Source organism: Chlamydotis macqueenii, chromosome 12 (assembly GCF_036417535.1).
Source record: "Chlamydotis macqueenii isolate bChlMac1 chromosome 12, bChlMac1.mat, whole genome shotgun sequence".
Classification (NCBI taxonomy): Eukaryota; Metazoa; Chordata; class Aves; order Otidiformes; family Otididae; genus Chlamydotis; species Chlamydotis macqueenii.
Genome location: NC_141567.1, coordinates 14,411,115 through 14,676,409, shown reverse-complemented (window position 1 = coordinate 14,676,409; position 265,295 = coordinate 14,411,115). Strand labels below are relative to the sequence as shown.

The following is a 265,295-nucleotide window of genomic DNA, read 5'->3' as shown; positions in this document are numbered from 1 at the left end:
AGGGACGTCCCCCCGGGACCCCGCAGTGCTCAGGGACCTATCCAGGACCCTCAAGACTCTGGACCTCCCCCAGGGCTCCTGGCTCTCCCCATCCCTCCCAGGCTCACTGCCTTCCAGGACCCCTGGGCTGATGCCACCTCCACACCCCCCTCCAGTGCCACCATGCCCCCCCCCCACGTGGCTCATTCACCTTTTGTTTTGGTGAAGCCTCATTGGTCGCCGTCCTCTTTGCGGGTGGGGCCACACAGACAGGCAGCCAATCAGTGGGGCAGGGGGTAGGCGCCCCCTGCGTGCCCCCTTGCTCCATGGCGCCCTGTGTCCCCACTCTGTGTCTCCCTGCACCCTGCTGTCCCCTGTGGACCCCCACGGCCTCTTGGTGCAGCATGGCCGCACGCCCTTCTGCCCTCCAACCCAGTGCCCCTGTGCCCACACCCTCACGCCCCCCATGTCCTCGTGCCCCACGCCCTCACACCCCCCGGCCCCACGCCCTCACGCCTCCCCCATAGCCTCATGCCTCTCCCCGTGCCCCACAGCTGCCCCCCAGCCCTGGCACCCGCCGGCCCCATGCGCTCACCTGCCAGCCCCACAGCCGCCCGGCTCCCGGCCCCGGTTACCGATTAACAGCTCGGTCCAAAGAGCTGGGCTGGGCGCCACGGGGCCGGAGCCACCGCGGCTCCTCCCGGGGCCCACGCCCGGGCACCCACGAGGGCGTGCGGGGCAGCCCGGCAGGACGGTCGTGCGGGGCACCACACCGCCCAAAAAAGTTTGTCCCGGGATACTTTCACACCCAGGCGAAAGGAGCCTTGATTGAAGATATCGAAATCGGAAACCCAACCTTTACCCCATCCCAGGAAACACTTCCTCGGAAACCAGCCGGGCACACGCGGCCTCCACAGCCGCAGCGGCGCAATGTCGCTCGCGCCCGGTCCCTGAGCGGCGTGGGGTGACGGGGCTGCAGCCAGCAAAACCGTTGCCCACCAGCCTGTGCTGGAAAACGTATGTCATGCGGGACGGTGGGAGTCACGTCCCCACGTGCGTACACCCAGCTGGTGTCTCCCAGCCCTTTTTTTTTTTGGCGTGGGTGACAGGGAGTAAAGAACCCTGGATGCGGCTCTGCGCAAGGCTGGTGTGGTCCCGTTCTGCACCTGTGAGGCTCCCCAGCCCACTCGTGGGCCACTCGCGAAGACACCGGTGGGACCCACGGACCCCGCGCCGCACTTGGCGGGGGCAGAGCCCTACGGAACACCTTCCCACCCCCATGGCGTCAGCGCTAAGGGCCGCCGCGCCGCAGCGGTGCCGCAGAGCCCCGGTAGCGCGCCGTGATCGTATAGTGGTTAGTACTCTGCGTTGTGGCCGCAGCAACCTCGGTTCGAATCCGAGTCACGGCATCGCCCCGGCGGTACCACGGCACACGGGCTCCGAGATATTTTTGTTCGTTTTTTTTTTTTTAATTTCTCCCCCCCAACTCCTCTGCTCCCGGCGGGTCGCGGTCTGAGGGGCCAGGCCGTGCTCGCCCAGCCCGGGGACTCTGTAGGGCGGCGGGGGGCTAAGTAACGGCGGAACGGGAAATTAAAATAAAGTAGAGTGAAATAAAATAAAGTAAAATGAATTAAAATAAAGTAAAATAAAACAAAATAAAATAATAATGTACTAAATTTAAAAAACCGTAAAATAAATAAAGTGAAGTAAACCAAAGTAAAAGAAAATAAATCTAAATCAAAATAAGGTAAAATAAACAAACCAATATAAAACAAAACTAAAACAACGGCGGGCCCGGTGAAGGGAAGAAAATATTCCGGAGCCCGTGTGCCGTGGTACCGCCGGGGCGATGCCGTGACTCGGATTCGAACCGAGGTTGCTGCGGCCACAACGCAGAGTACTAACCACTATACGATCACGGCGCGCTACCGGGGCTCTGGGCGTGCCGCACGGCGCGGCGTCTCTTAGCGCTGACGGCGTGGGGAGGGCGCCGCGGGGCGGAGCCGGGAAGGTCGCGCTCCGCCCCCGCCGCGCGCTGTCTCCACGACGACGCGGGGTGAATGGCGGGTGTTCGTCCCCGCCCCGCCGCGGGGCTGGGCTGTGTGCGCCTGCGCGGCCGCTAGGGGGCCGTGCGGGGCTCGGGCCAGCCCGTGGCCCCGGATCGGGCCCCTCGCCAGGCCCTGCGGAGCCCCCTCCCCAACTGGGCCCTGACCCCGCCCGGCCCCCCAGCCCGGGCCACGAGCCTGGTCCTCCCCGCGCCCCTGAGCCCGCACCCTGGCCTGACCCTGCCCTTAATCCCTGCTCCTCACCCCAGCCCCGGCTTAACCCTGCGTCTCATCGCACCCTCACCCCAGCCGGGTCTGAACCCCCAATCCCACTCCCAGCCCTAACCCGCCCTCTCCAGCTTGGCCCCGCTCCAGCCTGAGACCCTGTCCCTGCCTCCAGCCCTAACCCTGACCTGCACCCAGCTCTTCCCCGACCCTTCCCCTCACCCTGTCCCTTACCCCAGCCCCTCCCTGTCCCCAAGCTCCGCAGCCCCAGCTGTAATCCCCCCTCTCATCCCCCTGGGTGTTTCTCAGGGAATAAAGTTTCATTTTACCGCAGCACTGAGAACTCGGCCCACCAGCGTGGTGCCTACAGAGAGGAAGATGAGGAGCTAAGGATGAATTTGCCTCTGTGGCCCGGAACAGCGGCAGGTATCGGTCTGCTGCGGTTTCAGCTTCTGCCTGGTGAAGCACACATTAATAGTTAATGACTCTTTGCCGTCACCACTGCTGCTGGTTTTTACGATGTTCCAAGTATTAAAGGCTCTTTTATTTTCAGAGATATGCAAAGAATTCAAAACACCTGAGATCAAAAGGATTTCTTTGTGTAAAATATTTTTAGAGCAATCACGGCACTTCAAGGCGTTCAGGTGGCCCCGGGTGACTCACGGCTCTGTGCTGTGTCCCGGGAACAGCTGGTCACAGAAACCTCTGCTCCTGCCTGCGCAGGTTTTACATGACATAAAATGCTTAATCAATATCATTTTAGAATAATATGATTTTTGAAAATTAAATATCAATATGAGGTGATTCTTGCTAACTATAGAACTGTAGTCACATAGGTTAAATTTTATATGAAATTTATTTGTCCTTAGAGGGAACAGGGAGTCTTAGAACTGTTACAACACCTCGTTTGTTAGAGGTTAGCCTAGCATGTCTGGGGTAATCAAGAAGAGTGACAGAACAAAGGTAGGCCTCAAACACCAGCTGTGAAGATAGGCCCTGAGCCACCATTTTGGAGACAGAAAACCAAGGAGCAACGCGACCTGTTCTCAAGACCATCTATGGAGATTTCAAGGAGGGGTTCCACCAGCGAATTCAAGGAAGGGGCGCTCTGATGACCCCCAAGACCACCAGAAGACCCTCGACTCAAAAGACTGAGCATGTGCAAGTGGGTGGGGAATATTATAATGATTATTAAGAAATCTGATGATTATGTATTAGTGTTTTGAAAGTTATTAATGATTATGCATGAAATCACTAAATATATTCTGTCCAGATTTCCAGACTGGCATGCGCGCTAGGTGGAAGGATCCTCCGTGCATCCGGCACCGCAATAAAGAATGCCTGCTTCTTAATGCTATGTTGGTGTTAAGGAGTTTGATTCCTGATTTTGGTGACACAGGGAGCACTTGCCATCATCTGTAGGCACCTCTGTGCATTTTGCCTGCAGGTGAGGGGGCGCTGGAAGGGGCAGAGGTCTCCTGCAGCCATGGGGTATGTCGCTGCACCATGTCCGTCCTTGTGTATCTGCTGCAGCTGGTGAATCCTAAACCTAAAAGAATCTTTGTGAAGCTTGGGACAAGCCAGAGGAAGGCCCTGTGCACCCTGATTACTCCGTGAAGTAATGTCTCCTGCCACCCTGAGCGCCTCATCTTGCTCGCATCCAACTCAAAAGAGCTCAGAGTGGTGGAGGAAGACAGAATGGCCTTTTGTGTTGACTCGCCCCGGGACATTGGTGTGCGTGCTGGTCCCTCAGTAATGGTGGGAACCTTTGTCACAGGAGGTGCTCTCCACAACATCAAGCCAGGCTGACCAGGAGATGATGGAGGAAGGGCTCTTTGGTGGTATCTCTGAGTGACATGGGTGTCTGCGTGGTTTTTGGTACTGCCCTCCTGCCCCGGTGCTGCCTTTCTCCCTCCCTTGTCTGCCCTCCAAGGATCCCAGTCTGTCCCTGCAGCGACCCTGCTCTTGGTCATCTGTGGCCCACCATGTCACCACCTGTGTCCTCACACTGGACCCAAAGTGTGTGCATCGTCACTGTCAGGAGACACCTGTGTCTCCTCCCATGTCCAGGGAGTTTAATGCCGTCATCAGCCCCTTGGCTGCACCGTGGAGAGACATCTGAGAGAAATTACGCCAGGTTGTCACGGTGCCAACAGCCATTTGCTGTGTGGTTTTATCCCCAGGATGCTGCTGGTCTGGCCCAGATGGTTCGGACCTGCCAAGATGTGTTCACACAGCGTGGAGGAAAAGGGGTGAGCTTGTGGGGGCTTTGGGGGACCGTCTGTCTGCTGGATGACCTGATCCCCTCAGGTTCTGCTCAGCACCTGTGCAGGACAGCTGCTCCAGGCAGGCTCCTCTGCTTTTCCCACCCTGCTCTGTCCCTCAGCGGCTTTTCTCCAAGCCTTCTGATACCTGCGGGTTGCGTTCAGCGGGATTTTAAAGGTGCCTGCAATGTCGAAATGCTGGTGCAGCCAGGCAGAGAGTGCCGCTGGGCTCAGACGTTGCCACTCCGTGGCACAAACATAAATCTTCCGGCTGGCACAGGGACAAGAGCAATTCATCACTGCACGGCTGTCTGGGCTGCTCTGCCCCTTGGGCGGCCTCTCCAGCTGTTCTCTCGCTGGGGCAGGTAACTCAGCCTCCTTTCCCCGGCTCGAGGAGGCAGATGGGAGCAGAGCGATCCCCACTGCCCCCTCTTTCGGTCTCAGATCCCTAAAACAGCCCCAGGAGCAGCGCTGGTGCCTGGGGACGGCTGCCAGCGCTGCAAGGAGGCACTCTGTGTTGTACTGGTGACAGAAAAGCCTGCGCTGATGCAGGCAGCACTGTCATTTCTGGGTATTCGGAGGCCATAAATTCAGCTTGCAATTTGCTCTGCTGCCACCTTCCTTCCCAGGGAAACCGGAGCTACTCCACTGAGTAACACCATCCAGCCCATTGTCCCATATTCTCATACCCACAGGCAGTGACAGCATTTCTAGCTCATGAGACGTGCACTGAGGACTGAAGGAGAAGGACTCAAGCATTTATTGACATGAATATTTGGCTGTGATGGTCTTGAGAGGCTTTAGGAGCCCACAGCAGTGCATGAGGTGGTCCTGGTTCTTCTAAAGGCCAAGCTTCAAAGAATATTTTCCAGTCTGCCAGAGCTATGTAGGGCAGGCAAACAGGCTACAACAGATGGATTTGCTGCTTGGTTATGTTTTGGGATCCCCTTGCCTGGCTCCAATGTTCAGAGATCAAGGAAAATGGTCCCCAAAATGTCTGGAGCAGGGATTTCCCAAAGCTGTCCTGTCCCCTCCAGGGAGCACAAAGCCTGCAGCAGCCTCTTGAGCCCTTTCCTTCTGGGTCCAGCATCCAGCTGAGATGGGATGTGACAGAAGAGTCCCAGGGGAGGGTCAGCCACCCCACAGCCGTATATAAACGCTGCCACACGTTCCTGTGTGCCCTGCCTCATTCCAGCTGCCAGCCCGAGCTTCCGCTCTGCCTTTGTCTGCGCCAGGAGCAGGAGCCTCCTCCCGCAGCAGGGATTTATAGCCCGCATGCAGCCACCCCTTCACCCCTCCTTGCGATGCTGAGCGGGCAGTCTGCCTGGCCCTCACAGCTCCACATTTTGGACTCTCCTCTGAATTCACCTTCATTTTCTGCCTCCCAGCCCTTTTGGAGACACAGAGCTGGGCTGGTGACAAAAGCAATTGTTCCCCTCTGCGGGGGGGGAATGGCCTCTGCTTCGCTCTTGTTCGCTGTGCCCATCTTCCTGATGGTTGATGACAGCCCTATTAAGACATATAAGGGGGATGCCAAGGGTGGTTCACACCCCCAAGGCAATGTAAAGCCAGTGAGAGTCTGTCTGGAGAAGGACTCAGCTGTGTGGGCCTGGCCATTGCAGCTGGATTAATCAAACCCGCCATTAACACTTTCCTGGGGCGCACAGGTCCCCCGCCAGCCCCAGAGCACAGGCCTCCAACCGGCACGTCGCTCTGATTGAGCTGCAAATGCTCCAGCTCCTTAGTTTGCTCTGCCTCCGATCGATGAGTGCAGGCGGCTCCGATCAATTCCACTTTACCACTTGCTATCGAGTTCAGATCCGCACTCTCCCAGCTGGTCCCGCTTCCTTTGTTCGTTCAGAGGAGGAATTCAGGAATCTTATCCCCCCTGGACGCTGCTGTGCCCTTGCAGGGTCCAGGGTCAAGCCCCCTGTAGGGGCAAATAATACCCCGCGGATGCTGATGTTCCTCCCTGCCCTCCCCATCGGAGGGGCAGCAACGGAGGGGTTGAATTTGTGCTACAGCTGGAGCCCTAAAAGCGTCAACGTGGCTGGGCAGAGTGTGAAAGTGGGTGGCTGGATGAGGCCAGGAGATTTGCATGATATAATATAGCTGTTGCCACCAAGCCAGCATCTGTCACGAGGTTCCCCTGCCACGAGCCTGCTTTTGCTGGGGAAATACTGGAGGCAGCTGCAGAGAGCTCCTGTGGCTTGGCTCCCCTGTCCCCGCGGGCACTGCGTGCGGCTTCGGCTCTCCAGGGCTTGAGCCTACAGGAAATGATTTTACAGAAAAAAAAAAAAAAAGGCAAAGAGTTTACATAGTGTCTGTTTGGAAATATCCCTCAAACCCATACCTGGTACTTGGCGGTGAAAGAGGTGTTTCTCATGCTCTGTGTCAGGCTTGGAGTAATTTTTTTTCTTTTATCTGTCACCCAGCTCTCTCGCTGGCCCGTTTCCAGGGTGCTGCGCCTGCATTTGTGGAAATGAAGTTCCCCACGGCTCTCCACACCTTGTCAAGTGTTAATGAAATAACGGATCACACCAGAGAGCAGTTATGACGCTCAGGGTCGTGGATGTGCAGAGGGCTGTCAGCGCTGAGAGCAGAGGCAGAAAGGGTGCTGGGCGCAGCAGAGGCAGCAACCAAAGTGTCTGGCTCTGAGCTGGCAGATGTCTGTCAGCGAGTTGTCATCTCTTCTTTTGGTCAATTAGCATGGTTTCAATTATATTATCAACTGCATAATGATTTCTTTTGACAGAAAGGTTGGGGAGCTGCAAAAAGTGTCTGCAAGGATTTTCTCCATTTGGTAAACGCACATGCTTTGGGCATGTCCCGCGTGTCTGGACAGACAGCGTCCGAGTGGCTGGAACGTGATTGCAAAGCCCGGGTCTGCATCGCGTGTGTGAGTGTTGATGCAGAAATATCCTGGTTTGTGATGCTCGGGGGGAGCAACGTGTCACATCATACATGGGACTTGGTGTGGGCCCATGTTCTCTGCAACTCACTGCGGCAGGCTGGGGTGAGAGGGGGCTGCAGAGCATCTTATGCAGAGCATGCCTTCCATGCCAGCCTGCTCCCTGCCTTCCCAGGGGAACCGGGCAGCGAGCTGGGGTGGGTGGGCATGGCTGCTCTGTGCCATTTCCTCCCAGCCTGATGGGAGCTGGGACATCTGGAAGGCATGAACAAAGCTTGCAGGTTCCTAAGTGCTAGGGAGCAACCTGTGGGGGACATGCTCGGTGTGTGGATGAGGGGCTGCTGGAAGAGGGATGCTTCCAGCCTGGGAATGGTTTGCCAAACGAAAGCAAGCTGCCTGCGTGATGTACCTGGGAGCAGTATCCCCCTGCACACGGGCTGCTGCTGTGGCGAGAGCAGCCCATCTCACCCACTGCCCAGCCTGTGATGGTTTCCTGGTGCAAATGTACAGCAACGTTTCCCCCGGACACCATCCCTGCCTCTAAATATTTGCAAGGCTCCTTGTGCCAGTCTGTATTTAGTGGTGCTCGATGGATTTCTTTCTGTGGGTTTGTCCGGTCTTGTTCCTAAACCACGTAGCCATTTGCAGCAGCCCGTGGCAGGGAGGTCACCTCCTCGTGTTTATCCCTGGTCCATCAATCTCCCCAGCCTCTCCCTGCCGTGCAGATCTCTGCCCTGAGACCCAAGTTGTCTCTTCTCCATGCCAAAGAGCCCTGGTCCATCACGCACCCCATGTGCAGAAACCTTTGGTCATCCTATCGCCCTTCTCTGTGCATTTTCCAGCTCCGCTGTATCCTCGGGACAGGGGGACCAGGATGGCACACAGGCTGGGACTGACCATGGAATAGTGGCATCTCTGATGTCGTCTCTACCTTTTCCTAACCCTTTCTATCAGTTTTGACAGAGAAGTTTTGCAGTTTTGACCTCCACTGAGTGCTGAGGGGACGTTTTCACAGACTGTCAGAGCTCCCAGTCTCAGAGCCCGTCACTTTCGACATGAGGCAGGGCTTGGTTTCCCCGTGTGTGTCACTTCCCTGACACTGGCTTTTGTCTCGTTTTATGGACAAGCTGCTCAGCCTCTGAGAGTCCTCCTGCAATTCTCAACATACATCCGCAGTACCCAGAATAATTCAATATTATTAGCAGATTTTGTCACTTCTCTACTGACCTCATCTCATCAAAGGATCTGCTTGTGGAGCTGCAGGTGACCTCTCTCAGCTGGATCGCCTGCAGGTGCCTGCTGGCTCTTTCCAAGAAAGCCACTAGCTTTGGAAAAAAGAAATTTGAGAGAGCCGTGTCGACTCTTTCCCAATATGTCACATTTATCCATCTGTCCCCTCACGGTGCCAGTTTCCTACTCCTTATGCCAATTTTTGTTCATTTGCAGAGAACAGATGTATCATTTATCAGGCTGGGGCTCCCTGGCTGCCTCCTGGGAAGCATTTTTAGTGTCACAGTTGCCACCTTCCAGTCCTTATGTCCCCTGCTGTACCCAGACCTTGGGGGAGGCTGGGGTGTCACCCAGCTGATGTGACACCCTCCCGGTACCTGCTGCGCTGGGCAACAGGGCTTATGTAGGGTGCTCCTGAGGAGGGAAGGGGCTGGAGTCGCCACAGACTCATTTCTGAGCTCCTGGGGATGGCTTTTGCTTGAAGCTGCGGAAGAGGTACCTGGGGATTTGAGGGGCTGCAGGCTTCCCTGCAAGCCAGGGGAGATGCTGGCATCAGGGCTGGCAGCCGACCTAGCACCTGACTCAAGTGACACGCTGGCAAGTGTCAAACGCTAAATTCAGCCCCCACATACCCTGTGGGTGAATCATCTCCCAGCACTTCCTCCAGAGCGTGCAGGAGCAGAGACCTTCTCCTCTGAGTCACCAAAAGCTGCTGCCTGGGGGACGCTGGGCTGTGTCCACACCACCCAGGGTGAAGTTTGAGTGGAAGGTTTACTGGCACGATGTGGCCTGAGCCCTCTTTGACCCATGGAACGCCCCGTGTCCTGCTCTTGGCCCAGCTGCCAAACAGGGCTCCTGTCCCCAGCTGAGGGTGAGCAGAAGGAGCTCTCGGGGTAGCTGAAGCAGCTCCTCATTCCCAGGTGGACGGATGAGGGCTGAGGATGCACACACCTCTACACATGGCTGGCAAGAGCCCGGAAGATGTTGCCTGGATTTTTCTTCCTGGTGCGTGCTCTGACCTGCCTGGGAAGTGTTTACCCAGGCAAGCAGCTACTGCTGCCTTTGGTGAGAGGAAGGGCCATGCTGTGAGCTCCAGCCCAGAGACGACAGAGAAGAGCTCCTGGACCCTCCAGAGATGGAGGAGAGGGTGGGAGCAGAGCTCCAGGTGCAGAGGTCCAGCCCTGAGTCCTTGTAGGCCACTTCAGAGAGCCTCCTGTCTCCCCTGTTCCCGCGGTCCGTAAGAGTGAGCCAAAAATCACTTCCATGCAGCCATGGGTTGTCCTCCTCCTGACTGAGGACAGTGTGTGCAGCAGCTCCACTGCCGTCCTTCCCTCCTTCCTGGGGGCTCCGTGGGCAGTGCGAGCAGCAGGCAGCCCCCAGAACTGCGCATCCCGCTGAGGGGCTTCCCACTGCGGCTGCGTGATAGAGCAGCCGAAATGTGGAGTCTGGCACGCAAGTGGTGCAGCCTGTGCTCCCTGATCCTCTCCCGTCTGCCAGTCCTGCCCCGCGTCCTCCACCAGTCCTACACCAGTGATGCTACGTGACAGCCATCTGTCACAGCGATCCGCCGGGATGCGGGGACTTACCGGCAGAGTAGCATTGTGGCCATGGTTGTGGCATCAGGGCCAGTCTCTGCGGCGCAGGCATCAAACCCGGGTCCCAACGTGCATCAGATATGAGGGACGTAAACAGTTGGGGACTGGAGTAACACCAGCTGCAGCGTGAGACGCAGATGGAGCCTGGCTTTGGCGGTGCGAATGCAGAAATCTGTCGCTGCTTCTTCCAGCCTGAATCGAACTGCTGCGAATGGAAGGATGTTGCTAATGTCTCGCCATGACTGCAGAAAAAATAGGAGCAGCCCGTGCCTGTGTGGAGCCACGCAGGGTGTAAGGAGCTCATTTGGTCTCCTTCTGGACTCCCCTCACAAGCACAAAGAAGTCTCCTGAGGAGGGTCCTGCCCCAGCTATGTTCTTCTCACCCTGCTACCCCATGCTGCTGTCTGGGAAAGCCAATATCCAGGGAAGGTCAAATCTGAGGGCTTGGGTGGGTCCCAGGATCTTCTTGATGCTCCTCCAGGCTCTGCTGTGAACCCTCAGGCGAGAAGGGGATGCCCCACGGGGCACAGACCAGAGAATGGGGCTACGCTGGGCCAGGTGCCCGCCTGCCAAAAGGCTGCAGAGGAATTTGGAGGAGAAACAGGCCCAGCAAATGGTGAGGAGGTGCTGGGGTCCTAGGTGGGCTCACACCGCAGACCCTCTTTGATCCCCAGCAGGGCACTGGTGCAGCTGCCTCTGTGTGACAGGACGGGATGGGAAGGAAGGGACCTCTGCAACTCCTCTGGTACGACAGAATTCTTTCAAAAAAGCCCACCACCACAAGCTAGATCCCTCCCTCCTTGGTCACCTCTCAGGAGATGCTGAGCGTGTGTTTCCAGGCCTGAGGATTTAATAAGAGCCATCTCCAGCAGATGTTGCTGAACATCCTCCTTGGTTACTGACAGAGGGTGGAAGTACTCTAAATCTCATGTGCCATCAGCCCTGCATCCTGCTTCCTTCCAAATGCCGGACAGATAGATTTATTGAGAACCTCTGTCTTTTCCGCATTTTAATAACAATCTCATTATCCCCATCTGCTGGGGTTGAGGTCTGCTGCTAGACCTCAAACACTGCCTTGTATTCACTCTGTTCCTGGCAGACGCTTTTTCTACTCCTGATGCCTTTTGTGTATTGCATTCCCTACACTCTGAAATTTCAAAGTCTTGTGTTTCTGGGTGCCACAGCTGTCTCCTCCCTAGGGAGGAAGCTCACTTGATGTCCAGTTGGACCTGGGGGATCTGGCTGGGTTTCTTGGGCAGGAATGTGCAATGAGCACGTACTCAATAAATCAGCAAATCCGGGACTCGGTGGGTTCACTGGGCACGTGTTCGGCCTGTGCCATGCCAGGCTGGCACAGGAGGCTCAGCTCCTCGGCAGCGCCATCCCAGCTTTCCTGTGCAGGGGCTGGAAGGAACACAGGGGGGTCACCAGGAGAAGCTTCTCTCTCCGGGCGTCCTCTCCCCCCTGCACGCCGACAGCCACATCCCCACATCCGTTCTCATACTGGGGCAAGAGCCCTGCTCACAATGTGAGGACGGGCAGGACCACACTGTGGCACCTCTCCCCCCTCGCTGCACAGCTTCACCTCTGCCGTGGTCCTGCTTTTGCAGCATCCTGCCTCTGGCTCCCTTTCCTTTTGGGGATGGCTGACCACGACCTTCGGGGCATCCAGCCTGCGAGCAGGGCTGGGAGCCGTTTTGGGCAAATGGTGTGTGCTGAGGGAGGGGTGTGGAGGATTTGGGGGCACAGGTCTGCAGCCAGGGCTGTGCATGGTGGCTGCCAGGGGTTCGGAGGGTGGGGGAAACTGTTGGTCCTGGGTGGTGGGTGAGCTGGGGTGGTGGTGGCCGGTGATGGGGGTGTGCGCGGGGGTAACAGTCAGAACACAGGTAAGCGTGCTGCTTGCCACTGCGATGGCTTTGGCCTCCACAGCCACGCTCCGGTGCACAGCTCCCAATGCACAGCTCCCAGTGCTGCTTCCCTGCTCTGCGTGCTTGTCACCGCTGACCCCTTACCAGCAAACCCAGCCCTGGACTGTGCCCCAGGGAATGTCCTCCAGCCCGTGTCCTAGCCCTCTGTGTCCGGGGGCTCAGCCTCCTTCCCCACCCCCTTCCCCTGGCTTGTCCTGCTCACTCCTGTCCCGCAGGTGAATTGTGGGGGTCCACGGTGTTTTGGTGACTCCCCTGCAATGATCTGCTCCGTGGGTCCTGCATGGGGCTGGTTTCACGGACACCTCCCAGGCAGTGGATTTGCCATCGAGGGACCCTTCGATCGCTCCCGTCCCGTTAGCAGCCTCCCCGGTGCCACCGCAGCCGCCTTTCCTCCGCTCCCGGAGCCGGGCCATGCTGCGGGGGCAGCGGCTGCCAGAGCCGGATCAGGCCCGCAGTCACCGGGCTCCGCAGCAGCTGGAGGGACGGGGCGGCGGGCACCCCCGGGGAGCGGGGAGAGGCGAGGGGGGGAGCGATCCTGCCCTGGGGCCGGGGCGGGACGCGGGGCCCGCTGGGAGGGAGCCAAGAGCCGGCGGCCGGGAAGGCCGGGCCGGAAGGCGGGGGAGCGGGGCGGGCCCCGGGGGAGGCGGGCCGGGCCGGGGAGGGCAGGCCAGGCCGTGCAGTACCGTGCCGTGCCGTGCCGTTCCGTTCCGGGGGGAGCGGGTCCGGGGGGAAGCCCCGCTCGGAGCGCGGCGGCTCCGGCAGGTGGCACTGGCCGCCTCCCCCGGCCGCCTCCCCCGCTCCCCCCCCGGCCCGGGCTCCGCCGCCGCCGCGCTCAGTCCGCCAGCGCCGATGCTGCTGAGCGGAGCGGCGGCCGGCTCGGAGCGCGGCGGCGGCGGGGCGGGAGGCGGAGCGGGGGCCGGCGGGGCCCCGCAGTGCGTGGGCACCATGGCCCGCTGGCTCCGCGAGCACCTGGGCTTCCGCAGCGCCAAGCCGGCTCCCCCCGCGCCGCCCAAGCCCGATTACCGCGCCGGGCCGCCGCCGCAGCCGCCCCCGCCGCCCGGGGGCGCCGCCGAGCCGCTGGCCGCCGCCCAGCCCGACATCGTGGCGGCCTACCGGCTGCAGAAGGAGCGCGACTTCGAGGACCCCTACAGCGGGGCGCCGCCGGTTGCCGCCCCCGACGGGCCCCGCTACGTCTCGCCCAAGCACCGGCTCATCAAGGTGGAGACGATGGAGAAGGTGCCCGCCAGCCCCCCGCCGCTGACCCCCGCCGCCCCCAGCCCGCCGCCGGCCGGCCCCGAGCCCCCCAGTGAGCCACCGCAGGAGGTGAGTGTCCCCGCATGGGCACCCCGTCGTCCACCCTGGGGTGCCCCGGCCCCACGGATGCTCTGGGACCCTCAGCGCCCTTCTGCGAGGAGCAGGGCCGGGACCCCTGGGGCAGGTGGAACCCAGGCACCGAGGGCGAGCCAGGGCCAGGCTGCGTGGGGGCTCCCGCTCCGTGTCTCCCCGCGCCCCAACGGCACCGGCATGCTGGGCACACGTCAGCGGCACTGCGAAGGCGGCCCTGACTTTGCCTCCAGCTCCCGCGGGAGCCAGGTTTCATCCCCAGCAGGAAGCGCGACTCGCCGAGGTGCGAGAGCGCAGGCCCTGCCGGCCACCTTCCCCCTCTCCCTTCTTGGCATTTCTTTGCAGCCCAGTGCTTGGTGCTCTGCAGAGGTGAAGACCTTCCAGCCGGGGAAGGCCCCTCACGGCACAGGACTGTCTTCGGTGGCCTCTGACACTGGGGCCAGTGGCCCTGGGCCTCCTTCCAGCCTGCGCTCGGCGGCATGGATCTCCCTCTGCCCGCTTGCCAAGGACGGCCGGTGCCAGCAGAGGCGGACGGGCCCCTCTGAGCTGCCGTGCTGCTTTGTCAGGGAGCCTCAGCGCCTCTTTGTCTGCCGCCTCCCAGCCGGCTTCTCGGGGAGCGAGAGCGGAGCCTGGCGCTGCCAGTGCCGGAAAGGAGGCGAGAAACATCCCCAGTGAGAGGCAGGAGCTGGGGAGAAGCTCCCTGTGGGGAGATGGGCTCTGAGCGTTGTAAGACCCGGTAAAGGAATAAACCCGCCAGGGCTGCGGCCGTCGGTGCCGGGCTTCTTGGCAGAGAGGCTGATGTGGGGACTGCACAAATAAAGGCAGGAGGGGTAATTAGTGCCCGCCGGCGCTGCTGCCTGCAAGACAGGGCTTGTCGAGCGAACTCGACGGGATTGCAGATCTGGCTGGCGGAGGGAATGGTGGATACAATGATCCCAGCCGTGGTCCTGGCAGCGCCGGGCGGCACGACGAAACAAGCGCCGGGCAAAACCTGCTCAGGAGTTTTTTAAGCAGATAGAAAAACTTTTCGCTGGTGTGTCTTGGAAAGTTGCTCGTACTGACTAATCGCTTTCGGAAGGTTTCTGGAGGGTCCCGGCAGAGACACCCTTTTGAGCCAGGATCCTGTAAACTGTCCGTTGCGGGCAGCGGAGGAGGAGGAGGGTGCTGGCAGCGGGGACCGGAGGTGCTGTTGCGGTGATGCGGTTTGCTAAGGCAGGCTGGATGGTTTTTCTTCTGGAGCGTGTGGTGTGGGATCCGAGGGATCAGGAGTGGGTGGTGGTCGTAGGAAGGACTTGGGCTGTGATGTGCAAAGGGCTGAGTGGGAGCTGCGGGAAGTGGGGGCTGCCGACAGGTACAGCCAGGGCTGTGTGGGCATCTGAGGGCTGGGGAGAAGCTGGGAAGTTTAGAGAAGAGCCAAAAGCTGGGATACATTTGGTGAAACCCTGCTAACAGCACAAGGCCGAAGAAGACCCTTCATCTTATCCAAGATAGGCAGTGATTAGATTATCTCCTGATCTCCTGTGTGCCTCTGTGGGGAGGAGGTTTCCAGTTCTTCAGGGCTCCGGTACGTGATGGATACAAGCAGAGCTCTGGGGGCTGGCTGAAGCTGGAGATAAGGTGGGGAATATTTGGCAGTGTGTGCAGCTGCTCATGAAAACAGTTTTTCTGGAGGCGCTGGAGAGTGTCCACCATGTGGAGCGTCTCTGTTGGGCTTGAGTGCCCTTTGAAGCTCCCATCTGCTGACCTTGACCCTCCTGCCCGGGCCACGCCGTGCTTTGCTGTTGTAACACGAGTTGTCTCATCTTTCTGCCTTGCATAGGATCTGCAACATCTTGTGGGGACCCGCTTAGAGTGAGCTTTGCAGTGACTTGTGCTCCATTACAAATGCTTGCTGGACGTGGCGGGGACCAGCACGGGTCTTCTCCATCTGCTTGGTCTGGGCAGTCCTTTTCCTACAGCAGTGGACAACGGACTGGCCCTGTATGGCTCACCTGAGTGAGACAGAGACCCTGGAGATGTCTTCTCTGCTGTGTTTGGATGAGGCGTGAGGAGCAATGCCACCATGATGCAGCGGGGAGAGATTCGGTGAGGGACCTCCCTGCGTGGGGACGCCTGTGCCCAGGGCACGGCGTGCTTGGGGATGAGGTTGGGGATCTGCCTGGGGAGGACTTCGCCTCGTGCCTGCCGGGTCCGGTCGCTGACATTTTTGCTGGGAGCGCAGGGTCAGTGCTGCGGGGTGTGGGATCGGCTGGCCAGGAAGCTCTTGGGCGTGTGTCTTTCCTGCGAGAGCCTCCCCGTACTGAGTCATCCTGTGCGATGCCGTGCTGTCTGCCCTGCGCTCCCTCCTCCTGTGCCACGGGCGCAGCCGTGGGGTCACCGCCTGGCCCAGCCATTCCTCTTGGGCAGGCGACCGAACCCTCTTTGGAAGACCAGCGCTCAGTTTGCTTTTGGGTTTGGCTTTGGTGTCTGCTGAAAGCCAAGCTGCCAGAGGGGTAAAACTGAGGAAATTTTGCACTTGACAGAATGAACTGAGTTTGTTTGTAGCTCAGAGTGACTTCAGCGTGAAACCCAGCAATCTCCTGGGGGGACCCCAAACACGCTTTATCTCCAGGGCAAGAAACTTGTTTATAAAGTGAAGAATCTTCCTAGGTGTCATCTGGGAACCTCTCTGTAGAGTGGAGCATCTTGTCGTGGAAAAAGGTGGGGGCAGGTGGGATGTTTGTAGGCAAAATGGGCTGAAGAGCCCCCGCTCTGCCCTGGGAGAGCTGTGAACTCTCTTGAAAAGGCGCCAGCTGTTGCCTTTCCTGGTAGGCAGCATAAAAACTGTTTCGCTGCGAGAACCCACTGATCATCTGGCCCTTTGCCGTAATTTTCTTTTGGCTTTCTTTTTTTTTTTTTTTCTCATAGAATCATAGAATAGTGTAGTTGGAAGAGACCTTTAAAGGTCATCTGGTCCAACCCCTCCTGCAAGAAGCGGAGACATCTTCAACCAGATCAAATTGCTCGGAGCCCCATCCAACCTGGCGTTTTCTTACATTTGACATAAATAATAGAGCGAGAGCAGCCTGGGTACTGCAGCAGGGATCTGAGTGTGCATTGCCACGGCAGAGAAACGCGTGAAAAATGCTCATGTATGCTAAAAGGACGTGTGTCCAAGTGCTGGTGATGCCTGGCTCTGCACCAAGAGCTGTCCCAGGTCGGTGGCGTTGCGTGTCAGGCGTGCGCTTTGCACCCAAATTATTTAAAATCCAGCAAAGATTGTGCTGTGCATGAGCAGGCAATGCCTTGGTACCGAGGCATCTCAGTGGTGTGCTGGGAGGTGAGCGAAGCGTGGAAATGCCTGGCCTTTGACCGGACCGGGGCGGGTCTGGGGCATCCCTGGGAGCTGCCTGGCCCACGGCTGCAGCCCCCTCCTGCGCTGGGGGAGCGGCGGCCGCAGAGAGCCCCACGCTGCTCGTAAAGTCCAGCACTTGGATTAGGAAATGTCAGAGATGCAGTTTCCCGGGCAACCTTAATTCGGCCCCACGTGGAAGGGCATTAGGATGCAATCAGTAATTGCGTGATCCCCGCTCTTTGCCCTCCAAGTTCCTGGCGCTGGCTGGAGCCTCCAGCCTCGGGGCCCATGGTACCGTTCTTGCTTGCTTGCCTGGCATCCTGAGGTTGCAGTGCTCCTGGAGACAGTTGATTTGCCTTCCCAGCTTTTCCATGGCTGTCCACTGTAATATCTGATCATTTTAAAAAGGAACTGGCTTGTTCTCAGCACCGTACGGTGGGAGGCTCAGCTCCTACGAAGCGGCTCCTTGAGACAGTGGAGGAGTAAAGCCAGTGTGGCAAAACCCAGCCAGACCTAGGGAGCTCGCAGACTGAAGCCCCTGATCTGAGCCGTTTGCTTTGGGTCTGAGCTAAGCCCAGCAGATCCCATCTAATTGCTGCTGAGCACCTCTGCACCCCCCTGCAAGCAAAATACCTGGTTTTAGGGCTCTCAGCAGAGACGTGTTGAGGTTCCCCACCATCCTTTGCTTTCTACACCTGGAGGCACCTGAGTGGGGGCCACGCTGTGACCTTGCTGGGGCTCATGTGTCCCTCCCTCCCTGGGAAGACAGACCCAGGCGCTGAGGAAATATGAAAGGGGCTTTCCTCTGGTTTGGAAGCGTGACCACCGTGTGTGGAGGAGCCTCTCGGCTGCTGAGCTGCTGCGCTGGTGCCCTGTCTTGTCTGCAGCTGCTCTGTGTTTACGGGGTGGGAGATGGAGGGCCTAGGGCTGGCGCCAGCATTGAGCTGGGTCTGTGTCTGTCTAGCAAAATGCATCCAGGAAAAAGGGTTCATGGCAGGTTTGAACGTGGGCAGGTTGGGCTGAGGGTGGGAGGAATGAGCAGGCAACCCCTTTCTGAGCCCAGGAGGGTCAGCAAACGGCGTTTCACAGCCCGGCCGCACGCGTGGGGCTGTGAGAGCTCTTTGCGAAGGGTGAGCGTGGGGCATGGTGCTGCCCGTCCACTCGGCTCGCAGGCGCTCGCGCGTCGATCCTGTGCGCTTGTCCGTGTCGGGACGCCTGCCAGCGTGCTCCTGCCTCCCTCGGCACCAGTGTGTGTGCGAATGAGCTGTCGCCGGTGCGGGGCTGTGCTCTGCAGATGTCGTTGCGGCAGAGCAAAAGCCTTTCTGCAGCTTTCTGAAGATGTGGGTGCAGCCCATGGGATCTCCTGGCTCTCCCAAGCGGCAGGCAATGATCTGCCCTCAGGATCTCGTGAGCAGTGGGTGGGAAGCACCCGCCTGCTGCAGGCTGAGCCCCTCTTTGCCTTGGAGAAGAAAAGGGTCTTTAGAAAACAGAGGGGCTTCCCACAGTGAATTTGCAGTCACTGTTGCTCCTCTCCCTGGCCCATGGGTGTTAGGTGGGGTCTCAGTGACCAAGCAGCTGTGAAAGTCACTGGTGGCTTAGATTTCCCTGGGGAGTTTGGCCCCAGTGGTGGCAAGCAAAGGGCTGCAGCCCCCTGGGCTCAGCGTTGCCCCTTGGTGTCTCCAGTGTCCAGTGGGGGCTGAGCGATGCCGCGCCTCCCTCGGATGATGGAGCTGAGAGCAGATTTCCTGCCTCCCACTGCAAAGCCAGGGGCTGGCTGTTCCTGCAGCTCCATCCCAGCTCGCTGGCACCAGGCTTGTAGAGCCAGCAGGAGGTTTTGCTTTTTCACTCTCGTCCGGCAGAGCCCGGTACCCCGAGCAGCCATCTGTCCTGCCGCTGCCATGCCGAGGGGCGAGAGCGTCTGCCTGCTCCCACGTTTGAGCCCTCTTTGCGCTTGCCTGGGGCGGCTGCGAGTCCTGTGGCTGGCAGGATTTGTTCCAGGGATGATGCTCTGCGTCTCGCTCGTTCCCCAGTACAGAGGGGCCAGCCTTGGAGAGCTGCCCCAGCTCTCCGCTGCATCACCGCCCAGGGAGCCCGGATCCGGGACGTTTACGGAGGAGCTGGTGAGCTGGGGCACAGGGAGCCGCGTTCCTCCCACAGCTCGGAGGGATGCGAAGGCTCGGGCCTGCGCCGAGGTGTTTACAACTCCAGTTCCTGTTCCCTTTTCCTGCTGGGTTTTGCTGCTCAAGGCTATTGTCGGGCCATTTTGCACAGGAAGGAGGAAGAAGTGTTTTGTTTTAAGCTGATTATGGGAGCCGGAGAGGAATGAATGCATGAGCGGCCCTGGTCTCCAAGGCTGGCCAGGAGCAGGGACAGCATGGCGGTGAGGACAGAGCCTGGCACTGCGTGGGATTAGGCAGCCGCCACGCCGTGCTCAGGCTGTTTGGTCCTTGCTGTAGGAGCTCTGCGTAGCTGGCATTGTGGCAAAACTCGTCCCGCTGGATGGTCCAGGGTGGACCTTTGCATCCTGGTGGGCGAGCAGACTCCAGCAAAGGTGCTTGGGTGCACCCAGACCCTGCTGGAAATATTGCCTGGCCCCGTTTTGGGACCAGGCTTTCAGGCTGCAGGTGGGACGTACAGCTGCAGGCTTGCTGGGGGCTGTGGCATCGTGCGATGGGTGATCCGGCCAGGAAGCTGCTGAGGTGCTGGAGCAGGCCGGTGGCTCCAGCGCTGAAGGGGATCAGGCTTTGGGATGTGCCCCATATCCTGCTGCAGGATTGTCTCCTTTTCACTAGTAAGGGCAAACCTTGGGTTTTTTGTGCTGTCCATGTGACACGGCACTTGAGAGGCTTCTGGTCTTGCTTCCCGGTGACTCCTGATCGTGTGGAGGAGCCCTGTCTGGTGCTTCCTGGGACATGTGTGGAGCTGCTGCTGGGGCCTGGGAGAAAGGGGAGAGGAAGCTGTAGGCTGTTTGTAGCCCTTTTGTTAAGAAATGTCTTCAAATGAGCCTGCAGGAGCCCTGGAAAATAACCAGTGAGTTCCCAGTTGTGCCAGTGCCAGCTGACACCCCTGTACTAGGGCCTGCGCCCCTTCTCCGCCTCGGGTGAGGAATCACGGCTGCACGCAGGGAGAGCATCTGCGTGTGGTGGCAGGGGGACGGCGCTGCCGGCAGCCCCGCACTGTGGTGGGGGCCTTGCCGGGGCATCTGCATGGGTGCTGGCAGCGCTGAGCCGATGGTAAGGGAGGAGGCCGGGCCGCCTTCTGCTCTGCTTGGCTCTGTCCCAGCTTTTGGGACAAAGGCTGGAGCGTTTCCACGGCTGAGCGCTGGTGCCTGGAAAGCCGCCGGCTGCCAGCACCTGCTCTGCGGGGCTGCCATGATGCAGGCTCAGGGTTCCGGCTGCCTCTCTGGCTGCTGCTAGTGGAGCTTGTGGTGAGGTTCCAAGGGGCTTCAGCTGGTCCCTGAGCCCCCGCCAAAAAGGCAGGAAGTACCCTAACCCTTCTTCTACCCTTCCCCTCTTCCAGCTGCCTGTCCTGGAGGACTATGCAGATCCCTTCGATGCGGCGCAGGTGGCTGGCAGCCAGGCAGGGCTGGAGAAGGTGGCGGAGAACGATGGATACATGGAGCCGTATGAAGCCCAGAAAATGATGGCTGGTAAGGAGGAAGGCTCCGTGAAAAGGCTGCTCTTTGCGCCTCTGTTCCCTGCTGTGTGAATTTGGTGGACACCGTACGCTGTTCCTTACAGCCCTTTACAGCACTGAGTTCTGCAGACAAAGCAGACCTGGCTGATCACTGTGGTGGTGCACGGTCACTTTGCAGGCAGATTTTCACAGCGTTAGCTGTGTGCGACGGGCTTGCCGTAGCCAGAGCACTCGCAAAGGCGACCCGAGCAATAGGCACCTTGATATTTCTGCCTGCGATGCTGCCCCCCGGGAGCGCGGTGCCTGCCTGCCAGGCTAAGCCAGGGGAGACCTGACCTTCGACGCATCTGGCATAAAACTAAGATGGATGTGGGAGCCATCTAATTTGGTTAGGACTGGGCCAGAGCGTGCTGTTGTCTGCCGTAGCGGTGGGGTCCCCAGTGGGCTGGTTTATGGCTGGAAAGCAGGCGAGGCGAGAGTGTGCGTGCCCCAAGGCATCGCTCTTACTGCTGCCGGCACACACAGGGTTGCCGAGCCAGTTTGCGCACTCCAGGCTCTGGCTCTGCTTTGCAGTCCTGTGGTTTTTCTGGAGCGAGTGGTTTCTGGAAAGCTCATGTGGCTTTTTGGACCAGGCCATTGCATTTCTTGGAAAAATCAGCAAGCGGCGAGGAGGCTCCTTATGTCCATGGGACAGAGTTTTGTTTTGCTTGAGGGAACGGCATTTTATTAAACTAGCCACACTGGGTGCCCAGGGAAGAAACTCAGCCTCGTGGCTCGCAAGGAGTCAGGCTCTGGGATGCTCTGTCCCCACGGACCCTGCTTTGCAGGACTGCCTGAGAGCGGCGATGTTGTACGGTGGGGAGAGAAGGCATCCTGGTGCTGTGGACTGCTCAGGACCCGGCTGCCCAGAAGTTCAGGCGCTTCTAGCAGGCGCTTGCTGAACTTTTTTGGGATTCTCCTCCATCGTTGATTCTCCCTACCCCACATCACCCTCAGGTGAAATCGAGCCCTTTCATCTAGCAGGGTGTGGGGGACCATGGCCATGCTGTGTTGGGCAAAAAGCTCATGGTCTTTTCCCTCTTCTCCGGCTAGAGATCCGCCAGAAGGGCTTACGGGAGGCTCCCGCCCGGCCTCTGCACCTCTACGACACTCCCTATGAGCCTGTGCTTGGAGGGCTGGACGTGGACGGTGACCGCCCAGCTTGCCCCAGGCCCAGGGAGTCCCGGCTGCCCGAGGATGACGAGCGGCCACCGGAGGAGTACGACCAGCCCTGGGAGTGGAAGAAGGAGCGGATCTCCAAAGCCTTTGCAGGTGAGTGATGGGAGCAGCCATAAAGGATGGGTAGCAGCCATAAAACAACCGATGCTGCGTTGCGTTTTGCAGGCGGGAAGCTGGCTCCTTGAGATTCCTTTTGGGGGTCAGTAGTGTTGGTCTCTGCATTTCTGTGGCTTGGGGAGCACCCGTGCACTTGCACAGGCTGTTTCTCTTCAGCAGGGAGCCAGGCTGGGTGGAGTGGTGGATGGAGCTGCCTACGCAGCCTCTCCAGTGCCCATCTCTCATTGCCTCTTCCCCCCTCTACTGATCACCGCCTCTGGTGCAAGCTGACCTCCCCCTCAACCCTGAATTGCAGGGGAGAGGCTCGACCCTGGGCTCAAGCAGATCCCTCCTTCCTCGAGGCCGGAGGAGAGCTGGGCGCTTGCCCAGGAGCCTTTGGCCAGGCGATCGTCCGGCCCCCTGACCTATTTATCCGTGCTGCGGGATCGATTGTGTTTGTGTTTGTTAATGAGGAAATCCATGCTGTGCATTAGCGCTGGCTCCTCTGCTGGCGCTGGCTAATTGCCACGCTCTTATCTAGGATGCATTTTAATTGCAGCAGCGTGCGCCTGCGCTGTGGCCGGCACGCACAAGGTGCTCGAGCAGGTGGTTGTTTATGCTGCGTAGGGATGGTGGCAGAAAGAGATGTGGAGATTCGGGCTTAGGAGTGGTTCACCTTTTGGGTTTGGGCTCTGCAAGCTGGAGGTCTGTGTGCTGGACTTGGCGCCACGGTGGCTGCTTGTGCCTGGAGTTGTGCTCACGCGGCTGGGACTCGGCTGGGCGCAGGGCCGGTGTGCACAGCACGCTGTGCTGAGGATTCGGCGTATCGGGCTCCGTCATGAAACGCGGTGCGCTGCCGGACCGAGTTTGCTCTGAGGTGTCTGTGTTCTGGGCCGCCTTACTCAGTGTCCCTGGGCGGAGAGAGTGTGTTCACAGGTCTGGCTCACACGTGGATGCAGGTGGGCGCAATCCAGGGCACTTCAGGCTTGCTCCATGTCCCCAGGGAGTCAGGTGGCCATGCCCTGGGCCATGTGAGGACCTGCTGCCTGTTTTCTTCTGGAGCCAGAGCAGGTCCTGCTGTGGCTTGTAGGGCATTTCCTGTCTCCTGTGATGCTGGGACCTCTCTGCTGGCCCTTTCCCCCTTTGGGGGGCCTGCGAGACCCCTGCACCCGGTACTGGCATGAGGCAGCAACCTCTGGCGTCTGGCATGGGAATGTGGACTCCATGGAGTAGCTGGGAAGCACCAGGGGCAAGACGGATGTGCGAGCAGGACAGATGGCAATGGGATCCTTGGCCAAGGTCCCCTGGACAGACATGCACGTGGGACTGGGGGGGGATTGCAGGCTCCTTCCTACTCCAGAGATGGTCAGCTGGGAAAGCTGATGGAGGAGCAGGGTCTCTCGACTGGGAATGTGCCCCACTTCAGCCCTGTTCCTGCTCGGTGCTGGGGAGGGGACGAGATGACAAAGCTGGTGTAGGTCTCTTGGGAATTTAGTCCTCAGGTCTTTCCCCCTACAACTACTCTCCTTTTCCATGGGCCTGGTGTTGCTGACATGTTTTTTCTAAGCCCTTTCTTTCTCTCTTTCTCTTTCTTTCTCCTTCTTCCCCCTGCCCCCATCTAGTTGAAATCAAGGTCATTAAAGACCTGCCATGGCCACCGCCGGTGGGACAGCTCGACAGTGGTGAAAGCCCCCCGGACGGTGAGGCCGGTGCCTCCGTCCCTCCGCAGCACGGCCAGCCCAGCTACGAAGACGCCAACGGTGGGTCTTACGCGACAGCGAGGTGGCCAGGGGGGCTGCGGCCGGTGCTCGCTGTGACCCTGCCTTGCTGCCCCGCCAGCGCTGAGATGCTGTGACGCCTCGGAGCTTGTCCGAACCTGGCAGGGCTCTGCCTGCTGCCTGCAGGCGCTGCCAGACACCCACCCTCCTCCTCCATCTTCCCCCCAGCTCCTCCTGGTCTGTTCAGTTGTCCTGCGCCAGATGCCAGACATTTATCCTCGCCTCTTCTGCATCTTCTCTAGCTCCACGATGCCTCTTTGCATGCAGCAGTCGAGCTGCACCGGGGGATTATTTGGTGGCAGAGTTATTACCTTCTCTTTTGTTCTCTCTTGGCCTCCAAATTCCCAATATTTGATGGCTGCTTTTATGATCTTCTTGACAATTGCTGTGAGCATTTAGCTGACGTTTTCTTGCGGCTCTTAATACCCCGGTCCCTCATAGGTAGGGTAGCAGCAAATTCGGATCCCACCCCTGAAGTTGAGGTTGTTTTTTCCCCGTGCACCTTGCTTCATCATTTAGCACTGCTCCGTTTCCTCCAATATTTTATTACCTTGCTGCTCCGTGGCAGGAGGTCCCTCTGGATTCTTCGCTCTCATTTTTGCTATCTTGAACAGCTAAACCTCCCAGGTACACTTTGTCATCTCAGGTTTGCCTTGTTGTGAAGCCTTTTTTGTGTGTGCCGAGCAGCAGAGCCCCCGTGTAAATCCCCCTTGGACTCTGCTGGCAGCCTCGCTTATGAAAGCCAAATGTTGCTGCTTCTCTTTTAACCTGTTATTAATATTGCAGGGACCTTGCTCTTGTGCCGTGCTGGATTAGGGTTTTGAGCATTAGGTGGGGGAAGTTGTCAAAAGCTGCCCAGGCTTTCGGGGTTGGGCTGCCGCTCGTGCGGAGAACGAGGACGGATCCGCGAGACGTGACTTTTTCTCTGGAAAGCGGCGGCTGCGCCCCGGCGTGCTGTGTCTGCTCGTGCGTCACTAACGCTGCTCCTGGTAGACACTGCGACGTGCCAGGTGCAGATGTCTGATTTCCTTATCTGCAGTTACCCAGGTCCCTGCGGAGCTTCGCAAAGAAAGAGCAGCATGGCTGTTGCTGCCTCCCGGGTGGGTTTGAGCATGAGGTTGCACGTGACAGCCGATTTCGCTGCCGATCGTAGGGGCACTCCAGAGTGATGTGGCTGCTCTGCCGGGGCTGTGTCGGGGTACCGTCCCAAATCCGCAGGGATGCTACAGACTGAGATCGCTCCTCAGACAGAAAGGTCTTGGCAGGGGAAACTTCCTGATCCTCTTCCTACAGTGAATGCGGGTGTCAAGAAAAAATAATTTCTTTGCTACACAGCCTCTTCTCTTCCCTTCTCATTTATTATCCCTGCAGTCACTGTGACATGCATCCTGCTCCTGATGAACACATCAGTTTGTAATTTTTCCTGGTTTTAGCAACACAGAGTCTCTTTTTTTTCCTGACTTGCTTTGTTGTGTTAAGTTTATCTTGCCAGAATTTTGTCTCATTTTCTACTTCCCCTGTCTGGGGGTGACTTGAACTTCTTGAAGGATGTCTTCTTACTCCTGGGGGCTTGTTTTTAATATCCTGTTTAATCATGCACATGCCTCTGCCTCTCTGTGGCAGGTGCAATGCATTTCTTCTGAGCCTCTAACTCGATGACTTCATGCTGCCAGCAAACACTTCAGTGTTTTGATTGTCTGGCTTTTTAACCATCGCCCCAATTTATTAAGGTGTTGAGTTGAAATTGAAGCCTGGATGTTATCTACAAGGGCAAGCTTGGCCAGGGAAAAGCCAGACCGCTGTAGAGGCAGGGCTTGTCAAGCCTTACTGCCGGGTATCTCCTCCCCAAGCTCCTTCTCGGGGGGGGTTTAAGCCATGCTAAGCTGCGGAGGATTTTGGCTGGGTTTCCTTTCGGCTACCTTCTTCTCTTCTCAGTGCTGGGGGGGCTGGAGACCTGCTGACCTGCATAGGGCCCAGACACAATATCCGTCAAATAGCCACCTTAGAGGATGCTCTGCTAGAGAGAAAAATGTCCCTCTCTGGGTATTTTTTGCCTCTGCCCTCCAGCAGCGTGGCCTCAGCATCGCCCTGCTTTTGCCTCTCCGTCCAGGGCAGCATGGGGAGGGGGGAAGCTGCCCAGCTAAGGGCAGCTCGTCCAGCTTCCCTCATCCTGGGAGCTTCGGTGCCCGGGCTCAGCCACCTCCGGGGCAACCGTGGCTCTGCGGCGTCAGCCACCGACAGCCTCACGTCAAGGCAGCTCTGCCGATCGATAAGTAATTTGTGTGAGGGGGCTCACATTGCAGGGGAGCAATAATGAACTCTCTGGAGGAAAGAGAAACAATATTGTTAATGCTGAAATCATCCCGCACGGAAATAACAGTCGGCGGGAGGCTGGGTCCCCGGGGCACGTCTTGGTTAATCCCCTGCCGCTTGCTGGGCAGCATGCACTGGCTGCTGTGCTTTGTCGGTGCACGGGAGCCCGTGGCTGGGCTGGTGCTGGAAAGGCGGCTGCGTCGGGAAGGCACCTTGCAGTCGAAATGTCCCCTTCCCACCTCGGGGAATTATTTTTTTTCACCCTAGGAGGTTTACTTGTGCCAGAAGAAATGTGTCTGTCATTTCCAAACTGTCTGGTCCCTTTAGCTCCACTTCCTCTCCTCCTGTTTTTTTTTCAAATTTAATTTATTATTTTTTTCCCCAAGATTGGAGATCCTCTCCTTGCTGCTTCTCGCTTAACTCTATGCTGCAACCCTTAATCTCTAGTTCCATTAGCGAAACCTCTCTGAGCTTTTGAAACCTCCCTGGAAAATATTTTCAGGGGCTCAGGTGCTGCGAGGACCGCAATCCTGGCGTGGTGGGGACCCAGCCTGGTCTACCCTGGGGCACTGTGGTGAGCAGCAGGCCCTTCCTTAGAGCAGGGGGACGGGGCAGCCTGAGGGGACTCAGCATTGCGTGATGTGGCTCTGGTTCTTTCTGTGGGCTCCCTCCACGGAGTGAAAGCTCGGAGCCCAGCCTGTCCGCCTGTCCCCACAGCCGGCTGTGATGTGTGTCTGTCTTGCAGGTCCATCAGAGGGGCTGGGGTATGGCCGCACCTCACCCTGCAGGGAGGAGAAGGCCAGGGTTGCCCTCAGGCATGGTTCCAGCAGCCTCAAGAACACAAAGATGCTGATCACCGAGCCTGGCCCCTTCGTCGGAGAGAGGATTGACCCTGCCCTGCCCCTGGAGAGCCAGTGGTGAGTCCTGCCTGCCCCGAGCAGCTGCCTGACCCTCCGCCTGCTCCAGGATCCCTGTGGCCACACCATGAGGAGCCCTGGGACAGACCTGCTTCTTCTTTTCTTCCCTGGCCCCACATTTCCATATGCTTGTCTCTGCCACCCATCTCACGGTGGTGATGTCCCCATGTGCCCTCTGCACCCCTCTGAGTTGTTCGGTGGAAGCCCTGCCCTTTGTCCCCCAACGCCGGTGGTGCCACCCATGTCCCTCTCCCTGAACGCGGCTGCTGTCCCCGGGGAGGTGCCAGGGGTGCTGGCATTGCTGCTGCCCCGGGGCACAGTCCTTCCTGGGGCATCCTGGCACAGTTCGTCCCTCTCCCACCTCCAGCTGGTACCACGGGGCCATCAGCCGGACAGACGCGGAGACGCTGCTGCGGCTGTGCAAGGAGGCCAGCTACTTGGTGCGCAACAGCGAGACCAGCAAGAACGACTTCTCCCTCTCCTTGAAGTGAGTGAGCCCGGGTGGGGCTGGGGGGTGGCTGGACCTGCAGCAGAGGTGACCCGGTGCCATAGGTGACTCCTCGCGGGTGGGTGCCCCACGAGAACGTGTGCCCGTGCTGATGGGTAACTCTGAGATGGTCAGAAATGGCTGGAATGCAAAGCCTGCACTTCTCTGCAGTGTGGCACTGACTTCTGGTTTGGTGTCTGGCAAAAGTATCTCTCGGGAAGGCTTGTAGGGAGGCACGCTGCTCTTCCCTCGGCAGTGCTAGTGATCCCTCAGATGGATAAAATGTTGTGCCTTGCTGCTCGCTTCAGTGTATCTGGTTACAGCTTCCAACTCTGTCTTCTCGTTATCCCATTTTTTTGTAGCTTAGTTTCATGGGAAAAGAAAGCTTGTGCGATCCCATTGTTGATGGAAACATGGGTACTGATCCCTGCCTCCCCAGCCCACGTAATCATTGAAGCCGTTGCTCAGCCGTGCGGTAGAGAGGGCATTACTCTGCTTTGGTTTCCCAGCTGGGAAACCTCACCCCCAGAGCACAGCTTGGTTTCTGCTTGGGTTTTTGGGAGGGATCTTTGCACCCTCCTCAAGTTTTCCAGATCCCCTGAGTGCCAAAACTACATAGAGCATTGCTGCATGTGTTGTGCCCGGGAGGAGCTCTTTCATGACAGCTCTTGGGGCAGCCTGAACCCATAAAATCAAAGCTGTTACTGTCCTGAAGATGATGATGGATTAGCAAATAGGTTCTTGCTCTTCTGCTGGACAACTCTATTAGCTCTGTTTCTGGCAGATGTGAAAAATGTGTTTATTGAGCACCTCGGTCATCTCTGCCCAACAACAGACCACGTATCCCTACGCTTTTCTCAATACACTTCAAGTTTCCCCAGTGGTCTCTGTACCTGCATTGCTCCCTGGTGGTTTCAGCCTCCTCTGTTTGTTTCCCAGTGACACAATTGTGAATTAGATTGCTCCATCTCTCTCTCTCAATTTTTTTTTTTTCACATTTTTCTGCCTTCAGCCAGGGCAGAAGTTTAGCTGAAAATATTCTTTCTTCCTTCTGTGCTTGTAGCCTTCAGATCAGTCAAGAAGCCTTTCCAGAAAAGCTTGCTCCTTTCCTTTATTTTGTCAGAATTTTTAGTGATGCTTTGATTTTCTCAGTATTTTTTCCTTGCCCTGGCTTGTAAGCAATTTTGAAACAACAGCTTCTGGTTGTTGACGAGTTGTCTTCGAGCCTGCGAGGGGTCCTCTCAGCCATCACCTTGTGGGTGGCATTAGCCAGCGTCTGTGTTGCAGAGCCTGGGAGGTGGCACTGGGGTTGTTGATGGGGCCTCCGCCCTCACCAGCGTGGGTGCTCCTTTCCGTCACCTCTCTACAAGCCAGTCACCCATTTCTTTGCGTTTTTTTTCCTTAGTTCTTACTGTCTGTCCTTAGCCTCGTGGCAAAAATGGCTAAATCCTCTTCTCCATCGGCGTGTGTGGCTGGGACGTGGCCCTGCAGCGGTGTGCCACCTCGCCAGAGGAGACTTCAGCCCATCCAGGAGCTGCCTGTCCACTGGCTGCGCTTGCAGAGCCCACAGCCTCGGAAGCAGCATTTTTACTCCATTGCCTTTCTCTGTAGAGCCTTTTCAAGGAAAATCCCCTGGGATGCTTTTTATATAGCTGTAAGCTGTAAGCTGGCTGTCTGTGTCTCTCTTTTTTTTTTTTTTTTTTTTTTAACTCTTCTTTTTTTTTTTTGCCTCAAGAAAGAAGGCAAAGCTGAGGATATGGTCTGAAAGAGAGCTCTGCTGCTGACCTACAGCCCTTTTGTGCTGCTTTAAAGGAAAATATGCACAAGAGAGAGTGGCTGTACCATAGTGTGTCAGGTAGCCAGAAGGATTTAACCCTGCCGTGACAGTCCTGCCTGGTCCAGCCCCACGTTGCCTGTCGTGCCGGGGTTGTAGTGTCATTGCCTCAAACGCTCAGAGAATGAGTCTCTCCTGGCTTGCACCTCAGTGAGAGTGGCTGAGGGCACTCTGCAAAGGTTTGGGTCCTTCTTCACATCTGTAAGGTGCTCGGCAGGAGCAGCACCTGCTCCTTGTCCTCGTCCCATCCCTGCTGCTGGCTGCAAGGCTGCTGGGTTTGCAGCATCTCTCCTGGGGTCTGACCTCGGTCACCTCCCTGAGCTTCTGACAAAGGCTCATGGAGAGATTTGGGCAAAACACACCCAGCATCACCTCCTTGTGGCAGCGCTCTGGCTCTGGACCAGCACTGATCCTGCACCAGGCAAGGGCTGGGTCTATGTGCAGACAGGGTGCAGCGCTGTTAGCGGTGCGATGATGTGCGTGTGAGTGCAGGATAAACCCATGCACCTTCACGGGGTGCCACTCACGGTGCAGCTGCCGCAGCTCTTCTCTGCACCCTGCCGCTGGGACGCAGGATGCGGCCAGCTATCACTTTCCCTCAGCCTCTCGTAGGGAGCTGTGGCTCTCCCCCCTGCCCTCCCTCGGGGTGGCCGGCTCCTTGCCTCTTGGCTCTAAATGGATTGCAAACCCATTTTGCTAATGCAGCTCGGCTGTCCATTACGGACACCGTCTCCAGCTGGGGGGATGGGATCGGCCCGCACAGCACTGGAAACGGCTCAGCATCGCTGATGAGGTCCTGTCTGCTTTTAAGTCATCAATATTTTGCCGTAATGTGCATTCCAGACGCTGCAGACAGGCTGTGGCTCTCCTCAGAGACGCAAATTAATAGCAACAGGGCCATTAGCCCGTCACTTGGAATCAGCGCTCGTGGCAGGATCTGCCTGCGCAGCCTCGCGTGGCGCGGTGCCCGTGCTGTGCCGGGAAATGGCCTCGCTATGCTGAGCGGGTTTTATGGAGCCCGCAGTGTTGGCGGGGGGGCGGGGGGGAGGTTGAGGGCAACGCACTGTGGGCCAAAGAGGAAAATCCTGCTTTGCCACGGTGAGGCTGGAGATACATGAGCTGAAGTCCTCCTGTGTGAGGTGGGGCAGCTGCAAAAGGGGCTTTGCCCGAAGCTGCTGCCCCTGCATCACCCTGCAGCGGCAGCCCCTGCTGCTCCTGCCGCGGCTCTGCCCTCGCTTCCCTGCCTGCATGCACCTACCCCAACCTCAGCACCCTCCTTGTCCCCAGAGGGATCCCTCACACCCCGCTGCATGGCCGTGCTCCCCAGGAGGCGCACAGTGCAGCGTGGCCGGCTGTGTCCTTCCCTTGCGCCATGGGCTTTGTCTGGAGTTGGTCAAGAGTGGGATGGTGCGGGCAGGGCCGTGGCTGGGGACAGGAGACACCAGCATCCCCCACGGCTGCACCCCCTAACCCTGCCTCCGTCTCTCCTTGCAGGAGCAGCCAGGGCTTCATGCACATGAAACTGTCCCGGACCCAAGAGAACAAGTACGTGCTGGGTCAGCACAGCCCGCCCTTCGACAGCGTGCCGGAGATCATTCATCATTACGCCAGCCGCAAGCTCCCCATCAAGGGGGCTGAGCACATGTCCTTGCTTTACCCGGTGGCTATCCGTACCCTATAGTACTCACCCCCCACGAGCCAGGCTTGAGGCCGGGTGCACCCGAAACTGGCCCATCCGCAGGGCCGAGCGCCGCCGTGCCGAGGACAGGCTCCAGACTGGCAGCCCACGAGCAGCTCGCTGGGCACGGCCGGCACCGTTGGGGATTCCTGCAGCCAGACCCCATGGCACTTTCTCTGGGAGGGCTCCCAGGCGCTGGTTTGCCCGCTGGGACGGCGCCGGGGGGACCCGCTGCGCAAGGAGCTGAGTGGGGTTTGCCGGCTGCCTGCTGCCCTCCCCTGCCTCCGGGCAGAGCTCGGGATGCAAAGACTGGAGCTGGGGCCTTGGAGAGGCCGGGGAGGGGGGTGATGTATGGGAAAATGGGGAGAAATCATCCAGCAGCACGCCTGAGGTGCCTCCGTGAGGGTGCCTGGCTCTGCCCACGGGAGACAAAAAGGCTGTGCCTGCAGGTGAGGAGGCTGGCGGGGGGCGAGCAGGGGCCTGCCCGGGGATAGCGAGGCGTGGCGGGGCCAGGCAGGCCAGTGGTGGCCTCCGCCCGCACGGGCGCTCGGTACTCGCCGCCATCCTTTGCCAAATGTACATAGTGACTGGTCTCAGCCGCGCGTGCAGCACCACTGCCTAATAAAGCGGTGCACAGTCGTCTGCTGCTCCATGGGGACTGCGTGCCCACATCCCACCGCCTTGAGTGGGGGATCAGTGTGGCAAAACAGTGGGGAGGGGGATTTTATTACGCAAAATCTCTAAGCAAATGGATTTTTCCTTCGCTCTTGTGTACACTGAGACCCGTGTGCCTGAGCGGTCCAACCAGCTCGCTCCTCTGAGAGAAAGGGACAGTGGTAGTTGTGTCCTTGCTATGTCTTTGGGACCCTTTGCAGGCAGCAATGAGCTGATTTTGGACTTACCTGTTGTTCCCTGTAGAAGGGGGTGCTCTTTGAGATCTTTTGCCTCCTTGTTTTCCTTCACCCCTCGTAAGTCTTGGGCAAAATCCCTGAATTTCACAGATCTATTCTCCTCCTCTGGGTATTTTACTGGCTCCAGTCCTGTTCTTTGTCTTCCTGACACCTTGCCTTTGGGCCAGCCTCCTCCTCCTCTTCATTTGGCTGAAGCTACATCTGGTGCTCTGTAGTATTTAACGCATACCTTGCCTTTTAACCTTGTTCCTGGTGTTGCTTGCTGCTGTACCCACGCACATACATTTCCTCCATCCGTGCGTCAGACGGAGCTCGGTCTCGCTGTTGCTCCCCTGCAGCGCATTCCCTTTCCCCTCCGCTCCCTGGGTGGTCCCGCTGTGCTCAGCAGAGGGGATGGCGGCGGCAAATTCGCTGCTGGACCAGCAAACCCTTTGCGTCAGCAGAGCAAAGCGCTTGGGGCATTAGTGGGATGTGCTAGCAGTGGGTTGATGAAGGCTTTGTGAAAAAGCGTCATCCTCCCCACTGCTTGCTCCCAGGAAGGAGCTGGTCCTGCTGGTTTGCTAGGGGGGAGGGAGGTCATCAATGGGACCTCGAGGACCTTGTGTGGGTGAGCACTGTAGCCAGAACCCTGCTCTACCATCCACAGCTCTGGGGTTTTCCAGACTCGATCTGTAGCTGGGGGTTCACAGTCCTGGCTGTCCATCACGGCTTTAAGCTGCTGTGGGGACCATCGGGCATGACCAGCATGGTCCCTGAGTGCACACCGCAGTTGAGAGCCAGCAGAAACTGTGGTGGTTTGTTCCAGGATGCCTCAGCCTCTGCCGCTCCTTAAAAGGCAGCGGTTTGAGCTCGTCGGCTGCCCGGTGTCTCCTTACAGCCCTGCTTGGCTGCTGGCAGCTCTCCGGCTGCCTCTCTCCATCCCGGAGAGGCATCTTGTCCGGCAGGGACAGAGGCAACTCCAACTGGAGGGTTTTTCTCCTGGCAATGCCACACCAGAGCCTGCAGAAAGGGCTGGAGATGCAGAAATCTGCAGAGATGCTCTTGGATGCCCTTGCTGCATTTAAAAGGTTTCAAGGGCCCTTGGCAGCCCTACAGTGCCCTGATGGCTTCCAGCACAGAGCTCATCCTGAGGGATGCTCTGCCTTCTCTGTGGCTGCCACTGGGAAAGCAGAGGCTTCTTGGGTCTGTGCAGCTGGGGAATGAAGGCACAGGAGAGCCTTCCCACATATTGTTGTTTTTTTTTTTTTTCTCGAGAAACTCTGGCAGGGAGCAGGCTCCCTGTCAGCCAGTGTTGGCTGTATCAGCGAGCTCGCAGCCTTATGGTGAAATCCTGCCCAAGCAGCCTGGCTGTATCTCAGAGGCATCCCTGCCGAGCACCAAGAGGTGTGAGATTGCGTGCATTGCACCAGCTCCCCAGAAAGAGTCACGGACCAGCGGGACTGCTCTGGAGCTGGGCTTTGTGTCCAAGGGCTTCAACTAAGCAGCTCTCAATCCTCCCTGAGGCGATTACCTCTCTCCCCAGCCCTCTCTTCTCCAGGGTAAAGAAGCCCAACTTTTCAAACATCTCCTTGTACAACGTGTTCTCCAGCACTGACTATCCTAGTGACCCTCTGCAGGACTCTCTTCTTCTACTTGGGGTCCAAACTGGACCAAGTATCCAGATGTGGCCTCACCAGTGCCAAATAAAGGGAAATAACCATTTCCTTTAACCTGGCTGTGCTCATATGATAACTTGGATTAGAAGGGACCTCGGGAGGTCTCTAGTCCACCCTCCTGTTCCAAGCAGTGTTAGCATTGACCAGAGTCAAGAAGGGCTTTTTTTTTGGAGAGAAGCAAAACTGCTCTAAGCCCAGCTAGGTTTCTTCCCCCCCGCCCCCCCCCCCCCTTCCTAGCATTTCCAGGAGGGACTGGACTCCAGGGATAGAGGGCTGCAAAATCATTGCAACCTAGGGGTGATGCTGCCATCCCAGCGGAGCCTCCAGCTCCATGTGGGCCCTCGTGGTGGAGGAGGTCCAACAAGAAAAATGGAAGGAGCAGGGTGCAGGATGCAGAGCCATATTAGCAAGGAGCCAGCCCACAGATTGACATTGGGTCAGAGGATGGACCTGATCTTCTTTACAACTACCTGAAAGGAGGTTGTTGTGAGGTGGATGTTGGTCTCTTTTCACAAGTAACTGGTGATAGGATGAGAGGAAATGGCCTCAGGTTGTGTCAGGGAAGGTTTAGATTGGATATTAGGAAAAATTTCTTTTCTGAAAGAGTGGTCAAGCATTGGAACAGGCTGCCCAAGGAAGTGGTGGAATCACCATCCCTGGAGGTGTTAAAAAACCTGTAGATGTGGCACATCAGGACATGGTTTAGTAGGCATGGTGGTATTGGGTTGACAGTTGGACTTGATGGTCTTTTCCAACCATAATGATTCTGTGATTCTATGATTCTCAAATGTGGCAGATCCCAGCAGGTCCTGGGTCCTGTTTGGACCCAGGGGGTTTCATTTTTGGATTTCCACAGAAAGTATATGACTCTGGGTCTGGCTGGTACATTGCATCCTCTGTTTGTGGTGGGAGAAAAAAAAATTTGAATTGAATCTCTCTTGCAAGGGTATTTTAGTGCTACCTTTGCCATCCCATGGCTGAAGTGAGTGTTGTTTGCGAATGAGGCGGGGAGGGGCAGCCATGTGACAGGGCTAGAGAGGTGATGGAGGGGGCCCCATTAATGAGGATGCTAATCCCCAGGCCTGACAAGGGCCTGAGCAACCTGATGTGGCTTTGAGGTTAACCCCGTTGGGAGCGTGAAGGTTGGCCAGAGACCTTTGTAGCAATTCCCAATCCACTTGTCCTGGCGATCCCCCATGTCCTCCCAGCTGCCTCTGTTCTCTGTCACTCCTCCCTGCAAGTGAAACAGCTCTGTCATTCATCGCCTGATCTCTAGTCCCTTGCTAAGCCCTCCGTAAGCTGTTTTAGCATGCTGCAGGCCCTAATAATGAAGGAAGGAAGTTTGTTTTGTAATTGGATTAGCACTGCTGGGAACATGCTCTTGCAAGGCGGTCAGGGTTGAGCTGGCGCAGCCCCCAAGCCCCGTGCCGCTCCGCCTGGTTGTGGGCCAGCCTGGGGCTGCGCTTGCTCCTGCACAGGACTGCACTGGCCAAAAGATGTGGTCTTGCAGGAGGAAAGCAACCCAGAGAGATGAAAGGCTGATTCAGGGCAGAATTAGAGTTCACCCTCCTTGGAAGCTGGGGTATTTTTGCTGAAACTCTGTCACAGTTCCTAATGTCTCCCACCTGCTGGAAATGAAGCACTTGGGTTAGCATCAAGCCTGACATCAGCCTCATCACCCACCCCAGCGCAAGTCATCAAGGCTCCTGAACACCTCAGAGGCTGGAGAGCATCACCAGTAACTGATCCTTGCGGGACTGCATAAAACCCTCAGATGTGTACAGGGTGTGGTCCATCGTCCATGCCCCCTCCCTGTCCCTCTGGCCTGGAGAAGCTCCCTTAAGCCCAAGCCTAGCGATTAGTTTAAAACCCCAGCCCTAGCAGTGATGCCTGAGTTGCTTGAATATCACCAAAAAAACAGTGCCCTGTATTCTGTCTTCAACCACAGCAATGTGCAGAAGGATCAAATAACCCAGCAGCTCAGCTGCCAAAGTTTGTAGCACAGGAGATGAATTTGTTCCTGATTCCCGCAGGCTACCAGCAAAACGTGCAGTGTAGCACACACGTAGCACACCCATGCATGTGGCACACACATGGCCCAGCTGAATGCCTCCTTTCAGATCTTCTCGTGAAGACCAATGTATTTGATGCAAGGGGAAAGTTTCAGCTCCTAACTCAGAGGCCACCCTCGCTCAGTCCCTTCGGTACGCTTCCCCAGCATTGTCTCAAACCAGTTACTTGCTCCTGGTAGCCTGTTTGAAAATTGTCTCCCAAAACATCCATGCTTGGATGCCTCCACCTAATTTTCAGCCTACGCTAGTGAGCAGTTCTCTCCTTTTCCTTTCACGGTTTCAGAGGCATGTCTCCAAACCAGCATGCTCAGGCAGATTTTCTGGGTGAGATCTTTCCAACACCTCTAGTGATGTGGCTGTGTCCCTCCCGAAAACGTATCCCAGGCACGATGACCACACTCCCAGCCCTGCACTGCTTGCTAGTAATGTTAGTGGGGTCATCCCAAGACTGGGGTGGAGGAACAGTGCTAGAAGCATCTCTGCTCAGAGACATCCCTTTTAATACAACTCATCGTTTACTTATCAGCTGGTTCCTCCTCTGCTAAATCCATACCCATGGCTTCCAGCATTGGAAACTGGCTCATACTGGGTAAAACCAAACTCCTTCCTTAAATCTAACCAGCCTAAATGCACTGCATCACCTTGTCTAAGTTAATTACAAAAATCATTACATTACACTGAGACAATGTGTCTGTGATAACTTGTTTCCATTTGCCTTCCTGTCTTGAAGCTGGGCTTCTTTCAAAGAAACCTGAGAAAGGTATGAAAATCTAGATGTATTTTAATCTCTCTTTTCCCTTTTCTGGATGTGGGAGGCACATCTGCTGCATTTGTTTGCTATCTGAGCCGTATCCAGGTTATCCTAAATCTGGTCCTTCCTTCACAGTGAGGTGACCTTGCTCCTTTCCTCCCCGATCTCATGCAGCACCTCCTGGTTGACCCTCATCTCATGCATTCAAAGCGTGTCCTTGTCTGGTGGTCGTGCCTCAGGCGTTCTCTGTCCTTCACATCTTGCTCAGCTTGACGACCTGCGCAGATACAAGTCTTTCTCTTAATTTCCAGGATAAATGTATGCATGCTGAATTTTTCTCCATTAAATGGCAGCGCACAGCAAGTCCTGATCTGTGCCAGCGTGGGACCGCGGGGCTCTCTGCCCACGTGTGCCCTCTCTCACTGTTCCTGTCTGGGGCAGCCTTGCTGTGCACGTACGGTGCGCTATGATTTACTGCCCATATGCAGCGTTACAGCCTCTCTGCGCATGCACAGCATGCCCTGATTTACCGCACGCATTAAGGGTTACCTCTCTGCAAATTCACAGCACGTCTGGTTTTAGTGTGCTCTCTCTGACCGTGCGCAGCGTGTCCTGATTTACAGGGAAGGCTCTTGCATCTCTTTGCCTCCACGTAGAGCACCTTGAGTCACTGCTCCCCCACGCCACTGCCCCTCTCCAAGGGGAACAGTCTGCCTGATTTGCCCCTTGTGCATGCAGCGGTCTTGGATTTACTGTGTGTGCAACGGGTGGGCACTCCATGATGCACGGCATGGCCTCCACGTGCTCATGACATCCTAATTTATTGCACGTGCATTAGCTGCTTTCCCACGCAGGTGCTTGGTGGTCTCTGGACAGGCACATGGCAGCACTGCTTTCTGCGTGTGTGCACGGCAGTAGCATCGTGTCTCGATGTCTGAGCAACCCCCAACTCTAGCTGGTAATTTAGGGGAAAGATTGCAGTGCTGCAGCTAATTCCCTTTTCCCTCCACACACACAGGCTCTCTGAGCCTCCTCTGCCCCCGTCTGCTCAGCCCCTCTTGTAACTGTGTCTTACAAGCCTGGCACCACCATCCTGGGCTGTCCTGGCTCACGTCCTGCTCTGGAAACTGTGGGCTGTATGTTATTAGGTGATAAAGTCCTGCCAGAGGTAATGGAGGGTGTCTCTGGTGGGCAGCAAGACCCAGTGTCCTGTGGAGTGTAATTTAAGCCAGAGTCCCAGGTGCTACCCAGATTGCAGCTCCAGTAACTGAGGTCTTCTCAGTGGATGTTTATGGGATCCCAGTGACTTCCTCTACCGACCTGTTGGCTTGGGAGAGCAAAAGGAGAAAAGTGGGATATTAGAGCCCCCAGAAATGCTTGAGAGAGCAGAAAGGACCATGCAGTCCAGATAAGAGTGTTGTCACTTGAAGAAGTTGCAGTATGTGCCCATCCAGGCCTACACCCCAGAAAGGTGAGGAGGGCACGACCCACAGCCATGGCCTATGGCGGCCTGTGAAGGAAGCATGGAAGAGGCAGGGTCTCCTGTCCCTCGCCCTGGAAAGGTCTCCAGCCCTGTTGGTGACCAGAGGATGCAGAGAGAGCTGCCAGCTGGAGCTGCCTGGAGCTGAGAAGGAGGAGGTACAAGCTGAGGCTCCTCCAATTTGTTGTAGGGAAGGTGGTTCCTAGTTCTCTTCTTTTTTTTTCCAGAGAGGGGCTGATCTAAAAAGTGTCTTGCCCTCTTCTGCCGTGACTTGTAGCTGAGCTCCTAGATGCCATGGGCTGGGGAAGGTGGTCCAGGTGGGACCAGGAAGGGTCGGAGAGTGCATCACCCACGTGGTGCGGGCTCTTGCCCTTGCATTGACTTCCAGGCAGTCCCAAAGGAAGCAGCACATCATGCAACAGAGCAGGCAAGAGAGCAAGCATAGGGATGTTGCCTGGTCCCCTCTGCATCGTAGAGGCCGCACTGCCAGACTCAGCTGAGGGTCTCTCTGAAAGTCCATCATTCAAGGTGACCTCAGGCTTTGTGGCTCTGGCATTGGCAGCCCCACAGACAGCACGGTAATTCGCGCTGGCAGCAGCTGCTCCCGCTATCAGCACCGTGATAATTGTCCCTGCTGGGCTGGTCTCGCTTAGGGCCATTAGCAGCAAGATCCTTCTTTTATCATCGTACATCTCATTCCCATCTTGGCAGCTGCAGTAAATGTCTGTCTGTTAGCGAGGCCGTGTGCCTGTCAGGACACAAGGTCGGGTCGCCCTGTGGCAGGTGATCATTTTGACACGCTCAGAGGTTGCTCGGGGTGTGGAGTGGGAGCATGTCTCTCCCGTGGCTTGATGCAGGGATGGGACGGGATCTCATGGCACTGGCGGGGGACACCCCTGCATCGTGCTCCCTCCTGCTGTGCTGTCCATTCATCAGTGCAGCTGGTCTGTCCGTGGTCTCTGTGTGTGCTGGGACGAGGAGAGCGGGGACAGGTGATCCCTCCCTGATGGCAGAGGCGCTGCTCATTTCCATTTAGATAGAGGAATTTCAATCTCAGCGTGACATCTCGCCACGGTGCGACTCAAGACCCAAATTTCCAATTTTCTTCCCTATGTAACGCCAGATGCTCCCTGCTGGCTTGGGAACTGCAGTGCATTAGAGATGCCGCAGCCCAGCAGAGGCGGACAGTTGGGTGTGTGAACACGGATGTTTATCTGTGTGCAGCTCCAGAAGGCAGGTGGCACATACGGCTTCTCTGCACCCAAATCTGCTGCACTGCCTGCGCCCCAAAGCGCTCCCATTGCCTCTCCCTAGCTCCCTTCCCTGCCCCTGTCCAGGGACAGGAGTTTAAAACCAGCATCCAGAGTTGGCCCCTGCGACACAAGATCTGGATCACCTGGAGGACAGAGAGTGGTCACACGAGGAGAAGTCAACCAGATGACCACGTGAATGAGGACAACCAGCTATTTCTGTCTTCCAGTGGGAAAAATGCAAGAAGAAATCCATCAAGCAGGTGAGCGTGCCCTTGTTTGCTGCCTGCATCAAGTACATGTTCACTTACCCAGAGATGGGTGGATACAGGGAAGCTTGTGGTCCTCGATGTGGTTCCCTCCACCACGTACTTTGTGTGTCTGTTCCTGTAGGAATAAAGAAAGGCCGTGGTTTCGCTCAGCTAAAAAATGTGACAGCTTGTGGAAAAGAACCTGAAGAGGGTTGGTAGGGCGAGCCACTGTTGTCCCCCAAATCAGAGGTTCTTTTACCCGGTGTGCAAGAGCCAGTCACACTGAGTTGAGATATTTGTATTTATTTTGATTCTGCAGAAGCGGGTGCTAGGCATCTAACACAGCCAGCACACCACTTAGGAATGTAAAGGGTCTTTTATACAAAATAATGAGGCAGAAATTACAATGCAGTAACTGATTGGTTACCCACACTTTTTGCACCGTCCATGATTACATATGTTCATGTTTTAAACATTTCGAGAGGTCTTCTTCGTTAGCGTACCATTAGCCATAAGAGGGTGTAATTTTTGGCATTAAAATCACCCAGGGGCAGTTCAGGACATGAATTTGGTTAGGGTGCAGTGTGGGCTTGTTTAACAAACCATGGATCACCTACACACAATACACTCGACAGGTCGGTGAGTACGTTACTGTCCTTGACCAGGGTGCATACCCTGGGTGGCAGGGGGAGTTTCCATCTCCAGGGATACCTGGCCTTTGTAATTGCTGTATTGCTCCTGCCTACCCCACCACAGCCTCGTGGGCGATGACCAAAGACTCCAGTTTGGAGATCGAGGGCAGGTGTCTACCTTGAGAAAGGTTTAACTAAACCGAGGTGAGGGAGGCCAACGAGGGGCTCCTTCCAGCGAGCTGACGGCACCTCCGTGGAGGGGGCATGCAGTACGGCAGCCCACTGTGGGTCTGAAGGGCAGCCTGACACCCAGAAATCACCATGAGCGCTGCTTTCCGAGCCTGGGGCTCAGGGTGCCTGCCCGGGGGACAGCAGCGGAGCCCTCGGGGCAGCGGGAGGGTGAGGGCTGGCAGAGAGAAGCCGCGGGACGCCGCCGGGCACCCTTCCACCCCACCGGGCAGGCCTCGGCGGCGGCTGGAGCGCGGCTGCCACCTGCCGGGCCCGGGCGGGAGGAGCGGGGCCCGCCCGAGGCCCAGCCCGCCGGCACCGGGGCCTGCAGCGGCGGGCGGAGCCCGGCCGCGCCGTCAGCGGGCGGGGGGCGAGGCCCCGCCATGTCGGAGGCGGCGGCGGGAATGGCGGCGGCCATGGCGGAGGTGCGGCTGCGGAGGAAGCAGCTGTTGAGTGCGGAGGAGGCGGAGCTGTTCGAGCTGGCGCAGGCGGCGGGCAGCGGGTTGGACCCGGAGGTGTTCCGGTGAGCGGCGGGGGCGGCCGCCGGTGGTGCCGGTCATGCCGGTGGTGCCGGTCCCGCCACTGACGGGTGTCCCCGCAGGGTGCTGCTGGACCTGCTGCGCATGAACGTGGCGCCGCTCGCCGTCTTCCAGGTGCTCAAGTCCATGTGCGTCGGGCAGCGGCTGCCGCCGGGACCCGAGGGCGGGCCTTCCGCCGCTCCGGCGCCGCTCCCCGCCGACACCCGAGGTAGGCGGCGGGCAGGGGCGGGCGGGGGGCGCGGTGGCGGCGGTCCCTAATCCCCGTGTCTCCCCGCGCAGAGCCTCCCGAGGACGGCCGGCCCCGGGCCTTCGCCCCCCTCTCCCCCGCCTCCGCCCTGCGGCCGCCGCGGCTGGGGACCCGCCCGCCGCTCTCCCGGGCCTCCCCCGCGGCCTGCCCGCTGCCCCGCCCGCTGCCCCGCGGCCTCCCCGCGCCTCCCGCCGGCCGCGCCGCTCGCCCCGCCGCAGGGAGGGGGCCGCGGGCCGGGCGGCTGGGCCCGAGGGGGAGCTCGGCCGGGCCCCGCGGGGCCCGCTCGGTGTGAGCCGTGGGGCCGGGCCCGCCGGGGGCCTGCGGAGGGGGAGCCCCCTCACCCCAGGGGCGCTGCGCCTCCTGCCCGCGCCCCTCTTTTTTTTTTTTTTCTTAATTTTTATTATTTTTGGGCAGCGTAGCGTGCCGGGTGCGGAGGAGCGGTGCTGTGTGTCGGGGGGGCAGGTTGCTGCGGTCGCTTGTGCTGGGTTTTGTGGCTCTGCCCTCCCGGCCTTTAACCAAAAAAAACCCAAAACCCCCACAAAAATACACAATGCTGCTTCGCTTGTATCTAACTCAAAAAAGGTAAAGTTTTTGGTGCATTAGGAATCCCCGGAAAAGGAGGGGAGCTGCGTTGCTAATTCTGCTCCATCCCCTGGTGTCCTCTGCCGCTCGGCCAACGGTTTCCTTGCCCAGCAGATGTTATTTAGGGGGGAATGTGAAATGGGAGGCTGTGGGGGGTTGTTGGCTAAGATAGTGACTGCTTTTGAATGTAATTATCTTCTGTTATTGCCCCAGTCTCAGTGGACACTAACAAATATACCCCTGAAGTTGTGCCATATATATATTTTATTTTATTCCAAATCAATTCTAATAAAACTTACTTCCTGAAGTGACTTTCGGCTGGTAGCTTGCAAACTCAGTGGATTTCTTCAGAAAGGTTAAAAAAGAGGTAACTAAAATAAGTTTCTTGTCACTAAGCTGGAATTCACTGTGAAAAGGCTCTCATTTCTCTTGTGTTCAAAAATACAGTAGAAAGGGGCAATGGCCAAAACAGCAAGGCTTTGTGATCGTTGTCTGTGGTCACCGAGAGCAAAACTGCACTGGCTTGCTGCACGCCTCAGCGCTCCTGTACCAGTAATGTGGGTGTGGGAGCCTAGAAATGGATGAGGTCAAGTCAAATTGTCGTGTCCTTTTCTCCCTTCTCTGTTTGAGGGTAAAAACACTGTTGTAGCGCATGGGTCTCTGTTGACCCATGATGAATTTTGAGGCAAAACTTTAAAAAGTAGCTGTCACTGTCAGCAAGGGCTGTGCTGGGAACACAGAGAACCGGGCAGGAAGGAAAAGCTTTGTTGACGTAAGTAACCTGAGCAGAGCAGGGGGCAGAGTGAGGTTTCCCGGTTGTGGCAGCGTACTACCACTTAGTCTTGTCTCAGTGTGAGGCTGCCTTGGTGGTAGGGGGTGTTTATTCTCATGGCTGTGCTTGCAGGCCTGGTGGTAAGTCCTGTAGAAAGCGAAGTTGAAAGTCAAGATTGGTTTGACCAGTCAGTAAGCAGTCGCTTTTAGGCTAAGGGCGATTATGCCGCAATCCGAGGCACCTCCACAGCAGTAGAACCTGCTGCTTCTGCTGTGGATTCCCACATGGTAAGAGGGTGAGAATCGCCTCATTGAGCAGCTGAAGGTGGCTGCACAGAGGGACTCTGAGGAAGTTGCTAAAGCCCAAATGGGAATTGGAGCATGCGGAGAAAGTGTCTGGAACTCCACGAACTTCACTGCGAACAGGTTCCCCTTTCTCAAGAGGTGCTCTTAAGAAATTCCTACAGAGAAGCTGGTTGTGGTAAAGAGAACAAACACATCTGATTGAGGAGTGACTCTAAATATGCACAGGGGAAAAAGAAGACACCCACCTGACCACTTTTTCCTGAGCAAAAAGAGAGAGGTGTAGCACTTGGATATTTTCAGTAAGAAGCAGCGTGCTATTCCGTTACCACGTTGAGAGGAAACATCTCAAAAGAGCAGTGATTTTTGAACAAAAGATGCTGTTAAATTTTGCTCTCTCTTCTCCTCCTTTGTGGGTGCTTCAGGTGTGATGGGCCACTCAAACTATGAAGGAACTTTGGTAAGGTTTTTATTCCTGTCTGTCTGTTAATCTGGAGCAGCTTTTGTTCTTTCATGTATGCTGTTTGTGTGGTACTTCCTGTAAAAATGAGATTTTTTTTTTTTTTTTTTTTCCCCTAGCACTGGGCTAGTGCCACAAGCTAGTGTGGGCTAATAGTAGGCTGTCTCAAGTTTGAAACAATCAGATGGCAACTTGTTAGTTAATCAGCGTTAAATTTCTGAAGGGGAAGAGCCAGAAACCCTAAGGTAGAGTAGATAGGCCTTTAACCATTGCCTCCTACCATCTTGAGCTGCTGCAAACACCTCAGAGAGGATATGAATTTGCAGGAATTAGTATCTGTCCTGGGAGCTTAATTTGGTTGTGCCTGCCTCAATCCAGGATGCTCATTCTGCATCTTTAGCAGAGCATCTCCTAGTCCAAGATGGTGCCCAAGTCAGATTGCAGTCCTCGTGTGTCCAGCCAGACTTTCCTCTCCATAGTTGCCCTTTAAAATTGACACGTTGATATCTTGAGTGGGCTGGGACAAGCCCTCAGAACAGAGGGCGAAGCGTAGTGAAGTTCAGAGAAAGATGGCGTTAGCTCCGTGCTGCTCCTGGTAAATATTCGCAGTATTAGTCTGACCTTCAGTGTCTCCTGTTGCTGTTTTATTTCACAAGGCTAAAATACGTCTTCAGGGCTAGTTGATGCACTGAGATCGCCAGGTCATACACAGCCTGCTGAGACAGGAGGGGCGTGCCCATCAAGCCACAGTTTCACTGCAGACATGTGGTAAAACATTAAATGCTGAACCTGGACTCACTGTCTTTGCAAGCTGGTGCTCAGTAACGGTGACAAAGGGGCACATTGGCCTCTCTCATGACACTCAGACCTGACCAAATTCTGATGGGCAGCATTTGCACACATTGCCAGAAGGTTTGGTCTTCCCAGCAATGTTGGGTTTTTTTTTTTTTTTTTGTTTTCTGGAAGTTTGTGTTATGTTAGAGCTGTAACTCACTTTGAATGAAAACTTCTCTTTTTAGTTTCTGCCAGCCCATGTGGCTTTGCTGTCACCCAGCGCCTGCTGACCTCAACTAATTCCTTTGTGAATAAAATCACCATTGAAAAGCTGACTCTCTCAGAAAATTCTTTGAGTAGAACTTAAGCTCAGCAGTGGCTGATCACAACCTTAGTCCTGTGCCCTCATTTCTGTGAGTATAAGTGCTGGTAAGATCTCATTAATACCAAGAAGAGGACAGCTTTTGTCCAGCTGTGCTTGTGAGGGTACATTTCTGTAGCCTCTTGGATGGAAGGCAGATATCTGTGTTTACTGTCATTTAGTGGAAGGAGGAGCTGTTTAGCTCAGCGCCCAGCCTGACCTAAGACGGGCATGGAGTGCAGGTGAACAAGCTTCTGCAGCTTTAATTGCAGCTTTGTGCAAATTTTGGCTAGCTTATGTCTGGCTCTGCAGTGCTGTGTAGGCACTTGGAGCAGTGTGCCTGGAGTGTCTGAGGAGGATGCGTAGGACTCCTGTTTGTTTTCATGACCTTCAACCAGGTGCCCAGAGAGATCTCCCAGTCATGGAAACTGGTAATGATCTGAAGCAGAACTGGGCCATCAATGCCAGCCTTGTCTGTGTTTTACTGGACCACCTTGGGCTGAATTAGGATTTGAATTATCTAGCTCAAGACAGGAGTTTGTTTACTGTAGGCCGGGGTGGGGAGGGGGAAATCTGTTGCTGAAATAAAGATCCCATTAAAATCAGCGTCTCTTCATCAGAGTAATTTTCTCTGCTTAAAATGAAGAAACAACCAGCTAGCTCAAATTGAAGAGGAGGAGGAATCACTCCTCATTCACTGAGCTTTCTAGTTCTGAGCACAGTCCAAGTCCGTCATTCCGGAGCGGGGTAAGTGTTAATGGAGTGACTGGGGGTGTCCTCTGGGCTGGGTCTGTTCTCTAGGAGTGTTTGGCTTGCCTTGCGTCCTTTCCCTTTAGGAGCTGCTGCAGGGAAGGGGAACCAAAGCTGTATCTGCTGTTGGCTCCGCTGTCTTTGTTGGAAGATGCTGCCTCCATTTAAGAAGAGGATGATGCGGCTTCCATGCAGGACCAGGCATTTGGAGATGGGAGCTGCTTCCTCTGTGTAGCTGGGACTTGTGTCTGCTGATAAAGCCAGAGCTCCTTGCGCTAATACTGAGAAGAGCGATTGTCCTATATAAGCTTGCCAAGCTGCTTTGCACAGTGTCCTTCAGCTCTGCATATCTGCTCTTTCTCCTGTGCTTCCTCCTTTGTCAGAAGTCAGACAAGTGACTGAAGTAATCCAGGTCTCACTAAAGATTAGCCAAGACTGCTCTACTTGAGTTTTGTCAGTAACGATGAGATATCGGCTTAGGCTTCTCAGCCCATCCTGGTGCAGGGAGGGTTTTTTTTTTTTTTTTTTTTAAAGCAGCTAAAAAAAGACTGTTAGAGCATTTCTGATCAGCGCTGTTGGCAGGCGGGCGGGGTGTGTGTGTGCCCCCTGGTAGTTATTTCAGCTTTTTTTTTTCAGCTGAAGCAACAGAGAGTCTGATATGAATGACTTGTATTTTGCATTTTCCCATAGAATATAGCCATGGTGTTTGCATGGAGCTGTGTTTGCTGGTAGCTGAACTCGTGATAGCTGAATCCAAATTTGAGCATCTGTCTGGCATTTAGGTAGATACAAGTTCATGCAAGCTGCATTTGAAATGGTTCTTCAACAGTTGTTGGTTTCAGAGGGAAAGAGGTGATTTTAAAGAGAAAGGATATCCAGGCAATTTCTTTCTGTGCGAGGAGGAGGTGTGCATACCCATTAGGACAGTGGTGTTGGTTTTGGCCTTCACTAGGTATGTAGCTAATTACTCCATTTTCTGAGATATTATTTCCATACTTTCTGTTCCCATCAGCCAACCCAGCTTTCTCCCTCTCTATTGATGTACATATGTCTATGCCCTACTCTTTTTTTTTGTAGGCCGATGAATATTCTTTGATGCTTTTCTCACTCTGCGCTCCAACTGGTTTTTCCGCATTCCCTGTTTCCCCAGCCCAAGTGTCTTCCATAAAGTTACTTCCCAAGCCTTGCCCTAGCTAATTTCTCATGCTAAATGTGTGGTTAACATGAGCTTGCTTTTCAAAATCCTGTCTCTGTTGTGGGCCTCAGAGTTCACCTTGATTCGGGATTTGTAGTGCTGACTTCTGTATTAAGGAGCTAAGGATATTGCTATGTGGAGCTTGGGTATGGTGGAGGGAATCCCCCAAAAGATGCTAAGGATTTCTCTTAAATGTATTTAATCTGGTTTTTTTTATACATCATACTATTTCCTAAATTCACTAAAGAGAAGTCAGAATGAATGCCTTCCAGATCTTTATTCTGCAACTCTCACTCCTTGTAACTCTTCCTACCATAAGCAGTAGAGTTCAGGTGTGATGTGTCTTGTCAGTACCTTGAATAGGATCTGGGACTTTGTTAATGTCAGCTTGCTTTTGTAGTGGTACCTAGTAATGCAGTCGAATACCTAACCTGCTACAAGGAAACAGGCTTGCTGGAGGAGGAGGAAGGTATAAGTTCTGTGCAGGTGATTTGTGGGCCTATGTAGGTCTCCACTTATTTTGTTCTCTTCTTTCTCCAGGTCCTTCTCTTAAGATAAGTGTTTGCAAGAGAAAACATGCTTAAGTGATGACCCTCTGCTCAATGCAGACTTAACGTCTTAGTTAACTACTTTGAAAATAATCTTATTTTTTTCCCTCTTCCTCTGTTTCAAAACAATTAAACTGGATTTGTTGAGACATATTTTGCCAGTCTTCACTATCTGCTTTACTCTGTCTGTTAACGATATGACAGCAGCTTTAAAGACATGAGAACCTGCCAGTTTGTATTGCAGAAGAGGGCTACTTGTGATATGTGTACAGGGATGTGAGCAAGACTCTGCAGGGCAAACCTGACAGTCTGGCAAAGGATGGAGTATAACGAGCCACAGTTACGTACTGGGACTGCTTTGGGAAGTGGTCTAGCTGTGTCTCAGATTGTTCTGTGGTCAGGAGATTAAGATTTGAAGTGAGACCCATCACTGTGTGCACTTCTGGTGATTGGACAAAGGTATCTCTTTAGTCCTCCAGGTAACACACAGTGATTGCAAAAAGGAGGAACTTCTACTCTTACAAGTGTGTTGGGTTTTTTTTTTTTTTATTCACACCTAAAAAAGATCCTTTGCTTGTCTAGAAAGGCCAACAGGTTTACTGTACCTGGTGTAAGCCCTACTGTGAGACAGAAACAGGAGCAGGATTTTTGAGAATTTAAAAGTACTCTTGTGGTTTCTCTAGCCTGTAATCACTTCCAGCGTGTGCTAAAGGAGGTATTTTGGAATTATTGCAGCCCTGATATCCCTGACTGTTACAAGTAAATGTACCAATAGCAATTTATTTACTAGCAGGAGGAAAATCTGTAGTCCCTGTTAACTGCTCAGAGGCAGGAGAGAATACCCTGGGGAAAGTAGTAGGTTGAGTAGAGAGGACACAGGAAGAGAAGAGCTTTAAATGTCCATTTCTGAAAGCATATTTGGGGTTGGGGTTCCTTTCCTAAATCTAATCAGTCTTCACTTGCCTCCTGCTTGCCACAAGAAAGTTCTTCCTCCCTCTGCTACTTAGGGCTTTCTCTTCTTGCCTGCACTGCGGACTCCTGCCTCGGTATCTGGTGGTAGCCCTCTCCTAGAGGTGACTGTAGCCTTTTGGCCCTGGGTTTTGTCAGAGATCGTCAGCAGTAACGTGTCCAGTGAGCAGCCTGATCACGATGGGCACTGCTGTTTTTAAACGAGGGGAGCTAGCAGTGAGAGGTAGGTTGGGTGCACTTCTGCCACTGCTTGCATGCATATTCCATTCTTCTCAAGCTGTGTCTGGCTTTAAAGGAGACACACACGTAGCTGCTGCTTTTGGAATCATCTTTGGGGAGGGAGGTGTTTGATTAGACTCTGTTTTGGCTTGTCTCTTGCATCTGTAGCTATTTGGGCTGCAGTTGTTCAATGACAGCCAGGCGTATCCAAGATAAGGGCATCTTGTGTCACCAAGGAAAATATCAGTGGAATCCTTTTGTTGGTGCGTAGTACTTGAATTGCAGAGAATTTGTGTTGTTCAACTTCTTTTGTGCTCTGAGTTAATTGAACCTGTTATCTCTGATAGTGTTTTAACTGTTGGAAGTGTACAAACCGTGCCTGTCTTTGTGTACTTCATGAGCTATTCTTGACTGATTTCATGGGTCTAGATAGGATGCTTCCAAAAATATCATTGGTTTTCATGCTGTTGAAGTAACTGGTTTGTTTTACTGTGATTTTGAGGCTAATAGGATGGAGAGCACGTGCTTTGTCTGAGTGCAGCTTCTCTCCAGTTAAGTGCTTCTTTCTCCCTGAGTCATTTCAGCTAGGTCAGAAGATCAAGGGCCTGACTCCCGTTAGCGCTTAATGGTACAGTTGTGTAGTGTGTGCACAGGATTAGAGTTGTCCTATGCAGGTGGAGGACCCGCACTCTTTAGACGCGTGTGGGAAAGGGGAGGGCATTCACCTATGAAGGTGTCCTGGATTGCTAAAAGCATCATGGTGAACTCTAATGCTTTTTGTTCCTGCCGATTTTTCTCTCAAATGCTGTGAGAACATGTATTGCCTTTGTATAATTTGTTTGTTTTCATGGGCAATACTTGCATTAGTGAAACTGCTTGAGTGCTTGAACTGCAAAGAAAGGTGGCAAGGCTGGTTGGCTGGCTTGGGCTGATAGCTGCTGGCAGCTCACTCGTGTAGTTTACCGTGATGGACTTTAAGAGCACCTGTCTTGGCTGGGATAAGTGAATGTATTTCTTTTGCCACCCTAGTATGTAAAATTTTACAGGTATGAAGGGGCCACATACTCTTTATTTGGAAGTTCTCAGGTTGTCTTTCTGGTGCTGCAAGGTGTTAACTTGTGGTGTTGACATAAGTCCTGTTCTCAGACAGCTGCTCCAAGGAGACGGGACCATTTGGTGAGTAAAGCAGACGTATCTCCAGTCTGGGTGCTGTCCGTGGCACAGATGATCCAAGATGATGATTTCCAAACCACGCCCATGGATACTCCACTGTGTGGAGTAGCTGTTGGTATTCTGGAAGCTGCTCTGATAACGATTGCTAAAATGTCACTCTTATTTTAATTGCATGCATGTAACTGCTGTAACTACAGCTCGTTGTATTCTTGTGTTTTCTGTATTCCTGTCTTTTGTCTCCTCCTTGCTATTATTAATTTTTACGATGCTTCTTAGAGCTTACTGTCTTTAGTAAAATCTGTGACGCTTTTGCCTCATGTTTCTTTTATTTTTATTATCTTTCCTAGTGCAAGTACTACTTCTCATCTAAAATAGTTCTCTCCAGTGCCAGGAGAAGTCGATCTCCCTCGCTTATCCCCTCCTGTCGTTTGTTTGCAGTACCCCTTAGTCTGTCACTCTCTCCTCTGGCTGAATCCAGCAGAATGGGCTGCGTGCCCCTTGCCTCCCTCAGCTTCTGCCTTTCTACCCATTGCTTCTTGCTGTTGCATTTTAGGTCAGTTGTGCCTACAGAAGGATAACTCTCCTCTTCTGAACACAGTAAGAAAATCCGTGAGGAGGTCCTTTGTAGGAGTTTGAGCTCCTGGAAACCCCAGAAAATGACAGGAAATCCAAACTTACTCATGAAGACACCAAAATGACATGAAAAGAAGGATTTCTGATCTGGTAATGTGGCTGCAGGCTTCGGAAACTGGTGGATGCCAGAACATCGATTCACTTATCCCAGCCTTGAGGTGTTAGATGCTCTTCATGTTCTTCTTGAGGTGCTGTTTGCAGTGCTGGTGTTCCTGTGCTGAATGAAAGCAAGTGTTTAAAGAACAAAGCGGCTGGTTACTTGTTAGATTAAACCTGATGAAAATTAACAGTGTTCCTACTGCAACTTGTTTTGGTTTTGTGGCCCTGACACCTGTTGAGCTGAACTCACAAATTTGCTTTCTGTGTTGGATGCTGGATACATTTGCGGCACCTGATACAATTTTGCCTTTTGCATGACTTCCTGAGGAACGCTTGCAGCTTAGATGCTGTGTGGATGACACATGGGGTTGGGACTTGAAAACTAATGTATGTTTTTGTTTATTCAGGGAGAAATAAAACCAGTTCTGCTGTCAGTGGGACCCAGGTTCTTGCAGAAAGGAGCAGCCGGGAAGGATCTGCCCAGAGGATGCCTCGGCAACCAAGTGCGAGCCGGCTGCAGAAAGCAGGAGCTTCTGGAAAGAACAGTGGAGGAGGCAGCAGTGCCTAAATAAGGCTCTGGAACCGATGTGTTTTGATGCTTGACACTGTATATACGTGGTGTTTGTTTGAACTGCTTTGTGTTGTGTGTATTGATGTGACAAACATGATTTGTAATAAATGGAATAGAGCTGTTGTTTTTTATTTCCAAAACTTCATTTGGCAACACAGACTACTAGGGGTTGGCTGAGGGGACCTGGGACAAAGAAAGAGGTGTGAAGCCTAGAAAAGCCTGGAATAGTGCTCGGGTTGCCCTAGAGAGGTCATGACTTGTCTTACAGGCCAATGCTTCTCAGTGCCTCCTTCCCTAAAATCCCTTTTGATATGTTCCTGCTAGTTGTAACAGCGGAAAGTCTGGTTGGCTGAGTTATGAGGTAGGTCCTCTATTGGTATCGCTGAGCCCTGCACTGATGGTAGCTTGCACTGGAAACTTGACTGTCTGGGGAGGATGTGTTCTTGTACCTTAGCTGGTGGTTGCCCCGTTCCTTCACGTGAATGCTTACGTGGGTTTCTCAAAACCAGTTTGACTTATCACATAGCACAGTCACACAGCATTTGGCCTTCCTAGTGATGCTAATGTGATTATTCTTTATAAAGTGTTACAGAACCTGTGCCTAATGAGCTGGGTTAAATGAGGAGATTATGATGGATAAGGAAGAGAGTAGCTTCATCACCTAGTGTGCGATACATGCAAGTGGCTAAAAAGGGTAAGTGGATTTCTTAGAGCTTAAGCGTTGCTGTTCATCACCCAGGCAGTGGCTGTGCCTGCTGTAGCCCTGGTAGCTCAAGAGCTGGCACTGAAATCCATTTCCCTAATTAGCAGAAAGTGCCCCCATCCTTTCTGGGGGATAGATGATGTTTCCTAGACTCAAGGAGATCTCATGAACCTGATTCAACAGGTGCTAAAATCTCTTCCTGACCAAGAGGAAAAAATGCTGGAGAGTACAATGTTCTTTTGCACAGGTTTTTGTGCACAGTATTAGTGATGCTCAGATAATCCTACCTTGTAGATTCCTCTTGAACAATATTGCAGATTAGTGTATAGATATTCCCTCCCACCCTGGTGACCGCCTCTTACACCTGGCTGCTTCCAGTGCCATCCATGGGCCCAGAGGTGGCACCCATCACAATGGCTGATGCGGTCAGATCACCTCTCGGAGTGAGGGAGGTGACTGCCTGTGGGTGGGGGACACAAGGAAAGAGCATTTTGGGATTCTGTGAGACTTACTGTGGGATGTTTGGGGGTGGAACCAAAGCTGGGGAAAAAGAGGCATCAGGGTGGTTTGATAAGCCACAAATGTGGGAAAATAGAGGGATAAGGATATGAAGGGGGCTGTGTATCGTCTGTCTGACTACCCACCTGCCAATTCGGGGTGTATGTGCCTCCTGGGGAGACAAGCTCAGGCTTGCTCCTGGCTGAAGCTGGGAACATGGACCCACGGCACCCTTAGCCATTGCAGACTGTGGGATTTGGCAGCGCCTCGCAGAGCACCCTTAGGTGATACACAGAGGATGCTGGTACAGGCTCACAGGCACAAAGAACTGCTAACAGCATCTGTAGCTGCTGGCATACTTTGACTCTAATGATAAATATTTATTACTGGCAAAAACAAAAAAAAAAAAAAAGGAGGAGAGAGACATACACGCACACACACACAGTGGAGGAAGGGAAACCTCTCCCCAGAGGCTCGTTGGCGTGAGCAGCGCTGAGCTCCAGATGACCAGTGGCCGGGGTCCCCCTCCACCACGGCAAGCTGTGACAGCGATGACGGTGACGGTATATTTTGTATTCTGCTAGATCCCATTTGTCACACTGCTTAATCAGATGCAGGTGTTGCACAGTGACCAGTCACTGTGTTTCTATGCAAAGCTGTTGTTTGACAATTCTTCACTGCCTACATGGGTGCCCTTGGCTGCAGAATCAGAATAGTTTGGGTTGGAAGGCAGCGTAGTTTAGCCCCGCTCAGGACCAAGCTATGCAGTCTCTCGGTCACTCCCCCCACCCTCCAGTGGCACAGGGAGGAGAATTGGTAAAGAAAAGAAGGCAAAACTCATGGGTTGAAATAAAAAAATGTTTAAGAGAACAACAGAAGAAATAAAACAAATAGAAAACAAACAAAATCCAATAACAGAAATTACTTAAGCATGCAACTTACAACACAACAGCTCACGTGGCTCCAGATGCCCAGCTTCCTCCCAAACAGCGGGGACCCCCCCCTCAGCACCCTCCTCGCTTATATACTGAGCATAACATGATGTCACAAAGTATGGACTAGCCCTTGGGCTAATTTGGGTAAACTGTCCCAGCTGTTGGCTAGTTAGTAACCTATCCCAGCTGTGTCCCCCAGCCACAGGGGCTGCCAGCTCCAGTTCCTCTCCCAGCTCAGATGACAATTAACTATTCCAGCCAGACCAGGACAGAAGGGACCTTTAAAGGGTCTTTAATCCAGTCCAACTCCCCCCTGCAAGAAGCAGGGACATCTCCAACCAGATCAGGTTGCTCAGAGTCCCGTCCAACCTGGCCTTGAACGTTTCCAGGGATGGGGCATCCACCACCTCTCTGGGCAACCTGGGCCAGTGCTTCACTACCCTCACTGAAAAAAAAAATATTCCTGCTGTCTACTCTGAATCTACCTCCCTCTATTTTAAAACCATTACCCCTCATCCTATCACAACAGGCCCTGCTAAAGAATTTCTCCGCATCTTTCTTATCAGCCCCCATTAGGTACTTGAAGGCCGCTATAAGGTTTCAGTAGAGCCTCCTCTTCTTCAGGCTGAACAGCCCCAACTCTCAGCCTGTCCTCATAGAAGAGGTGCTCCATGCCTCTGGACTTGCTCCAACAGCTCCATGTCCTTCTTATGTTGGTGGCTCCAGAGCTGGATGCAGTACTCCAGGTGGGGTCTCACAAGAGCGGAGCAGAGGGGCAGAATCACCTCCCTCGACCTGCTGGCCACTGTTCTTTTGATGCAGCCCAGGATGCGGTTGGCTTTCTGGGCTGCAAGCGCACATTGCCAGCTCATGTTGAACTTCTCATCAGCCAACATCCTGAAGTCCTTCTCTGCAGAGTTGCTCACAATCCATTCTCTGCCCAGCCTTTATTTGTGCTTGGGATTGCCCTGACCCATATGCAGGACCTTGCATTTGGCCTTGTTGAACTTCATGAGGTTTTGCATGGACTTGTGCACATTCAAGTTCCTTCAATTGTCTTGAACCTGATCTTCTGCTACAGTGGGTGGTGGTTCATTCTCTCAGTCTCTGCCTTCTGTGACTTGGGCACTGTGGCTTGAGCCCTTGCCGTTGAAGACCAAGGCAAAAACGTCATTGAGTACCTCAGCCTTTTCCATGTCCCAGGTAGTCAGGTCTCCCACTTCCTTCCAGAGAGGGCCCACATTTTCCCTGGTCTTGCTTTTATCCCCGACATACCTAAATAAGCTTTTCTTGTTGCCCTTGGTTTCCCTGGCCTGATTTAATTCTGCCAGGGCTTTGGCTTTCCTAGCCTGACCCCTGGCTGTTCGGACAGTGTCTCTGTGTTCCCCCCAAGCTGCCTGTCCTTGCTTCCATGTTCTGCAGGCTTCCCTTTTGTTTTTCAGTTGGTCCAGGACCTCCTTATTCATCCATGCAGGCCTCCTGGCATTTTTGGCTGACTTCCTCTTTGTTGGGATGCAATGCTCCTGAGTTTGGACAAGGTGCTCCTTGATGATTGACCAGCTTTCTTGGGGCCCTCTTCTCCCAAGGGTTTTGTCCCATGGTACTCTGCCAAGCAGATCCCTGAAGAGACCAAAGTCTGCTCTCCTGAAGTCCAGGGTAGTGATCTTGCTCTGCCCCCTCCTCTCTGCCCTAAGGAGCTTGAACTCCACCAGTTCATGGTCACTGAGCTCCATATTCCCCATCAGCCCCTCCTTGTTGATGAGAACAAGGTCCAGCATAGCACCTTTCCTAATTGGCTCCTCTAGCACTTGGAGAAGGAACCTCCTGGATTGCCTGTGCCCTGGTGTGTTGTCCCTCCAACAGATGTTGGGGTAGTCCTCCATGAGGACCAGAGCTTGTGAGCATGAGGCTGCTCCTATCTGTCCCCCGAATCCTGACCCATAAGCTCTGGGTGGGCTCCTCACCCATCCCCGAGCAGAGCTCCATGCCCTCCAGCTGGTCATTGTGGCATGCAGTGAGGTTTGTCGTTCTCGAATGTCAACGAGAACCTACAGATGAATAAGTGGGGAAAGCTTGGGGAGGGACTAGAGAGGCAAGCTCTCCTTGGGGACCATTCCTTGGGTTTGGGGGTTGCCAACAGGACCCCTGCAAAGACAAATCAGAACGCAGGTGACGAACGCACTTACAGGTGCCTCTAAGGAGCCCGGGCGGAGAGCGTTTTACAGTCAGCAGAGTGGCGCAGCGGAAGCGTGCTGGGCCCATAACCCAGAGGTCGATGGATCGAAACCATCCTCTGCTAACTTTTTTTTTTTTGTTGTTGTTTGTTTATTTTTTTGCCCCCCTCCATCTCCTCCGGGGTGTTTTATATTTTTGGCCCCTCTTCCCCACACGCCGTGGGTTGCGCGGTCCCGAGGAGAACCCTGCGGACCCATGCGCGATCGCTGCCTGGCGCTAGGCGAGACAAAACGGAAGGCCTGAAGAAAAAGGAAAAAAAAAACCCATGAGAATGGAAAAAGTTGCGCTTGGCCCGTACGGGGATCGAACCCGCGACCTTGGCGTTATTAGCACCACGCTCTAACCGACTGAGCTAACCGGCCGCCCTGCGAGTTTTTTTCACGCCGCAGCCAACTCTCCCGTCGGCTCCTCCGCTTCGGGAAAAGGTGCGGCGGGAACCGGGACAGGAAAGAGACGAGAGAGAAGGAGGAAAAGAGAAAAAACGAAAAGAAACCGCTTAGCAGAGGATGGTTTCGATCCATCGACCTCTGGGTTATGGGCCCAGCACGCTTCCGCTGCGCCACTCTGCTCCTCTGAAGATACGTTTTTTTTGCATCTCTCTACACATTCCCATCCGTGTTCCCCGCCCCAGCTCTGGGGGATGCTGCCATGGGGGGCTCAGCTCCCACCCCAACCCTCAGGGATGCTGCCGCTGGTCTAGCAGCCTCATCCCAGCAGCACCCACATCCCCCGCGAGGTGCCGGTAACAGCCCTGCTGTCCCCAAAGCGGGAAGACGAATGAACGCTCGGCGGTGCACGGCTGTCCCATCTGCAGTAGGAGCTCTGACCTCTCCCGGGGACTGGAGAATTCCCCCATCGCGTTGCTGAAAGCTGAACAGAGAAAAAGCCCATCCGGGATCTTCTATTTTTGGGCCAGGCTGATAGGAGCTGCCATTGACCTGTTGGATCCAAACACCTGTGCATAAGATTTTAGGAAAACAGGCAAGTGCCCCGTGTGGAACATAAAAGAATGAAGATGGGTATATTTTTGCATATGTTTCTCACAAATTTGGGGGCCTGGTTTGCAAAACTGCTGGCACTTGGGAGATTTAATAAAAAACAAAAAACCCAACAACAAAAAGAACATAAAGCCTGGGACCTGGGCTACTCAGCACATCCTGCGCGAGTATCCACCTCAAACTGCATCAGCGTATTCATGCCAGCTCCATGGAGAGAGACTTGGGTGCAAAAGGAGGACACCCTGACAGCGCTGCAATTTCACTCCTCCTTTTGCAGGAGAAGCTGAGGCTCTCACGCATGTGCTTCCCCGGCACAGAGCCTGTTTGGCCTTGTGGTGGGTTTCTGACTGCCTCTCTTCCTCCCTCTTCACTTCCACAGCCCATTTCCAATGGATGCAAGTAAGTGGAGTGGACCTCCTGGGGGCTGGTCTTATGCCACATTGGTGGTACACAAATCTTTGGCTAAGCCCTTTCCTTTTCTTGTGTCCTGAGATGACAGTTAGGGAGTTGCCTATCCTATCAAGATGTTCCTGCCTTGTAGCACATCTCTGCTTTGGACTGCTGGTTGGATTGTATTGACTGACTTGATGGCCAACCTCCATTCAGTGGGGTATCAGCCAGATGTTGTGTTGTGCCAAGTCTGTCACAAGCCACAGCTCCATTACTTTGAGGATGAGGTGAGTCTAGAGATCTCCTAAGGCATAATTCACCACAGCCTGAAAAGTCAAGTCACAGTGTAGAAATGCCTTTTTCCATTTAGTGAGTATGTTGGGAAACGAGATGACTAACAGACATGCAGAGTTTGTATGGCAGATGTCTAAGTGTTCATTGATATCCATTATGGTAAACAAAGCAACATAGACATTTCTGGGGCTGGTTAATTTGCCCCATTGTAGTTACCTGCTGTGGGACAGATAGACGTGTATTCTTAAGTTCTGAGCTCTAATTAGTTGTCTAAACTTAGCCAAAGCATAAGAAAGTTTTACTTGTCTCATACAGCTTTGTGTGGCTAGTGGCACCTACTCCTTCCTATTTTTGCTAATCCTCTCTCCAGTCATTCCCTCCTCCTAGAGATGTTTCCCATTAGTCGTTTCTTTCTCTGCTCCCTGCTCTCAAAACATATATTTCCTTACCGTGATGGCCACCCCACTCCTATGCTACTTCTTCTTCACTGCTCATTGCAGTGTTAAGCACTTTAGTGAAATGTGAAGCTTTGCTAATCACTATTTAAATTTTTTTTTAACCATGTTAAATATAAGAACACACATAGCAATCACAGTTCCACAACCTAAGCAGCTCTTCCTGTTTCCAAATTGTTATCAAGGAGAAGAAAAACTACACACTCAAAATGAACTAATTTCAGGTTGGTAAACATCGTCCTTTCCGTTTTTATCCGCTCCTCTCCATCGAATGCCAACAGAATGGGCATTCATCTTTGGAAGTTGTTGCAATGCTGTTGTGGGAGTTTTGCTTTTACTTTAAGGTTTTAATTGTCAGTCCAAATAGGGATAGTATTTAATTAATTTTATAGTGGATGTCTACATTGTGTGTTCTTCTGTATGAGCTAGAAGTTCTTCAGTATATTGAACTGAGCTCTTCTAGAGTTTGGCTTGTATTAAGGAAAATCATTGAAAGACATTCAAAATAGACCAGATTAACTACATTCAAGCAAATATCTCTCACTCTTTTCATTTGCAGTCAAGGGAGTCCAGGTAACCATTTTGGATGTAGACATCTACACCATAGATGTAAAAACTAAGAATAATCCAGAACATAACATTAATAAAGGAACAATCAAGACACTATAAATTAAGTTGCACCTTATTCTGAATTTCGGCTGTAGTGAGGAAAAAGAAAGCATGTAGGCAGGCGAGACGATATCTTGTGCAATAATATATATACAATGACATTCATAGATTTATTTTGCTTACTTTACAGTATTCACTATACATTAATATTCTGTCTCCAACTGATAGCAAGATTATTTACCTACTTTTTTCCTCTGCACAAGATGCACAACTATGTATTCCCAAGTTATTCGAATTGACTATATTCACATGACATGCAGCTGTGTCTGAACCTGTAACTCGTTAAGGATTATTACTCCTTTTTTTTTTTTAACAGAAAGTAACCCTAGGAAAGCCAGAAATTTATTTTTCTGTTTTCGCAGAGCTTCCTTTACTTCTTTGTTTCTCAGACTGTAGATAAGAGGATTGACCAAGGGAGTGAGAATGGTGTAAAAAACAGAGAAGATTTTGTTTGGAGATATTTGGGTATCATGATGAGGAAGTACATAAACAAATAATATTGACCAGTAAAAAAGTATCACCACAATAAGATGTGAGGAGCAAGTGGAAAAGGCCTTTTTCCTTCCAGTGGTAGAAGGAATTCTCACGACCGTGATAATGATGTAGATATAGGACGAGAAGGTCAATAGAAATGGAGGGAGTGAGCAGACACCTGCCACAACAGAAGTGACAAGTCCTGCCACATGAGTGTCACTACAGGAGAGTTTTATTATTGGGAACGAGTCACAGAAGAAGTGTTCAATTTCATTAGGCCCACAGAAATCTAAATTTGAGATCAGGAATGTTAGTATAGAATTAGACAGAAAGCCACTTATCCAAGATGCAGCACCCAGCTGGAGACAGAGCTTGCTGTTCATACGGGATGGATAGTGCAGGGGTTTGCACACTGCTAGGTACCTATCATAGGACATCGCTGCAAGGAGATAGCACTCTGCAGCTGCCAAGCAAGCAAAGAAATAGTATTGTGTAAAACATCCTTTGACTGAAATACTTCTGTCTCCACTCAGATAGCTAAGCAACATCCTTGGCAAGATACTTGAGCTGTAGCAGATTTCCAAGCAGGCCAAATTGCCCAGGAAGAAGTACATTGGGGTGTGAAGGGGCCGATCAGCAACCATCAGCATGATGATGAAGATGTTTCCAGTGATGGTCACAATGTAGATCAACAGAAACACCAGGAAGATAAGTGAATCCAGTTCAGGGCCATTCCCAAATCCCAGGAGGATGAACTCTGTAACAACTGTTTTGTTTTTCCACTCTTGCTTTGTCATAGCTTTGGTTCTAGTGACAAGACAGGAAATGTTAGCACCAACGAAGATCTTGACAGTAGACCCAAGTAATGGAAGTTTCTTCACAGTTCTTCACACTCTTCACCTGAGTTCTATAAAGATTTCTTGCATACTAGGAGTCACATTACTTATTACTCCATGTACTGAGAAGAGCACTTAAAACCGAAGTCATGTCAGTGTTTCTTCTCCGGCAAAAGGGTACTTCCTAATTTATTTCCAGTCTATACAAGCAAATTAAAAATCAACTTCTTTCATTAGATGCCATCATGAGTTTTGCCGTATTCTTTTCTGTTGTGAAAAAAAAATAAGTATTTGTTCTAATTGCTCCAATATTAAAACAGTAATATTTCCATTGCTAATATGTATTGATACATATTCTATATTTGCTCTATATAAATATGTAGCATTTTTCTTATTGGAAGGAGTCTGCAAAAGAATCCAACTTCCACCAATGAAAATAAGCATGAAGAACATCTATACCACCCTCAGCATATGTTCACTCTGCCAAAACATTTCAAAAATACACAAAAGCACCTTCCAGTTGTCTCACCCTTCAGGCTTGTCAATGGGTAGAATGAAGGATTCTAGACTTAAAGAGTTTAATTTACCCTGAAACAAACAGGATGAACCATCTTGTGAAGGTATCTATCTCTCGCCACTGAGAACTCAGAGAGAGTTTAGTTGCCAGACCCTTAATCAGAAAAATACAGTTTAGATAAATTCTACTGCTTGTCATACTGCTCTTTTTGATTTTCCTCTCATGTGTACTGAATCACCTCATTCTCTAGATTTCCGTACCAATCCAATTTTCCAAAACTCTTGAGGCCTTTGCTGATCTTTTCTGAATTTGTTTAGTACAAAAAAACTTTAAAAGAACCCCAACAAACAAACCTCAGTGGCCAAAATGAGACACACTACTGTGCTTAAGGTTATACCAGCAGAGGAACTGAACAGAAAATGTACATCTTTTTTTTTTTTCTTCTGTATAGACGCTTCTTGTCAGGTCTGTTTTTATCCAGATGTGCATGGGGCTGAGAGAGATATAGGCAATGCATTAATGGGGTGCATTTTTCAAGCCCATGCACCTAGCAACAAAAATCCCAACCATGACCCTTCACAGACTAGGAGGGACAATTTTCAGCCCCAGGGTTCCCAGAACACATCGCTATTACAAATACAACTTTGGTGTGGTTTGTTTTTCCCCGACTGTCTTCCCAGATCTAGCACTCCAATTTAGCAGCATCTCTCCGAACTATCTTCAGTGGGATTAATGCCACCTAACTTGGAACATCTGCATCTAAGGCACTCACCTCAGACTCTTCTTATAGTCTGCAGAGGGAAGTAAGCGCTTTGGACTGTAATTCATCCAACACATTTTATCCATCTACTTTCTGTGAGCTAAATAATCTAAGGAAATGATCTATTTCTTTCCATTGAAAATAGCAGGAGTTTAGATAATATCTCAGAAGTCAGCTTCTGTCATGTAGACAGCATCTCCTTTTTCATGTTGCTCACCACATTTAGACACCATAGAGAGGTGACCAGACACTGTAACAGTGAAGGACATATAAGGACACCCATCCAATTGCTTATATCCAGACCATCTACGATAGCATATCGTAGTCTTACGCATTTCTTTCTACAGATCTAATTTTAATTTTTCCTTTAAACTCTTATTAATTCAAACCTGTAGTTTTTAGCCAGTTTTCCAATCTCTGACAACTGAAAACGTTGGAAGTGTGTCCTGTTTCTCTGTCAATCAATAAGCCTTTCAGACCAACACTGTTTCTTACCTGAAACCACAGGAAGATTGAAATTCAAATAAAAAACATTTCACTTCTCAAGGTTTTGTATCCATCTTTATTTTCTTTAAAAGCTTCATTTTCTCATTAAAAAAAAAAAAGAACTAGACCTCCTTGTTTGGCAAAGATCCTCCTCCCCAATTGCCATACTTTCCTTTTTTTTTAAAGCCAATTGAATATACCAACTCTTCTTTTCCACTCTCTTAAGTGGAGAATGTTCCTCCCTTCTCCTCACTCCTTAAAAACCTTTTCAGAGTTGAGACTAGTGAAACACCCCAGGGGATAACCAAACAAGGAAAAGCCTTGGAGAGGTTGTTGTCATCCACCTCATATGCACGTAAATAACCATTCTTTTCCTGTACACTCTGACTGGAATTAGTGTTTTCTTAGCCTACATTTTTATTACTTTTGGGTCTGGATGGAATTACAAGGCTTTTTTTGCAAAGCTTTTGACACTGTCCCGCATGAGATCCTTCTCTCTAAACTAGAGAGACATGGGTTTGATGGACGAACCACTCGGTGGATAAGGAGTTGGCTGGATGGTCGCACTCAGAGAGTGGTGGTCAATGGCTCAGTGTCCATGTGGAGACCGGTCACGAGTGTCGTCCCTCAGGGGTCCATGCTGGGCCCGGCCCTGTTCAGCATCTTTGTGGGCGACATGGACAGTGGGATAGAGTGCACCCTCAGCAAGTTCGCTGACCGATAGTGGTCTTCCAGTACCTCAAGGGGGCCTACAAGAAAGATGGGGAAAGGCTGTTTAGTAGGGCCTGTTGTGATAGGACGAGGGGTAATGGTTTTAAAATACAGGGGGGTAGATTTAGATTAGAAATTAGGAAAAATTTTTTTACGATGCGAGTTATAGAACACTGGAACAGGTTGCCCAGAGAGGTGGTGGAGGCCCCATCTCTGGAAATGTTCAAGGCCAGGCTGGATGAGGCTCTGAGCAACCTGATCTAGTCAGGGATGTCCCTGCTCCTTGCAGGGGGGTTGGACTAGATGACCTTTGAAGGTCCCTTCCAACCCTAACCATTCTATGATTCTATGATTCTATTCTAAGTGCCAAAGTCCTGCACTTTGGCCATAATAACCCCATGCAGCACTATAGGCTCGGAGCTGAGTGGCTGGAGGACTGTGAAGAGGAAAGGGACCTGGGGGTGTTGGTTGATGCTCAGCTGAACACGAGCCGACAGTGTGCCAGGTGGCCAAGAGGGCCAACGGCATCCTGGCCTGCATTAGAAATAGTGTGGCCAGCAGGAGCAGGGAGGTAATCATCCCCCTGTATTCGGCGCTAGTGAGGCTGCACCTAGAGTACTGTGTTCAGTTTTGGGCCCCTCACTACAAGAAAGACATTGAAGCCCTGGAACATTTGTTTTTTTGGCAACAAAGCTGGTGAGGGGTCTGGAGCACAAGTCTTATGAGGAGAGGCTGAGAGAGTTGAGATTCTTTAGTCTGGAGAAGAGGAGGCCCAGGGGAGATCTCATTGCACTCTATAGCTTCCTGAAGGCAGGTTGTGATGAGCAGGGGTTTGGCCTCTTCTCCCAGGCAACAAGCAGGACCCAAGGAAATGGCCACAAGTTGTACCAGAGGAGGTTTAGATTGGACGTGAGGAAAAACTTTTTCTCCCAAAGAGTGGTCAGGCACTGGAATGGCCTGCCCAGGGAGGTGGTGGAGTCGCCGTCCCTGGCAGTGTTCAAGAGGCGGCTTGATGAGGAGCTACAAGATATGGTTTAGTAGCTGTGGCAGCAATGGTAGTGGGAAGACGGTTGGACTAGATGATCTTATAGGTCCCATCCAACTATGTGATTCTATGATTCTATGATAGACCGTAATTTGTTAGTCAATGTTCAGACTGCTTAGTCTGCAAGGCCAGACAGAAGCAGCTTGTTGAATCAGTATCTTTTGCCAAAGAACAACTTTGCCCTAGCGTGGTAAGCCTCAAAAAGAAAAAAAAAAAAACCAACGTAAGAACAAGGGGGAAATTCAAAGACCGCATGAAAAAAGTGAAGTCCCCAAAAAAGTAGAAGGGGAAGTTGTATTACGCAAACACCGCTAGATGGGAGTATAGTCAAAACAATCTAGACTATCAATCTCCGTCAGAGTGACTTCTGCCTGCGCAATTGCAGAGCTGGTCCTACCTGGACTGCAGAGGCTGAATGTCATCCATTTTGATTGCTAACATGAGATGGAATAAATCTGTCTCAAAAAACCAAAATCTACCTGTTGACTTTCACATGGGGTAACCTTAGTTTCCCACTAAGTAGCCACTCTGTCAGCTCCATAATAGAAATAAAATGCTTGTGTTCAGCCAGATAGTCTCAGCTACATCCTTGCCGTGGTCTCTGTGTGTGAGTGCCATCTAGACCCTTTAGTTTGGAGGATAAGACACACACCAGAAGACAAATCTCTGTTCTTGGTGACAGAATGCCTTTATATAATTAATTGACAAACTAGTAATTTGTACCTAGCTCAGAACGGGGTCTATCCATCATCAGGTCACCAGGTGATGAGAAATTCTGCATTGTTTGCTTTATATATTCCCTTGTTGTTGTTATTATTATTATTATTAAAATTATTATCTTTCCCTTTGCTGTCCTAGGAAACTGTTTTTATCTCAACCCACAAGTTTTCCTTTGTTTTCGATTCTTTCCTCCATTCCACCTGGGAGGGTACAAGGTGAGAAAGTGGCTGCGTGGTACTCAGTTGCTGACTAGGGTAAAACCACAACACTATTGGAGGTGATTTCCACAGCAAGTATGTGGTCAATGATGTAGCAATTTGCCTAGTTGCAAGTGGAGTTGGGTGGTTGTTTGTGAGGAAAAAAAAAAAAAAAGTTTTTTATCAACTTCCTCAAAAAAATGCCTGTAAAACCAAAATGTAAGCACACTCCAAACTAATCTTGATTAAATTCATAGAGTCATAGAATGGTTAGGGTTGGAAGGGACCTTCAAAGGTCATCTAGTCCAACCCCCCTGCAAGGAGCAGGGACATCCCCAACTAGATCAGGTTGCTCAGAGCCTCATCCAGCCTGGCCTTGAACGTTTCCAGGGATGGGGCCTCCACCACCTCTCTGGGCAACCTGTTCCAGTGCTCTACAACCCTCATGGTAAAAAGATTTTTGCCTTATATCTCACCTAAATCTACTGCCTCTATTTCAAAACCATTACCCCTCATCCTATCACAACAGGCCCTACTGAACACCTCTCCCCATCTTTCTTGTAGACCCCCTTGAGGTACTGGAAGACTGCTATAAGGTCTCCCTGGAGCCTCCTCTTCTCCAGGCTGAACAGCCCCAACTCTCTCAGCCTGCCCTCATAGGAAAGGTGCTCCGGCCCTCTGATCATCTTCGTGGCCCTCCTCTGAACCTTCTCCAACTAGTCCATGTCCTTCTTACAAAATATATTTGTCATATTTTCCATATTATTTCAGTCACTTATGAAATGAAAAGCCACAAGAAAAAAAAAAAGTGTCTTATGGCTACAGATACATGAGGTATAGAATGTGTGTCAACATGGGTATGGCTGCACGGGGCACAGAAGATGACTGGCCAAATGCCATGTGATGTGGCAGGACTCAGCTGCCCAAGTGTAGAGATATAGTGTCCTTCAGGCGCTGTGGGGATCCTCCCCTGGACTGTGTCTGCCACTGCTCTGAAAGCATGTAGGTCTCTCCTAGGCCACAGGAGACTTCAATGACCTTTAAACAGTGGCTATGTAGATGTTTACATCTAAGTTAGCTACTTTTGGCTCTCTTAATATCCAACAGTCAGGAAAAAAAGTGCTTTTAAGGTGAAATTAGATCATCAAATCATGTCCTCTCTAGCAGGAGATGACTCTTATTCCAGGTTGTGCTCACCGTACTATTTTCATCTAGTCTAAAAAAATGGGAGTTGAAAGCCAGATATTCACACTTATGCCAGAGACAGACCTACTGAATTAAATAAATTTTTCTGCATTAGTAAACTAGGCTTCCCCTCTCATCTTCTTGGTAAGCAATAGTCATGTCTCAAGAAAGATTGATCCCATTGTAACTTTCAGGCTTTGCTTTCAAGTGTGTCTGAATCCCTCAGCACAAAGCCAACCTGCCTTAACATTGAGACCTGCTGAGACCTGCCTTCAGGCTTGAGATATTTAAGAGTTCTTTAATAATTAATATGTCTCTATAATTTCCACTTAATATCGAGAGTTTCTCTCAGTTTGCTAGGTTTGTACTTGGATGGTAGTAAAGGGGCATTCTACATTCAGAAAGACATTGCATGTAGGCATGTGAGCATGTGAAGCCTGCTCAGATACTCTGTAAATTTACTTGTATTACATTTGTGGGCTGCCACAGAGAGAGACATTTCATTCCCAAGCAAGCTGGTGCAGATAGCTTCTTATTCACGTTGCGAGGGTAGACGGTGGATGTTGAAATTCAGAACCTGACATCACCTGCAGTGATGTATGCAGTACATCAGATCAGTTTCTGTATGCAGACCCTCTTACCCTGAATTTTGCAGTTTTCTGAAATAACTGTGCCAAGATCTTGGTGTACTGCACATTAGCTCCCCCTGCTATGGTCAAACCCAGTAAGCGTGCAGGGATCTTTGGGGCTGCTGTTATTCACTCCACAGAAGATAAAGGACAAAGTTAACCTTATGTTGCAGGCACAGGAGCTGGATCGAAAGTGGCAACCTTATACAAATGTCAGCAAACTGCCTGGGTGGAAGGGCACAGCTAACCGTGGTGTTCTACAGTGTAGATATGCCAAGATATAAGAATCCCTTTATAGCCAATACAAAAGCATTGTCACTTCTTCGGTGTGAGTAATCTCATCCTTAAGAAGATACCTGAAATAGTCTTCTCTAACAGTATCCTCACTGTATTTGCTAAAATTTATTTAATTTACTCCAGTATATGCTCTACATTACCATAAAGTCCCATTCTTTCTACTTATCTCTCCCTTCGTGTATATGTTCTATAATATAATAATAATTATACGTGCCAGAGGATTACTATTTTTCTAACGAAACATTATTCTGGGAGGATACAATTTGAGTTTTGGATGAGAGAGAACCTAATGTCTTATAAACAAGATGTATTTCTTCCTCTCTTTTTTGAAACGCTTTCCCCTGACAACAGAGATTAAACAAGGTGGTGAATCAGGGTACAAATAGGCAGAAAAAACAGAGATTCTTTAATCAAAATGTTTATTGTAGAACTTAACTTTCATACAATCTGAACTGATACTCCTATTTAATTTAAGCAAAAAAAGATAGACCAAATGAAATAGAAATACGTAATTTGACTGTATCTGATGGAAATTTGAAATCTACAACTGAAGAATATTTTTTTTTTTATAGAGAGGGGAAGGGGAAAGTTGTTTCCTGCTGAAATGTAAACATTGTGAAACTTTCTAAATAAGGATATTTAAAAATATAGGGAAAAAAAAGGAGAAAAATGATGTCACTCTTTTGAAAAATGCAGAATGATACGTGCTATTTGGACTGGTGAGGATTTAGGGCCAAGATAAGCCTTGACAACCCAGATGAGGATATCAGTTAGAGACCAGTTTGTCCTGTTTCCCTGGGAGAATCTGGTCCAAAGGGAGTTGCAAAGACTGTATGAGTCAGACGGTTCAAGAAAACAGTGTCCTATCTGCTAGGCCTTACACGTTTGCCAAAAAGGCAGGTGCACAGTCCTCAGGGCAGGCTGGCTGTCAGGAAGCCAAGGGAGGAGTGTTCCTGGAGGATCTTCAGGTATCGGATGTCTGCCATTTTCTGGTGGATCATGGATAGATAAATCCCTGCAGATGACCACAGCTCTCTTCCTTGGATTCCTAGGATACAGTTCCAGGATCAGCACTAATCATATCTTGTGAAATCTGGATTTTTTTTTATTTTTGTGTGTGTATTTGGCTCTTTTTTCAGCAACTGAAAAGAGTAATGATGCATTGCTCTTTATGAGGGCTTAATCTAATAATAACAGCTTAATCTAATAATAGTAGCTGTGAGCCAAGAATGACTGTATAGGCTGCCACTTGACACATATCCATGAACACCAGAGATTTCAAACTGGGCTGAGCTGTCTTCTCTGAACTCTATGCACATTCTGAGTTATCTTAGTTAAGATATCTTTAGCATCTGCAAAAGATGAGCTAGTAATTTAGTCTATCTTGAAATACTCCCTCCTCCTTTCTATTTATGGATTTCAAGCCATCTCTTCTTTCTTTTTTTCTATTTTCTTTCTTTTTTTTTTTTTTTTTTTTTTGTGAAACAGACTGGTTTTCACTTGGTTCTGTCTCAGAGGTTGTGCATTTATGTGTGCATCCCTAATGTTCGTGAAACCAGGCCCAAAGACACTGTGAACAGACATTTATCTCTACTTTGAGACAGTGACAGGGGAACTATAGTTTTTGAGCACCCACATCATGAGTCAATGTGCATATTACTGTTGAAATAACTCTATTCAGTAGAGAGGAACCCATACCTTGATCTCAGACACACAGAATCTCTGCAATGACCCTTTGACACAATCATTTCGATTGAACATCTCACTGGGGACATTTGTAGAAGAGTGATGGCAGTTCAATGAGGGGCAATGAGTGATCTGGTTGAGGATTGCAGAGGCAGGGAGGATCGGAGAGGACAGTACTTCAGGGAATTGCTCAAGGATTTGGGACAGGGAAGGGGGGTCTGACATTGAGAGTGGGAACTTGGGCACTTGCTGAACAGAGGTAGAGGGTGGGCCTGGAACAGCTGGGACCTGCACGCTGTCACCATCATGGAGAAGATGCTCTTCATGGCTGCAGGGCTCCCATCCATTTCTGGAAAGCCAGGGGAATGATCTGCAGAGAGTGGACGTTCAGGGGTTGCAGGGACACTCTGCAAGGCACCGTTGAAGCAGTGGGGTCTGGCGGGACGGGGATCTAGTCTGGCGGGGGAGGGACTCTGTGTGGAGAAGCTGGGTGCCATCCCCATGGGGCTGGGCTGCCAGGGGCCTGCAGGCCTGGCCAGAGGGGTGTCGGGAAAAGCGAGGTGGTGAGGGCTGTGTTTCACAGCTGAGCAGCAGTGCTTGAGCCTGGGGTGCGCAAGGGAGGAGGGCAGCCCAAGGCTGGGGCAGCGGAGATGTGTGGGCCATGCTGAGGCACCTTTGCTCAGGCAGCTTTGCTGCATGGCCGCTGCAGCTTCCCAGGAGCCTGGGTGTCTCCTCCACACGCCCGACACTGACCAGAAAGGAGCCTCAGGCGGGCAGGGCCTGAAAAGGTCCTGTTGTGGGTCAGCACTGAGCCCCTTTCTTTGACAGAACACATCAAAGGAGCTGCTTGGTGAAAGCACTTATTCCCTCCTTTATTTTCTCATAACCATGCTCTGATTTTCTGCTCTGATCAGCCCCCCAGGAGGACCACTTAGATTTCCTGCAACATCTCCATCTCTAACAGCCTCAGCAGGCCCCATTAAAACTCCAGGAAAGTTTACTCCTGTGACCGCCCTTCACACTGCGTAATTTTTACCCAAGGGCTTGGCAGACTAAGCAAAATGTAACAAGCTCTTTCTTGCTGCTAATTCTCTGGGCAGTCATCAGGTGGCTAATAGGAGAAAGAGCGTTTGAGAAAGAGTTTTCCTAAACTTCAAGTTTTTAATGAGCATAGGATGCAACAGGGGATTTCTTGTTTCTTCTTCAAGCCTGATGATGTCAAACGAGTATACTCTAAACGAAGGTAATAAACATAATTTTCCCACAGGGGCTGATGCTCTCAAAGAAAACTAAACAATGTTAACTTCATGGTCAAGCATCTTGTGGACTGTGAGTCTTCGACTTTTTCTTTCAGGAGTCATGAAGGACAAAGCTGTCCGTGATAAAATTGGCCCTCTTATCATCTTCAGAAACAACACTGCCTTGCAAACCCAGTGACAGCTCCAATTTTCTCTAGTACTATTCTTGTAAAATTACCTGCACACCCTGTTAGGATAAAAAAATACACTTATGTATAAAAAATAATGACATATATACAATTATTAAAAAACAAAATAACATTTTATAACATTTTGAAGATGAGTTTTCAAACTCTTTCACTTGACTACAAGATACACCAACACAACTCACCCTGTCCACGGTACTACAGACAGGCGTATGATCAGAAGACGTAAAAACCAATATACGGGTGCAAGCATCATCATAAGATGAGAGAAGATCAAAAGCAAGGATTAGTGGTGGTACTTGCTCAAGAATTAGACAAATATTAGGTAGGAAAAATATCAAACTGGTGGAAAAAATATTGGACAGACAGGAACATAAGCACTTGTATAGACGTAGAAAATTTAGTGGATAGTGAGCTAACTAAAGTATTAAGAATGCAAATAAGTGTCATGAACACACAGACTTTTTTCTTTCAACAGATGGAAAATATAGAAGCATGAGGAATATTTACCAGATTTCAGTCAATTTTATAAAAACATCTTGGGCAACTAAATTAATGGATTAAAATTAAGAAAAAACTGTTGATGTTTACCAAATTTGCATATTTTAAATTTCCAAACAACAACTTTTCCTTTAGAAATATGTCAATATATATTGTTAAAATAAAATGTTAATTTTAAGACATTAAGTGGATATGAACAAGCTAAAACATTTTGCTTCGGGATGAGTGACAGCAACAAACCATAGCCTAAAATTAAAATGGGGAACAATCTAGCTTGTCAAGATACACAAAGACGAGCAGGTGGATAGACTAGACAACCACTTATGGTCATTGTCATGCTGCTTTCTTTAGCCCGTAGGAGGGAACTGTTGTGAGCTTGCAGTATAGCTCATTGAAAAAAGACATCTTCATGCTGTTTCCAGGAGGGCTAAATGATTTTTTCTTTCCTGTGTTCTTCTTCTGACCTGAGGATAAATATAAAACTTAAAGGACTTGCCTGAAGCAGAAGGAGAATTCAATGGGATGAGTTCAGCTCCTCTGTTTTCTTTTTTTTTTTTGAAGGGGAAGGCTGTGTCAACAAACACCGGCAACTAGGAGTTTTACCGTTTTCTGAAATTCACAGCATGTTATTTCAGAGGTGTTTGTGCCTCAAAAGGATGACCTCCGTGCTTTCCTAAGGAGTCTTCTGCACTGAGCTTACAGGACACTAACTGCAAGCTCAGATTGCAGGTATAATATGTGAAGTTACAGAACTTATCCCTGAATATTCCCTAGAAGAAGACTTCTCTGATCTAACTGTTAGCTGCTTACACGGTAGAAGCTTGGTGTCAGCTCAACACTCAGAATCCATCAGTAGTTGGTGGAGGATAAGCATACCTGCAATTTATCTCCACTCATTCTCAGAGAGGGGCCAAGCATAACAGGATGAGTCTTCCCCAAAGTGAATTTAAAAAAAAATTTCTCAGACCTTCATGTAACATATCTAGGCAGAAGTAAAATGAGATTTTTGCAGTAAAATCTGTCACCAGAATGCCAGTTCTAATGAACAGAAATAGGAACTTCTGGAAGATAGCTCAGCTGATTGCTCTTTGTCAGCTGCATCAGGATGAGCTCAGATGTGATCTAGAAGTATCTGACTCCCTCCATATCGAGTTTTATAGTGGGTGCCTTGATGATTAAATTCGATGCAGAAGTTAGTAGTTCCTACAAAGATAGATGCCTCTGCCTCAAGGAGTGATCCCTAGCCTTCAGGAGTAGAGAGTCACCCACATGTACTGGTGGTGGAGGCTTGCATCCTAATGGGTGCTTGGGCTGAGACTGCATAGCTCTCAGCCCAAGTCTCCTCTTGGCCCTGTGTGATGTTCCAGAGTATCTCAAACGTAATACTTCTTTTTTTTTTCTGGGTGCTACTTTTCCATTCAAAGTGCCCAAAATAGAACAAATGGTTTTCAGAGTAACAATTTTGTATATACTGTGATGCTGAGGGTATGTGTTTCATTCCTGAGGTTATAGGAGGGGGCTGGGAAAAGAAAGGAGAGATTAAATAGTTCTGGAAGAGTATTATAGTGAAAGGAGACAAACCTTGCCTTCACCCAAAGTCCAAGCCTGCTACCTATATTCCTTTTATAGACAGCACCTCTGAAAAGTGATTATTCCACCTTTGGATACTGATCTGCTTCGATATGCAGATCACTGACTGAGGCCTCCCTGGCTTGAGCCTCAGCTAACTGAACTGCTAGGCAAGACATGAGATAACGCTGGTCATGATGGAGACCAAAAGCTAGAGAGCTCCGTGAGGGGTGGCTGGGGTTCACAGGTGGTTAAGGAGGAGTGATGTGAGAAATGGCCAAACTTCACAGATAGAAAAAGGGAGTTTGAGGACCTTTCAGGATATGGAGTAGGATCACAGTACGTAGGTAACTGCACCAAGTGATCCATGTAAAACTGACATGACTTATGTAGCAGTCATACCAAGAAATACCAAATTTGGGTACAGGTATAGCAAAACTGGGACAAAAAGGAAAAAGTTACTAGGGGAAGATGAGGTTTCTTTTGGGTGAAGACAGGGGCAGAGAAAGAGAGGTGGACCAGGGTGGAACAGGCCTGGCAAAAGGAGAGGATGGGGACAAAAAGGGACAGGTTATGTCCAAAAAAGTTGCTCGTCAGCAAGCTTCTCTGACCAAGACTTCTACCTGATCACCAAAATGTGACTCATCTTATTAAACTCTGTTCCTAACTCTTTTCGGTATTGATGTCCTGTGTATGACACTATGGGTGTGTGATTTGCTGGTGAGCTTCAAGGTGGACTCACCCATGGGTAGGAAGAGATCAGCATCTGGAAAGAGCCCCAGTTAGAGCTGGAGACTGGTCCAGGTCTGGGCATGGATCCTGGATGATAAAGGCACTGCTCTGTGCCTGTGTTGATCTGTGTGGAAGGCTGCATGAGTGCTGTGCATGTGTGCGTGTACTGGCGATACGGGCTTAGCAGCACCCCTGGCTGAATCTGGGGAATGGGGAAAAGCAGCAGTCTTACCTCCAGAAAACCAGGGGGACAATTCAGAATCACAGAATCACAGAATTATCAAGATTGGAAAAGACCTAAAAGATCATCCAGTCCAACCATCACCAATACTTCTCAGCTAAATCATATCCCTCAACACAACATTCAAACGTTTCTTGAACACCCCCATGGTCGGTGACTCCACCACCTCCCTGGGCAGTGCATTCCAGTGCCTGACTACCCTTTCCGAGAAGTAATATTTCCTAATGTCCAGCCTGAATCTCCCCTGGCGCAGCTTGAAACCATTGCCTCTAGTTCTATCACTGTCTACACGAGAGAAAAGGCCGACCCCTAGCTCACTACAACCTCCCTTCAGGAAGTTATAGAGAGCTATAAGGTCTCCCCTGAGCCTCCTCTTCTCCAGACTGAACAATCCCAGCTCCCTCAGCCACTCTTCATAAGGCCTGTGCTCCAGACCCCTCACCAGCTTCGTAGCCCTCCTCTGAACGCGTTCCAGGGCCTCAATGTCTTTCTTGCAGTGAGGGGCCCAAAACTGAACACAGTACTCGAGGTGCGGCCTCACCAGTGCCGAGTACAGGGGGACAATTACCTCCCTGTTCCTGCTAGTAACACTGTTTTTGATGCAAGCCAGGATGCCGTTGGCCTTCTTGGCCACCCGGGCACACTGTCGGCTCATGCTCAGCCGAGCATCAATCGGTACCCCCAGGTCCGTTTCCTCCACACAGTCCTCCAGCCACTCCGCCCCAAGCCTATAGCGCTGCCTGGGGTTGTTGTGGCCGAAGTGCAGGACTCGGCATTTGGTCTTGTTGAACCTCATCCCATTGGCTTCAGCCCAGCTCTCCAGCCTGTCCAGATCCCTCTGTAGGGCCTTGCTACCCCCAGGCAGATCCACACTCCCAGCCAATTTGGTGTCATCTGCAAACTTACTGAGGGTGCACTCAATGCCCTCATCCAGATCATCAATAAAGACATTGAAGAGGACAGGCCCCAGCACCGACCCCTGGGGAACACCACTTGTGACTGGTAGCCAGCTGGATTTAACTCCATTCACCACCACTCTCTGAGCCCGGCCCTCCAGCCAGCTCCTTACCCAGCCAAGAGTGTACCCATCCAAGCCATGGGCTGCCAGCTTCTGCAGGAGAATACCGTGGGAGACAGTGTCAAAGGCTTTGCTGAAGTCTAGGTAGACCACATCAACAGCCTTTCCCTCATCCAGCAGATGGGTCACTTGATCATAAAAGGAGATCAGGTTGGTCAAACAGGACCTGCCCTTCATGAACCCATGCTGGCTAGGCCTGATCCGGCCATTCCGCACATGCCGCATAATCTCCCTCAAGACTATCTGTTCCATAACCTTCCCTGTAACCGAGGTCAGGCTAACAGGCCTGTAGTTCCCCGGATCCTCCTTACAACCTTTCTTGTAAATGGGAGTCACGTTGGCAATCCTCCAGTCTTCCGGGACCTCACCAGTCAACAAGGAGCGCTGATAGATGATGGAAAGCGGCTTGGCTATCACCTCCGCCAGTTCCCTCAGCACTCTTGAGTGGATCTCATCCGGCCCCATGGACTTGTGGCAGTCCAGTTGGAGTAGTAAGTCTCTGACCGTTTCTTCCAGAATCACTGGGGGGTTAGCGTGCTCCCCAGCCGAGACTACCAGGTCAGAGAGAGGAGTACCCTGAGGATAACTGGTCTGACCTTTAAAGACAGACGTAAAGAAGGCATTCAGAACCTCCGCCTTTTCCTTATCCTCAGTGGTCACATTCCCAGCCTCATCCAGCAAAGAGTGGATATTCTCCTTTGTCCTTCTCTTACTGTTAATGTATTTATAAAAGAGTTTCTTATTCCTTTTCACCCCAGTGGCCAGGTTAAATTCAAGCTGGGCTTTTGCCTTTCTGATTTCACCTCTACACATCCTAACAACTTCCTTGTATTCATTCTCAGTTGCCTGTTCCTCCTTCCACAGGAGGTAGATTCTCTTTTTCTCCCGGAGCCTCAAGAATAGCTCCCTATTCATCCACGCCGGTCTTCTTCCCCGCCGGCTCATTTTGCGGCTCAGGGGGACCGCCTGCTCCTGCGCCCTTAAGACTCCCTTCTTGAAGAGCAACCAGCTCTCTTGGACCCCTTTGTTTGCTAAGACTGAATGCCAGGGGACTCCCCCTACTAGTCTGTTGAACAATTCAAAGTCCGCCCTCCGGAAGTCCAAGGTAGCAGTTTTACTATTCCCCCTCCAAGCTCCACCATGAATTGCGAAATTTATCATTTCATGGTCACAATTTATCATTTCATGGTCACATGGTCACACAATTTTCCTAGATCTTGAAGTTCATTGTATCTACCTTTTCTTAACACAATCTTCACATGGAATAATTTCACTTTTGGAGGTGTTCATCCCCAGTGACAACAGGTGAAACTAATAAAGAGTTGAACAATTCTGCTGGACACATCTGATGTTAGATGTGGTGACCTAGACAAGCGGTTTCATCAGACTAGTGTCACTGCAAGAAATATTGATCAGAGGGATGAAATAACAAATAAATTATTACATCCATTGAGAAAACTGATGTCGTTGTTATCATTACACTTAAAAGTCATGCAGATATCCCACTACTCCTTACCTGGGGAGCCAAATCTTACCTTTGGTGATTATTGCATAGTGGAGAGTTTTACTTAGGGTTAAGTAATATTTATTAGGCATTGATGCAGTACTTTGCATCTGTCAGAACACAAAACCAGTAAAATTGCACAATGTAACTGTTAGCACAAACAGTTAAATCTACAGTGACTCGAGAAGCTATGATCTTGGTCAGGATAGTGGAGGACTAGAGAAGGTCTCCAAGGACTAATTCCAAAATTCCAGTGAATGGGAGTAAGCCAAAGCCAGAACAGTGGTAAGGATGTTTCTAGTCATGATCATCATGTACGTAATTAAAAATAATAGGAAAAGTGGAATGAACTGTTCAGAAACATTTCATATTCCAAGAGGATTAATTCTGTCATGCATTACTGAAGTCATTTCTTGTCCTTTTCTGTAAGGTGAGGTCACACGTTGAATACTGTGTTCAGTTTTGGGCCCCTCACTACAAGTAAGATATTGAGGTGCTGGAGAGCATCCAAAGAAGAGCAACGAAGCTGGTGAAGGGTCGAGAGCACAAGTCTTATGAGCAGCCGCTAAGGCAACTGGGGTTGTTTAGTCTGAAGAAAAGGAGGCTGAGGGGAGACCTTATCACTCTCTACAACTACCTGAAAGGAGGTTGTTATGAGGTGGGTGTTGATCTCTTTCCCCAAGTAACAAGCGATAGGACCGAAGGGAATGGCCTCAAGTTGTGCCAGGGGAGGTTTAGATTGGATATTAGGAAAAATTTATTCACCAAAAGAGTTTTCAAGCATTGACACAGGCTGTCCAGGGAAGTGGGGGAGTCACCGTCTCTGGAAGTATTTAAAAGACGTGTAGAGGTGGCGCTTAGGGATATGGTTTAGTGGTGGACCTGGCAGTGTTAGGCTAATGATTGGAATCAATGACTTGAGGATCTTTTTCAGGCTAAAGGTTTCTATGACTCTAACAGATCATTACTTCCAAGTTATTTATAAAAGCTTGTCAAATCTTCCATCTTTCTTAGGGGCAGTTGTTCTTAATGGACAAGAGAGCTGAAGGGAGCATGTGAGTGCTCTGGGAGGGTAGAGAAGTGCTACCTGATTGTTCAGTGAAAAAGGATTGTGCTGACAGAAGTAACGTCTATCTTGCTCGTAAGCTGCTTTCTGGAAGCTGGGGTCACTATCTTTAGAACTCTTGAGGAAAGTATTTAACACAGTTAGGGGTAAGTAAGATGTACAGGAGAGTGGAACTCAGCTCAAGGCACTTGATGTAGTTGTCTGAAAACACACACTTGATGCCATTAAAGATACTTTCTTATACCCAAGCCTTTAGAACAAGACCAGTAGGTTTGATTAAGGCACAACAAGACTTGCATGTCATTTTGAAGTGACCGCTTGAAGACCATGCAGTATACCTTTGAACATCTGAAGTAGCAGCAAGCTCCTACACTGAGGTATCGGCATCCTGATGGAACTTAGATGCTTAGTTGACATCTAAGCCTGAATCTCTTCAGGATCTGTTGCCAAAATCCAGCTGTCTGTTCACATCTTATATTGATACCTTGCACGTTCCACAGGACTGCAACATATGAAGCAAAACCAAAAGTATACTTGGATCCTTCTAGAGCAAGAGGTGGAGGACACACAAGTCTCTTATGAGATGCTTATAAATGGCTATTCTTAGGTGAATAATTCACACACATGTTGTTATAGCAAGTTTTTTTAAAGTCTCTCTGTCAGATGCTTAATGCTATTGCATGGACCTGAAATGTGAAGGTGGAAAGGATGAATTTTTTTTCTAAAATCTGTGGATTGCAAATGCATGGCCAAGTGGGTCGAGGTATCATCTCCAGAAATCGTACCTGTAGCATGGAGTTTGCCCTCCATTCTTTGCATCTAGGCCTTTATGCAGACAATTCAGAGTACCCCTCTGTTCTGTCCTCAGTAATCCAAAAGGCAGACCCGGCACATCTAGTGTCCAAGAAAGTCATATGCTTTTCATCTAACTCAAGATGGAACTGCAGTCCAGGTTAAGACTGAAGGTGATGAATGTTTGTACAAATAACCACAGCACCTGAAAGTGAAGCACTTCTAAACCACTGCACTCCACATTGAAACTGGCATTTAGTGCCTAAATAAAGGTAGACATCTAAAGGTGTTTGTATAACCGTCCGTCCTTCACAGCCATGAGTACTGCAACAGACCTGTGACAGAGCTGTTCTGTTCTGGATCCATGGGCAAAGTCTGGGTAGGCTACTTGTGGATATTTAACATGTCTGCAGTAGTCTTTGTAAATGCAAATCCACTGTTTAATCATTGACCATAATGCGAATCTGGAAATGTGACTAGGCACATAAATCCATTTAAGTGTGTAAATCTAGGCAAGACAAGCCACACTGCTAAAGTCAGTAGAGGTGAAGCTCACAACTGTTTTTATATTTACATTTAAATCAAGGTTCATTAGTAAGGTTCCCCTTACACTTCAGTCTCCAGAGGGCTGACTCAAGTCAAATGTTGACAACATCATTCTCAGGCTACGCCCACCCAAAATGTAACACATGCCATCTCTCTCCAACTATACAGAGAGTCTGAATGACAGGAGAGTCATTCAGCTGCCTAAACGTAGCTGTCAAGTAATCATTTAGTAATTATCCAAGACAATGGCATGGGGCTGTCAGCTATGCCTCAAGTCCTGCAAGAGGCACACATGTTTGTGTATGGGAAGGCAGACACCGGATGGAGTACCGTGAGACATCTGAATGTGATGGAAGAAACATCAGGTCCTTGAATATGTTTCTCACTTTAGATCTACACAATTAACTTCTCAATGTGTTAAACTACATGAGATAATCAGTAGTTTTTCAGTCTCTTGCTGTACAAAGTCCTTTTGACCTCTTTCCTTACAAATATGAGAGGTGGAGTATCCACATTGTGAGCCTTGTCCTTATTTCCGTCCCCTTCCTCCAGGAAAAGAGTTTTCTCCCTAATGCTTTTTTCAGGGCAGATCTCATCTCCTGATTCCTAAGAGTGTAGATCAAGGGGTTCAGAGCTGGGGTGACAGCACTGTACATGAGAGATATTTGCATATCCCTTTTAGTGGAGCTTCCTGAGGAGGGTGGTGTATAATTGAAGAGCACTGGTACGTAGAACAGTGTCACAATGGTGAGGTGTGAGGCACAGGTGGAGAAAGGCTTCCATCTTCCTTCCTGGGACCAGACTTTCTGGAAGATGAAGGAGATGATGTAAAAGTAGGAGAGGACTATGAGAGTGAAGGGGACTAGAACAACAGAAGTGGTGACAACATTGAGGAGGGTCATGTTGAGGCTGGTATTACCGCAAGCCAAATTCAACAGTGGCTTGATGTCACAGAAGAAGTGATGAATGTGGTTGTGGCCACAGAAACTCAGTTGAGAGGTCATGACTGAGTGCATTGTGGCATGTACAAAACCAGTGGACCAGCTGGCCACGGCCAGCAGCAGACAAGTCCGTGGGCTCATCACAAGGGCGTAGCGCAAGGGATTGCAAATGGCCACATAGCGGTCGTAGGCCATGGTGGCCAGGAGCACAGCCTCAGTACTGCCCAGGAAGTGGAAGAAGTGGAGCTGGGCCAAGCACCCACCAAAAGAGATGGGCTGATGCTCAAAGAGAAAGCCAGTCAGCATCTTGGGAACAGTGACCGTGGAGTAGAAAATATCTAGGCAGGACAGGTTCCCCAGGAAGAAGTACATTGGTGTGTGGAGCCGGGGCTCCGCTATCACCATGGTCACAATGGCCCCATTTCCCAGAAGACTGGTCAAGTAGAGCAACAGAAAGGAGATGAAGAAAAAGTGCTGCAGCCCCCGGATGTCGGTGAGGCCCAAAAGGAGGAACTCACTGGCGTCTGTCTGGTTCAGCATGGCTGGAACAATAGGAAGCAAAGGCAAAATGTCAAGGTTCCACAGCTGTGAGGAGAAACAGCATCACAAAACTCATTTGTTTCTGTGCTATTTTAATGCAAACAAGTGCAGAAAGGAGCAAAACATAACGCATGGAATGAAACGTAAAAGCTGCATAGAAACTCCAGAAATTATCATGGACGTAAAGAACTTTAATGTAGTCTTCTACTTTCTGTCTAGACCAGAGAAAAGAGTAAAATGTTACAGAGGTGGAAATGGTAAAATGAAACCTTCCATCTATGCATAACAGCAGAATGTGTAACATGGAAAACACTGCTGCTGCTTCACCTTCAACCACATTCCTATTGCAATTCTGCTCATCTCTAACTTCCTCCTACAACCTTTGATCTCATCAACAGTGCTTCCAAGTCATAATGTGAATCACTCCTGATGCTTTCTTTCTACTATTGTGCCTGCATTTCATTAAGCCAATTTCTACTTTCACGTTTCTAATGGTTACCATCTCTTCCAGACCACTCCTTGATCTTAAAAACTGCATCTCTTCTGTTTCTTTATCCACAGCTGCCAGAAGATGCTCCAAGGTACTGGAACAATCATCGGCACCTCTTGTGTGTGTTGCTGAGAGTAGAGGAAGAGGATGCCTTGGCATGTGATGGCAAACTGGTTTTGTTATTGGGCTGGACGCTTTGCCTAAAGAATGTCTTTTTATTTGGCAGCAGCAGATGAACGGACAAAAGGCAGCATCTCATCTCCCACAACACTGTGATGGAGAAAGAGTGAATTTGGAGGAGCTGAGTCAGCTGGTGCAAGCTGCAGGCAAATTGGCTCATCCCACTGGAAGCTGCTTGTGCTGCCCCACTGAGACAACGTTCCCAGTGCTGTCAGTATTGCTGCTCTTCTCACGGGCAAATGGGTAAACACGTGCTTTCACTTATTTTCTCTTCCAGGCAGGTTTCTTTATCCCTATGGGTAAGTCCCAACCATATACAATAAAGAACAAAGTCCTGAGATTATTTCACAAGGGCAGGTACGCACAGCTGTCTCTAGCTGACAATATAGACTGCAGATTCTACAAGACAAGTGCCTTTCTCTGTACATGCAATGCGGTGGTGATTAATACCGATGAATACAACTAATAACAAAATAATGACTTCCAAAATACTTCTTGTAAAGATGTTAAAATACGTGCAGATACTTTTCATGGTCTTTCTTGTCCATTCCATTGTACTAAGTACTTTTCTTGAAAGTAGGGGATTTTTGAAAGTCATTAGGATACATCTCCAGCCCAGTCACTCTCTTTCTCATACTTCTCATACTTCTCGTACTTCTTTAGCTTATTATTTCAGCATGAGAACGATAAACAAACAGAAAATTTCTAAACCGATTTCATCATAAAACAACATGAGCATGTAGCCTAAAGGTAACTTGCACACATATGCGCCCACTCTGAAAAACTGATCCTATTTCTCTGAAAATGCTTTTAGTCTGATCTTTGAACAAGCTCTACTGGAAACATTGGATTTGATCATATTACAGACTTAGACAAATTTTAGTCAATCACATACATTTGAAGAGGTATAGATGCAATTTTCAGTGAAATACAAATGCTTCAATTTCTTACACGTTATTTGCCACCTTTAGGCACCAAAGTCCTCCTCACTGAAATCCGTCTGTGAAAATACATCACTCCATTAAGGGGCGTCCCACAACCTCCTCTGATTCTGCCTGTTTTCCTCAGTCCTCCACAGGTTACCTATTCCCTTTCCCCTACTCCTTCTAAACATTTTTTCCTCTCTTTCTAACCTTTCCCTTTCTGTTTCACAGATTCACAGATGCTGACTAATACTTTCTCCAGTTCGCTGATTTACACCTTCAGCCAAAGGAAAATATTTCTCCCAATCTTCTATTTTTCATTTTAAGACTCTTGCAGAAATGCAAATGCAAAGCAAAGGCTTTACATGCTGAAACTTCCCTATTTTTCCATTTACAAAAATTACATAAGAAACAAAGGTGAATCTGCACAAGCCTCACCTCACTACCAACCAGCATTTTTCTCGTTGTAGTCGGACCCTCTGACCGTGAGCCAGAAAGCAAAGCTGAGGACAATCCAGCTTATTTTGTGGAGTTAAAAGACTGAGAATGCCTCTTCTCCTTTTTGCTTCTGTATCTACTTAGTAGTCAGGTGCGATGCAAGAAGGAAATCTACCAGAAGTCTCTGATGACCTAGTTAGAAGGGGAAAAAACTCTTTTTATCATATCCAGAACGTGCAAAATATCAACAACATCATGTGGGAAGTAAATTTCCTATGGCCTTGATCAGTCTCCTGAGATGAGATCTGTGAATCAAAGGTGAATTGCAGAGCAACAAACAAAGTGTTCTCTAAGCAGAGATGAGCCACCTGCAAAACAGAAAACAAAAACCAAAGCAGCTAGTTAAAAAAACCCCAATAACAATAAAACAAACAAACAAACAAAATCACTGAAACCCAATGAAACGCACACAGGTAGACACAGGAAAAACAAACACAAGTGTCTCCATCTCAGTGCAGGGAGTTTATGGTGGAAACTTCCACTGGCCATAGACGTATGAGTTGTGCAACCTCAGCTGAACCGGAGCACTGTTTGGACAATGTTTCTTAAATCTCTTTCAAGTATTAGGTTCTGTGAAACCAAGTATGTGTTCTATCCATTCTGATGTATTAAGACTCTGATGTTTTATTTTTGTTGGCATTTCACAGATAAGGAGGAGTTTCTGGCCTCTTTGTACTCAAAAACATCGCAATTTGCACCTCAAGCTTTGTTTTCAATCTTGTGTAAAAATTTCTACACCTTTTACAGAAGTAACATCTTCAATGCAAATCCAAGTGGTTCAGCTCTCCTAGAATCATGGATTCATAGAATAGTTAGGGTTGGAAAGGACCTTTAAAAGTCATCTAGTCCAACCCGACTGAAAGGAGCAGGGACATCTCCAACCAGATCAGGTTGTTCAGAGCCCCTTCCAACCCAGCCTTGAATGTTTTCAGGGATGGGGCACCTACCACCTCTCTGGACAACCTGTTCCAATGTTCCACCACCCTCAGTGTAAAAAATATTTTCCCAATGTCTAATCTGAATCTACCTTCCTCTATTTTAAAACCATTACTCTTCGTCCTATTGCAACGGGCTCTGTTGAAGAGTTTCTCCCTGTCTTTCCTGTAGGCCCTCTTTAGGCACTTGAAGGCCACTGTAAGGTCTCCTGGAGCCTTCTCTTCTCCATGCTGAAGACTCCCAGCTCTCCCAGCCTGTCTGCATAGGAGAGGTGCTCCAGCCATCTGATCATTCTTGTGGCCCTCCTCGGGACTCTGTCCCACAGGTCCATGTCCTTCTCATGTTGGGGGCTGCAGAGCTGGGCACATTACTCCAGGTGGGCTCTCATGATAGCAGAATAGAGGGGCAGAATCACCTCCCTTGACCTGCTGGCCACACTTTTTTTGATGCAGCCCAGGATGAGGTTGACTTTCTGGGCTGCAAGCAGAGATTGTCGGCTCATATTGAGCTTCTCGTCTACTAGTACAACCAAGTCCTTGTCCTCTGAGCTGCTGTCAATCCATTCTCTGCCCAGCCTGTATTTGTGCCTAGGATTGCCCTGACCCATGCACTTGGCCTGGTCGAACTTCATGAGCTTTGCATGGCCCACCTCTCCGTCTGTCACTGTCCCTCTGGATGACATCCCTACCCTCCAGTCTGTCGAGAGCACCATGCAGCTTGGTGTCATCGGTAAACTTGCTGAGGCTTCACTCTATCCCACTGTCCATGTTGCTGACAAAGATGTTAAACAGAGTCGGGCCCAATACAGACCCCTGAGTGACGCCATTCGTCACCTGGACATTGAGTCAATGACTACCACTCTCTGAGTGTGGCCATCCTTATCCACCAAGTGGTCTGTCTGTCAAATCCATGTCTCTCCAGTTTAGAAACAAGGATGTCATGCGGGACAGTGTCAAATGCCTTGCACAAGTCCAGGTAGATGACATCAGTTGCTTGTTTCTTGTCCACTGATGCTCTAACCCCATCATAAAAGGCCATCAAATTAGTCAGGCATTATTTGCCCTTAGTGAAGCCATGCTGACGGTCACCAAGCACGTATTTATTTACCATGTGCCTTAGCATGGTTTCCAGGAGAATCTGCTCCATGACCTTGTCAGGCACAGTAGGTGAGACTGACTGGTCTGTAGTTCTGCAGGTCTTCCTTGTTGTCTTTTTTAAAAATGGGGGTTATATTACCTCTTTTCCAGTCACTGGGAACCTCACCCGACTGCCATGACTTCTCAGATACAATGGCCAGTGTCTTGGCAACTTCATCCACCAGTTCCTTCAGGGTTCGCGGATGCATCTCATCAAGTCCTGTGGACTTGTGTGACTTCAGGTTCCTTAGATGTTCCTGAACTTGCTCTTCTGCTACAATGGGTAGTTCTTCATTCTCCCAGTCCCTGCTTTTGCATTCTGTGACTTGGGTGATGTTGCTGGAGCCCTTATTGGTGAAGACTGAGGCAAAAAACTCAATAACTACCTCAGCCTTCTCCATGTCCTGGGTAACCAGGTCACCCATTTCCTTTCAGAAAGGGACTACATTCTCCCTTTTCTTGTTGCCCTTGACATCCCTGGCCTGATTCAATTCTGTCAGGGCTTTAGCCTGCCTTACCTGATCGCTGGCCACTTGGACAACCTCTCTGTAATCCTCCCAGGCTACCTGTCCTTGTTTCTACACTCTGTAGGCTTCCTTCTTGATTTTCAGATGGTCCAGGAGTGCCTTGTTCATCCATGCAGGCCTCCTGTTTTTTTTTGGCCTGACTTCCTCTCCATTGGGATGCAGTAATGTGCTCTTATATCAAGTGACATGCTCTTACAGCAAGCGACATGCTCTTATAGCAAGTATTTCTTTAAAAGTCTCTCTGTCAGATGCTTAATGCTATTGCATGGACCTGAAATGTGAAGGTGGAAAGGATGAATTTTTTTTTCTAAAATCTGTGGATTGCAAATGCATGGCCAAGTGGGTCGAGGTATCATCTCCAGAAATCGTACCTATAGCATGGAGTTTGCCCTTCATTCTTTGCATCTAGGCCTTTATGCAGACAATTCAGAGTACCCTTCTGTTCTGTCCTCAGTAATCCAAAAGGCAGACCCGGCACATCTAGTGTCCAAGAAAGTCATATGCTTTTCATCTAACTCAAGATGGAACTGCAGTCCAGGTTAAGACTGAAGGTGATGAATGTTTGTACAAATAACCACAGCACCTGAAAATGAAGCACTTCTAAACCACTGCACTGCACATTGAAACTGGCATTTAGTGCCTAAATAAAGGTAGACGTCTAAAGGTGTTTGTATAAATGTCCATCCTTCACAGCAATGAAGTATTGCAACAGACCTGTGACAGAGCTGTTCTGTTCTGGATCCATGGGCAAAGTCTGGGTAGGCTACTTGTGGATATTTAACATGTCTGCAGTAGTCTATGCAAATGCAAATCCACTGTTTAATCATAGAATCATAGAATGGTTAGGGTTGGAAGGGACCTTCAAAGGTCATCTAGTCCAACCCCCCTGCAAGGAGCAGGGACATCCCTGACTAGATCAGGTTGCTCAGAGCCTCATCCAGCCTGGCCTTGAATGTTTCCAGGGATGGGGCCTCCACCACCTTTCTGGGCAACCTGTTCCAGTGTTCTATAACTCGCATCGTAAAAAATTTGTTCCTAATTTCTAATCTAAATCTACCCCCCTCTATTTTAAAACCATTACCCCTCCTCCTATTGCAATAGGCCCTACTAAACAGCCTTTCCCCATCTTTCTTGTAGGCCCCCTTGAGGTACTGGAAGACCGCTATCAGGTCTTCCCGGAGCCTCCTCTTCTCCAGGCTGAACAGCCCCAACTCTCTCAGCCTGTCCTCATAAGAGAGGTGCTCCAGCCCTTTTATCATCTTCGTGGCCCTCCTCTGGACCTTCTCCAACTGGTCCATGTCCTTCTTGTGTTGGGGGCTCCAGAACTGGACACAGTACTCCAGGTGGGGTCTCACCAGGGCAGAGTAGAGGGGGAGAATCACCTCCCTCGACCTGCTGGCCACGCTCCTCTTGATGCAGCCCAGGATGCGGTTGGCCTTCTGGGCCGCAAGGGCGCATTGCCTGCTCATGTTAAGCTTCTCATCCACCAGCACTCCCAAGTCCTTCTCCTCAGGGCTGCTCTCAATCCATTCCCCGCCCAGCCTGGATTTGTGCCTGGGATTGCCACGACCCAGGTGCAGGACCTTGCACTTGGCCTGGTTGAACTTCATGAGGTTGGCACGGGCCCACCTCTCCAGCCTGTCAAGGTCCCTCTGGATGGCATCCCTCCCTTCCAGCGTGTCGACGGCACCACACAACTTGGTGTCGTCAGTGAACTTGCTGAGGGTGCACTCTATCCCACTGTCCATGTCGCCGACAAAGATGTTGAACAGGGCCGGGCCCAGCACGGACCCCTGAGGGACGCCACTCATGAGCGGTCTCCACATGGACATTGAGCCGTGCGAATCTGGAAATGTGGCTAGGCACACAAATCCATTTAAGTGTGTAAATCTAGGCAAGACAAGCCACACTGCTAAAGTCAGTAGAGGTGAAGCTCACAACTGTTTTTATATTTACATTTAAATCTAGGTTCATTAGTAAGGTTCCCCTTACACTTCAGTCTCCAGAGGGCTGACTCAAGTCAAATGTTGACAACATCATTCTCAGGCTACGCCCACCCAAAATGTAACACATGCCATCTCTCTCCAACTATACAGAGAGTCTGAATGACAGGAGAGTCATTCAGCTGCCTAAACGTAGCTGTCAAGTAATCATTTAGTAATTATCCAAGACAATGGCATGGGGCTGTCAGCTATGCCTCAAGTCCTGCAAGAGGCACACATGTTTGTGTATGGGAAGGCAGACACCGGATGGAGTACCGTGAGACATCTGAAAGTGATGGAAGAAACATCAGGTCCTTGAATATGTTTCTCACTTTAGATCTACACAATTAACTTCTCAATGTGTTAAACTACATGAGATAATCAGTAGTTTTTCAGTCTCTTGCTGTACAAAGTCCTTTTGACCTCTTTCCTTACAAATATGAGAGGTGGAGTATCCACATTGTGAGCCTTGTCCTTATTTCCGTCCCCTTCCTCCAGGAAAAGAGTTTTCTCCCTAATGCTTTTTTCAGGGCAGATCTCATCTCCTGATTCCTAAGAGTGTAGATCAAGGGGTTCAGAGCTGGGGTGACAGCACTGTACATGAGAGATATTTGCATATCCCTTTTAGTGGAGCTTCCTGAGGAGGGTGGTGTATAATTGAAGAGCGCTGGTACGTAGAACAGTGCCACAATGGTGAGGTGCGAGGCACAGGTGGAGAAAGGCTTCCATCTTCCTTCCTGGGACCAGACTTTCTGGAAGATGAAGGAGATGATGTAAAAGTAGGAGAGGACTATGAGAGTGAAGGGGCTGAGTGCAACAGAAGTGGTGACAACGTTGAGGATGGTCATGTTGAGGCTGGTATTACCGCAAGCCAAATTCAACAGTGGCTTGATGTCACAGAAGAAGTGATGAATGTGGTTGTGGCCACAGAAACTCAGTTGAGAGGTCATGACTGAGTGCACTGTGGCATGTACAAAACCAGTGGACCAGCTGGCCACGGCCAGCAGCAGACAAGTCCGTGGGCTCATCACAAGGGCGTAGCGCAAGGGATTGCAAATGGCCACATAGCGGTCGTAGGCCATGGTGGCCAGGAGCACAGCCTCAGTACTGCCCAGGAAGTGGAAGAAGTGGAGCTGGGCCAAGCACCCACCAAAAGAGATGGGCTGATGCTCAAAAAGAAAGCCAGTCAGCATCTTGGGAACAGTGACCGTGGAGTAGAAAATATCTAGGCAGGACAGGTTCCCCAGGAAGAAGTACATTGGTGTGTGGAGCCGGGGCTCCGCTATCACCATGGTCACAATGGCCCCATTTCCCAGAAGACTGGTCAAGTAGAGCAACAGAAAGGAGATGAAGAAAAAGTGCTGCAGCCCCCGGATGTCGGTGAGGCCCAAAAGGAGGAACTCACTGGCGTCTGTCTGGTTCAGCATGGCTGGAACAATAGGAAGCAAAGGCAAAATGTCAAGGTTCCACAGCTGTGAGGAGAAACAGCATCACAAAACTCATTTGTTTCTGTGCTATTTTAATGCAAACAAGTGCAGAAAGGAGCAAAACATAACGCATGGAATGAAACGTAAAAGCTGCATAGAAACTCCAGAAATTATCATGGACGTAAGGAACTTTAATGTAGTCTTCTACTTTCTGTCTAGACCAGAGAAAAGAGTAAAATGTTACAGAGGTGGAAATGGTAAAATGAAACCTTCCATCTATGCATAACAGCAGAATGTGTAACATGGAAAACATTGCTGCTGCTTCACCTTCAACCACATTCCTATTGCAATTCTGCTCATCTCTAACTTCCTCCTACAACCTTTGATCTCATCAACAGTGCTTCCAAGTCATAATGTGAATCACTCCTGATGCTTTCTTTCTACTATTGTGCCTGCATTTCATTAAGCCAATTTCTACTTTCACGTTTCTAATGGTTACCATCTCTTCCAGACCACTCCTTGATCTTAAAAACTGCATCTCTTCTGTTTCTTTATCCACAGCTGCCAGAAGATGCTCCAAGGTACTGGAACAATCATCGGCACCTCTTGTGTGTGTTGCTGAGAGTAGAGGAAGAGGATGCCTTGGCATGTGATGGCAAACTGGTTTTGTTATTGGGCTGGACGCTTTGCCTAAAGAATGTCTTTTTATTTGGCAGCAGCAGATGAACGGACAAAAGGCAGCATCTCATCTCCCACAACACTGTGATGGAGAAAGAGTGAATTTGGAGGAGCTGAGTCAGCTGGTGCAAGCTGCAGGCAAATTGGCTCATCCCACTGGAAGCTGCTTGTGCTGCCCCACTGAGACAACGTTCCCAGTGCTGTCAGTATTGCTGCTCTTCTCACGGGCAAATGGGTAAACACGTGCTTTCACTTATTTTCTCTTCCAGGCAGGTTTCTTTATCCCTATGGGTAAGTCCCAACCATATACAATAAAGAACAAAGTCCTGAGATTATTTCACAAGGGCAGGTACGCACAGCTGTCTCTAGCTGACAATATAGACTGCAGATTCTACAAGACAAGTGCCTTTCTCTGTACATGCAATGCGGTGGTGATTAATACCGATGAATACAACTAATAACAAAATAATGACTTCCAAAATACTTCTTGTAAAGATGTTAAAATACGTGCAGATACTTTTCATGGTCTTTCTTGTCCATTCCATTGTACTAAGTACTTTTCTTGAAAGTAGGGGATTTTTGAAAGTCATTAGGATACATCTCCAGCCCAGTCACTCTCTTTCTCATACTTCTCATACTTCTCGTACTTCTTTAGCTTATTATTTCAGCATGAGAACGATAAACAAACAGAAAATTTCTAAACCGATTTCATCATAAAACAACATGAGCATGTAGCCTAAAGGTAACTTGCACACATATGCGCCCACTCTGAAAAACTGATCCTATTTCTCTGAAAATGCTTTTAGTCTGATCTTTGAACAAGCTCTACTGGAAACATTGGATTTGATCATATTACAGACTTAGACAAATTTTAGTCAATCACATACATTTGAAGAGGTATAGATGCAATTTTCAGTGAAATACAAATGCTTCAATTTCTTACACGTTATTTGCCACCTTTAGGCACCAAAGTCCTCCTCACTGAAATCCGTCTGCGAAAATACATCACTCCATTAAGGGGCGTCCCACAACCTCCTCTGATTCTGCCTGTTTTCCTCAGTCCTCCACAGGTTACCTATTCCCTTTCCCCTACTCCTTCTAAACATTTTTTCCTCTCTTTCTAACCTTTCCCTTTCTGTTTCACAGATTCACAGATGCTGACTAATACTTTCTCCAGTTCGCTGATTTACACCTTCAGCCAAAGGAAAATATTTCTCCCAATCTTCTATTTTTCATTTTAAGACTCTTGCAGAAATGCAAATGCAAAGCAAAGGCTTTACATGCTGAAACTTCCCTATTTTTCCATTTACAAAAATTACATAAGAAACAAAGGTGAATCTGCACAAGCCTCACCTCACTACCAATCAGCGTTTTTCTCGTTGTAGTCGGACCCTCTGACCGTGAGCCAGAAAGCAAAGCTGAGGACAATCCAGCTTATTTTGTGGAGTTAAAAGACTGAGAATGCCTCTTCTCCTTTTTGCTTCTGTATCTACTTAGCAGTCTTCTAGCTGAGCGATTAATAATGCAGGCGTGATGAAAAGGACAACTGCAATTTCCCAGGGGCTTGTAGTTATTCAGGTAGGATGCAAGGAGGAAGCTTTGCAAACTCTACCAGAAGTCTCTGATGACCTAGTTAGAAGGGGAAAAAACTCTTTTTATCACATGCAGAATGTGCAAAACATCAACAATGTCACGCGTGAAGTAAATTTCCTATGGCCTTGATCAGTCTCCTGAGATGAGATCTGTGAATCAAAGGTGAATTGCAGAGCAACAACCAAAGTGTTCTCTAAGCAGAGATGAGCCACCTGCAAAACAGAAGACAAAAACCAAAGCAGCTAGTTAAAAAAAAATGACCAAATGTCGTAGTTCAGCCCTGATCAGGACCAGACTACGCAGTCTCTCTCTCACTCCCCCCACCTTCCGAGAGAACAGGGAGAGAAAATATAAGGAAAAACGGCTCGAGGTTTGAGATAAGGACAGGGAGAAATCCTTAAAGTTACCGTCACTGGCAAAACAGACTCGACTTGGGGAAAACTATTCATTTATTACTACAAACAGCAGGATAATGAGACAGAGAACAAGATAACCTCCCTCCACCCCTCCCTCTTCCCAAGCTTAACATTATCTCTACTACCTTCCCCTCCTGAGCGGCACAGGGGGGAAGAGGGAATAGGGGTTGCAGTCAGTTCATCATACGTTGTTTCATGCCGCTGCTTCATGGCTGGGGGAAGAACTCCTCACATTCCTCCCCTGCTCTGTTGTGGCGTCCCACCCCTACTCCACAGTCCTTTGTGGAACTGCTCCCGCGTGGGTCATCTCTTCCATGGAGTTCAGTCCCTCTAGAACAGCTGTCCCAGCGGGCCCTCCACGGGCCACAGCTGCCTTCAGGCATCCACCTTCCCCGGTACGGGGTCCTTCACGGGCTCCAAGTGGATCTCTGCCCCTCTGTGGACCTTCATGGGCTGCAGGGGGACAACCCGCTCCACCATGGTCGTCACCACAGGCTGCAGGGGAATCTTGGCCAGGAGCCGCATTACTCCTCCCCCTCCTTCTGAACTGACCTTGGCGTCTGCAGCCGTTCCTCACAACAGGCTGGTAGATGTCTCTCAGGATCTTTTTTTTACATCTTATTCACTTCTCATCTCCTTTCCACTTCTTGCAGCCGGGCTGGACCGAGTCGGGCCCAGTCGGCTGCCTGGGGAGAGGCCAGAGGGTGAGGCCTGCAAGGCCCATGAGGCCTGCGCCTCCCCCTCTGCACCTCTGCCCCCGCTCAGCTTCTTCACATCTTCTCTTCTCTCTTTTTTTTTTTTTTCTGTTTTCCCCTTCTTAAATACGTTATTGCAGAGGCGTTATCACGGGACATTCTGCTACCAATCGGCTCGGCCTTGGCCAGCAGCGGGTCTGCACTAGGCCCGGCCAAGTCCACTGAACAAAGGGGAGCGACTTCTAGAAGTTTCCTACAGAAGCCACCACCTTAGGCCCCCCCTCACTAACAAAACCACGACACCAAATAAACAAACAAACAAAATCACCCAAACTGAAAGAAACAAATACGCAGACACAGGAGCACTATTTCGACAGTGTTTCCTAAATATCTTTCAAGTGTTAGAAATTGTGAAACCATGTATGTGTTCCATCCGTTCTGATGCGTTAAGACTCAACTAGTGTTACGTGGTCTGGAGAAAAGGAGGCTGAGGTGAGATCTTATCACTCTCTGCAATTACCTGAAAGGAGGTCGTAGCGAGGTGGGTGTTTGTCTTTTTTCCCCAAGTAACAAGCAATAGGATGAGAGGAAATGGCCTCAGATTGCACCAGAGGAGGTTTAGATTGGATACTAATAAAAATTTGTTCACGGAAAGGGTTTTCAAGCATTGGCACAGGCTGTCCAGGGACGTGGTGGAGTCACCATCTCTGGAGGCATTTAAAAGATGTGCAAATGTGGCACTTCTAGGGACATGGTGGACTTGGCAGTGCTAGGTTAACTGTTGAACTTGATGATCTTAAATGTCCATTCCAACCTAAATGATTCTATAATTCATTCACAAATCTTCTAATTCCTCCCCCTTTGAGCAGTGTGGGATTGCAGTCAGTTCATTACAGTTTGCCTCTGCTGCTCCTTCCTCATTACACTTTTCCCCTGCTCTTGTGGAGGTCCTCTCTGGGGGCTGCAGTCCTTCAGCATAAACCTGCTCTGGCATGGGCAGTCTCCACATCAGAGTTCTTTCAGGGAACAGTCCACTCTGGGGACTGAGGTCAGGCAGAGGTGTCCCTGACAGGTCAGGGTCTACAGAGATGCAGCTGGAGATATATGCGTTCAGGTCATTGAGCTCTCATTTGTGATGCTGCTAGGCCTGGCAAGGCTTGCTTCCACCCTAATACATACGCAGGTTATGTTACTTTAACAATGAGCACAACTGTAAAACGAATTTTGCCCGGCTCTAGATCTGCATTTCTTTAAGTATAACTGGTTTGTAAAACAAAACAAAACAAAACACCCCAGTTTCCTTTCATATTGAGATGATCCCGGTTTCTTTTGCAACAGCTGTGAACAATTCCTCTGTCATCCTCCCCTGGGTCTCAAGGGTTCTTGCCTCTGCTTGCATCTTCAGAGCATTCCTCAGGTGTGTGGTGCATGTATGTGCATGCACGCGCATGGGTGGGAGTTTTTTGATCGGCCAAATAGGTATATAACCTAAAGCATATGGCTGGCAGTCTGCATGACAAAAGTGCATGAGATATAATTAAGAACAATTATTTTTCAAACATTAATGCTCTGTCTGAGCATGCAGAGACACAGTTACGAAAGCCAATGCTGGAATGGAATTGAATTGACCAGGGATGTCAAAGACAGCAATAAGGGCTTCTGTAATTACATGGGTGACAAAAGCCAGACTAGGTAAAATGTGGGCCCATTGCTGGATGAGTTGGGGGACCTGGTGACACAGGACATGGAAAAGGTTGATGTACTGAATGCTGCCTTTGCCTTGGTCTTTATTAGCAAGATCAGGCTTCAGGAATCCCAAGCCCTAGAGATCAAGGGGAGACTCTGGAGGGAAGATGGCATATCCTTGGTGGAAGATCAGGTTAGGGAGTACCAGACATATGTAAGTCTGTGAACCCTGACGGGATGCTCCCATGAGTGCTGAGGGAGCTGGCTGACGTCTTTGTGAGGCCACTTTCAATAATCTTTGAATCATCATGGTGATTGGCAGAGATGTCTGAGGACTGAAGGAACGCAAAGGTCACTCCTATCTTTGAAAGGGACAAGAAGGATGACCCAGAGAACTACAGTCTGGAGCCTCATCTTGGTCTCTGGGAAGGTAATGGAGGAACTAATCCTGTGGACCATTTCCAGATACACGAAGAACATGAATGTGATCATCAGGAGTAGTCAGCATAGCTTAGCCAAGGGGAAATCATGCTTCACCAGCCTAATAATCTTCTGTGGTGAAAAGACTGGTTTGGAAGATGAAGTGAGAGCAGTTAGAAACCTTCTTTGCCCTTGCTGCAAGGAAGGTGGGTGGTATCCTGGGCTGCATTAGGATCAGTGTTGCCAGCAGGTTGAGGGATATGATGCTTCCTCTCAGAACTGTTGAGGCTGCGTCTGAAGAGCTGTGTCCAGTTCTGGGGTCTTCAGTACAAGAGACATAGACATACTGGAGACAGTCCAGCAAACAGCCACCAAGATGGTGAAGGGACTGGAGCACCTCTCCTATGAGGACAGGCTGGGAGAGCTGGGACTGTTCAGCCTGGAGAAGAGAAGGCTCAGGGGGATTTTATCAATGTGTATCAACATTTGGTGAGGGGAGTAAAGAAGATGGAGCCAGGCTCTTTCCAGTGGCACCCAGTGCCAGGACCAGAGGACATGGCCACTAACAGAAACACAGAAGGTTCTCTCTCTCTCTCATCAGCAAATGCTTTTTCCATCTTCATACTTTCTTCATGATTTTACTACTCATAAAAAAAAACCTCAGCCCTTCCCAGGGGACAGAAATAAACAATGCAAACTGTCTAATTTAATATTAAAACAACCACATTATGTCTGACTTTGAATATCTAGAACGCAAAAATCCACCTCTTACCTAGTAAGGATTAATTTATAACTAGAGGAGAGAAATAGATATTTTCTTGGCATTTATCTCACGGATGAGACAAATCATTCCTCAGGAATTCCTGTTTCTCTGTAATGACTACGAACAGTCAACAACTAATTAAAATATAAATGGCTACTTGAACACATGAATACCCCCAAAGATGGAATGATTTTATTAGCTCAGTAAGAAATAGATGACAACAGTTAAAGGGTAACAATGCCAAAAAGTTAAAACTCACTCATCAGTTTCTGGTCACTTCCAGTACAAGGCTGTTGTCCCTTCCTACAGACTCCAAGCAGCATCAGCCTCTTCAGTTAGCTGTGAAGAGCCAGTGAATCACTGAAGCTTCAAACAAGAAAGTTGCCTGAGAGAAACGCAATGGGATGGACTCCTTGCAACACCTGCTCTGCTGATCCTGTTTAAAGAGGTGAGGTCCCTCCCCCTGACAAACTGTTCCTGCTGTCCTAGGCAGCTTCTGGCCTTGGGATATCGAATCCGAAATTGTCGCTACTGGGGTGATTCTCTTTTTTTTTTTTTTTTTTTTTTCTGTAGCAACACTGTTTCACTATTGTAATTCCATAGGTAATGAAAGAGTTTCAGCTTCATATTGCCCCATAGGTAAAGTCTGAAGTTCAGCTCTTCACTTCAGCTGGTTGCGCAAGAAGGCTTCATCTGCAGTCAAAAGAAATATGTGCCTTCACAGGCAATTTAATCTAAAGCATTCATATTAGTGTGCCACTCCAGACAGGTAAGAGAGAGATTGCTGCCTATTGGTGAAGGGAACTCAGGTATGGGGTTCTGTTAGTCCTAAATATGTCATCCTAAAGGTAGGAATCTAAATCTGAGTCTGCCTTTAGAGTCAGTGGAGAGAATATACATCCGGGCTTTACTATGCCTCTGAGATAGGAAAGAGGTTACTATGACATCTAAAATTAGAAAGGAAGGTCAGGTGGGTAGACATCCCCACCACACACAGAGACAAAGATGTAGTTTCTTTAAAATCAATGGTTTCTTTAAGCACATGCTCCAGAAGGACATCTGCCAACATAATTAAATGTGGCAGCATATTTTTACCCTTCATACAGCAAAGGTCAGAGTTTAAAAGATTAAAAAGAAGATTAAAAGGAAAAAGATACTCTACTACAAACAGTAGAAGGAGATAGATTCAGACTAGATATAAGGAGGAAATTCTCTACAATGAGGCTAGTGGAACAGTGGCCCAGGTTACCCAGAGAGGTGGTGGATGCCCCATCCCTGGAAACACTCAAGACCAGGTTGGACAGAGCTCTGAGCAACCTGATCTGGTTGGAGAAGTTCCTGCTCCTTGCAGGGGGGTTGGACTGGATGACCTTACAAGGTCCTTTCCAACCCTAATCATTCTATGATTCTAAGATTCTATCTCTTGAAAGTCTCTTCAGCTGCTGGGAAACCAAGATATGTCAATTCCATTTCTTTCCTTAATGTTAGTAAACTAGATAAGAAAAAGAATAAGAGAATATCCTATTATTACCATTAACAATAGTATAAGTTACTTGTACAATTCTGAAAACATTGCTTTTACTTAGACTGCTAGGATGTCCCAAAACACACTGCATATTTGTATTGACTATGGGTAAAAAAGGATTATTTCACATACAATTTCATCATACCAAAAGGTTGCTCTCTGGAGACCTGATCCTATTGGGAGCACATGAAAATTCAAATACCTCCACTCATCAGCTGTAGGAGCCTTTAGAATCAGAGAGGAGATGCTGCCTCTTACAGAAGAAAGCAAAGGGATTTATTTTTCTTTTTTTTTCTCTCTATTCATAGTTTCTCTTCCTTTCTGCCTTGGGAATTATTGCCCCTACTGAAGAGAGAGAGAAAACTCTACTGGTTTTAGTAACACAAGGTAATATTTCAGTTTCTATTCCTCATTGTTATTTGATTCCTAAGGCAAAACCAAAACAGAAGTCTCTTTCCACGGTTTAGTTTTCTAGTTGGAGCCTGGAGCTGCTATTACAATGTAGAAGAAGAATTTATCCCACCTACCTTTAGGCACTGGCAATGCAGATTTTTACATCTGAATTACTCCCTCACTTGTCCAAGAGAAATAGGAACCTCCATGGTATCAGCAATTTGTATTATTTTAGATGTCTCAGGTGAAGAAACATTAATTATGCTGGCAGTATAGCTGCTTATTTCTGTTGTCTGGAGAAAACTTTGGCAACCGTAGCTGCCTATTCTGCTGACAAATATGTTGATCAAATGAGTCGCGGTGTCTTTACTTTCTCATCTCCTCATTTTCTCTTTCATCATTGCTAAGGAAAAGAGAAAGGCATTTTCAGAATTCCTGAAAACACAAAGACTCCAAAATCTTAAGCTATTTTATCATTATTAGTGATACAGTTAGACTGCTGGGTAGGCAGCAAGAGTTTTCCTTCATCTGCGGGTGGAAGCCAAAATCCCACTGGACGTATAGGTGTCTTCATGGGAGTCTAAGCAATTTATTTCTCATTTTTAGCTTGGCATTTTTCTTACACATATGTACATAGTCTTGTCTCATGCATGTGAATCCTGAAGAGAAAATGTTAATCCCTAATTCTCTCAAAGTAAAACTAAACTCCAGGTCTTATGGGCTGGATTATCTCAATACCAATGGTATAAACATGGGCGGGGTGGGGGGGGGTGGGGAGGAAGGTTTTATTATTGTCTTTAAGTGTCTTTCAAAAATCAGCCAAGTGTATTTTGGCTGAAATAGTCCAGGAAGTTTCTCAGACAAATAATTCTGTTAGCAGATCTGATGAGATGATAAATTCCCAGAAAAAGGCAGCAAGCTGTAGAAGCTGTTGACTGCTTTTATGTGGGCAGCTGTTTGTATGCTGAGCATCTTTTTACTCTCCAGAGCTTGCCTTAAATGAAAAGTCAGAATACGGATTTTATATGGTTAAATGAAACAAACGTAAGTGCAGGAACACTGCTATTAATGTAAGCTTGTTTAGATTTGGATTGTACTTTGGCAGGGTTAACAGTGAAATTAATGTGTGTAAATCACTTCTGCTTGAGTCAAACCGGTAGGCGGAAAGCCACAGCATCTCCATATGACCTAGCTTAGAGCACCAGGAATTAGGTGAATTTCAGTTTATTCCAGCTATCAAAAAATTTAGTCATTGTATACTCACTTCATTATTAATGATACCGCCAATCCTAGCATCCTTGGATACCCATCTTAGAAGGAAGGAAACTGTTCTTCCATCTTGTGCGGTATTTCTTGCCATTAAATACAAAGTGATTTTAAGACGACCAGCTCACATTTAGATGTCTATAGATATTTAGCTGCTGAAGTTAACGGAGAGACATCCAGCCCATCCCAAGTGAAATTCTTCTGTTTCATCACAGATGCCACTCTTACGCTAAAGTGACCTGCCCTTTGGAGGAATTCATTTTTTTCTATATAGAATAAACACAGAACGGTTATTCCAAATTTGGATGTCTACCTTCTGTTCACCTAATTTAGAGATGACGAATCCCAGCCTGTGACTGCTAAAGATGATCTTGTACAGGTTCTCCAGCAGAGATTTTTTTACACCGGGGTCACTGTCATGTTCAATCCAAGTTTCACCTTGTGTTTTAAACCCCATTTTACTTGCAACTGTAGCTCTTTCTGAGACCACAAGTCTGTCCCAAGCTCCTAATGCTTTTGTAGTGTGTCTTTTTTTTCTTTTTTTAGGATGGGACCTGTTGAGGAAATGAAGCCAGGAAACAAAACTGTCACTACTCACTTCTTACCTTTGGGGTTTGCCTTTCAAGGCAAGATGCAGCTCCTATTTTTCACACTCGTTTCCGTCATGTTCCTGGCCGTCTTGATAGGGAACTCTCTAATTGTTGTGATCACAACCATTGACCGTGTCCTACACGTGCCCATGTACTACTTGCTAAAGAATCTTGCCTTGACAGAGATCTGCTACAGCCTGAGCGTTGTCCCCAAGATGCTTGTGATGCTGCTGGTGGAGAGAAAAAGGATTTCCTTCACAGCTTGCGCCTTGCAGCTCAACTGTGTTATTCTTTTTGTCACCTGTGAGTGTTTCCTCTTAGCTGCAATGGCATATGACCGGCAAGCAGCAATATGCCACCCATTGCATTATGCCACCATGATGAACAGGGATCGCTGCTTCAAGATGGCTATTGGGTCTTGGCTGTCCGGTGTCCCTGTGGCTCTGGGCTTCACCACATGGTTATTTACCCTGCCCTTCTGTGGGAGAAACAGAGTCGATCATTTCTTTTGTGATGTTTCTCCGATGTTGAAGCTGGTGTGTGCAGACACAGCCCTGTTTGAACTATTGATTTTTATTGCTACTGTCATAGTAGTGATGATTCCCTTTTCTCTGATAGTCATCTCTTACCTTCGCATTATCCATGCTATTCTTCAGATACCCTCAGCTGTGGGCCAGAGACGAGCGTTTTCCACCTGTGCTGCTCACTTGGTGATAGTGACTCTTTTCTTCAGCACAGCCGGTGTCATTCACCTGCGACCCAAGTCCAGCCTCTCATCCAACATGAAGAAAATGGTTTCCCTTTCTTACACAGTTGTCACCCCAATGCTCAATCCCATCATCTACAGCCTGAGGAATCAAGAAGTCAAGCAAAGCCTGAGGACATGTGTTGACAAGTGGTTACTTAAGAAGCAGATGGCTGTATTTTTTCCACCCAGGTGATGGATTCCTTGTAGCTATGCAGAACATAAGTGTTTCTCTAGTAAAAAAAAAAAAAATAAAAAAATTGAAAATAGTGTTGCTAAAACACCAATATTTTGACTGTTGCTAAACAATAAAAGCTCAGGGAGTGGAGGAGGAAGGGGGAACGTTCACAGTTAAGGGGTTTGTCTTCACAAACAACGGTTAGCCATGCTGAGCCCCTGCTTCCTAGGAAGTGGCTGGACATCTGCCTGATGATGGGCAGTAGTGAATGAATTCCTTTTTTGCTTATGTTTACACCTTTTGCTCTCCTTATTAAACTGTCATTACCCCAGTCCACAAGCCTTTTGACTTCCCTTTGATTTTCTCCCCATAGGAGAGGGGAGTGGGCAAGAGTTAGGATGCTTATACAGTTGCAGAAGATTAAAGAATAAACTGAGTCACTTGGTATTTTGCAATTAATCCACTGCCTCATACAAAGAGTTTTCTACTTTTACTTCTGTGTTAAGTAAATACCTTGTGCTTGTATAAACACGTCTTCTGTTGAAACATATACACCCAAAGATCCTGTTTGTGGTGTTATGCTGGCGTGGAGCCTGAAGTCGCCACAGCCCATACCCCCCTGACACTTTGATTCTCAGTTGGACACAGTGAATTTCTTCCTCAAACATAATGAGAAGTCACAGGCGTTAAACAAAGTTAGCAGAGGCAGTGTAGACATAGCCTATATGGTGAAAAAATTAAACTCCTTTGTAAGGACATGTGGAAGGGCAGTGCCTGCTCCTTACAGGTATCTGGTCAAGGATCTTTTTCAGCGTGGCAAGGGATGATAAGAAAGGGAGGAAGTGATGAACAAGAACTTACAGGGGCACAAATCTGACCAACAAATGACAAGGGAGACAGTGAGGAGAGCTAAACCTGGCTAATCAGTGACTCAATGAAGGGGAAACAGAGAGGAACAAAGGGAGAGTAGATGGCAAAGGGTATAAAATGGTCTGGTCACGTGTGAAACAGGGCCAGTCAGTGCACTTGTCTAGCTGAGCCTGCACCTCATCTCCACAGTCTGTCCCATCATCTATCTTCTTATTAGATCTTTTCCCAGCTACTAGTGGGACCTGTGTATCTGTGAGTGAAAACCGGTGCAGCTACTCGAGTCAGACTGGGGGTGTGGATGCCCTGCAGCCTGTGGTGTCACCTACAGCAGCAAGTGGGGCCAAGAAGAATAACCAGGACTGTTTTACTATTAGAGTGGTATGTAGGGCAGCCAGATCTCTGTATTGCACCCACACTTTGTGTGGGTGGCTGTTTTGCTTCAGGAAGGATACCAGGAGCCCTCGAGGTGACTCCTGACTCCCCTGGCACAAAGAAGAAAGGAAGTACATAGAAGGTGGAAGAAAAAAGAAGGCTACAGAATATGTAGGTCCACTGGTCAATGGGCAGCAGACCTCTTGACCCAGGACATTGAAAAGGCTGGGCTAGGCAATACCTTTTTTTGCCTTACATTTTGCTGATAAGATCTGGCTTCAGGGTCCCCAGTTCCTTAAGCCTACTAGCAGAGTATGTGGGATGAAGCAGCACGAGCAGGATCAGAAGATGTGGTTAGAGCACTTGAGGGCAATTTTACATCTAAAAATTCATGAGACCCGATGGGAAGCATCCAAGGGTGGTGTTGAAGGAACTGGTTGATGTCCCTGCAAGTTCACTCTCTTTTGTCTCTGAAAGGTCATAGTGACCACAGGAGGTTCTGATGCCTGAAAGAAGGCAAACATCACACATCTCTTCAAGAAGGGCAAGAAGGAGGAGCTGAGGAACTACAGTCTCATCTCACTATCTGGAAAGGTGATGGAATAAATCCTTCTGGGAGCCATTTTGAGGTACATGAAGGACAGGAAGGTGGTTTGGAACAGCCAGCATGACTGACTCCTATGATGAGATAACTGTCTGGATAGGCATGGGAGGGCAGTGGATGTTGCATACCCTAATTTGAGTGAGGCCTTCAGTATGGTCTCCTACAGACTCCTTAGATCTAAATTTGGTAGGTATGCACTGGGCAAGTGGAAAATAGTGCCAACGGTGGCATTGCCAGGCTCAAATGGCTATGTGCTAAGAAGTCCTGCTAGCAGCTATTTACTAGTGGTATTTCTCAGGGATCAATACAGTGACTACTACAGTTCAGCAGTCCTATGGGCTTTCCATTCTGACATCTGAACTACTAGGATTTCAATTGAAGATGTTACTTCTGTAAAAGGTGTGGACATTTTTTTTTCAAAAGATTGAAAACGAAGCTTGAGATGCAAACTTGCAATGTTTTTGAGTACAAAGAGGCCAGAAACTCCTCCTTATCTGTGAAATGCCAACAAAAATAAAACATCAAAAGTCTTAACGCATTAGAATGGATAGAACACATACTTGGTTTCACAGAACCTAATACTTGAAAGAGATTTAAGAAACATTGTCCAAACAGTGCTCCGGTTCAGCTGAGGTTGCACAACTCATACGTCTATGGCCAGTGGAAGTTTCCACCATAAACTCCCTGCACTGAGATGGAGACACTTGTGTTTGTTTTTCCTGTGTCTACCTGTGTGCGTTTCATTGGGTTTCGGTGATTTTGTTTGTTTGTTTGTTTTATTGTTATTGGGGTTTTTTTAACTAGCTGCTTTGGTTTTTGTTTTCTGTTTTGCAGGTGGCTCATCTCTGCTTAGAGAACACTTTGTTTGTTGCTCTGCAATTCACCTTTGATTCACAGATCTCATCTCAGGAGACTGATCAAGGCCATAGGAAATTTACTTCCCACATGATGTTGTTGATATTTTGCACATTCTGCATGTGACAAAAAGAGTTTTTTCCCCTTCTAACTAGGTCATCAGAGACTTCTGGTAGATTTCCTTCTGGCATCGCACCTGACTACTAAGTAGATACAGAAGCAAAAAGGAGAAGAGGCATTCTCAGTCTTTTAACTCCACAAAATAAGCTGGATTGTCCTCAGCTTTGCTTTCTGGCTCACGGTCAGAGGGTCCGACTACAACGAGAAAAACGCTGATTGGTAGTGAGGTGAGGCTTGTGCAGATTCACCTTTGTTTCTTATGTAATTTTTGTAAATGGAAAAATAGGGAAGTTTCAGCATGTAAAGCCTTTGCTTTGCATTTGCATTTCTGCAAGAGTCTTAAAATGAAAAATAGAAGATTGGGAGAAATATTTTCCTTTGGCTGAAGGTGTAAATCAGCGAACTGGAGAAAGTATTAGTCAGCATCTGTGAATCTGTGAAACAGAAAGGGAAAGGTTAGAAAGAGAGGAAAAAATGTTTAGAAGGAGTAGGGGAAAGGGAATAGGTAACCTGTGGAGGACTGAGGAAAACAGGCAGAATCAGAGGAGGTTGTGGGACGCCCCTTAATGGAGTGATGTATTTTCGCAGACGGATTTCAGTGAGGAGGACTTTGGTGCCTAAAGGTGGCAAATAACGTGTAAGAAATTGAAGCATTTGTATTTCACTGAAAATTGCATCTATACCTCTTCAAATGTATGTGATTGACTAAAATTTGTCTAAGTCTGTAATATGATCAAATCCAATGTTTCCAGTAGAGCTTGTTCAAAGATCAGACTAAAAGCATTTTCAGAGAAATAGGATCAGTTTTTCAGAGTGGGCGCATATGTGTGCAAGTTACCTTTAGGCTACATGCTCATGTTGTTTTATGACGAAATCGGTTTAGAAATTTTCTGTTTGTTTATCGTTCTCATGCTGAAATAATAAGCTAAAGAAGTACGAGAAGTATGAGAAGTATGAGAAAGAGAGTGACTGGGCTGGAGATGTATCCTAATGACTTTCAAAAATCCCCTACTTTCAAGAAAAGTACTTAGTACAATGGAATGGACAAGAAAGACCATGAAAAGTATCTGCACGTATTTTAACATCTTTACAAGAAGTATTTTGGAAGTCATTATTTTGTTATTAGTTGTATTCATCGGTATTAATCACCACCGCATTGCATGTACAGAGAAAGGCACTTGTCTTGTAGAATCTGCAGTCTATATTGTCAGCTAGAGACAGCTGTGCGTACCTGCCCTTGTGAAATAATCTCAGGACTTTGTTCTTTATTGTATACGGTTGGGACTTACCCGTAGGGATAAAGAAACCTGCCTGGAAGAGAAAATAAGTGAAAGCACGTGTTTACCCATTTGCCCGTGAGAAGAGCAGCAATACTGACAGCACTGGGAACGTTGTCTCAGTGGGGCAGCACAAGCAGCTTCCAGTGGGATGAGCCAATTTGCCTGCAGCTTGCACCAGCTGACTCAGCTCCTCCAAATTCACTCTTTCTCCATCACAGTGTTGTGGGAGATGAGATGCTGCCTTTTGTCCGTTCATCTGCTGCTGCCAAATAAAAAGACATTCTTTAGGCAAAGCGTCCAGCCCAATAACAAAACCAGTTTGCCATCACATGCCAAGGCATCCTCTTCCTCTACTCTCAGCAACACACACAAGAGGTGTCGATGATTGTTCCAGTACCTTGGAGCATCTTCTGGCAGCTGTGGATAAAGAAACAGAAGAGATGCAGTTTTTAAGATCAAGGAGTGGTCTGGAAGAGATGGTAACCATTAGAAACGTGAAAGTAGAAATTGGCTTAATGAAATGCAGGCACAATAGTAGAAAGAAAGCATCAGGAGTGATTCACATTATGACTTGGAAGCACTGTTGACGAGATCAAAGGTTGTAGGAGGAAGTTAGAGATGAGCAGAATTGCAATAGGAATGTGGTTGAAGGTGAAGCAGCAGCAATGTTTTCCATGTTACACATTCTGCTGTTATGCATAGATGGAAGGTTTCATTTTACCATTTCCACCTCTGTAACATTTTACTCTTTTCTCTGGTCTAGACAGAAAGTAGAAGACTACATTAAAGTTCTTTACGTCCATGATAATTTCTGGAGTTTCTATGCAGCTTTTACGTTTCATTCCATGCGTCATGTTTTGCTCCTTTCTGCACTTGTTTGCATTAAAATAGCACAGAAACAAATGAGTTTTGTGATGCTGTTTCTCCTCACAGCTGTGGAACCTTGACATTTTGCCTTTGCTTCCTATTGTTCCAGCCATGCTGAACCAGACAGACGCCAGTGAGTTCCTCCTTTTGGGCCTCACCGACATCCGGGGGCTGCAGCACTTTTTCTTCATCTCCTTTCTGTTGCTCTACTTGACCAGTCTTCTGGGAAATGGGGCCATTGTGACCATGGTGATAGCGGAGCCCCGGCTCCACACACCAATGTACTTCTTCCTGGGGAACCTGTCCTGCCTAGATATTTTCTACTCCACGGTCACTGTTCCCAAGATGCTGACTGGCTTTCTCTTTGAGCATCAGCCCATCTCTTTTGGTGGGTGCTTGGCCCAGCTCCACTTCTTCCACTTCCTGGGCAGTACTGAGGCTGTGCTCCTGGCCACCATGGCCTACGACCGCTATGTGGCCATTTGCAATCCCTTGCGCTACGCCCTTGTGATGAGCCCACGGACTTGTCTGCTGCTGGCCGTGGCCAGCTGGTCCACTGGTTTTGTACATGCCACAGTGCACTCAGTCATGACCTCTCAACTGAGTTTCTGTGGCCACAACCACATTCATCACTTCTTCTGTGACATCAAGCCACTGTTGAATTTGGCTTGCGGTAATACCAGCCTCAACATGACCCTCCTCAACGTTGTCACCACTTCTGTTGCACTCAGCCCCTTCACTCTCATAGTCCTCTCCTACTTTTACATCATCTCCTTCATCTTCCAGAAAGTCTGGTCCCAGGAAGGAAGATGGAAGCCTTTCTCCACCTGTGCCTCACACCTCACCATTGTGGCACTGTTCTACGTACCAGTGCTCTTCAATTATACACCACCCTCCTCAGGAAGCTCCACTAAAAGGGATATGCAAATATCTCTCATGTACAGTGCTGTCACCCCAGCTCTGAACCCCTTGATCTACACTCTTAGGAATCAGGAGATGAGATCTGCCCTGAAAAAAGCGTTAGGGAGAAAACTCTTTTCCTGGAGGAAGGGGACGGAAATAAGGACAAGGCTCACAATGTGGATACTCCACCTCTCATATTTGTAAGGAAAGAGGTCAAAAGGACTTTGTACAGCAAGAGACTGAAAAACTACTGATTATCTCATGTAGTTTAACACATTGAGAAGTTAATTGTGTAGATCTAAAGTGAGAAACATATTCAAGGACCTGATGTTTCTTCCATCACTTTCAGATGTCTCACGGTACTCCATCCGGTGTCTGCCTTCCCATACACAAACATGTGTGCCTCTTGCAGGACTTGAGGCATAGCTGACAGCCCCATGCCGTTGTCTTGGATAATTACTAAATGATTACTTGACAGCTACGTTTAGGCAGCTGAATGACTCTCCTGTCATTCAGACTCTCTGTATAGTTGGAGAGAGATGGCATGTGTTACATTTTGGGTGGGCGTAGCCTGAGAATGATGTTGTCAACATTTGACTTGAGTCAGCCCTCTGGAGACTGAAGTGTAAGGGGAACCTTACTAATGAACCTAGATTTAAATGTAAATATAAAAACAGTTGTGAGCTTCACCTCTACTGACTTTAGCAGTGTGGCTTGTCTTGCCTAGATTTACACACTTAAATGGATTTATGCGTCTAGGTACTTTTCCAGATTCACATTATGATCAATGATTAAACAATGAGTTACACAAAAAGCATATGACTTTCTCGCACACCAGATGTGTCTGGGTCTGCCTTTTGGATCACTGACGACAGAAGAAAGGGGTACTCTGAATTGTCTGCATAAAGGCTTCGAAGTAAAGAGCGGAGGACAAACTCCTACAGGCCTACAGGTATGATTCCTGGAGATGATACCTTGACCCACTTGGCCATGCATTTGCAATCCACAAATTTTAGAAAGATTTTTAGAAAGATGCCAATACCTCTATACAGGATCTTGCTGCCACTTCAGATGCTCAAAGGTATACTGCATTGCCTTCAAGTGGTCACTTCAAAATGACATGCAGGTCTTGTTGTGCCTTGACTAAACCTACAGGCTTGTTCTAACGGCTTGGGTATAAGAGAGTATCTTTAATAGCACCAAGTGTGTATGTTCAGTCAACTACATCAAATGCCTTGAGCTGAGTTCCACCCTCCTGCCCATCTTACTTACCCCTAACTGTGTTAAATACTTTCCTCAAGACTTCTAAGCATAGCGACCCCAGCTTCCAGAAAGGGCATCACAAACAAGATAGATGTTCTTTCTGTCAGCACAATCCTTTCTCACTGAACAATCAGGTAGCATTTTTCCACCCTCCCAGAGCACTCACATGCTCCCTTCAGCACTCTTGCCCATTAAGAACAACTGCTCCTGAGACACACAGAAGACTTGACAAGCTTTTGTAATACACTTGGAAGTAAAGATGTGTTGTGTAATAATGTTTTGTAATAACATATGTAGGAACACATAAGACTTCAGTTTCAACATCAGCTTTATTTGAATGTGGGGTGAGTTGGAATGAAGAGGAATGCAGCTACCTTCAGCACTGGGGCCTGGAGTCCATGAACAGATGCACTTTTTTTAAAAATTAACAAAAAACCCCTACCCAAACCCTGATAAAAATTCCGCATGCCCAAACATTAGTCAGTGACAAACACTAATGAGGAAGTGATTGCATTTGAATCAATGGATATTAATTTAGCTGCTGTATCTCACACAGACAATTTCAAATTTGATGAACTTTAAGAGATTCTGAGAGCTATGGTCCAGTGTGTGTTAAGAATAGTTGAATCCAATGTACTAAAAGAGCTAGGGAATTCCTGCAGTGCTAGGGAGGAGAGTTGAATGACTGCTCTTTACCATCATTTTCATGTCTTGCTAGAATCATAGAATCATAAAGTCATAGAATCAAGTCATAGAATCATTAGATTGTAAAAGACCTTTAGGATCATCAAGTCCAACCGTTAACCTAACACTGACAGGTCTACCACCACTAGCAGTGAGCCTGAGCATGAATTCCCAATAGATGCATGTACACACACACACACACACACACACAGAGCCACAAATGGATCAATATGGACGAAAGGACTAGTGTCCTTCTGTCCATATTGATCTTTACAGATATCCACATAACACAGACAGCATGAATGTCAATCTCTACTAACAGAAAATCCCCTTCATGTGTTTCTCTATTTGCCAGACTTTTTGTTTGTCCAGTTTTTGTCTCTCAAGATCTTGGTCTTTTCAATGTCTGATGTCCAGAGTCTCAGTCTGTCCAGCAGTTGGACTTTAGACTTATGGTCTATCCAGTATCTTGCTCCCTGACACCAGTGTCTCCAATTTTTGGCCCTTAAACTTCTGCCACTCCAGAATCTGGCTTTCAGGCCTCTTGTCCTACTCAGTAGCTTTGTGCTCATTACCAAATTACTCACTCATATGCACATGCACACATAAAAGGGAAAATCTTGAGGCAGGACATAGTTTAATAAAAATGTGAGACAGATTGTGATAATCAGGTGCAGTGGTTGGCCAGACAAGTGTATTGCCCAATAGTCTGCTTATGCATGAACTGTCCCTTTTATCTCCTCTTCTCTTCACTTTCCTATACTTGATATCTTTCTTTACCTTTCTTTGGCCTTTTTTCTAAAAAAACTGTAACATCTCCAATTCTTTTGTCTAATCTCAAATTTTCCGTACACTCCAGACTTGTTACAGTAGATTTTATACTAGCTTTATGCAATAGTCCCTTTTAGTTTGCATAGACCTTGGGAGAGTTTAGTTTGTTGAATCACCCTAGTAGGTTTCTGTTCTAGTTACAGTGGCTCAGTCATTCACCTTTCATGGTCTTATGGATAATTGGTTCAGATGGATCAGGCTCTCGGCATTCTCTACCTTGTTATTGTTCCTCTGATCACTGTCTGTGTCTGTTTTGAACAATCATTAGCCAGATATCCTTGTGATGTTCTTATTAGTTCCAGTTTACCATAGGTTATCCTTGCATTTGAGCAGAAGGGATGCATCTGGAGACCTTAGAGATACCAGTTCTGTCACAGAGAGCTTTTTTCAGCGCTCTTTTAACTTCCTGGTTCCTCAGACAGTAAATGAAGGGGTTTAGGACAGGAGTGACAATAGTATACACAGCTGACACAAGCTTATTCAAGTCAAAAGGGTCAATCTTCTTGGGCCGGGCATATATGAAGAGGGCTGCTGAGAAGAAAATGGTGACCACAGTTAGGTGGGAAGAACACGTGGAGAAGGCTTTCTTCTTACTGTGGGTATTGGGGATGTGCAGGATTGTCATGATAATTAATAGGTAGGAGACAATAGTGATGAAGAGGGGAACAAGCAGTATGAATAAGGCCAACACAAAGTCCACCATCTCTGCCAGTGACATATCAGTGCAGGCGAGGTTCAGCACAGGGCTAATATCACAGAAAAAATGGTTGATAACATGGTGACCACAAAACTTCAACTGAGAGATAAAGGAGATCTTGATCAAAGCCACAGTGAACCCACTGAACCAGGAGACAACTACCAGGTATATGCATATTTGGTATGTCATCATGACTGGATAGCGCAGTGGTTGACAGATGGCCACAAAGCGATCATATGCCATTGCAGAGAGAAGGACACACTCAGTGCATATGAAGGCGCTGAAGAAAAATAGTTGGGTCATGCATCCCACAAAGGAAATGCTCCCATCTTCAGCAATGAAATTGGCCAAGAATTTAGGGATAGTGACTGAGATGTACCAAATGTCAATGAAGGAGAGGTGACCAAGGAAAAAATACATGGGTTTGTAGAGCTCACAGTTTGTCTTGATCAGGGCGATGATGACTACATTCTCCAGAACAGTTAAAATGTAGGTCAGTAGAAATACTATGGAGAACAATACCCGCAAATTCGCTAGGGCTGGGAATCCTAGCAAGAGAAACATGTGGACCTGAGTGGAATTCTTCTCCTCCATGCAGAGAAGTGCAGAGCTGAGCCTTGGAGATTAATCATAGACAACAAAAAAAAAAAAAAAAAAAAAAAAAAAAGAAAGCAGAATATGGGACAGTTAAAAGTTAAGCAAAAATTCCAATCCCTAGATAGGATTTGTCTGACTAAGCTTTAGATGCTTACCTTGTAGCTTCCCTTTTCAGTCAATGGAAAGAAACAGGCAGTTCATCTGACCTATTGACACCTACCTTAAGATGACATACACAGCATCAAGAGTGCAGGTCCAATAATAACAAGAGAAACGTAGATGACTAGTACAGGAATAAGCATTCAAGTAGAAGCTATTTACCATACATTCTGATGAATCCCATCCCCAGTTCTTATGTTCATCTTCATTCTAGCTGTTCACTAAATATTTGTTCAGTTTTTCAAAGGCATTAATGGGAGCTAGATAAACCAAGCATCTAGCCTTTTGGATTCAGGTGTCTCAGAACTGGGATCCTGAAGTTATGGGTACAAAAGAGCTGATCATCCTCTATGACAATTTTTGCCTGTTGAAACAGTTTGCACATGGAATGTACCATTTTCTTGAAATGGGAAAATTTACAAGAATGGGTACATTGTTATAATTTTAAAACTATATTTTTTGATTTTTTTTCCTAGGAAAATGAGAAATTAAAATGATTTTCTTTCAGCTTTAGAAGAAAAAACTCAATAATGACACGGAAATTCTAGTTCCTGGATATAGACCACAGGTGGCTGACTTCTTCAACATTCCTTTATAAAACATCACTTAAATATTTGTGAAGTCCATGAACTGGGTTTACATGCCAGCTAACATGACTACATCCTAGATTAAATCCAGGATTTTCCTTAAATTATCCAGAAGCAAACCCTTGCTTGGTGTGTTTTCTTCCAGCTAGTTCACACATCTGTCTGCAGATGGGATGACTCGTTATTAAAAGGTGCCCAACATTAATCACAGAATACTGAACTGCCTAGATGTGAGACACCAGATGCTAAAAAAGAAGGATCCTGTCCTTGATAACTTACTCTCATTTAACTACAATAAGATCTGTACATCTAGCTCAATGACCAGCACTTTCTAAGATTTTGCTATGGTGAGAGGTTAAAGGAATAGATTTTCTACTACTGTTGATGTTTATGTTAGCCTTGTATTTTGTTGCTTAATTTAAGAGTCCTGTTTGCGAGTTTGTTTTTTTTTTCTTTTTCCCCCCACTTATTTTTAAGATGATAATCACAACTGTCACAGGCTAACCTTTGTATCTGAAACTTCATTTAGGCACAAATATTACCTACCTGAAGTTAGGCTGCCCAAACCAAAGTTTACTGTTTGTTCTTAAAAAACAGACAATAGGCTCCTGATCTTGATGTTACCAGGTGTTGCATGCACTGCTCCCTACACACTCTGACTCAACTCTAATGTAGACATCCAGGTTCTAGGCATCTAACTCCAAACTAGCACTTTACCCCTCCTCTATAATCTGTGGAGGGAACTAGGCACTACCAGTGGGAGAGTCATCTCCTCCTAATACAAGTGTCTAGATAAGGACAGACCTATCACATACTAGGAGATGGCATCTGCTGATGACAAAGGGCATCTTGAGCATTGGCTCAGATGTAGTGGTTCTCGTGTGGACACCTAAATTCCACCCTTGCTCCTTCGCTTAGGGCAATATTGTTATGAACTGCTGTTATCTTAGACAATATACAATCTGAATAATCACATCAAAGTAAGTGCTAAAATAACTTTTTTTTTTGAGAAAGATTAGTAATGAGACTAAATGAATCAAAACAATATTCTGTTTCTGTCTTTTTGTTGTAATCTCTGCTCCTGCCACTTCTCGCTCTTCTCTATGCTCTCACATTACTTCTCTCTTTCTTGTGCCTTCTGTATCTCTCCCTCCTATTTATCTGTCATTCCCTGCAATTCTTAAAAATAGGTCTTGCAATCTAACTTTTAAACATTTCTAAATAGTATAATTTCCAACTGTAAGAAAAGAGAACCACCCCTTCAGATCTCCAGGATATAGTATTAAAAAACATATGCACCTTTTCCTAAGTCACTTTTTAATGTGACAGACTATAAAGTGTCAACAACTTCATTACAAAAACAAAGGAAACATTGGCTGTATGGAACTATGAAACAGTGGAGTTCAAGATCCTGAGAGGAAATAAAAAGTGACAGCATAGTACAGACCCTAGACTCAGGGCAGCAGACTTTGGTATATTCAGGAAAGAAGCTAAACAGGGAACACATAATGGAGCTCCAACTCAAAAAGGCACTATACAGGAGATGGAAACAAACCAGGGATTTAGAAACTACAAAGCAGGGATTTAGAAGCACTTTCCAGGGACATAGGCACGGAGTTAGGAAAGCCAAAGCTCAGCTAGAGTTCAGACCAGCAAAAGACTTCAAAGGCAACATGAAGAGCTTCTACTGCTACATTAGGAGTCCAAGGTTGAACAAGGAAAATGGGGCCCTGTTGCTGAACAACACAGATGAGTAAGTGACAGCAGATACAGGTAAAGAAGAGATGCTTAATTCCCCCTGTCTCAGTCTTCACCAAGAAGGTACATTTTTGTCAAATCTTCAGGTGACTCCACTTCCAGGGGACCAGTTGATATGCTCATGGGCAAGGATGTCATCCAGAGGGACCCGGACATACCAGAAGAACAAGCCAAGAGGAAACCCACGAAATTCAAGAAAGATAAATACAAAGTCCCACCTCTAGGAATAAAGAAGACCTTGCAGCAATATAACCCTGGGACTGGTGGACTGAGGAGTAGCTCTGCAGGAAAAACTGGGAGATTTTCAAGACTTGAGAGAGTAAAGCTCTGAGACACCTGATCTGACCTCATAGCTGATTCTACGTTGAGCAAGAGCTTGTACGAGAGACCTCCTGAGGTTTCTTACAACCCTTAAGATTATAAAAATGTAATTTACACATACAGAAAAAAATAATGAAAGAGGATTTAGCATCTTTCTGTAAAGATAACCACCAATTCAACCTCTCTCCTCATTTATATCTGGTAAGAACACGTGCAATGCATCTCTCCAAAATAAAATAATGGACACTGGGTGTAAGAACTTACAAGACTGAGAGTTGAGGAAGTTCACAAGCAAGGCTGAAGGAGATCAAAATTGGAGCCTCGTCACATGAAATCAAGATATTCAGCTACACATTCGTTCCATCTTATGAGGCTTCTCCAGATTTTTGTGTTTCATTTTTATCCCTGAAGTCATGTATGGAGAAGAAATCACAAGTGTCTTTCAGTAGCCGTGAATCCAGAGACTTCAGTGAATCTATGAAAGCTTAGAGCAGGCTGTGACTGCCTCTTGCACGCAGGAGCATATTTCTACACATAGGCCTTTGAGACCTTGTCAGGAAGCCTTCAGGCCATTCCCCGAAGGATCCTGTCTCTCGATAGATGGCTGCAGGGCTGACTTTATTTTTTTCTCCCTGCCCATGTCAAACACTGCTCTCATGTTACTAGATAATTCTAAGAGTTCTGTGGCCCAGTTGTTTCAGCACTGAGCTGGAAAACAAAATCTCTAAAACTGTGATCAAATATCTGAGTTGCAGATAGATGACAAGGGCTTTACATGTGCTTGTCATAGATTTTGTGCATGGGGCAGGAGCAGGATAGGTGCCAGTAGAAACTTCAACGCTTGCTATTGCTTTTTTTCTTGTATCTAATAAAAAAGATAAGGAGGAGGAACAAAGATGGGAGGAAGCTAGATCCTGTAGAAGGAGACTCCAGTGCCTGAATCTGCAGCATGCAGAATAAAGATCTTCTAACATGATGAATGCAGTTCTGGGTACAGTTTAGCTGACCAAAGCTGTAGGTGTCATTGATCTGTCCATGTCACCATACCTAAAGGGTTAGCAGGCCTGTGGTTGTGTACAGATTGTGATGTTTGTAGGATTCCATAGTACACAAGGACATGGAGGCTTTATCCTCAAATTTTCTCTACTTTATTGCAGATTACCACAAATACCACAAAAATCACTACTAGCAAGTATAGCTATGACTAGTAAAGCAAAGTATCTCAAGCTATTGCAAACTATTATCAGCAATCAATAATACAGCAGCAATCAATAATAACGGCAATACACAATAGCAACAGTCAGTAAGAGTGACAGTCAATAATACCAGCTACAAATGTATATATATAATTACAGGTTGCGACCAACTTATTGCTAGCAAAGCAAACTTATCAGTAATATAACAGCATATATACTTATGATAGATCACTTATATACACCTACACGGTACCAAGAGCATTACACCAATCCCAGAGCAGGGTGAACTGTCACAGAGGGTAGGACAAACCGATCTCAGAAGGGGATCCAGCCACCTCAGAACTGGGAGGACAAACCACACTGACCCCACAAGAGGGTCCAGAGGGGGATCAAGTGAAATAACAGAGTCTCACTTCCAAAGTGACCCACACCGTGGAGTTTGGGGGAAGCCAGCTGTCCCAGGCGAGGGTGCAAAAGCTGGTAGAAAGTTAATGCAGAGGGCTTGAGCTGTTCAGGAAAAGGAAAAGTATGTGCAGAGCACAGGCAGGAGGAAGGGGTGGCAGGGGGGGCAGAAATGGTGATGGTGTGAGTGTGAGAGAGGGTGAGTCTGGGCTGGGGGAGGTGGTGGGGGAAGTGTTGTGTGGAGGAGAGTGGCGCAGCGGAAGTGTGCTGGGCCCATAACCCAGAAATCGATGGATCAAAACCCTTGTCTGCTACTTGCCTTTTCTCCTTTCCCCCCTCCATCCAGCCGCAGCAGGCACTGCCTCTCCCTCTCATCTTTCAGCAAGTTTTAAGCCACACTTCACCTCTCTGGACATCAGTGGCTGCAGCTCTGCCGCTGCCACTTTCTCCTTTGCTTCCTTAGGAGCCGGCACCCATGGAGTGCCCATCAGCAAGGCAGACGGGTGTGTGGAGCAGCTGGCAGAGCTCTCACCGCAAGGCACTGGCTGTCCTGGGGACACTGCTGTCTCTCCCTTCCCAGCAGCCAGCTCAATCCCAACTTCCCAGACGCAAGCAAGGACCTCCAGGAGTCTGCAGGTGGGGATGAGAACAAGGTTGGTACCAGTTTGGGAAATACCAATGTGATCAACTTGATCATCTGGGGATTTTCTCCATCCCAGTCTGTTTGCTGCCGTGCCCACGGCCAGGAGCAGGGCCCAGCAGGTATTGCCAATGGGCGCTGTGCTGGCCGTATGTGGTTTGGTGTTGGCAGTGAGGGGAGAGGGGGTGCTGCAGGGTGGCCTCTGTGACAAGAGCTGAGGGGCTGCCCTGTGCCAGACGCAGCCGGTTCCATCTCCACAGCAGATGCACTGCAGGGCACAGCTGAGCCACCAGCAAAGTTTGTGGCCTCTATGAAACCATAATCCAGGAAGGGTAGAAAATGCCAGACAGAGAGAGGAGGAAGGAAAAAAAAAGGTCAGAAAGAGCAGAGGGAAAATGTGTCCCCCCTGTGCTGGGTAGATGGGCAGAAGAGTCTAGTGTGCAGGACTGAATTTGAGCCTGGGTAAGAATTGGGTGGGAGTGTTGATCTGCTTGAGGGTGGGAAGGCTCTATAGAGGGATCTGCACAGGCTGGATTGGTGGGCTGAGACCAAGCGTATGAAGTTCAACAAGGCCAAGTGCTGTGTCCTGCACTCAGATCACAACCACTCCAAGTAACGCTACAGACTTGGGGAAGAGTGGCTGGGAAGCTGGCTGGTGGAAATGACCGTGGGGGTGTTGGCCAATAGCCAGCTGAATATGAGCCAGCAGTGTGCCCAGGTGGCCAAGAAAGCCAAAAGCATCCTGGCTTGTATCAAGAGTCTGGAAGGAGGCCAACTAATGTGTTGAAAAGCAGGAGGTGGAGAGTCCGTGAAGTGGAGGAGCAGGACCAAATGATTCACAAGCAGCGTTGGTGGTATAGTGGTGAGCATAGCTGCCTTCCAAGCAGTTGACCCGGGTTCGATTCCCGGCCAACGCAGGCATGTGGTTTTTTTAGTTGGGCTGCAGAGTGCCCTACCTTGCCTGCTCCAAACCTGCTGGCTCAGCATCTCTCAGCAAGTACAGCCCCCACCAGCAAGAAACAAGCACATGGTAGCTGCTTGGCAGTCAGCTCTGCTCCTCCCAGTGCCCACAGCAGCCCTGGTTCCACACAGCCTCTGGCAACACCTGCGTGCCCCCCAACTGAGGCATCTCTGTCTGCTCCCGGAGCTGAAAGGCGGGGAAAGCCTCAGCCCTGCTGCTGGGTCCAAGAAAAAGTAAAGGCTCACTGGAGTGAATTTTCTCTCCATTCTCCCATGTATTTTCCATCTCTCCAGTGCTGGCTGCTCAAAGGTGGGCTTTCACCCCCTTCAGAGGGGATGCTGGTATGTACAATGTCTGTGTTCAGCAATGTTTGTTCTGGACACGGCGTACGATCAGACTTTCCACAGGTGCTATAAACCCACTGGCCTCGGTTGGTCCAAAAAGCGGGACTTTAATTTAGTGATGGCAATTATCAGTTTTGCAGATTGTTTTGTATTTTGGTCCATGCTCAGGCATTGGACAATGCTTACCAGTATTAGCAAAAAGGTTTAGCAATACCTGTTCTTCCAAAACAAACTCTCTCCTGTCTCTAAGTCATCTATACCTCCCACTTATTCTCACTTAGCTCCTCCACAGTTTTTGTCAGCCAGGCTCCACCTTGCCCTTTCCATAGATCTCTCTCACTCTTGCAAAGCATTCCTGCTACACCGCAAGAAACACATGGCAGTCGTGGTCTTTGTTCAAGGGCTGACGCCACTCTAGGTCCCAAAGAGGCTGGAAGTGATGCTGGGAAGTCACCATCTTCCCTGCAGGAGTGTTCCCACCCCAGCGCTCACAGCAGGCTTGAAGCTCCCCTTAGATCAATTTGAGAAGTAAAGTGGGATCTAATATCCCACCCCACAACCACCACCATCTGTAGATGTCTCCACACAACTGCCTTCCCTTCTTCCCTGGAACCAGTAAAGACCATCTGGGGAGTGAAAGCATCCCCCCATAGCAGGATAAGCCACATGCCCAGCTGAGGACAAGGCACTCGGGTCTGCAGCTGTAGCTCCTGGGTTTAGGCCTCTCAAGGACCCTGTAAAGCTGGTACAGGTGCCTGTCATGCTCATGACTGGTCTTGATGGCAATTACCTAGCCCTGAAACTCCCAGGATTTCACTGGGTGTCATTGCATAGGGGAGGTGATGAGCAAGGCAGAGAGGGCTACAGCAGGTAGTTATGGACTAGAAATCCATTGGGGTTTCCCCACGCAGGCTCGAACACTGCCAACTATGGGGCGCACTCCTCTTTTGGGCCGCCTGCAACTGACCACACTGCAGCTGTGCCCCTCAGCTCCACAGACACAGTCCCTCCAGCTGGACAGGGCACCCAGAGACACAACTAAACCCCCTTGTGTACCGCACTTGTTCTTTCCTCCATCTAGAAATGCCTGCATGGATGGGGAATTCTTCTCCCAGTTTACAAAGTAGGCAGGTTGAGGGAAGAGAAAGAGCCAGTAAGAAGTCCAGTTTTGTTGGTGTTAAGCAGAACTTAAGAGTCTGACCTTACCATACATCCCAAGCAGCACATACCAGCCGTCTTCTCTACACCTGAAACTACAGCACCTCATGTCCAAAGATGGCTTGGAAAACATGGCCCTCATTGCTAACAAAGAAGAGAAGACACCTCATGGATTAGAGACTGTGCCAGCACTCACAAAATTACCCTCAATTCAGGTCTTACAAAGTCAGATTGGTGTGGAGAAGCAGGCAAGCTTTTATCTCCTCTGTCTGTTTGCTGCATGCTCTGGCCTGTGGAAGGGAGAGGGAACCAGAAGACAGAGCACAAAGATGCAGGCCTCAGCACTACCACTTCATGCCTTGTCCTCGCCAACAGGACCTACCAGCTCAGCCAGCTCAGAGCCTTCCTAGAACATCTCCCAGCCTGGTGAGCATCCAGTTGGGCTGGGCCAGCCCTGCCCAGTGGGGATTGGAAGCCACCTCCACTCCAGTAGTGTTGGGCAGGACAGGCATGGCTCCAGACACAAAGAGAAGGCATTTCTCTGGCTCTCTGGTGCGCTGTGTGGTGGAGAGGGCAGTTCTCAACTGTCAGGGAGCAGCTAGGACAGGGCTGCACCAAAAGCAGGACAAGCCAGGAGCTACATGGGAGCACAGCACAGCAGGGGCAAGGGAAGGCACTCGTAGCTGATGTGAAAGGCAAGGGACTAACTGCTATGCTATTTTTTACAATGAGGATGGTGGAGCACTGGAACAGGTTGCCCAGAGAGGTGGTGGATGTCCCATCCCTGGAAACATTCAAGGTCAGGTGGACAGGACTCTGAGCAACCTGATCTGGCTGGAGATGTCCCTGCTCCTTACAGAGCTGTTGGACTAGATGACCTTTAAAGGTCCCTTCCAACTCTAACTATTCTATGATTCTATGATTGGAGCAAAGGACTTCCAGTGGTCCCTTCCAACAATTATTCTGAGTGCACTGAGTCTCACGGGCCCTTGATCAGCCACCAAAAGGCAACACCTTGGAAGGCAGCAATGGCACCAGATTGCACAGAAGTATCAGTTGTTTCAGGAGTGGTCCTAAAATGTATGGAAACAGCTGAGAGGTAAGTGGCACTTTTAGAGGAATGAGGCTGTGAGCTCTGGTATCCCTTGCATGCCTGAGGCTGTGGCACCATGTCCACAGCAGGGTGACTCATGTTTGCCTGGAGTTCAGGGTTTTTCCCAGCTCTCCCACATCACTATGACTCCCAGGTGCTCTGGGCAACTGAACCAATGTCCCTTTATAATTTGAAATGCATGGAATTGGCCACCCCATCCCTGACCCAGGAAAGAGAGCTATGACCTTTTGTCTCCCTGCCCAGATCCTGTCCTCAAAAGCAGGCTATCCAGGCCTTTGGCCTCTGGGATGAGCTTGCTCAGCAAAGCAGGTCAATTTGCGTGTGACTCTGTTTCAGAGAAGGATGTGGGCATCTCTTTGATCACCCTCCTACGCCTCAATCTGCTTGTTTCCAGTAAACTTCCACTTCCCAAGCTGAGTCCACATCTCTGGTTGGAAGAAGTGTGAGGACCCGATCAAGTCATCAAGAGACATGGCAATGGAGATTCCATGGAGAGGTCACGTGAAAGAGATCTGCTTGACGATCTTTTCTACTCTTCATTATTATGAATCTGCCTTCATTCCCTGGGCTCATGTGCAGAAAAAGTAGGATGTGACAGAGCCTGATAAGCATAAGCAAGGTCCTTGTGGCTGTCAGTCCTACCTGCAAGGTGCTTCCCCCGGCCGACAATGGTTGCTCCTTACTACTGGGTTTTGCCACATGCCTGGAGGAGCGAGTCTCTTCATCACCTCCTGTGTGCCTGCAATGATTTGCAGGGAGAGACATCTTTCAGGATTAGCCTGATTCCCTAGACTGAAAACACTTGAGAGCTGGCTTGAGGTGTCTTTCATGGCACCTAGAATTAGATGGGTTTTAAAAGTGGGACAAAACCACCGAGCTTAGAATAAGAGAGAAAAGTGGTTGTTCCTGATGTGTTGTAACACAGACCATATGAAAACTTTTATTCAACCCAATTAACAAGGAAGGCACGAATAAATACATTTATTGTCACCCCTTTACTGCACAGAGTATTTTCCCTAGGACAGTGCCTTGAGATTGTCTCATGAGCAGGAAACCTTTGCAAAACAGCCCTGTCCCCTATGGATAATCTCCACCCACCGAAAAACACAAAAAAGGAACATTACGTCTGAGGCTCTAATTATTATTTGCATGGGGTGAATCAAAGGGTTTTATTTAAAATGAGAACAGCTGCAAAGAACGATACAGTCACAGAAAACACAGTTGGAAGTCAGTTGCATGTGTGTAGTTCAGTGTCCACTATTAAAAACCACCTAGTTCTAGATTAGATATGAATGAGTTCTTAGTGTGCTCCGTGGCACCATGGAGAGCACAAGATCTAGATGCGTGCATGGAATGCCACCTGCTCTGCATTTCACTTACACGCCAGTGACTAGAAGCCCCTTCTGGCCAGAAGGGCTGGGAGGAAGAGGAGTGAGTCTATTCCAGCTCAGCTTTCACTGCAAATTCCAGAGCTTCCACTCCTAATCCTGATATTTACTTCCCATCCACCTCCAGTCATTACCTCATAACTCTGGGATCTTCTCACCACTGCTAGCACCCTCAGTACCATCTGCTGGTGGTCTAATTGTGGGCCTGGGAGGCTCAGCTGTGAGACTCCCTGGCTGGTAGGGTGGGGACCAGGCCTCAAGGCCCTGCTCAGGTGAAAGTGTTCCTATTTGGTGGATACATGGTTGGAGTCCATCATGTCGAAAGGTCCTTTCCAACTGAAGCTGTTTCATGAAAGCAGAGGAGAGGGATTGTTGCCCTTCCCTTGGCACTGCAGAGGCCACATCTGGATTGGTGTTCCTTATTTTGAGTCCCTAGGGACAAGAGAGCTGGTGATAATCTCTCACAGAGAGAGGTACTGGCAGAGGACCAGGCACAATGAAAGAGATGGAGCACAGGACGTATGGGGTGAGGATGAGGGCACTAGGTTTGCACAATCTCACTGAGATGAGCAAGGTAGGGAGGGATGGGGGGATGAAACGGCTGCCTCCCACCGGCTACAGGAGGTTATGGAAAGGCTGGAGCCAGACTCTCCTGAGAGGAGAGTCCACCTTAGGACTACCACCTTAGGCCCCCCCTCACTAACAAAACCACGACAGAGGTGCACTGCAAAAGGGTAAGAGGCAACACTCACAAGTTGCAAGAAGGCTCATGCCAGGTGTCTTTGTGGGAAAAGAAGTGACAGGGTCGCAGTGCAGCCCTGGAAGAGCTGCTCAAGAGACAGTGAGCTCTCTGACAGTGGCAGTGTTCAGAAGTCAAGGGGCCTGGAGTTACCTGCTGAGGCTGCTGAGGTACTAGGGAAGTTTTGTCTGTCAAAGCAGTGGATTGGCTCAAAGGACCTCCAGGTGTCTCTCCATAACTTAATTTTCCTGTGGTGCACTGTGTTGCATGTAGACACTGCCAGGACCCAGCTAGGAGCATATGGCTTGGTGAGAGTGGCTACAGGCAAAGACAGTAGGTGTCTAGGAGGTCCCATGGTGTAATGGTGAGCACTCTGGACTCTGAATCCAGTGATCTGAGTTCAAGTCGCAGTGGGACCTTCACCTTTTGGCTCTCTCAGGACTTTCCTCAGCATACTCACACCTTATCCCTTTGCCTCGCTCTTGTGTCACTTATTTAATGCACTTGGATCTTCCTTACTTTCCTGTGTTCCCAACTCTGGGACTGACAGGAGTGCCCCTTCTCCTTCCCTCTCCTGGCTGAGGGGGTCCAGCAGTGGCTCAGAGAATCACACAACAGCTGAGGTGGAGATCACATAGTCCAAGCCTGGCTCAAAGCAGGGCAAAGTAGAGGAGGTTTTTCAATAGCCTTCTCTGGTTGGATGTTGGAAATCTCCAAAGATGGAAAATCTAGTTTCCCTGGGAAACTACTTCCCATTTTGACTACCCTCACAGGGTTCTTGTGTTTGGCGTTACTTGTATCTCCATGTCTGTCCATTGCATCTTGCTCTCTCAGGTTCTGAGAGGCTTTTCTTTCTTTGCTTGCTTGTTTATTTTGATTGTCTAATATCACTTCAGGGAGCTCCACCCACAACAGCAATGTTCCATTTGAGGTTCTAATTGATGGCACGGGAGAGGGCTGAATGTCCCTCTTCCTTGCAGAGCAGGTGGTTAACTGAAGGAGAAGGAGAAAAAACATCCTGAGTCTCCAGCTATGCTGCACAAAGTCTTTAATAAGAAGGAGTAAATACAGTAGTACAGAACAGACATAAAAGAAACACATCTGGAGGGTTCAGGGAGGCCCAGAGAATGATCCATTTCTCAAGGACAAGCTCCACACAAAGTGCTTGCCTTTTGCCATACTGCTCTCCCTCTTGGCAATCCCAGACCAACAAGAACAGTCCCTAACTCCAGCACCCTCCCCTCATCAGCAGGAGATTCAGCAAAGCAGAAGACAAAAAGTCCTTTCCTGAGGAGCTCAGAGCAAAGCAGAGCCAGAGGAGGCACAGCGAGATCTGCCGTGCAGAGAGGAGCAGTGGGCACAGGTCCCTCCTGTCGGGTGGGATGAGGACCCCCGGCCTGTCTGGAAGCCCTGGCCACGTCCCTGCTCCTGCAGTATCCCTGTCCTCCTTCCTGCTCCAAAGGAGATGATCTGCCAGCTTCAGCAGTTCAGAGTGCAGCGGGGAGGACGCAGACACAGCCCTGATCCCCCCAGACCAAGGGAGCCCCCAGAAGAGATGGGAACCCCCCCAGAACTGAGGGAGCTCCCAACAGCAGCTGACAGAGAGGATCCCACGGCTGTGCTCTGAGGGAAAGAGGTGAGGATGGGCCCTGGCAGGGTCACCACCACCGGGGAGGCCTCGATGAACACCGCTGAGTCAGCGCAGCGGGCGACACAGGGCTCACTGCAGCTGCTGGCAAGTGGGGTTGGGCCAGAGGTGCCACAGGTCTGTGGGACACAGGGTCTGAAGCAAGACATCTCTGCGTGAGGGAGGCAAAGCTGAAACACAGAGCAGATAGGAAACACACATTCCCATGTCAGACTGTCTTTCTTTTCCACAACTGTCTCTGCAGATACACCTTGCTGCCCTCCATCTCCATTTCTAGATTTATGTCCACAAAACGGCCAGCTGCTGATCTTGCTAACATGCAGAACAGGCGTTGCATCTCACTTTAAGGCTGGATTTGAGTGACGAGGAGCAAAGATCTGCCTGACTGGCTGCTGGTTCCCTCACGACCTCCTCCTGCATTTCCCAGTGCAATAGTATGAATGAAGACTGATGCAATGATCCCGACACACATAGGCTGGGTTGAACAGGTGTCTCAGAAGCCAGCTTGGAAAAACACACCCTGTGCATGCAGCTCCCATGGATCTCAGTGTGCCCTCCGAGTTGCACAGCACAGGAAGAGTAACGCACTTTTGGGACAGACCAAACCCTGTGGGTTTAAAGCACCTGTGGAAAGAGTGATCATACTCCACATCCAGGACAAACATTCCTGCCTTGAAGAAGGCACTGGGTGCACTTGACCATTTTGTTATAGACCATCTGCCTAAGGTAGGAATTCTGTTGGGCAGATCTCCCTGCAGCTGAGCCCCACTGAGCCCCTTCTGCTTCAACCATCCTCCATCTTCCCTGCTCTCCCCAGTCACCTCTGCAAAAAAGAAAGCGGTCAGAGCCCTTAAGCTGTCCTATTGCAGGACCAAGCTGAGACAGCCCAAGTATCAACTGCAGTACCACCATGACAGCAGTTCAGCCCACAGAGAGATGGAGCGCACTCAGACTCACCTCGTTCCACAAGGAAAGGGAGACAGGAGAGGAGGATGCAGAGCCTGGAGCAGCGCAGGCTTTTATGCTGCATCCCAGAGCCCTGGGGCACCTCAAACATTCCTTGCTCATGAAGCATCTAAACACCTAGGAGTTGCCACTTACTGAGACCTGGTGATTAAGCTCTTGCCTCTTTCACCTGAAATGTTTTACTCCTGGTGCATACCATCTATCATCAATAGAATTAATTTGTGTCCATGGCTGCCTAGATCTATTTGCTTTCCATCACATGGATCATGTTAGTTTCATCATCGCCTTCACATTGACCCTGGCTCCCAGTCATGGTGAAATTCAGCGATGAGGGACACCTCAAGTCAGCTCTCAAGTGCTTTCTGTGCATGGCCTCACACTAAGAGACATCTCTCTCCCAGCGAGTCATCGCAGGCTCACAGGAGATGGTTGGAGAAGAGACGTGCCTCTGCAGCAATGTGGGAAAGCTCAACAGCAAGGAACAACCATTGTGGGCTTGCAGGAGGCCCCTTGAAGGCCGGAGTGAGGGCCAGGAGGACCTTGCTTATGCTCATGAGGCTCTGCCACAGCCTCTTTTTTTTCTGTGAAGGCAGGGAATGAAGGCAGATTCATAATGATGAAGAGTATGTCAGAGAGTACAACAAGTATCACCCAACTGATCACTCCCTGGGATCACCATAGCCACGTGCCTTGAAAATTCCAGCAAGCCTTCACGATTCTTCCACTCAGGGCTCTGGTCTCTGCTTGTAAAGTGGAGAACCTGTTGTAAGCAAATAAATCAAAGCATGGAGGGGACATCAAAGGGATGCCTGTGTGGTTCCCACAAAGGAACTCAGACCTCTTTTGCTCACCAACTTCATCCCAGAGACCAAAGGCCTGTATGGGCTGCGTTTGAGGAGAGGCAGAGGGCAGGGAGCCAAAAGGTCATGCCTTTCTTTACTGGGTCAGGGATGGTGTGGTCCATTCCATGCATTTCAGATTTCAAAGGGACACGGAATCACTCTCCCAGAGCACCTGGGACTCATTGTGATGTGGAAGAGTTGGGAAAAACCCTGAACTCCAGGCAAACATGAGTCACCCTGCTGTGGACATGGTGCCACAGCCTCAGGCATGCCAGGGACACCAGCTCTCATAGCTTTGTCTGTTTTCTTCAAGGGCATTTCCACACAGTGCAGCAATGATTCCTGAAACAACTGATACTTCTGTGTAATCTCTTGCTACTCCTTCCTTCCAAGGCATTGCTCTTTGGTGACTGCTCAAGGGCTCGCATTACTACATGCACTCCAGAATAATGACGGTTATAAAGAACTTCTGGAGATGCTCTGGGATGTCCTCCTGCTCTGAGCAGACCAACCTTCCCAGTTACCTCAGGAAGCTCTGGGCCTTGTCCCCTTGACTTCTGAACATTTCAGCTAACAGAGAGGTCAGTGTCTTTTGTGCAGCTCTTCCAGGGCTGCACTAAACCCTCTGTGGGATGGAGGTTTGTGCAGCCTTGCAGAGTTGAACATGGTAGGGAACAGAGGATGGAACTGCTGCCTCCCACCAGCTACAGGAGGTTATGGAAAGGCTGGAGCCAGACTCTCCTGAGAGGTGCACTGCAAAAGGGTAAGAGGCAACACTAACAAGTTGCAAGAAGGCTCATGCCAGGTGTCTTTGTGGGAAAAGAAGTGACAGTGTCTCAGTGCAGCCCTGGAAGAGCTGCTCAAGAGACAGTGAGCTCTCTGACAGTGGCTGTGTTCAGAAGTCAAGAGGACGACGACAAGAGCATCCTGAGGTATTGGGGAAGCTTGATCTGCTTGGAGCAGTGAATGGTCCCAGAGGACCTGCAGAGGTCCATTCCAACCTTCATTATTCTGGGGTACTCTGAGTCACATGAGCCCTAGAGCAGCCACCAAAAGGCAATGCCTTGGAAGGCAGCAAAGAGAGGGGATTGCATAGAAGCACCAGTTGTTCCAGGAATGGTGCTAAATCATGTGGAAATGACCTTGAGGAAAGCGGCACTTTGGGACTCCGAGCTCTGGTATCCATGGCACGCCTGAGGCTGGGCCACCATGTCCACTGAAGTCCACAGCAGTACAATGACTCATGTTTGCCTAGAGTTCAGGGTTTTTCCCAACTCTTCCACATCACGATGACTCCCAGATGCTTTGAGACACTGATCCAGTGTCCCTCTGTAGATTTACATGTGTGGAATGGGCCACCCCATCCCTGACCCAGAAAAAAAGAGCTGTGAGCTTTTGTCTCCCTGCCCTGAGTCTCTCCTCAAAAGCAGGCCATCCAGGCTTCTGGCCTCTGGGATGATCTTGCTGAGCAAAACGGGTCAATTGGGAGGTAGTTCTCTTTCAGGGAAGAAAACAGGCATTTCTTTGATCACAAAACCAGGCTCTGGTAGAGCCTGCTGAGCATAAGCAAGGTCCTTTTGTCTGTCACTCCTGCCCAAAGAGGTTTTCTCTCCAGCACACCATGGACTTTCCTTGCCGTTCAGCTTTGCCATATAGATGGTGAGATGTGTCTCTTCTTGCATGTGTGAAAATGCAGTCTCGATGATCTGTCTGTGCCTACCCACAGTCTCTTGAGTGCCTACAATGACCCATTGGAGACACGTCTCTTGGGGTTTGCCTGATTGCCTATGCTGACAGCACTTGAGAGTTGACTTGAGGTGTCCCTCATAGCTGCATTTGACTGTGACAGGTGGCCATGCTCACCATGAAGAGGGAAAAGAGACAAAGGCAATCCATGTGACTCAAACCCACTTAAAACCTCCTTGTACACTAGGCTGGTACTTCTGTGTTGTCCATACAGTGAGTAAAATTATACATACAGGGAGTAAAACATTTCAGGTGAAAGAGACAAGAGCTTAATCACCAGGTCTTGGCAAATGGCAGCTCCTAGGTGTTTAGATGCTTCATGAACAAGGAATGCTCGTGGCCCCCCAGGGCTCTGGGATGCAGCATAAAAGCCTGCGCTGCTCCAGGCTCTGCATCTTCCTCTCCTGCCTCCCTTTCCTTGAGGAACGAGGTGAGTCTGAGTGCGCTCCATCTCTCTGTGGGCTGAACTGCTGTCATGGTGGTACTGCAGTTGATACTTGGGCTGTCTCAGCTTGGTCCTGCAATGGAAATATTCCAGAGTTGTGTCCTCGTTTCTCTTTTGATGGGATGAGGCTGGCTGGGGAGAGCTGGGAAAACGGGGGTTAGTTCTAAGCAGATATGGATCAGTGGGGCTGAGCTGCAGGGAGGTCTGCCCAAGAGAATTTCTGCCTTTAGCAGAAGGTCTTTAACCAAATGGCTATGCTTATGCAGTGCCTTCTTCATTGCAGCAATGTTTGAGGTGGCATGAACAGTCTACCCACAGGTGCTTAAAACTCACTGGGCTGGGTCCTGTCCTAAAAGTGGGTTAGTCTTCCTGTGCCATGCAACTCAGAGGGTACGATGAGGGCCACGGGAGCTGCAGGCACAGCCTGTGTTTTAAAAACAAAGCGTGTCCAAGGAGACAGCAGAGGAAAAGAAAGACAAACTGATATTGAGGTTCATGCTCCATACCTGCTCTGTGTTTCAGCTTTGCCTCCCTCACGCAGAGATGTCTTGCTTCAGACCCTGTGTCCCACAGACCTGTGGCACCTCTGGCCCAACCCCACTTGCCAGCAGCTGCAGTGAGCCCTGTGTCGCCCGCTGCGCTGACTCAGCGGTGTTCATCGAGGCCTCCCCGGTGGTGGTGACCCTGCCGGGGCCCATCCTCACCTCTTTCCCTCAGAGCACAGCCGTGGGATCCTCTCTGTCAGCTGCTGTTGGGAGCTCCCTCAGTTCTGGGGGGGTTCCCATCTCTTCTGGGGGCTCCCTTGGTCTGGGGGGATCAGGACTGTGTCTGCGTCCTCCCCGCTGCACTCTGAACTGCTGAAGCTGGCAGATCATCTCACAGGGATGCTGCAGGAGCAGGAACGTGGCCAGGGCTTCCAGACAGGCTGGTGTCCTCATCCCACCCGACAGGAAGGTCCTGTGCCCACTGCTCCTCTCTGCACGGCAGATCTCGCTGTGCCTCCTCTGGCTCTGCTTTGCTCTGAGCTCCTCAGGAAAGGACTTCTTGTCTTCTGCTTTGCTGAATCTCCTGCTGATGAGGGGAGGGTGCTGGAGTTAGGGACTGTTCTTGTTGGTCTGGGATTGCCACCAGGGAGAGCAGTATGGGAAAAGGCAAGCGCTTTGTGTGGAGCTTGTCCCTGGGAAATGGATCAGTCTCTGGGCCTCCCTGAATCCTGCAGATGTGATTCTTTTTCTCTGTTCTATGTCATTGCATTTGCACCTTCTCATTAAAGACTTTGTGCAGCATAGCTGCAGACTCGGGATGGTTTTTCTCCTCCTCCCTCAGCCATCTGCTCTGCAAGGCAAGGCTCTGGCTTCTGCCCTGAGCCCACTGTCAGTTGAGGGCGGAGGTTCAACACACCAAAAATCTACGGCGTTCTTTTGAGCAGGAGAGGCTGCCAACAGAAGGAGTAAGGAATCCTGGAGCCAGGGTTTCATTTCCAAAGGCCTCCTCCAAGCAGGGCTAGCCCCAAAGCTGGAGCAGGCTGCTCCATGCCGGAGCCCCACTGGCAGTTGACTGTGATACCCAGGCACAGAGAATCCTAAAGGTCTCTGGGCACCTGCTCCAGTGCTTCAAGACACCCTGAGAATGGTTGAATGGTGCAAAGCAGCCCCTGCAGTGTGCTTTTGCCTAGCAGGGTCTTGCGAAAAGCCAGGCATGTGTCTGTTGGGCTAGCAGGTGCCCAGAGGCCTGGCCCTGAGGCAGGGCTGCAGGGGAGCAGTCAAGGGGAGAGGGTGGCCCGGGCCATGGGAGCGGAGACTGGTGAGGGAATCTTAGATTTGGAGCAGCAGAGGCAAGGCAGTGTGGAGATGAGCTGAAGAAAAGCTTGTCTGCGTTGGCCAGGAATCGAACCCGGGTCAACTGCTTGGAAAGTTGACTCCTTCCAGCTCCCTGCACATGGACATGACCTCAGCCTCTGAAGCTGCCTGTCTTCTCATGCCAGTCTCACCTGTTCCCTAGGGAACATCAAGATGCACAAGCCACAAACTGAGGGCTGAGGGAACAGGAGGCCTGTTCACAGAGACCTAGATCACTGCAGGGGAAAACTTGCTGGCATGAGGCAGCAGGTGCCAGCAGCAGGGCAAGAAAAGGCAACTAGCAGAGGATGGTTTCGATCCATCAACCTCTGGGTTATGGGCCCAGCACGCTTCCGCTGCGCCACTCTGCTCTGCACAATGTCTATCCAAACACCTCCCCCAGCCTGGACTCACCCTCCCTCACACTCACACCACCACCGCTTCTGCCCACCCCGCTGCCGCTTCCTCTACCCTCTGCCCTCACACGCACAACAAAAATCTCTCCCTGGAAACGTCACGGACACTGCGCCTGGACGCAGAAACACAACGCCCTTGCTTTGCCCTTCTCCACACATCTCCTCCCCTCAACCCTGCATGGACACTTGCTCTCTCACCACCCCACCTGCCTCTGCAGGTGCTCAACACACCCACACCCATGGGGCAGCCATGTGGCTCTGCAGCCCACACAGCACCTGCTCTCCAGACACATCATCAGGGCTGCAACCCTGCCTGCAAACCCACCTCCCAGGGCTTGCAGCACGCTGCTGGGCTGCAAGGGCCTTGCCCTGCCCGTGCTGGGCTCTGCTCCCCACAGCTCCCAGCTTCTCTGTGCTCCTGCCGCTGCCCTGCCTGTGCTGCTGGGCCTGTTCTACTTGGCATGTCAGGGGAGATCAGCCTCTTCACTTCTGCTCAACAACCAACAACACAGGAGCTCTTTTCATGGCCCATACTCAGCACTGGTCCTTTCTCTTCCCCGCACTTGCTCAATTTGGGGATAAGAGCAAGAAATCCCGTTCATTTCAGAGGGAGGTGGTGGGGCCAGGACAAGTGCTGGAGGCCAGGGGGTTTTGCTGTCTCCCTGGGCAGCAGGCAGAGTGTGGAGCTGAGGGGCACAGCTGCAGCGTGGTCAGTTGCAGGCCACCCAAAAGAGGAGTGCGCCCCGTAGTTGGCAGGATTCGAACCTGCGCGGGGAAACCCCAATGGATTTCTAGTCCATCGCCTTCACCACTCGGCCACAACTACCTGCTCCAGCCCTCTCTGCCCTGCTCATCACCTGCCCTGTGCAAGGACACGTGGCTCCCAGGGAGCTCCAGGGCAATGCTTCACTCCAAGCCCTGCATTTGGGACTTGCACTCACCATGACAGCTGCCTCCTGACAGGCTTCCAGGGACCTTGAGAAGCCCAAGGGAGGGAGACTGGAGTGCTTTTATGGGGGAATAGCTATGTCCTCATATGTCTATTCTAACGCTGGTAAGCAGTGTCCAATGCCTGAGCATGGACCAAAATACCGAAACACCTGCAAGATCGATCATTTCCATCACCTCTGAATGCAGCTCCAGTTCCTTTTTGGCTCTGAGGCAGGAAAATGTCATTAATGAGTCTGTATGGAGGTGGTACATCTGGCAGGGCCTCTCTGCAGGCAGAGCAAGGGTGGCAAAAGAAAGTCTTTAAGAAGAAGAGGAAAATGAAATTACATGCAACAGACATAAAAGAAACACATCTGGAGGGTTCAGGGTGGCACAGAATATGGCCCATTTCCCAAAGACAAGCTGCACACAAAGCGCTTTTCCCATTTTGGTGAATCAGTGGCAATCCCAAACCACCAAGAGCAGTGCCCTGGAGCTCCCTGGGAGCCAGGTGTCCTTGCACAGGGCAGGTGATGGCAGGGCAGAGAGGGCTGGAGCAGGTAGTTGTGGCCGAGTGGTGAAGGCGATGGACTAGAAATCCATTGGAGTTTCCCCGCGCAGGTTCGAATCCTGCCAACTACGGGGCGCACTCCTCTTTTGGGTGGCCTGCAACTGACCACGCTGCAGCTGTGCCCCTCAGCTCCACACTCTGCCTGCTGCCCAGGGAGACAGCAAAACCCCCTGGCCTCCAGCACTTGTCCTGGCCCCACCACCTCCCTCTGAAATGAACGGGATTTCTTGTTCTTATCCCCAAATTGAGCAAGTGGGGGGAAGAGAAAGGACTAGTGCTGAGTATGGGCCATGAAAAGAGCTCCTGTGTTGTTGGTTGTTGAGCAGAAGTGAAGAGGCTGATCTCCCCTGACATGCCAAGCAGAACAGCCCCAGCAGCACGGGCAGGGCAGCAGCAGGAGCACAGAGAAGCTGGGAGCTGTGGGGAGCAGAGCCCAGCACGGGCAGGGCAAGGCCCTTGCAGCCCAGCAGCGTGCTGCAAGCCCTGGGAGGTGGGTTTGCAGGCAGGGTTGCAGCCCTGATGATGTGTCTGGAGAGCAGGTGCTGTGTGGGCTGCAGAGCCACATGGTTGCCCCATGGGTGTGAGTGTGTTGAGCACCTGCAGAGGCAGGTGGGGTGGTGAGAGAGCAAGTGTCCATGCAGGGTTGAGGGGAGGAGATGTGTGGAGAAGGGCAAAGCAAGGGCGTTGTGTTTCTGCGTCCAGGCGCAGTGTCCGTGAGGTTTCCAGGGAGAGATTTTTGTTGTGCGTGTGAGGGCAGAGGGTAGAGGAAGGGGCGGCGGGGTGGGCAGAAGCAGTGGTGGTGTGAATGTGAGGGAGGGTGAATCTGAGCTGGGGGAGGTGTTTGGATAGACATTGTGCAGAGCAGAGTGGCGCAGCGGAGGCGTGCTGGGCCCATAACCCAGAGGTTGCTGTATTGAAACCATCCTCTGCTAGTTGCCTTTTCTTGCCCTGCTGCTGGCACCTGCTGCCTCATGCCAGCAAGCTTTCCCCCGCAGTGATCTAGGTCTCTGTGCACCCCTGGCTGTGTGCCTCCTGTTCCCTCAGCCCTCAGTTTGTGGCTTGTGCATCTTGATGTTCCCTAGGGAACAGGTGAGACTGGCATGAGAAGACAGGCAGCTTCAGAGGCTGAGGTCATGTCCATGTGCAGGGAGCTGGAAGGAAGTGTCCATGCAGCCCAGGAAGTGCAGCAGCAGGAAGGACCAAAGCACAGGGTGCCTTGGTGGTATAGTGGTGAGCATAGCTGCTGTCCAAGCAGTTGACCCAGGTTCGCATTCCTGGCCAACGCAGACAAGCTTTTCTTCAGCTCCTCTCCACACCGCCTTGCTTCTGCTCCTCAAAACCAAACCTTCCCTCAGCGCTTTCCAATTCTCCGTGCCTGGGTATCACACTCAAGTGTCACTGGGACTCAGGCATGGAGCAGCTGACTGCAGCTTTGTGGCTAGCCCTGCTTGGAGCAGCTGTTTGCACTAGTGACCTCCTGAACCTCCTTGCTGCCTACCTCCTTCCACAAAGCAATAAATCCCAGAGGGAGCTCTGCCCTCCTTCCCTGGCACCATGGGCAGTAAGCCATCCTTTCCCCTACAGGAACTGGAGCTGAGCCATTGCTCAGCACTTGGTGGATCTGCTCTCCTTTTGCCGTGACTCTCCAGCCCCTTGCCCACACAGTGACTCCCTGGCTTCGGGCCCAGCCCTGCTCAGCCTTTCCAGCCCCGAGCAGGGAAGAAGGAAGCACCCTTGTTGCCCCACAAACCGTCCACGTGGCAGGATTGCAGGCCATGTTATTGGTCTTGCCATTTCCTGAGACTCTGGAGGGAATGGAGGAAGTCCTGCGAAAAGCAGATGTGTGCCTGGAGCCCACCCTCTCAAGGAGCTTGTTGGCATGTGCAGAGCCATATTTACTGGTGGTTCCTCTGGTTGCTCCTGTGAAGGATCTTTGCAAGACGCGTTGGAACTGTGCTGCCCCTCTCCTGAGTTCTCTTGTTTTGTGTGGTGTGAAGTGCGTGTGAGCAGGTCTAGGTGGGAGCAGAGCAAGGGTGCTGGCCCGAGGCAGGTCCCACTGCAGCAGTGCCAGGAGGAGGCTGGATGAACTGGGCTGCCTTTGGCTGTCGCAGGAGGAGAAGCAGCACAGGCAGCACCAGCTCCATCCCCAGGTCAGGATGGCCAGTGGTCTAAGGCGCTGCATTCAGGTTGCAGTCTCTGTGACAGGCATGGGTTCAAGTCCCACTCCTGACAGGCTCCTCTTCCTCCCTTCCTTCCCACCACCTTCCTGGCGGGAGGGTCTTACTCTACATACTCTGTTCTCCAGGCTGTGGATGAGGTGTTGCTACAGGTCCCACACCCTCATTCTTCCAGTCTCCCCTACAAAACTCACATTCTGTGTGCTTCTTGCCTCAAATGTGCATCTCTGCACATCCTTCAAAATTCACCCACAAAATCAGCTCTCCCTCTTTACACTTTACCCTACAACAGCCCCTCTGCTTGGAGGCCATGTCAGGGAGGCAGACAGTGCGTCCTCTTGCGTCAAGCAGCCTCACACCAGCTGATCACTGATTTGGCCTTTAGGGGTATAAAATACCTTCAGGACAAACATTTATTTCGCAGCCTCTCTGCACCCCTCTTCCCGTGCTTGGCACCCTCAGGGTGGTCATTTTGTTTGTGTGGCCAGGCACAAACTGCCTGTGCAGTTTCTGACCAATGGCTCTCATCCTCCGGCTGTCGCAGTAATCTCCTTGTAGGCACTGGGAGGCTCCCATTAGATCCCCACAAAGCATTTTCTACTCTCAGCTAAGCAAGCCTTGGCTCCTCAGCCCCTCGTGACAGGGCCAGAGCCCCTGGCCCCTGACTGTCCTAGGGATCCTCCACTGAATATTTCTCAGTTCATCATCACCTCTTCTGGGTTCCCCAGATAGTCTTCCTTCCCCTTTTTTGGAAACTGGGGCAACTTTTCCCTCTGGTTCATCATCAGGGAACTCCCCTGCCCTCTGCTCCATAAACTACAGAGATGTGTCTTTCTCTCTTTCAGCCAGAAAGACCTCAGGAGTGCAGGATCAGGGAATGACCTTGTCTCCTTTGTGGGCCAGATCTGTTTGACTTATACCTCAGCCCAACTGGGCTCGTAGTAGCCTACAAGGCCAGAGGCACATGACTAAGACATTCTCTGGTTTACCAAGGCCTACCATCAGCCAGAAAAACCTCAGGAAGGTCTTTCAAATTTCAGGGGAGAACAGCAACCCTCCTGGGCTCATTTGCAAAGCCAGAACCTTCAGAAAGGCCATGGAGGAAGCAGGCAAATGTCTGGGCATGGAGGACTTAGCCTAGCAGGGCTTCCAGCATCTTTGAGATTTATTGCTGCCTGTAACGTGATGGCACTGAAGGAAGGCTGTACTTGGTCATGGCCAACAAGATACACTCACTACTGGGCTCAGCTGGGATATATGGCTCAGCTGGAATGAAAGAGGAAGATCCTAAACACTCAATAGGTCCCATGGTGTAATGGTAAGCACTCTGGACTCTGAATCCAGCGATCTGAGTTCAAATCTCAGTGGGACCTTACCCTTTTGTCTCCCTCAGGGCTTTTCTCAGCATACACGAACCTTAAGAGTTTGCTGTTTGATCAGTTGTTTCATTCCCTCTAGTCTTCCTTCCTTCCCTGTGCTCCCAGCCCCTTGCACTGACATGAGTGCCCCTTCTCCTGCCCTCTGCCCACCAAATCTCTGCAGATATCCTGAATTCTGGCCCCTGCTCTTTTGTGCTTGAAACCTGCTCCTCATCAAGGGAATCCAGCAGGGGCTCAGAGAATCACACAACAGCTGAGGTGGAGATCATACATTCCAGGCCTGCCTCAAAGCAGGCTCAAGTAGAGGAGGCTGTACAGGGCCTTGTCTGGCTGGATGCTGGACATCTCCGAAGACTGAGACTCTAACACCTCTCCAGGCAATTATTTTCCAGGTTTCACAACCCCTATAGTAAAACAGGTTTACAGTGTGTGGAAAACTCACGGACACTGCGCCTGGCTGCAGAAACACAACGCCCTTGCTTTGCCCTTCTCCACACATCTCCTCCCCTCAACCCTGCAACTTGCACCACCCCACCTGCTTCTGCAGGTGCTCAACACACTCACACCCATGGGGCAGCCATGTGGCTCTGCAGCCCACACAGCACCTGCTCTCCAGACACATCATCAGGGCTGCAACCCTGCCTGCAAACCCACCTCCCAGGGCTTGCAGCACGCTGCTGGGCTGCAAGGGCCTTGCCCTGCCCGTGCTGGGCTCTGCTCCCCACAGCTCCCAGCTTCTCTGTGCTCCTGCCGCTGCCCTGCCCGTGCTGCTGGGGCTGTTCTGCTTGGCATGTCAGGGGAGATCAGCCTCTTCACTTCTGCTGGCAGAGTGTAGAGCTGAGGGGCACAGCTGCAGCGTGGTCAGTTGCAGGCCACCCAAAAGAGGAGCGTGCCCCGTAGTTGGCAGGATTCGAACCTGCGCACCGAAACCCCAATGGTTTTCTAGGCAATCTCAGGTGAACCCTGAGAGAGATTTCTCCAATGGGTCATTGTAGGCACACAGAGGGCAAATTTGGGCAGAACATTGAGACTGCACAATTCCACATGGAAGAAGAGACACATCTCACCATCGATATGGCAAAGCTGAACGGCAAGGAAAGTCCATGGTGTGCTGGAGGGAAAACCTCTTTGGGCAGGAGTGACAGACAAAAGGCCCTTTCTTATGCTCAGCAGGCTCTACCACAGCCTGGTTTTGTGATCAAAGAAATGCCTGTTTTCTTCCCTGAAAGAGAACTACCTCCCAATTGACCCGTTTTGCTCAGCAAGATCATCCCAGAGGCCAGATGCCTGGATGGCCTGCTTTTGAGGAGAGACTCAGGGCAGCGAGACAAAAGCTCACAGCTCTTTTTTTTCTGGGTCAGGGATGGGGTGGCCCATTCCACACATGTAAATCTACAAAGGGACACTGGATCAGTGTCTCAAAGCATCTGGGAGTCATCGTGATGTGGAAGAGTTGGGAAAAACCCTGAACTCCAGGCAAACATGAGTCATAGTACTGCTGTGGACTTCAGTGGACACGGCGGCCCAGCCTCAGGCGTGCAATGGATACCAGAGTTCAGAGCCTCTGCAAGGCTGCACAAACCTCCATCCCACAGAGGGTTTAGTGCAGCCCTGGAAGAGCTGCACAAGAGACACTGACCTCTCCGTCAGCAGAAGTGTTCAAAAGGCAATGAGAAAAGGCCCAGAGCTTCCTGAGGTAACTGGGAAGTTTGGTCCAATCAGAGCAGGAGGTTGGCCCAATGGATCTCCAGAGGTTCTTTCTCATTGTCACTATTCCTGAGTGCACCAAGTAGCATTATTCTGGAGCAGCAGGAGTCTGTGAGCAGTCACCAAAGAGCAATGCCTTGGAAGGAAGGAGTAGCAAGAGATTACACAGAAGTATCAGTTGTTTCAGGAATCGTTACTGTACTGTGTGGAAATGCCCTTGAAGAAAACAGACCTCTTGGAGGAATGAGGCTGGTGACCCTGGCACGCCTGAGGCCGTGGCACCATGTTCACAGCAGGGTGACTCATGTTTGCCTAGAGTTCAGGGTTTTTCCCAACTCTTCCACATCACGATGAGTCCCAGGTGCTCTGGGAGAGTGATTCCGTGTCCCTTTGAAATCTGAAATGCATGGAATGGACCAAATCATCCCTGACCCAGGAAAAAGAGCCATGACGCTCTTTTAGAGAGGTCTAGCCTCTGGCATGAACTTGATGAGCAAAACAGTTTGATTTGGGTCTGGGTTTCTTTCTTGGAAGGACACAGGCATCCCTTTGATCCCCCTCCTATGCTGTTATTTGCTTATTTCCAACAGGTCTCATGAGCATAAGCAAGGTCCTCCTGGCCCTCACTCCTGCCTTCAAGGGGCCTCCTGCAAGCCCACAATGGTTGTTCCTTGCTGTTGAGCTTTCCCACATTGCTGCAGAGGCACGTCTCTTCTCCAACCATCTCCTGTGAGCCTGCGATGACTCGCTGGGAGAGAGATGTCTCTTAGTGTGAGGCCATGCACAGAAAGCACTTGAGAGCTGACTTGAGGTGTCCCTCATCGCTGAATTTCACCATGACTGGGAGCCAGGGTCAATGTGAAGGCGATGATGAAACTAACATGATCCATGTGATGGAAAGCAAATAGATCTAGGCAGCCATGGACACAAATTAATTCTATTGATGATAGATGGTATGCACCAGGAGTAAAACATTTCAGGTGAAAGAGGCAAGAGCTTAATCACCAGGTCTCAGTAAGTGGCAACTCCTAGGTGTTTAGATGCTTCATGAGCAAGGAATGTTTGAGGTGCCCCAGGGCTCTGGGATGCAGCATAAAAGCCTGCGCTGCTCCAGGCTCTGCATCCTCCTCTCCTGCCTCCCTTTCCTTGAGGAACGAGGTGAGTCTGAGTGCGCTCCATCTCTCTGTGGGCTGAACTGCTGTCATGGTGGTACTGCAGTTGATACTTGGGCTGTCTCAGCTTGGTCCTGCAATAGGACAGCTTAAGGGCTCTGACGTCTTTCTTTTTTTGCAGAGGTGACTGGGGAGAGCAGGGAAGATGGAGGATGGTTGAAGCAGAAGGGGCTCAGTGGGGCTCAGCTGCAGGGAGATCTGCCCAACAGAATTCCTACCTTAGGCAGATGGTCTATAACAAAATGGTCAAGTGCACCCAGTGCCTTCTTCAAGGCAGGAATGTATGTTCTGGGCATGGGCTTAGTCTTTTTCCGCTGGGATTGGTCTGTCGCAAAAGTGCGTTACTCTTCCTGTGCCGGGCAACTCGGAGGGCACACTGAGATCCATGGGAACTGCAGGCACAGGGTGTGTTTTTCCAAGCTGGCTTCTGAGACACCTGTTCAACCCAGCCTGTGTGTGCCGGGATCATTGCATCAGTCTTCATTCATACTATTGCACTGGGAAATGCAGGAGGAGGTCGTGAGGGAACCAGCAGCCAGTTAGGAAGATCTTTGCTCCTCGTCACTCAAATCCAGCCTTAAAGTGAGATGCAATGCCTCTTGTGCATGTCAGCAAGATCAGCAGCTGGCCCTTTTGTGGACATAAAGCTAGAAATGGAGATGGAGGGCAGCAAGGTGTATCTGCAGAGACAGTTGTGGAAAAGAAAGACAGTCTGACATTGGAATGTGTGTTTCCTCTCTGCTCTGTGTTTCAGCTTTGCCTCCCTCACGCAGAGATGTCTTGCTTCAGACCCTGTGTCCCACAGACCTGTGGCACCTCTGGCCCAACCCCACTTGCCAGCAGCTGCAGTGAGCCCTGTGTCGCCCGCTGCGCTGACTCAGCGGTGTTCATCGAGGCCTCCCCGGTGGTGGTGACCCTGCCGGGGCCCATCCTCACCTCTTTCCCTCAGAGCACAGCCGTGGGATCCTCTCTGTCAGCTGCTGTTGGGAGCTCCCTCAGTTCTGGGGGGGTTCCCATCTCTTCTGGGGGCTCCCTTGGTCTGGGGGGATCAGGGCTGTGTCTGCGTCCTCCCCGCTGCACTCTGAACTGCTGAAGCTGGCAGATCATCTCCTTTGGAGCAGGAAGGAGGACAGGGATGCTGCAGGAGCAGGATCATGGCCAGGGCTTCCAGACAGGCTGGGGGTCCTCATCCCACCTGACAGGAGGGACTTGTGCCCACTGCTCCTCTCTGCACGGCAGACCTCGCTGTGCCTCCTCTGGCTCTGCTTTGCTCTGAGCTCCTCAGAATGGACTTTTTGTCTTCTGCTTTGCTGAATCTCCTGCTGATGAGGGGAGGGTACTGGAGTTAGGGACTGCTCTTGTTGGTCTGGGATTGCCACCAGGGAGAGCAGTATGGGAAAAGGCAAGCGCTTTGTGTGGAGCTTGTCCCTGGGAAATGGATCATTCTCTGGGCCTCCTTTAATCCTGCAGATGTGATTCTTTGTCACTGTTCTATGTCACTGCATTTGCTCCTTCTTATTAAAGACTTTGTGCAAAAAAGTGCTGACTCGGGATGGTTTTTCACCTTCCTCAGCCATCAGCTGTGCAAGAGGGAGCTCTGGCTTCTGTCCTGAGCCCACTGTCAGTTAAGGCTAGAGGTTCAACACACCAAAAATCTACGGCTTTTTTTTGAGCAGGAGAGGCTGCCAACAGAAGGAGTAAGAAACTCTGGAGCCAGGGTTTCATTTCCAAAGGCCTCCTCCAAGCAGGGCTAGCCCCAAAGCTGGAGCAGGCTGCTCCATGCCAGAGCACCACTGACTCTTGACTGTGATACCCAGGCACGGAGAATCCTAAAGGTCCCTGGGCACCTGCTCCAGTGCTTCAAGATGCCTTGAGAATGGTTGAATGGTGCAAAGCAGCCCCTGCAGTGTGCTTTTGCCTAGCAGGGTCTTGCGAAAAGCCAGGCATGTGTCTGTTGGGCTAGCAGGTGCCCAGAGGCCTGGCCCTGAGGCAAGGCTGCAGGGGAGCAGTCAAGGGGAGAGGGTGGCCCGGGCCATGGGAGCGGAGACTGGTGAGGGAATCTTAGATTTGGAGCAGCAGAGGCAAGGCAGTGTGGAGATGAGCTGAAGAAAAGCTTGTCTGCGTTGGCCAGGAATCGACCCCGGGTCAACTGCTTGGAAGGCAGCTATGCTCACCACTATACCACCAACGCACCCTGTGCTCTGGTCCCTCCTGCTGCTGCACTTCCTGGGCTGCACGGCCTCCTCCTCCCTGCACATGGACATGACCTCAGCCTCTGAAGCTGCCTGTCTTCTCATGCCAGTCTCACCTGTTCCCTTCGGAACATCAAGATGCACAAGCCACAAACTGAGGGCTGAGGGAACAGGAGGCCTGTTCACAGAGACCTAGATCACTGCAGGGGAAAACTTGCTGGCATGAGGCAGCAGGTGCCAGCAGCAGGGCAAGAAAAGGCAACTAGCAGAGGATGGTTTCGATCCATCAACCTCTGGGTTATGGGCCCAGCACGCTTCCGCTGCGCCACTCTGCTCTGCACAATGTCTATCCAAACACCTCCCGCAGCCCGGACTCACCCTCCCTCACATTCACACCACCACTGCTTCTGCCCACCCCACTGCCCCTTCCTCTACCCTCTGCCCTCACACGCACAACAAAAATCTCTCCCTGGAAACCTCACGGACACTGCGCCTGGACGCAGAAACACAACGCCCTTGCTTTGCCCTTCTCCACACATCTCCTCCCCTCAACCCTGCATGGACACTTGCTCTCTCACCACCCCACCTGCCTCTGCAGGTGCTCAACACACCCACACCCATGGGGCAGCCATGTGGCTCTGCAGCCCACACAGCACCTGCTCTCCAGACACATCATCAGGGCTGCAACCCTGCCTGCAAACCCACCTCCCAGGGCTTGCAGCACGCTGCTGGGCTGCAAGGGCCTTGCCCTACCCGTGCTGGGCTCTGCTCCCCACAGCTCCCAGCTTCTCTGTGCTCCTGCCGCTGCCCTGCCCGTGCTGCTTGGGCTGTTCTGCTTGGCATGTCATAGGAGATCAGCCTCTTCACTTCTGCTGGCAGAGTGTGGAGCTGAGGGGCACAGCTGCAGCGTGGTCAGTTGCGGGCCACCCAAAAGAGGAGCATGCCCCATAGTTGGCAGGTTTCAAACCTGCACGGGGAAACCCCAATGGATTTCTAGTCCATCGCCTTCACCACTCGGCCACAACTACCTGCTCCAGCTCTCTCTGCCCTGCTCATCACCTGCCCTGTGCAAGGACACCTGGCTCCCAGGGAGCTCCAGGGCAATGCTTCACTCCAAGCCCTGCAGGGAAACCGCAATCCTTTACCCCAAGGGAAAAGTCAGAACAAGTGGCAGATGCGGAAGATCTTGAGGCAGACAGGAGAGCTTTCATGGTGGAATAGCTATGTCCTCAACTTTCTATTCCAACACTGGCAAGCAGTGTCCAATGCCTGAGCATGGACCAAAGTATCACTGCAAGATCGATCATTTCCATCACCTCTGAAAGTAGCTCCAATTCTTATTTGGGTCTGAGGCAGGAAAATGTCGTTAACAGATCCATATGGAGATTGTGCATCTGGCAGACCCTCTCTGCAGGCACATCAAGGGTGACACTTGCCTGCAGTTGAGGGCGTGAGCGTGGGGAGCAGCTTGAGGCAGTGTGTGTGCACTGGTGCTGGAAGATGGAGGCTGGCCAGTCTGTGAAGAGCAGGAGCAGGAGACAGGCCAGGCTCTGGTCCAGAGGAGCAGGAGGCAGCACTGCCCACACGTGCATTGGTGGAGTAGTGGAGAGCAGAGCTGCCATCCAAGCTGTAGACCCATGGTTTATTCCTGGCCAATGCTGACAGAGATCTCAGGAGCATGCACTGTTCCTGACTGAAAGGCCAACCCTAACCCATTCTTGCAGTCACACTGCCTACGTTCAGACATGAAAAGCAATGCTTTTCACTTTTCACTCCATATCCATGCTCTCAATTTCATTCCCAATGGAAGAGAGAATTGCCATGACTGGTTTCCATATTATGTTTGTGTGCAGCGCTTGGCAGGACTGATAAGTTGACTCAAATGACTGGAGTAGCATTTGCAAAGAGCAGTTGGGACACTGGGCCACAGGACCATGGCCACCAGGTTAGAGACTCATGCTCAATGACTCTGAGGATCTTTGCAGCTCTTGTATCCTCAGTTCAGGCATCTCTGTCCAACACTGCTGCAAAGCTCAGAACAAACACCAGTGCCTTGCCTTGCAGAGCAGATGGACAACTCAGGGAAAGGGGTAACAAACCACAAGTCTCCAGCTATGCTGCACAAAGTCTTTAATGAGAAGGAGCAAATGCAATGACATAGAACAGAGAAAAAGAATCACATCTGCAGGATTCAGGGAGGCCCAGAGACTGATCCATTTCTCAAGGACAAGCTCCACACAAAGCGCTTGCCTTTTCCCATACTGCTCTCCCTGGTGGCAATCCCAGACCAACAAGAGCAGTCCCTAACTCCAGCGCCCTCCCTTCATCAGCAGGAGATTCAGCAAAGCAGAAGAAAAGAAGTCCTTTCCTGAGGAGCTCAGACAAAGCAGAGCCAGAAGAGGCACAGTGAGGTCTGCCGTGCAGAGAGGAGCAGTGGGCACAAGTCCCTCCTGTCAGGTGGGATGAGGACCCCCAGCCTGTCTGGAAGCCCTGGCCATGATCCTGCTCCTGCAGCATCCCTGTCCTCCTTCCTGCTCCAAAGGAGATGATCTGCCAGCTTCAGCAGTTCAGAGTGCAGCGGGGAGGACGCAGACACAGCCCTGATCCCCCCAGACCAAGGGAGCCCCCAGAAGAGATGGGAACCCCCCCAGAACTGAGGGAGCTCCCAAGAGCAGCTGACAGAGAGGATCCCACGGCTGTGCTCTGAGGGAAAGAGGTGAGGATGGGCCCCGGCAGGGTCACCACCACCAGGGAGGCCTCGATGAACACCGCTGAGTCAGCGCAGCGGGCGACACAGGGCTCACTGCAGCTGCTGGCAAGTGGGGTTGGGCCAGAGGTGCCACAGGTCTGTGGGACACAGGGTCTGAAGCAAGACATCTCTGCGTGAGGGAGGCAAAGCTGAAACACAGAGCAGAGAGGAAACACACATTCCAATGTCAGACTGTCTTTCTTTTCCACAACTGTCTCTGCAGATACACCTTGCTGCCCTCCATCTCCATTTCTAGCTTTATGTCCACAAAAGGGCCAGCTGCTGATCTTGCTGACATGCACAAGAGGCATTGCATCTCACTTTAAGGCTGGATTTGAGTGACGAGGAGCAAAGATCTTCCTAACTGGCTGCTGGTTCCCTCATGACCTCCTCCTGCATTTTCCAGTGCAAGAGTACGACTGAAGATTGATGCAATGATCCCGGCACACACAGGCTGGATTGAACAGATGCCTCAGAAACCAGCTCGGAAAAACACACCCTGTGCCTGCAGCTCCCACGGATCTCAGTGTGCCCTCCGAGTTGCCCGGCACAGGAAGAGTAACGCACTTTTGCGACAGACCAATCCCAGCGGAAAAAGACTAAGCCCATGCCCAGAACATACATTCCTGCCTTGAAGAAGGCACTGGGTGCACTTGACCATTTTGTTATAGACCATCTGCCTAAGGTAGGAATTCTGTTGGGCAGATCTCCCTGCAGCTGAGCCCCACTGAGCCCCTTCTGCTTCAACCATCCTCCATCTTCCCTGCTCTCCCCAGTCACCTCTGCAAAAAAAGAAAGACGTCAGAGCCCTTAAGCTGTCCTATTGCAGGACCAAGCTGAGACAGCCCAAGTATCAACTGCAGTACCACCATGACAGCAGTTCAGCCCACAGAGAGATGGAGCGCACTCAGACTCACCTCGTTCCTCAAGGAAAGGGAGGCAGGAGAGGAGGATGCAGAGCCTGGAGCAGCGCAGGCTTTTATGCTGCATCCCAGAGCCCTGGGGCACCTCAAACATTCCTTGCTCATGAAGCATCTAAACACCTAGGAGTTGCCACTTACTGAGACCTGGTGATTAAGCTCTTGCCTCTTTCACCTGAAATGTTTTACTCCTGGTGCATACCATCTATCATCAATAGAATTAATTTGTGTCCATGGCTGCCTAGATCTATTTGCTTTCCATCACATGGATCATGTTAGTTTCATCATCGCCTTCACATTGACCCTGGCTCCCAGTCATGGTGAAATTCAGCGATGAGGGACACCTCAAGTCAGCTCTCAAGTGCTTTCTGTGCATGGCCTCACACTAAGAGACATCTCTCTCCCAGCGAGTCATCGCAGGCTCACAGGAGATGGTTGGAGAAGAGACGTGCCTCTGCAGCAATGTGGGAAAGCTCAACAGCAAGGAACAACCATTGTGGGCTTGCAGGAGGCCCCTTGAAGGCAGGAGTGAGGGCCAGGAGGACCTTGCTTATGCTCATGAGACCTGTTGGAAATAAGCAAATAACAGTATAGGAGGGGGATCCTTCCAAGAAAGAAACCCAGACCCAAATCAAACTGTTTTGCTCATCAAGTTCATGCCAGAGGCTAGACCTCTCTAAAAGAGCGTCATGGCTCTTTTTCCTGGGTCAGGGATGATTTGGTCCATTCCATGCATTTCAGATTTCAAAGGGACACGGAATCACTCTCCCAGAGCACCTGGGACTCATCGTGATGTGGAAGAGTTGGGAAAAACCCTGAACTCCAGGCAAACATGAGTCACCCTGCTGTGAACATGGTGCCACGGCCTCAGGCGTGCCAGGGTCACCAGCCTCATTCCTCCAAGAGGTCTGTTTTCTTCAAGGGCATTTCCACACAGTACAGTAACGATTCCTGAAACAACTGATACTTCTGTGTAATCTCTTGCTACTCCTTCCTTCCAAGGCATTGCTCTTTGGTGACTGCTCACAGACTCCTGCTGCTCCAGAATAATGCTACTTGGTGCACTCAAGAATAGTGACAATGAGAAAGAACCTCTGGAGATCCATTGGGCCAACCTCCTGCTCTGATTGGACCAAACTTCCCAGTTACCTCAGGAAGCTCTGGGCCTTTTCTCATTGCCTTTTGAACACTTCTGCTGACGGAGAGGTCAGTGTCTCTTGTGCAGCTCTTCCAGGGCTGCACTAAACCCTCTGTGGGATGGAGGTTTGTGCAGCCTTGCAGAGGCTCTGAACTCTGGTATCCATTGCACGCCTGAGGCTGGGCCGCCGTGTCCACTGAAGTCCACAGCAGTACTATGACTCATGTTTGCCTGGAGTTCAGGGTTTTTCCCAACTCTTCCACATCACGATGACTCCCAGATGCTTTGAGACACTGATCCAGTGTCCCTCTGTAGTTTTACATGTGTGGAATGGGCCACCCCATCCCTGACCCAGAAAAAAAAGAGCTGTGAGCTTTTGTCTCGCTGCCCTGAGTCTCTCCTCAAAAGCAGGCCATCCAGGCTTCTGGCCTCTGGGATGATCCTGCTGAGCAAAACAGGTCAATTTGGAGGTAGTTCTCTTTCAGGGAAGAAAACAGGCATTTCTTTGATCACAAAACCAGGCTGTGGTAGAGCCTGCTGAGCATAAGCAAGGTCCTTTTGTCTGTCACTCCTGCCCAAAGAGGTTTTCCCTCCAGCACACCATGGACTTTCCTTGCCGTTCAGCTTTGCCATATCGATGGTGAGATGTGTCTCTTCTTGCATGTGTGAAAATGCAGTCTCGATGATCTGTCTGTGCCTACCCACAGTCTCTTGAGTGCCTACAATGACCCATTGGAGACACATCTCTTGGGGTTTGCCTGATTGCCTATGCTGACAGCACTTGAGAGTTGACTTGAGGTGTCCCTCATAGCTGCATTTGACTGTGACAGGTGGCCATGCTCACCATGAAGAGGGCAAAGAGACAAAGGCAATCCATGTGACTCAAACCCACTTAAAACCTCCTTGTACACTAGGCTGGTACTTCTGTGTTGTCCATACAGTGAGTAAAATTATACATACAGGGAGTAAAACATTTCAGGTGAAAGAGACAAGAGCTTAATCACCAGGTCTTGGCAAATGGCAGCTCCTAGGTGTTTAGATGCTTCATGAACAAGGAATGCTCGTGGCCCCCCAGGGCTCTGGGATGCAGCATAAAAGCCTGCGCTGCTCCAGGCTCTGCATCCTCCTCTCCTGCCTCCCTTTCCTTGAGGAACGAGGTGAGTCTGAGTGCGCTCCATCTCTCTGTGGGCTGAACTGCTGTCATGGTGGTACTGCAGTTGATACTTGGGCTGTCTCAGCTTGGTCCTGCAATGGAAATATTCCAGAGCTGTGACCTCGTTTCTCTTTTGATGGGATGAGGCTGGCTGGGGAGAGCTGGGAAAACGGGGGTTAGTTCTAAGCAGATATGGATCAGTGGGGCTGAGCTGCAGGGAGGTCTGCCCAAGAGAATTTCTGCCCTTAGCAGAAGGTCTTTAACCAAATGGCTATGCTTATGCAGTGCCTTCTTCATTGCAGCAATGTTTGAGGTGGACAATGTGCATGAACAGTCTACCCACAGGTGCTTAAAACTCACTGGGCTGGGTCCTGTCCTAAAAGTGGGTTAGTCTTCCTGTGCCATGCAACTCAGAGGGTACGATGAGGGCCACGGGAGCTGCAGGCACAGCCTGTGTTTTAAAAACAAAGCGTGTCCAAGGAGACAGCAGAGGAAAAGAAAGACAAACTGATATTGAGGTTCATGCTCCATACCTGCTCTGTGTTTCAGCTTTGCCTCCCTCACGCAGAGATGTCTTGCTTCAGACCCTGTGTCCCACAGACCTGTGGCACCTCTGGCCCAACCCCACTTGCCAGCAGCTGCAGTGAGCCCTGTGTCGCCCGCTGCGCTGACTCAGCGGTGTTCATCGAGGCCTCCCCGGTGGTGGTGACCCTGCCGGGGCCCATCCTCACCTCTTTCCCTCAGAGCACAGCCGTGGGATCCTCTCTGTCAGCTGCTGTTGGGAGCTCCCTCAGTTCTGGGGGGGTTCCCATCTCTTCTGGGGGCTCCCTTGGTCTGGGGGGATCAGGGCTGTGTCTGCATCCCCCCCACTGCACTCTGAACTGCTGAAGCCAGGAGATCATCTCACAGGGATGCTGCAGGAGCAGGAACGTGGCCAGGGCTTCCAGATAGGCCTGTGTTCACTGCTCCTCTCTGCACGGCAGACCTCACTGTGCCTCCTCTGGCTCTTCTTTGTTCTGAGCTCCTCAGGAAAGGACTCGTTGTCCTCTGCTTTGCTGAATCTTCTGCTGATGAGGGGAGGGTGCTGGAGTTAGGGACTGCTCTTGTTGGTCTGAGATTGCCACGCAATTCACCAGAATGGGAAAAGGCAAGCGCTTCGTGTGGAGCTTGTCCTTGAGAAATGGATCAGTCTCTGGGCCTCCCTGAATCCTGCAGATGTGATTCTTTGTCTCTGTTCTATGTCATTGCATTTGCTCCTTCTCATTAAAGACTTTGTGCAGCATAGCTGGAGACTTGTGGTTTGTTACCCCTTTCCCTGAGTTGTCCATCTGCTCTGCAAGGCAAGGCACTGGTGTTTGTTCTGAGCTTTGCAGCAGTGTTGGACAGAGATGCCTGAACTGAGGATACAAGAGCTGCAAAGATCCTCAGAGTCATTGAGCATGAGTCTCTAACCTGGTGGCCATGGTCCTGTGGCCCATTGTCCCAACTGCTCTTTGCAAATGCTACTCCAGTCATTTGAGTCAACTTATCAGTCCTGCCAAGCGCTGCACACAAACATAATATGGAAACCAGTCATGGCAATTCTCTCTTCCATTGGGAATGAAATTGAGAGCATGGATATGGAGTGAAAAGTGAAAAGCATTGCTTTTCATGTCTGAACGTAGGCAGTGTGACTGCAAGAATGGGTTAGGGTTGGCCTTTCAGTCAGGAACAGTGCATGCTCCTGAGATCTCTGTCAGCATTGGCCAGGAATAAACCATGGGTCTACAGCTTGGATGGCAGCTCTGCTCTCCACTACTCCACCAATGCACGTGTGGGCAGTGCTGCCTCCTGCTCCTCTGGACCAGAGCCTGGCCTGTCTCCTGCTCCTGCTCTTCACAGACTGGCCAGCCTCCATCTTCCAGCACCAGTGCACACACACTGCCTCAAGCTGCTCCCCACGCTCACGCCCTCAACTGCAGGCAAGTGTCACCCTTGATGTGCCTGCAGAGAGGGTCTGCCAGATGCACAATCTCCATATGGATCTGTTAACGACATTTTCCTGCCTCAGACCCAAATAAGAATTGGAGCTACTTTCAGAGGTGATGGAAATGATCGATCTTGCAGTGATACTTTGGTCCATGCTCAGGCATTGGACACTGCTTGCCAGTGTTGGAATAGAAAGTTGAGGACATAGCTATTCCACCATGAAAGCTCTCCTGTCTGCCTCAAGATCTTCCGCATCTGCCACTTGTTCTGACTTTTCCCTTGGGGTAAAGGATTGCGGTTTCCCTGCAGGGCTTGGAGTGAAGCATTGCCCTGGAGCTCCCTGGGAGCCAGGTGTCCTTGCACAGGGCAGGTGATGAGCAGGGCAGAGAGAGCTGGAGCAGGTAGTTGTGGCCGAGTGGTGAAGGCGATGGACTAGAAATCCATTGGGGTTTCCCCGTGCAGGTTTGAAACCTGCCAACTATGGGGCATGCTCCTCTTTTGGGTGGCCCGCAACTGACCACGCTGCAGCTGTGCCCCTCAGCTCCACACTCTGCCAGCAGAAGTGAAGAGGCTGATCTCCTATGACATGCCAAGCAGAACAGCCCAAGCAGCACGGGCAGGGCAGCGGCAGGAGCACAGAGAAGCTGGGAGCTGTGGGGAGCAGAGCCCAGCACGGGTAGGGCAAGGCCCTTGCAGCCCAGCAGCGTGCTGCAAGCCCTGGGAGGTGGGTTTGCAGGCAGGGTTGCAGCCCTGATGATGTGTCTGGAGAGCAGGTGCTGTGTGGGCTGCAGAGCCACATGGCTGCCCCATGGGTGTGGGTGTGTTGAGCACCTGCAGAGGCAGGTGGGGTGGTGAGAGAGCAAGTGTCCATGCAGGGTTGAGGGGAGGAGATGTGTGGAGAAGGGCAAAGCAAGGGCGTTGTGTTTCTGCGTCCAGGCGCAGTGTCCGTGAGGTTTCCAGGGAGAGATTTTTGTTGTGCGTGTGAGGGCAGAGGGTAGAGGAAGGGGCAGTGGGGTGGGCAGAAGCAGTGGTGGTGTGAATGTGAGGGAGGGTGAGTCCGGGCTGCGGGAGGTGTTTGGATAGACATTGTGCAGAGCAGAGTGGCGCAGCGGAAGCGTGCTGGGCCCATAACCCAGAGGTCGATGGATCGAAACCATCCTCTGCTAGTTGCCTTTTCTTGCGCTGCTGCTGGCACCTGCTGCCTCATGCCAGCAAGTTTTCCCCTGCAGTGATCTAGGTCTCTGTGAACAGGCCTCCTGTTCCCTCAGCCCTCAGTTTGTGGCTTGTGCATCTTGATGTTCCGAAGGGAACAGGTGAGACTGGCATGAGAAGACAGGCAGCTTCAGAGGCTGAGGTCATGTCCATGTGCAGGGAGGAGGAGGCCGTGCAGCCCAGGAAGTGCAGCAGCAGGAGGGACCAGAGCACAGGGTGCGTTGGTGGTATAGTGGTGAGCATAGCTGCCTTCCAAGCAGTTGACCCGGGGTCGATTCCTGGCCAACGCAGACAAGCTTTTCTTCAGCTCATCTCCACACTGCCTTGCCTCTGCTGCTCCAAATCTAAGATTCCCTCACCAGTCTCCGCTCCCATGGCCCGGGCCACCCTCTCCCCTTGACTGCTCCCCTGCAGCCTTGCCTCAGGGCCAGGCCTCTGGGCACCTGCTAGCCCAACAGACACATGCCTGGCTTTTCGCAAGACCCTGCTAGGCAAAAGCACACTGCAGGGGCTGCTTTGCACCATTCAACCATTCTCAAGGCATCTTGAAGCACTGGAGCAGGTGCCCAGGGACCTTTAGGATTCTCCGTGCCTGGGTATCACAGTCAAGAGTCAGTGGTGCTCTGGCATGGAGCAGCCTGCTCCAGCTTTGGGGCTAGCCCTGCTTGGAGGAGGCCTTTGGAAATGAAACCCTGGCTCCAGAGTTTCTTACTCCTTCTGTTGGCAGCCTCTCCTGCTCAAAAAAAAGCCGTAGATTTTTGGTGTGTTGAACCTCTAGCCTTAACTGACAGTGGGCTCAGGACAGAAGCCAGAGCTCCCTCTTGCACAGCTGATGGCTGAGGAAGGTGAAAAACCATCCCGAGTCAGCACTTTTTTGCACAAAGTCTTTAATAAGAAGGAGCAAATGCAGTGACATAGAACAGTGACAAAGAATCACATCTGCAGGATTAAAGGAGGCCCAGAGAATGATCCATTTCCCAGGGACAAGCTCCACACAAAGCGCTTGCCTTTTCCCATACTGCTCTCCCTGGTGGCAATCCCAGACCAACAAGAGCAGTCCCTAACTCCAGTACCCTCCCCTCATCAGCAGGAGATTCAGCAAAGCAGAAGACAAAAAGTCCATTCTGAGGAGCTCAGAGCAAAGCAGAGCCAGAGGAGGCACAGCGAGGTCTGCCGTGCAGAGAGGAGCAGTGGGCACAAGTCCCTCCTGTCAGGTGGGATGAGGACCCCCAGCCTGTCTGGAAGCCCTGGCCATGATCCTGCTCCTGCAGCATCCCTGTCCTCCTTCCTGCTCCAAAGGAGATGATCTGCCAGCTTCAGCAGTTCAGAGTGCAGCGGGGAGGACGCAGACACAGCCCTGATCCCCCCAGACCAAGGGAGCCCCCAGAAGAGATGGGAACCCCCCCAGAACTGAGGGAGCTCCCAACAGCAGCTGACAGAGAGGATCCCACGGCTGTGCTCTGAGGGAAAGAGGTGAGGATGGGCCCCGGCAGGGTCACCACCACCGGGGAGGCCTCGATGAACACCGCTGAGTCAGCGCAGCGGGCGACACAGGGCTCACTGCAGCTGCTGGCAAGTGGGGTTGGGCCAGAGGTGCCACAGGTCTGTGGGACACAGGGTCTGAAGCAAGACATCTCTGCGTGAGGGAGGCAAAGCTGAAACACAGAGCAGAGAGGAAACACACATTCCAATGTCAGACTGTCTTTCTTTTCCACAACTGTCTCTGCAGATACACCTTGCTGCCCTCCATCTCCATTTCTAGCTTTATGTCCACAAAAGGGCCAGCTGCTGATCTTGCTGACATGCACAAGAGGCATCTCACTTTAAGGCTGGATTTGAGTGACGAGGAGCAAAGATCTTCCTAACTGGCTGCTGGTTCCCTCATGACCTCCTCCTGCATTTCCCAGTGCAAGAGTACGACTGAAGATTGATGCAATGATCCCGGCACACATAGGCTGGATTGAACAGATGCCTCAGAAACCAGCTCGGAAAAACACACCCTGTGCCTGCAGCTCCCACGGATCTCAGTGTGCCCTCCGAGTTGCCCGGCACAGGAAGAGTAACGCACTTTTGCGACAGACCAATCCCAGCGGAAAAAGACTAAGCCCATGCCCAGAACATACATTCCTGCCTTGAAGAAGGCACTGGGTGCACTTGACCATTTTGTTATAGACCATCTGCCTAAGGTAGGAATTCTGTTGGGCAGATCTCCCTGCAGCTGAGCCCCACTGAGCCCCTTCTGCTTCAACCATCCTCCATCTTCCCTGCTCTCCCCAGTCACCTCTGCAAAAAAAGAAAGACGTCAGAGCCCTTAAGCTGTCCTATTGCAGGACCAAGCTGAGACAGCCCAAGTATCAACTGCAGTACCACCATGACAGCAGTTCAGCCCACAGAGAGATGGAGCGCACTCAGACTCACCTCGTTCCTCAAGGAAAGGGAGGCAGGAGAGGAGGATGCAGAGCCTGGAGCAGCGCAGGCTTTTATGCTGCATCCCAGAGCCCTGGGGCACCTCAAACATTCCTTGCTCATGAAGCATCTAAACACCTAGGAGTTGCCACTTACTGAGACCTGGTGATTAAGCTCTTGCCTCTTTCACCTGAAATGTTTTACTCCTGGTGCATACCATCTATCATCAATAGAATTAATTTGTGTCCATGGCTGCCTAGATCTATTTGCTTTCCATCACATGGATCATGTTAGTTTCATCATCGCCTTCACATTGACCCTGGCTCCCAGTCATGGTGAAATTCAGCGATGAGGGACACCTCAAGTCAGCTCTCAAGTGCTTTCTGTGCATGGCCTCACACTAAGAGACATCTCTCTCCCAGCGAGTCATCGCAGGCTCACAGGAGATGGTTGGAGAAGAGACGTGCCTCTGCAGCAATGTGGGAAAGCTCAACAGCAAGGAACAACCATTGTGGGCTTGCAGGAGGCCCCTTGAAGGCAGGAGTGAGGGCCAGGAGGACCTTGCTTATGCGCATGAGACCTGTTGGAAATAAGCAAATAACAGCATAGGAGGGGGATCAAAGGGATGCCTGTGTCCTTCCAAGAAAGAAACCCAGACCCAAATCAAACTGTTTTGCTCATCAAGTTCATGCCAGAGGCTAGACCTCTCTAAAAGAGCGTCATGGCTCTTTTTCCTGGGTCAGGGATGATTTGGTCCATTCCATGCATTTCAGATTTCAAAGGGACACGGAATCACTCTCCCAGAGCACCTGGGACTCATCGTGATGTGGAAGAGTTGGGAAAAACCCTGAACTCCAGGCAAACATGAGTCACCCTGCTGTGAACATGGTGCCGGGGTCACCAGCCTCATTCCTCCAAGAGGTCTGTTTTCTTCAAGGGCATTTCCACACAGTACAGTAACGATTCCTGAAACAACTGATACTTCTGTGTAATCTCTTGCTACTCCTTCCTTCCAAGGCATTGCTCTTTGGTGACTGCTCACAGACTCCTGCTGCTCCAGAATAATGCTACTTGGTGCACTCAGGAATAGTGACAATGAGAAAGAACCTCTGGAGATCCATTGGGCCAACCTCCTGCTCTGATTGGACCAAACTTCCCAGTTACCTCAGGAAGCTCTGGGCCTTTTCTCATTGCCTTTTGAACACTTCTGCTGACGGAGAGGTCAGTGTCTCTTGTGCAGCTCTTCCAGGGCTGCACTAAACCCTCTGTGGGATGGAGGTTTGTGCAGCCTTGCAGAGGCTCTGAACTCTGGTATCCATTGCACGCCTGAGGCTGGGCCGCCGTGTCCACTGAAGTCCACAGCAGTACTATGACTCATGTTTGCCTGGAGTTCAGGGTTTTTCCCAACTCTTCCACATCACGATGACTCCCAGATGCTTTGAGACACTGATCCAGTGTCCCTCTGTAGATTTACATGTGTGGAATGGGCCACCCCATCCCTGACCCAGAAAAAAAAGAGCTGTGAGCTTTTGTCTCGCTGCCCTGAGTCTCTCCTCAAAAGCAGGCCATCCAGGCATCTGGCCTCTGGGATGATCTTGCTGAGCAAAACGGGTCAATTGGGAGGTAGTTCTCTTTCAGGGAAGAAAACAGGCATTTCTTTGATCACAAAACCAGGCTGTGGTAGAGCCTGCTGAGCATAAGAAAGGGCCTTTTGTCTGTCACTCCTGCCCAAAGAGGTTTTCCCTCCAGCACACCATGGACTTTCCTTGCCGTTCAGCTCTGCCATATCAATGGAGAGATGTGTCTCTTCTTCCATGTGGAATTGTGCAGTCTCAATGTTCTGCCCAAATTTGCCCTCTGTGTGCCTACAATGACCCATTGGAGAAATCTCTCTCAGGGTTCACCTGAGATTGCCTAGAAAACCATTGGGGTTTCGGTGCGCAGGTTCGAATCCTGCCAACTACGGGGCACGCTCCTCTTTTGGGTGGCCTGCAACTGACCACGCTGCAGCTGTGCCCCTCAGCTCTACACTCTGCCAGCAGAAGTGAAGAGGCTGATCTCCCCTGACATGCCAAGCAGAACAGCCCCAGCAGCACGGGCAGGGCAGCGGCAGGAGCACAGAGAAGCTGGGAGCTGTGGGGAGCAGAGCCCAGCACGGGCAGGGCAAGGCCCTTGCAGCCCAGCAGCGTGCTGCAAGCCCTGGGAGGTGGGTTTGCAGGCAGGGTTGCAGCCCTGATGATGTGTCTGGAGAGCAGGTGCTGTGTGGGCTGCAGAGCCACATGGCTGCCCCATGGGTGTGAGTGTGTTGAGCACCTGCAGAAGCAGGTGGGGTGGTGCAAGTTGCAGGGTTGAGGGGAGGAGATGTGTGGAGAAGGGCAAAGCAAGGGCGTTGTGTTTCTGCAGCCAGGCGCAGTGTCCGTGAGTTTTCCACACACTGTAAACCTGTTTTACTATAGGGGTTGTGAAACCTGGAAAATAATTGCCTGGAGAGGTGTTAGAGTCTCAGTCTTCGGAGATGTCCAGCATCCAGCCAGACAAGGCCCTGTACAGCCTCCTCTACTTGAGCCTGCTTTGAGGCAGGCCTGGAATGTATGATCTCCACCTCAGCTGTTGTGTGATTCTCTGAGCCCCTGCTGGATTCCCTTGATGAGGAGCAGGTTTCAAGCACAAAAGAGCAGGGGCCAGAATTCAGGATATCTGCAGAGATTTGGTGGGCAGAGGGCAGGAGAAGGGGCACTCATGTCAGTGCAAGGGGCTGGGAGCACAGGGAAGGAAGGAAGACTAGAGGGAATGAAACAACTGATCAAACAGCAAACTCTTAAGGTTCGTGTATGCTGAGAAAAGCCCTGAGGGAGACAAAAGGGTAAGGTCCCACTGAGATTTGAACTCAGATCGCTGGATTCAGAGTCCAGAGTGCTTACCATTACACCATGGGACCTATTGAGTGTTTAGGATCTTCCTCTTTCATTCCAGCTGAGCCATATATCCCAGCTGAGCCCAGTAGTGAGTGTATCTTGTTGGCCATGACCAAGTACAGCCTTCCTTCAGTGCCATCACGTTACAGGCAGCAATAAATCTCAAAGATGCTGGAAGCCCTGCTAGGCTAAGTCCTCCATGCCCAGACATTTGCCTGCTTCCTCCATGGCCTTTCTGAAGGTTCTGGCTTTGCAAATGAGCCCAGGAGGGTTGCTGTTCTCCCCTGAAATTTGAAAGACCTTCCTGAGGTTTTTCTGGCTGATGGTAGGCCTTGGTAAACCAGAGAATGTCTTAGTCATGTGCCTCTGGCCTTGTAGGCTACTACGAGCCCAGTTGGGCTGAGGTATAAGTCAAACAGATCTGGCCCACAAAGGAGACAAGGTCATTCCCTGATCCTGCACTCCTGAGGTCTTTCTGGCTGAAAGAGAGAAAGACACATCTCTGTAGTTTATGGAGCAGAGGGCAGGGGAGTTCCCTGATGATGAACCAGAGGGAAAAGTTGCCCCAGTTTCCAAAAAAGGGGAAGGAAGACTATCTGGGGAACCCAGAAGAGGTGATGATGAACTGAGAAATATTCAGTGGAGGATCCCTAGGACAGTCAGGGGCCAGGGGCTCTGGCCCTGTCACGAGGGGCTGAGGAGCCAAGGCTTGCTTAGCTGAGAGTAGAAAATGCTTTGTGGGGATCTAATGGGAGCCTCCCAGTGCCTACAAGGAGATTACTGCGACAGCCGGAGGATGGGAGCCATTGGTCAGAAACTGCACAGGCAGTTTGTGCCTGGCCACACAAACAAAATGACCACCCTGAGGGTGCCTAAGCACGGGAAGAGGGGTGCAGAGAGGCTGCGAAATAAATGTTTGTCCTGAAGGTATTTTATACCCCTAAAGGCCAAATCAGTGATCAGCTGGTGTGAGGCTGCTTGACGCAAGAGGACGCACTGTCTGCCTCCCTGACATGGCCTCCAAGCAGAGGGGCTGTTGTAGGGTAAAGTGTAAAGAGGGAGAGCTGATTTTGTGGGTGAATTTTTGAAGGATGTGCAGAGATGCACATTTGAGGCAAGAAGCACGCAGAATGTGAGTTTTGTAGGGGAGACTGGAAGAATGAGGGTGTGGGACCTGTAGCAACACCTCATCCACAGCCTGGAGAACAGAGTATGTAGAGTAAGACCCTCCCGCCAGGAAGGTGGTGGGAAGGAAGGGAGGAAGAGGAGCCTGTCAGGAGTGGGACTTGAACCCATGCCTGTCACAGAGACTGCAACCTGAATGCAGCGCCTTAGACCACTGGCCATCCTGACCTGGGGATGGAGCTGGTGCTGCCTGTGCTGCTTCTCCTCCTGCGACAGCCAAAGGCAGCCCAGTTCATCCAGCCTCCTCCTGGCACTGCTGCAGTGGGACCTGCCTCGGGCCAGCACCCTTGCTCTGCTCCCACCTAGACCTGCTCACACGCACTTCACACCACACAAAACAAGAGAACTCAGGAGAGGGGCAGCACAGTTCCAACGCGTCTTGCAAAGATCCTTCACAGGAGCAACCAGAGGAACCACCAGTAAATATGGCTCTGCACATGCCAACAAGCTCCTTGAGAGGGTGGGCTCCAGGCACACATCTGCTTTTCGCAGGACTTCCTCCATTCCCTCCAGAGTCTCAGGAAATGGCAAGACCAATAACATGGCCTGCAATCCTGCCACGTGGACGGTTTGTGGGGCAACAAGGGTGCTTCCTTCTTCCCTGCTCGGGGCTGGAAAGGCTGAGCAGGGCTGGGCCCGGAGCCAGGGAGTCACTGTGTGGGCAAGGGGCTGGAGAGTCACGGCAAAAGGAGAGCAGATCCACCAAGTGCTGAGCAATGGCTCAGCTCCAGTTCCTGTAGGGGAAAGGATGGCTTACTGCCCATGGTGCCAGGGAAGGAGGGCAGAGCTCCCTCTGGGACTTGCTGCTTTGTGGAAGGAGGTAGGCAGCAAGGAGGTTCAGGAGGTCACTAGTGCAAACAGCTGCTCCAAGCAGGGCTAGCCACAAAGCTGCAGTCAGCTGCTCCATGCCTGAGTCCCAGTGACACTTGAGTGTGATACCCAGGCACGGAGAATTGGAAAGCGCTGAGGGAAGGTTTGGTTTTGAGGAGCAGAAGCAAGGCGGTGTGGAGAGGAGCTGAAGAAAAGCTTGTCTGCGTTGGCCAGGAATGCGAACCCGGGTCAACTGCTTGGACAGCAGCTATGCTCACCACTATACCACCAAGGCACCCTGTGCTTTGGTCCTTCCTGCTGCTGCACTTCCTGGGCTGCATGGACACTTCCTTCCAGCTCCCTGCACATGGACATGACCTCAGCCTCTGAAGCTGCCTGTCTTCTCATGCCAGTCTCACCTGTTCCCTAGGGAACATCAAGATGCACAAGCCACAAACTGAGGGCTGAGGGAACAGGAGGCACACAGCCAGGGCTGCACAGAGACCTAGATCACTGCGGGGGAAAGCTTGCTGGCATGAGGCAGCAGGTGCCAGCAGCAGGGCAAGAAAAGGCAACTAGCAGAGGATGGTTTCAATACAGCAACCTCTGGGTTATGGGACCAGCACACTTCCGCTGCGCCACTCTGCTCTGCACAATGTCTATCCAAACACCTCCCCCAGCTCAGATTCACCCTCCCTCACATTCACACCACCACTGCTTCTGCCCACCCCGCCGCCCCTTCCTCTACCCTCTGCCCTCACACGCACAACAAAAATCTCTCCCTGGAAACCTCACGGACACTGCGCCTGGACGCAGAAACACAACGCCCTTGCTTTGCCCTTCTCCACACATCTCCTCCCCTCAACCCTGCATGGACACTTGCTCTCTCAACACCCCACCTGCCTCTGCAGGTGCTCAACACACCCACACCCATGGGGCAACCATGTGGCTCTGCAGCCCACACAGCACCTGCTCTCCAGACACATCATCAGGGCTGCAACCCTGCCTGCAAACCCACCTCCCAGGGCTTGCAGCACGCTGCTGGGCTGCAAGGGCCTTGCCCTGCCCGTGCTGGGCTCTGCTCCCCAAAGCTCCCAGCTTCTCTGTGCTCCTGCTGCTGCCCTGCCTGTGCTGCTGGGCCTGTTCTGCTTGGCATGTCAGGGGAGATCAGCCTCTTCTGCTCAACAACCAACAACACAGGAGCTCTTTTCATGGCCCATACTCAGCACTGGTCCTTTCTCTTCCCCGCACTTGCTCAATTTGGGGATAAGAGCAAGAAATCCCGTTCATTTCAGAGGGAGGTGGTGGGGCCAGGACAAGTGCTGGAGGCCAGGGGGTTTTGCTGTCTCCCTGGGCAGCAGGCAGAGTGTGGAGCTGAGGGGCACAGCTGCAGCGTGGTCAGTTGCAGGCCACCCAAAAGAGGAGTGCGCCCCGTAGTTGGCAGGATTCGAACCTGCGCGGGGAAACTCCAATGGATTTCTAGTCCATCGCCTTCACCACTCGGCCACAACTACCTGCTCCAGCCCTCTCTGCCCTGTCATCACCTGCCCTGTGCAAGGACACCTGGCTCCCAGGGAGCTCCAGGGCACTGCTCTTGGTGGTTTGGGATTGCCACTGATTCACCAAAGTGGGAAAAGCGCTTTGTGTACAGCTTGTCTTTGGGAAATGGGCCATATTCTGTGCCACCCTGAACCCTCCAGATGTGTTTCTTTTATGTCTGTTGCATGTAATTTCATTTTCCTCTTCTTCTTAAAGACTTTCTTTTGCCACCCTTGCTCTGCCTTCAGAGAGGCCCTGCCAGATGTACCACCTCCATACGGACTCGTTAATGACATTTTCCTGCCTCAGAGCCAAAAAGGAACTGGAGCTGCATTCAGAGGTGATGGAAATGATCGATCTTGCAGGTGTTTCGGTATTTTGGTCCATGCTCAGGCATTGGACACAGCGTTAGAATAGACATATGAGGACATAGCTGTTCCACCATAAAAGCACTCCAGTCTCCCTCCCTTGGGCTTCTCAAGGTCCCTGGAAGCCTGTCAGGAGGCAGCTGTCATGGTGAGTGCAAGTCCCAAATGCAGGGCTTGGAGTGAAGCATTGCCCTGGAGCTCCCTGGGAGCCAGGTGTCCTTGCACAGGGCAGGTGATGAGCAGGGCAGAGAGAGCTGGAGCAGGTAGTTGTGGCCGAGTGGTGAAGGCGATGGACTAGAAATCCATTGGGGTTTCCCCGCGCAGGTTCAAATCCTGCCAACTACGGGGCGCACTCCTCTTTTGGGTGGCCTGCAACTGACCACGCTGCAGCTGTGCCCCTCAGCTCCACACTCTGCCAGCAGAAGTGAAGAGGCTGATCTCCCCTGACATGTCAAGCAGAACAGCCCCAGCAGCACGGGCAGGGCAGCGGCAGGAGCACACAGAAGCTGGGAGCTGTGGGGAGCAGAGCCCAGCACGGGCAGGGCAAGGCCCTTGCAGCCCAGCAGCGTGCTGCAAGCCCTGGGAGGTGGGTTTGCAGGCAGGGTTGCAGCCCTGATGATGTGTCTGGAGAGCAGGTGCTGTGTGGGCTGCAGAGCCACATGGCTGCCCCATGGGTGTGGGTGTGTTGAGCACCTGCAGCGGCAGGTGGGGTGGTGAGAGAGCAAGTGTCCATGCAGGGTTGAGGGGAGGAGATGTGTGGAGAAGGGCAAAGCAAGGGCGTTGTGTTTCTGCGTCCAGGCGCAGTGTCCGTGAGGTTTCCAGGGAGAGATTTTTGTTGTGCGTGTGAGGGCAGAGGGTAGAGGAAGGGGCGGCGGGGTGGGCAGAAGCGGTGGTGGTGTGAGTGTGAGGGAGGGTGAGTCCGGGCTGCGGGAGGTGTTTGGATAGACATTGTGCAGAGCAGAGTGGCGCAGCGGAAGCGTGCTGGTCCCATAACCCAGAAGTCACTGGATTGAAACCATCCTCTGCTAGTTGCCTTTTCTTGCCCTGCTGCTGGCACCTGCTGCCTCATGCGAGCAAGCTTTCCCCCGCAGTGATCTAGGTCTCTGTGCAGCCCTGGCTGTGTGACTCCTGTTCCCTCAGCCCTCAGTTTGTGGCTTGTGCATCTTGATGTTCCCTAGGGAACAGGTGAGACTGGCATGAGAAGACAGGCAGCTTCAGAGGCTGAGGTCATGTCCATGTGCAGGGAGCTGGAAGGAGGAGTCCATGCAGCCCAGGAAGTGCAGCAGCAGGAGGAACCAGGGCACAGGGTGCATTGGTGGTATAGTGGTGAGCATAGTTGCCTTCCAAGCAGTTGACCCGGGTTCGCATTCCTGGCCAACGCAGACAAGCTTTTCTTCAGCTCATCTCCACACTGCCTTGCCTCTGCTGCTCCAAATCTAAGATTCCCTCACCAGTCTCCGCTCCCATGGCCCGGGCCACCCTCTCCCCTTGACTGCTCCCCTGCAGCCCTGCCTCAGGGCCAGGCCTCTGGGCACCTGCTAGCCCAACAGACACATGCCTGGCTTTTCGCAAGACCCTGCTAGGCAAAAGCACACTGCAGGGGCTGCTTTGCACCATTCACCCATTCTCAGGGTGTCTTGAAGCACTGGAGCAGGTGCTCAGGGACCTTTATGATTCTCCGTGCCTGGGTATCACAGTCAAGAGTCAGTGGGGCTCTGGCATGGAGCAGCCTGCTCCAGCTTTGGGGCTAGCCCTGCTTGGAGGAGGCCTTTGGAAACGAAACCCTGGCTCCAGGATTCCTTACTCCTTCTGTTGGCAGCCTCTCCTGCTCAAAAGAACGCCGTAGATTTTTGGTGTGTTGAACCTCCGCCCTCAACTGACAGTGGGCTCAGGGCAGAAGCCAGAGCCTTGCCTTGCAGAGCAGATGGCTGAGGGAGGAGGAGAAAAACCATCCCGAGTCTGCTGCTATGCTGCACAAAGTCTTTAATGAGAAGGTGCAAATGCAATGACATAGAACAGAGAAAAAGAATCACATCTGCAGGATTAAAGGAGGCCCAGAGACTGATCCATTTCCCAGGGACAAGCTCCACACAAAGCGCTTGCCTTTTCCCATACTGCTCTCCCTGGTGGCAATCCCAGACCAACAAGAACAGTCCCTAACTCCAGCACCCTTCCCTCATCAGCAGGAGATTCAGCAAAGCAGAAGACAAGAAGTCCTTTCCTGAGGAGCTCAGAGCAAAGCAGAGCCAGAGGAGGCACAGCGAGATCTGCCGTGCAGAGAGGAGCAGTGGGCACAGGACCTTCCTGTCGGGTGGGATGAGGACACCAGCCTGTCTGGAAGCCCTGGCCACGTTCCTGCTCCTGCAGCATCCCTGTGAGATGATCTGCCAGCTTCAGCAGTTCAGAGTGCAGCGGGGAGGACGCAGACACAGTCCTGATCCCCCCAGACCAAGGGAGCCCCCAGAAGAGATGGGAACCCCCCCAGAACTGAGGGAGCTCCCAACAGCAGCTGACAGAGAGGATCCCACGGCTGTGCTCTGAGGGAAAGAGGTGAGGATGGGCCCCGGCAGGGTCACCACCACCGGGGAGGCCTCGATGAACACCGCTGAGTCAGCGCAGCGGGCGACACAGGGCTCACTGCAGCTGCTGGCAAGTGGGGTTGGGCCAGAGGTGCCACAGGTCTGTGGGACACAGGGTCTGAAGCAAGACATCTCTGCGTGAGGGAGGCAAAGCTGAAACACAGAGCAGGTATGGAGCATGAACCTCAATATCAGTTTGTCTTTCTTTTCCTCTGCTGTCTCCTTGGACACGCTTTGTTTTTAAAACACAGGCTGTGCCTGCAGCTCCCGTGGCCCTCATCGTACCCTCTGAGTTGCATGGCACAGGAAGACTAACCCACTTTTAGGACAGGACCCAGCCCAGTGAGTTTTAAGCACCTGTGGGTAGACTGTTCATGCACATTGTCCACCTCAAACATTGCTGCAATGAAGAAGGCACTGCATAAGCATAGCCATTTGGTTAAAGACCTTCTGCTAAAGGCAGAAATTCTCTTGGGCAGACCTCCCTGCAGCTCAGCCCCACTGATCCATATCTGCTTAGAACTAACCCCCGTTTTCCCAGCTCTCCCCAGCCAGCCTCATCCCATCAAAAGAGAAACGAGGTCACAGCTCTGGAATATTTCCATTGCAGGACCAAGCTGAGACAGCCCAAGTATCAACTGCAGTACCACCATGACAGCAGTTCAGCCCACAGAGAGATGGAGCGCACTCAGACTCACCTCGTTCCTCAAGGAAAGGGAGGCAGGAGAGGAGGATGCAGAGCCTGGAGCAGCGCAGGCTTTTATGCTGCATCCCAGAGCCCTGGGGGGCCACGAGCATTCCTTGCTCATGAAGCATCTAAACACCTAGGAGCTGCCATTTGCCAAGACCTGGTGATTAAGCTCTTGTCTCTTTCACCTGAAATGTTTTACTCCCTGTATGTATAATTTTACTCACTGTATGGACAACACAGAAGTACCAGCCTAGTGTACAAGGAGGTTTTAAGTGGGTTTGAGTCACATGGATTGCCTTTGTCTCTTTGCCCTCTTCATGGTGAGCATGGCCACCTGTCACAGTCAAATGCAGCTATGAGGGACACCTCAAGTCAACTCTCAAGTGCTGTCAGCATAGGCAATCAGGCAAACCCCAAGAGACGTGTCTCCAATGGGTCATTGTAGGCACTCAAGAGACTGTGGGTAGGCACAGACAGATCATCGAGACTGCATTTTCACACATGCAAGAAGAGACACATCTCACCATCGATATGGCAAAGCTGAACGGCAAGGAAAGTCCATGGTGTGCTGGAGGGAAAACCTCTTTGGGCAGGAGTGACAGACAAAAGGCCCTTTCTTATGCTCAGCAGGCTCTACCACAGCCTGGTTTTGTGATCAAAGAAATGCCTGTTTTCTTCCCTGAAAGAGAACTACCTCCAAATTGACCCGTTTTGCTCAGCAGGATCATCCCAGAGGCCAGAAGCCCGGATGGCCTGCTTTTGAGGAGAGACTCAGGGCAGCGAGACAAAAGCTCACAGCTCTTTTTTTTCTGGGTCAGGGATGGGGTGGCCCATTCCACACATGTAAATCTACAGAGGGACACTGGATCAGTGTCTCAAAGCATCTGGGAGTCATCGTGATGTGGAAGAGTTGGGAAAAACCCTGAACTCCAGGCAAACATGAGTCATAGTACTGCTGTGGACTTCAGTGGACACGGCGGCCCAGCCTCAGGCGTGCCATGGATACCAGAGCTCGGAGTCCCAAAGTGCCGCTTTCCTCAAGGTCATTTCCACATGTTTTAGCACCATTCCTGAAACAACTGGTGCTTCTATGCAATCCCCTCTCTTTGCTGCCTTCCAAGGCATTGCCTTTTGGTGGCTGCTCTAGGGCTCATGTGACTCAGAGTACCCCAGAATAATGAAGGTTGGAATGGACCTCTGCAGGTCCTCTGGGACCTTTCACTGCTCCAAGCAGATCAAGCTTCCCCAATACCTCAGGATGCTCTTGTCATCGTCCTCTTGACTTCTGAACACAGCCACTCTCAGAGAGCTCACTGTCTCTTGAGCAGCTCTTCCAGGGCTGCACTGAGACACTGTCACTTCTTTTCCCACAAAGACACCTGGCATGAGCCTTCTTGCAACTTGTTAGTGTTGCCTCTTACCCTTTTGCAGTGCACCTCTCAGGAGAGTCTGGCTCCAGCCTTTCCATAACCTCCTGTAGCTGGTGGGAGGCAGCAGTTCCATCCTCTGTTCCCTACCTTGTTCAGCTCTGCAAGGCTGCACAAACCTCCATCCCACAGAGGGTTTAGTGCAGCCCTGGAAGAGCTGCACAAAAGACACTGACCTCTCTGTTAGCTGAAATGTTCAGAAGTCAAGGGGACAAGGCCCAGAGCTTCCTGAGGTAACTGGGAAGGTTGGTCTGCTCAGAGCAGGAGGACATCCCAGAGCATCTCCAGAAGTTCTTTATAACCGTCATTATTCTGGAGTGCATGTAGTAATGCGAGCCCTTGAGCAGTCACCAAAGAGCAATGCCTTGGAAGGAAGGAGTAGCAAGAGATTACACAGAAGTATCAGTTGTTTCAGGAATCATTGCTGCACTGTGTGGAAATGCCCTTGAAGAAAACAGACAATGCTATGAGAGCTGGTGTCCCTGGCACGCCTGAGGCCGTGGCACCATGTTCACAGCAGGGTGACTCATGTTTGCCTGGAGTTCAGGGTTTTTCCCAACTCTTCCACATCACAATGAGTCCCAGGTGCTCTGGGAGAGTGATTCCGTGTCCCTTTGAAATCTGAAATGCATGGAATGGACCACACCATCCCTGACCCAGTAAAGAAAGGCATGACCTTTTGGCTCCCTGCCCTCTGCCTCTCCTCAAACGCAGCCCATACAGGCCTTTGGTCTCTGGGATGAAGTTGGTGAGCAAAAGAGGTCTGAGTTCCTTTGTGGGAACCACACAGGCATCCCTTTGATGTCCCCTCCATGCTTTGATTTATTTGCTTACAACAGGTTCTCCACTTTACAAGCAGAGACCAGAGCCCTGAGTGGAAGAATCGTGAAGGCTTGCTGGAATTTTCAAGGCACGTGGCTATGGTGATCCCAGGGAGTGATCAGTTGGGTGATACTTGTTGTACTCTCTGACATACTCTTCATCATTATGAATCTGCCTTCATTCCCTGCCTTCACAGAAAAAAAAAGAGGCTGTGGCAGAGCCTCATGAGCATAAGCAAGGTCCTCCTGGCCCTCACTCCTGCCTTCAAGGGGCCTCCTGCAAGCCCACAATGGTTGTTCCTTGCTGTTGAGCTTTCCCACATTGCTGCAGAGGCACGTCTCTTCTCCAACCATCTCCTGTGAGCCTGCGATGACTCGCTGGGAGAGAGATGTCTCTTAGTGTGAGGCCATGCACAGAAAGCACTTGAGAGCTGACTTGAGGTGTCCCTCATCGCTGAATTTCACCATGACTGGGAGCCAGGGTCAATGTGAAGGCGATGATGAAACTAACATGATCCATGTGATGGAAAGCAAATAGATCTAGGCAGCCATGGACACAAATTAATTCTATTGATGATAGATGGTATGCACCAGGAGTAAAACATTTCAGGTGAAAGAGGCAAGAGCTTAATCACCAGGTCTCAGTAAGTGGCAACTCCTAGGTGTTTAGATGCTTCATGAGCAAGGAATGTTTGAGGTGCCCCAGGGCTCTGGGATGCAGCATAAAAGCCTGCGCTGCTCCAGGCTCTGCATCCTCCTCTCCTGCCTCCCTTTCCTTGAGGAACGAGGTGAGTCTGAGTGCGCTCCATCTCTCTGTGGGCTGAACTGCTGTCATGGTGGTACTGCAGTTGATACTTGGGCTGTCTCAGCTTGGTCCTGCAATAGGACAGCTTAAGGGCTCTGACGTCTTTCTTTTTTTGCAGAGGTGACTGGGGAGAGCAGGGAAGATGGAGGATGGTTGAAGCAGAAGGGGCTCAGTGGGGCTCAGCTGCAGGGAGATCTGCCCAACAGAATTCCTACCTTAGGCAGATGGTCTATAACAAAATGGTCAAGTGCACCCAGTGCCTTCTTCAAGGCAGGAATGTATGTTCTGGGCATGGGCTTAGTCTTTTTCCGCTGGGATTGGTCTGTCGCAAAAGTGCGTTACTCTTCCTGTGCCGGGCAACTCGGAGGGCACACTGAGATCCGTGGGAGCTGCAGGCACAGGGTGTGTTTTTCCGAGCTGGTTTCTGAGGCATCTGTTCAATCCAGCCTGTGTGTGCCGGGATCATTGCATCAATCTTCAGTCGTACTCTTGCACTGGGAAATGCAGGAGGAGGTCGTGAGGGAACCAGCAGCCAGTCAGGCAGATCTTTGCTCCTCGTCACTCAAATCCAGCCTTAAAGTGAGATGCAATGCCTCTTGTGCATGTCAGCAAGATCAGCAGCTGGCCCTTTTGTGGACATAAAGCTAGAAATGGAGATGGAGGGCAGCAAGGTGTATCTGCAGAGACAGTTGTGGAAAAGAAAGACAGTCTGACATTGGAATGTGTGTTTCCTCTCTGCTCTGTGTTTCAGCTTTGCCTCCCTCACGCAGAGATGTCTTGCTTCAGACCCTGTGTCCCACAGACCTGTGGCACCTCTGGCCCAACCCCACTTGCCAGCAGCTGCAGTGAGCCCTGTGTCGCCCGCTGCGCTGACTCAGCGGTGTTCATCGAGGCCTCCCCGGTGGTGGTGACCCTGCCGGGGCCCATCCTCACCTCTTTCCCTCAGAGCACAGCCGTGGGATCCTCTCTGTCAGCTGCTGTTGGGAGCTCCCTCAGTTCTGGGGGGGTTCCCATCTCTTCTGGGGGCTCCCTTGGTCTGGGGGGATCAGGGCTGTGTCTGCGTCCTCCCCGCTGCACTCTGAACTGCTGAAGCTGGCAGATCATCTCCTTTGGAGCAGGAAGGAGGACAGGGATGCTGCAGGAGCAGGAACGTGGCCAGGGCTTCCAGACAGGCTGGGGGTCCTCATCCCACCTGACAGGAGGGACTTGTGCCCACTGCTCCTCTCTGCACGGCAGACCTCACTGTGCCTCTTCTGGCTCTGCTTTGTCTGAGCTCCTCAGGAAAGGACTTCTTTTTTTCTGCTTTGCTGAATCTCCTGCTGATGAAGGGAGGGCGCTGGAGTTAGGGACTGCTCTTGTTGGTCTGGGATTGCCACCAGGGAGAGCAGTATGGGAAAAGGCAAGCGCTTTGTGTGGAGCTTGTCCCTGGGAAATGGATCAGTCTCTGGGCCTCCCTGAATCCTGCAGATGTGATTCTTTGTCTCTGTTCTATGTCATTGCATTTGCTCCTTCTCATTAAAGACTTTGTGCAGCATAGCTGGAGACTTGTGGTTTGTTACCCCTTTCCCTGAGTTGTCCATCTGCTCTGCAAGGCAAGGCACTGGTGTTTGTTCTGAGCTTTGCAGCAGTGTTGGACAGAGATGCCTGAACTGAGGATACAAGAGCTGCAAAGATCCTCAGAGTCATTGAGCATGAGTCTCTAACCTGGTGGCCATGGTCCTGTGGCCCAGTGTCCCAACTGCTCTTTGCAAATGCTACTCCAGTCATTTGAGTCAACTTATCAGTCCTGCCAAGCGCTGCACACAAACATAATATGGAAACCAGTCATGGCAATTCTCTCTTCCATTGGGAATGAAATTGAGAGCATGGATATGGAGTGAAAAGTGAAAAGCATTGCTTTTCATGTCTGAACGTAGGCAGTGTGACTGCAAGAATGGGTTAGGGTTGGCCTTTCAGTCAGGAACAGTGCATGCTCCTGAGATCTCTGTCAGCATTGGCCAGGAATAAACCATGGGTCTACAGCTTGGATGGCAGCTCTGCTCTCCACTACTCCACCAATGCACGTGTGGGCAGTGCTGCCTCCTGCTCCTCTGGACCAGAGCCTGGCCTGTCTCCTGCTCCTGCTCTTCACAGACTGGCCAGCCTCCATCTTCCAGCACCAGTGCACACACACTGCCTCAAGCTGCTCCCCACGCTCACGCCCTCAACTGCAGGCAAGTGTCACCCTTGATGTGCCTGCAGAGAGGGTCTGCCAGATGCACAATCTCCATATGGATCTGTTAACGACATTTTCCTGCCTCAGACCCAAATAAGAATTGGAGCTACTTTCAGAGGTGATGGAAATGATCGATCTTGCAGTGATACTTTGGTCCATGCTCAGGCATTGGACACTGCTTGCCAGTGTTGGAATAGAAAGTTGAGGACATAGCTATTCCACCATGAAAGCTCTCCTGTCTGCCTCAAGATCTTCCGCATCTGCCACTTGTTCTGACTTTTCCCTTGGGGTAAAGGATTGCGGTTTCCCTGCAGGGCTTGGAGTGAAGCATTGCCCTGGAGCTCCCTGGGAGCCAGGTGTCCTTGCACAGGGCAGGTGATGAGCAGGGCAGAGAGGGCTGGAGCAGGTAGTTGTGGCCGAGTGGTGAAGGCGATGGACTAGAAATCCATTGGGGTTTCCCCGTGCAGGTTTGAAACCTGCCAACTATGGGGCACGCTCCTCTTTTGGGTGGCCCGCAACTGACCACGCTGCAGCTGTGCCCCTCAGCTCCACACTCTGCCAGCAGAAGTGAAGAGGCTGATCTCCTATGACATGCCAAGCAGAACAGCCCAAGCAGCACGGGCAGGGCAGCAGCAGGAGCACAGAGAAGCTGGGAGCTGTGGGGAGCAGAGCCCAGCACGGGCAGGGCAAGGCCCTTGCAGCCCAGCAGCGTGCTGCAAGCCCTGGGAGGTGGGTTTGCAGGCAGGGTTGCAGCCCTGATGATGTGTCTGGAGAGCAGGTGCTGTGTGGGCTGCAGAGTCACATGGCTGCCCCATGGGTGTGGGTGTGTTGAGCACCTGCAGAGGCAGGTGGGGTGGTGAGAGAGCAAGTGTCCATGCAGGGTTGAGGGGAGGAGATGTGTGGAGAAGGGCAAAGCAAGGGCGTTGTGTTTCTGCGTCCAGGCGCAGTGTCCGTGAGGTTTCCAGGGAGAGATTTTTGTTGTGCGTGTGAGGGCAGAGGGTAGAGGAAGGGGCAGTTGGGTGGACAGAAGCGGTGGTGGTGTGAATGTGAGGGAGGGTGAGTCTGGGCTGGGGGAGGTGTTTGGATAGACATCGTGCAGAGCAGAGTGGCGCAGTGGAAGTGTGCTGGTCCCATAACCCAGAAGTCACTGGATTGAAACCATCCTCTGCTAGTTGCCTTTTCTTGCCCTGCTGCTGGCACCTGCTGCCTCATGCGAGCAAGCTTTCCCCCGCAGTGATCTAGGTCTCTGTGCAGCCCTGGCTGTGTGCCTCCTGTTCCCTCAGCCCTCAGTTTGTGGCTTGTGCATCTTGATGTTCCCTAGGGAACAGGTGAGACTGGCATGAGAAGACAGGCAGCTTCAGAGGCTGAGGTCATGTCCATGTGAAGGGAGCTGGAAGGAGGAGGCCGTGAAGCTCAGGAAATGCAGCCGCAGGAGGAATCAGGGCACGAGGTGCGTTGGTGGTATAGTGGTGAGCATAGCTGCCTTCCAAGCAGTTGACCCGGGTTCGATTCCTGGCCAACGCAGACACGCTTTTCTTCAGCTCATCTCCACACTGCCTTGCCTCTGCTGCTCCAAATCTAAGATTCCCTCACCAGTCTCCGCTCCCATGGCCCGGGCCACCCTCTCCCCTTGACTGCTCCCCTGCAGCCCTGCCTCAGGGCCAGGCCTCTGGGCACCTGCTAGCCCAACAGACACATGCCTGGCTTTTCGCAAGACCCTGCTAGGCAAAAGCACACTGCAGGGGCTGCTTTGCACCATTCAACCATTCTCAGGGTGTCTTGAAGCACTGGAGCAGGTGCCCAGGGACCTTTATGATTCTCCGTGCCTGGGTATCACAGTCAAGAGTCAGTGGGGCTCTGGCATGGAGCATCCTGCTCCAGCTTTGGGGCTAGCCCTGCTTGGAGGAGGCCTTTGGAAACGAAACCCTGGCTTCAGGGTTTCTTACTTCTTCTGTTGGCAGCCTCAAAAAAAGGCCCTAGATTTTTGGTGTGTTGAACCTCCGCCCTCAACTGACAGTGGGCTCAGGGCAGAAGCCAGAGCCTTGCCTTGCAGAGCAGATGGCTGAGGGAGGAGGAGAAAAACCATCCCGAGTCTGCTGCTATGCTGCACAAAGTCTTTAATGAGAAGGTGCAAATGCAATGACATAGAACAGAGAAAAAGAATCACATCTGCAGGATTCAGGGAGGCCCAGAGACTGATCCATTTCTCAAGGACAAGCTCCACACAAAGCGCTTGCCTTTTCCCACACTGCTCTCCCTGGTGGCAATCCCAGACCAACAAGAACAGTCCCTAACTCCAGCACCCTTCCCTCATCAGCAGGAGATTCAGCAAAGCAGAAGACAAGAAGTCCTTTCCTGAGGAGCTCAGAGCAAAGCAGAGCCAGAGGAGGCACAGCGAGATCTGCCGTGCAGAGAGGAGCAGTGGGCACAGGACCTTCCTGTCGGGTGGGATGAGGACACCAGCCTGTCTGGAAGCCCTGGCCACGTTCCTGCTCCTGCAGCATCCCTGTGAGATGATCTGCCGGCTTCAGCAGTTCAGAGTGCAGCGGGGAGGACGCAGACACAGCCCTGATCCCCCCAGACCAAGGGAGCCCCCAGAAGAGATGGGAACCCCCCCAGAACTGAGGGAGCTCCCAACAGCAGCTGACAGAGAGGATCCCACGGCTGTGCTCTGAGGGAAAGAGGTGAGGATGGGCCCCGGCAGGGTCACCACCACTGGGGAGGCCTCGATGAACACCGCTGAGTCAGCGCAGCGGGCGACACAGGGCTCACTGCAGCTGCTGGCAAGTGGGGTTGGGCCAGAGGTGCCACAGGTCTGTGGGACACAGGGTCTGAAGCAAGACATCTCTGCGTGAGGGAGGCAAAGCTGAAACACAGAGCAGAGAGGAAACACACATTCCAATGTCAGACTGTCTTTCTTTTCCACAACTGTCTCTGCAGATACACCTCGCTGCCCTCCATCTCCATTTCTAGCTTTATGTCCACAAAAGGGCCAGCTGCTGATCTTGCTGACATGCACAAGAGGCATTGCATCTCACTTTAAGGCTGGATTTGAGTGACGAGGAGCAAAGATCTTCCTGACTGGCTGTTGGTTCCCTCACGACCTCCTCCTGCATTTCCCAGTGCAATAGTATGAATGAAGATTGATGCAATGATCCCGGCACACACAGGCTGGGTTGAACAGGTGTCTCAGAAGCCAGCTTGGAAAAACACACCCTGTGCCTGCAGCTCCCATGGATCTCAGTGTGCCCTCCGAGTTGCCCGGCACAGGAAGAGTAACGCACTTTTGCGACAGACCAATCCCAGCGGAAAAAGACTAAGCCCATGCCCAGAACATACATTCCTGCCTTGAAGAAGGCACTGGGTGCACTTGACCATTTTGTTATAGACCATCTGCCTAAGGTAGGAATTCTGTTGGGCAGATCTCCCTGCAGCTGAGCCCCACTGAGCCCCTTCTGCTTCAACCATCCTCCATCTTCCCTGCTCTCCCCAGTCACCTCTGCAAAAAAAGAAAGACGTCAGAGCCCTTAAGCTGTCCTATTACAGGACCAAGCTGAGACAGCCCAAGTATCAACTGCAGTACCACCATGACAGCAGTTCAGCCCACAGAGAGATGGAGCGCACTCAGACTCACCTCGTTCCTCAAGGAAAGGGAAGCAGGAGAGGAGGATGCAGAGCCTAGAGCAGCGCAAGCTTTTATGCTGCATCCCAGAGCCCTGGGGCACCTCAAACATTCCTTGCTCATGAAGCATCTAAACACCTAGGAGTTGCCACTTACTGAGACCTGGTGATTAAGCTCTTGCCTCTTCCACCTGAAATGTTTTACTCCTGGTGCATACCATCTATCATCTATAGAATTAATTTGTGTCCATGGCTGCCTAGATCTATTTGCTTTCCATCACATGGATCATGTTAGTTTCATCATCGCCTTCACATTGACCCTGGCTCCCAGTCATGGTGAAATTCAGCGATGAGGGACACCTCAAGTCAGCTCTCAAGTGCTTTCTGTGCATGGCCTCACACTAAGAGACATCTCTCTCCCAGCGAGTCATCGCAGGCTCACAGGAGATGGTTGGAGAAGAGACGTGCCTCTGCAGCAATGTGGGAAAGCTCAACAGCAAGGAACAACCATTGTGGGCTTGCAGGAGGCCCCTTGAAGGCAGGAGTGAGGGCCAGGAGGACCTTGCTTATGCTCATGAGACCTGTTGGAAATAAGCAAATAACAGCATAGGAGGGGGATCAAAGGGATGCCTGTGTCCTTCCAAGAAAGAAACCCAGACCCAAATCAAACTGTTTTGCTCATCAAGTTCATGCCAGAGGCTAGACCTCTCTAAAAGAGCGTCATGGCTCTTTTTCCTGGGTCGGGGATGATTTGGTCCATTCCATGCATTTCAGATTTCAAAGGGACACGGAATCACTCTCCCAGAGCACCTGGGACTCATCGTGATGTGGAAGAGTTGGGAAAAACCCTGAACTCCAGGCAAACATGAGTCACCCTGCTGTGAACATGGTGCCACGGCCTCAGGTGTGCCAGGGTCACCAGCCTCATTCCTCCAAGAGGTCTGTTTTCTTCAAGGGCATTTCCACACAGTACAGTAACGATTCCTGAAAAAACTGATACTTCTGTGTAATCTCTTGCTACTCCTTCCTTCCAAGGCATTGCTCTTTGGTGACTGCTCACAGACTCCTGCTGCTCCAGAATAATGCTACTTGGTGCACTCAGGAATAGCGACAATGAGAAAGAACCTCTGGAGATCCATTGGGCCAACCTCCTGCTCTGATTGGACCAAACTTCCCAGTTACCTCAGGAAGCTCTGGGCCTTTTCTCATTGCCTTTTGAACACTTCTGCTGACGGAGAGGTCAGTGTCTCTTGTGCAGCTCTTCCAGGGCTGCACTAAACCCTCTGTGGGATGGAGGTTTGTGCAGCCTTGCAGAGGCTCTGAACTCTGGTATCCATTGCACGCCTGAGGCTGGGCCGCCGTGTCCACTGAAGTCCACAGCAGTACTATGACTCATGTTTGCCTGGAGTTCAGGGTTTTTCCCAACTCTTCCACATCACGATGACTCCCAGATGCTTTGAGACACTGATCCAGTGTCCCTTTGTAGATTTACATGCGTGGAATGGGCCACCCCATCCCTGACCCAGAAAAAAAAGAGCTGTGAGCTTTTGTCTCCCTGCCCTGAGTCTCTCCTCAAAAGCAGGCCATCCAGGCTTCTGGCCTCTGGGATGATCCTGCTGAGCAAAACAGGTCAATTTGGAGGTAGTTCTCTTTCAGGGAAGAAAACAGGCAATTCTTTGATCACAAAACCAGGCTGTGGTAGAGCCTGCTGAGCATAAGCAAGGTCCATTTGTCTGTTACTCCTGCCCAAAGAGGTTTTCCCTCCAGCACACCATGGACTTTCCTTGCCATTCAGCTTTGCCATATCGATGGAGAGATGTGTCTCTTCTTCCATGTGGAATTGTGCAGTCTCAATGTTCTGCCCAAATTTGCCCTCTGTGTGCCTACAATGACCCATTGGAGAAATCTCTCTCAGGGTTCACCTGTGATTGCCAACGCTGACGGCACTTGAGAGTTGACTCGAGGTGTCCCTCATAGCTGAACTTGACTGTGACGGGTGGCCATGCTCACCATGAAGAGGGTAAAGTGACAAAGTCCGTCCATACGACTCAAACCCACTTAAAAACTCCTTGTACACTAGCCTGGGACCTCTGTGTTAATTGGCTTTGTGAAACTGGGACAGTGATGAATTGTTTCAATGTTCAGTGGTATGAAAAGGGAGTAGAACATTTCTAATGGGAGAGACAAGGGCTTAATCACCTGCGAGCCCATGGCAAGAGGCAGCTCCTAGGTGTTTAGATGTTTAATGAACAAGGAATGCTCGTGGCCCCCCAGGGCTCTGGGACGCAGCATAAAAGCCTGCGCTGCTCCAGGCTCTGCATCCTCCTCTCCTGCCTCCCTTTCCTTGAGGAACGAGGTGAGTCTGAGTGCGCTCCATCTCTCTGTGGGCTGAACTGCTGTCATGGTGGTACTGCAGTTGATACTTGGGCTGTCTCAGCTTGGTCCTGCAATGGAAATATTCCAGAGCTGTGACCTCGTTTCTCTTTTGATGGGATGAGGCTGGCTGGGGAGAGCTGGGAAAACGGGGGTTAGTTCTAAGCAGATATGGATCAGTGGGGCTGAGCTGCAGGGAGGTCTGCCCAAGAGAATTTCTGCCCTTAGCAGAAGGTCTTTAACCAAATGGCTATGCTTATGCAGTGCCTTCTTCATTGCAGCAATGTTTGAGGTGGACAATGTGCATGAACAGTCTACCCACAGGTGCTTAAAACTCACTGGGCTGGGTCCTGTCCTAAAAGTGGGTTAGTCTTCCTGTGCCGTGCAACTCAGAGGGTACGATGAGGGCCACGGGAGCTGCAGGCACAGCCTGTGTTTTAAAAACAAAGCGTGCCCAAGGAGACAGCAGAGGAAAAGAAAGACAAACTGATATTGAGGTTCATGCTCCATACCTGCTCTGTGTTTCAGCTTTGCCTCCCTCACGCAGAGATGTCTTGCTTCAGACCCTGTGGCACCTCTGGCCCAACCCCACTTGCCAGCAGCTGCAGTGAGCCCTGTGTCGCCCGCTGCGCTGACTCAACAGTGGCCATCCAGGCCTCCCCGGTGGTGGTGACCCTGCCGGGGCCCATCCTCACCTCTTTCCCTCAGAGCACAGCCGTGGGATCCTCTCTGTCAGCTGCTGTTGGGAGCTCCCTCAGTTCTGGGGGGGTTCCCATCTCTTCTGGGGGCTCCCTTGGTCTGGGGGGATCAGGGCTGTGTCTGCGTCCCCCCCGCTGCACTCTGAACTGCTGAAGCTGGCAGATCATCTGCTTTGGAGCAGGAAGGAGGACAGGGATGCTGCAGGAGCAGGAACGTGGCCAGGGCTTCCAGATAGGCTGGGGGTCCTCATCCCACCCGACAGGAGGGACCTGTGCCCACTGCTCCTCTCTGCACGGCAGACCTCACTGTGCCTCCTCTGGCTCTTCTTTGTTCTGAGCTCCTCAGGAAAGGACTTCTTGTCCTCTGCTTTGCTGAATCTCCTGCTGATGAGGGGAGGGTGCTGGAGTTAGGGACTGTTCTTGTTGGTCTGGGATTGCCACCAGGGAGAGCAGTATGGGAAAAGGCAAACGCTTTGTGTGGAGCTTGTCCTTGGGAAATGGATCAGTCTCTGGGCCTCCCTGAATCCTGCAGATGTGATTCTTTGTCTCTGTTCTATGTCATTGCATTTGCTCCTTCTCATTAAAGACTTTGTGCAGCATAGCTGGAGACTTGTGGTTTGTTACCCCTTTCCCTGAGTTGTCCATCTGCTCTGCAAGGCAAGGCACTGGTGTTTGTTCTGAGCTTTGCAGCAGTGTTGGACAGAGATGCCTGAACTGAGGATACAAGAGCTGCAAAGATCCTCAGAGTCTTTGAGCATGAGTCTCTAACCTGGTGGCCATGGTCCTGTGGCCCATTGTCCCAACTGCTCTTTGCAAATGCTACTCCAGTCATTTGAGTCAACTTATCAGTCCTGCCAAGCGCTGCACACAAACATAATATGGAAACCAGTCATGGCAATTCTCTCTTCCATTGGGAATGAAATTGAGAGCATGGATATGGAGTGAAAAGTGAAAAGCATTGCTTTTTCATGTCTGAACGTAGGCAGTGTGACTGCAAGAATGGGTTAGGGTTGGCCTTTCAGTCAGGAACAGTGCATGCTCCTGAGATCTCTGTCAGCATTGGCCAGGAATAAACCATGGGTCTACAGCTTGGATGGCAGCTCTGCTCTCCACTACTCCACCAATGCACGTGTGGGCAGTGCTGCCTCCTGCTCCTCTGGACCAGAGCCTGGCCTGTCTCCTGCTCCTGCTCTTCACAGACTGGCCAGCCTCCATCTTCCAGCACCAGTGCACACACACTGCCTCAAGCTGCTCCCCACGCTCACGCCCTCAACTGCAGGCAAGTGTCACCCTTGATGTGCCTGCAGAGAGGGTCTGCCAGATGCACAATCTCCATATGGATCTGTTAACGACATTTTCCTGCCTCAGACCCAAATAAGAATTGGAGCTACTTTCAGAGGTGATGGAAATGATCGATCTTGCAGTGATACTTTGGTCCATGCTCAGGCATTGGACACTGCTTGCCAGTGTTGGAATAGAAAGTTGAGGACATAGCTATTCCACCATGAAAGCTCTCCTGTCTGCCTCAAGATCTTCCGCATCTGCCACTTGTTCTGACTTTTCCCTTGGGGTAAAGGATTGCGGTTTCCCTGCAGGGCTTGGAGTGAAGCATTGCCCTGGAGCTCCCTGGGAGCCAGGTGTCCTTGCACAGGGCAGGTGATGAGCAGGGCAGAGAGGGCTGGAGCAGGTAGTTGTGGCCGAGTGGTGAAGGCGATGGACTAGAAATCCATTGGGGTTTCCCCGCGCAGGTTCGAATCCTGCCAACTACGGGGCGCACTCCTCTTTTGGGTGGCCTGCAACTGACCACGCTGCAGCTGTGCCCCTCAGCTCCACACTCTGCCTGCTGCCCAGGGAGACAGCAAAACCCCCTGGCCTCCAGCACTTGTCCTGGCCCCACCACCTCCCGCTGAAATGAATGGGATTTCTTGCTCTTATCCCCAAATTGAGCAAGTCGGGGGAAGAGAAAGGACCAGTGCTGAGTATGGGCCATGAAAAGAGCTCCTGTGTTGTTGGTTGTTGAGCAGAAGTGAAGAGGCTGATCTCCCCTGACATGCCAAGCAGAACAGGCCCAGCAGCACAGGCAGGGCAGCGGCAGGAGCACACAGAAGCTGGGAGCTGTGGGGAGCAGAGCCCAGCACGGGCAGGGCAAGGCCCTTGCAGCCCAGCAGCGTGCTGCAAGCCCTGGGAGGTGGGTTTGCAGGCAGGGTTGCAGCCCTGATGATGTGTCTGGAGAGCAGGTGCTGTGTGGGCTGCAGAGCCACATGGCTGCCCCATGGGTGTGGGTGTGTTGAGCACCTGCAGAGGCAGGTGGGGTGGTGAGAGAGCAAGTGTCCATGCAGGGTTGAGGGGAGGAGATGTGTGGAGAAGGGCAAAGCAAGGGCGTTGTGTTTCTGCGTCCAGGCGCAGTGTCCGTGAGTTTTCCACACACTGTAAAGCTGTTTTACTGTAAGGGTGGTGAAACCTGGAAAATAATTGCCTGGAGAGGTGTTAGAGTCTCAGTCTTCGGAGATGTCCAACATCCAGCCAGACAAGGCCCTGTACAGCCTCCTCTACTTGAGCCTGCTTTGAGGCAGGCCTGGAATGTATGATCTCTACCTCAGCTGTTGTGTGATTCTCTAAGCCACTGATTCCCTTGATGAGGAGCAGGTTTCAAGCACAAGAGTGCAGGGGCCAGAATTCAGGATATCTGCAGAGATTTGGTGGGCAGAGGGCAGGAGAAGGGGCACTCATGTCAGTGCAAGGGGCTGGGAGCACAGGGAAGGAAGGAAGACTAGAGGGAATGAAACAACTGATCAAACAGCAAACTCTTAAGGTTCATGTATGCTGAGGAAAGCCCTGAGGGAGACAAAAGGGAAAGGTCCCACTGAGATTTGAACTCAGATCGCTGGATTCAGAGTCCAGAGCGCTTACCATTACACCATGGGACCTATTGAGTGTTTAGGATCTTCCTCTTTCATTCCAGCTGAGCCATATATCCCAGCTGAGCCCAGTAGTGAGTGTATCTTGTTGGCCATGACCAAGTACAGCCTTCCTTCAGTGCCATCACGTTACAGGCAGCAATAAATCTCAAAGATGCTGGAAGCCCTGCTAGGCTAAGTCCTCCATGTGATGATGAACTGAGACAAATTCAGTGGAGGATCCCTAGGACAGTCAGGGGCCAGGGGCTCTGGCCCTGTCACGAGGGGCTGAGGAGCCAAGGCTTGCTTAGCTGAGAGTAGAAAATGCTTTGTGGGGATCTAATGGGAGCCTCCCAGTGCCTACAAGGAGATTACTGCGACAGCCGGAGGATGAGAGCCATTGGTCAGAAACTGCACAGGCAGTTTGTGCCTGGCCACACAAACAAAATGACCACCCTGAGGGTGTCTAAGCACGGGAAGAGGGGTGCAGAGAGGCTGTGAAATAAATGTTTGTCCTGAAGGTATTTTATACCCCTAAAGGCCAAATCAGTGATCAGCTGGTGTGAGGCTGCTTGACGCAAGAGGACGCACTGTCTGCCTCCCTGACATGGCCTCCAAGCAGAGGGGCTGTTGTAGGGTAAAGTGTAAAGAGGGAGAGCTGATTTTGTGGGTGAATTTTTGAAGGATGTGCAGAGATGCACATTTGAGGCAAGAAGCACGCAGAATGTGAGTTTTGTAGGGGAGACTGGAAGAATGAGGGTGTGGGACCTGTAGCAACACCTCATCCACAGCCTGGAGAACAGAGTATGTAGAGTAAGACCCTCCCGCCAGGAAGGTGGTGGGAAGGAAGGGAGGAAGAGGAGCCTGTCAGGAGTGGGACTTGAACCCATGCCTGTCACAGAGACTGCAACCTGAATGCAGCGCCTTAGACCACTGGCCATCCTGACCTGGGGATGGAGCTGGTGCTGCCTGTGCTGCTTCTCCTCCTGCGACAGCCAAAGGCAGCCCAGTTCATCCAGCCTCCTCCTGGCACTGCTGCAGTGGGACCTGCCTCGGGCCAGCACCCTTGCTCTGCTCCCACCTAGACCTGCTCACACGCACTTCACACCACACAAAACAAGAGAACTCAGGAGAGGGGCAGCACAGTTCCAACGCGTCTTGCAAAGATCCTTCACAGGAGCAACCAGAGGAACCACCAGTAAATATGGCTCTGCACATGCCAACAAGCTCCTTGAGAGGGTGGGCTCCAGGCACACATCTGCTTTTCGCAGGACTTCCTCCATTCCCTCCAGAGTCTCAGGAAATGGCAAGACCAATAACATGGCCTGCAATCCTGCCACGTGGACGGTTTGTGGGGCAACAAGGGTGCTTCCTTCTTCCCTGCTCGGGGCTGGAAAGGCTGAGCAGGGCTGGGCCCGGAGCCAGGGAGTCACTGTGTGGGCAAGGGGCTGGAGAGTCACGGCAAAAGGAGAGCAGATCCACCAAGTGCTGAGCAATGGCTCAGCTCCAGTTCCTGTAGGGGAAAGGATGGCTTACTGCCCATGGTGCCAGGGAAGGAGGGCAGAGCTCCCTCTGGGATTTATTGCTTTGTGGAAGGAGGTAGGCAGCAAGGAGGTTCAGGAGGTCACTAGTGCAAACAGCTGCTCCAAGCAGGGCTAGCCACAAAGCTGCTCCATGCCTGAGTCCCAGTGACACTTGAGTGTGATACCCAGGCACGGAGAATTGGAAAGTGCTGAGGGAAGGTTCGGTTTGTAGGAGCAGAAGCAAGGCGGTGTGGAGAGGAGCTGAAGAAAAGCTTGTCTGTGTTGGCCAGGAATCAAACCCGGGTCAACTGCTTGGAAGGCAACTATGCTCACCACTATACCACCAACGCAATCTGTGCCCTAGTTCCTCCTGCCGCTGTACTTCCCGGGCTGCATGGACTCCTCCTTCCAGCTCCCTTCACATGGACATGACCTCAGCCTCTGAAGCTGCCTGTCTTCTCATGCCAGTCTCACCTGTTCCCTAGGGAACATCAAGATGCACAAGCCACAAACTGAGGGCTGAGGGAACAGGAGGCACACAGCCAGGGGTGCACAGAGACCTAGATCACTGCGGGGGAAAGCTTGCTGGCATGAGGCAGCAGGTGCCAGCAGCAGGGCAAGAAAAGGCAACTAGCAGAGGATGGTTTCGATCCATCGACCTCTGGGTTATGGGCCCAGCACGCTTCCGCTGCGCCACTCTGCTCTGCACAATGTCTATCCCAACACCTCCACCAGCTCGGATTCACCCTCCCTCACACGCACACCACCACTGCTTCTGCCCACCCCGCTGCCCCTTCCTCTACCCTCTGCCCTCACACGCACAACAAAAATCTCTCCCTGGAAACCTCACGGACACTGCGCCTGGACGCAGAAACACAACGCCCTTGCTTTGCCCTTCTCCACACATCTCCTCCCCTCAACCCTGCATGGACACTTGCTCTCTCACCACCCCACCTGCCTCTGCAGGTGCTCAACACACCCACACCCATGGGGCAGCCATGTGGCTCTGCAGCCCACACAGCACCTGCTCTCCAGACACATCATCAGGGCTGCAACCCTGCCTGCAAACCCACCTCCCAGGGCTTGCAGCACGCTGCTGGGCTGCAAGGGCCTTGCCCTGCCCGTGCTGGGCTCTGCTCCCCACAGCTCCCAGCTTCTCTGTGCTCCTGCCGCTGCCCTGCCCGTGCTGCTGGGCCTGTTCTGCTTGGCATGTCAGGGGAGATCAGCCTCTTCTGCTCAACAACCAACAACACAGGAGCTCTTTTCATGGCCCATACTCAGCACTGGTCCTTTCTCTTCCCCGCACTTGCTCAATTTGGGGATAAGAGCAAGAAATCCCGTTCATTTCAGAGGGAGGTGGTGGGGCCAGGACAAGTGCTGGAGGCCAGGGGGTTTTGCTGTCTCCCTGGGCAGCAGGCAGAGTGTGGAGCTGAGGGGCACAGCTGCAGCGTGGTCAGTTGCAGGCCACCCAAAAGAGGAGTGCGCCCCGTAGTTGGCAGGATTCGAACCTGCGCGGGGAAACCCCAATGGATTTCTAGTCCATCGCCTTCACCACTCGGCCACAACTACCTGCTCCAGCCCTCTCTGCCCTGTCATCACCTGCCCTGTGCAAGGACACCTGGCTCCCAGGGAGCTCCAGGGCACTGCTCTTGGTGGTTTGGGATTGCTACTGATTCACCAAAATGGGAAAAGCGCTTTGTGTGCAGCTTGTCTTTGGGAAATGGGCCATATTCTGTGCCACCCTGAACCCTCCGGATGTGTTTCTTTTATGTCTGTTGCATGTAATTTCATTTTCCTCTTCTTCTTAAAGACTTTCTTTTGCCACCCTTGCTCTGCCTTCAGAGAGGCCCTGCCAGATGTACCACCTCCATACGGACTCATTAATGACATTTTCCTGCCTCAGAGCCAAAAAGGAACTGGAGCTGCATTCAGAGGTGATGGAAATGATCGATCTTGCAGGTGTTTCGGTATTTTGGTCCATGCTCAGGCATTGGACACTGCTTACCAGCGTTAGAATAGACATATGAGGACATAGCTATTCCCCCATAAAAGCACTCCAGTCTCCCTCCCTTGGGCTTCTCAAGGTCCCTGGAAGCCTGTCAGGAGGCAGCTGTCATGGTGAGTGCAAGTCCCAAATGCAGGGCTTGGAGTGAAGCATTGCCCTGGAGCTCCCTGGGAGCCAGGTGTCCTTGCACAGGGCAGGTGATGAGCAGGGCAGAGAGAGCTGGAGCAGGTAGTTGTGGCCGAGTGGTGAAGGCGATGGACTAGAAATCCATTGGGGTTTCCCCGCGCAGGTTCGAATCCTGCCAACTACGGGGCGCACTCCTCTTTTGGGTGGCCTGCAACTGACCACGCTGCAGCTGTGCCCCTCAGCTCCACACTCTGCCTGCTGCCCAGGGAGACAGCAAAACCCCCTGGCCTCCAGCACTTGTCCTGGCCCCACCACCTCCCTCTGAAATGAACGGGATTTCTTGCTCTTATCCCCAAATTGAGCAAGTGCGGGGAAGAGAAAGGACCAGTGCTGAGTATGGGCCATGAAAAGAGCTCCTGTGTTGTTGGTTGTTGAGCAGAAGTGAAGAGGCTGATCTCCCCTGACATGCCAAGCAGAACAGCCCCAGCAGCACGGGCAGGGCAGCAGCAGGAGCACAGAGAAGCTGGGAGCTGTGGGGAGCAGAGCCCAGCACGGGCAGGGCAAGGCCCTTGCAGCCCAGCAGCGTGCTGCAAGCCCTGGGAGGTGGGTTTGCAGGCAGGGTTGCAGCCCTGATGATGTGTCTGGAGAGCAGGTGCTGTGTGGGCTGCAGAGCCACATGGCTGCCCCATGGGTGTGGGTGTGTTGAGCACCTGCAGCGGCAGGTGGGGTGGTGAGAGAGCAAGTGTCCATGCAGGGTTGAGGGGAGGAGATGTGTGGAGAAGGGCAAAGCAAGGGCGTTGTGTTTCTGCGTCCAGGCGCAGTGTCCGTGAGGTTTCCAGGGAGAGATTTTTGTTGTGCGTGTGAGGGCAGAGGGTAGAGGAAGGGGCGGCGGGGTGGACAGAAGCGGTGGTGGTGTGAGTGTGAGGGAGGGTGAGTCTGGGCTGGTGGAGGTGTTTGGATAGACGGTGTGCAGAGCAGAGTGGCGCAGCGGAAGCGTGCTGGTCCCATAACCCAGAAGTCGATCAATGGAAACCATCCTAGTTACCTTTTCTTGCCCTGCTGCTGGCACCTGCTGCCTCATGCCAGCAAGTTTTCCCTTGCAGTGCTCTAGGTCTCTGTGCACCCCTGGCCATGTCCCTCCTCTTCCCTCAGACCCTTCTCTCTGACACAGACACCTTCTTTCCCCTTCGCCTTCTTGGCAGCCAGCACCCCCATAGTGCCCCTCAGCGAGGCAGACAGGGGTGTGTGGAGGCGCAGGATGAGCTCTCATCACAAGGCACTGGCTGTCCTGGGGACACTTCTGTGTCTCCCTTCCCAGCAGCCAGCTCAATCCAGCTTCCCAGATAGAAGCAGGGGTCTCCAGGACTCTGCAGGTGGGGATAAGAACAGGGCTTGGTGCTACTTTCGGAAGCACCAACGTGATCAACTTGACCATTTGAGGATTTTCTCCGTCCTGTTCTGTTTGCTGCCACGCGATTTGGATGTGTCTGCAAGGGAGCTCCCTGCTACGTGAGTGCCTGCTGGGCCCGGAGCCAGAGGATCGCTTGCGTCTTGACTGTGAGGTCACCTCTGCCTCTGCAGGACATGGAACCTGCACAGGAGTAAATTTGAGCCTGGACAGGCAAGTGGTAAGATGGTGGTTTATATCTGTGTTTTTCTTTCTCACTACGTGCTTTTGTATCAATTGGCAAAAAATAATTATTTTTTCCTAAGTTAAGCCTAGTTTGCACACAGAAGGTTTTTCTAAGCCCTGTCTTTGTGTTTTTCTTGACCCATGAGGTTTCTCATACCAGGACAGACACATACACAGAAAGGCACATACACTTGCAGGGTACATGCACATGTGGCAGAGGTCTGAAGGCAGCTGCGGAGTGTGACAATTGCCAGCACCTGTGGAAGCAGCATGAGTACTCAGGCAGGCATGAAGAAGAGAGATGGCATGATCCTTTTCTTTGCCTCCGTCTGCTTGGCGGTGCAGATGCGTGCTGGACACAGACATTCTCCACCCCACAGGGAGACAGTCAGGTCCCTCAGACAGCAGTGTGTACCCTACGTCAGTGCAGAGCCCATGCGTGGGGCTGAGTGTTGGTTTCTGCAGTGCCCTGGTACAAGGCTGGTGAGTCCCTGATGCTGGTGTCCCCTAGTTGTTGGCTTGTGCATCTTGATGTTCCCTAGGGAACAGGTTAGACTGACATGAGAAGACACACAGATTGGGAGGCTGAGGTCATGTCCATGTGCAGGGAGCTGGAAGGAGGAGGCCATGAAGCTCAGGAAGTGCAGCCGCAGGAGGGACCAGGGCACAGGGAAGTGCAGCAGCAGGAGGAATCAGGGCCCGAGGTGCGTTGGTGGTATAGTGGTGAGCATAGCTGCCTTCCAAGCAGTTGACCCGGGTTCGATTCCTGGCCAACGCAGACAAGCTTTTCTTCAGCTCATCTCCGCACTGCCTTGCCTCTGCTGCTCCAAATCTACGATTCCCTCACCAGTCTCCGCTCCCATGGCCCAGGCCACCCTCTCCCCTTGACTGCTCCCCTGCAGCCCTGCCTCAGGGCCAGGCCTCTGGGCACCTGCTAGCCCAACAGACACGTGCCTGGCTTTTCGCAAGACCCTGCTAGGCAAAAGCACACTGCAGGGGCTGCTTTGCACCATTCACCCATTCTCAGGCCTGGGGCTCCGGCATGGAGCAGCCTGCTCCAGCTTTGGGGCTAGCCCTGCTTGGAGCAGGTTTTGGAAACAAAACCCTGGCTCCAGGGTTTCTTACTTCTTCTGTTGGCAACCTCTCCTGCTCAAAAAAATGCCCTAGATTTTTGGTGTGTTGAACCTCCACCTCAGCTGGCAGTGGGGTCATGACAGAAGCCAGAGCTCTCCCTTGCAGAGCAGATGGCTGAGGGAGGAGGAGAAAAACCATCCCGAGTCTGCAGCTATGCTGCACAAAGCCTTTAATGAGAAGGAGCAAATGCAATGACATAGAAAAGAGACAAAGAATCACATCTGCAGGATTCAGGGAGGCCCAGAGAATGATCCATTTCTCAAGGACAAGCTCCACACAAAGTGCTTGCCTTTTCCCATACTGCTCTCCCTGGTGGCCATCCCAGACCAACAAGAACAGTCCCTAACTCCAGCACCCTCCCCTCATCAGCAGGAGATTCAGCAAAGCAGAAGACAAGAAGTCCTTTCCTGAGGAGCTCAGAGCAAAGCAGAGCCAGAGGAGGCACAGTGAGGTCTGCTGTGCAGAGAGGAGCAGTGGGCACAGGTCCCTCCTGCCGGGTGGGATGAGGACCCCCAGCCTGTCTGGAAGCCCTGGCCACGTTCCTGCTCCTGCAGCATTCCTGCCCTCCTTCCTGCTCCAAAGGAGATGATCTGCCAGCTTCAGCAGTTCAGAGTGCAGCGGGGAGGACGCAGACACAGCCCTGATCCCCCCAGACCAAGGGAGCCCCCAGAAGAGATGGGAACCCCCCCAGAACTGAGGGAGCTCCCAACAGCAGCTGACAGAGAGGATCCCACGGCTGTGCTCTGAGGGAAAGAGGTGAGGATGGGCCCCGGCAGGGTCACCACCACCGGGGAGGCTTCGATGAACACCGTTGAGTCAGCGCAGCGGGCGACACAGGGCTCACTGCAGCTGCTGGCAAGTGGGGTTGGGCCAGAGGTGCCACAGGTCTGTGGGACACAGGGTCTGAAGCAAGACATCTCTGCGTGAGGGAGGCAAAGCTGAAACACAGAGCAGGTATGGAGCATGAACCTCAATATCAGTTTGCCTTTCTTTTCCTCAGATCTCTCAGTGAACACACTTAGTTTTAAAAACACGCACTGTGCCTGCAGCTCTCACAGCCCTCATCATGCCCTACAAATTGCATGGCACAGGAAGACCAACTGGCTTTTGGATCGAACCCAGGCTAGTGGGTTTAAAGCATCTGTGGAAAGACCGATCATAACCCACCTACAGAACAAGCATTGTTGCAATGAAGAAGGCACTGGATGCGGATGCTCCTTTGGTTAGAGACCTTCTGCTAAAGGCAGAAATTCTGTTGGGCAGACCTCCCTGCAGCTTAGCCCACTGATCCTTATCTACTTAGAATTAAACCCCCTCTTCCCAGCTTGCTCAGGTCTGGAATGTTACCATAGGAGCATCAAGCTGTGGCAGAGCAAGTATCAACCTGACAAGCCTCCATGACAGCAGTTCAGCCCGCAGAGAGATGGAGCGCACGCAGGCTTACCTTGTTCCTTGTGGAAAGGGAGGCAGGAGAGGAGGATGTAGAGCCTGGAGCAGCACAGGCTTTTATGCTACATCCCAGAGCCTTGGGGACCTCAAACATTCCTTGCTTATGAAACATCTAAACACCTAGGAGTGCCATTTGCCAAGGCCTCACTGGTGATTAAGCCCTTGCCTCTTTCATCAGAAATGTTCTACTCCCTTTTCGTACCACTGAACATTGAAAAAATTCATCAGTGTCCCAGCTTCATAACAGCGATTAACACAGAGATCCCAGGCTCATATACAAGGAGATTTTAAGTCGGTTTGAGCTATAGAGATTGCCTTTGTCACTTTACCCTCTTCATGGTGAGCATGGCCACCTGTCATGGTAAAATTCAGCTATGAGGGACACCTCGAATCAAAACTGAGAGACATTTCTGCAATGGGTCATCGTATACACAGGAGACTCTGGGTAAGGTCAGGCAGATCATAGAGACTGCATAATCCCAAATGGAAGAAGAGACACATCTCTCCAAGGATGCAGCAAACCTCAATGGCAATGAAAGTCCATGGTGTGCTGGAGGGAAGACCCACAAGAGCAGAAGTGACAGAGACAAGGACCTTGCGTACACTCATCAGGCTCTACCACAGCCTGGTTTTGTGATCAAAGAAATGCCTGTTTTCTTCCCTGAAAGAGAACTACCTCCAAATTGACCTGTTTTGCTCAGCAGGATCATCCCAGAGGCCAAAGGCCTGGGTGGCCTGCTTTTGAGGAGAGAGTCAGGGCAGGGAGACAAAAGCTCACAGCTCTTTTTTTGGGTCAGGGATGGGGTGACCCATTCTACACATGTAAAACTACAAAGGGACATTGGATCAGTGTCTCAAAGCATCTGGGAGTCATTGTGATGTGGAAGAGCTGGGAAAAACCCTGAACTCCAGGCAAACGTGAGTCATCTCCCTGCTATGGACATGTTGTCACAGCCTCAGGCGTGCCAGGGATAGCAGAGCTTATTCCTCCGAGAGGTCTGTTTTCTTCAAGGGCATTTCCACACAGTACAACAATGATTCCTGAAAGAACTGATACTTCTGTGTAGTCTGCTGCTGCTGGTTCCTTCCAAGGTATTGCTCTTTGGTTGCTGATCAAACGCTCGTGCTAAAAGGCTGCACTAAACCCTCTGTGGGATGGAGGTTTGTGCAGCCTTGCAGAGTTGAACATGGTAGGGAACAGAGGATGGAACTGCTGCCTCCCACCAGCTACAGGAGGTTATGGAAAGGCTGGAGCCAGACTCTCCTGAGAGGTGCACTGCAAAAGGGTAAGAGGCAACACTAACAAGTTGCAAGAAGGCTCATGCCAGGTGTCTTTGTGGGAAAAGAAGTGACAGGGTCACAGTGCAGCCCTGGAAGAGCTGCTCAAGAGACAGTGAGCTCTCTGAGAGTGGCTGTGTTCAGAAGTCAAGAGGACGACGACAAGAGCATCCTGAGGTATTGGGGAAGCTTGATCTGCTTGGAGCAGTGAATGGTCCCAGAGGACCTGCAGAGGTCTATTCCAACCTTCATTATTCTGGGGTACTCTGAGTCACATGAGCCCTAGAGCAGCCACCAAAAGGCAATGCCTTGGAAGGCAGCAAAGAGAGGGGATTGCATAGAAGCACCAGTTGTTTCAGGAATGGTGCTAAAACATGTGGAAATGACCTTGAGGAAAGTGGCACTTTGAGGCTCTGAGCTCTGGTATCCATGGCACGCCTGAAGCTGGGCCACCATGTCCACTGAAGTCCACAGCAGTACAATGACTCATGTTTGCCTAGAGTTCAGGGTTTTTCCCAAGTCTTCCACATCACAATGAGTCCCAGGTGCTCTGGGTGAGTGATTGGATGTCCCTTTGAAATTTGAAATGCATGGAACGGACCAACCCATCCCTGACCCAGGAAAAAGAAACATTAGGCGCTTTTAGAGAGGTTTAGCCTCTGGGATGGACTTGTTGAGCAAAACAGGTTGATTTGGGTCTCAGTTTCTTTCTGGGAAGGACACAAGCATCCCTTTAATTACCCCTACTATGCTGTTATTTGCTTATTTCCATCAGATTCTCCCCTTCCCAAGCAGACACCAGAGCCATGGAAGAATCACGAGGGCCTGGTCAGGTTATCAAGGCACATGGCTACACAGATCCCAGGGAGTGATCACTTGAGTGAGACTTGTCATACTCTCTGACATACTCTTCATCATTATGAATTTGCCTTTGTTCCCTGGGTTCACAGACAGAAAAACAGGCTCTGGCAGAGCCTCATGTGCATAAGCGAGGTCCTGCTGGCCCTCACTCCTGCCTTCAAGGGGCTTCCACGAAGTCCACAATGGTTGTTCCTTGCTGTTAAGCTTTCCCACATCCCTGCAGAGGCACGTCTCTTCTCCAGTCATCTCCTGTGAGCCTGTAATGACCCGCTGGGAGAGAGATGTCTCTTAGTGTGAGGCCATGCACAGAAAGCACTTGAGAGCTGACTTGAAGTGTCCCTCCTGGATGAATTTCACCATGACTGGGAGCCAGGGTCAATGTGAAGGCAGCGATGTAACAAACACGATCCATGTGATGGAACGCCAATTGGTCTCAGCAGGCATGGCAAAATTAATTTTATTGATGTTAGATGGCATGCATCAGGAATAAAACATTTCAGGTAAAAGAGGCAAGAGCTTAATCACCAGGTCTCAGCAAGTGTCAACTACTATGTGTTTAGATGTTTCATGATCAAAGAATGTTTGAGGTGCCCCAGGGCTCTGGGATGCAGCATAAAAGCCTGCACTGCTCCAGGCTCTGCATCCTCCTCTCCTGCCTCCCTTTCCTTGAGGAACGAGGTAAGCCTGCGTGCGCTCCATCTCTCTGTGGGCTGAACTGCTGTCATGGTGGTACCACAGTTGATACTTGGGTTGTCTCACCTTCGTCCTACAATAGGACTGCTTAAGTGCTCTGACCACTTCTTTTTGGCAGAGGTTGCTGGGGAGATTGGGGAAGATAAAGGATAGTTCAAGCTGAAGGAAATCAGTGGGGCTCAGCTGCAGGGAGGTCTGCCCAACATCTGTCTTAGGCAGATAATCTGTAATGAAAAGGCCAAGTGCATTCAGTGCCTTCTTCAAGGCAGCAATGTTTGTCCTGGACCCAGGGTATGATCACACTTTCCACAGGTGCTTTAAATCAATTGGTCTGGGTCTGTCCAAAAAGTGGGTCACTCTTCCTGTGCTGTGCAACTCGGAGGGCATGATGAGATCCATGGGAGTTGTAGGCACAGGGTGTGTTTTTCCGAGGTGGTTTCTGAGACATCTGTTCAACCCAGCCTATCTGTGCCGGGATCATTGCATCAATCTTATAGAATCATAGAATGGTTAGGGTTGGAAGGGACCTTCAAAGGTCATCTAGTCCAACCCCACTGCAAGGAGCAGGGACATCCCTGACTAGATCAGGTTGCTCAGAGCCTCATCCAGCCTGGCCTTGAATGTTTCCAGGGATGGGGCTTCCACCACCTCTCTGGGCAACCTGTTCCAGTGTTCTACAACTCGCATTGTAAAAATTTTTTTCCTAATATCCAAATCCCAATAAATCCTAATATCTTCATTTGTACTATTGCACTGGGAAATGCAGGAGGAGGTCGTGAGGGAACCAGCAGCCAGTTAGGAAGATCTTTGCTCCTCGTCACTCAAATCCAGCCTTAAAGTGAGATGCAATGCCTCTTGTGCATGTCAGCAAGATCAGCAGCTGGCCCTTTTGTGGACATAAAGCTAGAAATGGAGATGGAGGGCAGCGAGGTGTATCTGCAGAGACAGTTGTGGAAAAGAAAGACAGTCTGACATTGGAATGTGTGTTTCCTCTCTGCTCTGTGTTTCAGCTTTGCCTCCCTCACGCAGAGATGTCTTGCTTCAGACCCTGTGTCCCACAGACCTGTGGCACCTCTGGCCCAACCCCACTTGCCAGCAGCTGCAGTGAGCCCTGTGTCGCCCGCTGCGCTGACTCAACGGTGTTCATCGAAGCCTCCCCGGTGGTGGTGACCCTGCCGGGGCCCATCCTCACCTCTTTCCCTCAGAGCACAGCCGTGGGATCCTCTCTGTCAGCTGCTGTTGGGAGCTCCCTCAGTTCTGGGGGGGTTCCCATCTCTTCTGGGGGCTCCCTTGGTCTGGGGGGATCAGGGCTGTGTCTGCGTCCCCCCCGCTGCACTCTGAACTGCTGAAGCTGGCAGATCATCTCCTTTGGAGCAGGAAGGAGGACAAGGATGCTGCAGGAGCAGGAACGTGGCCAGGGCTTCCAGATAGGCTGGGGGTCCTCATCCCACCTGACAGGAGGGACCTGTGCCCACTGCTCCTCTCTGCACGGCAGACCTCGCTGTGCCTCCTCTGGCTCTGCTTTGCTCTGAGCTCCTCGGAAAGGTTTTGTTGTCTTCTGCTTTGCTGAATCTCCTGCTGATGAGGGGAGGGCGCTGGAGTTAGGGACTGCTTTTGTTGGGATTGCCACCAGGGAGAGCAGTATGGGAAAAGGCAAGCGCTTCGTGTGGAGCTTGTCCTTGAGAAATGGATCAGTCTCTGGGCCTCCCTGAATCCTGCAGACTTGTTTCTTTTTTTCTGTTATGTGTCATAGCATTTTTTTCCATTATGTGTCATTGCATTTTCTCCTTCTCAATAAAGTCCTTTTGCAGCATCGCTCGCGACATGTGTTGGTTTGTTCTCCTCCCTCAGTTAGCCACCTACTCTGCCAGAAGACCACTGGCTTTTCTCCTGACCTTACTGCTTACTACTGGAAACACGGCAATGAGTGTGTTTTCCAGCATTATACTCTGCCAGTTATCGGTGGAGCTCCCTGAACTGATACCAGAGAACTAAAAATAAGCAAGTGTATAAGAGAAAGAGAAAAAGTCTTAAAGAAACGGAGCACTACAGCTTCTCATCATGTCCTTGTAATGTCTCTCATGGTCCATCTTGAGTCCTGCTACTGAAAGCACTTGAGAGTTGATCTCATTTCTTCTTCCACTGTACCCAGCATGCCTTCCATGAATGATCAGGAAGCACTGACTTTTCACTGACTTTTCCTGCCTGCCCTAAGTATTTCCTGGATAGAGGAATGCTTATGAACTGGGCTGAGATTACAACACAGTTCTATGAGTTTGAAGGCCCCCAGGCTGCCTGTTGTCCTGCCAAAAGAGAGGAGACTGGAGATTTTTGACCTTTTGCAGGGAAACATGGCTACAGCTGTAGCCTGCTGTACTGCTGTGCAGGCGTGGGATGGGGAGAGGCAGATGGTACAGGGTGTAAAGGAATGTGCTAGGAGACTGGGCCACATGGCATCTTTTGAGAATAACACAAAATGTGTGGGTTTTGGTGAGGATTAATGAGGTGGTAGGCAAAAAATGAACATGGGTGCTCAGCTGAGTTGTTGAGGGCACCTTCTGTAAAAGGCAGGGACAAGTTGTCTTTCTGAGCCTAAATCTCAGCCAGAGTCCTGGCATCTGGGAGTCAGGTTTATGCCCCTTTCTATGGTCACTCACAGGCATTTAGAGTCAGAAAAGCATCTAAGCTGCTCAGCCAACACCTCCTACATGCAAGCAGAGAGGAGCAGTGGGCACAAGTCCCTCCTGCCAGGTGGGATGAGGACACCCAGCCTGTCTGGAAGCCCTGGCCATGTTCCTGCTCCTGCAGCATTCCCACCCATCGTCTCTCATGTCTCCCGTCATGCCTCTCTCCTGGCTTCTGTACCAGCACTGCAGTGCAGATCCTAGCCTGGAAACACAAGTGGCCAAAATAATTGTCTCAAGGCTGGGGAGAGGCAAGGGGAGAGGTTAGACCCCACAAGGGAACTGAATTTGATAGGGGAAGTTGGGAGGTCATTGAACACAAGAAGCTATCTGCAGGAGATACAAGGTACCCTGGAGCCACGCTGAAGAAAAGCTTCTCTGCCTTGTCTAGAAATTAAACCCAGGATGGGCTGCTTGGGAGGCAGCTATGCTTACCACGATACTACCTGTGCACCTGACTATGTACTGCCTCTTCCCCTTCCAGTGCAGAGCCTTGCTTCTTGCTCCTCCACAGACTGTCCGGGATCTGCAGCCAAAGCCCTTGGGCTTCTCAAGGTCCCTGGAAGCCTGTCAGAAGGCAGCTGTCATGGTGAGTGCAAGTCCCAAATGCAGGGCTTGGAGTGAAGCATTGCCCTGGAGCTCCCTGGGAGCCAGGTGTCCTTGCACAGGGCAGGTGATGAGCAGGGCAGAGAGGGCTGGAGCAGGTAGTTGTGGCCGAGTGGTGAAGGCGATGGACTAGAAATCCATTGGGGTTTCCCCGCGCAGGTTCGAATCCTGCCAACTACGGGGCGCACTCCTCTTTTGGGTGGCCTGCAACTGACCACACTGCAGGTGTGGGACTCAAATTGCCCACAAAGATAGAATTGGCCCAGCTGCACAGAGTGCCCAGGTCCACAGCAAAACCCCTTGCTCCCTGCTTTCTTTCTCACCTCCTCCTAGAAAGGCCTGGATGGATGGGAAATCCTGCTCCTATTGACAAAGTAGCCAAATGAGGGAAAGAGATAGGGCTGGTGCTGAATATGAACCATGAAAAGAGGTCCACTCCTGTTGGTTGTTGAGCAGACCTTAAGAGCCTGATCTCACTTGAAATCCCAAGCAGAACAGCCTCAGCTGCTGTTTTCCTTACACCTGAAACTACAGCAACTCCTCTCCAAAGAGAGCCTGCACAACGTGGCCCTCATTGCTAACGATGTACATCCACGAGCTCCATCCATGAGGCAGTGGATGTCCTAGGGACAAAATTATTTCTCCCTTCCCATCAGGCAGCTCAATCCCCAGCTTCAATGCTACAAGCAAGGATGTCCAGAACACTGTAGATGGTGAGGAGGATGAGGCTGGTGCTACTTCAGGGAAGACCACTGAGATGGACTAGATGATGAATTGGGGCCTTTTTCCATCCTGTTCTGTTTGTACAGATCTTGCTGACAAGAGAAGAAAACTAAAACTGATGACTGAGACAGCTTGTCTTGGGTCTTCATCACCAGCTTTACTAGACCCTTGGTTTTAAGACAAGTCCATGCCTGGGGATGCTGGTGGCTTTGCCCTGGAGAAGCAGCTGATGCCAGGCCTGTGCTTGGATATTGGGCACAGGCTCTGGCCTGGTTACTACATGGTGGGAAGTGAGAGCTCCACACTGCTGACCTCTTTCAGAGCCCTGCAATACCCAGATCTCCTGCAGGGCTGCACAAGTCCCTGACAGTGACATGCCTTCCTGAAAATGTTGCTGGGAATAAGAGCAGGGTGAGTTTTGCCCATCTATCCTGAGCCTCTCCCCTGTGGATATCCAAGTGAAGCCCTGGAAGTTCTCTCAGGCTTTGGCTTCCAGCAGACACCATTGTCTGACTCACATCTCAGCCCAGCTGGGCTCCTGGTAGTATGTAAGGCCAAAGGCACATGGCCAAGCAACTCTCTGGCATACCAAGGCCTGCCATCAGCCAGAAAGACGCCAGGATGTTCTTTCCAACTTCTGGAGAGAACAGCAGCCTTACTGGGCCCATCCACCAAGCCAGAACTTGCAGAAAGGCCAAGGAGGAAGCAAGACAATGTCTGGACATGGAGAACTCAGCCCAGAGGGTCTTCCAGCATCATTGAGTTGCACTGCTGCCTGTAACCCATGTGTGCATAGCCGTCCAGGGAGCAGCCCTACTGGAAGCCCTCTGGCAGGGGCTGGACCCCTGACAAGGAGCCTTGAGGGCATTGGGAAGATCTCATCTTCAGGGCCATCTGTAAGGATCTGGGGCCTGGTGCAATACCCAAGAGTCACCTGGCCTCCTGTGTGGGTCAGCCTGCCCTCAGCAGTGGCTCCTAGGTGCTGAGCAGCTCTGGGAGATCTCTATGAAGCATGTAAAGGGGACACAAAGTGTAATCTGTGCAGTGTTTCCCAGGAAGGAGAAGCATTGGCAGCTATGGTGGAAAGAACATCAGCCGTGACTTTAGGGAAGCAAATGGGCTGTGAACAGCAGCAGCTCCAGTAGGCAGTACACCCAGGAGGGAAATCAAGGATAAAATGCTCTGTGGAAGGGAACTGCCTACAGTGGCCCACACAACCCGCTGGACCAGAATACTTTCTCCCTGGACTAGCAGAGCCCCAGGAATACCCTCCATTCTTTGGAGAAACACCTTCTCAGCCTTAGAAGGGACTCCCCTCCTCCCACAGTGGCATAGCTGCTTCTCTGGGACATGCTTTCAGAGTTGTGACTCTGTAGAGATTTAACCCTACTGCAGTGATTGGGTGTTCCTCATGCCCTTTCTGAATGTAACTTACCATCTGGTACCTTAGGCTTGTGCATGACAGCATGGCCTGTCCTGTGGGTTCAGAAGTATTGGCTGCCAGCCCAGTGCTTCTGGCAGTTCAAAGGTACTGGGAGGTTGTGTCTTCAGAGTCCCAGGCTAAGTCTGAGACCTGGTAGACTGGCAGTCCAGCATGTGCAACCCATAGCAAGCTGTTTTGGGTCCTTCTGCAAACTCTTCCCTCTCTTAAATCTCATCCCCTGCTCTCTCTCTTGGTCCCCTCGTTCGGTAAGGTCATAAGCTTAGCTAGGACTGCAACCAAGAGTAAAAATATCTGCTTAATGGCTTCTTGGTATGAACTGCAAGGTGAGAAACAGGAGAGGCAATAAGTTACACAGGCAGATCAACAGGGTTGTCCAGCACGGGGGTGAAGGGAGGCAGCAGCAGAGACTGCAAGTGCAAGTGTCAAACCACCGATTGCTGGGCCATGAATGTACTCCATGAGGTGCAATGTTGAAGAGGTTCTGGTGTAAAGTTTGTAATGATGTCTAATTAGGCATAAGTTGGATTGTCCCAGGTTATCAGCCTGGGACTTGTGAGAGAGGGCATGTGTGGCTTGTGCAAAGAGCTCTGTCAGTCTCTTGCAAGGCCCTCTGAATGGACAGTGCTTGATGGTCCTGGAAGAAGGCTGTACTTGGTGAAGGCAAGGGAGATGGAGAACCTGTCAGGCTCACCAGAGTCAGATTCTTCAGACAGCAAAAGTATAGGAGGTCCCATGGTGTAATGGTAAGCACTCTGGACTCTGAATCCAGCGATCTGAGTTCAAGTCTCAGTGGGACCTTCAACTTTTGGCTTTCTCAGGGCATGCTCACAACCTATATCCTTGCCTGTTTCATTCACTTGTTTAATGCACTCCCGTCTTCCTTCCTTTGCTGTGCTCCCAGCCGCCGGCAATGACACGAATGCCCCTTCTCCTGCCCTCTGCATACCAAATCTCTGCAGCTTTCCTGAGGTCTGGCCCCTGCTCTTTCATGCTTGAAGTCTGCGCCTGGCTGAGGGGATCCAGCAGTGGCTCAGAGAATCACACAACAGCTGAGGTGAAGATCATGCATTCCATCAAGAGGTGACTGCCCTTGAGCCTTTCCATGTTAGGGCCAAGCTGTGGCAGCCCAAGTATCAACTGCAATAGCCACCATGACAGCAGTTCAGCCCACAGAGAGATGGAGAATCAGGCTTACCTCGTTCCTCAAGGAAAGGAAGGCAAGAGAGGAGAATGCAGAGCCTGGAGCTGTGCAGTGATTTGTGCCATGCTTATCATGAAGAGGGCGATATGGCAAAGGCACTCCATATGACACAAACCCACTTAAAATCTCCGTGCAGCCCAGGCTTTTATGTTGTGTCCCAGAGCCCTGTGGGAGCAAGGAAATGCTTCCTTGCTCTTGAAGCATCTCAACACCCAGTAGTTGCCACTTGCCAAGGTCTTGGTCATGATTAAGCCCTTGCCTCTTTCATCTGAAATGCTACAGCTTCATACAACTTAACATCAATCTGTGTCCTAGCTTCACAAGGCCAATTGTCTTGGATGACTGAGGCTACATGCAGAGAGAGCTTGGTCTCCCTCCTGCGCCTCCATTTCCCAATCTTGCCTCCCTCCTCCTCTCTCACTTCACCTACTGGCCTGACTTCTGCTCCTCCAGATCAGAGACTGGTTTACCTCCTGCTCATTCACTTCAGAGACTGGCCACCCCCTCCTTCCCTGTACACACTCAACCTCAAGCTGTTGGGATGTGTGCATTTTTCTCTGGGTATGTGATGTTGAGTAGGAAATCTCAAGCTGCACTAGCTGCCGACTACAGAGATCAGCATCAGGGGCTGCCCAAGGTTGGAGCAGGTCATTGGACACACCAGGACTGAGCTCCGAGCATGGACTCTGCACAGACCTATGGTACAGCTCAGGGTTCAAGGGTCCTGCTGGGTGTGCATGCAGGAGGGAAGGGGTCTGTCTGTCCATTTCTGAGCAGCCAGAGGGAAAGAGTTGGGACATCTGTGTCATTCATGCTTGTGAGAGTGCTGTTGGTGCTGTTAGTGGCGCTGCTCCCCATCTGCATTCATGTGTGGGCCTGCTGTGCATGTACAATGCAGGTCTGTGTGTGTTTGTGTGTGTGTCTACCTGTGATAGTATAAGGACAGCTAACAGCCAAACACCTGCCCAGCTGCTCACTCCTTTACCCGACCTCTGAGGGATGCAGAGCACAGAAAACAGTACAAGAAATCTCATGGGTCAAGATAAAAACAAGGACACAGTGTAGGGCAAATAAGGCTTGATTTGGGGCAAACTAATTTTTTGCCAACTAAAAGAGATTCACATAGTGAGAAACAAAAAAGGAAAAAAAGCTTCCATATAACATGGCCTTTCCTCTCCCCTGTCAAAGGCTCAATTTTACTCCTTCACACCCAACTCTTTTACCAGTAGAGGTGGTGCAGGGGGAATGAGTCTTCCCTGTGCTTTTTCTCACTCTTTTTGTTCCTTCCTCCTCTCCCTGACCAGCTTTTCTGACACTTCTAGAATATATTTTCTCAGAGGGGCCACAACCTGTGCTGGTGGCTCAGCTGTGCCCTGCAGTGCATCTGCTGTGGAGATGGAACCGGCTGTGTCTGGCACAGGGCAGCCCCTCAGCTCTTGTCACAGAGGCCACCCTGCAGCACCCCCTCTCCCCTCATTGCCAACACCAAACCACATACGGCCAGCACAGCGCCCATTGGCAATACCTGCTGGGCCCTGCTCCTGGCTGGACCTACACGTGGGCACGGAGGCAAACAGACTGGGATGGAGAAAGACCCCAGGTGAGTTGATCACGTTGGTGCTTCCCAAAGTAGCACCAGCCTTGTTCTCCTCCCCAGCTGCAGAGTCCCGGAGACCCCTGCTTGCATCTAGGAAGTTGGGATTGAATCTGGCTGCTGGGAAGGGAGAGACAGCACTGTCCCCAGGACAGCCAGTGCCTTGTGGGGAGAGCTCTGCACTGTGCTGGTCCTGCTGCTCCACACAGACCACTTTGGCTTGCTGAGGGGCACTGTGGCAGGGCTGGCTCCTAAGGAAGTAAAAGACAGGGTGGCAGTGAGAAGGGCCTGAGGGAGTAGGGTGGCAATGGCCATGGGTGCCCGGAAAGCAGGAGTAGAGCAGTGCAGACTAAAGCTTGCTGAAAGATGCAAGGGAGAGGCAGCAGGTGGCAGGAGCAGGGCAAGAAAAGGCAACTAGCAGAGGATGGTTTTCACCCATTGACCTCTGGGTTATGGGCCCAGCACGCTCCCGCTGCGCCACTCTGCTCTGCACAATGTCTATCCAAACACCTCCCCCAGCTCAGACTCACCCTCCCTCACACTCACACCACCACCGCTTCTGCCCACCCCGCTGCCCCTTCCTCTACCCTCTGCCCTCACACGCACAACAAAAATCTCTCCCTGGAAACCTCACGGACACTGCGCCTGGACGCAGAAACACAACGCCCTTGCTTTGCCCTTCTCCACACATCTCCTCCCCTCAACCCTGCATGGACACTTGCTCTCTCACCACCCCACCTGCTTCTGCAGGTGCTCAACACACTCACACCCATGGGGCAGCCATGTGGCTCTGCAGCCCACACAGCACCTGCTCTCCAGACACATCATCAGGGCTGCAACCCTGCCTGCAAACCCACCTCCCAGGGCTTGCAGCACGCTGCTGGGCTGCAAGGGCCTTGCCCTGCCCGTGCTGGGCTCTGCTCCCCACAGCTCCCAGCTTCTGTGTGCTCCTGCCGCTACCCTGCCCGTGCTGCTCCATGACAGCCGAGGGCTGCCCCTCTCCCCACAGAGCTTTCCAGGTAGTCAGAGAAACCCCTCTTCTCTGTGCCTTACCTGCCCCACAGTGCCGGGACTGGAGGTGGCTCCCAGTCACCCCAGGGCAGGGCTGGAGAGATGCACTGGGTGGTGGCCAGTCTGAAGTGCTGCCAGGCGGCCCAGGAAGGCTCTGGGCAGTCTGAGCTGGTAGAACCTGTTGGTGAGAGTGAGGGATGAGGTGGCAGTGCTGAGATCTGCATTTCTGGGCATGTGTCTGCTGGTTCCCTGTCCCATCCACACACCAGAGCGTGTAGCAACCAGGCAGAGCAGACAAAGCAAAGGCAGGACAGAGAGGGCTGGGTGTGCAGATGTGAGTGTGTCAGCACCTGTCAGGGGAATCTGATTACACACCGAGGCCGTGCTTATATGGCTAGCTTCTGGAGGCAAATCTCCTATTCTTTTTGTTGTCAGTATTGCATATTCTCAGCAGATGAGAGCCAACTGAGGTTGGGTTTTCAGGTCCTGTCAACTCTGGTTAAAAGTTCAGGGTCTCATATAGCATTTCTTCTAAGCAACTTGTGTTGTGGGTAGCATCTTGCTGTTCACAACCCCACTCCCAGTGGCATGGCTGCAGGGGACAAACCATGCACTAGCCATGGGCTTGTGTCACCTTTTTCTCTGGGCTCCCTTTACATGGGCCCGTTGGGGTTCCTTTTTCCTTAATATGCTGCACCACCCAGACAGACTATCATAATTAGCAATGAGAGCCCTGTGTACACAGAAGGACCTCTTTCATGGCTCACATTCAGTGCTGGCACTTTCTCTGCTCTCACTTCTTTACCTTGTAAATGTGAGCAAGATTTCCCATCTACCCAAGCATTTATTGGGCTGAGTCCCACACCTGCAGCATGGTCAATTGCAGGAAGCCCAAAAGAGGAGTGGACTACATAGTTGGCAGGGTTCAAACCTGCACAGGGAAACCCCAATGGATTTCTAGTCCATCACCTTCACCACTCAGCCACAACTACCTGCTCCAGCCCTCTCTGCCCTGCTCATCACCTGCCCTGTGCAAGGACACCTGGTTCTCTGGAATTTTCAGGGTCTGCTTTACTTGAAGTCCTATGGTTTTGACCTGTATGGAGCATGGTGGGCACCTGTTGCCAAGCTCTTCAAGAGGCCTTGCGAGGTGTAACCCCAGGGGCTACAACTGCAGCTCCCAGCATCTTGTCCTCAGCCAGGTGTCTGGGATATCCTGCCAATCTGGGGGCAGTTTCACTTCCCAGCTGACATCTTCGCTGCTTCTGGGGAAAAAGAGAAGGCAGCTGTGTGGAGACAACCAGGGATGGTGGTGATTGTGGGGTGGGATATTAGACAATTTTCTCAAATTTATCTGAGAGGGAGCACTGGGGTAGTGACTCTCTTGCAAGGAAGATGGTGACCTCCAGGCAGCACCTTCAGCCTCTTGATGCTGGTTTTAACCCTTGAACAAAGACTATGACACTTGCCATGCAGGTTGTTGGTGCGTAGAGGGAATAGCTTGCAAGAGTGGGAGAGATCTATGGAAAAAACAAGTTGAGCCTGGCTCCACCTGGTGAAGGCCAGGGAGATGGAGGCCCTGTGAGGCTAATCTAGGCGCATATGGCTCAGTAAGGGATGGGCAGAAAACACAAACAGGTGAGGTCCCATGGTGTAATGGTAAGCACTCTGGACTCTGAATCCAGTGATCTGAGTTCAAGTCTCAGTGGGACCTTCACCTTTTGGCTTCCTGAGCATGCTCACACAATATTACTGTGCCGCCTTAGTCTGCCACAGTCTCCAGCTCAGTTGCATCCCCAAAATAATGGTAACTGCTTCTAATATTGTAGCCTGCAATGCTGCTCCTCCCTGGGGGACACTGTGGAGAGGGCACTTTCTGCCCTTACAGGCTTCAGTGGGCAGCCAGAGGTCTCCCAGAGGAGCCCAGCGCCTAGGAGCCACTGCTTAGGGCAGGCCGACCCACACAGGAGGTCAGGTGACTCCCAGTCCTGCACTGGGCCCTGGATCCTTACAGGTGGCCCTGCAGATGAGATCTTCCCTATACCCTCAAGGCTCCTTGTCAGGGGTCCAGCCCCTGCCAGAAGGCTTCCAGTAGGGCTGCTCCCCTGGATGGCTGTGCACACGTGGGTTACAAGCAGCAGTATATCTCAGATTGATGTTTTGACTGTCAGCATGCTGAAGAATATAGTTTTTCTTTATGCAACTCTGGAATCAGAGACTTGAGAAGTTTCATCCCCTTGAGATAGTGAGTCTAGTTGTGAGAGCCTCCTTGTCCTTCCCTTGGCCCACAGGCCATAAGCTGCAAAAGAAATGAAGGTGTCTTTTAGTTACTTCATACTCGAAAGGAAATTGAGAGAACTTTCACACAGTGCTAGAAATCATGTTTGCAGCATGCTTTTCTTTTTTTCTACCCACTCAGGAATTAGAGCTCTTTTGCCAGTGATGAGAAAACGCACTATGCAACCCAGTTCTGCCCATAAAAAGTCTTTTTCCCTCCCGACCACTCACACTTGCTATTTCTTCTGCATTTTCCCCTTTTTCTATGCAGGGTTAGAAAGCCTCAGAAGGCATGGATTAAGATTGCTTTCTGTTTTGGAGAGGAGGGTTCCACTTGTCAGGCTGAGCAGCTGGTGAAAGAGCATCTGGAGAGAAATGCTGAGCGAGAACAAACTGAAAACTCCATGGATGTTCTATTGCTGCCATCCCATGGACATTTTGGGTACTCTCATTTTAGTCTGCAACAACTGAACAAGAAAGCCCCAAGCCAAAATAACTCTACTGGCTCCTTGCTGCACCTCATTTTGGAACGTTTCAGGGAATGCCTCTGTCTCTCATAAACTGCCATTTCATTGTTCAGTAAAGGAAGACCCCAATGCAAACAAACATCCCTCGGGAGTGGGTCTCAGTCTGTTTGTCACCTATACCCATAAAAACAGTCTCAGAGTCCTGACAGGCTGCAATAAAGCTGCAAGAGGCTGAGCTGCCCATGGCTCCGCCCAGGGAATCTCCTGTTGCTCCCTGAGCAGGATGATGGTCCTGTGCTCATCTCCTCCTTTCCTGGGGGTTGCTGTCTTCTTGCTTCTGGCAGAGGCTTTTCTCACACTTTAGCTCACCTCATTCAAAGTTCCTGCACCCTTGGCCTATCCTATCTGCTGTCTGGTGATTAGTGTGCACATAGGAATAATCTACCTTCCCTGTGGACAGGTGAAATTTTGGCTGCTGCTATCTCCTTCCTTAGTGCCAATTGACATCTATGATCAAGGCATTGGTGTCCCAAAACGAGCCCTGCCTGAGCATTTGGGCTGTGCAATCCTGTGTAGTAAATAGTGGCCTGGGGAGGTAGTATGTGAAAGGGCTAGTGGACCTGGCATCCATTTCACCATGGGAGGTGAGGCTGAAGCACTTGGGACAGATGAGACATGAGGTGATCCACTCCCCTGAGTGGAAACAGTGGTTCTGGGACAGGCTGGAGCAATCAGGGCAGAAACAGGAATGCCTTGAGTCTCTGGGGACTGATAGATTCAGGGGTCCTGAAACCCCCGAACCCTCACCATGCTGAAAGATACATGAAAAAGCCGTTTGTGTAGCAATTAGAAACTATCTTATTTCTGTCATTGCCCACCCCAAGATTCCTGCTCCCCATGCATGTCACCAGGGGCCTTCAACTGCAGGGAGAATTTCTCTACCTGACCTCTCACCTTGAGCTGAATCTGGCAAGGGCCATGAGGGGCAATAAGAAAGTTTTCTACAAGTACATCCACCGCAAAAGGAAGACTAAAGGAGGTGTGAGGCCACTGCTGAATGGGAGGGGAGGGAGAGTGGGTGCTGGTAACAGAGGACATAGGAAAAAACAAGGAACCCAATGCCTTCTTTATTTCAGTCTTCACTGGTAAGTTTTGCTTTAGGAAAACACAGGCTCCTGAGCCCAGCTGGTAAGTGTGGAGCAATGAAGACTTATCCTTGGCAGAGAAGGATCAGGTTAGGGAGCATTTAAAAATACTGGCTATACCCAAGTTCATTGGCCCTGGTGGGATGCATCCATGAAGGCTGAGAGCTCACCAATGTCAATGTCAGGCCACTCTCATTGGTCTTTGACCAGTAGTAGTAATCAGTAGAGGTTTCTGAGCTCTGGAGGAAAGTGAACACTACTCACGTCTTCAGGAAGGGCTAGAAGGAAGACTTGGGGAACTGGAGGTAGCCTCACCTCAGTCACTGGGAAGGTGATGGAGTGTATAATACTGCAAACCATTTCCAGTCATATGAAGTGTAGGAAGGTGATTTGGAGTAGTCAGCATGGATTTATGATGGGGAATTAATCTCTGATGTGCATACCTAAACCTTCAATTAAGAGATTACTACCTTGGGGACAATGGGAGAGCAAGTGACAGTGATCTTCTTGACTTGAACAAGACTTTCAGAGCTCACTCCCGTGATAGCCTCACAGAAAAATTAATGAAATGTGAAGCAGATAAGTGGCCAGAGAGATCATTGAAAACTGATTTAAATGCCAGGCCCAGAGGGTTCTGCACCGTGGCACAAACTCCAATTGGAGGTCAGGCACTCAAGCTGCATCCTAATAGTACAGCTGGATTCTATACTGTTTAACACTTTCCTTTAATGACCTGGACAGTGGGCAAAGTGAACCTTCAGCAAGTTTACAGATTATACAGATCTCAGGAGTGGGTTATATGGTTCAAACCATAGATAGACCACACTAGCAGCAGCAGTAGCAGCAGCAGCAGCAGCACGGTGATCATAGTGGCACAACTTGTGTGGGCTATTTCCTGAGGCTGGTTGTTCCTTCCCTGTCTCAACCAAAAATAACACCAGTGATAGTGTGGACAGTAAATACAGACCTGAACACACAGTGTGAGGTAGAAGAAAGAGGTGCCCCCTCTCCATCAGCATGCCTCCAAATGCCCCTCTCTGCCTTTCTCCAGTGGTCCTTGCCATTTCCATCCTCTTTTGCTCACCATGGAGGCTTGGTGGGAGACCAAGTGAAAGTCCGTCTCAAAAGGACTGACCTGCACATGACCAGAGATGAGGCAAGGGCAGTGCAGAATGGCTGAGCAGGAACCTCTGCGTCAACCTGTAAAGAAAATGAGCAGTCCCACAGCACACATGTCCAGGAGAGAGTCACAACTTCGGGAGAAAGGAACACAAGGAGACTCAGGCTGGGATGCAGCATTTCTTTAATGAGAACAGAAAGAGTGCATTTCAAGGGGAGGAGGAAGAGCACTGAGCATTGGAGGTCGAGGGCTCCACAGAGCAAGACAACATCATCCTTTGCAGCAGGATAAGAAGTACGAGAAAGACACTTCTTTCTCCTCATTGCAGGTGCAGCTGGTGAGCATCCTCTCTCATCTACAGCAAGGGTGGGTGATGTCTGTCGCCTTGGTCAACGGCATAAGCTACGAAGGAAGCTCCCAGGAAGGAGGATGAGGAGGTTTCTTGAGGGTAGCAAGGAAAGCACAGAAAGAACAAGAGCAAGAAGAGCACGATATCAAGGGATGACACACAGCTCCCTTCCATTCAGAGGGAGAGGCAGGTGTCCCACACACTGGGAAGTCACAGGCATCTCCATGGTCCTGGATCCAGATCTCATTTCCTCGTTCCTGGTTGTTCTTTCCAACCTCGGCGATCCGCTGGCCCTACCAGTACAGATTGCACGAACGCAGGGGCCCACAGAGACCATTTCTGAGGCCTGCGAATCTCCCAAATCCAAGGGCACCCCCGGAAGAGATGGAGACCCCCCCAGCACTGAGGGAGCTCCCAACAGCAGCTGACAGAGAGGATCCCACAGCTGTGCTCTGAGGGAAAGAGGTGAGGATGGGGCCCGGCAGGGTCACCACCACCGGCGAGGGTTCGATCACGGTGGTGGAGTCAGCACATCGCAAAGCACAGGGCTCACTGCAGCTGTTTGCAAGGGGGGCTGGTCCACAGGGGAAAGGGAGGCAGGGTCTGTAGCAAGACATCTCTCGGCGAGGGGGGCAGACCTGAAACACAGAGCAGGACATGAGCATGAGACAGAATCTGAGGGAAGAGGCTGGGTCAGAACCACAAGCACCTGCAGAAAGAGCCCGAGTGGGTTCAGACTTACCTAGCTGACTGAGCAGAAGGCAGCAAGGGCAGTGGATGACAGGCCTGGAGACGCATGGACTTTTATATCCTGTCTGCAAGCCTCAGGGGACCTGAAGTGTTCTTTATGCATGAAGCATTTTGCTAACTAGCAATATTTGCTTGCAAAGCTCTCCTGGATGATGACATCTTTCCCCCTTTCATCTGGGAGGTTTTGCTCCCACCTAGCACGTGGGTAAGACTGAAATGTGTCTTTTGAGGTTCAACAGTCATTACATTGCTCCCTAAGGCCACAGGATGTTGTTGTCCATCTTGTTTCAGCTGCTCGCAGAGACGCTCAGTGGCTTGCTGGCCACACACATTTCTGGAGCACAGTCATCACCACTGCCTCTGCACACTGCACAGTGCCCTTCAGGCACTGAGGAATTCAGCACCTGAAGTCACCTTGCCATTCTTTCCAGCTCAAGGCCTTGGTCTGAACAGTAGAGACTCACACACTTAGCAAGTAATGTTTAGACATTTGGGTGATCCCAGCCAGCCTCTTTTGGATCATCCTCTGCTCATCCCATGCAGTCTTCTACTTTCCTGGACCCAGTAAGGAAACAATTTCACTCTGACCCTGACCCCATAAAAGCACCTGGGAGCTCTGGTTCCACATCCCACAGCTGCTGTTGGCCTCCAGGATGGGCATGGGGTGAAAAACAAATCCATTTTGGCTTGGATCACCCTCAGGCAAGCAGTCATAAGGCTCTTTGAACATCTATCCATTCCTTTGATAGACTTGTTTTTCAGTAAACAATAAATCCTCTGAGCTGAACTCATATGCCTGGTGGTAAGAAGAAAAGCAAGGGTGACATCCTCTAGGAACAACAACATTCACATCCAGGAGTGAAACAACTGGACCTTACTGATGAGAGTGACCAGTTCAACTGCTTGGCCTCCCTTTTGATGTAGTGCTGACATTTGTATGACTTGGGCATATGGTGAGCCCCAGGTACTGCTGAACAGTATGATCATCACAAAGCTCATTGAATGAGTATGTCAACAGGTACTCACTCATGCACACCTGCGGCACACACAAGGACACACACAAAGCCCATTGTCCTTGTTGGGAAACCAAGTCAAACCTAACCCAACTCAGTCACATCCAACCCAGCACAGTGCAACCCAACTGAACTTTTCTAAACAAACCAAACATAAACTCAAACAATACCATTCCAAACTAAATCAAATCAAATCAAGCCACTTAAGAAAAATCATGTCTCTCCTTTGTAACTCTTCTCTAGACAGGAGTTATTCTGCTTTTTGATATAAAAAGCCAGCATTGGGTGAGCCTCTGCCTTCCCCTGGGCTGCAGTTATCATGCCTTGGTGGAATTCTCATTCTTAGAGGTACAGGATGGGTAAAAAGTAGACTCAGGACTCTAAACCTCAGAAAGGCACACTTCTGGCTATTTAGGGTGCTAGTGGGTGGGATCCTTTCTGAAACTGCCCTCAGAGATAAAGAAGCGAACAAGAGCTGGGAGATATTGAAAGACATGTTTCTTAGGGCACTAGAGCTCTCAATCCTGACATGCAAGAAGTTGGACAGGGGAGGCAAGATGCCAGCTTGGCTAGGCCAAGATGTCTTAGCCAAACCAAAACACAAAACCAAAATGCATAGGCAGTGGAGGCAAGGATACACATCCTGGGGAAATTATAGGGAAATGGACTGGGAGTGCAAGGAGGGCATTAGGTGGAGCTGGAGCTGAACTTGGCTAGGGACAAGAAAAATTCAAGAATGGCTTCTTCTGTTTTACATAGGACAAGAAAGGAAGATGAAAGAAGCTGTACTCCCCCCCGCCGATGAGCAAAACGGGACACTTGGCTACAACTGACATGGAGAAGGCTGAGGTACTCCACAACTTCCTTGCCTCAGTTTTCTCCAGCAAGTGCTCTAGCCATGCTACCCAATTCACAGAATTCAAAGGCACGGACTGGCAGAACGAAGTACTGCCCACCGCAGGAAAAGATCATCTAAAGACCACCTAAAGAACCTGAAGGTACACAATTCCATGCCACCTGGTGAGATGGATCCACGGATCCTCAGAAGGCTGGAACACTTCCTCTACGAGTACAGGCTGAGAGAGTTGGGGTTATTCAGCCTGGAGAAAAGAAGGCTCTGGGAGACCTTATTGCAGCATTTCAATGCTCTAAGGGGGTTTATAAGAAAGACAGATAAAAACTTCTTACCAGGGAATGTAGTGACAGTGTTAAACTGAAAAGGGGTAGACTTAAATTAGATATTAGGAAGAAATTATTTCCTGTGGGAGTGGTGAGACACTGGAACAGGCTGTCCAGAGATGTTGTGAATGTCCCTTCTCTGGAAGTGTTCAAGGCCAGGTTGGATGGGCCTTTGAGCAATCTAACCTACTGGAAGCCCATGGCACGGTGGTTGGAACAAGACAATTTTTCCAGCGCAAACTATTCTATGATTCTGTGTGGACTCTTGTATGGGATGGTAAACGTGCTGGGGGCTGGAAAAATCTTATTCCTATGAGACTTCTTTTGAGTCATGTGGGATTGCAAGAGAAACTGGAAAGCAACGTGCAGGACGTGGCTGTTTAATATAGTATTTCAAGTGTAATGGGCTGTGCCACAGGCAATGAACAAAATGAGAAGAATTGTGACTGTGTGTCTGTTAGAGTGCTTCTGTCTGTTTGAACAGTAATGTGTCCAGCTGAAAGAAGAGCATAGTCATAGATTCATAGAATCATAGAGTACCTTGAGTTGGAAGGGATCCAAAAGTATAATTCAGTTTAACATCCTGCTCATTGCAGGTCTACTAAAGCTAAACCATATGAATAAGAGTGTCGTCCAGATGCTCGCTGAACTCTGGCAGTCTTGGTGCTGTGAACACTTGTCTGGGCAGCCTGTTCCAGTGACTGACCACCTGAGTGAAAATCGTTTTCCTAATATCCAGTCTGAACTTCCCCTCATGCAGCTTCATACCATTTCCACACGTCCGATCACTGCTCACTAAGAAGAGGAGATCAGCACCTCTCCCTCTGTTGCCCTGCTAAAGGAAGATGTAGACTGTGATAAGGTCACTCTTCAGCCTTCTCTTCTCTAAGCTGAACAAACCAAGTGATCTCAGCCACTCCTTGTAAGTCTTGCCCTTTAGACCTTTCACCATCTTGGTCTCCCTCCTCGGGACACACTAATAGTTTAATGTCCTTCTTATACTGAGGCATCCAAAACTGCACAGAGTACTCAATGCGGGGCCACACCAGTGCACTGTAGAGAGGGACAATCACCTACTTCAGCTGGCTAGCTGTGTGGTGCTTGATGCACCCCAGGCCAAAGTTTGCCCTTTTGGCTGCCAGGGCACACTGTTGATGCATGCTCAACTTGTCATCAACCAAACTCCAGATCTCTTTCTGCAGGGCTGTTCTCCAGTCTCTCATCCCTCAGTTTGTATGTATAACCAGAATTACCCAGTCCCAGGTGCAGAATCCAGCATTCACTCTTCTTGAATTTCATAGAATTGCTGATACCAATAATGTAACTCAGGGATCGATACTGGAACTGGTGCTGTTTAACATCTTTGTCGGTGACATGGACAGTGGGATAGAGTGCAGCCTCAGCAAGTTTACAGACAACACTAAGCTGTGTGGTGCAGTTGACACACTGGAGGGAAGGGATGCCATCCAGAGGGACCTTGACAGTCTTGAGATGTAGGCCCAGGCAAACCTTATAAAGCTCAAAAAGGTCAAGTGCAAGGTCATGCACATGGGTCAGGGCAATCCCAAGGACAAATACAGGCTGGGTGGAGAATGGATCGAGAGCTGCCCTGAGGAGAAGGACTTGAGGGTCCTGGTGAACAAGAAGCTCAACATGAGCTGCTAATGTGCACTTGCAGCCCTGAAAGACAACCATATCCTAGGCTGCATCAGAAGAAGCATGGCCAGCAGATTGAGGGAGGTGACTCTGCACCTCTCCTCTGCTCTCATGAGACCCCACCTGGAGTACTGAGTCCAGCTCTGGAGCCCCCAACATAAGAAGGACATAAAATTGTTGGAGCAAGGCAGAGGAAGGCCATGAAAATGTTCAGAGGGCTGCAGCACCTCTCCTATTAGAACAGGCTGAGAAAGTTGGGGCTGTTCAGCCTGGAGAAGAGAAGGCTCTGATGAGACCTTATAGTGGCCTTCCAGTATCTAAATGGGGGCCTACAGGAAAGACGAGGAAAAACTTTTTAGAAGGGCCTGTTTTGATAGGACAAGGGGCAATGGTTTTAAACTAGAAGGAGGTAGATTCAGACTAGTTATCAGGAAGAATTTTCTTACAATGAGAATGGTAAAACAGTGGAACAGGTTGCCTAGAGCGCTGGGAGATGCCCCATACTGGACACATTCAAGGTCATGTTGCATGGGGACCTGAGCAATCTGATCTAGTTGAAGGTGTCACTGCTTCTTGCAGGGGGGGGGTGGACTAGATGATCTTTAAAGGTCCCTTCCAACCCAAACTATTCCATGATTCTATGATTCTATGATTGTCCATCTCTCTAGTCTATCCAGAAATCTCTGTAAGGTCTCTCTACACTCAAGAGACTCCACAGCTCCTCCTAAATTAGTATAATCAGCGAACTTAATTAATGAACGTTCTGGGTTTCTGAGTCGCTTCCAGTGGGAGTAGTTGTGTGGGATCAAAACTGTGTGGGTGGCTGGCCATTGCCTAAATGTCTAAACATTACTTGCCAAGCATATGAGTCTCTACTGTTCAGACCAAGGCCTTGAGCTGGAAAGAATGGCAAGGTGACTCCAAGTGCTGAATTCCTCAGTGCCTGAAGGGCACTGTGCAGTGTGCAGAGGCAGTGGTGATGACTGTGCTCCAGAAATGTGTGTGGCCAGCAAGCCACTGAGCGTCTCTGCGAGCAGCTGAAACAAGATGGACAACAACATCCTGTGGCCTTAGGGAGCAATGTAATGACTGTTGAACCTCAAAAGACACATTTCAGTCTTACCCACGTGCTAGGTGGGAGCAAAACCTCCCAGATGAAAGGGGGAAAGATGTCATCATCCAGGAGAGCTTTGCAAGCAAATATTGCTAGTTAGCAAAATGCTTCATGCATAAAGAACACTTCAGGTCCCCTGAGGCTTGCAGACAGGATATAAAAGTCCATGCGTCTCCAGGCCTGTCATCCACTGCCCTTGCTGCCTTCTGCTCAGTCAGCTAGGTAAGTCTGAACCCACTCGGGCTCTTTCTGCAGGTGCTTGTGGTTCTGACCCAGCCTCTTCCCTCAGATTCTGTCTCATGCTCATGTCCTGCTCTGTGTTTCAGGTCTGCCCCCCTCGCTGAGAGATGTCTTGCTACAGACCCTGCCTCCCTTTCCCCTGTGGACCAGCCCCCCTTGCAAACAGCTGCAGTGAGCCCTGTGCTTTGCGATGTGCTGACTCCACCACCGTGATCGAACCCTCGCCGGTGGTGGTGACCCTGCCGGGCCCCATCCTCACCTCTTTCCCTCAGAGCACAGCTGTGGGATCCTCTCTGTCAGCTGCTGTTGGGAGCTCCCTCAGTGCTGGGGGGGTCTCCATCTCTTCCGGGGGTGCCCTTGGATTTGGGAGATTCGCAGGCCTCAGAAATGGTCTCTGTGGGCCCCTGCGTTCGTGCAATCTGTACTGGTAGGGCCAGCGGATCGCCGAGGTTGGAAAGAACAACCAGGAACGAGGAAATGAGATCTGGATCCAGGACCATGGAGATGCCTGTGACTTCCCAGTGTGTGGGACACCTGCCTCTCCCTCTGAATGGAAGGGAGCTGTGTGTCATCCCTTGATATCGTGCTCTTCTTGCTCTTGTTCTTTCTGTGCTTTCCTTACTACCCTCAAGAAACCTCCTCATCCTCCTTCCTGGGAGCTTCCTTCGTAGCTTATGCCGTTGACCAAGGCGACAGACATCACCCACCCTTGCTGTAGATGAGAGAGGATGCTCACCAGCTGCACCTGCAATGAGGAGAAAGAAGTGTCTTTCTCGTACTTCTTATCCTGCTGCAAAGGATGATGTTGTCTTGCTCTGTGGAGCCCTCGACCTCCAATGCTCAGTGCTCTTCCTCCTCCCCTTGAAATGCACTCTTTCTGTTCTCATTAAAGAAATGCTGCATCCCAGCCTGAGTCTCCTTGTGTTCCTTTCTCCCGAAGTTGTGACTCTCTCCTGGACATGCGTGCTGTGGGACTGCTCATTTTCTTTACAGGTTGACGCAGAGGTTCCTGCTCAGCCATTCTGCGCTGCCCTTGCTTCATCTCTGGTCATGTGCAGGCCAGTCCCTTTGAGATGGACTTTCTGTGGGAGCCTTGTCACTGCTTCCTGTCATCCTTCTCTAAGCCCACTTGCCCAGGAGAACTCTGGAGAAAGGAAAGGAAGACAACAGCAAGTCCAGGGCCTGTGGCACAAGAAAGAGGCTTGCCAAAAACCTCAATATTTCTCTAGCAGCTAATCAAACCTTTCTGTCCTACCTGACACTTGAAGAAACTCACCACCTGGTGGTCAAATGACCTTTGAGGAAATGGTCTTTTGGGCTGTGACAGAGTCTGATGCTGGTATAAGATTGCACCAAGCCCAGAGGCCTCACTGTTCATGTGCTGTAAGGAGAAAGTCCCTGGATACCCAAGGGCCTGTGAAACTTCCCTGGCCAGGTTTCAGGAGTGTCCTCTCTCCCACAGGGGATGGTTGAAAAGCAACAAGCACCATTTCCTAACCTTGACACAAACAGCAGCGGGATAAACTTCTTGCCCTGTGTGAACACACTCACCGAGCTTGGCCCTGCTGTGTACTTTTCCCTGATTGTTGCAGCAGCAGAGCAAGTGGGGAAGGGAAATTCCCTCTATGGGGAGCACTTTTGGAACTCTTTAACTGAAGGGGAAAATAAGACATGAGAAACCGGAGAAATCCAGGTCATCTGATCTACAGTCCTGTTCCCCCTGTGTTATACTGCCTGCTCTTGATCCAGAGCAAAAGGTATCAGAGGAGGTTTGGTCTTTCTGTGGAGGCTGGGATGTGGGTTAGGATCAGAGATCCTGCTGTTTCATCTACCCTTGAGACTGTCCCGATGTGGAAGGGTGCATCCCTGGTAGCCCCTGATGCGTGTCCTTGCGATGCAGTAGATGAACATGTTTGGCTGCTGTGTGGGAGGCTGCTGGGTCAAAGGACAGCAGTATGAGGAACTGCAGGACGTTAGAGATAATCAAAGTACAATAATATATATGCATATGACCCCAACCTATGGCATCATTAACAGGACAGAAACATGAGAAATGGAAGCACGTGTTATGCATCAAAGGGGTTAGTAGCTTTAGAGAGTCCAGCATAGAAATTAACAGGATATTCATATGAATTTGAAATAAGAGTATAAAGTCTTCGGGTCTTCAAGCATAATATTCTTCAAGTACAAGAATTGTTCGTCCTGAGCCTCTAGAAGAAAAACAGACACATCAGAAGACCAGCTTAGCTAAGCAGGAAACTCAAAGCTACATTGCAAAACAGCTCCATGAAGGAGGTGGGATCCAGGACAGGCTACAATTTAGTTAGTAATCAAGAAACATTGATCAAGCACACAGGAGTGGTGTCAGGAAAGCCAAAGAGTTGAGACTTGGAAGGGAAATGCAATAAGAAAAGCCTCTACTTCCTGTACAGGTAGTGAAAGGCTGAACATGTAGCAAATGGCTGAACGAGGGAACTGTGGGACCATTGCTTAATGAGCAACAGAAACAGACAAGACTGTGGTATTTAATACCTTCTTTGCCTCAGTCTTCACCAACAAGGTCTCCCAGGCCTCTGTGGTTAGTTAAAGGGTTCAAGGACTTGAAGAAGTTGGGTTGTCTCAGTTCTCAGCCACTGCTGGTACTACTTCTCAGTAACATCAGGTGGCTAGTTGGTATGTTCAAATGCAGAATTGCCATCTAAAGAGATACAGACAGACTGGAGGAATGGGCCAAGAGAAACTTTATTAAATTCAACAAGAATAAATGCAAAGTCCTGCTCCTGGGAAGCTAGACCCCCCTCACAACAGCACGGACTGTGGACTGAGTGACTGGTGATCAGCTCTACTCAAAACGACTTGCAGAGGTCTTCTCAGACAGCAAGCTGAACATGAGCCAGAATTGTGCCCTGATAGCAAAGAAAATCAAAAGGATCTGGATTCCATTGAAAGGAGCTGATCCAGTAGATCAAGGGAAGAGGTTATTCCCCTCTATTTATTCAGCACTTGTTAGACCACGTCTAGATACTGCTTCCAGTTTTCGGACTCCAGGTAAAGAGAAGTGAAATATCAACAAGCTGAGTTCAGTGGCGGGCTACAGGATTGCCAAGGGGCTAGAGCACTTTCCCTGTGAGGAGAGGCTGAGGGAGCCTGGCTTTATCAGCTTAGAGAAGAGATGGCTTTGGGGCAACCTCATGGCAGTCTTTCAGTGACTCTCTTTTGTACTGTTAAATCTACTTGGAAGTAGAAAAATAATGAGAAAATTTTCTTTAAAGTTTTCCTCATCAGTAAGCTTTCGTTGTTTTTTTTTTTTTTAAAAAAAAAAGCTTTGATGTTTTACTCTTTCTAGATCATTAATTGAAAAAAATATCATAAATAGAAAATAAGTAGCAAAAAGTCTTCTTGTTTTTTCACAATAATTTCCTTTTTTTCTCTTCCTAGTCTGTTCCTGTAACATTTGTAAGATAATTAGAAATTATGACAAAGCCCCTTGAAAGCTCATCCCTGGTGAGAAGCAGCAACAGAAATGTTTTGCCTAGACAGCTTTCCCAAAGTGTCACTCAGAAGATGTAGTGGAAAGATATAGCCTGCGTGAAATATACTGTGAAAATGTCCCAAGCTGAAATTTTTAATGTATTTTTGTAGGCTTTAAAAAAAACTTGCATTCTTCGAAACAGAACTTGACTTGAACGTTGTTTGAGCTGCTGTATATGAACTTTTTCCAGAAAGCAGTTTGGTTAGCTGAAAGATCTATAATGTTTCTAGTGAATTTTGGGTGCAGTTTTTCCAGAGAGTTTCTTCTCTTGCTAACAAGCTCTTCCTTGCAGATGTGTCATCAGTCCATTGTTGCTAGGGTGCCCCATGGAGTGTCTCTACACATGGGATTATTCCCCAGAGATCCTCAACGATTGAAACCAGTGCTTGGTACAGTTCAGCCTTTATCTGTGTCTGTCTTTATGAAAATCAAGACTGACTTCAAGGTATTTCACTCTAAAAGGGTTTGTATCAAATAGGATTTTGTAGTCAATGTAAGGATTTAGTAATAAGACTCAAACTGCAGAGTAAAGGATGATTAAATTCACCAGGTAACTATTTTTCTGATACTGTCATTAATTGTGCCTCAACTTGAAAAACCTACGTTACTGATGTGTGCAGTCTGAGACAAGGACCTGAATGCAGACTGAAACTTAGCCCTACCTGATGTGTTCACAGCTTGGAGAACAGCTCTGTAAGAATTGGACACACACTCAATATTATGCATATTGGTTCATATGTAAGTAACTGGACACCACTGCCACATGCATCAGCCTTATTATGGATAAGGGGAATGCAGTTTATTCTTATGAACTACATGGCTCTTAATCAATTTCTAGTAATAGATTATACTCTAGGGTTTCCATTCTTGAGGTGGAAATTATACCTTTACTCATAATATTTAACAAGAAATTATAAGATTGCTGGTGAATCTGTGTGCAAGTTTGTATTCCTCCATGACAGAGTATTTTGAGAGAGTTCTTGTGTGCCCTTGTATGTGTATGTTCAGGACCACGCAAATGAGTATTTACATTTTTATAAAAAAATCACATGTGCATTAATGAGTGGAATTTTCAATGTAATAATTGCTGTTGATTATGTATATGAATTTTTCTATTTCTTTCACTGAAAAACAGATCTTTGGGGGATATGTGTGTCTGAGTTCATGTGCTATATATGTGGAAGTTTAGGTATACCCTTCTACTATGGATTAGTAAAAGTGATATCTTTATATATTTCTGTACGTTCTTATACACATCCTTGTGTGCAAGTGTGGACAGTGGCTGTCTACTAGACTATTTGCAATTCATTCTATAATTGTTTATGTGAAGTTAATGAAATACATACTAAAACTTACATTTCAGGAGGGAGAGAGAGCAGGATGGGAGGGAGGGAGGGAGAGAGAACAGAAGGACAGACCGGTAGTGACTTTGATGCTGTTTCCAAAGGTTTATTTGAGAATCTTTAGAGATTGTGCTTTCACCACTGAAAGCTAACATATTCTGATACTGATTATTTCCTTAGCAGACAAATCCTAGCTCTTTTGAAGAGATGACAAATGTTACAGCTGTACTGGAATTCAGGCTACTGGGCTTCAGTAGCAACCCACGCTGCCAGATTCTGCTATTCACAGTATTTTTTGTTATTTATATTCTCACCATCCTAGAAAACACCATTATTATTTCAGTGGTGACACTGGAGCCGCAACTTCATTCACCCATGTACAAATTTCTCAAGAATCTCTCTTTCCTAGAGGTCTGTTACACCACCACAATTGTACCCAAGATGCTAGCCAATCTACTGGCAAAGAGAAAGAGCATCTCCTTCTCAGGATGCATGGCACAGCTTTACTACTTCATTTCCCTGGGAGCTACTGAGTGCTACCTCTTGGCAGTGATGGCATATGACCGATACCTTGCAGTCTGTGAACACCTGCACTATAATGTGACCATGAGTGCTAAGTCTTATACTCATCTGTCTGTGGGCTCCTGGGTCACTGGTATTTTCACTTGTTTTCTGCCCTGTCTGATGGTATCCAGATTGGATTTCTGCAGTTACAACCTCATTGATCACTTCTTCTGCGATATCTCTCCACTGTTGAAGCTCTCATGCTCAGACACCACTGTCACAGAAGCCGTCATCTTCATCCTCTCTCTCCTGGTCCTTTCCAGCTGCTTCCTGTTGACTCTTGTAACATATCTAATTATAATTCTCAGTATCCTGAAGATACCCTCTGCTTCTGGAAAAAGAACTACCTTCTCCACCTGCAGCTCACACCTCATGGTAGTGATTATATACTACGGTACAATGATTTCCATGTACGTCCGTCCCACCTACAACCTGTCTTCAGAGCTCAATAAGGCTGTATCTGTGCTCTACACGATGGTCACACCCCTTCTGAACCCAGTAATCTACAGCCTGAGAAACAAGGCATTCAAGAAGGCCTTGGGAAAAATAGTCATCAGACACTACCGCCTTCACTCTTTGTAAGCTGGGGACACTTCAAGACTGACTCTTGTTGATATTCAGGCTCTTTGTTGTATTCTGAGATACGATAAAGAAGCCTTAGGAGACTTCTGTCCTTCTGCAGCAGCTGCTTTCCTGCATTGAATGACACATGGACCCCAAAATTACATTGGTGATAGGGACTGCAAAGAGCCAGAACAATCTGCAAGACACACAACTACCATGGTGCTGCTAAAGACAAACACAAGAGCAAGAGCTCCACTGAGTTCTTAGTTTTTGCATCTGGAGCAATTAAATTGTCTATACCCATGCCTTCTCACTGACTCTGGCCAGAGCACAAGGTACTTAGGAGCCCAGGTCAGAACTGCACCAGCGTCTGAAGATTACACTGAAGACCGCTGTAATAAGATGTTTAATGCAAACAGCGGTGAGAGTAGTATTGCCTGACTTCAGCCAACCACAGTTACAAGCCTTAGACTAATAAAGTCATCTAAATTACAATTCATTATAGTTAGTTGAGGAGACCAACTCAGGTGCATAAATAGAAACCTCTAATGATATCTTTGTGACATATTAGATGCTCCAGAGTAAAGCTTTTGGTCGGTGGAACTGGCACTGGATTTGCCATAGAGCAGCCCCTCCTTTTGGAGTGACAGCTGGAGGCCATTCAGGACACTGTAGGGCACTTACAATGACAATAAATGAGTGTGTTTAAGCAGCTAATGGTACACACTTTGGATGAGATGAATGGCTTCCTATAAAGCACTGATGATACTGGCTCGTATTTCAGTTTATTTTCTGTCTAAGATGCCTTAAGGTAACTGAGACACTCAGTGGGGCTGGCAGACACAGAACAGAATAATCGGGGAACATGCAGTTATCTGGAGGCACCCATACTGGAGGCTTTGACAGAAGTTCATAAAGATATGCATACACGCAGAATGTCTTAATTCTGTAATAAAAAAAAAAAAACATGGAATGGTCTGTAGTAAAAAAACATGGATTTTTGTTTTTTTTAATTCCTTCCTGATGTGCAAACATCTGTCTGCAGCACCTGCATAATTAACTGTTCAGGTCTGACACAATAATTAATAAAATCATAGGGAGTGGCTGTAGCCTGTTCCAGCACCTATTCCAAAGATCCCTTCACACTCCTATCATTCTGTGATTTCCCACACCATTTCCTTTTCCGTACAGTCTTACAATAATATTACAAAAATGCAAATAAATTGGATCATAAGACAGTCCTCTCATTATCTATTGGCAAACTTTGAATAAATATCAGTGGATGGACAGGCCCAAAGAGTTGTGGTGAATGGAGTTAAATCCAGTTGGTGGCTGGTCTCAAGCAGTGTTCCCCAGGGCTCAGTATTGGGACCAGTTTTGTTCAAGATCTTTATCAATGATCTGGATGAGGGGATCGAGTGCACTCTCAGTACGTTTGCAGATGACAAGTTAGGTGGGAGTGTTGATCTGCTTGAGGGTGGGAAGACTCTGCAGAGGGATCTGGACAGGCTGGATTGATGAGGCCAGTTGTATCAGGTTCAACAAGGCCAAGTGCCATGTCCTGCACTTAAGTCACAACAACCTCATGCAGTGCTACAGGCTTAGGGAAGAGTGTCTGAAAAGCTGCTCAGTGGAAAAGCACATAGGGGTGTTAGTTGACAATTAGGTGAACATGAGCCAGCAGTGTGCCCAGGTGGCCAGCAGGAGTAGGGAAGTGGTTGTCCCCATGTACTTGGCACTGGTGAGGCCGCACCTTGAATACTGTGTTCAGTTTTGGGCCCTATTATTATATTTATACCTATATTTTAGGTATAATCCTCTAAAGGTCCCTTCCAACCCAAACTATTCTATGATTCTATAAGGGTTCCAGCCCCAGGACCATCTTGGTGGCCTTCGCTGAACTCACTCCACTTCATTGATGTCTTGTACCAAGGAGTCCAAAACTGGACACAGCATTCTAGTTAAGGTCTACTGAATGGTGAGTAGAAGGGAAATTTTTTTTTCCCTTAATCTACTGATTATGCTCTATTAACATAGCTCAGGATGTTGTTGACCTTCTTTGTTGCCAGAGTGACATGTTGTCTTATGTTCAGCTTGATGACTATCAGGAACTTCAAGGCCTTTCACCTGAGATGTTCTGCAAACACTCAGTCCTCAACCTATATCACTGCAAGGGTCTTCTTCCTTCTCAAGTGCACGACTTCCCATTTGCCCCTGTTGAATTCATAAGTTTGCTGTTGACTCAGTGTCCCAACTTGTCTAAATCTTACTGACTGACAGTCCTGTTGTGGTTTAACCCTGGTAGGCAGCCCAGCCCCACACAACCACTTGCTCTCTTCCCTCCAGTGGAATGGCAGAAAGAATTGGAAGGGTAGAAGATCAAAAACTCATGGACTGAGATAAAGACAGTTTAGTAGGTAAAGTAAAAGCTTTGCATGCAAAGAAAGAAAAATAAATTTAATCACTACTACCCACTGGCAGGCACATGTTTAGCCATTTCCAGGAAAACAGGGCTTCATCACGTTACAGCTACTTGGGAAGACAAACACCACAACTCTGAAGGTCCCCCCTTGCACCTTCTTCTGCCAGCTTTTATCACCTAGCATGATGTCATACAGCATAGAATATCCCTTTCATCAGCTGGGGTCAGCTGTCCTGGCTCTGTCTCCTCCCAACTTCTTGTGCACCCTCAGCCTATTCACTGTGGGGGGACAGAGTGAGAAACAGAAAAAGGCTTTGATGCTTCTATAATTATTTTTATTTGTTGAAAGAAAATGTTTTTTTTTGTACATGATGAATGCCTGTATTCCTAACATTTTAGCTAGCTAAATAATCACTACACATCTGCCAAATTTTTCTTTTATAAAATAATACATTAATATCTCTGCTTGACTATTTGTCAAATATTTTTTCCAACCATATTTGTCCTATGTAATATTTGTCTTTTTAATTCTCGGACAAATACTAACAAAGACTGTTGTCATTAATTCCCATCTCTAATCATTTTTGTCCCCATCTTATTACATCCACATCTATCTATCTGTGTACCTTATGATCATTTACCCTTCTCTAGCAACGTGAACGCTGTTGCTTGTGTGGGTACATTTTACAATTAGGTGAAAATGGTTGAAAAATCATCTTCAAACATTATGAAATCCTATCAATTTTCTAAATTACTTTATACATGCTATAACTTTTACATGCTATAAGTAACTACAAAGATCAATCATCCTGACTGCATGTCCAGTTAATTTCACAAATGTTGTAGTTCAGCCCTGATCAGGACCAGACTACGCAGTCTCTCTCAACTCCCCCCACCTTCTGAGAGAACAGGGAGAGAAAATATAAGGAAAAATGGCTCGAGGTTTGAGATAAGGACAGGGAGAAATCCTTAAAGTTACCATCACGGGCAAAACAGACTCAACTTGGGGAAAACTATTCATTTATTACTACAAACAGCAGGATAATGAGACAGAGAACAAGATAACTTCCCTCCACCCCTCCCTCTTCCCAAGCTTAACATTATCTCTACTACCTTCCCCACCCCGAGCGGCACAGGGGGGAAGAGGAAATGAGGATTGCGGTCAGTTCATCACACGTTGTTTCTTGCTGCTGCTTCATGGTTGGGGGAAGAACTCCTCACATTCCTCCCCTGCTCTGTTGTAGGGTGGGTCCCATATGCCACAGTCCTTCGTGAAACTGCTTCGGCGTGGGTCATCTCTTCCATGGAGTGAGTGCAGTCCCTCCAGAACAGCTGGGCCTCCACGGGCCACAGTTGCCTTCAGGCATCCACCTCCCCCGGTACTGGGTCCTTCACGGGCTCCAAGTGGATCTCTGCTCCTCTGTGGACCTCCACGGGCTGCAGGGGGACAACCTGCTCCACCATGGTCGTCACCACAGGCTGCAGGGGAATCTTGGCCAGGAGCCGCATTACTCCTCCCCCTCCTTCTGAACTGACCTTGGCGTCTGCAGCCGTTCCTCACAACAGGCTGGCAGATGTCTCTCAGGATCTTTTTACATCTTATTCACTTCACTTCTCATCTCCTCTCTACTTCTTGCAGCTGGGCCGGACCGAGTCGGGCCCAGTCGGCTGCCTGGGGAGAGGCCAGAGGGTGAGGCCTGCAAGGCCCATGAGGCCTGCGCCTCCCCCTCTGCGCCTCTGCCCCTGCTCAGCTTCTTCACATCTTCTCTCCTCTCTTTTTTTTTTTTTTCTGCTTTCCCCTTCTTAAATACGTTATCGCAGAGGCGTTATCACGGAACATTCTGCTACCAATCGGCTTGGCCTTGGCCAGCAGCAGGTCTGCCCTAGGCCTGGCTAAGTCCACTGAACAAAGGGGAGCAACTTCTAGCGGTTTCCTACAGAAGCTACCACCTTAGGCCCCCCCTCACTAACAAAACCACGACAAGAAGAAAAGCACCAGAGGGCATTGAAGCCGACACAGGATTTGCAATGTAGTTTTACTTCTGCTGTGGGAAGGGCTGGTGAGAAGGAAGAATTTAGAAGAGAAACCTTAATCCTTGGTTACTAAGGAAAAATATTCAGAAACTGTCCAAAAGATGTTGAACCACAAGGACTGAAACATTACTTTTATGAGTTATTTGAAGCAAACTAATTTAATCGATCTTAAAAATGAGAAACAAAAGAAGCCTTGTTACATCATGTTCTCATTGAAATTGCCAAGCCTAGCAAAACCTTTTCCAAAAGACAATCTCTCCTATCAGGCATCTGATGACTGCATGAGTTATAGGTAACAGTAAACTTATTACAGTTCCTCACTCTAACAAGCCCATGTGAGAAAATTACGCAGTGTGAAGGGCGGTCACAGGAGTAAACTTTCCTGGAGTTTTAATGGGGCCTGCTGAGGCTGTTAGAGATGGAGATGTTGCAGGAAATCTAAGTGGTCCTCCTGGGGGGCTGATCAGAGCAGAAAATCAGAGCAGGTTATCGGAAAATAAAGGAGGGAATAAGTGCTTTCACCAAACAGCCTCCTTGATGTGTTCTGTCAAAGAAAGGGGCTCAGTGCTGACCCACAACAGGACCTTTTCAGGCCCTGCCCGCCTGAGGCTCCTTTCTGGTCAGTGTCGGGCGTGTGGAGGAGACACCCAGGCTCCTGGGAAGCTGCAGCGGCCATGCAGCAAAGCTGCCTGAGCAAAGGTGCCTCAGCATGGCCCACACATCTCCGCTGCCCCAGCCTTGGGCTGCCCTCCTCCCTTGCGCACCCCAGGCTCAAGCACTGCTGCTCAGCCGTGAAACACAGCCCTCACCACCTCGCTTTTCCCGACGCCCCTCTGGCCAGGCCTGCAGGCCCCTGGCAGCCCAGCCCCATGGGGATGGCACCCAGCTTCTCCACACAGAGTCCCTCCCCCGCCAGACTAGATCCCCGTCCCACCAGACCCCACTGCTTCAACGGTGCCTCACAGAGTGTCCCTGCAACCCCTGAACGTCCACTCTCTGCAGATCATTCCCTGGCTTTCCAGAAACGAATGGGAGCCCTGCAGCCACGAAGAACATCTTCTCCATGGTGGTGACAGCATGCAGGTCCCAGCTGTCCCAGACCCACTCTCCAGCTCATCAACATCAAAACATTTCAACCAAAACTTACTTTCACAGCCAGGATACTTACACCAAAAGTTTCTTTATACTAGATTTTATATCTGCTTTAAGATAAATCCTTAAAATTGTATTTTCATAGAAACAAAAAAAGGAGTTTGTTTCCTTTGTGCTGTGTTAGTGTATGTGCATTCAAAAATATTGACAGGGCTAAGAAAAAATATTTGAAAGCCAGTTAATCATCAAAAGATGCTGAGTGAGTTCCAAGAAAAGAATTAGTAAACCCTCTAATTTTTTGGCTAGCTAAATATTATAGATTGCAATGTCAAATAGTTGTTTAGAAGTATGTTTTAAAAGTGATACCTTTTGAAAGCATATCCAGTTTTTTAGAAGACACAAAAATTGCTAGCTTTAAAATACAAAACTATAGCTACCATTTTAAAATACATAATTAACAGCATGAGAAATAGGCGTAGACATCTCCTTGGCACATGGAGATAATTTAATGTTTTGCAATCAGGTGAAACAACAACAAGAAGAGCAACATTATTGATGTTTCAGTTTTCTAGGAATGAGATGTTTACCAGGGAAAAGTACTTGAGTGTGTGAAGAGAAATATAGAGCTTTATCAGGATAAAAATAAGGACACTTGTCAAGAGATTTCAAGCAGGTGAGTGGAAACTATAGGAAGACAAGGACTGATGGCTCAGTAATATTTACAATCCCAGACAGGATGTAGTCACTGAGAATGAGTTTAAGTACCACTAAAACTTCTCTTCAGAAACTGTCATCTACAAAGACACATAGTATATTGAGATAAAAATTGACTAAAAGCTATTTGCTTTAGACTTGGTCATATACAACTGTCATTTTAACGGGGTGCATCCCCTACAGGAGTATCCCGTACATCAGAGTTAGTCATTGTAAGTCACTGTAAGTTTTGTTCATAAATAGTGGAGATCTAGACAACATCGCAAAGTCCAAAACATGATGCATTTTATTTACAAGAAGAATCTGTATTACATATCTGTAGATATGATCCCTGAACTGTCTGTTTTCTGCACTAACAGTAAAATGAACCTAAATTGACTGCTTATCGCTTGGAGCAATCCCTGCCTCAGTATTGTCCCAAAGCCTTTCCTGCCTGTGCACTCAGAGGTCCTGTTACCAATCTGTGCATGCCATGAATGATACTTGTTTTTACTCCATGATCTAACCAACCATAATGTTTCTCATTCTGGGTCTTAACATAGGGCACTGATTATATTTCAAGTGATACTTCTCAAACCACTCAGTACAGAGCTGCTCTGCCACTTTCTTATGGGTGACTACAGACCCTCTGTCAGTCATGAATGTTCTCCTGTCCGGGTTTGATATTGTGGATGGGTGAAGTGTGGCACAAAATGTGATGCTTTGAGATATAATACTTGAAGACTAAACCAAGATGGGAAGACAGGATGTGGTTTCACCCTTGCTGATGAAAAGAGAGCACAGGAATTATGATATCACTAAACTATATTTGAATCTTATTTGGGAGTGGGCCAGAAGGGATCCTTGAAGAGTTTTGTCATTCATGTGCTGTTAAAACATGGGATGCACGCTGCAGTAAAACAAGGAAACATGCACATATTGAATCCTGTACTCAATTTTAGGAGTAAGACTACAACAAATATCTGAGAGAGACGAGATGAGCTATGCCTCAGATGTGCCTGTTTTCTCCCCTTGCAGAAATGGGAGCATAGAAATTATCTCACTTATACAAAGTGAATCCCATCTCAGGTGAAGACCTGATTATTGGAGCACCCAGGGGAGTCCCAGCCAGCTGCTGGAGAGACTGTAGGGTCTGGGGATCTCTAAAGGTGAGACCTCTGCGTGTGTGTGTACGTGCACATGTGTGTGTGTGTACATGCACGTGTGTGTGTGTGTGAGAGAAGTGGTCTTGGGAGAGATAGCGTTGGGTAAGAGAGACTTTAAACACACTAAAGGAAAAAAAACCTCCCATTTCCCTCTTCTGTCTATCCATATACATACTTGAATATTTGTCTACCTAGATTTTATTCAAAAATCCATTGAAATAATATTTAAGAATTCTTCTAATTTAGGAATTAAGATTTTTTTTTCTGTTTACTGAAATTTTAACTAGATGAAGAAAACCTTTTGACACAGGTTAAAGCTGACAATAAAGACAAAAGGTAAATACAGGATGATGGAGAATCTTGTTCATTTATTTGGTCACATAGTAGTAGTATCACAGGATCTACATGGAAATGGAAAATTTCAGAGAAAATTATGGTCGAATGGGTGCTCATGTAACAAGTTTCTTCTTCTAGCCAGGATTCCCATGATGCAAACTTTTTTTTTTCTCATACATAGGATATCCATCTTTGTAGCATGCTTAATAGGAGATGAAGACTACTGAACAACATCAACCACTTGTCCTGAATGCCATTCCACCACAAACATGTCATCTCAGTTATATTTTTGTAAAACTGTGGTAAACCCATAGATGACTGCCACACCACAGCTGCAAAGATGCTGAAAGGGGATCAGTTACTAATAGCTGCTTTCTTTGGCACACTAGGCAAAATACACACCATTACAGAAAGCCAAGCTAGGGCAAAAAGTCTTTTGATAAAAAGCAAAGAGAGAATGTATAGAAAAAAAGGGAAGCTGTGTCACCTCTTTCTACTGCTGTGGTATGGTAGTTCTTTCAGATGGGATACATCTGTTCCTATTTAGACATCTAGACTATGGACACCAACAACTAAGCAACTTCTCTAGTTTTCCTTCTGCTCAATACAAAGTAAAAATGAATTTCCGAGACATAATTCACTTCACTCTCAGGTAAACACCTGACATAGGGAGAACAATTACTCTCTGTAACAGCGTATTTCTATATAAACTATATATGGACATTAAGATACAGGTACATGAAGTAGCTATCTGTCTCTGCTGTTATTTGCATCGTAGGCACCAAAGATTAGGAGAATAAAATCTATCATTTAGACAAGAGATAAGCAATAAAAGAATCCACAATGTGAAGCTTTTCTCAGATGATTTTGAGAGCGAGGGATGTCTGTAATATTAATGATCATTGCTTTTAATTCATCTATTAATTTCAACCAAAATATCCAGGATATGATGATTTATTTTACTTGGTCTCAGCATTACTTAGTAGATGTTTTGTGTTTCCAGTATCACTAAACTAATTTCTCTAGTATCATGGAGGCCATAGGTACACAGCAGTCTTCAAAACAGAATAGCTAATGAAAGGAACCATAAGGTACAAACTGGGAATATAAGAAATTAGCTAATGGCCTATTATTTTTTTTTCTGTCTTGAAATAAGCTTATTAGCTTCTGGTCCAAAATATTCAGAGTTTCATCTCAAGAGATAATCGTCCCAGAGGCAGACAGGAAATATTTAGGCTTCAAAAGCAAGGCTAAGAATTTAGAGCTAGGAATATGGAAAGAGATGAGCTGCAAAGCAAGAGGTGTATAATTGACTTTCTGCCAGTACATCGCCAGGACAAACACAGAGGAGCATCTCTTTCCTGTGGTAAACTCTATTGCATGTTTTTACATACAATGTTTGACTTCATGATGCAGAGATTGAGAGGGACGATGAAAAAGACTACAGATGTAGTTCAGAGATGCCAGAGAGAAGCTCAAGAAAGTTTTATGTTGTATTTTTTGAAACATTGACTTATATTTTCTGTCTAACAATTCTATTAATACAAAAGGCAGTCAAGAGGAAAAAAACATGTCGTTTAACTTGTATGCCATGAATCATTCTCCCTAGTTATCTGTGTATCTGTCAATGTATCTGTCTGTCTATCTGCTCAGTTTTGACCTGTTTATCATTTTCACATTAGATATTGGTCAGTTCACTGTTATTTTGCTCTTTTCTATGGGTTTGAGAGTATGCATGCACGGGCATTAGTTTATTTTTATTTCATCACAATATTTTCTACTAACTAACTCATTCAATACATTTTAGTATCTTTTCCCAGGAAGAGGATACAAGAATTGCATCTTAAGAAAAGAAGTAACTTTTTTTTTCTTTGGTGAGTACATAAGTCCCAAACCAAGTAATTCAGTGAATGTACAGTTTTTTTTTCAAGTGCCATGAGTTAGTGTTCATGTTCATATTCATCATATAGGCTCTTTTTTTAGTCAAAGGAAACAACTTGGCCATTCCAGGAATGACTCAGAGACAGACAGAATGAATTTGCAATTAAAGGTGCTAGTCTCCACTAATTATCTTATCTGCTATCTGCTACAACTAAGCTTTGGGCTCTTTTTAAAATTTACAGAGAAAAACAGAAGCTTTAACAGTGCTATGTTTTTTGTTAAATTCCTATATAAATGTGAAGATAATAGAAATGTAGGAATAACACTATTAAATTCACTATAAGACTAGTGAATAGCACTACAAAATTTCTCTGAATGGGTTTAAAATGGCAGTTGGCAATGCCTAGTGTCATCAGTGCTGTAGAAGACTAAAACGGTAAAAGATATTCCACCTTTAATATCAAATTGCAAGATCAAGTGCACTGTAATGACTTAACTCTCGCTCTCTGCCTATCTTCTTATTTATTTTTCCTTTTTAGCTTTCAAAACTCAGAATGACTGAGCAAAATATAGTTTCAATTTGACATTTACAAAAACACAAATTGAGTTCTTTAATAACTGTTGATTATTTGCTTCCAGAAAAACTAGTTTGTGTGCAGTTTTCAGAAATGACCATAAAATCTTCTCCATTGCAAAATTTTTTAAAACGTCACTTTCTTTTAAACATCAGGGAGTCTCTCTTCTGTAAATGGACAGGAGAAAAATGTTATTACTTGTTTCTCATGTAGTAAGTATCATCTTTTAGAGATTCCTGTACTTTTTTTTTTCCTAATGAAATAACAGGAGGATCTAAGCAACTAGCTTTGAATTTTATGAATAGCTTTTATATTAATCAAACAAGGAGACAGTACCCCACTGGTGGGTACCTAAGAACTTGTTGATAACAAAAATTTTCTGAGAAGTAATGAGTCTCCCATTTCCAGACTCGACTGCCTAAATGAAAGAAAACAAGATGTTGGTAATGATGTAAATAATTCATTGCTATGTTGTAGGACATCATGTGACACTGTGAAGGTCTTTGAGCTTCTCATAGTAACATGATAGCTCTGGGATCAAACTCACACTCGCATCTAATCTGCCTCAGTTCCATAAACATTGCTTGATTCTGCCTGAACTCAGGAGTGGACCCATTGGCTCTTTAGAGAAGCAAACCAAAGCAAAAAGTGGGGATGGAAAAGGTGGGAACTGGCTCATAGTGTAGACCTGCTTCTTGAGATGCTGAAGGACCAAAGCGGAGGGAGAGACCTGGTTCTGAGAACTTGAGTTTGCACTCTATAAATTACCAAAGGGAAGGTGAATATGGTTCATCTCAATCCTTGTCCCTGCTCCTTGCAGGGCGTTGGACTAGATGACCTTTAAAGGTCCCTTCCAAACCTAACTATGATTCTATCATCTATGATTCTAAGATAGCTTTCTAAACTGCTTTCTCAACTGGAAACACCTATATAGTTGAAATGCATCATATGTTTGTGATCTTGTGGCATCTCTCCTCAGTTATGTGACTAACAACATAACAATAAGGAAAATATTATATTTTGGACTACTACTTTTCCTGCTTAATCTCCACTGATATATTGGAGAGTGTATTTGGAAACTTTGTTTTGCAAAGTGTATGTGTATAGGAAATATTCCTTGGAAATTCTCTGCTTTAAAATACTATTATCTGTTATGTGGTCAACCTCCTGGCAGTAAACATCAAGATGTGTTTTCCCCAAAATTCCACTTACCCCTGGCTTGGAGTGGAGACCTTGAGCATGTTCATGTCTGTATATCTGGAACAGTGAGCCCATGGGGGTATTCTGAAGACACAGCATTTGGATATATCAGATTTTGACTCTTAGTCAAACCAGAAACACATAGAATAGACTTCCTAAGAGCTGGAGCAACGTTGCACTGAGTGTCTAGCTCAGGGTTAGGGTCATGAGCAGGAAGGAACAGACTGGTCCAGTCAGAATTGCTGGTCACTTCTGCGATTTAAGCCTGCTTGTCATAAGGAAAATGTACCTTAGACAAGTCAGAGGACCGTAAGGACTTCTTTCCCAGGCCCCTCCTTGTGTGGAGTTTGAAAGGCATTTGTCAGAGGACAGGAAAGAGAAGGAGGAAATGCCGGTTGGGGTCAGTGGGGAGGACAGCTCACATCTAACCCTGTCTCTACAACTTTGTTGAAAACCCTGTTTCTCAGCTAGAACTGAAATCAACTGCACCCCAGCCCCTGCTCCTGACATTGAATACTGCACAAAGTTGTTTGTTAGCCTGTCTCTGTTACCTCCTACCAGGAGTCAACTAGTGTAACTTCCACTTGCTGACATGATGGTTTTTTTTCCTCCTCTTACAGGTAACATATTGTGAATGGAAAACCAAACAAGTGCAAGTGAGTTTGTTCTCTTGGGACTTACAAGTGACCCACACCTTCAGAGCCTCCTCTTCTTTGTGTTTTCAGTTATTTATTTCATCACCCTGTTTGGAAATATGGTGATCATGATTGTGATAAGTACTGATCCCCACCTTCACTATCCTATGTACTTCTTCCTTTTTCACTTAGCCCTCATAGACATCTGTTATGCCACCACCATTGTCCCTTATATGCTGGTGAATTTCCTAGTGAAGCAGAAAAGCATTGACTTCAGTGCCTGTATTCTCCAGATGTCCTTAATCCTTCTGTCAGCTGGTAGTGAAATTTTCATGCTCTCAGCAATGGCATACGACCGATACGTTGCCATCTGTAAACCACTACACTACCAAGTGGTTATGAACAAACTTGTCTGTAGTCAGCTGGTGGGGGGTGCATGGGCAATGGGGGTCTTGCACTCCATTATAAACACACTGCCGATGCTAAATGTGCAATTCTGCAAGTACACAGAAATTAAGCATTTCAGCTGTGAGTTGCCCCCTCTCTTAACTGCAGCTTGCGGCAGGATCTTCCTCAATAAACAACTTCTTCTATCTTCTGCTGTGATCTTTGGGTCAAGCTCCTTTCTGCTCACTCTCATCTCCTACATCTATATCATCTCTACTGTCCTGAAGATACAGTCTGCAAAGGGAAGGCACAAAGCTTTCTCCACATGCAGCTCCCACCTCATCGTTGTGATTTTGCTATACACAACTGCTCTATTCCAGTACACAAAACCCCGTTCAGTTTCATCATTTATTCTAGATCAACTGTTTTCCATCCAGTACAGCATTTTAACCCCCATGCTAAATCCCATAATCTACAGCCTGAAAAATAATGACATGAAAACAGCTTTAGGAAGAATGTTAGGGAAAATTCAAGTTTCACAATCAGTGTAACTATCTCTAAGCTGTACTTTTCAAATAAATGCAATTTAAAATATGGAGCTATAAAAAGCAACCTGTCCTGTACGCTAAGGGATGTTAAGAGTGATCATCACCTCCCACAGCTTTGGACCCAAGACTCCTTCCTGCCTGGCTGCTGAATCCCAGAGGCCATCCGAGAAGTCATCCCAGCGGCCTCCAACAGACTTTCTGTTTGGCCCAGGAGCCTCTGATGCCCTTCTGTGAAGCCCTAGCCCTCCAAGGGACTGTCTGTGTGCCCCAGAGGCTTCCAAGTGCCTTTCTGCTCAACCAAGGGGCCTCTGAGAACCATGGGTAAGCACCCCTGGGTTTTGGGCCCCTAGGGTTATGGGTCCCTATGTCTCATATTTCCTAGGTCTAGGAACTCCTAGAGTTTGGGGACCCAAAAGTCAGCACCTCAAAGGGTTATGGGCACCTAAAACTACAGGCTTTAAGATTAGCACCTCTTAGGTTTATAAGCCTGTAGGATTATGGGCCATTAGGGTCTCATACAGTCCCATAGGCACATAAGGTTACTGGCATCTGGAGTCTTGGGCCAGCCCCTAAAGTTATGGGCCCTTGGATTAGCCCTCACTATTTTTATTGCCCCAAAGGCTTATGGGCCTCTAGGATCACGGATCCTTAGGATTATGGGCCTCCTAGTTTTACGTGCCTCTATTGTTAGAGCCCAATAGGGTTATGGGCCTGTCAGTTTATGGGTTGCTAAGTTTACCATCCTATTTTTTTAGCAACATCTAGGGTTATGGGCTCCTAGGTTTAGAGATTCTAGGGTTATAGGCCCCTATGGTTAGTGATTCCTAGGGTTTTGGGACCCTTGCGTTATCAACACCCAGGGTTATGGGTCCTAACAGTTAGCATCTGCCAAACTTAGCATCTCCTGAAGTTCTGGGTCCCAACAATTATGGGCACGAATGGTTAGCCATCCTTGTAGTTATAGGCCCCAAGAAGTAAGGGCCCCTAGGGTTATGGCCCCCAAGTGCCCCCTCCAGGTGCCTTTGATTTTCATACCAGGGCCTCCAAGTGACCTTCTGTTCAACCTAAGGGCCCTGAATGTCTTTCTGTGCATCCTATGCTCCTCTAATTGCCTTTTCATTCACCCCAGGGTCTACAAGTGCCTTTCTATTCATATCAAGAGCTTCTAAGTGCATTTCAGAGTACCAAGGGGCCTTCAAGTGCCTTTTTGTGTGAGCCAGGGGCCATCATGTACATGCTGTGGGTTACTGAGTATCTTTCTGTACATAATGTGGGTCTCTGAGTGCCTCTCAAGACCTCTCTGTGCCTCTCTAATTGTCCCAGAAGCCTCCAAGTACTTTTGCATTCAAACCAGTGGCATTCAAGGGGCTTTCTGTGCTACCAAAGGGCTTCCAAGTGCCTTTCAGTGGCCTTCAAGGGCATTCAAGTGCTTTGCTTTTCCAGTCAGGGGTATCTGAGTGTCTTTCTGTTTGACACAGGGGCTTCCATGTGCCTTCACATGCAGCACAGGAATATCCAAGTGTCTTTCTGTTCAACTCACTAGCTTTCAAGTGCCTTTCTGTGTGCTCTGAGGCTTTGGAGTACTTGTCTCTGTGGCTCTGAGATCTCTGAATGCCTTCCTTTGCTTCCAGGGGCCCATCATGTGCATTTCTGTTCAATTCAGAGGCCTCTAATTTCCTTTTTGTTTGCCACAGAGGCCTACAAATGCCTTTCTCTGTGCTGCCCAGGGGCCTCCAACCACCTTTCTCCGTGCCCAAGTGGCCTCAAACTATGTTTGTATGTACCCCAGTCACCTCTGGGTGAGTTTCTATGTAGCTCTCACATCCCTGTGTGCCTTTCTGTGTTGCCTGGGAGTCTCTGGTGTTGCCTAGGAGTCTCTGAGATATTCTGTGAGGCTGAGGATCCTCTCAGCACTTTTATGTATGACCTAGGGCCTTCCAAGTGCCCTTTTGTGTGTCCCATGGATCATCAAGGGCTTTTCTTTCCAAATCTCTGGGTCCCATACTGCCTGTCTTCTCAATGGTGGTTTTCTTCAGTCCTCCAGGCTAAAAGGGTCTTCCTTCTTTGTGGCAAAACTCTCTTCCTCCTCCTGAAGGAACATCTTCCCAAAGAGCTGTCTCTCAGCAACCTCTATCATGGCATCCTGGGGTACTTCCTAGAAAAGATTGCTCTTTTCCTCGCTCAGATGGACCTTAGCCTGGGATCTGGCACAGGATGATGTCCCTTTCACAGTGCCCTGGGACATCGTGGCCGTGTTCCTGGGGGGTAACACTGTGATGTGGGCGCCTGAGGCCAGACCATAGCTCCCCCACCACTCCTCTGCCCAGCACTGTTGTGAGGAGGAATGCCTTTGGGGTGTTGGCCTCAATGCAGTCCCTATGTCCAAGGGCCTCAGGGAACTATCCCTGCCCTTGGTAGCCATATACTGGGAAAGCTGGGAAAGTCTGCTGAGCTCTCTGCCCTGTGACCATGTGTTCTAGGGTTCCTCCATCACAACAGAATGGGCAAGAGTCAGGTCACAGTCTGGTGTTGGGAAGTATTCTCCTGCTGCCCTACATTCAGTCAGGTGGCAGAGCAGAACAGGGGCAGTGCCAGGAGCAGAGCACTGATGACCATAGGGAGAGGTAGGTGCTGGAGTAGAGGGAAATCTGAGTTTAGGCACCAGACCATTGTCCCTCACATTTGTGTGGGATTGTTTGTCTCCACTCTCTCCAAATCCCACCTGACAGCATCAATTCCAGGGTCCTAATCTGTCTTGTCAGGTACAGGACAGCCTCAGGTCCAAGAACTGAGGGAGGTCTGTTCTAAAGACATGTTCATGGTAAGCACCAGCCCTGGAAGGTGACATGGTGGTTACAGTGGCTCTCAGCAGCAATATAATGATCTGAGATTGACACAGGCCTTGAGACATGTGGCTCAAATCCCTTGTGCCTAGGATTTTCTGAAAGATATATAAAGCATGGCTCTTCCACAGATTGATACGGTTTCTGTTTGACAGGTTTGGATCAAGTCTGCTGAAGACCATGTGCTCCTGTAGTAAGGGGACATGCAGATGTGCGCAGCTGCCTGTGTGGATTAGAACGCAAGGACCCATGGCACTCTGACAGCTGAGCAGGTGATTACAGCTCCAGAAGCTGTTGTCCCAATGCACTTGGGGATACATAGATGAGGAAGTTTACCTGGCTGATAGAGAAAGCCTTTCTGAATCCCACCACTTTTCTGGATTTTTTTTGTTTGATAGTGTCAGTCACAAGAAGGAGCAGTAAGCGAGGCTTGCGCACTTGGTGGAGCTTGATTCTGTAGGGATATTCCAGTTTCCACAGGCTCTTGAGCAATTTTGGGAATTGTAGATCTAGGCACAGTTTACTCCAGTCAGCCTCTGCACTAAGCCTAGTGGCTAGCTCCCCTCCCAGCTCTGCAGCAATGTTCTGAGGTCTTGGCTGTACACCCAAGACCCTTGTCGTCTTGTGCCCATGTTGTCTTGTGCAGCAGCTGTTTGCAAAACACTCCAGTAGTTGGACAAGACACCTTCATATTTACCACAGGACGCACAACGTACAAAAAAAAGGCCAAGAAAGGCTTCTGAACTGGACATAATTGCTTTGAGCACAGACTGTCAGGAGGACTTTTCACAGTTCATAGGTTAGTTGTGATTCTGAAGAAATGTGTGAGTCACTCCAACGGAAGGAAATAATCACATCTCCCCCCGCCAAGAGGGCAGTTCCTGATTGTTTGGATGTTTGAGCTGCAGCAAAACTGTACTGGCCCAGGTATGAGTGTATGTGAAGACAGCTTCAGGATCAAACAGATGTGCCTCACAGCCTTTCCAATCTAAAAGGTATGTGAGCTTTAGCTTTCTTCGTTTTAGATTTCATACCTTTTTATTTTATTGAAATTGATGATTTAACCTTGTGGGTTTGGAGTGGGAAACTGAATAATGGGTTCCCATTTTCTCAACTGTTGTTATACAATTAGTCCTAAAGCTTTTTTTACCCAGCAAAGAGTATATCTGTCCAAGCCATGAGCAGCCAATTTCTCCAGGAGAATGCTGTTGGAAATGGTGTCAAAGGCTTTATTAAAGTCTAGGTAGACAACACATACAGCCTTTCCCTTGTACACTAAGTGGGTCACCTTGTCATAGAAAGAGATCAGGTTAGCCAAGGAGGACCTTCCTGTCATAAACCCATGCTGACTGGGCTTGATGACCTGGTTGTCCTGTATACGCCATGCAATGGCACTCGAGATGATCTGCTCCATAACCTTCCCTGGCACTGAGGTCAGAATGACAGGCTTGTAGTTCCCCGGATCTTCCTTCTGGCCCTTCTTGTAGATGGGCGTCATATTTGCTAACTTCTAGTCAACTGGAACCTCTGTGGTCAGCCAGGACTGCTGATAAATGATGGAAAGTGGCTTGGTGAGCACTTCCAGCTCCCTCAGTACCCTTGGATGGATCTGATCTGGCCTCATAGACTTGTGCGTGTCCAAGTGGTGTTGCTAACCATTTCCCCTTGGATTATGGGGGCTTCATTCTGCTCCCCTTCCATCTTCCAGTTCAGCAGGCTGGGTACCCGGAGAACAACTGGTCTCTACTATTAAAGACTGAAGCAAAGAAGACATTAAGTACCTCAGCCTTTTCCTCATCCTTTGTCACTATGTTTCCTCTCCTATCCAATAAAGGATGGAGATTCTCCTTAGCCCTCCTTTTGTTCCTAATGTATTTATAGAACATTTTTTATTGTCTTTTACAGTAGTAGCTAGATGAAGTTCTAGTTAGGCTTTGGCCCTTCTAATTTTCTACCTGCATAACCTCATAACATCCTTGTAGTCCTCCTGAGTTGCCTGCACCTTCTTCCAAAGGTCATAGATTCTTCTTTATTTTCCTGAGTTCCAGCCAAATTTCTCTGTTCAGTCAAACCAGTCTTATTCCCTGCTGGGTCATCTTTTGGCACATGGGAATGGTCCACCCCTGCGCCTTTAAGATGTCCTTCCTGAAGAGTGTCCAGCCTTCCCAGACTCCTATGCCCTTCAGGACTGCCTCCCAAGGGACTCTGTCAACTAGTTTCCTAAACAGGCTAAAACCTGCCCTGTGCAAGTCCAAAGCAGCAGTTCTGCTGACCCTCCTCCTTACTTCTCCAAGAATCATTTCATACTTACAATGCACTTGTTGATTGACAGAAATAAAAACAACATTCTGATTAGCTTCATTTTGCCTGGGGCTGGGTTAGTCGAGTGCCAGCTTTGTGAGGTAAAGTCCATAGTTGAGCAATATCAGCAAAAAGAAGCTTTTGTTTTCCCTGTGAACAGGCCACTGATGATAGCATCACAATCCGGAAAATCTAAAGTTTCCATCTTCATAGAACCATAGAATCATACAATCAAAGATTCATAGAATCATATAATGGTTTGGGTTGGAAGGGACCGTCAAAGATCATCTAATTCCACCTCTGTGTCATGGGCAGGGACATAGATCAGGCTGCTCAAAGCCCCATCCAATCTAATGCTTCCAATGACAGAGCTTCCACAACTTCTCTGGGCAACCTGTTCCAGTGTCTCATCACCCTCATAATAAAACATTTCTTCTTTATGTCCAATTTAAATCAACCATCTTTCAGTTTAAAACCATTGCCCCTTATCTTGTCACTACAGGGCCTGGTAAAAAAAAATCTCTCTACAACTTTCTTACAAGTCCCCTTTAAGTATTAAAATGCCTCAATAAGTTCTCCCTGGTACCTTCTCTTCTCCAGTCTGAACAACTGCCTCAGCCTTTCTTCATAGGAGAGATGTTCCAACCCTCTGACCATTTTTGTGGCCATGCTAGCAGGTCCATGTCTTTCTGCTGCTGGGGACTCCAGAATTTGATGCAGTACTCCAGGTGGAATCTCACAAAAGCAGAGAGAATCACCTCCCTCGACCTGCTGGCTATGCTTCTGTTAATGCAGCCCAGCATACAATTGGCTTTCTAGGCTGTAAGCACAGGTTGCCAGCTCATGTCCAATTTTTGACCCACCAGTATCCCCAAAGCATAGTCTTCTCACAATCCCTTCATCCTCTAGTATGTATTGATACTGGAGATTGCCCCAGCCCAGGCACTGAACTTCACACTTGGTCTTGTTGAACTTGTTCACATGGGTCCACTTCTCAAGCCGGTCAAGGTCCCTTCAGCTTGGTCTTATCTGCAAACTGCACCACTCAGCTTGATGTCATCTGCAAACTTGCTGAGGGTGCACTCAATCATGCTATGTCATTGATGAAGATATTAAATAGCACTGGTCCCAGTACAGCCACTTGAGGGATACCACGCATTAGAGGTTTCCACTTGGACATTCAGCCACTGACTGTAACTGTTGTATGCAGCCATCCAGCCATTTCCTTATCCATCAAACAGTTCATCCATCAAACCCATATCTCTCCAATTTAGCAGCCAGAATGTTGTGGGGGACCATATCTTTGCCCAAACCTTCAAAATTTCCACTGAAAAGATTTGGATTAGGCATCCTGTGAACAGAGATAAAAAATAGAAAACTCGGAGGCAAAAGGAAGATCAACAAAGCTCTGCTTCCTCTTTCCCTTCTCTACTGCACCTTGTGATCGTGCCACTGTTTGGAGAGAGTCAGAACAATTATTCCTCTACCAAGGATGGGAAGGTGGTAAAGGATGTGGGAAAAACAGTGATGTGCTTTGGAAAATTCAGCAAAACTGCTTCTCTTACCCACGCCAGATAAAGGTGTGCCTCTGAAGAAACATGCCAATCTGATGCCACGTCTGTTTTGATATAGAACTGACATGATTGGGGTGGCCGCCTGCAAACAGGTAAAACCACATCATTCTAGGACAAAGGCGCATAGCTGAGATGAGAAGGACGCACTGCAGTTCTGTTTATGACCTAAGGATCACTGGGGCTGGGCACAGCCCATGTTGTGCAGAGGAGTAAAGCAAAGGAGGAGAAAACCTGCCTACCCTTTTATTTCCAATACAGATGATGAGGAGAAACTTGTGTGCAGGCATTTTTAGATAACTGCTACAGAAACGAGATGGAGAAGGTGTCAGGGAGTGGAGCCAAGGCTGTGGAAGAATACCAGAGGAATCATTGCCCTGGAACAGCTGAGGACGGCTTTAGAGGAGAGAGAATACTACTGACTGGTATTGGCCCATGATGCCTTCCAACAGGGTACAGCGGTATTCACTGATAACTCCATGGCATGCTTCAGCATAGGCCAAGAGAAATGAGTTCCCTACCACCCCTTGTGTTGGAGGTTGTTTTGCAGAGAGCTAAGGCAAGCTTTCAATGGGAGATGGTGCCAGAGAAGCCCTGGGCTGGGTGTTTACACTGACCAGCCCAAGTATGGACTTTCCTAATTTCTTCTGTTCTCTTAAGTGTTCTCCAAAATGCCAAACAACATTAGCAAGAAGGACTATATGAAGGCAGGAGTGCTGAAGATGCATAAGCTATGGGTCATGCTGCTGACTGTAGCTGCAGTCTCGCTTGTCTCCATGTGCTTTGTGGTGTTGAATGACAGGTGAGTGAGGGACAGAGGGTGGAGGAACTGTGTCTCCTTAGTCCTGGAAAGGAAGTGGAAACATGGAGGATCACTCCAGGAGGCCTCCAGGGGAGGAATCAATCGGTTAGGAGTGGAGATAGCATAGGGAACAGATGCAATGATGCTAGTTTCAGGTAGATATCTCAGGGTGAATGTGGTTGCGGGCAGGGCAGTGGGATGGTCAAGGGGAGACACTGGGGGTACAGGATTGCTGGGGTGGAGCGATGGAGGAAAGCTGTGTGAGCACATGGTATTCTGGCTCAGCTTAACCCTTTCTTTTTTTTTCACAGACCTGACATCAAGGTTCCAGAAGCAGAAGCATGTCAAGGACTGCTGAGCAACATAACACAACCTCAGAAGTGAGAGTCATAGGCACAAGTGTACTGGGCAGTGGTAGACAGGCAGTTGGCTAAACTGAGTCACCTGGTGGCCTCAATGAAGGTCCAAGGGATGCAACAGAGAGTCATTTGTTTGCAGTAAGTCTTTCTGAGAGCATTCAAGTTGCTTACAAGTTCTTTCTGCCCTAGGGTGAATGAGCTCTGGAGCCTGAGACACGCGAAATTAATCCAGAGCTGCCGCTGGAAGCTCAACGCTACTGCCTTGGCCCAGTACAGGTGATGCCCACTAGTCTCAGGAAAAAAACTACTCAGTTCACTTGCTTCCAATGAAATAGCGACCAAAGCGGTCTACTGATTTATCGATGACACATGCTTAACTAGATATTCAGGATCAAATATCAGCAACAAAGCAGATAAACCAAAATGTTAGACACTTACAAGATGGCAATATACAACCACAAATTTCTTACAAACAAGCCCAGGAAGTTCTGGTAACATACAGCCACACACACTGACACAGTTACATGCACATGCTCCTCCTCACAGCATGTGCATGTGCTTTAGACTTCTGGGAGCCCCTTCTGCTCTCTAGGACTTGTGATCCACAAGCCTGTGAAGAGGTACCCCATGAACCCACATATGCACACCACCCGTGCTGTGGGTCCCTTACTTGCTGCAGCCAGTACTGACAGCCCACTGGCTGGATGCAGACTCTGCAATGTCTGACAGGGAGGCTTCTCTGCCTGGCCGTGGCAGAGGTTATGATGCTGGTACGGCAACTTCTGGCAGAGTCAGATCACATTTTGACTGCTGATCTTTCTATTCCATAGTCATTTAACCCTCATGAAAAATGTTGAAATTCCTTTCACACTTTGTTTCAGATGACTCCTTTACGCCAAGACTCTCTTGGTCATCCTTCTCTTTCACATGACTCCCCAAAATTGTGGGGCACGAGAAGTGCCTGCTCCGGAGGCTTCTTGCGAGCAGCGCTAAAGGCACACGAACATGGCATCTCTGTGCTTTCCTGAACAGCTTGCGCTGGGACAGTTACAGCCGTGTTTTCCAAGCTGTCCGGGGTGCTGAGGCACTAAAAGTGCGGATGTGTGGCGACTGTCCAAGACGAGAACCGGCTGCTCTGAAAGCCCTTACTGCTCTTCACGTGTGCTTTCTAGCAGATCTCCGGACACACACACGTCAGCCTCTTCACTGTCCTACACAGCTAGCACGCTGGCAGTTACCGTCAACTTGGAACCAGCCGCGCAGAAGGAAGTCGCCCTCCAACCGACGAACAGCGGTTCATCGCCGCCACAGGCGAGCTGGCCGCACTCGGAGCTTTCGCGGCTCTTCTCTCACTCTTTCCCGCAGAGCTCCGGGGATCCGGACGAGGAGGCTCTCTGCCTTCGCTGCACAACTCGAACCGCGAAAGCCGCAATGATCTTTGTCCAAGCTGCGCAGAAGAAACAAGGCACTAAACCGGCCAATGTCTAGCTAATCTCCCACGTGAAAAGGGTCAGCAAGGAAAGCTCTTGCTGCTCTTCACTCGCTCTTGGTAACGGCCCAGAAGCATTGCGGCTCTTCGCTTCTCTGGATGATTTGCCCACCAACACTTCACATCAGCTAAAGCCGGCTGCCCGGACGAAAAGAGGCTATGAAAGATCGTAGAAGGCACGGTTGTTGCCGCACGAGAAGTGCCTGCTCCGGAGGCTTCTTGCGAGCAGCGCTAAAGGCACACAAACATGGCATCTCTGTGCTTTCCCGAACAGCTTGCGCTGGGACAGTTACAGCCGTGTTTTCCAAGCTGTCCGGGGTGCTGAGGCACTAAAAGTGCGGATGTGTGGCGACTGTCCAAGACGAGAACCGGCTGCTCTGAAAGCCCTTACTGCTCTTCACGTGTGCTTTCTAGCAGATCTACGGACACACACACGTCGAGCCTCTTCACTGTCCTACACAGCTAGCACGCTGGCAGTTACCGTCAACTTGGAACCAGCCGCGCAGAAGGAAGTCAGACAATTACTCCAACACCGGATGTGCCTGCTCTAAAAGTTCTTGCTGCTCCTCACCGACTCTTCCCACCACATCTACAGGCTCAGAAACATTGAGTCTGTGGGCTTTCCTCCACCACCAGGACTCTGACACTTACCATCACCTAGAGCTGCTGCACAGTGAGAAATAAATCTTAAAAATCACGAACGTCAGATGATTGCTCCAACACCAAAAGTGCCACCTTTGAAAGTTTACTGGTGTACATGGTGGCAAAAGTCAGAGTCCTGATTGTCTAGGAAAGAACGGAGCCCCAATGTTGCTGGGCTTGTAGATGCGGTGGCAAGAGCCACTGAGGGGTTTTCAGAGCTGGCACTTCTGGTGTGGGATCTATCGTCCAACGTTCATGATATATGAGTGTTTTCGCTGGGCGGCCATAAGTGCACGGTGGTAAACGTTGGAGTGCTGGTGTTCTAGGAAATCTCGCAGTCCCAATATTTGTGAGCCTGTAGATGCGGTGGCAAGAGCCAGGCAGGAGAAGCAAGAGCTTTCAGAAATGTCACTTCTGGTGTGGGAGCAGTCTTCTGACGTTTGTGATTTTTAAGATTTTTTTCAAAAGGGACTGCTGAGTTGAGGTTATGGTAGACGTCGGAGTCCTGGTGTCCCAGGAAATGCCGGATCCCCAATGTTTGTGAGCCTGTAGATGTGGTGCCTAGAGCTGGTGAGAAGCAGCAAGAACTTCCAGAGCTGACACTTCTGGTGTGGGAGCAGCTGTCCGACATTCATCATTTTTAAGCTGTGGTTTAACACTAGCTTGAGCTGGTGTTAAACGTCGGAGTCCTGGTGGTCTAGGAAATCCCGGAGCTCCAGTGTTTCCTGGCCTGTAGATTTTTTTTACGCCTGTAGATCTTTACCACCCTGTCCGGGAAAGCCCGGAGCCCGAGAGTTTGGAGCCTGTATGTGTGGTAGCAAGAGCCGGTGAGGAGCAGCAAGGGTATTCAGAGCTGGTCACCGTGTAACAAAAGGTTCAGGATTTTTAAGATTTTTTCCCACTGAGCAGTAGGGACTGTTTCTCACTCCTTACAAATGAGTCCTTCGTCAGGAAAATAAAAAAAAACAGACTTCCTCTTCCATTAATTGTTTCTCTAAGCTATATGGGTACGTGACTATGTTTTATAACTGTATTCTTGTCCTGGTTCTGGCTAGGATAGAGTTAATATTTACCTGAGCTGGGTGGAGTACTGAAGCTGGTAGCCCCTATGGCTGGGATAGTTAACTAATTAGCTAACAGCTGGGGCTCAGTATATAAGTGAGGAGGGTGGTGAAGGGAGCCTCCTGCTACTTGGAAGAACCTAGGTGTGGAGATTTGTTGTAAGCCATTATACTATATTTGTATTCCATCACTGTTTTGTTTTCTTCTGTAATTACTGTTAAATTTACTTTTTGTTCAATCTCAACCCACGTGTTTGGTTTTTTTCCTGGTTTTCTTTTGTTTACCAAATCTCCCCCTGTTCTCTTGGAGGGTCGGGGGGGAGTGAGAGAGAGACTGCGTAGTCTGGTCCCGATCGGGGCTGAACTACAACAATTCTTTAAGTGCATACATATATAGTTGTGATTAACTTATTGTCACCTATATCAATCCCCCCTTTTTATCACACTAAGTAAATTCTTTTACTTAAACAGTTTCCCTGAATGATATGAAGCATCATATGTGGTTTTGTTTAGTGACGGGGGGGGCCTAAGGTGGCAGCTTCTGTAGGAAACTGCTAGAAGTCGCTCCCCTTTGTTCAGTGGACTCGGCCGGGCCTAGAGCGGACCTGCTGCTGGCCAAGGCCGAGCCAATTGGTAGCAGAATGTCCCGTGATAACGCCTCTGTGATAACGTATTTAAATAGGGGAAAACAGAAAAAAAAAAAGGGAGAGATGTGAAGAAGCTGAGCGGGGGGCAGAGGCACAGAGGGGGAGGCGCAGGCCTCACGGGCCTTGCAGGCCTCACCCTCTGGCCTCTCGCCAAGCGGCTGACTGGGCCCGAATTGGTCCGGCCCGGCTGCAGGAAGTGGAGAGGAGAGGAGAAGTGAATAAGATGTAAAAAGGCTCCTGAGAGACACCTACCAGCCTGTTGTGAGGAACGGCTGCAGACGCCAAGGTCAGTTCAGAAGGAGGGGGAGGAGTAATGCGGCTCCTGGCCAAGATTCCCCTGCAGCCTGTGGTGACGACCATGGTGGAGCAGGTTGTCCCCCTGCAGCCCATGGAGGTCCACGGAGGAGCAGAGATCCACTTGGAGCCCATGAAGGATCCCGTACTGGGGGAGGTGGATGCCTGAAGGCAGCTGTGGCCCATGGAGGGCCCGCTGGGACAGCTGTTCTGGAGAGACTGCACCCTGTGGAATGTTCACCAGTCTCAGGGGTGGAAGGAATGGGAGCCCAAGCTGGCTCTTCCTGATCTAGGCAGATCTGAGCTCTGTCCTCCTATGGTATCTTGAGCCCTCTCTCCAGATCCCTAGAGCATCACTCAGCCCTGCTCTGTCCTGCTGCGGGTGGGAATGGGGAGAACCCAGTCTGGATCTGGACTTAGCTTTGGCTGGAGAAGGAGCAGGGGCAAGATGGTCCTGATGCTGTCATGTCTCCTCTTGGCAGCAACTGCAGGAGGTAAGACAGGTCCCAAGAGGGGTCCCAGGAACACAGAGCCATTTCTGTTCTCAAGTATTTCCATGCCCTGCCCTCTACCTCCAGCCCCTCCAGTTTCCACCCCAGGGCACTGATCTCCCCGACACAAGGGCCAGTATGAAGGACCACAGGAAAGAGGATGGAAAGAGTGCGAGACAGTCCTGTGGATATAAGAGGAGGGGTACTGCTGGGGAAGAGAGAGTGGAGCCTCTTTCTGCTGAGCCAGGGCTGGAAGAGCCTAGCAGGATCCAGGAGGGTCCCACCTCTGGCTTGTACTTCTGCGGGGCTGCAGAGTACACTGGGATCATGGTTTCACAAACAGTGCAGATAAGATGAGCCCAGCATGCTCAGCCCATCTCTACCCATGCAGTGGCTGGGACTGGTTTGTCCCAAGGCCAAGACTCCGGTTTTGTGCACCCTACAGCCCCAGGATGGACTGCTGCACCCATGAGTGTTCTCATAGACGCTCAGATCTCACACCTTCCCTGTGTCTTTCCAGATACTCCTTCCCCTATAAAGATGGTGGCATCTGGTCCGAAGGAGGGGAAGGTCTCCAGATCACTCCAGCTCACCTGTACTGTGACAGGAGCACCTCTGGATAGCCCTTGGTATGATTGGAATTGTGTCCGTCAGGCCTCAGGAGGGGAGCTGCGATTTCTAGGCTGGATCTATCTGTTTGGGAATAACACGGGCTATGCCCCATCCTTCCAAGACCGAGTCACTATCTCTGCAGATAAAGATAAAAACAAAGTCTCCCTGCAGCTGCGTGCCCTCACAGCCTTAGACACAGCCACCCATTTCTGTGCCAGGCAGCACACAGTGATGCCAATGGAGAGACAGGCAGCATGAAATGGGGGAGGACTGCTATGGTGACAGGGCCCTTTCTCAAAATGATGGTTGCCTGTACTTGCTTTGGGAAATATCAGTGAGATTTGGGATTAATAGATGTTGGAACTTCCAATCTATCCATGGGTAACAGAGGCCTGGAGGAAAGGTGACTCAGGAGGATCTTGTCTGTGTAAATACCTGATGGAGGGCATTAAAGAGGATTAAGCCAGACTATTCTGACTGGTGCCCAGGGACAGGACAAGAGGAAATGAGCACAAACTGAAATACAGAAAATTCCATTTAAACATGAAAAAAAAGGTTTTTAACTGTGAGAGTGACTGAGAACTAGAATAGATTGCCCAGAGAAGTTGTGGAGTCTCCTTATTCAAAACTCAACTAGATATGGACCTTTAGCTGACCCTGCTTTGAATTGCTTTGGGACTTGACAATCTTCTAACATCCCTTCCAGCCTCATCCTTCTGTGATTCTGTGTTTCTGGAACAAACACCACCATGCCTCCACCCTCCCACACCCCGCCCAGTTTTAGCAGATCCACACAGAAAAAGAGGCAATGATACTAACCAAAATTAACCTCTGAGGAATTTGTGGATCACAGACTCCTTTTGCTAGAGTATAAAAATATTAGAGATATAAAAATGTTAGGTCCGGAATAGTCCTGATATGTAAGAAAAAATTAAACAGACAGTTAATGTGTTTGGGATAGCTGATCCTTGACATTCTTAAGAAAATATCCTACCTTGAATCTCTAGAAGTTTATTAAAAATGTATCTGGAATCAAGTAATTTGAGTTAAAAGAGCTCTTACAATCCAAATCAATCCATATTCAGTATCACCAAGTATGGGCAAAATTTAAGTAAGAGAGTTATATTATTACCTTGATCTATCATAAAAGTGATGCTGGCAATGCTATTTTTAATTTATGGCAATTGCTGTGTGGTTTGATTATCCAGCAATAAAAGAACAGAGGAAGACAAAATGCAGCTTTCAAAAGACATCAAAGAAGAGGTGTCACCTGACACCGAAATGAAAACCGAAATGTTTTTGTATGACTATTCATCACTGTGTGGACTAGGTATCACAGTGGTTGAAGGGGACTGAACCACCCGACGTAAACTGACTTCCTGAAAAACCTTAAGGTGCAACATACTCCACTTCCTCATAATGTCATCTCCCCACAGACAACTGCATCCTGAAGAACGTATTTGATGCTAATTGTGATTCAAGCTTTGAGACAATCACTCTATAGCATGCCAGTTTTTCTTGCACTCAAATATGGATGTTACGTTCAAGACCATTTGATTTTGAACATATAATGGTCAACATCAGTTCAGTGGAAAGGTTTTTACCTCCCACAGTTTAGAAGTTTCTATCTAAGTTACTCATTGTGTCCCCTTTGTAGTCATTACAGAGAAACAAGTGGTTCTAAGAAGAAATTTGTCATTTCCCAAGGTGTTTTAGACAGGCAAAATAGCTCAGTCAATTGCACTTGGGGCATGACTCCTTCTCCATAACATTCAGATGACTACCTCAAATGCAGCCCCTGGAAGCTAGGTGAGAAGACTCTGACACCATGTGGCTGGAAGACAGCTTCAGTTTTGCCTGACCAGTCACACGGATCATGACCCTAGAGTCTGCCACGGAGCATCACCACTGAAATGGGCCCCTCCGTCTTCGTCTCAACATGCAGCAAACAATGCCCCTCTATCCACCACCTCAATCTAGTATTACAGTTCTCCCCACCTCACCTCTTTTCTACATCTGTTTCTTCTTCAACTCAATTATTTAAGAAATCATGCATTACTTCCCTCTTGAACTGCATGATTAATATTTTTATCCATGGCCCAGATTATGATCACCTTGTCTTTGCCCATAACAGCTGCAGCTTCTTCCCATTCATTTTCTCCTCAAGGGTCACTTCAAGGAATATTTTCTGAGTTGCTGACAATACCAACTTACTTCACTGTCATAGGAAATCTAAGTTAAAGCATTACTGTGGTTTAGCCCCAGTCAGCAATCTCATACCACGCAACTGCTCGCTCTCCCTCCCCAGCGGGATAGCGGAGAGAATCGGGAAGAAAGGAAAAGTCTTGGGTTGCGATGAAGACAGTTTACTAGAATAGCAAAGGAAAATTACAATAATAACAAAATCCAGAGATACCATAATATACAAAACGAATGACACACAATTTCTCACCACTTAACTGCCCAATGGCCATTATAGCCCATCCCAAGCAGCGGTCATGGAAACAAATCCGAGCAGCAAGCAAATGAGAGAGAGAGAGAGAGCTGCCCCTCAGGCAATCCCCACTTATTTACTGACCGTGACATCTATGGCATGGAATACTTTCTTTGGCCGGTTTGGGTCAACTGTACAGACTGTACCCCTCCCAGCTTCCTGCACCTGCACATTAGCAAAACCTAGGAAGCTGAAAAGTCTCTTTAGCAACAACTCATAACATCAGTGTATTTATCAACATTCTTCACATACCAAATCCCATACTAAATCCAAAACACAGCCGCTACTGAGAAGAAAATTAGCTCCAACCCATCCAAAATCAGGACATGCATTCATTCTTAAACACCTTCATGAGGTATAGATAGCTGTGGAAGATAAGAGATGCAGAGTTTCCATTGCTGCTAAACTCTAAGGAGGCCTTAAAGCTCGTTTGAAATCACCCATGCAACTAATAGCTTTGGGGAAGAGAGCAGGGCCTGTCCACTCTTGGGCCATTTCCAGCTGTGGCCTCCTTATGGCATGGTCAGCAGCTACAGGTCCCCATCCTACCCCCTTTTTTTTGTGTATGTTTGTTAACCCTCACTGCCAACTTTCAATACCACTGTTCAGACCAACAGTTTTACACCCTTTCCCCTTGCTGCCCCTTTCACTTGGGCGGATCAATCCTGTAGTACCTCACAATTGCCTTATCATCTTCCTGCATGTGCAATTTTTTTTCATTTTCAGGATGTTAATAAATTTCCCTTCCTTCCTGCCCTCTTCCAGCTTGACAGCAGTTAGAGAGCAGTATTAAATAATATTTCCTCGGTACGCCAGCTGTGCCTGTCTGTACCCAGGCCTTCTTTTTTTTCCCTGTAAAACTGTTAGTGTGAGGTTAGCTTAGAGTTACTACCTCAGGGTAAGAGAACCATAGTGTGTCCATTTTCAAGGATTGTTCTGTTTAAGTGCTGTCCGTGGTGGAGAAGTGCTCATACACGTACCCTAGTGCAAATACCAACTGGTTAATGTTTCAATAAAATGTAATTTGTTTGTATCATGGGGCTGTGTTTACATCCTTGCATTGCAAAGTTATCTTTTATAGCATCTTCAATAACAGTCAGATAATACCTAGCCACCACAGCTCTGCTTCCTTCGTAATCACTGAAGTGGCAGCTGCTTTACTGTCTAGCCTGTCTTTATGAATACATAAGGAGTGTATTCAACCAAAATTTATCTTCACCTGCATATTATGCTTCACACAAGTCTTTAGGTGCAGCTGGCACTAAGGATGCAGAACTTGTTCATCGCGCAGAATTTGATCAATCCACTTTGCACCATCTAGAGCAAAATCCTTATTTAATAACTCCTCCCATGGAACAGCATATCTCTACCTAATAAATAAAAATAATTTATTTTTCACTTTTAAAGATACCAAAACCGTGACAAAGACCTCCTGAGGCCCCAAATGACCCTTGGCACTGGCCCATCCAGAAAGATAACAACTCTAAACCCCAAGATTGAGCGTATTCCTCTTCTTCCTGGGCAACAAAAAACATGTCAAAGTGGAAAAAAAAATAACACTTCTGCAACTCTGAGGAATTTTGCTAATTGCTGTAGAATGATACTCAAACAACTTTTGCTTTTTCATTAGACTAAGATCTGAGCCTTCCCAGGGCAACATTGTAATGCTTCATTATAATCCTACAGATCTCAAGCAAGTTCAAATCCTCTCTTTTGGCCCAGCTTCCAGTACTTCTTTTAAAGTCTATGTGATTTCTTCATGTAGTATTTTGGGTGTATGACTACCTGTCTCATGTGAAATACTGCACAGTAAAAGGGAAGGAAGAGGCACTTTTTGTAACTAGGTATATCACTGTGTTGTGAACTTGGAGTTGCACAGTGACACAAACACTGTAAGGTCTCATACAAAAAACCTGAGACTGCAAAAGGAACAATATATTTTGAAGAAGAAAGGAAAAAGGGAATTTGTTGAAGAAGGATTCCTGTGAGCATTTATTCTGGAAGTATATTGCTTACTGAGCTAAAAGAAGAGAAAAAGGGTTTTAAAAGCTTTGGCCTGGATCAAGTTGTTTGAAATCACTTTACTATGAAATTATGGTTTTCTTCCCTCACGATTTTGGGAACAATGGTGACTTTGGAGAACTTTCATGGCAGTCCATGTATGGATCCTTTGGACAAACCACTAGCATTTTATTCCCTGATTTTATATAACTTTAGAATCTGGTGAAGAAAGTGGGATTATTTGACTACGTGCAAACGGTGTGGCAACAGACAAGCTCGTGTTTGGAACGGGGATCACTTTTTCGGTTGAGCCAAGTAAGTTCCACTTGTTCTACTACTAATGTATTTCTTAAGTTTGTGGTGGGGTTGACAAAGGGATTATGTGATGTGACAGCATAATGAGAAATTTCTGCTGCCTTGGATCTCTTGAACATGCATTCTCCAACTAGGTTTTTGAGTCCTCAGCTCATAGTTAGTTACCAAAGCTTTTCGGGAACAACTAAGATAGTTTCTTAGCTATGTACACCAGCATTAGTCCACAGATCCTCACTACCTCCTCTAGCTGCACTGCTAAATTTAAGACTGTTTTTATACCCAGTGGGGATGGTGTCTTAGCCCAGCTTCAGTATGACGTGAAAGTATTTCCTTTCTTTCTTTTGTGTAACACTAAGGTGTATGGAAAGGAGAAAAGGAGATATAAAGAATTGTGGGAGAAAGTAGTTCCCATGGAAAGACAGGGCATATTAGTTTTTGCAGCAACTGCTCGAAGTGTGAGCAAGCCTTTTGTATTTAAAAATGGCACTCTTCTGAATGTGGTCTTTATAAGGATGGACCATCTTCCCTAGCTTTTGTGTGACAGTGTGAAAGTTGGAGCAATGGGTGAGTTTGTTGTGTTGATTTTTATTGTTTGTTGTGTTGATTGTTCAGTTGTGTACCACCACCTGAACACACACACTCCTCAGACAGGTGTGGGACTCTCTTAGATGCTAGCTCACATCTGCAAGCCCCACACAGCTTTACAACTGCCTTTAAATCTTTAGGGCATCATATATGCCTATTTTGGAGTAGATGAATGCAGCTCTAGTTCTTGTGGGAGTAGGGAATCCAAAGATACTATTTTGAAAACATAATTTGCAGAAGTAGGACAGCAAGATACTGCCAGCTTCCATCATCCTGAGTCTATGCTAATATAAACTTGCCAGTTATCAGTACAAAAGGTACTCTGCCCTGAATGATCAGCCAAAAAAAGGTGTTGGTGGGTGAAAGTCTAAGTAATGGTATTGCCTCTTCAGACAAATGCAGTAGCCCTAATGTGAGGTTCAGTTTCTACACAGAAAGTATCTTGCATACTTTTTAAAACAAACTGAATTTCAGACCTGTTATATCAGTAATTGCTGTGTCATGACTCCTGTTCTTCAGGAAAGAGGGAAAAAAAGTCTTTCCCCAAACAGTCAGCTTTAGAAACTATTGGGTCCCCCAAAGACAAGAATAGATTTTCCAGGTTTCCAGAATGCTGGTATCTTGAGTCTTTTTAGTGCTTTTTTTTTTCAATTTTTTTTTTTTTATTTCTGTGGGAGATATTCAAAAGGAATTAAACCAGCTAAGAACACTACAGGAGCTGAGCCTTCTGAGAATTTCCAAGCACAAAGCACACAGAAAACATCCTTTAATGATACACAGTTTTTGAGACATCTCCTGAGAATTCAAAAATAAATTAGCTAAGGAATTGTTTAGTTAATTCCCTCTATACTTCTCATTGGAGGAAGCCAAGATCCACAGGAGGATGGAATATATTGCCATGCCTGTGATTTTGTAAGATTAAGAGGAAAAAGAAGTATGATTGTTTGGATAAGTATATTAACTGCTTTTTGTGTGCAATACAAATATAATCATCCGCCCCCAGTACAAAGATGCCCTACGGATGTACAAGAGCTCTGTTTCTTTCTGAAGAGACAGCTAAAGAGAAGACAGAATAAATGGTGTATTTGAATGGCACTAAACTCCTCTCTTAGAAACCCCAGTGTTGTTCTTTAGGATGGCTCAGTGTTATGCAGTGAAATGGTCTCCTGACTTGGAAACCTCTCCAGAGCTCACAGAACACTATTCACTTTTTAACTTAAGAGAGGTTTATATACCTGAGTCAAGTTCCACACAGAAAATGTCAAAGAACAGAATTTGGAAAGAAGACCTCGTTGGAACTGAACATTTGTTCATGAAAGATTTAACCTCATCTTCTACTTTAGCAACTTTATTTTGTATCTGCAAGTAATCTCACTCATTGGAATAGTAACAAACAGTCTTTTCTCCCTATGTGCTATGGGTTAGCCTTTTACCTTCATCATGTAAAGGATTTTTGGGTGGTAAAAAAAAAAAGGATCTTTTAATATGTATCATGTATATAAGGCTACCCTTGAAGTAAGTGTTCTTTTTGTTATCTAAATTGTTATGAATTCAAAACTAATATGAGCATTTGTGTTGCATTCCCTCACTTAAAGGAATTCACACACACACACACGCACACACATGTATGAGTTCTGGTAAAACAAGTTTAGGAGCCCAAGGGATTAGAAGCTCCAATGAAAATCCTACCCTTATACTCCCTTTATGTCTTTAATCTGCTCTTTGGGAAACAGGAGGAAGAAATAAACAGAGAAAGACACTCAGTTGTTGGGGGCAAACATGGCTGGGTTGTATCAGAACTATGGATGATTTAGTTCTCAGAAAAATATGCAGAAAATATAGTAATTCCAAAATTATGCTTCTTTTTCAGACAGTCAAGAAGAATCTGCCCCAGAAGTCATTGTGCTTAAATCAAAGGAACCCAAGCAATATGACAATAAACTGAACATGGCTTGTTTGGCAAGGACTTTCTACCCAAAGAACATCAGCCTTGATGTGCCTGAGAGTGACATTGTGTATGATCTGAAGGCGCCTCTTGTCACATCTGAGGGGATGTACAGTACCATGAAGGTGGTTGGAGTGGAACCAGATGCAGAGGTGACCTGCATGGCTTTGCTTAAGGGGAAGAAGACTACAGCCAGAATCATTCTGCCAGGTACAGTGTTGTGGTCCAAATGCAACATGATTCTAGGAGATGCATCTTCCAATATTTTTTTCTTACCCTTTGAGAATTTAGCAGGAACAAGTAAGTACAGTCAGAAAGGTATTTAGTTGCTTAGTTAGGTGAAGACAAGATTTTCAAAAGCACCTAGCATACCCAACCTTATTCAACTATTTAAGCACCTGAAATTTTCTTCCCCAAAAAGAAAGAAACAAACAAATAAAACCCCCCTAAGCTTCCCCCCTCAACCCCTCTAATATTTGTGAGTCTAGCTTTATCTAAGCCAAAATAGTTCAGGGAACATAAGTATAATTGCCTGCTAGAAGAAAGCTTGAATTACCTTTTATGAAGAAAAAAAAAAAAAAAAAAAGATGTGATTTTTTTCCCCCAAATCTTTTGGTTATTGGTTTACTTGGTATTTGGTTATTACTTTCTAAATTGCTCTTTTCCTATGGTAAAGTTCATTTGTAAAGGGAGAGAAAATAAAACTCAACAATCTTGGCAGTTTTTTCTGCAATCACATGTAGAAAGCTAATTTTTCTCTTCAAGTTAATCTTAGAATTAATAACCTGCCATCTGATTATCCAATAGTGCTAATCTACTGCCAGGAAAAGAGCTACAGGTATGTTTAGTGTAATTTTTGTTTTATATAGTTTGGATACAATTTATAATGTCTCTTAATCCTTCAACAGAAGAGAAGACTGGAGAATTTGAAACTGGTAATGCTTGCCACATTACAGATGCCTCTACAAAAGGTTAGTTGACTAAAGGAAAAATAGAGTAGGGTTACTTTATTATGGATTTAGTAACAATGCACGAAAATGCATTGTCTTTGGTACAGAAATATCTGAATTCTAGATACTTATTAAGCAGTAAGATGCACTTTTTGTGGAGTCAAGAACAAAACAGGAAAAATTCACTTCTCTGGCGCAGAAATGCCAAAATTTGAAATAATTATTGAAAAACAACCTGCTGTTTCATGTTAACAGATGAAATAGCTGACAAATTTCCATGGGATAAAACAGCAATGAGAAGTAAATTCCTCACTGGACGGACATCTTCTCTCCCATGGACTTGATACATTCTTCTGTCATCTTTTCTTTTGTTCCTGCTTCCCTCACCCGCCTATAATGTGTGGATTTTCCTTCATTTTTGTGAGGAGGTGAGGTGGGATAATATCAAGACCTCACTCTCTTCCCTCTTCTTATTCTTTTTAAAGCAGATGTCAAAATGGAGAAAGTGAATATGCTGTTCATGGCTGTTTTGGGTTTGAGAGTCCTGCTGGCAAAAAGCATCGCCTTCAATACAATAATGAGTATCAAGCTGTTTCTTTTCTGAGGTAGGAAACACATCATTCAGTCCCTGGGAACACAGGAGGCAAGTGCAAGGAACGACCAGTTGGCTTTGCATCCTTCTGTAACCCCCCAAGGAGTGACATCAGTTCAGCTGTTCCTGTTTCCACTGGATAAATTAATATAACCCCCAAATTGTACCACATCCCCAAATTGCTTTTGCATCAGGCTAGTCCAGAGCATCTCAGGTTCTATCCGAAGTCTTCTGCTGGTTGTTTCAAGTGGCAAAGAACAAAGTCTGGATAAATGTCTGTAAAAGGAGAATCCCAAAAGCCAAGAAATATGAAAAACGGGACAGAAAAAGGAGGAGGGACAATTCTGAAAACAAGCAGCCAAAGTGACAAACAAAATTGTCCAATCCATTCCAGATTGACAGAAACTCGGCACCGCTGCATTAAATGTGAATAAGAACTTAAAACAAACATTGTTTGCTCTTTCAGGTACAGGGTAAGTGAGCCAGCAATGGGCTGAAGAAGAGCAGGAAAGAACACACAGCAGGATAATTTAATCACCATGGGCAGCTTTGCTACCAATAACCATTTAAAGAATCAACAAACTCTCCAGTTCCTGTAGATCCATGAGTCCCTTTACTTCATCAAGGTGCTCTTCAGTTGACACCATTTGGAAGCCTTCTTAGACAGCTACTAGTGCTGAAATACTGCTGTCCAGCTTAGTTTCATTAATTGTTAGAACAATTTTTGTTACTTCTTATTTCCATAAGAAAATTCCCTCATCCCTCTGCTAAGCAGGAATAGTTAGCTCTCCTAGTCCTATATTCATCACAGTGAAGCATCCAAATTGCTTAGATAATTTCAAAAACTTAAAATTGAGCTTTATACTTACTATGCTTTAAAAATAATCTCTGGTCATATTACATTATTGTCTACAGAAGTAATGCTTTTCTGCTTAGACATCCCAGGCACAGAGGGAGCATTGTATTATTTTAATTTTTAGAAGCTTTTATTAGTGGCAATTTTCTAGTGCAAGTAACTAGATCTCCACTGGACCTGAAGGAATTTACTTTAGACAGGTATACAGTAGTATTTTCATCTTCATCTCTTCTTTAGAGCATTTTTAGCTTTTGTTAAGAATATGGTACCTGCATTTTAGGTTTGCTTGATATACAGCAAAATAAAGTTTTGTTACGCTTGCTTTGCACTGTGCCCTTTCTTCTGAAAGTTGGGTGGAAATTGTTGAAATTCCAGTCTTCTATCCAGTGACCACTGAGAGCTAGAAAACCATCTATTACAGCTTAGATTTCCTTGTTATTGAATTTGTCTTGGGCATTCCACAGGGAAAGAGAGAGACTCCTTGGCACATTTAAGAGACTTCAGGAGGGCTATGAATTCTGATCCTATTGGGTTTAAAGGAATTTTAATTATTCATGCCCCTTTCCAATTACTCAGGCTCAAAATTGTGGATCATAACAAAAAGAAAGATGGGTCTAAAGAGAAAACAGTTAAGACGAGGGGCAATATGAGCATTAATGTACCAATCTCTGAAGGTGAGAGAACAGGCTGTGGATTTTCCGCTCATCAATACTAGGAAGGGGCCAACAGGAAGCAGTGTGGGGTGTTTTGATGGATAACCTAACCGCTTGGTTGGCAGTTAGAAAAACCCAGCGCTGACTTTTGTCTCACAAGCTGCAAGGTGCTGCCTTGCTTGAAGCAGGATAATGTGGTTAAAACACATGACTAAATCACGCTATGCAAGACAAATTCCCCCCTGCTTTTAAAAGCATATTGACCACTTCCTGGGGGGCTGGGCCCACAATGATTTTCAGATGCTGACTGAACTACTGCTGGCTCCAAAATGCCCCCGAGAGGAGTGCACGGCAAAACCTGTTTAATTAACCTTGACAAGTTTAGTCATTCAAATCCTCACTCCTGTCCAGAAGATGGGACATTTCTGTGGTGAAACCAGTGTCTCTAGGTCCTGCAGCTCTGTGCTTAGGCCTCAGGAGCGCACACTTAGTGGGGAAAATCATGGTGGTCATGTTTTTATTTCCTAGGCATCTCAAAGGCCAGATGGACATGGGGAGCCAGCTAGACTATCAACGTTCCCTTGAAACAGCGTCCTTCCTGTCCCCGTTAAAGCAGGTCTTATTGCACTTGTGCAGTCTTAATGACTCAGTCACACCACCAGACCAGGCTAGACTGCTCTCACAGCAGCCAGATTCTACTGTTTTTCTTCCTTGCCACTCTGGCTGCTGACTCAGAGTTAATTTCCCTGTAGGTAGTGCCCAGCATCCCTAAGCATGGTGCTGTCCCCAGCAGCTCTTTAACATCCTCCTGCAAGTGGGGTAGCCCAAGACCAAACTGGGCCATGTGACATAGAGCCTGCAGAAGCAGAAAGCTGCCCTGCAGCACCCCTTGGTTGTCACTAGAGCCCCAGGAATTCTGCAGCAGGGTCTTTGCATGGTGTCAATGTTATGTACCTCATCCCATAGGGATGTCCTCATGACTCTTTCTCAAAAGGGCAAGAACTGATCCTTTTTGCTTCTGTGGGGCAAGTGCACACTCAGAGGGCTGTGGGCTAAAAGCATCTGCCCATAGAAGCTGCCTTTGAGTGGTAGGCAGTATTGCCAAAAGGACACTATCTTTCAAGCTTCTCCATGTTGGCATTGATTTGCTTCAACAGAAAACCCATATACCCACTCCTCTTCCTGTTAGTCCAGTGTGTGGAGGTGAACATCTGTGGGCATGAAATCTGCTATCACCGCAGCATTTCTTCTTCAGCACAGAGCATGTTTCTCCAGGTGTCATCCATGTGCATTGTCTCAGAAATCATCATGCACTAAGCATTTCTGTTTTGGCCAATTCACCTACTCTTCCAAAGACAATTCTCAGGGATGAAGGAACAAATCCTCTTTAAACTCGCCCCTCACAGACAATGTTTGTCTTATCCAGCTCTGGCTGCAGCTGGACCTCTGCCCAGCCCCTCTGAGATGTTTGGCCCTGCAGGCAAGGGGGAGGTGGAGCCTAACGGGGACGGAAGGAAGGAGGGCAGAAGGAGAGTTGCCCGTCAAAAGGGAAACTCTTCTTGGGCAGGGATAGGAGAATTTCTGCTACTCCCTGATTCTGCTGCTCTTTTGGAACAGACCCTCAGATCTCCATCTCCTGCTGGACCTGTTCTCTAGCACTACACGGTGAGCACCTCATGGTCAGGCACTTCAGGGCTTTGTCCACTGCCCTGTAGTGCTCTGGCCAGGGACAGTTCTGAGGGTTGCGGAAGCTCTGGACTCGTGTCCTGCTTCACTCCATGCTTGTGCCTCAAGGGTGTTAGTTGGGCAAGTGGGCATGGCTCTTTCCTGGCTCCTTAAGGCACAGCAGGCTTGGGGCAAGTGCTAGCAGTGTGGGATGGGACATGGGTCAGCCTGGCCCCAGAGCCCAGCCTCAGTCCAACTGTCAGCAAGAGAGGAGCATCCCATAGTCTGTGGGGCCAGGGCATGCTGGCGGTCCTGGGTTCGGACAGCAGAGCTGAGCTCTGCCTGCATTGCTCGGTGTCTGAGAATCTGTCCAACCCCTGTCCATATTTGTAAGAGGGTGATTCTGAGGAGTGTCTCCAGCAGCATCTCTTATTTGATGGGACAGATCAACCAGTGTCTCAGAAATGGCTCCTCTGAGAGATGAATGCAGCTCTTCCTAGTCATGAGGTGAGACCTCAGCATGGTGATCCCTGTAGAAGAGGATTGGGAGTCCTTCACCCAGATGTCTGACCATGAGCACTTGGCTTTTGTTGTGTTCCTGACTCTGGATTTCTGGTTTTCCTGGCTGGGCAGAGGGGTTAAGGAGAATCTCTTGTGAATACATGTTTTGGAGGAATTGAGACTGCCCTGGAGCAGGGCTGCTTGAGGGACCTATAACATTGGGTCCAGGATGAGAAGTGAGTGCTCAATCCCCTGCAAAGTTGCTCAGCCTGACCATGGTGCTTATATTGGCCTGCCATGTGGAGTTGGAGTGTGAGATTTGATGCTGTCTGGCTGGGTCAGGACGTAAGGTTTCACTTTCAGAGTCATTTCTCCCTGCAGCATCGGTCACTATACATTGGTCTCAGAGTCTTTTCCTGCCTGTTCCTTATCTGGTTTTAGCTGTATAATGGATGAGTCAGTTTATGGAGGCCTGTTGGAGTGGGTCAGGTGTCTGCTCTTTTCCTGGACATGGCATTAATTTTTTTCTTCTGTTCGTAGAAAGGACTTTAACAGCACGTGGACTGTGAAAGGCCTTCCTTTTCTGGAGAAATGAAAGAATTGTCAGTCAGACCAGAAGCCTTGAGAGCGCTCAGCCATCATGGAGGGACACAAAGAGAAGGGCTGCCCTTGTGGAGGTTTCTTGCTGTTAGATCAGCTGAGGAGAAGCAACACCCAGATCTGGGTCAGACTTGTAAACTGCTGACCCGTTTCCTGGCTCTGTGTACAACAGAAATGCTCTGCTCGGTGGTGTGGCTGGGGAGACAGGGGACAGAGAACTTCCTCATCTGTCAGGATGCTGAAGCTGTGCTGGAGAGAGTGCTGTTAGCAACAGTTCCTCTTTAGAAAGCCACTGTCCTTCCTTCTGCTCCTAGCACGCTAATATTTGCTCTTCAAGCATCAAATACAGGCTTTCAGAGATGCCAGTAGAGGACTGCGCAGGAGGGCAAAGGGTGGCATACAGAGTTTTAAGGATGTTGGCCTCATGGTGAGATCATGTATCAGAGTCTTCCTTTATTTTATTTGAAGCAAACATAAAGGCACTATAAAACTGCACGTAAGGCTTCTGATCTGCTTGACAGGCAGAGCCATTGTAAAATAATCTTTAAAAAACTCCCCTTTCCATTTTTCTCAGGTCCATTCAAGTTCTTTCAGTAGAAACTTCAAATAAACTGCTTCAGTTATGCTGAGTTGTGTTTTGCAGAAGTGCCTTAATAGGCATGTCTGCTTTGACTGAAGAAAAGAGCAAATACAATCACATTTTCTCTGCAGTTCTGCAAATGCTAAAGGGCATTTTGCAGAATATTTAGTCATCTTAATTTCTTTGGACCCATTCCCCAACGTATGAGCTTCTGGTTGTTTGAGGTTTTGTTTTAGTTTGGTTTGGCTATTTTAAATACATTTTCCCGGTATTTAAGCATCTACAGTCAGGTTTTGATCACAACTTCTCTTAAACTTTTTTTCTTATGGGATATTTCTGCTTCATACGTAAAAGGAACTGAGTCTCTCTCCCACACTCACAACCCCACCCCTCCACCCCAAGAATTAGATCCTCTTTTTCCTCCTCTTGTAGTTTCTGAATAGTTTTGAAGAACCTCAGACAAGCTTGTCACAAACCAAAACCATATTTCTATATCCTAAAGAATGTCCCTTCATACACTTTCCTTGATTTTTATCTCATTTTATCTCATAAAAGCTGTTTGCATTTTTAGTTTCGAAAGAGTACAAACCAGTGAAAGTGTATTTGTGCATATGTGCAAGTTTTCAGGAACAGTGAATAAAGTAATTGCACAATATAGTCATAACTGAAAAAAAAAAAAGCAGTAAGGTTTTAAAACAGACAATCCTTAGAGTGAAAATTAAGGCATCAGTAATATTATCAGAAGGCAGTATCACATAATAAAGGCCCTTGCAGCTGTCAGCAGATCCACCACCCTGATCTAGGAGAACTTCATCCGCCTGCACCTGTGACCAAAAAGTGCAGAGCTGGAAGCAGGGAAACACTGTGGGTAAAATGAGAGGTGTAGTGATCCAGGCTCTGTGGACTAACAGATTCCTGGAAGAATTTACACAGGAGAGCTAGCAGTGCCTCTGGTGGCACCGGGACTGGCTCCAGGAGCACACAGAGCAGCCACTCTCCTGTGAGTCAGTGAGTCTTTTCCCAGGGTGTGCCTCGGGGCTCTCAGAAAACAATTTCTTGTTGAACCTCTGCTGTTTTCCAGGGTATCTTTAGCATACTGTGATGGCAAGAGAGAATACTAAGGACATTCTTTTGAAAGCACTAGAGGACCTCACACTGGATATGTTTGAGAAGTTTAAGTATAAATTGTCATATATTGATTATGATGAGATGGCAAATCTCTCCAAGTATTTGCTCAAGAAAGCCAACGATCCAGTTAAACTTGCAGACTCCATGTGTGACCACTATGGAGCTGAGCTTGCTGTGGATGTAGCAATCTGTGTGCTTGAACGGATCAGCCAGAGAGACACTGCAGCTAAACTCAAACAGGAGAAAGGAAAAGGTAAAGGAACTTTGTTTACTGGCACTTTTCTATCCTTCTTTTTGATTATTCCTACCAAATATGTAGTAGAACCTTCATCAAATAAAGACAGCGCAGATTTCAATCCCTTCTGGAAGCCTGAAAACCCAAAGGACCCCAGGGTGCTGCCTCCTTATGCCTGGAATTGCATCACTCTCCTCTTGCCATTGGTCTTCCTGCTCATTTAGGTGACTGCTGCCACAATCTCTGCACACTCTGCAGGACCACCTGCTCCTGGCCTGTAATAGAAGTATACTAGGGTCTCCAGAGGCACTTGCTCTGCTCTCTTGTCTGCTCTGCTTTGCCCAAGGCATTTTAGGGGAATTTCTAAAGGCAGAGGCACCAAGAGGACTGTTTAGTTCCCCGCCAGACACACATCACTGACAGTCTCTGTATTACTACTCCACTAACAGCTACATATAATTTCTCTTTCAGCCCTGAGGTCCAGTCCACCCTCTGCTTCATTAGGCCAAGGTATGTGTCATTGGGATAGATGTGTCTGAGTTTTATTGCCTACGCACTCCACCTACTAGTAGAAAGTATATGATCATAGGTGTAGTCCTGAAGCCCCAGCAGGATCAGAAGGAAAATAGCTGTTATATGCCTATGGACAGGAAAAAAAAATTGAAAGTGTGCTGCTATAAAGGTCACTAGTAGAAACTGGTTCTTAGCGCTATTGTCATGTTTGACTGAAGTGTGACTGCATTTCAGTGACAGGTGATGGGCATTTCAGACTTTTTTTTCATTTCAACATCAATAATAGAATAGGAAGAACAAAGCCTATTGGATGGTCCAGAGGTCATTTAAAATGAAAGAGATGAAGTAAACTCAAGGTACAATAATTTTGTGTCTGAAATGTTTTAGTTTTAGCTGGAGAACGAACATTAAGTTTAATTTCAAATTCTTTTCTTGCATATCCTTGATTTAGATTACAAGACAAAGTACAGAGATCATGTACAAAAGAATTACCACTGGATAAAAGACATGAATGCTCGTATTGGTGAGACGGTGACTCTGAACTCCAGATATACAAGGCTGGTTCTTGTTAGTGGACATCGCCATGAAAAAAAGAAAGAACATGAAATCATGGCTGTGGGACGGAGACATGCAGAAATCATGCAGGAACAAGTGAATTCTTCTATTACCATAAGTGATCTTTTTAAACCTGACAGGGATAGACAGGCACCGAAGACTGTCGTGATATTAGGAGCTGCAGGAATTGGGAAGACAATGACAGTAAGAAAGATTATGCTGGAATGGGCATCAGAGGGACTCTATAGACAGTTTGACTATCTTTTCTACATGCATTGTCGGGAGGGTAATCTCACAGCTCAGGAGAGTATGGCTGACATGATCTCCAAATGCTGTCCTAGTGATAGTCCACCTCTTGTAGAGATCTTGAGGAGACCAGAAAAACTCCTGTTTATCATCGATGGCTTTGATGAACTGAGGTTTTCTTTGGACCGGCCACAAAATGACCTGTGCTCTGATCCCTGGGAGATGAAGCCAGTGGAAATAATCTTGAGCAGTTTATTTAAAAAAGCCCTTCTCCCTGAATGCTCAGTGTTGATTACAACAAGACCAACTGCCCTGCAGAAGCTGGAACAGTGCTTGGTGTATGAACGCTCTGCTGAAATACTGGGATTTTCAGCAACTGATAGAGAAGAATATTTCCACAAGTTTTTTGAAAATAAGGAAGAGGGAAGGAAGGCCTTTCAGTTTGTTAAAGGAAATGAAATGATCTTCACCATGTGCCTTATCCCCATCATGTGTTGGATTGTCTGTACTGTTATGAAACAACAGCTTGAAAGTGGTGAAGATCTTGCACAAACTGCCAAGACAACTACAGGAATATATATCCTTTATGTTTCCAGCTTACTGAAATCTCTGAGCAGCAAGTTGAAACAGAACTTGCACATTATCCTAAAAAGACTTTGTTGCCTGGCTGCTGATGGGATCTGGAAGCAAAAAGTCCTCTTTGAGGAAGAGGAAATCAAAGAATTCTTCTTAAATCAGAGAGACACTCTCCCACTTTTTTTGAATGAGAGCACTTTTCAGAAGGGCATTGTTTGTGGGAGTGCCTACAGCTTCATTCATCTGAGTGTCCAAGAGTTTTTTGCATCTCTATTCTATGTACTAGAAGATGATGATGAAACAAGAGATAAGCAAGAAGATCCTAAGAGGGATGTGAAAAAATTGTTAGAAAACTATGGAAACTCAAGACAGGATTTCATGTTAACTGTTCGGTTCCTATTTGGTCTCTTAAATAAGGAACAAATAAATGCTTTGGAAAAAGAAACAGGGTGCAAAATTTCTCCTGAAATTAAGGAAGAGTTACTAACGTGGCTTCAAACTAGCCAAAAAACAGCTTTAACGATTAATGCAGAGAAAAAAGCAGTGATTCATGATTTGGAGGCTTGCCACTGTTTGTATGAAATACAAGATGAAAGTTTTGTGAAAACCGCATTGGGTTATTTCACCGGAATATATCTACGAGACATCAATTTTACCCAATTAGATCAAATAGTTCTTTCATTCAGTATTAAAAATTGGCCTAGACTGGACTCACTTCAGGTGGGCTATTGCTCCTTTGTCTCAGAAGACCACGAAGAACATTTAGACCAACAGCTAGCAAAGCTGTCACATTTGTAAGTAAAATCCTAGGTCCCTAGCTTGCAAATTCTCTTAGCAATTGAAAAAGTTTCAGTAACCAATAAATGACTGACTGACTTATGAAAAAACTAAGGCTTAAGTTTTCATAAAGTGAAGGTGCAATGATGGAAGTTGCTCTGTGATGAGCCTGATGGGATGTGCACTAGCCGTTACTGGTGATGAGTCAGTTCAAGAGTAAGCATGTAAATACAAGAGGGCATGTCAGCTTAGTGACTAAGTTCCCACTGTAATCAAAGAAGACCAGAGTCCAAGTCATCTACCGTTCAGATAGTCACCTGCTGGCCAGTCAAATAAGATCATGCTGTAATCACCACTGACTGAACTTAAGAGAAAATGATTGACTGTGGTGAAACTATGGAACTGCCTGGCTTCTTGTGCACTGACTTGGATCCTGATCCCACTTTGGTTAAGGTGGGTGAAACAACTTCTTTGCTGAGGCTCTCTGTTTACCAAATGCTGGTCCTGAGAAGACAGGAGGTGGTACTCAGACCCAGTGAGAGGGGAATTTTCCCCCATAGGCAGTAGAAATATAGGTCTTTGCCCTTTGTGCACAGGGAAACATAGCATACTGTTGATTTGTGGTTTATGAGTACAAACCTGCTTTCCATATTAAGAGGGAATGCTCTGAGTGTTTGGAGCTCAGCTACCATGGGCAACATGTGATATCAGTCTGCTTTTCCTCTTCTTTTCCTCAGCATATATCTGTACCTCATGATGCTGTAAGGTAGGGAATGAACGCAACCTGGTCAGGTATCAGGAGCAAACCAGCTACAATGGGATGGAGTTCTCCCCAAGCACATTTGTCCTTCTCAGAGCCTTGTGATATCCATGAAATGCCCAACCGGGTGCTTTTTGTGGAGGCAGCCGAACTCAGAGAATCATTGTTACGGAAGGGGCAGACAGCACCAGCACCTCAGAGTAACTCTGGGGACAGTTCCCAGCTCTCTGGGAACACACTCCAGATCTGCACAGGTGTGTTTTGCTGTGCAGGCAGGACCACACAGAAAGGTACAGAAACAATCCAGGGATGACAGTTTCCTGAGCTTCTCCAGCTCTATGGCTTTCTGTGCTGCAGCGTGCCAACATAAAGAAATTTTTCTTAGTCCTCCTGTTACTACAAAAGGAAGACCCCTACCTGTTTGGGGCAGCTCCTTCTATTTTAAGGTGCAAGCACATGAACAATTGTTGCACTGTGCATAATGTACCCTGACCCAAACAGTATTTGCTTGGACATGTGAATTCCAGAGTACAGAACATTTCCTTGAGACAAATCCCAAACAGAGGTGCCACGAGTAAACAGAACTCATCCACATAGCTGCCTTTAGCACACACAGTGCATAGGGATATCTGGAGTGTTCCGAGCAGCTGGAACCCTCAGACCCTGGTGAAGTATTATATGTGTTTACCAAGGTGATTTGCTTTGAGCTGTGACTGTAGAATATTCTGCCATTTAACATCTCACCTGTAAGGGCACTAGTTTAATTTTTGTGAAGCATAAATGCAAACTATAGCCAGAGAATGATACTAAATTAACCTCTACTTTTTATTTTTATTTTCTTCAGGGAAAAGCAATCACCTGATTACTTGAAGCAATCACCGATTTACTTGCTTTGTCAGTCCCTGAAGAATCCAAACTGTACATTGAAGATCTTAAGGTAAAACATTATTTTCTTTCAGAAAACAAAAGAAGCCAAGGAAACCCTAACCTTTATATTTTTCCTCCCTCCCACACTCTCTGACAGAAGAATTCTCTTTACTGATGCTCCTATGACAGCACTAATGTTTTTCAAGAGGTTTTGGAAAAGCATGCAACATTTCTGGGTTGGCACATATTTTTGGAATTTTCACCTCTTGTTTCCTTCCTGTTATTTTCTTCCCTCTCATTCTCCCTTCTCCACCTCTTTCAGGTCCTTTTTAGACAAAGGCAACTTGATCTTATGGGACCGAAACCCCAGGGAAGGGTGATGTCCGCAGGCATGGGAGAGCGAGCTGGGGCCATGTACTGGCAGGCATACTCACTGTATTTCATCCAACTACCCCATGCGTTTAATTGCACAAGTATGCTGGAAAGGGCCAACCAAACTGGAATTCTCTTCCCTCACTCGAAGGAGGAGCCATATCCTTAAACTAGAGTTTTTTCTTCTTCCTATTGAAGGAGATAAGGGTGAGGTTGGTTTTGCAAGGTCTGGCAGGTGCCCCTGTCCAGGCCTGAGGGTAGGTATCAGCCCTGTGGGGAGAGGGAGAGCCAGGACACAGATAGCTGGGGGTTGCACAGGGCCCTAGCCGAGTGCAGGACTCCCGCTGTGGTCCTGGACTGGCCAGGACTGTTCCCCACCAGTGCTGAGAGCATCCTTTGCTCTTCTTTGTGCATCTCCTCAACAGGCTGGAGTGGTGCAAACTCACAGCTGCCTGCTGTGGCATTCTGGCCACAGTGCTCAGCACCAACCAGTGCCTGACGGAGCTGAAACTGCGTGGAAATGCTCTGGGAGATCCAGGAGTGCGGCTGCTGTGTGAAGGGCTGAAACATCCCACCTGCCGGCTGCAGAAATTGGGGTGAGAAACAGCAAGCAGGCTTCTCAGGGAATTGTCCAGTCTGGGACCTTGACAGGGTTTGTGGCTTGGCCTGGCAGCTGCAGGGCTAGGGAAAGGCTGAGTTATGTGTCTCTGTCATGGTCAGTCACTGCTCAGCCCATGCTCCCAGCCTGCCCTGCTAAGACTGTGTGAAGCAGGTGTAAAGGAGGTGCCCCTCCATGGACCCTCCTCTGCAGCACGGAACCGGCTATTTCAGGTATGCACAGGCAAGCCCAAAGGAGCACATATTGAAGGTAAGCAGGCTTACTTCTGTCTGTGTGCAAAAAAAAAAAAAATGCTCTTCCTGGAAGAATTCATCATTCTAGAGTGAGACCCTTCCTGTTGAGTGAGTCTTCCTCTGAATGTTTCTGTTACATAGACTCTCTCTGAACAACCAGCTTACACCCGGGGATACTCTGTGCTTTATGCCTCCCCAGTGCTGACCTGGAGGTGGACTCCTCTACACTAGTTATACACCAAGTCTGCACTGGCACACTGCAGCTATGGTGATGGGTGGGTATGTGGTGAGTCACACAGTTCCTTTTCTGGTCAGTTACTTGGACATGCAGTCCAGGGCCTCCAGTGAACCCTTTCAGGGGTTTAGGGCTTTTGTGCAAGGTCTGTGTAATCCCTTTCAGATGCTCCCACCAGGGTATCTGAGTTACCCTGCAGCACATAGCCTTGGACCCTCCTTAGGGAGTGGAGTCCAGCCCTATGCCTCTGGTGACATCCATGGAAGCACTAGCAGGCAGTGTCACATGGCTTATGCTCTCATGAAATCCCTGTGACTGGTTTTATCTTCTCTTTAGAGGGTCCATAGGGAAGACCAAGGACAGAAAAGATTGGAAATCAGATCAGACTTCCAGGGAATAGACAGTGTGTCCAGCACTGGTCCACAACTGGCCACTTCTGGGCAGGGTTTCTGGCCATTCTCAGTGTTAATTGGGAAGGAGAGGGGCTGGTGGTTGGGGTTATCAAAGCAAACATGGTCTGACCTGAGCCCTCCCTGTGCTTCTTCCCACAGGTTGTGGGGTTGCAGTCTGACAGATGCCTGCTGTGGAGATCTGGCCGCTGTGCTCAGCACCAACCAGACCCTGCTGGAGCTGGGGCTGGGTGCTAATGCCCTGGGAGATGCTGGAGTGCACCTGCTGTGTGCAGGGCTGAAACACCCTGCCTGCCAGCTGCGGGTCCTAGGGTAAGGACCGCTCCCTTTGGCCATGATGTTGGAACCCCTGCTCTCAACAGCACACACCGACTCTGCATTTCAGGGATGTACTGTCTTTTCAAAGAGGAATTTCACTGAAAGTGTTTCTGCCTTTCATCCTCCTTCAATATTTTGTCTCTGCTCAAAAAGTAGAGAAATAACCAGATGAAATAACCAGATCTTTCTTTTTAAACCTGTCCAAATCTGTCTTTAAGCAAGAAACAAATGTTCCCTTTTTCTTCTTTTCTTCCTCCAGAGCTCTCTACTCATGCTTCCTTTCTTGTTCTCACTCCTCAAGAGATTCCCTCTGTCCATACCACTCATCCATGACTTATCTCATGGGTCCTTCTCATTTTGGTTACCAAAGTAAGTCTTTTTGCATTGTGCTCACTCTGGGGCTGTGCTTTCCTCTGGATTTGTCTCTGAAATTTGCAGGCCTCGTTCCTCTTCACTAACAAATTAATTTTTTCCTGTTCAAATGAGGAGATTGTACATTACAAAGTTTATTGTTTTAGCCAGAGAGGAGGTTTTATTCCCTCTTGTGTACTCTTCCTTCCTTTTCTGAACTCTCACTTGTCCAGGAAGATTGATCCTGCTTTTTAAACCTCATCTCAGCTCTCTATAAAATATGATAAAATGTGCGGCCTTTCAGTGGAAACAGCCTGTCTTAAAGAAAGATCTCACACTGGAAGGGAGCCCGCAGAGAAGAAGATTTCCAGGTCCTGGCTAAGCTTGTCTCTGTGTGTGATTTCTGAATATTCAGCTCAAGGAGGGGCAGACTTTCACCAAGCAGTACCTGCAAAGTCTCTATGAAAGACCAAAGGGCTTAATAGTGCCCAGAATAAAAAATGGTCATTGGTAGTTGCAGCTGCCGTGATGTAGTCACTGACTGACTGCATGGGTCCTGGATGAGACACCAGCTTGCCTTGAACTGAGTCTGTTGGAGATCTGCTTTCTGCAGATCTCTTCTCCTGGTTCTCTCAGGCTTTTTTCCCTGGCATAACTCTAGCAGAGGGTATCAAGACTGCTGGAGGCTGGAACACAAGCATTATGAGAAGAGGCTGAAGAGCCTGGTCTGACCCCATAGCCAAATCTGCTTTGAGCAATAGGTTGGACTAGAGACCTCCTGAGTTCCCTTCCATGCTGAGCTGCCAGGTGACTCTGTTGAGGGTCTGTGTCGTGCCCAGATGGGGCTGAGATTGGTCTTCAAAGAGGGCTAGGGAGAGCTCAAAGATCCCTTCCCCTCCCCTAGCTGCAGATTGGCCAGGGCAGAACTGCAAGGCCCAAGCCATTTGGGCCATTCTTACCAGCTGACTGGCTGATGGGAGGTAATGTCACTGGGCAGACAGTGTGTCCAGCACTGGTCCATCACTGGCCACTTCTGAGCAGGGTTTCTGGCCATTCTCCGTGTTGACTGGCAAGTAGAGGGGCTGGTGGTTGGGGTTATCAAAGCAAACATGGTCTGAAACCCTGGGCCCTCCCTGTGCTTCTTCCCTGCAGGTTGTGGGGTTGCAGTCTGACAAATGCCTGCTGTGGGGATTTGGCCGCTATGCTCAGCACCAACCAGACCCTGCTGGAGCTGGGGCTGGGTGCTAATGCCCTGGGAGATGCTGGAGTGCACCTGCTGTGTCAGAAGCTTAAACATCCTGCCTGCCACCTTAAAGAATTGTGGTAAGGGACTTCACGGTTCTTCTGGGCATTTCCCAATATGACCATGGGGAAAATTTCACAACCTGAGAATCTTGTGGGACTGGTGCTGGGGAGGTGCTCCTTCATGGATGGAGAGAGGTCAACAGTAACAAAGCTGTGATGTTGCTTATAATTTGCACCTAGACTTTGCTTTCTGAATAGCATGAATAAAGAGGGAACACCAGGCACTTTCTGCTGTAGAACTGCTAAGAAGGAATGAAACTCTCCTAAGTATGCTGAGCAGAATTGCCTATCTTTGATTTTGAGTAATAGCAGGGCAATGTGGAAAGGGAATTGAATGAAAGTAACCTTGCTTTGCTCATTTTTTTTTTTCTGATCCTATGGGACTGCACTCTGTTCCATGGGGAGCACAGCCTGTGCTATGTTTACCTTTGGCCTGCAGCTCATTTCGTCGTAGGGGAGCCCTGCTCCTGCATCTTCCTGAAAGATGCAAGCAAGCTAAAAGTTTTCTGGGCAGTGTTGAAGAAAATTTCTTCACACAGATTACAGAACACCTCATAGTGGGGTACACTTTTCTGCATCTGTAATTTACAAGTAAGGAAGAACTACCTCATGCCGATCTCCTAGAGGTTTCAACAGCAGTCTACCTAGAGGCAAATCACTAGTCGTGCACCTATTGTGAATAAGTGGAATGCACGGCACTGAAAAGAGAGAAGCAGCAATATGTTTCACTGAGGTAGAATAGTAATTTGACAGAGTTTAATAAATGATGGAATTTAACAAAGTTTAACAGTTGTTTACCAAGGTTCAATAAGTTTGATGGCAAGATTGAGCTTATTAAACACTACATGGAAGAAAAACACAAAGGAAAATTGAGTTAGAATTGAGTTAGAATGATTGACACATAGAACAGAGACGCAAAAGGGTAAGGAATACCCTCCCATTGAGTCATGAGGTTCAGAGTGGACCCACTTGCTTTCTAAACTCCTTTTGGAGCCTAGGTGTGGCTAGGTCCAAGCTTAGTTTCAGACTTGGACAATGGTTTATGTCTAATGGAATTATCTATACAAAGTTTATCATAATTAATATTGAGGAATGACATGGATTAGTAATGTTTCATTAGTATTAATTCAGCTTACTGTAGATCTACCATTGGTAAAAGGTCTCTCTGCCTCAAGGAGCAACCTTGTGTGGCATCCAAGCTCAAGGGGAAATCACTGTCATGCAGGCATGCTGCCTAGAAGGAAGAGCATAAAGAAGGCCCTCTTAGGCTGTCATATTTATGGGATACAGTGGTTGGCTTATAGTCACATTACATGCAACAGGACAGGTATACATGAGACACCCTGTATCCACAACTTTATTTGTTCCTTGATAAATGAGTCTTGGAAAAGCCATCCCACTATTCATGTGTTAACTTCATCATCAGTGTTCCAAGCTCATCTGCCTTGATGCTCATCATGTTGCTCTGCTTCTTTGCGGGTTTTCAGAGAACACATTGAAACTAAAGGAGTTCTTGGCCCGTGGACTTTGTTGGTTTTGTCTCCTTGCACTGGAAGAAATGCTGTACAAAGTCTCTCAATCTGAAGGGGGCCATTTGTAGGCAAGGATTAATGGGTCAAGGATCATTCCTACAGCTACTGGGATACTTCTTCAAAAAGACAGTGTCTTGCACTGTGTTCTGTGGCTGGGAAGGTTATTATAGCAGAAGCCTCACTTTTTTCCCTCCGAGGTACTATCTACGCAGCTCTATGTACTCAGCTTATCCTGGTGGAGCATTGTGTGTGTAATTAATGCATAAAAATTGGTGTCTGTGGTTGGCCATGTGTGTGTTTTAGCTGATGGCGGGGCACTGAAGGTGACAGGTTTCAGCCTTTTTTTAACAGAGTCGTGGGTATGGTGGCCAGTTGGGAAAGGAGTGTTTTGGGGACAGTATGATGTGCTTGGCTTTATTGTTCAGGACTCTGGGGTTTTAGGCAAAATAAAATATTTAAGGTAGATTTTAGATTATTCTTCTTTCCTTCTTCTCTCCAAAGGCTCAGCAAATATGGACTCAGTGAAGAAACTCATCGAGAGCTGGCTCGCCTAAAAAAGATCAAGCCCAGCCTGAAGATAGGGTACATCTCTTAAACAGGACTTTTTGCAGCCTAAGTGTCAGATCTCATGGCTCTGACACTAGTGTACCACATGAGTTAAAAGTTAAGAAGAGACCAAATAAATATTTGTTCCATTTTAAGGATTCTCCTTTAATGCCAGTAACAAAGGTGCCTATGTGGGGCTTTGACTGGTCACATAGTCTCAGGGCAAATCATCCTCAGGACAATGGAATCTGAATTTTATCCAAGTGCAATTCAATTAGATACCCCTTCACAATCATATCTGAGTGGGGAAGGAATCAGAAGACAGAAGGAAATGGGACGGAGCTGCAGCAAGCAATGAGGATACAGATGAGTGCAGGAACTTCCTTCTTTCATACTGCAGTGATTTGGGGTTCAGTGGACTTGCATCAGATGCAAAGAGAGATATTTCTTCACTTTCCATGGCTCTTTTATAAGGATTTGTATACTCATGGCGCTTTCTGTAGGTTTGTCTGATTTCACAGTTGTCAAGTGCACAATTTCTGTCTCCATTTTGACTATATATTTGTCAAGGATGATGTTTGTACCACTGTTACTTAATTCAAATATAGTTCTTTTTGCACTGTGACATCATTCCTTCCTGTAGTCAGTGTTAATCTCAGACTACTGTCCGGTGATCAGGGCCAGGGCAGTGCCCAAGGATAGTCCCTTTGGCTGAGTTGGAATGATTTTTCCCCCCCTTCTGTGGACACTCTGAGCTTTCTCAAGAAAATTATGTAAAGGGCTACATAGGTCCCTGGATGCCCATGGACGAGTGGACCCTCAAGGTCCAAAACAGAACTGTGAGACAGTGGAAGAATTAAACCACTTCCACATGAATTTGAAGCTTTTTCTTTTTCTGCCATGCTATTGCTTTGTGTGTTGTGGGGTTACATTTGAGAAGCATTCCTAAAACAGGAAATGCAGATGCATGGCATACAGAGAAGAACATTTGTAGCCATTAAAGTGTAGAGAAGTAGAGAGGGAGATCACTTACCAAATACTATCATGGGCAGAAGAGACTTGACTTGGGAAAAAATAATTTAATTAATTTCCAATTAAAATAGAGTTCAATGGTGTGAAACAAAGACAAAATCAAGATAACAGCTTCATCTACTCCTCTCTTTTTCCCAGGATCAACTTTACTCCTTCATTCCCAACTCCTCTACCTCTCGCCCATTGTCCAAATGGTGCAGAGGGGAGGGGGAATGGAGCAGGAGTTACAGTACAGACTGGGGAGCTGGGGTGAGTTCATAACAGTTCGTTTCAGCTGCTCCTTCCTCCTCACACTTTTCCCCTGCTCTAGCATAGATCCTCTATGTAGTCCACAGTTCCTATCAGGAGAAACTTTCTCTAATGCGAGCTCTCTGTGGGCCACAGCTTCTTCAGGAAACACCCACCTGCTCCAGCATGGAGTCCTCCATGGGCTACAGAGAAATCTCTTCTCTAGCACATGGAACACCTCTGCCCCCTCCTTAATCTCTGACCCTGGTGCTCACAAGACTGTTCTCATACTTCTTTCATCACTGCCTGTGCAATGTTCTGACCTTTCTTAAATATTCTTTCACAGAGGTGCCAATGGCTTGGCTGACAGGCTCAGCTGTGTCCTGTGGTGGGTCTGTCAGTGCTGGCTGGAACCTCTTCTTACAGGGGCAACCCTGCAGCCTTCCTGCTACCAAAACCTTGCCACGGAAACTCAGTACAGCCTTTTTCCTTTGTATTTTATTATGAAGGGCACAGTCCTCCAGGGGTTTCTTTTTCAGTGGGAAATTAAATCCTAGGAAGCTGAAATAATTGATCTGACTTCACAAATCAGCAACATGAGGTCAAAGCCCAGATAGGTGGCAGATCGATCTGGCTGGATATGCTAACTTGTTCCTGACTTTCCAGGATGAACAGGTAATCCTTGCTACAAATGTGGTTGTAGGTGCTTGTCGTAGCTTAGCCCCTCTCAGGACCAAGATGCACAGCCTCTCACTCACTCTCCTCACCCTCTGAGGGAATAGGGGAGAGATAATAGAGCAAAAAGCTGAAGGTTTGAGGTAATGACAGAGAGAGCTCATTCAAGTTACCGTTATGGGCAAAACTGTGATGCAGTTGCTAGCCACTCTTCATCATGTTTGAAAAGCCATGGTAGTCAAGTGAAGTTCCCAGTCACTGGAAAAAAAAGGGAATATTGCACCCATTTTTAACACGGTAATAAGAAGGGCCCTGGAAGCTACCAACAAGTCAGCCTCACCTCAGTAAGATTGTGAAACATATCCTCCTGGAAATTATTTTGAAGCATATTGTCCTGGTTCCAGCTAGAATAGAGTTAATTTTCACCTGAGCTGGGAGAGGAACTGGAGCTGGTGGCACCTGTGGCTGGGGGACACAGCTGGGATAGGTTACTAATTAGCCAACAGCTGGCAGAGTTTACCCAAATTAGCCAAAGGGCTGTTCCACACCATGTGAGGTCATGTTCAGTATAAATCTGAGGAGGGTGCTGGCGAGAAGTCCCTGCTACTTGGGAGGAAGCTGGGCATTAGGATCTTCTGTGAGGTATTGTACTGTAAACTATGTGCTTAAGTGTTTTCTGTTATTTTCTTTTTGCTTTTTGTTTTTGTTTTTTATTTTTCTCTCTGTTTCCTCTTTTTCTATTGTTCTCTGGAACTGGTTTTAACTAAACCGGTGAGTTTTCCCATATTTTTTTTTTTCCTGACTCTCCTCTCCATCCCATTGTGAGAGGCAGTAAGGGGGCAGTATGTGAGCAACTGTGTGGTATTGTGGCTGCTGAATGGCGCTAAACCATGATAACCAGCAACAGCTTTCAGTGCTGGCATTTCTCATGTAGGAGAAATTGTAGAATCATAGGATAGCGATTAGTGCACGTGGAAAATGGTTACTTGTGCACATGGAAAATAAGGAGGTGATTTGTGACAGCCAACACAACTTCACTAAGGGCAAATTGTGCCTGACAAATTTAATGGCTTTCTATGACAGGGTTACAGCATTGGTGAATAAGGGACAAGTAACTGATGTTATCTACCTGGACTTATGCAAAGCATAAGTTAGTGACGCTGTTCCACATTACAGGTGCTCAGAGGGCTGGAGCACCTCTTCTATGAGGACAGGCTGAGAAAGTTGGGGCTGCTCAGCCTGGAGAAGAGAAGGTTCTGGGGAGACCTTATAGCAACCTTCCAGTACCTAAAGGGGGCCTACAGGAAAGAAGGGGGGAAACAGTTCAGCAGAGCCTGTTGCAATAGGACAAAGGGTAATGGTTTTAAAACAAAGGGAGATAGTTTCCGATTGGATATAAGGAAAAAAAAATTACGATGAGAGTGGTGAGGCACTGGAATAGATTGCCCAGAGAGATTCTGAGCAACCTGATCTGGTTGGAGATGTCCCTGCTCCTTGCAAGGCTATTGGACTAGATGACCTTTAAAAGTCCCTTCCAACCCAAACTATTCTATGATTCTATGACTGAAAACTTTTCTCTTGCAGGAAAATGCTGATATTTCTTGTATTTTGCATAGCTGACTGACTGGAGATGTTCTTACTCTTATACTTACTCTTATGTTCTGGGTACTATTGCACTGTACCTTGAGATCTGTCCTTTTGCAGCACAAAGAAACATAAATCAGTTCAATATGACATGGTCACATGTGTCTATGGCTGGAAAAGCAATGTAGACAGCTGCTAATAGGTGCAGAGGCTTGTGTCCCAGGAGACAATATTTCAACCTCCAGCTTGTTCAATTCCTCAGTTACTGTTCTGGCCTCAAAAATTCAATCTCCTTCACAAGCCTAACTTATTTATGGGTTGCACTGAACTGCGACCAGGGAGAGCAGAAAGCTGACATAAATCAAGCACTAATAAAATTGTTTAAGTCTGCTTGCTGACTGCCTGTCTATTTTTAGATCTCAATTTAAAAAGGCCTTACGTAGAGAAGTGCTTAGGTTATTTTTTTTTTTATTGGTAACACCAATAATTAGTCTGTGGTGTTGTTTGCTAAACACAAGGAAGTTTTCTTTCCTAATTGTGACCTAATTGTTCTGATCATAGCTATAGCATTTTGAACAAGCAGCATTGCTTGAGACTGGGAAGGAACAGAGGGAGAAATAAAGATTTGTGGAGGTAGCTGAGTCAGAAGACGTTCTTTGCTGGGTTTGGTGGTTTGTTTTTATGATTGATTTGTTCCCACTTAAATTTTTCATAATATATTTAGTTCAGTAAAGTCACTATTGTTTCTTAAACTGCTGTTGCTTTACATTTAAAAAGTACCCAGAGAACATTTTACCTTACACATATATATGTGGCAGTAAAGGTCTGTACTGATTAAAGAGGGATATCAGCTCTTGCTCTACAAGCAGTGTGATTTATTAGTGGTGATGTTTCACTACAGGGAACTGTCTCCTGA

General features: G+C 49.3%; 12 protein-coding genes, 1 long non-coding RNA gene and 32 other non-coding genes across 49 annotated transcripts; 27 read left to right on the top strand and 18 right to left on the bottom strand.

The window, feature by feature from the left end:
• The first annotated feature begins 1,316 nt into the window (after positions 1 to 1,316).
• Positions 1,317 to 1,388, top strand: TRNAH-GUG (transfer RNA histidin (anticodon GUG)). Its single transcript has one exon. It is a non-coding gene; the product is annotated as a tRNA-His (tRNA).
• Positions 1,389 to 1,829: 441 nt separating this feature from the next.
• On the bottom strand, positions 1,830 to 1,901 carry TRNAH-GUG (transfer RNA histidin (anticodon GUG)). The gene has a single exon. It is a non-coding gene; the product is annotated as a tRNA-His (tRNA).
• A 10,948-nt stretch (positions 1,902 to 12,849) lies between these two features.
• Positions 12,850 to 31,451, top strand: SHF (Src homology 2 domain containing F). 3 transcript variants are annotated; one of them, XM_086757408.1, is made up of 7 exons: positions 12,850 to 13,500; positions 20,375 to 20,504; positions 21,584 to 21,802; positions 23,428 to 23,565; positions 26,642 to 26,813; positions 27,181 to 27,300; positions 30,629 to 31,451. In XM_086757408.1, exons 1-7 carry the CDS (start codon positions 13,027 to 13,029, stop codon positions 30,813 to 30,815), a joined length of 1,440 nt encoding a protein of 479 aa, XP_086613534.1. In that variant the 5' UTR covers positions 12,850 to 13,026; the 3' UTR covers positions 30,816 to 31,451. The 3 variants fall into 3 exon arrangements, with proteins under 3 accessions (XP_086613534.1, XP_086613535.1, XP_086613536.1); XM_086757410.1 differs by lacking the exon at positions 12,850 to 13,500 and adding an exon at positions 20,264 to 20,282; XM_086757409.1 differs by lacking the exon at positions 23,428 to 23,565 and having other exon boundaries at positions 12,851 to 13,500.
• Positions 31,452 to 36,502: 5,051 nt separating this feature from the next.
• On the top strand, positions 36,503 to 50,359 carry LOC147599281 (mitotic-spindle organizing protein 2B-like). 3 transcript variants are annotated; one of them, XM_086757412.1, is made up of 4 exons: positions 40,341 to 40,565; positions 40,644 to 40,789; positions 42,910 to 42,944; positions 50,073 to 50,359. In XM_086757412.1, the coding sequence occupies exons 1-4, from the start codon at positions 40,426 to 40,428 to the stop codon at positions 50,235 to 50,237; spliced, it is 486 nt and encodes a 161-aa protein (XP_086613538.1). In that variant the 5' UTR covers positions 40,341 to 40,425; the 3' UTR covers positions 50,238 to 50,359. The 3 variants fall into 3 exon arrangements, with proteins under 3 accessions (XP_086613537.1, XP_086613538.1, XP_086613540.1); XM_086757411.1 differs by lacking the exons at positions 42,910 to 42,944; positions 50,073 to 50,359 and adding an exon at positions 40,861 to 41,721 and having other exon boundaries at positions 36,503 to 40,565; XM_086757414.1 differs by lacking the exon at positions 42,910 to 42,944 and having other exon boundaries at positions 40,373 to 40,565.
• Positions 42,952 to 44,053, top strand: LOC147599282 (uncharacterized). The gene is made up of 2 exons (XR_015259911.1): positions 42,952 to 43,856; positions 43,964 to 44,053. It is a non-coding gene; the product is annotated as an uncharacterized LOC147599282 (long non-coding RNA).
• A 4,240-nt stretch (positions 50,360 to 54,599) lies between the features above and the next one.
• Positions 54,600 to 54,671, top strand: TRNAM-CAU (transfer RNA methionine (anticodon CAU)). Its single transcript has one exon. It is a non-coding gene; the product is annotated as a tRNA-Met (tRNA).
• A 224-nt stretch (positions 54,672 to 54,895) lies between these two features.
• Positions 54,896 to 54,969, bottom strand: TRNAI-AAU (transfer RNA isoleucine (anticodon AAU)). Its single transcript has one exon. It is a non-coding gene; the product is annotated as a tRNA-Ile (tRNA).
• A 135-nt stretch (positions 54,970 to 55,104) lies between these two features.
• TRNAM-CAU (transfer RNA methionine (anticodon CAU)) lies at positions 55,105 to 55,176 on the bottom strand. Its single transcript has one exon. It is a non-coding gene; the product is annotated as a tRNA-Met (tRNA).
• Positions 55,177 to 57,658: 2,482 nt separating this feature from the next.
• On the bottom strand, positions 57,659 to 58,684 carry LOC104474796 (olfactory receptor 5AP2). The gene has a single exon (XM_010119920.1). It carries the CDS (start codon positions 58,682 to 58,684, stop codon positions 57,659 to 57,661), a length of 1,026 nt encoding a protein of 341 aa, XP_010118222.1.
• An 18,230-nt stretch (positions 58,685 to 76,914) lies between these two features.
• LOC147599277 (olfactory receptor 12D2-like) lies at positions 76,915 to 77,910 on the bottom strand. The gene has a single exon (XM_086757556.1). The coding sequence runs from the start codon at positions 77,908 to 77,910 to the stop codon at positions 76,915 to 76,917; it is 996 nt and encodes a 331-aa protein (XP_086613682.1).
• A 7,103-nt stretch (positions 77,911 to 85,013) lies between these two features.
• Positions 85,014 to 86,009, bottom strand: LOC104486261 (olfactory receptor 12D2-like). Its single transcript, XM_010128911.2, has one exon. The coding sequence runs from the start codon at positions 86,007 to 86,009 to the stop codon at positions 85,014 to 85,016; it is 996 nt and encodes a 331-aa protein (XP_010127213.2).
• Positions 86,010 to 95,991: 9,982 nt separating this feature from the next.
• On the top strand, positions 95,992 to 96,975 carry LOC104474344 (olfactory receptor 10A7). The gene has a single exon (XM_010127517.2). It carries the CDS (start codon positions 95,992 to 95,994, stop codon positions 96,973 to 96,975), a length of 984 nt encoding a protein of 327 aa, XP_010125819.2.
• A 5,061-nt stretch (positions 96,976 to 102,036) lies between these two features.
• LOC147599276 (olfactory receptor 12D2-like) lies at positions 102,037 to 103,032 on the top strand. The gene has a single exon (XM_086757555.1). It carries the CDS (start codon positions 102,037 to 102,039, stop codon positions 103,030 to 103,032), a length of 996 nt encoding a protein of 331 aa, XP_086613681.1.
• Positions 103,033 to 105,919: 2,887 nt separating this feature from the next.
• Positions 105,920 to 106,897, bottom strand: LOC104475921 (olfactory receptor 6B1). Its single transcript, XM_010115520.1, has one exon. The coding sequence runs from the start codon at positions 106,895 to 106,897 to the stop codon at positions 105,920 to 105,922; it is 978 nt and encodes a 325-aa protein (XP_010113822.1).
• Positions 106,898 to 112,808: 5,911 nt separating this feature from the next.
• TRNAG-UCC (transfer RNA glycine (anticodon UCC)) lies at positions 112,809 to 112,880 on the top strand. Its single transcript has one exon. It is a non-coding gene; the product is annotated as a tRNA-Gly (tRNA).
• Positions 112,881 to 118,014: 5,134 nt separating this feature from the next.
• On the top strand, positions 118,015 to 118,086 carry TRNAQ-CUG (transfer RNA glutamine (anticodon CUG)). The gene has a single exon. It is a non-coding gene; the product is annotated as a tRNA-Gln (tRNA).
• A 7,365-nt stretch (positions 118,087 to 125,451) lies between these two features.
• TRNAM-CAU (transfer RNA methionine (anticodon CAU)) lies at positions 125,452 to 125,523 on the bottom strand. The gene has a single exon. It is a non-coding gene; the product is annotated as a tRNA-Met (tRNA).
• Positions 125,524 to 126,312: 789 nt separating this feature from the next.
• On the bottom strand, positions 126,313 to 126,394 carry TRNAS-AGA (transfer RNA serine (anticodon AGA)). Its single transcript has one exon. It is a non-coding gene; the product is annotated as a tRNA-Ser (tRNA).
• A 664-nt stretch (positions 126,395 to 127,058) lies between these two features.
• On the top strand, positions 127,059 to 127,140 carry TRNAS-AGA (transfer RNA serine (anticodon AGA)). Its single transcript has one exon. It is a non-coding gene; the product is annotated as a tRNA-Ser (tRNA).
• Positions 127,141 to 130,547: 3,407 nt separating this feature from the next.
• On the top strand, positions 130,548 to 130,619 carry TRNAQ-CUG (transfer RNA glutamine (anticodon CUG)). Its single transcript has one exon. It is a non-coding gene; the product is annotated as a tRNA-Gln (tRNA).
• A 5,004-nt stretch (positions 130,620 to 135,623) lies between these two features.
• TRNAG-UCC (transfer RNA glycine (anticodon UCC)) lies at positions 135,624 to 135,695 on the bottom strand. Its single transcript has one exon. It is a non-coding gene; the product is annotated as a tRNA-Gly (tRNA).
• Positions 135,696 to 135,959: 264 nt separating this feature from the next.
• On the bottom strand, positions 135,960 to 136,031 carry TRNAM-CAU (transfer RNA methionine (anticodon CAU)). The gene has a single exon. It is a non-coding gene; the product is annotated as a tRNA-Met (tRNA).
• Positions 136,032 to 136,642: 611 nt separating this feature from the next.
• TRNAS-AGA (transfer RNA serine (anticodon AGA)) lies at positions 136,643 to 136,724 on the bottom strand. Its single transcript has one exon. It is a non-coding gene; the product is annotated as a tRNA-Ser (tRNA).
• A 7,301-nt stretch (positions 136,725 to 144,025) lies between these two features.
• TRNAS-AGA (transfer RNA serine (anticodon AGA)) lies at positions 144,026 to 144,107 on the top strand. The gene has a single exon. It is a non-coding gene; the product is annotated as a tRNA-Ser (tRNA).
• Positions 144,108 to 144,718: 611 nt separating this feature from the next.
• Positions 144,719 to 144,790, top strand: TRNAM-CAU (transfer RNA methionine (anticodon CAU)). The gene has a single exon. It is a non-coding gene; the product is annotated as a tRNA-Met (tRNA).
• Positions 144,791 to 145,054: 264 nt separating this feature from the next.
• TRNAG-UCC (transfer RNA glycine (anticodon UCC)) lies at positions 145,055 to 145,126 on the top strand. Its single transcript has one exon. It is a non-coding gene; the product is annotated as a tRNA-Gly (tRNA).
• A 4,982-nt stretch (positions 145,127 to 150,108) lies between these two features.
• Positions 150,109 to 150,180, bottom strand: TRNAQ-CUG (transfer RNA glutamine (anticodon CUG)). Its single transcript has one exon. It is a non-coding gene; the product is annotated as a tRNA-Gln (tRNA).
• Positions 150,181 to 153,584: 3,404 nt separating this feature from the next.
• Positions 153,585 to 153,666, bottom strand: TRNAS-AGA (transfer RNA serine (anticodon AGA)). The gene has a single exon. It is a non-coding gene; the product is annotated as a tRNA-Ser (tRNA).
• Positions 153,667 to 154,322: 656 nt separating this feature from the next.
• Positions 154,323 to 154,404, top strand: TRNAS-AGA (transfer RNA serine (anticodon AGA)). Its single transcript has one exon. It is a non-coding gene; the product is annotated as a tRNA-Ser (tRNA).
• Positions 154,405 to 163,003: 8,599 nt separating this feature from the next.
• Positions 163,004 to 163,085, top strand: TRNAS-AGA (transfer RNA serine (anticodon AGA)). Its single transcript has one exon. It is a non-coding gene; the product is annotated as a tRNA-Ser (tRNA).
• Positions 163,086 to 164,049: 964 nt separating this feature from the next.
• Positions 164,050 to 164,121, top strand: TRNAG-UCC (transfer RNA glycine (anticodon UCC)). Its single transcript has one exon. It is a non-coding gene; the product is annotated as a tRNA-Gly (tRNA).
• Positions 164,122 to 170,976: 6,855 nt separating this feature from the next.
• TRNAS-AGA (transfer RNA serine (anticodon AGA)) lies at positions 170,977 to 171,058 on the top strand. The gene has a single exon. It is a non-coding gene; the product is annotated as a tRNA-Ser (tRNA).
• Positions 171,059 to 172,144: 1,086 nt separating this feature from the next.
• TRNAQ-CUG (transfer RNA glutamine (anticodon CUG)) lies at positions 172,145 to 172,216 on the bottom strand. The gene has a single exon. It is a non-coding gene; the product is annotated as a tRNA-Gln (tRNA).
• A 2,124-nt stretch (positions 172,217 to 174,340) lies between these two features.
• On the bottom strand, positions 174,341 to 174,412 carry TRNAM-CAU (transfer RNA methionine (anticodon CAU)). The gene has a single exon. It is a non-coding gene; the product is annotated as a tRNA-Met (tRNA).
• Positions 174,413 to 175,196: 784 nt separating this feature from the next.
• TRNAS-AGA (transfer RNA serine (anticodon AGA)) lies at positions 175,197 to 175,278 on the bottom strand. The gene has a single exon. It is a non-coding gene; the product is annotated as a tRNA-Ser (tRNA).
• A 664-nt stretch (positions 175,279 to 175,942) lies between these two features.
• Positions 175,943 to 176,024, top strand: TRNAS-AGA (transfer RNA serine (anticodon AGA)). Its single transcript has one exon. It is a non-coding gene; the product is annotated as a tRNA-Ser (tRNA).
• Positions 176,025 to 178,179: 2,155 nt separating this feature from the next.
• TRNAG-UCC (transfer RNA glycine (anticodon UCC)) lies at positions 178,180 to 178,251 on the top strand. The gene has a single exon. It is a non-coding gene; the product is annotated as a tRNA-Gly (tRNA).
• Positions 178,252 to 186,276: 8,025 nt separating this feature from the next.
• TRNAS-AGA (transfer RNA serine (anticodon AGA)) lies at positions 186,277 to 186,358 on the top strand. The gene has a single exon. It is a non-coding gene; the product is annotated as a tRNA-Ser (tRNA).
• A 2,713-nt stretch (positions 186,359 to 189,071) lies between these two features.
• TRNAQ-CUG (transfer RNA glutamine (anticodon CUG)) lies at positions 189,072 to 189,143 on the top strand. The gene has a single exon. It is a non-coding gene; the product is annotated as a tRNA-Gln (tRNA).
• Positions 189,144 to 193,061: 3,918 nt separating this feature from the next.
• TRNAS-AGA (transfer RNA serine (anticodon AGA)) lies at positions 193,062 to 193,143 on the bottom strand. The gene has a single exon. It is a non-coding gene; the product is annotated as a tRNA-Ser (tRNA).
• A 650-nt stretch (positions 193,144 to 193,793) lies between these two features.
• TRNAQ-CUG (transfer RNA glutamine (anticodon CUG)) lies at positions 193,794 to 193,865 on the top strand. The gene has a single exon. It is a non-coding gene; the product is annotated as a tRNA-Gln (tRNA).
• A 14,678-nt stretch (positions 193,866 to 208,543) lies between these two features.
• OR11L1 (olfactory receptor family 11 subfamily L member 1) lies at positions 208,544 to 209,482 on the top strand. The gene has a single exon (XM_010130869.2). The coding sequence runs from the start codon at positions 208,544 to 208,546 to the stop codon at positions 209,480 to 209,482; it is 939 nt and encodes a 312-aa protein (XP_010129171.2).
• Positions 209,483 to 221,497: 12,015 nt separating this feature from the next.
• LOC147599248 (olfactory receptor 5V1-like) lies at positions 221,498 to 222,436 on the top strand. The gene has a single exon (XM_086757554.1). It carries the CDS (start codon positions 221,498 to 221,500, stop codon positions 222,434 to 222,436), a length of 939 nt encoding a protein of 312 aa, XP_086613680.1.
• Positions 222,437 to 237,757: 15,321 nt separating this feature from the next.
• On the top strand, positions 237,758 to 245,470 carry LOC104481964 (T cell receptor delta constant). The gene is made up of 5 exons (XM_086757713.1): positions 237,758 to 240,355; positions 242,811 to 243,095; positions 243,794 to 243,856; positions 244,321 to 244,440; positions 244,894 to 245,470. The coding sequence occupies exons 2-4, from the start codon at positions 242,888 to 242,890 to the stop codon at positions 244,437 to 244,439; spliced, it is 390 nt and encodes a 129-aa protein (XP_086613839.1). The 5' UTR covers positions 237,758 to 240,355; positions 242,811 to 242,887; the 3' UTR covers position 244,440; positions 244,894 to 245,470.
• A 4,912-nt stretch (positions 245,471 to 250,382) lies between these two features.
• Positions 250,383 to 260,972, top strand: LOC104481965 (NACHT, LRR and PYD domains-containing protein 3). Its single transcript, XM_086757281.1, has 8 exons — positions 250,383 to 250,663; positions 251,117 to 251,155; positions 251,610 to 253,329; positions 254,917 to 255,009; positions 255,737 to 255,907; positions 256,950 to 257,120; positions 258,630 to 258,800; positions 260,816 to 260,972. The coding sequence occupies exons 1-8, from the start codon at positions 250,384 to 250,386 to the stop codon at positions 260,907 to 260,909; spliced, it is 2,739 nt and encodes a 912-aa protein (XP_086613407.1). The 5' UTR covers position 250,383; the 3' UTR covers positions 260,910 to 260,972.
• Positions 260,973 to 265,295: the final 4,323 nt, after the last annotated feature.

What these genes read in the sequence shown, in the direction of transcription:
- LOC104474344 (XM_010127517.2), top strand. Translation starts at nt 95,992, where the DNA reads ATGGGACCTGTTGAGGAAATGAAGCCAGGAAACAAAACTGTCACTACT.
- LOC104481964 (XM_086757713.1), top strand. Translation starts at nt 242,888, where the DNA reads ATGGCTTGTTTGGCAAGGACTTTCTACCCAAAGAACATCAGCCTTGAT. An exon ending in AGCCAGAATCATTCTGCCAG is followed by an intron (nt 243,096 to 243,793) that starts GTACAGTGTTGT and finishes ATCCTTCAACAG; the next exon opens with AAGAGAAGACTGGAGAATTT. An exon ending in TACAGATGCCTCTACAAAAG is followed by an intron (nt 243,857 to 244,320) that starts GTTAGTTGACTA and finishes TTCTTTTTAAAG; the next exon opens with CAGATGTCAAAATGGAGAAA.
- OR11L1 (XM_010130869.2), top strand. Translation starts at nt 208,544, where the DNA reads ATGACAAATGTTACAGCTGTACTGGAATTCAGGCTACTGGGCTTCAGT.
- LOC147599277 (XM_086757556.1), bottom strand. Translation starts at nt 77,910, where the DNA reads ATGCTGAACCAGACAGACGCCAGTGAGTTCCTCCTTTTGGGCCTCACC.
- LOC147599281 (XM_086757411.1), top strand. Translation starts at nt 40,426, where the DNA reads ATGTCGGAGGCGGCGGCGGGAATGGCGGCGGCCATGGCGGAGGTGCGG. An exon ending in TTGGACCCGGAGGTGTTCCG is followed by an intron (nt 40,566 to 40,643) that starts GTGAGCGGCGGG and finishes GTGTCCCCGCAG; the next exon opens with GGTGCTGCTGGACCTGCTGC. An exon ending in GCTCCCCGCCGACACCCGAG is followed by an intron (nt 40,790 to 40,860) that starts GTAGGCGGCGGG and finishes CTCCCCGCGCAG; the next exon opens with AGCCTCCCGAGGACGGCCGG.
- LOC147599276 (XM_086757555.1), top strand. Translation starts at nt 102,037, where the DNA reads ATGCTGAACCAGACAGACGCCAGTGAGTTCCTCCTTTTGGGCCTCACC.
- LOC104481965 (XM_086757281.1), top strand. Translation starts at nt 250,384, where the DNA reads ATGGCAAGAGAGAATACTAAGGACATTCTTTTGAAAGCACTAGAGGAC. An exon ending in CAAACAGGAGAAAGGAAAAG is followed by an intron (nt 250,664 to 251,116) that starts GTAAAGGAACTT and finishes TTTCTCTTTCAG; the next exon opens with CCCTGAGGTCCAGTCCACCC. An exon ending in TGCCACCTTAAAGAATTGTG is followed by an intron (nt 258,801 to 260,815) that starts GTAAGGGACTTC and finishes TTCTCTCCAAAG; the next exon opens with GCTCAGCAAATATGGACTCA.
- LOC147599248 (XM_086757554.1), top strand. Translation starts at nt 221,498, where the DNA reads ATGGAAAACCAAACAAGTGCAAGTGAGTTTGTTCTCTTGGGACTTACA.
- LOC104486261 (XM_010128911.2), bottom strand. Translation starts at nt 86,009, where the DNA reads ATGCTGAACCAGACAGACGCCAGTGAGTTCCTCCTTTTGGGCCTCACC.
- LOC104474796 (XM_010119920.1), bottom strand. Translation starts at nt 58,684, where the DNA reads ATGACAAAGCAAGAGTGGAAAAACAAAACAGTTGTTACAGAGTTCATC.
- SHF (XM_086757408.1), top strand. Translation starts at nt 13,027, where the DNA reads ATGCTGCTGAGCGGAGCGGCGGCCGGCTCGGAGCGCGGCGGCGGCGGG. An exon ending in CCAGTGAGCCACCGCAGGAG is followed by an intron (nt 13,501 to 20,374) that starts GTGAGTGTCCCC and finishes CCCCTCTTCCAG; the next exon opens with CTGCCTGTCCTGGAGGACTA. An exon ending in CAGCTACGAAGACGCCAACG is followed by an intron (nt 23,566 to 26,641) that starts GTGGGTCTTACG and finishes TCTGTCTTGCAG; the next exon opens with GTCCATCAGAGGGGCTGGGG.
- LOC104475921 (XM_010115520.1), bottom strand. Translation starts at nt 106,897, where the DNA reads ATGGAGGAGAAGAATTCCACTCAGGTCCACATGTTTCTCTTGCTAGGA.